This window comes from Schistocerca nitens, chromosome 10 (assembly GCF_023898315.1).
Source record: "Schistocerca nitens isolate TAMUIC-IGC-003100 chromosome 10, iqSchNite1.1, whole genome shotgun sequence".
In the NCBI taxonomy this organism is placed as follows: domain Eukaryota; kingdom Metazoa; phylum Arthropoda; class Insecta; order Orthoptera; family Acrididae; genus Schistocerca; species Schistocerca nitens.
This window is the reverse complement of record NC_064623.1, coordinates 23,743,490-24,031,847: the sequence shown is the minus strand read 5'-3', so window position 1 is coordinate 24,031,847 and position 288,358 is coordinate 23,743,490. Positions and strand designations below refer to the sequence as shown.

The window sequence follows — 288,358 nt, the reverse complement described above, 5'->3', positions numbered from 1 at the left end:
ACTGTTGAAGAATTGTTTCAGGAACAGTCTTTTATTAAGTACCGATCTATTAAATATTTCAACATACCTAATTTTTAACTTACTCCTATGTCATTGTACGCTGACGTCCGTCTACAATGACATGTTATGCACTTTTTACAAGAATGTTAAACCGTATGGTTTATGTTAATTTAAAAATATGGCACCAAGATGGCGAAACCCACAAGTGAATGAGACACGGTCCTGATACAAATTTTATTTAATAGCATGGTTTACGAAGCAATAATGACCTAAAAACAAAATGGCATGTCATTTCAGCCGGACTTACGTACAAACAAAGTCACTTGTCGGGCGAGTGTAGTCGCAAAAGCTAAGTAAGATATTTCGTTGATAGCGTTTAAACGAACGACAATATTGCAGCTTTTTTATCCAAAGAGGTGTAATAACTGTAAGTGAATACCGTCCTTTGTATTTCTTTTCAGATTACGCTGTTTATTGTGGAATAAATGACAATTATCGATAGTGTGAAGGTTAGCACTTCGTTTACATTTTATCATTCACCCGCAGAGTCGTGTGACTATTAAATCTGCGCAAGAAAGCCGGCCGGAGTGGCCGAACGGTTCTAGGCGCTACAGTCTGGAATCGCGCGACCGTCGCAGGTTCGAATCCTGCCTCGGGCATGGATGTGTGTGATGTCCTTAGGTTAGTTAGGTTTAAGTAGTTCTAAGTTCTAGGGGGCTGATGACCACAGCAGTTGAGTCCCATGGTGCTCAGAGCCATTTGAACCATTTTTGCGTGATAGAAAAATATCTTCAGCAGAAAGCAGTGATTAAGAAAGTTGCCTGGCAAACCGTAATGAATCTGAAATGTATCTTGCTTTGGCAAATTACTGTCAATGAAGCTATCGCATGATGCATGTTCTCAACAGTATGTAATACCAAAAGTTCCATGAAGTGAATCCTCAGACTTTCTGAATCGATGACATAGCGGAGCTGGTTGTGGAGAGAGAAGGGTTTTGATGAGAACTTTTTTATGCAGAAACTGAGGGTAAGTGCATGTTAATTTATTCTACGAAGTTTTTAAAATTTTGGCGTACATCACAAGTTGGGGATACGATATTTTTCTTTCAGGTTCCAGTGATACAGAAAAGCACTACGCCTTGCTGGTGTCAGTATGTCTCTGAAATATTCTGTACCTGTACATCAGAATTGACAAATATGTATTCCACAGCAAAAAAATGCAGATCAAGACTTCTGAAACACCTGCAACTTAAGCATTTCTTTGGTTGCAATTTAATAATAGGCACGATCCGAGAATCATTACAGCTTTTTCGAAGTACTGACAAAAGAGTTTTAGTGTAATGGAAATAAAGCAGTTGGGTTCTAATGGCATACCCATGTTCTGGAATTCACTCAGAACACACGGTGGAGTACTAGCACAAAAAGGAAGAATGTGTTTATATAACCAATCAGTGAGTGGTGTGCAGATCGGTGATGGACAAATGGAGTGTCACAGTACTCGGTTTAGAACAAGGAAATTGATTTTGAGTGTCATTCTCCATTTTTTTTTTCTCGACTTAGCTGTGGTGAACAGCTGGATAATGCTGCGCAAACATGTGTGTCCTTTTTTTTAATTTTCGCAGACCTAATTGTAGTCTATAAATCAAATTAAAACGAAAAAAGATTCATGGCTGAGAAGGATATTCCAACGTCATCAGCAGCTTCTCAGACTCCCATTCGACGACCGTTCGTAAACATTACTTTCACTTTTTCCACGATTTCATCGTACTGGGACGTCCAGGGCTCTCGTTATCTTTAACGCTTTCACGGCCTTCTTCGAATCGCTTATATCAGCGACTCTTCGATGCACTGTAATCCGTTTTTATATCTAAATTTAACACAAACTCTCCGATCCATGTTTATACAAAAATAAATAATCGCCAATGCTACTAAAAGACTTATAACCTTTTTGATGATCACAACAGACTAAACATGCGATAAAGAAAACTCTTTTCATACATGTTTATTAACGTAACACGAAAAAATCGCGCCAGACGAAATAACAATATTCCCGTTACTTTTTGAAGACACCTTGTATGCCAATTACAGAACCTACAACTTATGTTTAGTACAGGTGACTTTTCAGTTGCTTGCATGATGACGTGCTCATTTGAAGGGGCTTGAGGTTAAAAATAAATCGTGAGTGTACAGGTCGCTCCGGAAATCACAGCATCTTCAGTGAGGCAAGATAGAGAGGGAAAGAAGGAGAAGGAAGTCAGACTTCCCGAACATCGCCTCATTTACACATCCGCATAGCAGAGTTTGCATCACAGTACTAAGTTAAACGCTGATCAAATACCGTAGTGAGTGCACCCCCAGATTTTACTGTGTAACGGCGTAATATCGTGCAGGGCTGCCGCGAGCATGCGGAAGTGCCGCAACACGACGTGGCATGGACTCGACTAATGTCTGAAGTAGTGCTGGAGGGTACTGAAACCATGTATGCTGCATGGCTGTCCTTAAATCCGTATAGTAGGAAGGGGTGGAGATCTCTTCTGAACAGCACGTTGCAAGGCATCTCAGATATGCTCAATAATTTTCATGTCTGGGGAGTTTGGTGGACAGTGGAAGTGTTTAAACTCAGAAGAGTGTTCCTGGAGCCATTCTGTAGCAATTATGGACATATGGGGTGTCGCATTGTCCTGCTGGAATTCCCCAAGTCCGTTGTAATGCACAGGTGATCACACAGGATGCTTACGTACATGCCATCTGTGAGAGTCGTATCACGGGTCCCGTAAGACTCTAACTGCACACGCCCTACAACATTACAGAGCGTCCAGCCCTCCACCAGCTTGAACCGTCCCCTGCTGACATGCAGGGTGCTTGGATTCATGAGGTTGTCTCCGTATCCGTACACGTCCATCTGCTCGATACAATTTGAAACTAGACTCGTCTGACCAGGCAACGTGTTTCCAGTCATCAACAGTCCTATGTCGGTGTGGAGGGGCACAGACAAGGCATAAAGCTTTGTGTCGTGCAGTCATCAACGGTACACCAGACACTCGTTGTCTTATATAGGTGTGCAATGCCGTGTTCTGCCTGTTTACACATCTTTGCATTTGAATGCACATGTCTGCACCAATTTCTTTGGCACTTCTGTGTAGTTCTAAAAGTAACTGCGTGACAGGTGTAGTTCTCAAAGTTTTGGACACGTTGTTGTTGTGGTCTTCAGTCCTGAGACTGGTTTGATGCAGCTCTCCATGCTACTCTATCCTGTGCAAGCTTCTTCATCTCCCAGTACCTACTGCAACCTACATCCTTCTGAATCTGCTTAGTGTATTCATCTCTTGGTCTCCCTCTACGATTTCTACCCTCCACGCTGCCGTCCAATACTAAATTGGTGATCCCTTGATGCCTCAGAACATGTCCTACCAAGCGATCCCTTCTTCTAGTCAAGTTGTGCCACAAATTTCTCTTCTCCCCAGTCCTATTCAATAGCTCCTCATTAGTTATGTGATCTACCCATCTAATCTTCAGCATTCTTCTGTAGCACCAAATTTCGAAAGCTTCTATTCTCTTCTTGTCCAAACTATTTATCGTCCATGTTTCACTTCCATACATGGCTACACTCCATACAAATACTTTCAGAAACGACTTCCTGACACTTAAATCTATACTCGATATTAACAAATTCCATTTCTTCAGAAAAGCTTTCCTTGCAATTGCTAGTCTACATTTTATATCCTCTCTACTTCGACCATCGTCAGTTATTTTGCTCCCCAAATAGCAAAACTCCTTTACTACTTTAAGAGTCTCATTTCCTAATCTAATTCCCTCAGCATCACCCGACTTAATTCGACTACATTCCATTATCCTCGTTTTGCTTTTGTTGATGTTCATCTTATACCCTCATTTCAAGACACTATCCATTCCGTTCAACTGCTCTTCCAAGTCCTTTGCTGTCTCTGACAGAATTACAATGTCATCGGCGAACCTCAAAGTTTATATTTCTTCTCCATGGATTTTAATACCTACTCCGAATTTTTCTTTTGTTTCCTTCACTGCTTGCTCAATATACAGATTGAATAACATTGGGTAGAGGCTACAAACCTGTCTCACTCGCTTCCCAACCACTGCTTCCCTTTCATGTGCGTCAACCCTTATAACTGCCATCTGGTTTCTGTACAAATTGTAAATAGCCTTTCGCTCCCTGTATTTTACCCCTGCCACCTTTAGAATTTGAAAGAGAGTATTCCAGTCAACATTGTCAAAAGCTTTCTCTAAGTCTGCAAATGCTAGAAGCATAGGTTTGCTTTTCCTTAATGTAGCTTCTAAGATAAGTCATAGGGTCAGTATTGCCTCACGTGTTCCAATATTTCTACAGAATCCAAACTGATATTCACCAAGGTCGGCTTCTATTAGTTTTTCCATGCGTCTGTAAAGAATTCGCATTAGTATTTTGCAGCCGTGACTTATTAAACTGATAGTTCGGTAATTTTCACATCTGTCAACACCTGCTTTCTTTGGGATTGGAATTATTATATTCTTCTTGAAGTCTGAGGGTATTTTGCCTGTCTCACACATCTTGCTCACCAGATGGTAGAGTTTTGTCAGGACTGGCTCTCCCAAGGCTGTCAGTAGTTCTAATGGAATGTTGTCTGCTCTCAGGGCCTTGTTTCGACTCAGGTCTTTCAGTGCTCTGTCAAACTCTTCACGCAGTATCATATCTCCCTTTTCATCTTCATCTACATCCTCTTCCATTTCCATAATATTGTCCTCAAGTGCATCGCCCTTGTATAGACCCTCTATATACTCCTTCCACCTTTCTGCTTTTCCTTGTTTGCTTAGAACTGGGTTTCCATCTGAGCTCTTGATATTCGTACAAATGGTTCTCTTTTCTCCAAAGGTCTCTTTAATTTTCCTGTAGGCAGTATCTATCTTAGTCCTAGAGTGATAAGCCTCTATATCCTTACATTTGTCCTCTATCCATCCCTGCTTAGGCATTTTGCACTTCCTGTCGATCTCATTTTTGAGACGTTTGAATTCCTTTTTGCCTGCTTCATTTACTGCATTTTTATATTTTCTCCTTTCATCAATTAAATTCAATATTTCTTCTGTTACCCAAGGATTTCTACTAGCCCTCATCTTTTTACCTACTTGATCCTCTGCTGCCTTCACCACTTCATCCCTCAAAGGTACCCATTCTTCTTCTACTGTATTTCTTTCCCCCATTCCTGTCAATTGTTCCCTTATGCTCTCCCTGAAACTCTCTACAACCTCTGGTTTAGTCAGTTTATCCAGGTCCCATCACCTTAAATTCCCACCTTTTTGCAGTTTCTTCAGTTTCAATCTACAGTTCATAACCAATAGATTGTGGTCAGAGTCCACATCTGCCCCTGGAAATGTGTTACAATTTAAAACCTGGTTCCTATATCTCTGTCTTACCATTATATAATCTATCTGAAACCTGTCATATCTCCAGGCTTCTTCCATGTATACAACCTTCTTTCATGATTCTTAAACCAAGTGTTAGCTATGATTAAGTTGTGCTCTGTGCAAGATTCTACCAGGCAGCTTTCATTTCTTATTCCCAATCCATATTCACCTACTACGTTTCCTTCTCTCCCTTTTCCTACTGCCAAATTCCAGTCACCATGACTATTAAATTTTCGTCTTCCTTCAGTATCTGAATAATTTCATTTATTTCATCATATATTTCTTCAATTTCTTCGTCATCTGCAGAGCTAGTTGGCACATAAACTTGTACTACTGTAGTAGGCATGGGCTTCGTGTCTATCTTGGCCACAATAATGCATTCACTATGCTGTTTGTAGTAGCTTACCAGCACTCCTATTTTTTTTATTCATTATTACAGCTACTCCTGCATTACCCCTATTTGATTTTGTATTTATAACCCTGTATTTGCCTGACCAAAAGTCTTGTTCCTCCTGCCACCGAACTTCACTAATCCCCACTATATCTAACTTTAACCTATACACTTCCCTTTTTATATTTTCTAACCTACCTGCCTGATTAAGGGATCTGACATTCCACGCTCCGATCCGTAGAATGCCAGTTTTCTTTCTTCTGATAACAACATCCTCTTGAGTGGTCCTCACCCGGAGATCCGAATGAGGGACTACTTTACCTCCGGAATATTTTACTCACGAGGATGCCATCATCATTTAACCATACAGTAAAGCTGCACGCCCCCGGGTAAATTTACGGCTGTAGTTTCCCCTGCTTTCAGCCGTTCGCAGTACCAGCACAGCAAGGCCGTTTTGGTTAGTGTGACAAGGCCAGATCAGTCGATCATCCACACTGTTGCCCCTGCAACTACTGAAAATGCTGCTGCCCCTCTTCAGGAACCACACGTTTGTCTGGCCTCTCAACAGATACCCCTCCATTGTGGTTGCACCTACAGTATGGCTATCTGTATTGCTGAGGCACGCAGGCCTCCCCACCAATGGCAAGGTCCATGGTTCATGGGGGGGGGGTTTGGACATATACTTTTCAAAAACAATATTTTTCTGAATTACATTTTGTTGGATGTTATGCCGAACCAGTGTACTGTTCACTGGTATAAACAAATTATTATTATTATTATTGTTATTATTATTATTAAATTAATATATTTATTGTTTATTCATAGCTGTTGTTGTAACAGCAACTGTAGTATATATTTAAGGAAAAAATTTAGTCATCATTTGCACAGATGCATGGCCAAGATCGAATGATTTATTGTATAATATCCTTAATTTTGTGGGCGTCTAGAGATGACAAAGTAATTTGTCGAGACCGGTAAAGTAGAACTAAAAGTATCTGTGCTACTGACGACTGAACTGTATTCTGAAACTAAAATATTTCATATATCTTTAGGTAATTAATCAATTTATAATTATAATAGGTAAAAAGTTAAAATTGTTCATTTCTATGACATGTTAAAAGTAATGGCGATGCCAATTCAAATTTTTTAGTATAAGAGAGGAAGGAATCTCTACTGTATCAGAATCACATCTTTCATTAAACCAGGTATAGATCGTTGCCTCACATCATTTAATACCAGTTTATGTCATAAACTTTATAATGTGTCACTTAAAACAAATACAGTCATTCCCACACTTCAAGATTTTCCCTTTGGCATTTGTCTCGCTTTTGAAACAAGGTCTGTACTTGTTAGCTCTAAGAGTGACTCTTTATGTTGTTGCATAGTTCATTGTTACACGAGACCAATGTCACTTACACCCATAATATCAAAAATGATAGAATACTGCATGTATAAACAGGTGAGTCAATATTTTGAACATAATGATGTACTTACCTCCTCACAGTATGGTTTCAGATTCAGCCTCTTATACAGTCAAAGCAGTTGATAGTATGGTTGCAAAAATATACAATTGTTTTGGAAATAAAGATGTTATCTGTGCAACACTGTTGGACCTCAGGAAAGCTTTCAATATGGTCTCCCACAATACTCTCATAAAAAAGCTCTACCATTACGGAGTGAGAGGGAATGTTCTATGCCTAATGAAGTCTTACCTGGACAATGGAAAACAGTTAAGGTAAATAATCAAATGTCAGAATGTCTCCAAGTTGTAATGGGTGGACCTTTCCTTTTCATTATTTATATAAATGATTTACCTGCAGTTGTATCATGTGATACAATGCTATATGCTGATGACACAACATTCATCACATGTGATACCAACCTTGAAGATGTGCAACACATCAAGGCAGTGACAATGGAGAGATGCACTACTTGGTACAGCAGAAGAATGATAGTAAAACTGTAGCTATTGTATTCAATCTGAACGCTCCCACTCACGATAACAAAATAGTTAAATTATGAATTTTTTTCATAGATCAAAAGCTCAGCTGGGATACCTATACAGGGAAGTTGTGTGGCAAACTGCCATGTATCATCTATCTGCTGTACAAGCTGAAGGGCAGTGTCAGTAAAGAACTTCTGTTATATGCATTCTTCTATTCCCACCTGAGTTATGGAATATTATTATGGAGCAATTCTGTAGGCTCAAAATTAGTGTTTAAATGGCAAAAGAAAACCATAACGTGCATAGCACGACCTAGCTCATACGAATCATATCGAGATTATTTTAAGAAACTAAATGTAATGACAGTGCCTGGCCTGTATATTTACAACTGCCTTGTCTTTGTTAAAGAGAATCGGAATAGATTTGACTTGAGGGCAGTTCATGACCATAACATAAGAAGTGGATGTATAATTAACATGCCATATGCTAGGCTTGCAAAGATACAAAACAGTTACAAATATCTTGGTTCTGTTTACTTCAACAAATTACCTGAAAATGCCTACACAGTGCCAGTAGAAAAAACTAGTCTTTTGAAATGGATTAAAACTAGTATTTCGAGGTGGGTGAAAAGTAAAGTAATTTATTCTGCTCAAGAGTTCCTTGAGTATGTGACAAATGACCCACTTTCCTTATAAGAATGAGCAATAAATTAACTGCAGACTACACATATGCCACACTGTGCAACTATTTTATTACTGTTTCATGTACTTATTGTTAATTATGTTTGATTATAATCAAATAAATAATTATTTATTTGTCATTTGCTATAGTATGCAGTTCATTTATCTTGTAATTGATGTTAGGAAACTTATTATTGTTATTGACATTTGCATAAATATATATTGTATTCATCTTGGATATTATTATATTGTAGTTAATGACATTTGTCCAAGTTTATATTATTATTATTATTATTATTATTATTATTATTATTATTACTATGTTAACACTGATGACATCAATTTCACGTAAATATGCTCAAAGGTGGAATAAAACTCTTGTATTTGTTACCTGGTGATTTTGCACGTGCAACATCGCGATTGCCTCACTTCAGTGCTAATTGACCCTGAAACGGCATAAAGTATCGCATTATTTTTCTTAACAATTATTACTCAGCGTATCCTACCCTGCAACGCCCTTACAAGCTTTTCAGATTGTGTATGACCACCCTGTATATTGCCTAGTTAGCAAAAAATTATTGCTAGCTAGACGTCAAATGCAGAACCTCGCATTTTGTCGAGTATAGCACGGAAAAGGATTTTATTGACAATGTGAGCAAAGAAAATAGCAGTGCCAGGCAGAAATATGCTATAAACCGCAACATATCACGCGTGTAAGGATCGCAAGTGCAAGATTAGACAATTACAGTGTCCACAGAGATGTTTAAAGAATCGTTATTACTGTGCTTCATATGCCAATTGACTGGTACAATGGCAAGTACCCTCTGCCATGCACTTCACAGAGAATGTATGTCGATTATTACAATTCAAAACAGCTTCTAGTCATCTCGGAATGTACGAATGCAGATCCTATATGGTTTTCATGGCAATCTTATAATATTCTTCTTGCCAAATTGGTGCAGCTTCAGGTAATGATAATGGAAGGTAGACCACAAAGGCTCAATGAGATTAAGATCTTGTGACTGTGGCAGGCAGGAGAGATGCAAGAATTCATCTTCACGCTCACAAAACCAGTCCTGGACGATGTGAGATGTGTGAACTGGGGACGGACCTGATCCACCAGACAGTCACATAATCCTCGGTAGTAGTGCAACCTCGCAGAATAACTGTGGAGCCTGCGGGATACCGCGATATGGCTGCCAAATCGTCACCAAAATCCTACCGTGTTTCACTCTTGGGACATAAATCTGGTCAGAAGTGTGCAACAAGACGTATCCAAGCAAATGACTTTCTTCCATTGATCCATACTCCAGGTTTCTGGCTTTGGCACCACTTTTCCTGTTGACAAGCATTTGCATCACTGATAAATGGTTTTGGAATTCCAGCTTGCCCTCCAGTTCCCTACTTCTGGAGTGCACTTTGTGTTTTCTCGGTGCTGACAAATTTTGCGCATGCGACATTCGGTTCTACAGTGACTTTTGCAGCTGTCATAGTCTTATTTTTCATCACAATCTTCTTCATTGACTGCCTGTCACAATCATCCAATGCACACTTTTGCCCACGTTGTGACTGTGCGGATGATGTTCTTCCGCTTTCCTCGTATGCAGTTTCAGGTTTCAATACAGTGCTTCTCGAAGCATCGAACACTTTGGGTGCCTCGGTACAGAACTACCCACCCCGTGAGCACCTACACCAACAATCCCCCCCCGCGCCATTCAAATTCACTTAGGTCCAACGTGATGCACTTTCAATCACACAGAACACTGTTCTGAACATGACTGACACTCGCAAACGTATTGAGGATATTGTACAGGTGCCACTTGTGGTCAAATACAACAACGCAACCTGCAGACATTGGCCAGCATCTGCATTTATGTTCAAGTATACATTTCTCACGGGGTTTCCATATTTTTGTCCTGTACATTGTGCTACGTTTCAGGAAACATGTCTAACCACACATTGATATGGGAGAACATAACTTTGAAATACATTTGGCAAAACCAGAATTATGGTGCTGAGATAGATATCTTAATATGGGAGCGAAAATCGTATTAGACTTCAAATACCAAGTTGTTGTGTTACAAATAAGTGCAAAATGTTTCATAAAACACATAACAGAGAAGGTGATGCAAGCAATAGTGGCTATTCATGAAATAGAACACATCAAATCCCTCAGTCTAGGAATAGAAATGGCACTATTCAGAGCCAAACTCTCACCAATATACATGTACAACATAGAAATTATTAAACCCCATAATAAAACTGTTAAACCATTGGATCTGTCTGTTGAACACGTTAGTCTCTGAAACTACTAGACAAATACTCATAGGGTTTTCACAGATAATTTCAGCGTAGCCTGGGACAATATAGGCTTTATTTAGTCAAAATCAGAATATGGAAAACAAAGCATATGGTAGTTTAAAGTTTTATCTAAAATTGTCTGTTCAGCTTAGTTGTTCAGATGTTTAATCAGATCAGTGTAGTACATCAAAGAACCAATAGATGATGCACTGTTAGCTTTCTTTTTTTTTTTAACTTGGTGACAGATGAGAAATTTACATCAGTGGGCAGAATTAAGCTGCGCAATCTTATCTTTGCGAATACAAACCAACAACAAATATAATTGGTTAGTATATACAGATTTCACTTTGTGTATTAAACACTTGAGGGCATTTCTTTGCCACTTTTGACAGATTTGATTTATACTCTTTAATAGAAAAAAAGGGATTTATTAAGTTTGCTTTTGATTTTGTTTAAAAACATGTAGAAAATGAACGAGTCTTTCTGAATACACCATTACACTTAAAGAACTGATAACATCGCGGTCTCGAGAACCTGATGGAGATCGTGAGGTGAGACTTGTTGCAGCTTGAGAACACCAGGCTTTATTTCGTTCTTTGGAAACTCCTTCCGAAAGTGAGGTGCAACATAACTCTGACTGAGAGTGGTATGCATTTTCTCACTCCTCAGGAACCCTTCACTCACAGATTCTTAAAGCTACTTATCTCCAGGTAACATCACAGAAGCAGAAATTCTGATGGGACATGGTGCAGGCGAGTGGGTGCTTATACCTCGAATCCCTCCTGCTTTATCATTTTGCTTTAAATGTATACAGCTGCCAGTGAGCTTATGTCATACTAGAAAAAAAAGAGAGGAATCTGTAACTAAGAAACTAAAAAATATTGATCATATGTATGTACGAACTCTGTTGCTTCTTCTTAAGTCCTCTATCCATCCCACAAAGGATGATCTCATGTTAATTAACATCCTGTATGCCCTGACTGTCAGAATGCTTATAAGATTTTGCAGTAGATGCTATACATGTAGAATACAGGGTGTACATAAAGTCTGGGAACACTTTCAATTATTTATTGCACAAGAACCAAATTTTACAGATATCATATGTATGTCACTTTGAAGAGAAACCCTGAAAGTTCTTTTGCCATGTATACCACCACAGCGTAGTTTGGTAAATTGCCGATAGTCAGCGCTAGTCGCAAACATGGCGAATTCAGGTGCAGAGAGAGCTTTCTGTGTGTTGGAGTTTGACATAAACAAGTGTACCACAGCTGTTCTACAGATGTTTAGAACCAAATACGGTAAGAAGCCACCAACAAGGAAGGCCATTTACCACTGGCGCATCAAATTTGTTGTGACGGGTTGCTTGCATCTGGCAAAGAGAAGCAGATGTCCCATTGCAAGTGAAGTGAATGTGGAGCACAAACGAGACATTCATAAGGAGTCCAAAGAAATCGGTGCATCGTGCATCCCGTGACCTCAAAATGGCTCCAATGACAGAGTAGGAAGTCCTTTGACAGAAGCTGTCTATGAAACCATTCAAATTGGAGCTAGTGCAGAAGCTCAATGATGACAACGAAGACAAGTGTTTTGAGTTTTGTTTGCAGTTGCAAGAAGTGAATGAAGATGGGGACAACATTGTTGATCACTTAATTTTTTACGGCGAAGCCAGTTTTCACACTAATGGGAAAGTGAACAGGCGGAATTGTCGAATATGGGGTACAAAGCATCCGCACGAATGCATTGAATCTGAGCGTTATTTCCCAAACGTAAATGTTTTTTGTGCCTTATTGAAAACTGTACGGGCCATTCTTCTTTGCCGAGAGCACTGTCACTGGATATTCCTACTTGGACATGTTTCAGCAATCGGACACTCCCTTCATCTTTCGGCAGGATGGGGCTTTACCTCAGTTTCATCGTGAATTTCGTGGGTACCTGAACACGGAGCTGCCGCATTGATGGATCGGCCGTGCTACAGAAGGGAACAGCTGTTTCATGAAATGGCCTCCCCAATCACCAGATCTCACTCAGTATAACTTTATTCTGTGGAAACACATTGAAGATCCGGGGTATGTACTGCCTCTACCACATGATGTAGCAGAGCTTAGGGAGAGAATACGGGAAGCGACTGCCACGGTTGACAATGCCATGCTGAGACGGGAATGGCAAGAATTCAGTTACCGTATTGACGTCTGCTGTGTCACTCATGGTTCACATATCAAATGTCTGTAAAAAAAAAAAAAAAAAAAAAAAAAAAAACCACTTTCAGAGTTTCACTTCAAAATCCAATATGTATGACATCAGTACAATGTTTAGTTCTTGTGCAATAAATAATTGAAAATGTTCCCAGACTTCATGTACATGCTGTACATAAGTAAAAAGAAACTCGGAATAATTAAGGTTTGTGGGTAGCTTACCAATTTTTCCCTGCTATCATGATGAAGAATTTAATTAAAGTAATTACACTAGAAGGCCTAATCATTTTTGTTTTCAGAATGTTACTCTCATAATCCTCATTGCTAGGGCCTCTCGCTCCCTATTTTGCATGAAAGCAGTCGGACTTTGGTGGAGTACCTCTCATCTCATGGCCGTCACTTTCATCTTGACAGCAAACACAGGGACAGGCTCTGCTCCCATTCAGCGACTTTAGGACTAGAAAAATTCTTTTGGATCATGATCTGCCACATTTATCATTATCTGTGATCTTACTGTGTCTACAAAAGATACAACAGAATAAGTGTTTGAATGTTTTACCAGAAACAGATTAATAGTAAATCCCCACAAAACAATACCCATTAATTTCCATAAAGAAAAAATGAAAATGCAGCACAGCCAATAATGTGTATGGGTAATGAGAGCAACCCAAAATTCAATAGTACAAAAATGAACTTCAAACTAAGAATTCTTTGCAGTAAAACTAGTTCTGAGATGGTTAGGAGATATATTATACTCATGCACATTGATTACTAAGGTACAGTAGCATCTTCTGGGGAAATATTCTACAAATCAAAACAGTTCTCACAAAACAAAAGGCCATGCAATGCATTAATTGGACAGCAACTGGCTGGAAATACATACTGTGTTCTCTCTCTCTCTCTCTCTCTCTCTCTCTCTCTCTCTCTCTCTCTCTCTCTGTGTGTGTGTGTGTTTTTTTTTTTTTTTTTCTGGTTAGACAATTAGACAAACACTCAGGTACCCAATATCACACCTCATGTGACCCCCCCCCCCCCCCCCCCTCAAGTCATCCGAACTTATACCTGTGAAAAATTTCTGGGACTATTTAGTCAGTGAAGTGTAGCAGTCAACATCTCCACAGTTTCATAGTTCTAAACGATTGAATCATCAGGAAGTGGCTTCATCAAGGTATGCCATAACTAAAGAAACTTGGGAACTTTATCCCTTGCCAAATTTTGAAGCTGTTATCAAGGCTACAGGCAGTGTTTCACAGTGTAGAAAGTGGGATACTACACAGATAGCAAACCACCAATACAGAGAACATGCTCGGATCAAAGAATAGTATTTATTAAACAGAGCAGTAATACAGTGTGTCTAGTCAATTGCATAATCCAGCTCACACTCAAGTCGCATTGCACTGAGCCAAAGAGCTTCCACACCACTTGTGTCAAAAACATTTGGTCACTCTAGAATGAATGTCCTCACAGAACTGCAGCCAGCAGTGTGAAGTGCTGTGGGGTGTGTTGACCAGTCTGTGTCAACAGACATGGGAGTACCAGGCAGCATCACTATGTGTGGTGGTGCAGGTGAGGGTGACCAGCTGGACCACGCACGATGTCTGCAGAGGGACCAACTGGATCATTTCTCGCTGAGCAAGCGGGAGCATTTATGGCCAATCAGATCACGGCCAGAGCTTGCACGAGGTATGACCGGGCCACTTCTGGCATAGGAAGAAGCAGCATGGCAGATCCTGTATACACGGTAGGGGGCAAGGTGCTTTGGTAGTTGTCCGGTGCAGCTGTGCTGTGCGATTTTACGGGTTCGGAAGGTCAGTCAGGCATGTGGAGACGTGGCAGCATTGCACAGTTCTTGTGGCAGCCAAAGTGTTGCGTCGCATATGTCAGTGTCAGGGTTGTCAGGGTGGACGTCGTCATTATCCAGCAACACTGGAGGAGATTCGTCTAGCAGTATCTGTGCTGGTTTGAGGTGGTTAAGGGAGACAGTGGTAAGTTTCTCATTACTCAAAATGTGAAAGTTATGGGTTCCATTTTGAGTGTACGGTCCTGAATTAGGAGGTTGCAGTGTGGGATGTATCGTGTCATCGTGGAACATCACCTGGTCACATGTTTGAGATCTTTATAAATGAATACCTTTGGCATGGAATGTGGTGACGGAAGAGGGATCTGTGCCAGTCTTGACGTGATGTGAGGGCCATTATCTGTCATTTTAGAGATGCGAGATGAGATCTTCTGTCAAAAATCGTATTCTTTCAGCACTTATCATGTTGGGCTCACTACTGAAGATGAGTATTGTAGGACTACAAGGCCACCACTTGCTTTCATATATTACGTGTGGTATACAGTTAATGAATTTGTAGTATACAACTATCTTTTAATTATGCTCCTGTACTCTCTCCGAATTACCATACAAATAAATGAAAAGAGTATTATTTATTGAGTCTCAACAGCAATGAACATCTTGACTAATGCAAACAACAAGACAATAATAATTTTCAACTATAACACAGTAAGTTCAAAGAACACTCTGCTGTCGCAGCAAGGAATAAGTGTGTGAGACAGCCCTCTGAAGGGATGGCGTGTGATCCTCATTGACATTACGGGCAATCAGCTCATCATGCCCGTTGAGCGTGCAATCTCCACTGGTCGCCACATCAGCATCCCCCCCCCCCCCCCCCCACCCCACCCCCTCCCCCAGAAAAGCAGAGTGTCTTTGGAATCCTTGAGACCCGATGCTATCGAGGAATCTTGCAGGAAAGTGGACGTGCCAATAACAGCATGTCTGGGGCGGCAGCTGTGACACCAGTGAGGCAGCAGGTGGCTGGTCACCTGTAAAAGGTGGCTGACTGGGCAGGGAGGTATTGATGTGGTCCTCAAACACGACAGAACATTCAACCCAGTCAGTTGAGGCAGTATTGCGTAAACCATTGTCCAGAATGTCCGGAGTTCTGTAGTTGCAGGTGAGGACACGGTGGGGACTGATATATGGTGGTATGAGGACTGGTTTAATTCCATTGTGACGTAGCACAATGTGAGCACTATTCGATAATTTCTTGTGCACAAATGATTGACGTCGTCCAGCCGTGATGCTGACTGGGATCAGATCCGTGTGATATGCTATCCGAGTTGTGCTATACATTCTGATTGGTGTAAACTTTCCTTTGACGAAGCACTCGAATCAAATTCTCTCGATAGGCGCAACGTCTCACTGTATACTAGCTCTGCTGGTGTGACATCCAGGTCTCGTTTACGTACCGCTTGCAGGCGATGTAAAACAAGGTTGGTCGGTCGATTTGGGGGAAGGGACCAAACAGCGAGGTCATCGGTCCCGTCGAATTACGGAAGGACGGGGAAGGAAGTCGGCCGTGCCCTTTCAAAGGAACCATCCCAGCATTTGCCTGAAGCGATTTAGGGAAATCACGGAAAACCTAAATCAGGATAGCTGGATGCAGGTTTGAACCATCATCCTCCCACAATACGAGTCCCGTGTGCTAACCACTGCGCGACCTCTCTTGGCGTAAAACAAGGGGTAAGGCTTTAGTCCACCTAGTGTCGTAACACGTGAGCGCTGCCTTGAGGGAGTGGTGCCAGTGTTCCACCTCGCATTGCCAGCTGGGTGGTAGCTCGTGGAGAGATAGTGGGTAGCACTGCAAAGTTTGCTCATCTGTGACAGAGCTCCGATTCAAATTGGCATCGCCTGTCAGTAATGATATCTAATGGGCAGCCAAATCGCACAACCCACTGTGACGTTAATACCACTGTCAGTGTCTTGACACAGGTGTTGTCAACCTGAAGTGTGTCAGGCCACTGTGTGAATCTGTCTATCATTGTCAATAAATAATGTCGTACATCTGACGTGGGAAAATATCTCTACTGTCTAAGGTACATTACTGATGGGCGCAGCGTGTGACAAGCAATGTTACTTTGTTGGCAAGCCATGTACGCTTGGATCCACTGCCGACAATCATTTTGTACTCGGGGCCAAACAGAGCAGGAGGTTTTGCTGATACTCTGGTGCCTGGGTGGCAGATGTCATGTAGTCCACGGAAGAAACTCTTGCGTATACCTGCTCACATATATGCGCGTGTTTTCCCAGTGGAAGCGTCGCAGCATAGACGAGTGTCTATACTGGGCACATTCACAACTTCAAGTTGTAATCCAGTCCCTGTGTCTCGAAGGAGGTACGTACCTCTTGATCAGACTGCTGCGCGACATACAGGCATAACAGATCAGTGGTGTTCGGGACACCACTAACCTGAGGTAAATAGTCAGCCACCATGTTATTTAACCCCAAGATGTGATGTATACCTGTGGTGAATTGAGCGATGTACTTGAGCTGGTTAAGTTGTGTTGAAAAGCAATTATCATCGTTTTGATGGAACGCATGAATGAGAGGCTTGTGGTCAGTGTATATTGCGTAGATCCGCACTTCTAGCTGTGTGCGGAAAAACTTCACCACTGTATAAATGGCCAAGAATTCCCGATTGTATGCACTCCACCTTTGTTGTGTAAAGAAGGCGAGTGGCTGCCACATCTCACTGACATATTGCTGAAGTGCCGCACTGAGTGTGACCTGCTTAGCATCCACCACCAGTGCCAGGGGCGCATCTTTTGTTGGACGTGTAAGAAGAGCAACTTCAGCTAGAGCCTTCTTGGCTGCCTCTGACACACTGATCATTGGCTGTGACCATTGCAACAATGACTTTCGCCTTGGGACCAGCCAATGCAGCTGTTAATGGTTCTTTCAATTCAGCAGCTCGTGGTTAGTGGCAGTGGTAAAAAATGTAGCATGCCAAGGAACCTGTGTACTTTCTTCTTCACGTAACCACCAAAACAATCCCTTGATTATTTCCCAATTTCAGGGATGATCAGTAACATAGGGAATAAACAGCTCTAATTGGTATATGTGTTAGTGACAAATGTTATTGCCAGCCTAACTGCTGTGGAAAATGCATTGTGCATAACAATATCTTGCCAGGAAAGACAGGTTTGCAGTTTCTCCAAGCAGAAAACCAAAATCTTGCTATGAACCAAGTCATTGCAATCACTTTCTGTTTCTTGATCTTGCATGCAGTACCTATGCCATTCAGATATGCTTTTACTGATAGTCACCTTCATGTTTTCGTCTTCACCTCACACTTTGTCACAATAGTTGTAGCACAAATTGCTGAGCACAAACGGGGATGCATGGAAGATTGACTGAAAAACAGGGCAACATGTGGACCCTAAGAGAGCTTATGCATACAGTACATTCTTTCCACTGATTTTCACGCATGCACCTTTGTCCCCTTGAATGTGCACTGGCACACAAGGAAATTGGCATCGCGTAGCTCATCCACTAGCACAGTCCAGATTGATTTTGGTGCATCTTGTCTGACACACATTTGAAAAACAGCCACACACTTAATAAAGCCCCAAACAGTTCCTCAATATTTTCTGTTTAGTTGCATCTACAACCCTCCAGTATTTTAGAAATGAAGTTTCTCACTTTGACTTTTATTAAATATACCTATTGGCCTATTGTGACATTTTCAAGTGACAGCTCACTATAAAGTTCATAAATATACAATCGTTCATTTTCAAGACAAACATTAGACATATTTCCAATGCACGATAATACAGGATTCTTTGTCACCTGTATGAAAGTCAAAGCATTTCATGTAACAACTCCTTTTGAATTCATGTGTGTGTCAAAAGGCTTGAAGAAATGGGACAGGCCAAAATCCAGATGAAACTGTAAACTAACATAAGGACACTTTAATTTTCTCATAATACTAATTTTCGTAAGTTCGCATGTTTTATGGGGTTTAAGTAATTTCTCTTAATTTGTAGCTGTTTGTTTCCCAAATGGATGCAAGAGACTGCAGTTTCAGTCTCTCCCCTAAAAATGCATAACACAAATATAGGGTGCACATAAACAGGGTGTACACGTGGACAAGGAAAATAAAAAAAAAAATTTCACGAGCAGTCTGGCGCGACCAATATTGTGGATGAGGAATTGCTATACACGTTAACACAAGTGAACGTAGCAAGCCAACGCCAAGCGAGACCCAGAGCTAAGCTATGCGTCCGCAATATTGAACGAACAACAATAATAGTTATGAAACTACAAAGAAAAACACGTTATATGAACCGCAAACTTAAACATAAAGAAAATGTATCAAAGACTACTCTAATAGAGATCCAAACCAACAAAGTACAGCACAAAAAAGTACAGTTAAAAATACACTTTCTCCCAGATGAGAACACACTTTTTTCGTGTTATTAAGTGATCATATATTTTCCCTCTGAACTGTACAACTTATCAATCCTTTGAATGGTTATGTTTTTATACACAGGCGTAGAAAACTAAACTCAGGGAAGAAAACTCCTTTTGGAAAGATTTTTGATGTGCAGCAACATGTGCACTGCCTATTTTCATATTACGAAAGTATAAATTCGAATGCCACCAAACACTGCATGTTACTTTCCGAACCATTGTAATCAAGATTTTGATGCGCTTTTGTAAGCCAGTCACAGCTCATGTCACGTGATCCCGCCAGCTGATGACAGCGGATGTTCAGACCACAGGACACATGATGTAGTCAGCTAATAGCAACATCACTATTAAGTAGGGCAGATACACAAACAGGAAAAGTTAATGTTTTAAATTAATATACATAGTGTTGCTACAAGAAAAGCAAAGCTTTCACATATAATATTGATCTCTAAGGTTAATAAGCTGCAAGAGAAGCTAAGTTTTCACATATAATGTTGATACTTTTTGTGAGTGTTACACTTTAAGATGTTGTTTGTTGTTGTGGTCCTCAGTCCTGAGACTGGTTTGATGCAGCTCTCCATGCTGCTCTATCCTGTGCAAGCTTCTTCATCTCCCAGTACCTACTGCAACCTACATCCTTCTGAATCTGCTTAGTGTATTCATCTCTTGGTCTCCCTCTACGATTTTTACCCTCCACGGTGCCCTCCAATGCTAAATTTGTGATCCCTTGATGACTCAAAACATGTCCTACCAACCGATCCCTTCTTCTAGTCAAGTTGTGCCACAAACTTCTCTTCTCCCCAATCCTATTCAATACCTCCTCATTAGTTACATGATCTACCCACCTTACCTTCAGCATTCTTCTGTAGCACCACATTTAGAAAGCTTCTATTCTCTTCTTGTCCAAACTAGTTATCGTCCATGTTTCACTTCCATACATGGCTACACTCCATACAAATACTTTCAGAAAGGACTTCCTGACACTTAAGTCTATACTCGATGTTAACAAATTTCTCTTCTTCAGAAACGCTTTCCTTGCCATTGCCAGTCTACATTTTATATCCTCTCTACTTCGACCATCATCAGTTATTTTGCTCCCCAAATAGCAAAACTCCTTTACTACTTTAAGTGTCTCATTTCCTAATCTAATACCCTCAACATCACCCGACTTAATTCGTCTACATTCCATTATCCTCGTTTTGCTTTTGTTGATGTTCATCTTACATCCTCATCGGGGAGAGGCTACAACCCTGTCTCACTCCCTTCCCAACCACAGCTTCCCTTTCATGCCCCTCGATTCTTATAACTGCGATCTGGTGTCTGTAAAAATTCTAAATAGCCTTTTGCTCCCTGTATTTTACCCCTGCCACCTTTAGAATTTGAAAGAGAGTAGTATTCCAGTCAACATGGTCAAAAGCTTTCTCTAAGTCTGCAAATGCTAGAAACATAGGTTTGCTTTTCCTTAATCTAGCTTCTAAGATAAGTCATAGGGTCAGTATTGCCTCACCTGTTCCAATATTTCTACGGAATCCGAACTGATCTTCGGCAAGGTCGGCTTCTATTAATTTTTCCATGCGTCTGTAATGAATTCGCATTAGTATTTTGCAGCTGTGACTTATTAAACTGATAGTTCGGTAATTTTCACATCTGTCAACACCTGCTTTCTTTGGGATTGGAATTATTATATTCTTCTTGAAGTCTGAGGGTATTTCGCCTGTCTCATACATCTTGCTCACCAGATGGTAGAGTTTTGTCAGGACTGGCTCTCCCAAGGCCATCAGTAGTTCTAATGGAATGTTGTCTACTCTCAGGGCCTTGTTTCGACTCAGGTCTTTCAGTGCTCTGTCAAACTCTTCACGCAGTATCATATCTCCCTTTTCATCTTCATCTACATCCTCTTCCATTTCCATAATATTGTCCTCAAGTACATCGCCCTTGTACAGACCCTCTATATACTCCTTCCACCTTTCTGCCTTCCCTTCTTTGCTTAGAACTGGGTTGCCAATTCATACAAGTGGTTCTCTTCTCTCCAAAGGTTTCTTTAATTTTCCTGTAGGCAGTATCTATCTTACCCCTAGTGGGACAAGCCTCTACATCCTTACATTTGTCCTCTAGCCATCCCTGCTTAGCCATTTTGCACTTCCTGTCGATATCATTTTTGAGACGTTTGTATTCCTTCTTGCCTGCTTCATTTACTGCATTTTTATATTTTCTCCTTTCATCAATTAAATTCAATATTTCTTCTGTTACCCAAGGATTTCTATTAGCCCTCGTCTTTTTACCTACTTGATCCTCTGCTGCCTTCACTACTTCATCCCTCAGAGCTACCCATTCTTCTTCTACTGTATTTCTTTCCCCCATTCCTGTCAATTGTTCCCTTATGCTCTCCCTGAAACTCTGTACGACCTCTGGTTCTTTCAGTTTATCCAGGTCCCATCTCCTTAAATTCCCCCTTTTTGCAGTTTCTTCAACTTCAATCTGCAGTTCATAACCAATAGATTGTGGTCAGAATCCACATCTGCCCCTGGAAATGTCTTACAATTTAAAACCTGGTCCCTAAATCTCTGTCTTACCATTATATAATCTATCTGATACCTTTTAGTATCTCCAGGATTCTTCCAGGTATACAACCTTCTTTTATGATTCTTGAACCAACTGTTAGCTATGATTAAGTTATGCTCTGTGAAAAATTCTACAAGGCGGCTTCCTCTTTCATTTCTTCCCCCCAATCCATATTCACCTGCTGTGTTTCCTTCTCTCCCTTTTCCTAATGACGAATTCCAGTCACCCATGACTATTAAATTTTCGTCTCCCTTCACTACATGAATAATTTCTTTTATCTCATCATACATTTCATCAATTTCTTCATCATCTGCAGAGCTAGTTGGCATATAAACTTGTACTACTGTAGTAGGCATAGGCTTTGTGTCTATCTTGGCCACAATAATGCATTCACTATGCTGTTTGTAGTAGCTAACCCTCACTCCTATTTTTTTATTCATTATTAAATCTACTCCTGCATTACCCCTATTTGATTTTGTATTTATAACCCTGTAATCACCTGACCTAAAGTCTTGTTCCTCCTGCCACCGAACTTCACTAATTCCCACTATTTCTAACTTTAACCTATCCATTTCCCTTTTCAAATTTTCTAACCTACCTGCCTGATTAAGGGATCTGACATTCCACGCTCTGATCCGTAGAACGCCAGTTTTCTTTCTCCTGATAACGACGTCCTCTTGAGTAGTCCCCGCCCGGAGATCCGAATGGGGGACTATTTTACCTCCGGAACATTTTACCCAAGAGGACGCCATCATCATTTAATCATACAGTAAAGCTGCATGTCCTCAGGAAAAATTACAGCTGTAGTTTCCCCTTGCTTTCAGCCTGATATATCACACAAATGTGCCTGTAAAATTTTTAGCCAAGTCCAGTGACTTGTCCTCAAAGTTTTCCACAAATAAATTAGCTACCGCAGAGGAGAGAGAGCTTCCTGTAGCACTACATCAATTTGCTCATAATAACGACACGAATGTCTGATCTTCTGGGCTCAAAATACTTTTAAATGGCAATATTTTCTAGCGACCTGTTAAGAGAGAGGTTCGTTTCAGTAGTCATTAGAGAGTGCCAGATAACAGGCGCCACCACGCTTTGGCAGCTACTATGACGATGGAAGTCCGTATGTGTAAAACATTAAAAGATCTTACATTATGTCATAAAATAAACAAGACATCAGAGGCTACTCCAAGAGCATCGCAATTTTGTGAACCATACTAAAATGGCACATTTAAAGTGCATACTTGCGAGCACATTCGTATGTCCAGATTCCCAATGAAGTAGGCCTCGACCTGAAATTAAGCTTTTCAGTGTGGGTTTTGGAATGTAAAGTTTCTTGGAGTAACAGTACTGTATTAATGCATTTTTTATTCTTTATTATGGCATAATGCCATACGTGCTAGTGGACGAAAATGTGCACTTGAAATGAAGTGTGGAACCAAACACTTTGTTTCAAACATACTGACTGCCTCAGCGTAAAAGATTAATAAAAACCAAATTTCTTTAGCAAACCGACAAAAATAACTTCATTGTTCTACAAGGCGATTAATGCATGACTGTCAGAAAAGTAGAAATAAATTAAAATCTGAAACTTATGTGAATGTATTTTAATTCACTTGATAACTCCCGGCCACAGAAATTCATTTTGTTTTCATTTGATGTGAGAGCAGTAAACGAAGAGGAAACAGCAAAATCACTAAATGTAAACGTGGGTCACGTGCAGACTACACACTTCCTCACTATAACTCAGACTGCTCTGCATATCAGCCTCGGATCTGCGATATTTCTGAACTGGGGCAATACTAAGATAGGGGCTCCATCCTTTAAGCTCTGGTTAAGCCCTTGATGAACTACTCCTTGGGGTGACCAACTTAGAAGAGCCAAGTGTTTTTTCTTAATTTTCTATAAAATGTGCACCCTTTGATCACACCTATGTGCTACATTTGTTGTGATGAACATGGTTCTGTAGGCTGTTCCTTTCTACATGAAGTCGTCCTACTATAGCCATGGAGAGGAAGTGGATACAAAATGAAACTCTGCATTCACAACAATGAAATGGTGTCTGGCACTGTTGCTTGACAATACTCATCACACACTGTCACTTTTCACTATTTATTCACAGTGTGGTGCTAAGAATTCGCAGTTCATTGGGATAGATCACTTTTTTCTGAGTTTCTTTATTAACCTGGAATTCCAGTCCTGTGCAAAAAAAAAGCTGTGAAGCTTTTGCAAATATTATACTTCCTTATTCTGTCCATAATACTGCAGAAACTGCTTTCTAAAAACACATTTATCTATACAATCAACAAATTATTATTTGTGTGCATTCTGCTTATTCTACTTTGGGGCATTGTGTTCCTTTTTCTGCAATTTGCACAAAGTCGACTGACTATACTATTGTTTGTCAGCATTTGCTTGGACATCCCATCACCTTCCTTGTCAGTGCTAATCACACCTTTCTTGTTCTCATTGTCTGTCAAATTAATGACATTAACAGGGATATTTTCCGAAATCACTTTTACTTCAGATTGGAACATGACTGTACCAGTACGAGCCGTTGATGAGCACATAAAAGAGACAGAACTTTTCTGTCTACACACACACACACACACACACACACACACACACACACACACACACAGAGAGAGAGAGAGAGAGAGAGAGAGAGAGAGAAATGTATTTGAATGGGAACACAATGTACAAGGCACCAGGTGTAAAGTTCCTGGGCATTAGCTGAGATAGCACCAGATTAGTAAGTGAACCAAAAAGATCACTTGCACTCACTTTGCACACAGTAATCTTTCGTGTTGTGTTTACCAGCACATTCTTCAACTCAGTACTGTCCTATAGCATAATATTCCAGTGCAGGTTGTCAATCTTTTCAACATGTGGAACTTCTTTTAATGTCTGCTTTTATTGTCAAACTCCTCATTTGTTTTTAATTTAAAATTCTGTAAATTAATCCTTTTTAGGTTTGGTGGTTTGTGTGTACAAAATTTTATACATTAGTTCTATTTACTACTAACAGATTTATGAAGAACTGCAATTTTCAAGACATACATATTTGTTGTCTTATTCCCCTAGCTCTGCTGTTGCTAAATTGTAATGACATTCCCCCTTTCACAGCCTGAATTTTAACACATTTGTTTAAATTAACTTAGTCTGAAGTTTTTGCTGGTGCCAGCTTACAGAAAAGCACTCAAATGCAAACCTTAGAGGATGTATTTTTAGATTGATAGGTAGGACAGGACATGTATGACTGTAATAGCAAACAACAACTAAACAAATTTTTTCTTTTGTATTTTATAAAACAAAAATGTAACATTTCCAAAATAGCTGCAACAGCTCAGTGCTTGGCACCTACAGTTTGAGATGTATATTACAAAATTTAAAAATCCTTAGGAATTATTTGAGCAGAAGGAAAAAATGTTTTGTTAACAAAAATAAAGAGTATAAATATTATAAATATTTGATCTGTTCCACAAATCAAAAACTATCACTCCAGTTATAAACTTTGTACTCAATAACAACTTCAGTAAATGCGTACCTATGCTGTACTCTGTGGGTCATTGTTACACTGGTGTACTTCCATATCGGATACAGAAAGTACATCCTGTTCACCGTTTTCCAGAATTCCTTCATCGTGCTGTCGCTGTGATTGCTTGTGAGATTTTATCTCAATTCTGATCACTTCGGCACAACTGTTGCCTGCCTGTTCACTGACTGGGTCACTAGCTTCGTTGGCAGACTCATTGCTAGGTTCGTGCGACAATGAATTCCGTTCCACACTGCCACTGTTGCTACCGTGCAGCTCCACATCTCCCCTTTTGGACCTGTCGTGGGACTTACCACAACACTTTACCCTTTGTAGTCTAGGGTGAAAACACAAGTAATAGAGAAGCATAAAACCTATACCTATAACAAAAGGCACAATGCACCCAATCAAAAGTGGGTAGAAGTACCACTTCTCCTGCATCACCGTGTCAGCTGTGGCCCATGCTGTCACTGCCAGAACGTTCTCTGCAAAGCAGACCATGTAGTAGATGGTATACCGAGTCCTGTTCCGCCCGTCCTTCGGTGTCACGTACGTAAAAATGTAGACGAGTCCGAGGACGGAGCAGAAGAGTATCTCTGCAGCTTGCTGCTTTGCCACAGAAAATTTCCGTGACGAGCAGAAGTTCGTGCGTTCCCACAGGGACAGCCAGCCCGTCATGATTAACCAGTGCACACCACACGCCACAGCGGTCTCTGCGGGAAACATCGCTGAAGCCACAGAAATTGACAGAATTCTCGAAACTGAAACAAATTGATAAACATGCTGTGCCACCAACTGAAAGTGCACCTAATACAGTAAAATAAGAAACATGAAAAAAAATTATACACATTACTCTCCGTCTATTTAACTATCAAGTTCTGTGGGAAAATGTGAGCTTGACTTGGTATGTGTCAGTGTAGAGAAAACTGATCAGAAAACTTATAAAAAACAAAAGACTCAATTAAAAAAGTAGAAAAACTGTGATAATGTATGCAAATAAGTAACAAATTGAAGATAAAAGCTCTCAATTACTGCAAGGAACTTGTGTTCACAACAGCAACAAAGAAACCTTTCAGCTTGGATTTGAATATTCAGGGTTTATCACAAAACGCTTTCAGCTCTATTTGAAGTCTACTGAAAATGAAACCTGTTGAATTGTACTCACCTTCCTGTACAATGCTTAAGGAAGTGTTATTCAACCATATATTTTTTCCACCTAGTATTCCCTGAATGTATACTTCTGAATGAGTCAGTACTGTCAACGTGATACATGATGGAATATAAGTACAGGGATGGCACAGTTGTAATTCCTAGAAATCCGAACAGCAGCTTTTGAAGTGATATGACAAATCAGTCTTTCCATCCTTTTTTGAGCCAAGAGTATTCTTGGTGAGTGCACAGAATGCCCCAAAATATAGCCCCATATGAGGCAAGAGAGTGAAAGTAATCAACATGAACAAGCCTTAGAGTATCAGTGTCAGAGACAGTGGAGATTATTCTTGTAGTGAAGAAAGCAGTATTCTGTTTCTGAACATTTTAAACATGATTCTTCCAAAAAAGCCTCTCATCTACCCTCAGTCCTAAAAATTTTAAATATTCAACTTCACTAAATAACTACCTTGGGACAATAAGATTTCGTTTTTACAAGAGCTCCAAGCCAGAAAAAATATGCACTGCATTTTGTTTAACCCCATACATACAACAGAAATGGATGTATGTGCGAGGGTCGTTTGATAATTCTGGTAAATTTCCATGAAAGAATGGAAATTTTGTTGTTGTGCCTTCATAGTTGATATCCTTTATTACTTCAAGGATTGTCTAAGAATTTCAACAATGCACAGAGTAAAGTTCATGGTTGACAGCATCTGAATTGGTCAGTGTGTCAATTGCAATTGTAAATGGAGAAAACCGAGTTTTGTGCTGTTATTAAAAATATTGATTTAAGGGCTGGACTGCCACACAAATCAAAACAGAATTGCATGAAGTTCACACAGACTCTGTATCATCATTGAAGACCATTAATGAATTTAAATGTGGTCGGATAAGCATCAGAGACGAATCACACACTGGCCATTCAATTAAGGTCACCATAAAGGAAACCACTGAAAAAAAAAAAAATCAATCATATGGTAACGGACACTAGAGAGTAGCTACAAATGAAGCATCCTACAAGGAAATAGAACCAGTAATGAGTACAATCAGGAAGAAACACATTTCATTTTTTTGGCATCTAATCGGAACAACAGAGAACAGGATCATCAGGAGCATAATAGAAAAATTGTGGAATAGTAAGTGCAACATTAAGTGGATTTCAGAAATCAAGGAATATGTGGATGAGCTACAGATTACCTTGGAAGACATAAGAAACAAAACTGACAAAATCAGGAAACTCACAGACAAACACACCAGACTGCAAATGAGAATCAACAAGCAGACAATAGGAAGGGTGATTTCTGATGAAGAAAGAAGGATGAGATCCAAGAGAATGAAGAAGTACTGAGCTGACATGAAACTGAAAAATTCTTTGTATGAAGTTGGATAGAGTGGTCCAATGAAGGCCATAAAATGTAAATAAATAAAAATGCAAGACCACCGAATAAAAATTCATGAGATTGCTGAGATTGTGGCCATCTCAACGGAGAAAGTGCATAATATCCTGCACAGATAATTGGCTACGAAGGAGTTGTGTGCGAGACAGGTGCCACGATTGCTCACAATTGACCAAAAGCTCATCTGGTGCAACATTTAAACAGAATGTCTGGCAATGTTTAATCACAATCCGCAAGTCTTTTTGTGCCAGTTTTGTGACTGTTGCTGAAGCCTGGACCCAACATTACAGACCAGAGTCCAAAAAGCAGTCAAAACAATGGACAAAGGCTGGTGAAAGTACGGCGAGGAAGGCAAAGACCACTTTGTCAGTTGGTAAGGTGATGGTCAATGTTTTTTGGGACTTCAAGGAATAATCCTCATATATTACTTGGAAAAGGCAGAACCATGACAGGACCATGTTGTGCTTCATTGCTGGGTCAATTGTGTTGGCTGAAAAAGAGACAAAGGCTGGGATGCAAAACAGTGTCTCATCACCAGGGTAATGCACCATCAGACACAAAGTGATAACAATTGTGAAAGCGCATGAATTGGGCTTTGAATTGGTTCATCATCTGCCCTATTCACCAATTCACCAGGCTTAGCCCCAAGTAACTTCTTTCTGTTCCCTAACTTGGAAATTTGACTTGCTGGGAAAACATTTTCATCAAATAAGGAAGTGATAGTTGCAGTCAATGAGTATTTTGTGGAGTTGGACACAACCTATTTTCCAATTGGATGAAAAAGCTGGAGAGTTGCTGGACCATGTGCATAACTTTCAAAGGGGACTATGTCAAATAAACATCTTTTTTTGCTTTTTACCAGATTTATCAAACCACCTCATATGTGTGTGTGTGTATGTTCCACATGTCCTCCTAAACCACTGTACTGATTTCAACCAACTTGGTACACATATCCCTTACTGCCAGGCAACAATCACTGTGGGGATAAGAACCACCTGTCTATCACAATTCAGAAGATATAACATCTTGAACAACAAGGTGTGTGAAAAACTGCTGCATCATACATGGCACTTGAAGTTATTACTTCTTTGCTACTAAATCTATTTGTAACATTTTTCACAGACAGTATCCACATATGTCACTGAATGTGACTACACAAATGTGTCACTGTATGACTCATACTTCAAGAGATATGACATCAAACACTGAGACATGTGAAAAATTTCCACATTGTACATGATGTTTAAATTAATTACATGTGTCCTACTAACTCTATTCACAATAAATTTTGCAGACAGTATTCAAATATGCTGCTAAATGCACCTACACAATTATGTCAGGGTATCACACATAGTTCAGTAGATATGATATCATAAACACTGAGATGTGTGGGAAACTGCCACACACAGTGAATGACATTTAAATTTATTAATTCTTTGCTACTAACTCTATTCACAACGTATTTTGCAGACAGTAATCACATATGCTGCTGTATGTATCTACCGGTCACTGGCTACATAAACATCCATTTTAGTTGCAACTCTGGCTGTCTCTTTTTGCATCACAATATAAAAAATTATCACTAGATCTTTTTGGGAAGTGCTCTCTTCATTCTCTTTCATGGAAACTTGACATTTTTCCTTCCAAAAATATATTAGGAAACTTTAGAAACAAGGAAGTAGTACAGAATGGAATTAGCGATTTCCTGAGGACACAATTTGAACTCAGAGTAAACCAAAGAAAGATGTAAGTTGTGAGAAGTACCAGAATGAAGTTAACCATAAACATAAAAATTGTGGATCCTTTAGCTGACAAAGTGAAGAAATTCTGGTGCCTTGGAAGCAAAATAATGAATAACAGATGAAGCAAAGAGGAGATTAGAATCCCATTGGACCAGGGTAAGGGGTGGGGGGAGTCATTCTACACCAAAAAGAAGCCAACTGGTGTCTAACGCAGGTCTTAATGTGATTGAGAAATTGTGAATATATTTTCAGAATACAGCATTGTATGCGACTGAATTGTTGACTGGGGGAAGTCTGGAAAAGATAATATCCAAACCATTTATGATGCAATGTATAAAATGATGCTGTTAATCAAGTGCATTGATGACATAAAAAGATGCGGAGATCTTTTGCAGATGTAGTGAGGACACATCAGTTGATAGTAATTTATGTGGTACTAGAGGAAATTATACAAGGTGTTACAAAAAGGTACGGCCAAACTTTCAGGAAACATTCCTCACACACACAAAGAAAGAAAATATGTTATGTGGACATGTGCCCGGAAATGCTTACTTTCCATGTTAGAGCTCATTTTATTACTTCTCTTCAAATCACATTAATCATGGAATGGAAAAACACAGCAAAAGAACGTACCAGCGTGACTTCAAACACTTTGTTACAGGAAATGTTCAAAATGTCCTCCGGGGAGGATACATGCATCCACCCTCCGTCGCATGGAATCCCTGATGCGCTGATGCAGCCCTGGAGAATGGCGTATTGTATCACAGCCGTCCACAATACGAGCACGAAGAGTCTCTACATTTGGTACCGGGGTTGCATAGACAAGAGCTTTCAAATGCCCCCATAAATGAAAGTCAAGAGGGTTGAGGTCAGGAGAACGTGGAGGCCATGGAATTGGTCCGCCTCTACCAATCCATTGGTCACCGAATCTGTTGTTGAGAAGCGTACGAACACTTCGACTGAAATGTGCAGGAGCTCCATCGTGCATGGACCACATGTTGTGTCGTACTTGTAAAGGCACATGTTCTAGCAGCACAGGTAGAGTATCCCATATGAAATCACGGCGGTGAATCTAGGAAGTACAGTACATACTGATGATACTAAAATGAGCTCTAACATGGAAATTAAGCGTTTCCGGACATATGTCCACACAACATCTTTTCTTTATTTGTGTGTAAGGAATGTTTCCTGAAAGTTTGGCCTTACCTTTTTGTAACACCCTGTAGAGGGCAAATGGGAAGAGGACATCATGGTGGGCTGGATAAAACCAGTCAGAAGACCAATTTGGGTGGAGCCAGGATGTAGGGCGGTGGAGGGGGGGAATAAACACATCATCCATTGTTCGCTAGGATTATGACTCATTGTAGTCATCCTCTGAGCATAGCTTTCATTTTGTTCCCATTGATAATGCATGTATATATGTAAAGCAGATGGACAAGGGGTAAGCATTTAAATTTCTAAAATTCAGTGAAGAGCAGAGCCCTAAGATAACAGCAGTCTCAAATGAAGACAAGACTTGTAAACACTGTGTGTTCAGTCCCAAATAACTTTTAGAGTATCTTATGCTTGTCTCCACATTATCTACCTCCTTCCTTTTACTACAAGGTCACACTGATGCTCTATAGTTAAAAAGTTACTGTCATATTTAGTGTTAGCACCAAGTATACCACAACATTTATGCCTGTTGAGGATGACGATTACAGCTATATTACTGTACGTTGTATGCTTTTAAGTCCATAATTTATTTTTAGGCCTCCCAAAGAGTAAATTATATTCCACACTAATCCGTTATTTACAGAAAGCAAGTTGAACTGTATTACATGAAGATGGCTACAACGAAGATTTCAAAATATGCTCATTTATTTGTATTACCGAGTAGTTTCACACTTAACAATTTTTAATTAATCCTATTGACTATAATAATAATAATAATAATAATAATAATAATAATAATAATAATAATAATACTGCCAGAGTTGGCAGTGATTTGTGTGTGAGTTGCGCTTGCTTGGATAAATGAAGTGTGTTTCTCTCTTTCTGATGAAGGATGAGGCCAAAAGATTGTGTGTAAGTGTCTTAATTGTGTCTGTTTGCAACTTTGAGTGTTACCTTTACAGTAAGGCGCAGTCTACCTTTTCTTACATGGTTAATAACAATTAATAAAGAAAACAAACCTTACCTGTAACCATAAAGTGCCAGAGGAACTGCATTACTGTTCCTTTCCACGTTATGTTCTCTTTATCTTGTTGTGCAAACCGTATTACTCTTTGATAGGAGGCCATAGACCAGCCCATGCTTAATATTGAACTTCCAAAAGATGCTAACTGACTGTAATCTAGAAAGAGAAACGTGCATTCAGTGTTACTGAGCAGATATCTCACAATGAAATAAATAAATAAATAAATAAAGTGCATGTTCGATTCACAGAAACATACTACTGTTTCCACATGATTGTAAAGATACATAGTGAACCAAAATTAACTCAAGTATGATGATGTACATGTAAGCAGACTGACAGAAAATGGTGTAGTAAGAGAAGAAACAGACATTAATCATTTCTCAAAAGGAATGTGCATGAACTTGAGAAGTATGTGCACAAGGAATATATAAATCTTTTTCTTTTCTGAGGTGGGGCTTTCTCCAGTTGTGCAGCATAGCACCCACATAGCTTACACGATAATCAAATACAGAGAAAATGTTAGTAACATGGAAAATTTACTTTTGTTAAGTCTGGCAGTTAAGAAAAAGTCGCAGATACCCAGCAGCAACAAAGTGAAGCACCAGTGGTCACTATGTATGAGTGACAGAGAAAAAATGTGTGCACAGAAACTTCCCGGATGCAATGGTTCGCCCCCCTCTCGGACATATAAAAGTTGGTCTCTCTGGCCAGCCAGCGAGTCTCCTGGCATGTAGTAGTAGTAGTAGTAGTAGTAGTAGTAGTAGTAGTAGTAATAGTGGTGGTAGTAGTTATTAATCTCACTGGCTGATGCAGCCAGACATGGAGCTGCTGCTGCTCAGATTGCCGTAATTCTTGTATCCGGCTATGGTGTGAAGTGGTGCTCACTGCAAGAACCACACAGCTTCACTGCTAGGAAACAAATTTTGGAGCATGGTAGTGGGGAGGAAAAGATTGGCACCAGGTATTATAGCTTAGTGGCATTCAGGCCACCTTACACCTATGGTCACAAAATGCAGCAATGTGAGATGATTTTAATAATGACAATATAACAATTAGAGGCTTGAATCTCTAAACACCAGGTGTTAATGTGAACAGTGATGAAAAGTGTGTTTGACAGTACTGAACTACAATGAATATATAAACCACTACGACAAATCCACAGAAATGAAAACCTACATCAAAAATGATGCCAAGTTTTGGCACATCCTAGGTGTAATCCCAACCCTTTACATTCCAAAGGCACTACAATTATAGTTGCAGGAGCTTTGTATGAGCTTCATAATGGAAATACCTCTTTTAAAGTAATCTATCAGATTCTCTCTGAGCATTCTTGAAATGGCACCTTACTTCCCCTACTAACATGATCTATTATTTCCCTCCAGGTAACTTCCAAGAAGAAAAAGAAATAAAACTTTTCTTAGAGCAAAGACATTCTCCAGTGACACCATTACTTTATTAGCAATTCTCTACACACAGTGGAGTATCTCCACAAATGTGATATTGACTCAAAGAAATTTTTCTGGTAGAACCAAGTATGTTATTCTTGACAATGAATGTTCAACAGAAATGAAAGTAATGCTAGGTATGCTCTGGAAGTATAGTAAAATGTTCTGAATATCATGGAAAATTCGACAGTTACACTAAAGCATTGGTCTGTGATGTTTTGTTGACTGTTGGAATTTATGCTGTCTAGACCACATGAAAATGTAGCATGTACTGTCAGGGAATATAAAATGGAGGAAAGGTGATATTGTTCTGACCGAACACTGACAAATTTAGAGAACTGACATTTGATGCTGGCTGTATAGCAATTATTCTACCTTCATCACACATCTCACACAAAAGCTGTGAGGATAAGATGAGAGGGATAGCACGTATACAGTCATTTTTCCCTCCTTCAACATGCAAATGAAAACTGGACAGTAAACTTGCCCATAGTTGAAGGTGGGATGACAATTGTGGCAGCTTGAGAACATGCAGTAATAAAGGGAATATTCAGCTTTTGCCCGCCGAATTAATTTATTGTATATAATAGAGGGAAACATTCCACGTGGGAAAAATATATCTAAAAACAAAGATGATGTGACTTACCGAACGAAAGCGCTCGTGAGAAGCGGTAAATCCAGATTCGAGTCCTGGTCTGGCAGAAATTTGCAATTTTCACAATTGCATTATCATAATGCCCTGCGTGACTGAAAGTCACAAATTCCCACCCATCCCTTCCCTTTCTCTCCCCATTCTGTATTTCACATTGGTACAAGAAGTTACTCTGTTGTGAAAACATGCCTTGTGATTGAAACAAGCATTTGGAACACGAACACCTACAGTAGGTCCTGTTATATGCAGATTCATTATCTGTGTTTTCACATATGCGCAATTTTATTTTTACCTCCATCACTGCTATTTGTTAACACTACCTGGAAGCAGTAATGTGTTACGCATCTCAACAGGCATCTTCTGTCACGTTTGTCGAGATGAGAATCATCGGTTCAGGTTAGTAGAGTTGTGAAGTTGCACTTGACAGGTTCCGTAGGGGAAAAGGAAAGAAAGTGTGACTGCCGAGGAAAAGAAGTGTGTACGAAGGTCGTATTCATTAGAAACAAGGACAGAAATTTCGGACTGCTGTACAAAAGATGGATGTGATGTAAACGTTCAGCTTGGAGGAAATGCTAAGCCACTGGATTGAGCAGCATAACAAACAGCACATGCCTCTCTCTGGAGCAGCTATTCAGGCTAAAGACAAGACGTATGTAGATTTATCTAAAGAAGAGACTGTTTCACCACCTTCGACGGCTAGTCCAAATTGTTTTGACCACTCCAAACATCGTTTTGGATTTCACAACATTAAATGACAGGAGAGGCAGCTGTAGCAGATTATGTTGGAGCTGAGGAATTAAAAAAATGTTTAAAGAAGTTGTGGCAGAAAAAGACTATACTACGAAACAGGCTCATTTTCGAAATGAGTGCCTAACTGTGTATTCACTTCTGTTGAAGAAAAAGCAGCACACGATTTAAAGTTTCGAGGACCGATGCATCCTTCTCTTCAGAGGAAATGTTGCACGGGATTGCAAATTAAACACTTTATGATCTACTACTCTCAAAATCCTAGGCACTGAAGGGTTGTCACAGGAGCAATCTGGGAATTCAATGGAGAATGAATAAAAAATGTTGGATGACTTCTGCTATTTTCAGTGACTATTTTTTAACTGACTAACTAACTAAATAGAAAACTGAAAGCCTACTATGGGGGGTGGGGGTTTATTCAAATAAAAATACTGAAGATCTGTTTCCACTACCAAAGACATCAATCCTGCAACCCATGGACCAGGGAGTTATTTCTACATTCAAGACATACTATCTGCATAAAATTTTATTCAATCCCATAGAATATGTGATTTGGGTGACAAACTTACCATCAAGATTTTCTGGCGATAGTTTAATATTGAGGTGATGACTAATGTTGTTATAGATGTGTGGACTGACATCACTCCAAAATGTACGAGTGGTGTATGGAGGACACAGTGCCCCAAAGTTGCATCAGTGCTACAAGATGGAGCAATTACGGATATCACCATTGCAACGAGATAAAGTGCATACGTGGCATGATAGATTGGATTCAGTGATGTCAACAAAAAGAATGTGCGTGCTCTCCTACAATGTCACTGTGAGGATCAGAGCAATGAAGATTTGAGACTTTTCAGTGAGAATAGTAACAAAGAAGAAACAGAAGTCAACAAACTCCAGCCTGTTAGAAAGTTGACAAAAAAAAAAATGGCCAAGTCTTTCAAACTGATAAACACTGAAATGATGATTTGTGAGGAACAGGATGCTGAAGGAGTAAATAGTGCAGTACTAGAGAGAGAAGTTGAACATTCTCTTAAATGTTACAAAGAGTTCTGTAATCAAATGGCAAAGAAGACTCCACAGCTCACAAACGTTTATATGGAAAACACTGTGGCAGTTCAAATGAATGACAAACACCTAGGAATAACACTTCACCTACAAAGAATCTACATGTGAGGAAATTCATCACGGAAACTGAATGGACTGTACCATCATCAAATTTTTCTGATGTAGATGATCCAGAGGCTATTTAGGATGTAGGCTTAATTAAAATAGTTTCAGAGTATTATTGTGTGTTTCAGTGTTAATAAGCATATAAATCTTGCATTAAAATGAATTTCAGGAAGACGGTAATGATTATTTTTCATAAAAATACTGAGAAACACTGCTATTTTAAACTTAATGTGTGAATAAACATGAACCTAATCACTTATTTTACGTAATTCGCTAATTCGGCATATGTGCCAATTCCACAGAGCATAACTATTCTGTATAATGAGGTTTACCTGTACATCTACATCAACATTTTCACTTACTTACATATCTGCATTGACAGAGGGTACCCTGTACTACTAGAAGTCAGTAAGTTTCCTGTTCCACTCACCAACAGAGTGAACAAAAACAACTGCCTTTGTACGACCCTCAATTTCTCTAATCTTGTCTTTGTGATCTTTATGTGTAATTTATGATGGCATAGGTGGAACTGTTCTACAATCAGCTAAAAATGTCAATTCTCAAAATTTTCTCAATATTGTTTTGTGAAAAGATCATCTTCCCCACAGTGATTCCAATTTGAATACACAAAGCCTCTCTGTGACACACTTATGTTGACTGAATGTAGGAGTAACAAATTTAGCAATATGTCTCTTAACTGCTTCATTGTCCTCCTCTAATCCAACCTGATGAGAGTCCCAAGCACTCTAGCAGTATTCAAGAATGGATTGCACTGGAGTTCTGTATGTCATCCGCTTTATAGATCAGCTACGCTTTCCCTATATTTGTTCTTATACGCTATTTCCATTTCATACCACTCTGTAATATTACACTTAGGTATGTCATCAATGTGACTTTGTGAATCAGCACACCACTAATACTATACTCCGAAATTTACACGGTCATTTTTCCTACTTGTCCGATTTAACTTAAATTTTTCTGTATTTAGGGCAAACTGCCATTCATCACATCAAATAGAAATTCTGTCTAAGTAATCCTACACCCTTCTACAGTCAACAATGACACTTTCCCATACACTTACACTGTTTTCAGCAAACAGTTGGTGGCAACCTTGTTCATCAGATCATTCATGTATAAAGATAACACTAGCAGTTCTACCAGACTTCACTGGGGCATTCCTGACTACACAATTGCCTCTGATGAACACCTGTTGTCCAGGACAAAGTGTCGGGTTCTGTTACAAGAAGTCTTTGAACCACTCACCTATCTGGAAACCGTTCATAGACTCGGACCTCCATTAAGAGTCTGCAGTGGGGCACCATGGCAGATGCTTTTTAGAAATGTAGCAATAGCGAATTTGCCTGTTGCCCTTCAATTGTGGTTTGCAGGACACGATGTAAGAAAAGGGCGAGGTAAGTTCCACTTGTTTTCTAAATCCATTTGTGGACAGAAGCTACTCCATCTCAAAGAAATTGTTTATATTTGAACTTAAAATATGTTCAAGAATTCTGCAGCAAACAAATGTTAAGGATGTTGATATTTTAATTTTGCAGGTCCATTATTTTACCCTTCTTATATACAGGGGTCACCTGCACTTCTCTCCCGTCACAGGACTTTCTACTGGGTGGTACTTCCGAATAAATATAAACTACGTGAAGAGGCAACACTGTAGGGTACTCTCGGTAAAGTCAGACACATTCCATCCGGATCTGGTGATTATTTGTTTTCCACTCTTCAAATTGCTCCTCTACGGCAGGGATGCTTGTTAATTACTATATCCTCCATAAGGGAGTCTGTGTGGCAATCAAATGAGGGTATGTCTGTACAACACTCCTGCATTACTAATTTCTTAAACCATTCTTTGATGAACAAATTCATTCAATGACAGAAACTGAACAGTTTCTTTTTTATTGCTGCTTCAATAGGCCAGTGTTTTGATAACACTGCTAAAAATAGCCTCCTCGCCAATATTGTGCAGTGGCTTGTGGAACATAGCTGTGTGCATAGATACTGAAAGAACTGTTCACCTGTTCACTGCCTCCACACCTGCAATTCATCAATATATATATATATATATATATATATATATATATATAAAACAGAGGGAAACATTCCACGTGGAAAAAATATCAACAGTTTGTTGCGAAAGCTTGAATTTTGTGTGTATATTTGTGTTTGTTTGTGTGTCTATCGACCTGCCAGCTCTTTTGTTTGGTAAGTCTCATCATCTTTCTTTCAGATATATATATATATATATATATATATATATATATATATATATATATATATATATATATGTGTGTGCACAGAGAGAAGGGCAAAAAGAGAGAAGGGACAAAAGTAGTAATTTACGTAGTGAACAGCACGTATAAATGTTTATTGTCGTTATAACTTTTCTGCGATAGCTATGCTGAAATAAAAACACACACATATTCATTAAAATTACAGGAGTATGGAGCAGCTGCATGGAGAGGTACTACCAAACCTGTCAAAGTTCTGATTTGGTTTTAAATGATGTTCACCATTGTCTGCATTCGAGGAACATTCACGTTTAAGAGGTTCACAAACGTGAGAGATTCAATTAAATTTCCCAATGACAACAGAATTTTGCACATAAAATCTTCGAGCCATACAGGAAAAAATGGTATGCATTTCAGATACTTTCATCTCTCGTGACGTAGTGCATAAGGATTAAATCATTGGGGGTATACAGGAAACTTCTAAAAACTTCCAGAACTTCACTGTGCATTATTCAACTTAAAAAGTGAAATGCAATGTTTATTTAAAAAAAGCAAAAGAACAGTAGTTATATAATGTTCCCAGTAAAATATTCATAAATGCTACACTACTGTGTCTCTTTCAGCCACAACACACGGTAAGACAACAGTAAAAATCATTGCTTATGTCCATCAGCAGATATTTAACCACAGCTGTAATGTATGTCCTGTTCATTCATTCACTGTAACACTAAGTGTATAGCAAGGAAGGGGGGGAGGGGGGTGCGCGCGCGCCCACACACACACACACACACACACACACACACACACACACACACACACACACACACACACACACCAAATCATTTCTGAATCCACACGAAAAGATATTTCATGCTTTGAGGTCACTAACATAATAAGATGTTGTGTCAAATCTTGGGAATTACAATAGTCTTACTGAAAGTTGTGAGCAATGGTTTGTCATGAAAGTAATTCTTACAATGTAATCAAAATGACTGCATTATCAAAATACACAAACTTTACACTATGTGGTGACACGTTGTAACATCAGATTGTACCCAAGAGCAGAAGTCCTTTTGCTATAGTAAAAAATAATTATCCATTTAATCACTGTTGCATTAGCACCAAGTGAGAGCAGAGAAATTGCTTATGCTGGCTCCCATGTTTTGTCAGATATATCATTGAAAGAAACAAGATTAACTAAAATAGAATAAAAAAGCAGAGTTTGAAATCTCTTAGAATGCTGACATGTTTAATGTTTACTAGAAGGTCCAATTGTACACATAGTATTGTTACATTTTAAACACCGAATTACTACAAAGAAAAAATATACGGTAATATAGAATTTTACATTTGAACTACATTATCTATATTAATTAGAATTCTGATTTCTGTTCAAGATCCACACATCAGCGTAAGCCAGATAACACTGTGATGAAAATTCCTATTATCTATCATTAGCTTTATTTACACAATGGCAGACACTGGCATTTCATGATGACAGAATGCCACCTTCGAATTCTTTAAGTATGCAAATGGATATTTGCACATTTGTGTTAGCAGTGATAGAAGACACCTAGATGGGAACTGTTGCATCCTAAATGAGCCTCACAATGGTTGACATCAAACTGCTCCATAGTGCACAGCAAGGAAACAGTTGAATAGTCCTTTAGGGATTACTTAAGTGTCACTATCAATGAAATCACAACAAAACTTTTAATAGAAGATAAGCAGTATAGGAGAGAATTTGAAGCTCGGTTTGGAAGGAGACTACTTTTGGCAAGTACTGTGACATTTAATGAAAGCCATTTCCATCATTACGAACCCGAGTGAAAACACCAGATTATATAATGGCACCTTTTGGATTTGCTATCACAAAAGAAAGTGAAGAGCTTGCAGTATGTTGGTAACGTTATGGGCACTATGTTATGGGATGCAGAGGGTTGTAATTCTTGTTGGTTGCTTTGGAACTTCTCAGGCTATATATGAGGGCATGCTGGAGACTAATGCCTCTAAATTTTTTTTACATGAAAACTCTTAAAGCTTTTTAAATAAAACAAACTTTGTTAACACACTCAACTTTTATTCTTCATGTCTACATATTTATTTCTCAACAGTCACCCTGGTGACAAACACATTTCTCCAAATGAGACACTAGTTTGTTGATACAGTCACTGTAGAACATCTGACTTTATTGACTGAACTGCAACCTCAGGTCTGCTTGCTTTGCTTCTTCACTATCAAACTGAAGTCACTGAAGGTGTTCTTTAAGTTTCGGAAACACAGTTGTCCACTCTGAGGTGTGCCACACACACTGAGGTTAGCATGACCAATTCCTCCATTACGAGCATGAACAACCCAACATTGCACATTCCTGATGGCACTATAATCATCAGTGTAGAGAACTTTCCTTCTTCTATGGATTTCAATTGGAGTCACATTTTCTGCAGTTAGAAACTTGATTACAGCATGTTATTTCTCATACACTGACACAGTTATGTTACACATTGCCATGTTACATGTTACAATTAGGAGCCATCTAGTGGCAGAGGGTTGCAACTTGTGTCAGTATAACGAGAAAGTCAGCGAAGTAATAATGATTAAAATATTTAAATAAGCAACTGTTCCATAAAATCTTACACGTAAAAGTTGAAACTGCTTTTGTTCTTGTTAGAATAATAGTTGCCTGTAGAACCTGTTGAGGTGCTGCTTCCAAGAAGCATTCGAAGAGACGCAGAAGTGCCGCATCCGAGTCCTCCTTCACCATCAGTTCGTAATACTTGCGCTGGTTTATGAAGTCTTTATCTTTCTCTGCTTTCCACGATTGCAAAGCGTACATCAGAACATCGCAATGTCTGGAAACGTTAAAAACACCAGTCGACATATAAATTTCTACGGTGGACACAGTAAAGATAATACTTAAATTTCATAAGATAATGACAAAGATGGGTGTGTTCAACCTGGCAACACCAGGAGTAGGCTTTGATCCAAAATAATGCTATCAAAGGTACACAGACAGAGAGAGAACGGAACAATGACAATATTTATTTAAATTGTGGTGAAAGCAACAACATACACAGCAAGGGCCTGAAGATGGGGGCATGTGCTTCAAGGGCCTGAAGATGGGGGCATGTGCTTCACCCTTCCTCACATCCCCTCAATCTGAAGGACAAAAAATCTTTGCAAATCAAACTCGCATCCTGTCCTGACAGGCAGGCAGACTTATCAGTTCAGTACCTGAAGAAAGTTACAACATGTGATTTATTTATCTGTTTATAACATCTGACAAAACATGCAGGAGCTTAACTTTTAACATTACATTTACAATTCTGTGATGCTCAAATTAATAGCAAAATACTGTGGATTTAAAATACACATATTCTCGAGTGTCAAAGCTAAACTTCATAAAACAGTTAGTAGCACAATACTTTAATCTTTCCCTTCCCCAGTCCTGGGGCATATGGACATTTACCTATAATCCATTTCTTGGTTTTCACTTCAACTTTTTGTCCTCTAACATTTTGAGCGCACTGGGTGATGAGTTTTAGTAAATGGCTCCTGTGATTAAGAGAGTGTTCGTGTGATCCTTAATATTTCTGAATTTAGATATGAGGTTACTCCCATAACGCATATTGACTATATGTTACCTGATTACATATATGATAAACTTGAGGTTTCTATATGCATCAAAGATTTGCCAACAGGGCTTCTGCTGTCCAGTAGACTCTATTCATCATATTCTGTTCATTTGATCCACCATGCTGAAAGTACAATTACACAGGGTTTTTGAGAGGTTAACCATTAAATTTTCATTTTCAGTGTGATTTTGTGTTTTCTCCATCAACTTTTGAACTTCCTTATGAAAATTACCTGGATCTTTTTTTTACAGTAAAGACCAGATGTACAATAACATATGTGATAATGACTGGTTCATAACTTGGGTACTTGGAAGATCATTTACACAATACAAGGTGTCCCTCTCAAAAGAGGCCCCACAAACATTTAGCAATTCCGTTGAAACTGCTCTGTGTAATTTGTGACTTTTGACAAGGGAACACTGCACTCTGCAACATCATTCGATGCAATAGTGTGTTTCTGCATGTCGCTGTTGCTGGAGTTCAGAATTCACTGTTTAGTGATAATGTATCGCTATTCTGTCATAGAGCGCGTATTTCTTGTGAAACAATATTGGATTACTCGTTTCATTAAGACATGTCAGTGAATGTTTGTTGAATGGTTTGGTAACCAGCATATACCATTTAAATGCTGCAAGATGGAGAGCAGTGGAACGGTGTTTTGAATCTACACAGCAGGGTGTGACCGCCATTAATGGAAGAAAGTGGCTGACGTGGAACAATGATTATTGGTCTTTCCTGCACATTTGTTTGATGTTTATCTCAGGAATGTGGAATGTCGTGGAGCACATGTCACAGAGCTGCCATTGGTTTCAGAAATTTGTGGCTCAGAGGCCATGAATATTGCAGGACACATTGTTCAGTGATGAGGCACGGTTCAACCTCTCTGGTTATGTACACTCTCAGAATACATGTTCGTGGTGTAATGAAAATGCACATGCATGGGTCGAACAACACCTGCATTCACAAAAGATTGGTGTGTTCTGTGCAATATCACAGTGTTGTGGACAAATTTTTTTTTAGTCTACTGTGACAACTGCAGTTTACATCGAAATGTTTCGGTAATTTGTGAACCAGTTAGACACTTAAGAACTTACCCTTGGACGGTACCAACAGAAAGGTGCCACATGCCACACATTTCGAGTGACTGTGGCTGAGGTTGAATCATTTTTCCAAGTTTAATCATTTTTCCCAGCAGACTGATTTTGGAAAGACTCTGGCCCCCAAAGGTCATCTGATTTAACACCACCTGACTTTTTGCTCTTGGGTGGAATAAAAGGCAAAATCTACAGTAACAAACCATACAACTTGGAAGATTTACAAGAATGCATTATATGTAAAATCCAGGCAGTTACACCAGAGGTTTGACCGCAACATTCAAGTTGGTTGGTTGGTCGGTCGGTTTGTGGGATTGAAGGGACCAGACTGCTACGGTCATGGGTCCCCAACATTCAAGTCTGTAGCATCGTGTTCAACTGTGTTTGCAAGTCGAGTGCAGTCACTTCCAGCACCTTGTGTTATTCACCTCAATTTCTCCATGAACAGTATTACAAGTTCATTTCATTTCCTGATTTTTATGCAAAGCCCCATTAACTGTAACTTAAACAAAAGTTTGTGGGGCCTTTTTTTGAGAGGGACACCCAGTATCTTACAAAAAGAAAAGGTCCAACTATCAAGCCCAATGGCACACCGAATTTTATGATCCTCATGCTGAACCTTTTCATGCCTACAATGGTCCCACTGTTTTTACAATGCTAGTGCATTATTGCTCATTTATCAAATATGACTCATGTAATGTCGTAAGTTCTCCACTGAGAGCATCATCGGCATGTTTTGAGAGAGCAGTGTAGCATGGTGAACCTACTAAAAAGCTGTGTTTATTGACTAGTAGATAGCATACCCTGCGGCTCTTGTCATGAGATTTCTAAACTACACTCCTGGAAATGGAAAAAAGAACACATTGACACCGGTGTGTCAGACCCACCATACTTGCTCCGGACACTGCGAGAGGACTGTACAAGCAATGATCACACGCACGGCACAGCGGACACACCAGGAACCGCGGTGTTGGCCGTCGAATGGCGCTAGCTGTGCAGCATTTGTGCACTGCCGCCGTCAGTGTCAGCCAGTTTGCCGTGGCATACGGAGCTCCATCGCAGTCTTTAACACTGGTAGCATGCCGCGACAGCGTGGACGTGAACCGTATGTGCAGTTGACGGACTTTGAGCGAGGGCGTATAGTGGGCATGCGGGAGGCCGGGTGGACGTACCGCCGAATTGCTCAACACGTGGGGTGTGAGGTCTCCACAGTACATCGATGTTGTCGCCAGTGGTCGGCGGAAGGTGCACGTGCCCGTCAACCTGGGACCGGACCACAGCGACGCACGGATGCACGCCAAGACCGTAGGATCCTACGCAGTGCCGTAGGGGACCGCACCGCCACTTCCCAGCAAATTAGGGACACTGTTGCTCCTGGGGTATCGGCGAGGACCATTCGCAACCGTCTCCATGAAGCTGGGCTACGGTCCCGCACACCGTTAGGCCGTTTTCCGCTCACGACCCAACATCGTGCAGCCCGCCTCCAGTGGTGTCGCGACAGGCGTGAATGGAGGGACGAATGGAGACGTGTCGTCTTCAGCGATGAGAGTCGCTTCTGCCTTGGTGCCAATGATGGTCGTATGCGTGTTTGGCGCCGTGCAGGTGAGCGCCACAATCAGGACTGCATACGACCGAGGCACACAGGGCCAACACCCGGCATCATGGTGTGGGGAGCGATCTCCTACACTGGCCGTACACCACTGGTGATCGTCGAGGGGACACTGAATAGTGCACGGTACATCCAAACCGTCATCGAACCCATCGTTCTACCATTCCTAGACCGGTAAGGGAACTTGCTGTTCCAACAGGACAATGCACGTCCGCATGTATCCCGTGCCACCCAACGTGCTCTAGAAGGTGTAAGTCAACTACCCTGGCCAGCAAGATCTCCGGATCTGTCCCCCATTGAGCATGTTTGGGACTGGATGAAGCGTCGTCTCACGCGGTCTGCACGTCCAGCACGAACGCTGGTCCAGCTGAGGCGCCAGGTGGAAATGGCATGGCAAGCCGTTCCACAGGACTACATCCAGCATCTCTACGATCGTCTCCATGGGAGAATAGCAGCCTGCATTGCTGCGAAAGGTGGATATACACTGTACTAGTGCCGACATTGTGCATGCTCTGTTGCCTGTGTCTATGTGCCTGTGGTTCCGTCAGTGTGATCATGTGATGTATCTGACCCCAGGAATGTGTCAATAAAGTTTCCCCTTCCTGGGACAATGAATTCACGGTGTTCTTATGTCAATTTCCAGGAGTGTATATCGTCATTGAAAATGCAATTAGCATGACTTGCTCCCACTCCTTCCCTAATCTTCCAATGCTCAGAGCCTGGGAACACTGTTGGGTGACAGACTGAAGTGTAGCATTGGCTGAGGTCTACATCAGGATCAAATGTGGAAGTATGGCTCTCAGTAGGTAGAATCAATGTGATGACTCAAGTGTACTTATGAATCTTCTTGTGGCATATATTTAAAGCATACTATATTTAAATGAGCGGTTTCTATCCACCATTTTGATGATGTCACAGATCATAGCAGACAAACGGTATTGGTATGTTCAATAATCTCATCAGACACTTGCAAAAGTACATTACAAAACACTAATAAAACAGAGGAAGAAACTTAAAATGAGATAGACATCTCAAGCTCATAGCATGAAATAATGAATTGTTCAAAATGAATACAAAGATATTAATTGTTTAATGTGTATCACAGAAGTGATACACAACAAAATTCAACATGAGAATGAAAGAACAAACTTTTCAATGCACCTGTGTGCACATTTTAAAGTAATTTACAATCACCACTGTTTGAAAGTTTCCAAACAGAAGTCTTTCACGTTACAAAGGATAAACATATACAAGGGGCATTCACATATAAACTGGAATACTGTAACATATCAACACAACTGGAGTGCCTTACTTTTCTACACAGTTTCTTGTGGTAAAAGTACCTTTTTCCATCAAACAGAAAAAATTTTCCTTCACAGAAGAAAGTAGCTGGCTGCCCCAATAGTGCGTCTACTGTTTGGTTGCAGTGTCATCTTTGAAACGATCCCCTCCTAATTCCTTCCTCTGTGGACCAAACATGTAGTAATCACACGGAGACATGCCCAGACTCTAAAGGCGGGTGTTCAAGAGGTTGCTAGTGTAGCTGACTGCTGTACATGGCAATGCAGAAGAAGTGCCAATGTACTTCTTACTGGCAAGCTGATAATATTAAAGTGTTGAGCAAACAATAAATAGGCATTAACTGAAACTTAAAATACTGACAGTGTTATTTGATTATTTGTAACTGATCTAAATGCCTACTGATTCATCCACTGGATGAGAAATGAAAATGTTGATCAAAGCAATTAAGGCCAAATGGTAACCTTTCAGAATGCTGTGGTGGCCAGAAGGGAGACGACAAGGCTTCTTTTCCAGTGGCCTCCATTGTCACCTGACCTAATACTTCTGAGATTTATTTTTTAAAGCATATGTAAAAGACTGATTGTACTTGCATCTGCAGTTTGGTGACTTTCCCAAGTTAAGAAAAGCTCACACTAACTTATTTATTTATTTTATTTTTATTTATGCATTTATTTTTAATTCTACATATCACTTAATTGTCTAAATCAAAATTGAGAAATGATATTGTTAGTCCATATTTAGGTGAAATTTGAAGTACTACTGATAGAAACATTTAAAATTCAGAAAAAAATGTTTTCCTCATCCTAACAATATGTAGTACTTGGAATTTCACCACCTGAAGCTATGTCACTGATCAGCCACTCTGCCTCTTTATAATGTTACAAACTTCCTTTTTGGTACAGTTAACAAATATGAAACAGTTTTAAGACCCCGATATCCTTATTGGCACACTTGACATAGAAAGAACAGGTTTTACCCCTCCAGATGTTGGTATAAGGTGATTAAATCTTCGAAGAGAAATTTATGAAACAACTGTAAAATGAAATTAGACAGTAGAATAACTTCTTCTTCATCATTACACTCTGTTGTTGGTTTTGTTTTTATAATAATTGTGAAGAACTAGCCATCTTCTTGGTTTCTGTAGCAATCTTGATAAGATCTAAGAGGAAAACTTGTACTTAGTAGTCAGCATCAATGATAAAGTTATGGGCAAACAAACGGATAATACAACTTCTCTAAAAGTTGTAAAAGCCCAAAGACAGTAGGAGAGAGGGGAAGGGGACTGATGGAGCAGTCAGATATCCACATCAAGTCATTAAAGACATCTAAGAAACAATTACTACTGAAATCGGTCTGTTCATTTAGCACTGTCCTCCTTTTACTGTGTGAAAATACTTCCACACCAATATGTACCCATAATGGCTTTCTGTCTTCTACAAATAGGGAAAGCCCTGCTGAGTTTCATTTTAAAGCTGAACTCATTTCTCTTGAAATTTGCAGTCATAATAACTAATTGTGTTACTGACTGGAACTCTTCCAGCCTATATCACAAGTTCCAGTGGAATTAACACCGAGCTGCAAGTTGTTATGCAAGGATCACTACTTTTAAAAAAATTAATCCCACTACACATGCACTGTGCTTACACAAACACAGATTCATGGCTACTGAAATGGCACCACAATGACAACAATGTATAACTACATAACAATTCAAATGCATAGTACTTGAGTCATTATAAATCGAAGACTCTCGGATCTTTTTGCTACACCCTGAAAAATGATGTTAGAATCAAGATTTGTGAGAATATCCAGTAGACAAGTGTTACATACACCTACTATGCCATACAATAGTTTTGCACTGGTGCTAAGCTATCATATGAATTACATAATGAAAAGTACTACATTTTAAATAAAATGCTACTATTTAATATAAAACTTGCCTTAAAATTGGTGCAATCTGGAAAAATAGCACAAACATTCGAAGTAGCCATCTCTTCGTGGCTATCTTAGTAAGTGTCATGTTATCTTCATCCGCAACATACCTGAGAGCATCAAAAGTATTTAGCTGACTGAAATAATCTTAGGTTTACATCTTAATTAACAAACAACAGAACAGTGACCAAATAAATTAAACATAGCACTTTCCGCACAGATATCGCTGCTCCAAATACACACAGTCAGAAAATGGCCTGGAATGAGAGGGCCAGACATAAAGATCTTGGCAATTACATAAAATCAATGCATGCTTGGTGTCCCAGTCATGACATCTTTGGTCATGAAGGAAACTACTAGCAACCTACAGAACCCCAAACATGCTGCTGAAAACAGCAGGGTTGATTGCATGGGATGTTTTCAGAACATTTCGTAGTGTTTACAGAGTGTATGTGTGTGTGTGTGTGTGGGGGGGGGGGGGGGGGAAGGGAGGAGTTAATAATGAACTGGACCACTTTTAAGGATCCTTATCATAATATTTTTAAGCATGTAAAACTGAGACATTGTTGAAGCAGTGGAAGGGATCCACAAAACTGCTGTCCAATATCCTTAGCATCCATTTGTTATAGAATGTTAGAACATACTCCGAGTTCAACAGGGCCGGTTTAAGGCCCGAGCGACACAAGCCGCTGCTCGGGGCACGGAGCTTAGAAGGGCACTAGAAGTGTACCACAACTATAATATTTCTATATGGAGCTTATCAAAAATTAGTAGCATATAAGTCCCTTATATGGAAAAATTTTCTCTACCCAACCCTGGAGATGAAATACAACAAGTTATTTACCAACTCTATGCCACCCAACACGGATTCCAAAAACATGGATTATGTGAAACCCAACTCTCACTTTTCCCGCATGACACGGAGGAATGGATGGATGGTATTGGCAGTAAACAGAGTAATAATCAGTGCCCTTTCCAAAGAGTAGCGAAGGCAAAGGCCATACCATTGTCTACATTAATCTATATAAAGAAAAGTCACTTTGCCAACTTATTAATGATGATTCAGATGGACATCAGCTATATACTTTTTTTCAATGTATATAATATATAAATGTATACGTAATATTTGAGGGAGAAAGTGTTACCAAAAATCTCAAAACATTGTTGACTGATTTACTTCAAATTTTTGGATGATAATCTAATAACATTCAGACAGAAATAGGCTACAGAGATTTTTTTAAATTTTTTATGACAAAGAACAGGTCTTCTGTTAAAACACGCAACAAAAGACTATGCTGTGAAAATGTGTGGCATTTCGATTTCTTTCTCAAAGTCAGTTTCAACTTTGATGCAACAGCATCTAAACCATGAGACAAATTGTTTCTCCTACATATGTTAATTATCACTGCATTTTTGTCAGATGCAAATTGTATACCCAAAAATGTGCTTTTTTGTTTTCTTCCTCACCATGTTTGACAGAAAACATAAAAATTGTATTTATGACTTACTGGCTTCTGATCAGACTACTACTACTACTACTACTACTACTATTACTAGTAGTAGTAGTAGTAGTAGTAGTAGTAGTACAAGTAGTAGTACTGAATCTGAATCATCTAAAACTTCATAATCCTACCCTTTCACAGATAAAAACTATTTGAAACACTGTCACCGAAGCTACTATCATGACAGTTGCGGCAGCTGGCGAGGTGTCACTCATACAGTATATACCAGGGGAACAGGGGATGCACAGAGGGGGAGGGTAAGAGGGGTGGGGGGTGAGGGGGGGGGGAGAGGAGGAGATGTGCAGAAAGAAAAGGGGTGGGGAAAGGCTTTAGGATGTAATTCATTTCCCATATACAATATATATTTAGCAATTATGAAGTATTACCGGGTTCACTAGTAGTAGTCATAAAATAGTGGATGCCATTAAGATGGCTGCCTGTTTATGGAATTAATAGTATGAGCCAGCCACACATACATACATTAAAACCTTTGTTCAATAAAATTGGGCAGAAGTCATGACGCCACACAAAATGTCAACAATTGCTCACTACTGTTTCAACACCACCTAAATCCCTCACTAGACCAAAGGCTTCTATCGTATCAGCACACAAAAAACAGTGCACCACGAATACGAAGCCGCAAACACTGTCTTCCGATGGATCTCCGTGCCGCAAAAGATAAGCGGGCGTCACTATGTTGTGTAGAATACAAGGGTGACTGAGGACCACTTTCTCCCTTCTCGGAGTTTGAAAGGAATTGCGCCACGGTCTAATAGTCGGTCCGATTGGTGGCAGCACACTGTTCGGCACTTCTGCAGGCACTACCTTTCCCACACAGCCAACACTATCTTTGTCACTTACTACAAGACACCCTGTACTAGGCTGTTAAGGGTATTTTCCTCACCAGCTGTTTTTGCTGCTCTGTCAGCTTTCCCATTCCCCACGATTAACGTGAATGCAGGGACTCTGCAGAAGGCCGCCCCTTTCTTCTGTCTGTGCAGGAGGTGGATATTGTTGGTGGACCATCTGAACTACCCTGTCTGCAATGAACATTTGCTGACTAGCCATGCAGAACACTAAGACAGTTCATGCAGATAAGAAATTTCCCTCCACCAAAAAGTCTGACGTGCTACAAAGGCTAGCGGGCTTTCAAAATAACTACAAACCCTCAGACTCAACGTTGCATACTCAGAGTTGCAATATTAAAAGTTTTCACCAGTTTTGTCGTCTAGGGGCTGGGACGTAGATGCCGCATTACAGGCCAAATACTGCTGAGTCTACACTATACGATAAGAATGCACAAGTGAATCAGATGGTCGAAGGTTTCTATCACTCGGCAGTTGCGAATTATGAAAGTAACATATAAATTTATAAATGAAAAATTGCAATTAAATAAAATCTGCATTTACTATCTTAACGACTTTAAATGATGAGTACGATAGTAGAAGTACTTTCAAGATTGCGGTATATTTCTGCAAAACACTTATTGATGTTGATGGTCCAGCAATTAAATGAAATATAAGTTGAATAAACTGCCACACTTCCAGAACTAGCTCCCACCCAGTCTCCCCATTCACGAGCGCTGTCATTGGCTATAGCACTCGTGCCATATTTTCAAGCCAACGCATCGACACACATACTTAAGAACATATGAAATACTGGATTTACATTTAAATACTTGAAATTAAATAAAGATTCCTACGGCTGGACCATAAACACACTCTAACACACATTATTAACTAACCAAACAAATTAAATAAACATACATAAAAAGAAAAGAAGCAAAAGTTGGGCAAGGAGCCTAATGTCTCTGTGCTTTCTACAACACAGTAAATAATTGACCAGTTTCTTCATGAATAGCATATATCGGATATTAACAAAGATATAAATGAATCAATATATTTATAAGCATGCTGCTACCATTTTTTCATGTAATTGTGGAGTACTTACGGCCTGATGAGATCGATAGTAATCGGCCACTTTGACCTCCAATAACTCATGTACTATTTAAGTTACATGCCTGTAATTCATACCAATTTAGGTTTACACTAATAGCTTTTTAAAGACATGGCAATAGACAAAATCGGATCAAGTGTTTATATTTTGGAAATTCATTGCTGGGTGTTACTCGTATAATTTACCGTCGGATACTAAACTTTAAACTAATAAAGATATTGAAAATCTGATTACACCATCAGAATCATCGTGCAAATAATGGTAATGTACAAGTTTCTTTTTGAGGTATCATGATTCATCTGGCTACTATTAATTTCTGTACAAACTGTGAAATGTCTGCCATTAAGGTTTCACACAGTCTGCCACCTTTGGCACTCCTGGCATAGATATATCCTTCATCAACATAAAGCGCTGTCCTTTCGAATTGGTAGGGATTCTCAGTTTCTTGCTGTGTGTTAGGTGTGAACTTGTCGAATATCAAACCACCAGAGAGCGTAATACAATAATGAAAACTAGACAAGGAGTCAGTCTACATGAAAATCACTTTTATGTGTTGTATTGGGACTGTGTACATCGCAGTTCAGTTGAAACAGTTTCTACTACATCAAAACTTAAAGTTGCAATATCAACTGTATACTGTGGCCTGTGACATCTTCAAGATCGTGAGTAGCCCTATTTCAAGCCCACCCCCTTGTGGTTACAATTACTGTTCAGTTACTCACAGAGGCCCAGTGTGGACTGTATCATATGGCAAGCAAAACTTGGTAGATATTATAATGTGTGAATGCGGAACTGATTTATGCTGGAAAAAAAAAAAAAAAATTAGTTTCAATTTTCACCACAAGGTGCAAATCTGGCACTGCACAGCATCTCGCCAACGTCTCCGGTGCTATTTTGAACAAACTGTGTAAGCAGCAGTTAATAATACCAACATTATGACTATCTCACTTGTTTGACCTGTTCTGCCCATGTCCCGTCCCTAATCCATTACATATGAAAACATTTCTATGAGGTGAATGAAAATCAAGCAATGAGATTAACTTTTTATTTTCCAAAGTTTTTATTTGTAAACAACAATCTTGTTCCCTTTAAAGCAGTTCCCTTTGGCAGCTATACACCGTTTAGCCATCACGTTATGGCAAGCAAAACTTGGTAGATATTATTCCCAGTCTTGGTAGCAGCACTGAAATGTTTCTATTGGTAAGGACTTTAACACATTGTTCACATTCTTTTGAATAGTCTCCAGAGTCCCAAAATGATGTGCTTTTAAGACTTTTTAAATTTTGAGAAAAGAAAAATTTCACAAGGACTAAGATCTGATGAATAGGGGAGGGGGGGGGGGGGCTGTGAAACAACAGGAAAGCCTTCAGAGATAAAAAATTCTGTAATGCAAGTGGCCGTGTGACATGGAGCATTGTCAAGATATACCACCCACTTGCCTGTAATGTCAGGTTTCAGTCCGTTCATCCATTTCCTGAGCCATTGAAGGACGTCTTTGTAAAACACTTGGTTGACAGATGGTCCTAGAGGAATAAATGCCTTACGCACGATACCCCTACAGCTAAAAAGCAAATCAGCATTGTTTAAATCTTCGATTTGCTCACTTGAACTTTTTCCAGTTGAGATCTCAGCATGCCACTTCTCATATTGCCACTGTCTCAGGATCATACTCAAAAAATCCAGGATTCATCACCTGTCATCACATGACTGAACCAATCATGGTCATTGGAAATCCTCTCAGGAGATCAATGCATATATTTCTTTGGTTGTCTTTCTGTTCATTTGTGAGGTTTTTTGTGTGTGTGTGTGGGGGGGGGGGGGAGGGGGGGCACCATTTTGGCACAAACCTTTTGCATGTGCAAAACTTCAGTCAAATTTGATGTACGATGAAAGTGTAAGTTTTAACACATCACCCATCATTCTTATTGTTAAACGTCTGTCTGATCTCACAAGAACAAACACATGTTTGATGATTTCACCAATTTTTGAAGTTGAATGTCTCCCTGAGGACAGTTCATCTTCAACATGTTCTCAGCCTTCCAAAAATCATTTGTGCCAGTGAAAAACTTGTGCTCTTGGTACAGAATGTTTCCCATAGGTCTGTCTCAACTTTTCAAGGGTCACACTTGCAGGTTACCCAAGTTTAACACACAAAACTTGATGGCATCACATTGCTCTAAAATTCCAATTTTCCATTATCGTGAAACACAACAAAAAACAATTTCACTGATGGCACTCTCAAACATAACGCGATGGCTAAACGGAGCTGAAACTTAGATTGAGCATCTGGAAAGGATGAATACACAGATCTACACAACTAGAACAACATAGCATTTCCAGATCGCTCGCACTGTTTTCAGTCTCATTACTTTTCTTGTACACCTCGTAAATGTCTTTCTTGCATTGACAGTGCCAGATCTGCACCTGGTGGCCAAAATTGGAACTAATTTTTCTTCGAATGTAGATCAGTTCTGCATTAATCCCTTAGCATAACTACCAGGTTCCACTGTCATACAATACTTACAGCCCACACTGGGCTTCTACGAGTAGGCGCACTTTAATTATAACCACGTGGTACAATATGGTGACCGTGATGTCACTCATTACATCTGCAAACAAGCATAAATAACATTATTTAACTCCTACAATAAAATGAAACTAACAAGACAGCTAAGGGAAGTAGCAGTTTTGTGCAGCAACTAAGTAAATATAAGCCTATAAGAATAATGACACTAACCCAAAACATATATTAAACCAAAAATGAAGCACATGGAATTCTCAAAGGTGTACTTTTTAGAGCCTATGTTTATTAGACTTTTTAACTTTGAATGATCATTCCTGTCATATCGCTGCATATTAACTGTTCCTCCTAGAACACCCTACACAGCTCATACGAGGCCCTCGATACCACGGACCAGCACACTACTCCAAAACTCAATACTGCAAATTTCACCTGGCCTACATGACAGCTACAACAAAACCCACAGAACTAAGAGCAGCACACTCAAAAGTCATCTGCAATCAGTCCAAATAACTATAGGGACTTTGTCTTACTAGCTAACATTCTTCGCCTATTGCAATGAGCAGAGACCTACTTGTAAATTTCCATCATATCTATGGCTAACAAATAAGGAAATATAATATTAAATCTCCAAGCATATTAAACACGAAGCACTAGTAATTCCGAACATAAACAGTCCATCAGTGATAATACATAAAGTTGAGATAAGTCAATAGGAAACTAGCATAAACTCTTTGTAACAACCTGATACATTCAGTTCACAAATGTCAAATGACTCACTAACATACCTAACGCACAACTTTGTAACATAGACATCTAACGCAAGAGAGTGCCACCAAGTACTACAACACACCATCTACAGATATGATGGGACTCAAGAACACTGAGCCACTATAATGTCACACAAAAGAACATAGTTACATCATGGGTCGAAGAAAAAAATGGAATCACAACTCTCGGTTGATCCTTAATTACCAACAGCAAAAACTTTTAAGGAGTAAATGCACTGGAAAGTGTAAGTATTCTAAAATCCTCAAGAAACACTTCTACAATATTTACAGCTACCTACTTTACACAATATTCTTACTACTTACTTGTGCTGAACAAATGCTATACTTACTTTAGAAGCAATGGCCCAAAAGATAAGTCTATAAGACGACAATACGCAAAGTAAGTCAACATAGTTTAATTATAGCCTTGAAGAGTAGATTAAAAGTGGTAGTGTTAACTGAATGCATTGTACATCTGAAGAACTACTTCACAGATTTTTAAAGAACCATACAATGAACCTAAGAAAACCTACTTCAAAAGTTAGATTACAAACATTACAGGAACAAGTGAGCAGTTTACACCTTACACTCCTTGCATTAAACCACTATTTTCTATTACCACAAACTTTATGGTAATAAAGTGAATGAGCACTGACTGAATAAAGGCTTGTCAGAAACGACAACTCCCTCAGTTCAAATTGGAGAACATGTTTTGCAGAGAAATACTCAGGAATGGTGGCAGTTGCATATTGGTAAAACATAAAATTCAGCAACATAGCCAAATTTGAGAGCTTGTTCAATGAAAGAGACACAGAACTCTCAACAGCAGAGCTGCCACATCAAGATACAATTATCCATATATTTGCCACACGGTGTCAAAAATGTTGACATGGTCACATGGAATAATTCGTTTAGAAAATATGTACACCGGCAAGTAAAATACTGTCTCATACATGGAGCCTTTAATGTTGATTTCCTCAAGGCCAATAAATTTAAATGAAATCAAATATTTACTGAAATCCCCTAGCACAAAACTAACCATAGCTGACACAGCTCAAATAAACAGTACTTCTACAAAAACTATTTACTAGATTTTTATAAATACAGACAAACAGGCCGGAAATACAGAAGGGTCTGATTCCACCCGTCTGCCTTGAGTCACGACGTCACAAATATGGCAGAAACGACCATACACTATGACTCCAATATGGCATCTATGACGTCATTATGTAAACATGACAACAAAGACAAAAATACATTGAAAAGTCGACACACACACACACACACACACACACACACACACACACACACACACACGTTCCTCAAAAAACCTAATGAAACTAACGGGACAAGCATGGGAAATTGGGGGTTTTTGGGTGGGGACAAAGTAAATATAACCAAATTCAGACACACACCACCATACCAAACCACACAAAATGACGAAAAAGCCGGCAACACAAAACTCCCCAAATTCCACTAAAAACAATATCCTCTGGAATCGGACACTTTCCTCGGCCTATATAGCTCAACAGCAGCTCCCGATCCCACAAACTGGAATTGAACACTTCCCTTGACCTATACAGCTCAACAGCAACTCCCGATACCAGAACACAGCCACAACCACACATAGGACTCTAACACTTCCCCTGACCCCAACACACAACAAATACACTAAAAACAAGAAAAATAAAAACTTACCACAACAAAGTTCCGGCGCCATAACCTAGGTCGGCTACCACAATCACACACAGGTGCACGCACATGCACACAAACTAATGGAAAAATACACAACCAAAAGAAAGACCCAACCCACCCACACCCTACCCCCAACTCAACCTCTCCCCTCACCCCAAAATAAAATACCCATAAACAAAAAACAAATGCAAAATAAAAAATCTCAATCACACACTACAACTCAACAAAAACTGCAACAAAATAGAACCTACACAACTAAATCACAAACCAACACACTCCCCCGCCCCCCTCCCCAACAAACAGTACCAACAATTAAACCTCCCCCTCCCCCGAGCTGCAGCCACCCAAACTACCCTAACCAACCACCTTCAGCCTGTACATCTTACTAATAGCCCTTAAGAAACACTGAAAAAAACAATAGCCCTCAGGGACGCTATTCCGCCAACAGTACTCATCTAAATGAGACTAAAGGTTAGAAGAGCGCCTCTTCACACTCCCAAGAACTGACTTAACGGCCCCCCACATTCCATCTATAGTATTTGTACAAGCCCCCGTCTTATAATTTTTAAACTCTAAACTATAGTTCACAACTTAATGATAGTACCCCCTCTCACCCAACCCCCTGTAAGAAGAAAAAGCATCGGAAACTACAGTGGAACTCAGTTCTATAAACTCCTCAATCAACCCCACTAATTCCGCCTTAGACCGCCCCTACACAACCCTAAAAACACATCACGAACACCCATTCCTCGGTACAATAGCCCACCGCCCCACACAACCGGAGACCAACCACTGACTTACCCCTCCCATACTTCCTTTTCCCAAACTGCAACTCGTCCACTTCCAACACAACCCCAGGCCCACTCAACTTACCCCTGTACTTAATAAACTCAGAACATACTTCACGACGAAAAGAAAATCAGTCAAGCACACTCCTCTCACTCACGCCAGACTCGTGCGCAAAAACTTTGAGAGTATCTATAACAAAAGTAATATGTCAATAACATAATCTCGTGCAAGCCTAACCTAAACTTCTCGAATCATGAAATGCGACATATGGAGCGCCATAGGTTATCATTATGGCACCGCCACATATAACCGTCCCTGGTCCGAGACACCGGAACTTTTGCCAATGTCATTTAATGCCAACAAACAGCACACGTAACCACCTCCGCAATCAACCAAAACAGCTGTAGAAATTTTATCAACTCCAACGGAGTCGCGCCCATCATAGCATGTAATCGCACACTATTAATTTTATCGGTCCTATCCATACCTAACAAGAGCAACAACAAATTAATTTACTCAAATTAACACACAACAGCGAACAGCACGACAATAACTTTCACACAAAAACAATAAATCGTTAACTCACTGAAACCAATTCCGCTACACACACAGCTAAAACGAGAACCAGCCAGAAGAAGCAGTAACATCAAAATGAATCCAATACACCAGACAACACGAAACCCCTAAACACACCACCAGAGGGCACCACGAATGGCAACACAATGACCTACAAACACGCCACACTCACAAACCAAACTCCGCACCATCATGACGTCACACATCACAACAGCCTTACATCACGGGTCAAAGCAGACGGGTGGGATCAGATGCTCGGGTCGACCCAACAGGCCTACAAGACAAAAGGCAACATTGGTTTTAGTGATCACCATTCGCAGATTCTAAAATGGTTATTACATGAAACCACAAAAATCAGAGCTAATGTATGTAAGTTCAGTGATGAACCCTCCTCCTCCCCCCCCCCCCCCCCCCCCCCCCGAGAAGAGGAAATGGGGCTGATGTTTACATTTCAAATATCACACACAAATATTCCAATAAATTTAAGACCACATACAAACCTGTTATTTTTTTATAGTTTTTCCAAAACAAATATCAGTAAAAATTCTATACAAAATTCAAATTAGTGATAATATCAGGAATTAAAATACAATCCCAGAATAAGAGGAGATTCTATGAATGCTCAAAGCAAACCACAAAACATGTTTTCATTGTTTTAAACAGGTAGCACAGTTAGAAAATGACAATCAAAAAGCAAATTTCAGGCCAAAAAGATGTGGGAGCTACAAGAGTTCACTGCAGCAACTTTGAACTTCATGAAAGTAACAATAAAATAAATAATTCCAAAATAGTGGCTTGTATTTGTACAATAACACTACTCATGTCTCTTATTAACACATGAGGAACAAGCCAGTAAATATAGTAGTTTACACAATTACAACACCAGAACAAAATATAACTATAAATTTCTTGTAACACAGGTCCATAGTCTGTATAAATACACCAAAAGGAAGTCACATTGTGCTTATACCCTTCAAAGTTATAGGTGAAAAGATTTCCTTTCAAAAATAAAATAACTACTTTCAACAAAGTGGAAAATGAAAAGTGACAGATGTAAGTCTCACTACAGGTGGCTCACTATCACTGTGCAGTCTGAGTGACTGCAACTCCTTTTTAACCTTCTAGGTTATCCTCGACGAATGAACTATTATTTTCTGAAAAGCATTTAACATGGTTCCCCTTGCATAAAGTGTGAGAACATGGAGTAGGTTCCCAAATGTGTGAGTGGCTTAAAGATTTCTGAAGCAATAGAAAGCAATATGTTGTCCTTGACAGTGAGTGTTCATTCACAAAGGTATCATTAGGAGTGCTCCCTAGGAAGTGTGACAGGACTGCTTTATTCCCTACAGACTTATAATGTGGCGGACAGGGTGGGCAGCAATCTGTGACTGTTTGCTGATGATACTGTGGTGTCTAGGAAGGTGTCTTCAATGAGTGACTTAGACAAAATTTCCAGTTAGTGTGATGAATGGCAGATAGCTCCAAATGCAGAAAAACGTACACTAATGAGGATAAGTATAAAAAACAATCCTGTACTGTTCAAATGCAGAGCTAGTAATGTGCTGTTTGACACGACCATGTCGATTAACACTGCAGAGCAATATGAAATGAAAAGAGCACATGAGGACTTTGGCAGGGAAGGAGAATGGTCAACTTTGGTTTAGTGGGAGAATTTTAGGAATGTGTGGGTCATATGTAAAGGAGAGCATGTGTAGAACACCAATGCAACACATTATTGAGTAATACTCGAGTGTTTTGGATCCCCACCAGATCAGATTAAAGGCAAATACTGAAGCAATTCACAGGGAGGCTACTATTAGTTTTATTACCAGTAGGTTCAATCAAGATGTAAGCATTACAGAGATTCACTGGGAACTCAAATTGGAATCCCTGGAAGGAAGGCAAGGTTCATTTTGAGGAATGTTATTGAGAAAATTTGGAGAGCCAGCATTTGAAGCTGGCTGCAGAATGATTCTGTTGTTGTTGTTGTTGTGGTCTTCAGTTCTGACTGGTTTGATGCAGCTCTCCATGCTACTCTATCCTGCGCAAGCTTCTTCATCTCCCAGTACCTACTGCAACCTACAACCTACTGAATCTGCTTGGTGTTTTCATCTCTTGGTCTCCCTCTACGATTTTTACCCTCCACGCTGCACTCCAATACTAAATTGGTGATCCCTCGATGCCTCAGAACATGTCCTACCAACCGATCCCTTCTTCTTGTCAAGTTGTGCCACAAACTCCTCTTCTCCCCAATCCTATTCAATATAGAATGATTCTACTGCTGCCAATTTACATTTCGCCAAAGGACCACAAAGAGGAAATAGGGGAAATTAGGGCTAATACGGAGGCTCATACATAGTGTTTTCCCTTCTACATCTGTCTGTTGGCAGTGCTCCTGAGTGCTGGTCAGCAATTTTGACTCTTAATTTATTAGTTACCTCATTTGCATTTTCCTTTGGTACAAGAAGTACATTTTCCAAGTTTAATTACTCTTACATTTCAAGATGCAACATTCACCAATTTGATGTCTACAAAACAAAAAAGCAAATGTAAAAAAATAAACACCTTTCTGTTGGTATTTTCTTCTTTCTTTGCCATAAGTTTCCAAACAACTCTTATGGGGCACAAGCAAAATTTAGACTTTGGAAATGTTCTCTGAATGCAAAACACAAACTGAAATAGCACGCAAGTTCTCGTTGGTCCATAATACATGTTTTATGCTTAAAAGGATAATAAAAAAAAAGGGGTGACAATATCCAATATGGAAACACAACTGATTATAATAAAAAGACATGAATCCTGAACCTACAACAATGGCATAATTTCATCAAAGATAGCACCTAACATTTAGGCTAATAAGAGAGAGAGAGAGAGAGAGAGAGAGAGAGAGAGAGGGGTGTGTGTGTGTGTGTGTGTGTGTGTGTGTGTGTGTGTGTGTGTGTGTGTGTCGGGAGGGAGGGAGGGAGGCGCACTGTAAAACAATAGATGTTAACCACATGCAAAGGCCATCTCAAGTAAAAAAAAAAAAAAAAAAACAGTTAAATTTTATGGCAAACATGTCATATCTCCACTCTAATTGTTGGACCAAGCATATTCTGCATCACCAAAATGAAATTGTGTGTTATCGGTGGCAATGATAATGCTGTGTGTGTCGATTGTATTAGACAGCTGTAGACTCCCGCAAAACGAAAAGCACAAAGCAACAAGCCAGTGTCTAATTTCTTCACGGTAAGTAGGAATCTGAGTTAGTCCATGTCAAATCAACACACCTATTTTACCTCACCCTCTCAGATTTTGCTGAAAGTTGGTATACTTATAGTGGGCACTGAGACTAAGAAAAATACCAAATTTCAATTTTTTATCTCAAACCATTCCTGAAATATGGCTATGTAAACTTTTCAAAAACCAGCCAAAAATGTGTGAACGGACTTTTTTTAAATTGTCCTAGGAGCTGCCCTAATTGAGCTAGAGAACTGGGAAATGTGTCATTTTGCAGCATTTTGCATGCTCTTTCCTGGGATATACAACAAAACATAGCTTCTAATTAATAACCTTTTTCAAAATACTAATCAATATTTTGATTTAATTTTTTTTTACAGAAAGTACATAATTGAAAATTTTCAAAATATTTCCATAACTACTTCATACTGTTCTAAATCACATGGCAAAATATAAATCTGGGATGATGATGGGTTCATTGTTAAAAAAATTATTCCGGACTCTTGTTTTTCACTAACGGCCCTAGTTTGACCAAATTGACCTTTAACAAACAGGAATTTCTTTAAAACATACTGAAAGGTAAGTAAAAAGAAGTATTAGAAATATCAAAACATCACCTTATTAAACTAATTATCATATTTTATAATTAAGTTGATTGCTTATTTTAATTTCATACAACTTCACTAACAGTATATTAACCTATATATATATATATATATATATATATATATATATATATATATATATATATATAAAACAAGAAATTGAGCCTTTAACTACAAACTGAAATAAAGTATGAATAAGTACAAGTATTTACATAATAGTTCTGGTCCATGATGTTTGAAATGGAACTATTAAAGAAATTAAATGCGTAATGGTTCTTTTTGAGTAACAGGTATCTGTACATGCTAGATTTAACACAATAGGTACTAACAATAATTTTGAAACAACTTTCTATAAAATATATGTTAACACTAACCTGAGACAAAAATTAAGTTTTGAGTTGAAAGCAATTTCCCAATAAATTGTCTTGGAACTTCACATATTACATTTTAATAAAGCTGACTGGGTTTGGTTTACATTACTTTCATTAAGAATGTATGTTCTCCCTGTCGGAGTAAATGGGTTCACTTTTGTGAGAACATCCACAACTGACACCCACAGGACATCTGCATGTGCGGGATAAGAGAACGACTTAGCTGGTTCACATGGATGAAGAAAAGTTATTTTCACTTCATCAAGTTCTTCATTTTTTTTCTAAAATGTATCCAAGCCGCCAGTTTCTGCCATATACAGTGGTGACATAGCCTGATACACCTTGTAACTTCAGTTTGTCTGGTGATGTAGTTACTTCTCTCTCCCAACTCTGCATATCACCTGAGAAGTATTTGACTATTAATTTTGATGTAGTGTTGGGAATGAAAGTGTGAAATTGCTGTGTTCCTTTGATTGTCAATGCCTCTTCAAGTCGGCTTTTTAAGAATATTTCTGAAGCAGCATAGTCTTCTTTAGTGGAATATGCAAAATCAACATTTGTGATATTATCTACTGCCCACTCAAATAGATCTCGTGCGGTTTGGATCTGATTTTGGTATGGCCTTTGCAAACTTGCACGAGATGCCAGTCTCTTTACTGAACCCCCTACTCCATCACAAGGCCCTTTTCCATGTGCTGTGGCTGAAAAGTGCCACTCAGCTTTTATGTTGAAGTCTTCCTCGTGAAGGCAAAAGTTCAGGAAGTTTTTCTTATTTTTATACTGAGCGGCAGAACCGTCAGAATAATAGTATATCTTTTTTGGAATCTTTTGAAATGTATTTGTTAGATATGAAATTAGCTTCTTTTGAAAGGTGTAAACCGCAGTAGTTGTGTGCTCCAGGCAATCAGAAACAACGACAAAGCTCATATGCCCAATTTTGTCTTCCTGTTTGTAATATATAACAAAAGGATGAATGGTAATCTGTTTTCTTGTCCAGTGGAAACTCTGAGCTTCATCCTGTAGAACTATACTATAATTTTCTGAAAAATCACATACGATAACAAATACAGATTCCATTAGGTTTAGTTAGTGAAAAACAAGAGTCCGGAATAATTTTTTTAGCAATGAACCCATCATCATCCCAGATTTATATTTTGCCATGTGATTTACAACAGTGTGAAGTAGTTATGGAAATATTTTGAAAATTTTCAATTATGTACTTTTTGTAAAAAAATTAAATCAAAATATTAATTACCATTTTGAAAAAGGTTATTAATTACAATCTATGTTGTTTTTTTTGTCTATCACTGGAAAGAGCATGAAAAATGCTGCAAAATGACACCTTTCCCAGTTCTCTACCTCAATTAGGGCAGCTCCTAGGGCAATTTTAAAAAAGTCCGTTCACACATTTTTGGCCAGTTTTTGAAAATTTTACATGACCATATTTCAGGAATGGCTTGAGGTAAAAAATTGAAATTTGGTATTTTTCTTAGTTTCAACACCCACTATAAGTATGCCAACTTTCAGCAAAATCTAAGAGGGTGAGGTAAAATACTTATTTAAAGTGTGTTGATTTGACAGGGGAATGACTCATCTATCTTTTCCCACAGTGTTGATATTCCTACCTGGAGTTTCCATTGTCTGATTGTAACAGCATTCTCTAATGACAAATTATGACCCAACAGCACTCCTACAGACTGACTGTTCTGTATTACATTAACTACTGTCAAGAACTGATGTGATTCATTCGTTAATTAGTTCTCCATTCATTCATCAAAAATTTGGTATTTTTCTTAGTTTCAACACTCACTATAAGTATGCCAACTTTCAGCAAAATCTAAGAGGGTGAGGTAAAATACTTATTTAAAGTGTGTTGATTTGACAGGGGAATGACTCATCTATCTTTTCCCACAGTGTTGATATTCCTACCTGGAGTTTCCATTGTCTGATTGTAACAGCATTCTCTAATGACAAATTATGACCCAACAGCACTCCTACAGACTGACTGTTCTGTATTACATTAACTACTGTCAAGAACTGATGTGATTCATTCGTTAATTAGTTCTCCATTCATTCATCAAAAAGTGTTGTGCTTTTGGGTTCATACTAGACCAATGATTCATGGGATAAGTATATCAAGTATCTAAATGGTAAACTGCCAAGTGTGATTTTTCTACTAAATAAAGTAAGGTATTGTATCAACAAAAAAACTACTGGTTCTCAGCTACTATGCATTCTTTCAGTCACAGCTGCAGTATGGGGCACTGTTATAGGGAAATCTGCTACATACAAACTGCATTTTCGGATGGCAGAAAAAAGCAGTCAGATGTATTTAAAGATTGGTCAGAAAGAATCCTGTAAGAAATATTTCAGTCAAATCAATATAATGACAATCCCATGTCTATATGTACAACTACTTAATATATGCCAAAGAAGAAATAAAAAAATTTACTCCAAGAATGAATGTACATGTACACAGTACCAGAAACAACTGCAGGTTACACATTCCACATTCAAAGGCAAACACTAATACATAATAGCCTCAAACACCTAAGTCTGACAATGTATAATAAACTGCCACAATCAGTAAAAACCCTGACTAAGTAAATTTAAGATAGTAATAGAAGCACGACTTAAAAATACATTATTATTCAGAGCAGAATAGCTTTAAAGCAAAACATTGGACACGAATAATGAGGGAAAAAAAACTCGTAAATACGAGTATCATAGCTGTGTAATCAAAATATACTTTTTCGTTCATGTAAAGTGTAGATACATCATGTACAGAATGTGAAACGGTAAAAAAAAATGTGTGTACTTCTGCAGTTAACACGCAGAATGTATGAGATGATGTTCTTATTTAGATAGGATTATGTAGATATGCAATGATATATACTAAATTGTAAATTATGTAACGAAAATCAGTTTGTAAATGTGTTACTAACTGCATACATGTAACTAAAAAGTACACATGTAACTTCAACTGATGAAGCCAACTGCATGGTAAACATGTTGAAAGGCTAATAAACAAACATCTAAACTTCATGTACAAATTGTGTAAATACTTAGACTCTGGGATTCTTCCAGATACCATCCATTCACACCACTGTCTCATACCATGAGATTTTTTTTTTTTTTTTAGTTGCAATTTCAACATAGCATTATGCAGTATAGTACGTATCCTTATATTAAAAGTAATCACTTCATTAAATGACAAAGAAACACATTAGAAACTATAGTAAGTTTATGAACGAGAATGTGGAGGGGGATAAATATTTGCCCAGTATTGTGTGACACAGTTAGGAATGTATTAACAGAGTATTTTGGTGTAGTATTAAGATAGAGGCACTTGGCCAACAGAGACCGCTGATGATTAAGAAGACAAAGAGTAACAACAGCAATGACAAACTAAGGCCAAATTGCAAGCAAAAGGTGAAGACCACTATTCCAAACGTTTGTTTGTCATTTAGCTTCTAAATATAGTTCATCAGTTTAGGATTGCATGACACCTGGGATAATATGAATCGTTTAAAAAAACACGCATAACTCTGAAATAATATTACTTACATTCTTGTGCTAATCACGGTGTTTACGAGTGCTGGGAATAGTATAAATAGAAGTGTTAACTTGAAGTAAACATATTCGGCGCTAGCGTAGTAAGAATACGCCAGATTAGCATCGAGTGCAACGTCTGCAGTGTGACTTATTATTGAAATTATCGGTGATAGTATGTCTCGATATGTAATGCGACTGGTTTTTGGAACATAGTCCGTATCGTCCAGTCTCGTAGCTGGACGACAGTTTTCATCTTCTGTTTCACTGGCATCACTTCTAATAAACTGCATTTTAAGCCCATACACAGTACTCGCTCACATATCGCTTTTCTATGGCTTACTGTTAGCTCTTTGTTACACATTACATCACGCGTATTTGCCTCCTTTTCACTTGACAACTTCGCACATGTCAACAACCTGTACAAACTGTTTGACAGCTTATACCCCGATGTCGTAATCGATTGTTGAGCATGAAATAGTATCGTATCGAAAAGCTAGAACTCTGGTAGAATTCCGGCAATACGTTCCAAGAAAGAGAAATATTGAACCTTCCTGGCAGATGCAGAGTGAAAATCTCATTCTGGAAAGAGAAATATTATCTAAATACTGTATATCATTTTAATAATATTCTTTATTATTGCGCCGATTTGAATAACATAAAAGTGTTTTGTCGAATTACGCTCCACCATTGATGTATTTCTTAGCAGAGTTGACAGGTTTGTATTTGTTAGTAATAATATCAAACAATATCGGAATATTAGGTACTATTTCACTTCTTTAATTCAGTGTAGTAATACAGTATTGTAAAACTGTATTATGCGCCCCAGTATTAAACATTTGCATGTTTAATGACAAGTACTTGAGGCGTTAATGGAAATCAGTCACAAAATATTTAGAAAAACATAAACTAATAAATAACAGTCAACATGTTTTCGAGCAAGGTACAGTACAGAAACATCCATCACGGACTAGATTTGTCAGAAGCTTCCGATAATGTGAACCATTAACACATACAGGTCGCTGCTCATTAGAAACTACGAGTGCGCATTTATTGCCGTAACAGTCGGCGCTCGGAGAACCTCCGCGCGCCACCTTCTTGATTTTTATTTCAGGTTGCTGAGCAGTATATCTGTGCAGTGATGTCTGGAGACGAGTTTTTCGTTCTTGTAGTACATCGGATGACCGATAGATGGCGTTCCTGCCTCCTCTCAGCTGTATGTGACTCGAAAAAGGCGCCAAAACAATTTCCGCGCATTCGTTCTTGCAGTGTGCTTCTGTAGTTCTCTTATCGCAAACGTTTGTTGTAAAATGGGGGACAGTTTGGCCGAAGAGGAAATTCTGAGGGTGCTCGAAGAACATGGATCTGAAATTGACGATAATGGGTCTGAAACTGACATAGTTCTTCTGAAATAGATGGTAATTATAGTGATCAGTCATTGTGTGTAGTGATCACAATTATATTATCGGCAGTTTCAGTGACTCGTGTAATTTATTTTGAAGGTAATAACGAGTGTTCCGAAAATGAAAATGGGTCATCAGATGTATTTGAAGAGTGTGAAGCTCCCATTCAAAGAGGCAAAGGCAGAATAGAACAACAGCAGGAGTCTCAAAGCAACGTTGTTGACTGGGTAAATGACAATGTACAACATCAATTAAGGCCCTTTGAAGGCGTAAGTAATGTCTTCGCACCTTAGAACGCCGAAAGCACTGAATTCGACTGTAGGAGCGTCTTCATTGACGCGAATGTCATGAAAAACATAAAGCCAGAAACAAACCACTACGAAGCAGCAACCATTTCCAAATTGCGGAGGCACAATAAGATAACTTCCTGGTCCCTTTGGACCAATTGGTCTGCTATGACACTACCTGAGATATATCAGTTTTTTGCTATACGTAACTATTCACATGTGCCTTGTGCACAAACCTGATGTTACGGACTATTGGAGCAATGAGCTAATACTAGATTCCTCTTTACCTGTAAAAATCACGAAAAGAGACAGATTTAGGTCAATTTTCTTTATGCTTCAGGTGAATAACAATGATAATTACGTACGAAGGAGTCAACCAAACCATTATCCTATACACAAAATCTGACCTTCTTTTGATAACTCTGTACTGAAAAGCAAGAGCAGTTTTTATCCTGGCGAAAATCTCACAGTTGATGAAGGTTTATGTCCAGTCAGAGTGAGAATTCGATTTCAAGTGTACATCAAGAACAAACCGAGCAGGTATGGTATAAAATTTTGAAGTGATTCAGCAACTGGATATGTTTTGAACTGCGAAGTGTACACTGGTGCAGGTGAAAAAGACAACAGTGCAGATTCAGTGGTGCTAAGTTTGTGTAACAGTTATCTACGTAAGGGTCATACACTGTACATGGACTGGTTTTATACTTCTTTAAATTATTTGGAAGATTGTTTGATGAGGACACATCTGCTATTGGCACAGTAATGAGAAACTGAAGAGACCTACCAAAGGAATTCAAATAGAATATAGCCGGCCGAAGTAGCCGTGCCGTTCTAGGTGCTGCAGTCTGGAACCGCGAGACCGCTACGGTCGCAGGTTAGAATCCTGCCTCAGGCATGGATGTGTGTGATGTCCTCAGGTTAGTTAGGTTTAACTAGTTCTAAGTTCTAGGGGACTGATGACCTCAGATGTTAAGTCCCATAGTGCTCCGAGCCATTTAGCCAAACAGAATAAGCTAAGAAGAGGTGAAATAATATTCAAGAGAAAAAATTCCATGCTAGCACTCCACTGGAAAGATACTAGGGATCTGTTTGCTCTTTCTACCAAACACAGAATGACAAGTAGTGTTACAAAGACAAAATCCAAGGCTGGAATGGTATAAAAACTGAAGCCTGCTCTCATACTTGAGTATAATAAAAATATAACTGGTGTTGATCATGGAGATCAGCTAGTGACCTACAATTATTTTCAATGATAAACAATGAAATGGTGGAAAAAGGTATTTTTTCATGTATTTATGATGTGCGTGATCAATTCTTACATTCTGTACAAGAAACTTCGGCCTATCTCTCACAAACGAACCAGCTTGTTTACTTTTATGGTATCCACCCCCAGTAACTGAGTGGTCAGCGTGACAGAATGTCAATCCTAGGGGCCCGTGTTTGATTCCCGGATGGGTCGGAGATATTATCAACACAGAGACTGGGTGTTGAATTGTCCTAATCATGATCATTTCACCCCAATCGACGCGCAAGTCGCCAAAGTGGCGTCATATCGAAAGACTTGCACCCGGCGAACGGTCTACCCGATGGTAAGCCCTAGTCACACGACATTTACTTTTATGGTGAACCTGGGAAAACAAATACTCGAGAAATCAGGTGAAGCTTTCAACGAAGATGAAAAGCAGGGTTCAGCAGCAAACAGTTTAACAGCAAGACATTTCCCCACTCACATTACATCGACAACAAGCAAGAAGTATGCAGCAAGATACTGCATTGTTTACACACAGGGCGCACACAGTACTGGCAAATGAGAGACCAGGTGGTGGTGTGAATAATGTAATGTAGGATTGTGTCTACCTGACTGTTTCAAGCAATATCACACAAAGACAAATTTTGCTCAATGAAAAGAGTTGTATAAATTCAGTTACATAGTTTTGTACATTTATTGTATAATAAATTCTGATTTATTGTAATTAGAAACTTTTTCTACCTCTGAATCATCTAATTTTCAAAATATAATGATTCTGTAAATATGTGATATCTTTCAAACAACTTTAACCAAATGTTGAGATATAGGATGATAATACAAACATTAGTTAAAAGGTTTTACTTTTGTTCATTATCTTTTGGTCAGGAGCCAATGAAAAAAGGTGCCAAAATGCACGACTTCTAAGGGACTGCAGCAGTCCCTGTGGCCCAACTGCAATGTGTTAAACATATTATGGAAAATTGAAGCAATAAGCATTAGGGGTACTGTCAAAAAAAGTTTTGAATCGTACCTGGAAAACATGTCACAAGTTGTTGAGCTGAGTCATCTCTCAATTTTCATAATTTTAATAGGTGTTCCAAAGGGCCGCATCCTGGGTCCATTGTTGTTTCTCATTTATATCAATGATATTACAGGTCCCACAAAGCTCTACCAAAATTCTGCTATTTTAAGATGATGTAAAAAGTGTCTTAGTTGGCGATGTAGAAGAAAAAGTGCACTAATACTTACAGTCACAGTTTTATTTAAATAATTTGACTTGAAATAAAAAAAAATAACTTTATACAGGGTGTACAACTTTGCTTCCGCCATTTTTTCGCCAACATTTGAGGGTTTAATGAAACAAATTGGTTACACATGTATCATTCAAAGTATTTTCCATCGCTGGCCACTACCTTCTCCCATCTTTCAGGCAGTGTACTAATCCCGTGTCGAAAAAATTGTTCATCTCTTGAAGTGAACCACGAATTGATCCAATTTGTAATTTCTTCACGAGATGTGTTGGTCAGCCAGGCCATGTGTCATTGATCTAAACAGGTGATAGTCAAGAGGGACCAATGTCTGGAGAATTTGGCGGGTGGGGTAGAACATCCCATTTTATCGTTTCCAAGTATGTTTTGACCTCTTTTGCAACGTGGGGTCAAGCGTTGTCGTGCTCCAAAATCACTTTATCGTGCCTCTCATTGTATTGTGGCCATTTGTCTTTTAATGCTCTGCTCAGACGCATTAACTGCCTTCGATAACGTGCACCTGTGATTGTTTCACTTGGTTTTAACACCTCATAGTACATGACGCCGAGTTGGTCCCACCAAATGCAGAGCAAGATCTTGGAGCCGTGAATATTCGGTTTGGCTGTCGACATGGAGGTATGACCAGGATATCCCCATGATTTTTTGCGTTTAGGGTTATTGTAATGAACCCATTTTTCGTCCCCGGTCACAATGCGATGCAGAAATCCATTCCATTTTTGCCTCTGAAGCAACTGTTCACAAACACACAAATGCCGTTCAACATCTCTTGGTTTCAGCTCACACTGGACCTAAGTTCCTTCTTTCTGAATCGTGCCCATAGCCTTGAGACGTTCTGAAATGACTTGTTGTGTCACTCTCACCAATCGTACCAATTATTCTTGAGTTTGACGTGAGTCTTCACTCAGCAATGTCTCCGATTATGCATCTTCGAAAACATTCTCTCTTCCACCACTTTGCCGGTCTATGACGTTAAAATCACAAGCGTTGAAACCACTCACGACACGTTCTTTCACTAATAGCGTCCTTACCATACTTACTTGACAGCATTTGATGAGACTCGGCCACTGTTTTATTCATATTGAAACAAAACAGTAACACCTCCCGCAAATGATGAGAATTAGGCTCCTAAACTGACATTTTCAATCAAGAACAACTTTATAATGCAGACACAAACCGACCAATGTTTGAGTGAGGTTATGTTGACCAAGGTCCAAGCTAACTGCCTGATGTCTGCGATCTGTTTCTTTCGACCGCTACGTAGTGTTGTCGCCACCTATTGGCAAATGACGAAAACATTGTTGTACACCTTGTACATTATGGGAGTAAGTGTCAAGAGGGAAACAAGTGCATTATACTGTAAAATAAACAAACAGAAAAGGTGTGTACTGCAAAGCTTCTCAGAGTGCGGATTGACCAACGTTTAAACAGGAATGAACAGGCAGCAACAGAACTCAATGGGGATACAACTACACCAACCAAGACTGCGAAGAAGTATTCAAATGGGCAGAGATGCACAATATTTTTCTAATATATGACCACAAAGACAGGAGCACATTCCATTCTGCTAGATGGGGTAGAGACTACTGTCCAGATTTGTGCTTCGTCCTAAAAGATGTACAAAATATACCTTTATGTTGCAACAAGAAAGTCCTCTCCGATTTTCCTTGCAGTCAACATAGGCCTGTTCTGCTCAACATGGGGACACAAATTCCTGTCAGCAGATCGATTCCTAAACCCCAATGGTATTTTGGTAAATCTAACTGGGAGAACTATACTTCTGAGCTAGAGTTTAACATTCAATGGATTTTCCTAAAAGCAGAAAATTATGGACGATTTGTGGGCCTGCTATTATTCATCGCCAGAAAGCATGTCCTCAGGGGCTATCAGAAAACAAACATTCCTGCATGGAGCCAGGAATTCACTGTAATCTATAACGGATACTTGGAGAATGCCGGCACTGACGAGTTTTTGCAATGTTTGGACTCACTCGTCGAGAAAAATGGCACACATTAATGAATGAAATGAGTTTCGAACATTCCGGTAGAAAGGCATTGCACTTACTGTCAAGGCTGGGTGTGATTTCAATGAAAACAGTACACAATAGTTATGATATAAGTCCCAATGATGTTGCCAAAAGGATTTTGAAACTTACACGTAGAACGCCAGAGACAGATAAAAAGAAAACCAGAGAAAGCAGAGCAGAACTGAAGAGCGTCAAAGGAAGAACATGTGAAACTGACGCCTCAAAGAATTTTGAGACATACAAGATCTCCAAGGCCATTAAGGACCCAAAAACAGGGAAAACCACAGGCATCTAGGGCATATACCCAGAATTTTTGAAGCATTGCGGCCCCTATGCTCTACATTGTTTGAGAGAATTCTTCAACAACACATTGCAGACTGGAAGGCTGTCAGCCCTTTTTATGAGAAACAGAGCAACAGCAATCCTAAAACTGGGAAAGCACCCTGAAGACTGAAGTAATTGCTATAAATTGCTAGAGAGGCTCATTCTTAACAGAATAAAACCCACTGTTGAGGAGAAGATACCAGTTGAACAGGCTGGCTTTAGACCTTAAAGGAGCTGCAGCGACCAGGTACTAGCAGTAACTGCACATATCGAAAGGGGCTTTGAAGACAAGAAAAAATCCAAAGCTGCATTTATTGATCTGTCATCTGCATATGACACAGAATGGAGATAAGGAATGCTGCTGAAATTCCAATGCATCATACCTTGTAAAAAACTGGTCACATTGCTTAACAACATGCTGGCAAATAGACACATCGAAGTACACCTTAATAGCAAGGAAAACCACAACTACCAACTCAATGACACCCTTCCCCAGGGATCAGTTCTTTTGCCTCTGCTCTCCAATATACACATATCTGACCTACCAAACACTTACTCTAAAAAGTTCATTTAAGCCGACGACATATGTTTAATTAGCCAATCTGTCTACTTTCAGACATTAGAAATTACTCTTGAAAACGATCTGAAAAAGATGGATGAATATTTCCAAGTATGGCGAATTAAACCCAACGCCATGAAGACAGAGACAGCTTGCTTTCACCTAAACAACAAGCAGGCACACTATGCACCCAGAATCGCTTTTAGAAATCATATGTTAACCCTCAACCAGAATATCTGGGATTAACGCTAGACGCACTCTCACCTTCAGAGCCCACCTGGAGAAGACAGCCAGCAAAATAAAAACTAGAAATAACATAAGAAAAAAACTGACAGGAAATGGCTGGGGAACGAATGTGATAACCCTCAGGACATCAGCCCTTGCTCTTGTATATTCAGCAGGAGAATACTGCAATTCTGCGTGGTTGAACAGCAGTAGATACGTGAGCAGTAGATATTCAACTCAATAATAATATAAGGCTGATACTGGGAACCATCAAGTTAACACCAACCCAGTTGCTCCCTGTTCTGTCCAACATCATTCCTCCCCACTTACGAAGACAGCTAGCACTGAAAAAAGAGTGGCAAATATGCCTAGACAACTGTCAACTCCCTGTACATCTAGACCTCATCTCCCAATCTCGACTAAGGACTCGTAAACCAACATGGAAGGTGGGAGTGGGTTTAGTAAGAGAATGTTTTAACACTGATGATGCTTGGCACTGAGAATAATCTTCCTCCAATCCAGACTCAAATAATCTAATCAAAGATTCGAGCCAATGCCCTGTCAGATTTGAGCTACCAAGGAGATCCTGGACATCACTCAACCAGTCCATCAAAATTGTCACTACTGAAGGCATAAATTGGGCATGGTTGATAGAACTTGACTGCGACTGTGGACACATGAAACAGACACTACAGCACATCCCCACTGAATGCCCTTTAAGGAAATTCCAAGGCACCTTCCAGGACCTTCATTTGCTTAAGGGAGAAGTTACTGCCTGGCTGAAAGGACTGGACACCCATCCTTGAGCAGTACAGTAATCACAACTATATGCTCACCTTATGAAATTGTACATGACTTATTATTTTATTCTATGTGACTTGATATTATGTACATTTGTCAATATCAGTGTTTTATCTTATAATCAGTATGTATTGTACATATATCTTTTATCTCAAAATGTACCAGATGTAATTTTGATGCTGTATTACTGATGTAATCTGATGCTGTTTTTAAAGCCATATGAATAAATAAAATAAGCAGGTTATGTACCTTCCTCAGAAACACAATTCAGCGTATTTTGCCTTAAGAATAATATTCAAGTTATGTAACCCAGAATGTGCTAGAACTGTGTACCTTGATTATTTCCAATAAGTTGCAACGCCGTAAGTTTCTGGGGCAAAACCAAGTCAAGATTAAAAGAAATTTTTGTTATACAAAAAAGAGCTAATCGCATCATGACTCACAGTGCATCACAAACACACTGTAGATTCTTATTTAAACAGCTAAAGATATTAAAAATGCCACCTATATGTATTTTAATATGCCTGGAAATGGTTAGTAAAAGTCTGTAATCTTCAAACCAACTATAGCTACTACAACAACAATACAAGGCATTCAGATTCAGATTCTTTATTAGTCATTTAGCATTGTTACATGCAATAGACTTCGTCAGTTCACTTAACCTATTAATTTTACAAAATAAATTTTTACATATTTGAGTTGATATTGGGCATTTCTAAAAATTCTTCTAATGAATAGAATGGATTAGTTAACAAGAAGTTATGAACATTATCTTTAAATAATTTGTCAGGCTTGATTGACCCATTTTTAGACAATTTGTTATATATTTTAATTGCCATATACCTATGACTATTGTTAGTTTTAGCTAATCTATTTTGTGGCAACAGCAGAGAAGTACACGTTCTTGTATAGTAGCCATGCCTTTCATTTGTTACACTTAAATTAGGTAGTTCAGCAAGTATGTAGTTAACACTGTCAAGAATATATAAATTAATTACTGTTAAGATTCTATATTTAATGAACAATGGTTTACAATGTGTTCTATTATCTACCTTAGCCATTACTCTGATTGCTTTCTTCTGGATCACCATAATTTCATTTATTTTTCTGCTGTTTCCCCAGAGTATTAAACCATACCTTAAAACAGATTGAAAAAAGGCGAAGTACGCTGTCCTTACGTACTCAAATGTCACACAACACATCAGTCTCTTCAACAAATATATAACTCTTGACAACCTAACCACTATGTGATCAACATGAGAGTTCCATGTTAGACTGTTGTCAAGTACAATACCTAAAAACTTTGTCTTTTGTTTTTCTATTTTTGTAGTCTTTGATAGACTGAACCACATATTCTGGGTCTTTTCCTCATTTAATAGCAGACCATTGGCATTAAACCATGATGTTGCATTTTCTTTTGCCAATTTCATATCACTTACAAGGTTATCAAGTACATGGTTTACAGATAGAAAAGTTGTGTCATCTGCATACATGTATGTCTTTACATCTATATTTCCTGGTAAGTCATTTATGTGTACAAGGAAAAGAAGTGGTCCCAATTTAGATCCCTGTGGCACTCCATGTTGAACCTTGAGTATGTTTGACAGATGACTTCCTGAACTCACCACCTGGTTCCTTTTATTGAGGTATGATTTGATGAGTTTTAAACTTTTATCACATATTCCATAGTACTCAAGTTTAGAGAGCAGAAGTGAGTGGTCAACACAGTCAAAAGCTTTGCTCAGATCACATAAGGTTACCTGTGCATGCGCATGGTCCTCAAATGCTGCTAGAATGTCTCTGACTAAGAGCTCTATGGCATGTATAGCTGACCTTCCTTTTCTGTAACCAAACTGTGATGCACTTAACATACCATTTAGTTCTAGGTACTCATACATCTGCTTATATATTATGCCTTCAAACACTTTTCCTAGTACTGGAATTAGTGAAATTGGTCTGTAGTTTGCAGGATCTGATTTGACACTCTTCTTAAAGACTGGAGTTACCTTGGATAGTTTGAGAGGATCAGGAAAAAACCCTTCTATGAGACACAGGTTTATAGAATATGTTAATGGTGCTGCAATGCAATGTATGATTTCTTTCAACAGATTGTTTGACATATTAAAAATATCTGTACTGTATGAATTTTTCATTTCTTTGACTATTTTAAGAACTTCATGTTGGCATACCTCTTTGAAGTGTTTCAATGATGATCTGGCCCTATTATGATTTAGGTTTGCTCTCTTCAGATAATCTATACATGTTACATTGGGTTTACTGATCAGCTTTTCGATATCATCAGCACAGCTTACAAAATATTTATTGAATGTATCTGCTGGTATTGGGACTGTCTTGTCGAAGTTTCTGACTTCACCTTTAACAGTATAAATTACTGACCAGGCTGTTTTGCATTGGTTTTTACTATTTTTTATGAAATTTGTGTTGTATCTTAGTTTCGCCAATTGCAACTCTTTCTTATACTGTTTCTTAGTGATTTTTTCGAGATCCTTAATTTCATTAGAATTGTTTACTTTGGCAAGGCGCTTCAACAGCAGTAGCTTATTTTTTAGATTCTCCAGTTCTTTGGTGTACCAAAATTTACCCTTTCTTGTTTTATGATATTTCTTTTGAACAAGATGGGCTTTTAAAATATCTGTTAAGTAATCGTGGAATGTTTCATAAACTGTTTGGGCACTGGAATCACAGTTTTGAAATAATTTGCCCCAGTTTGTTATGCTCAGCTGGTGTGTTAGTTTTATGAGATTGTGTTTTGTTAATATTAAGGTATTAGATTTTGTTAACTTTTGTGCAGCCTTGCTCTCATCCCCTTTTATAAAATGTCTTAACTCTACCGTTAACATGGAGTGGTCTGAGAAAACAAATTCCTTTACCTTGGTGGAGTACATATCACGAGCACAGTTGACAAAAGCATTATCCAAGCACGCTTGCAGTCTTGTTGGTTCTGAATTTACATGATGGAAGTTGTGCTGCCTTAGCATATTCAGTAACTTATTTACACTGGGTTTGTTACATGTTACATCAAAGCTTGAATTAAAGTCTCCCCCATTGTAAAGACGTCCACATTCCCAATGTAGAATGTAGCAAATCAGAAGTCAGACTCATGTAAGCCACTTACGAAAAAAGCTCAAATGCAAGTCCATCCCAAATTAAAGAGATGGAAGACAAAAGTAAATTCAAGCATGAACTAAAAAAATACCTGATGGATAAATGCTTCTATAGTGCCAATGACTATCTGTCTCAGACAATAAATTGGAACCTTTACTTGCTTCCATTAATTTAAACGAATTTAATTTTTTTAAATTATGAAATATTTGTGAAAATTCTGTTAAATGCCCCCTATACATTTTGTGTATAAAGTGCAGTTAATACCCTACATATGTTTATCATGAGTATGCGTTTTGAATGTTCTGTTTGTTTTTATGTACTATGGATATGTAATTTGCTTTGCTTGTTTATTATGTAATGCATTGTTGTCATGTGTTACATGCTAAAATTCTAATGACATATCCTGAATCACTTGTATAATCTTTTGGATGATGAATAAAATAAATATCCTAATAAAGTTTCGGCCAACGTTAAAGTTCGAGAAGATTCTCTGCGGAAAAAGAGTTAATTTTGCCATTAAAAAGAAGGCGTGTGCAAATTGTAATGACGAAATCACGAAGTTAAAAGAACGTGTATCCAGCTTACAATTTATAATCAGTGGTCTGAAAGTGAATATCTCGAATTTTCATAAATGAATGAATGAATGAATGAAATTTTATTGTCGTTTAGCTATTACAGCAATTGACAAAGTCAAGTTACACATATACAAGTTATACAGCATATATACATGGGTTAAAGATCAATATGTGACATAAGTTTTACATAAAATACAATATTTAAAATGAAATAATATGAAAACATTGCATCATAACTGATTCAGTTAAAGAAATTATGCTACACTCTCCAAATCGGTACCACTATGATATTTTACAGTCGTAAAATTCCTGAAGTGAGTAGTATGGGTTTGCAGCTAACCAACTGAACAATTTGTCTTTAAATACATCAAATGGAGCTTCTACCCATTCTAGTGGCAAATTATTAAACATCTTCATACCCACCACTTCGTAGCTGTTCAATGACTTGGATAATCTGTAGTAAGGTATGTCAAGATTGCTACTATTCCTGGTTCCATGAAAGTGTACATCTCTTCTACGCTGGTATTCTGATAAGTTGCTCTTTATATGCAGTAGGGCAGTGTAAATATACATGTTTATCACAGTTAATATTTTTAAGTTGATAAACAGTGGTTTGCAATGGGCCAGTTTATCACTGTTTGTGATAATTCGAATTACTTTCTTCTGAAGTACCAGAATGTCCTGAAGGTGTGAGCTATTGCCCCATATTAGAAGCCCATAAGATATAATACTTTGAAAAAAAGCAAAGTAGGCTGATCTTACATAGGCCGCAGGTACATGGTTTATTAAATTCTTTAACAAATACACCACTCTAGACAGCCTTGCACTAATGTATTTAATATGTGGCTCCCAAGTCAGTTTAGTATCTATAACAATACCTAAGAACTTAACACTATTCTTGAAGTCTTCTGCTGGCGGATCTCTCAAACTAAATACAATCTTTTGAGTTTTACTTTCATTAAGCAGGAACCCATTAGCTCGGAACCAGACTGATGCCTGTGATATTGTGTCATTTGCCACAGTTTGGAGCATATCAATGTCTGAGCTGATATTGAAAAAAGTGGTATCATCTGCATAGAGAATGGAGTGAGTATTTATGTAGGATGGTAGATCATTTGTCATTAGGATAAATAGCAGAGGTCCTAATACTGAGCCTTGTGGCACACCGCACTTAACTTCAGCTAGCTGTGATCTCTGTTTACCAATACAAACAATTTGTCTACGGTTGCTGAGGAAAGATTCAAAAATGTTGTCGACTTCACTGTTTGTGATTCCGTAATAAACTAGTTTGTTGAGGAGTGAAATATGCTCCACAGAATCGAAGGCTTTGCTCAGATCACAAAATGTAGCCTGAGCAAAATTTTTTCTTTCATAAGCATTAAGCACTTTTTTAATCAGGGAGTCAATGGCATGGACTGTGGATTTGCCCTTCCTAAAGCCAAATTGTACCGGAGTAATAATGTTATTACATGTCAGATAATCACACAACTGGGAGTAGATGATGGATTCCAAAACTTTAGATAAAATAGGTATCAGGGATATTGGGCGATAGCTAGATGGGCAATTTTTGTCTCCTTTCTTGTAAATGGGCACTACCCTGGATAATTTTAATACTTCTGGGAATACTCCTTCAATTAGACATCTATTTATACATTTAGTAAGAGGATATACTATGTAACCAATTATCTTTTTTAACATATTACAAGAAATACCATATATATCTTCACTATCAGAGGGTCTAAAGTTATTTACAAGAGTTAAAACAACATCTGGTGTGACCTCTGTTAAAAGGAATTTATCGTTCAGGGTGTAGTCTACATTATGGTATTTAATGAGATCAACAACAGTCTCTTGTGGCCTCACAATGCTTTCCCTAATTTGGTTAACAGATTTTATACAGTAGTTATTAAATTCATCTGCTGAAATTACTACCTCAACTTTCTGCTTGCTTTTGGCCACTGAATTTATTATAGTCCATGCTTTTCTGCATTTATTTTTTGATGACTCAATGCTGACTAGGTTATGTTGTTTTTTGGCGTCATTTAAAGCATACTTATATTCTTTTTGTGCTCTTGAGTACCTTTGTTTAGCCATATCAGTTTTCTTAAGTCTGTAAGAAACTCTATACAACAACAACCTTCTTTTCATATTGGCTAGTTGAGCGGTATACCATGGACTCTTATCCCTATGTCTATTACTGTTACTTTTAGGGTTAACTTTACATTTGTATTGAGGGCAGTTAGTCTCGAATATATTTAAGAAATAATGAAAAAATCTATCAAACAATGTATTGGCAGAGTCCTGAGCATTATTGTTAAACAGATGTGACCAGTCATAATTACTGAGTGAGATCATAAAATTAGACAATTTTTCTTGCGTTATTGGTCTTGTGATGACTACTTTAGGCTCTTTAAACTCCGTATACTCCATGTTAGGCCTATCTGTACCTATTGGAAAAAGTGAGCCGAATACACAACAAGTTCTGCAAACCATCGCGCCTGCCAGCGAAAAGTGGTTTAAAGTCACTTACAGAAATGGCACGCATGACCTGCAAAATCGTGTAAACGGTAAAACTACCGGTGACACAGTCTTTGTGCACGAAAACCCGTTTGAAGTGCTTTATTTATTTATTTATTTAGTCCTTCAAATCCTATATGTATAGAATATATACAAGGATATTGGACATGGTTAGATATTTACAAGATAAAATACAGTTTGTATTGCAATCCTAAGGACTAGATATTGAAGTAATTTAGCACAGATTCATAAATACAACAAACATTACAGGCAACATACAAAGTAGAATATTAATAATGCATCTTTATTTTTGTTGTTTGGCTTTTATATATTCTGTCAGATTGTAAAAGCAATGATCAATTAAATATGCCTTTACTTCAGCCTTAAAACTACAGAGTTTACCTATTGATTTAATATGTTTAGGTAGATTATTGAAAATCTTTATCCCAGTGTGTAGTGTGCCTTTTTGGCACAATGATGTTCTCACCTGTTTCACACGAAGGTCAGATTTTTGCCTTGTATTGTGTGCATGTAGATCTTCATTTTTTAATAAGATATCTGGGTGTCTATCGATATGTTGTTTGATGAAAACTGATGTTTCATAGATAAAAATGCAAGGAAGAGGAAGAACTGACAGTTTTTTGAATATGGGTCTGCACGATTTCGTATTGTTTACCCCTTCAATAATTCTTAGTATTCTCTTTTGCATCCTGAAAAGTTTAATATTTGTTGTTGTATTGCCCCAGAAGATTATGCCATATTTAATTACAGAATGCACATAGGAGTAGTATACATTTAACAGGCTGGCTTTGCTGCAACAAGTTTTTAAGATCCGTATCATGTAACAGGTTTTGCTTAGTTTTCTTTGCAAATATTCAATATGTACCGCCCATTTTGTGTTGTTCTGGAGCCAGAGTCCCAGAAATTTAGTGCTGTCAACACTTTAAAGAACTCTGTCCCTAAGTTCTATTTCTCTGTTTGGGTGGTGTCTTCCTTTTACATTATAGAAATTCAGTGCTACTGTCTTTTCTTTGTTTATAATTATCTTGTTGTAGCTGAACCACTGTTCTACACTGTTCATTGTTTGGATAGCGGAGTCTTTAAGTTTTTCTTCTGTTTTACCACTAATAAGGAAGCTTGTATCATCTGCAAATTGGAGGGTAGTTTGGCAATACTTGTTGTACATAAGATCATTGACATAGAGGAGAAACAGAATGGGTCCTAATACTGATCCTTGAGGGACACCATATTTCACATTTTCATATCCTGAATAGTAGTAGCTGATTTTGTTATGGTCAGTATATTGCACTTCAACCACCTGTTTGCGACCACGTAGGTATGTCTTGAGCCACTCATTGGATATACCTCTAATTCCTAACTGGTCAAGCTTCTGCAGTAGGGCACTATGGTCAATGACGTCAAAAGCTTTAGATAAATCAAGACATATGCCTGTCACAAACTCACCTGCATCCAGTTTAGTATAGATTTCATTAAGAAATTCAAATATTGCACTTTCAGTTGAATAGCCTTTCCTGAAGCCATGCTGTGAAGGAGAGAGAATCTTATTTTTATTTAGGAAATCAGACAATCTCTTATAAAAAACTTTTTCCAAAATTTTAGAAAATACAGGCAGTAGGGCTATTGGTCTATAATTTGAAACACATTCTGGATTTCCTTTTTTGAACAGTGGTTTCAGCTTTGCTGTTTTTAAGCATGAAGGGAAGGTTCCTGATGCCAGTGAGCTGTTGCACAAATGTGTCAAGGGTTCAGCTAAGGCAAGACAGCATTTTTTAATAATTGCATCTGGTATTCCATCAATTCCACATGAGTAGCCTGTTTTCAAGGTTTTTATTTCTCACACTATTGCATGTTGGAGGTGATATTTTGTTGTGTTCTTCCAGTCCACTCACCAACTGTTCACTTACGTTTGCAAAATATTTGTTGAACGTCCCTGCAATTTCTGTTGGGCAAGAAATCATTTGTCCTTCATAACATAAGTTCACATGTTTATATTGTTTAGTTTCACTTGTTTGATTTTTTATAACTTCCCATATAGCTTTAGATTTGTTTTTTGAGTTTTCAATGTATTTGTCATTTGCCATTGTTTTAGCTTTCCTTACAACATTTTTGAGGATCCTCTTATAATTCTTCAGGTACAAATGAAATTCATGAGGCATGTTCTGTGTCTTTGCTATATCGTGTAATCTTCTTTTCTCTGCACAAGATATTCTAATATCTATTGTAATCCATTTGTTCTTTTTGAAGTTAGGTTGACATTTTTGCTTTTTTAATGGAAATGCAGCTTCAAAGTATGACATGAAGATTTCCATGAATTTTTCAAACTTTTTGTTAGTATTTTCACAGGTATACACTTCATACCAAGTTTCTTCACTTAGTCTCTGTACAAAAAGGTTTATTTGTTTGTTAGTGAATTTCCTTGCTTCTTTTACAAGTTCCTCTTTCTCAGTTGTTTCACTTGGGGTGTGCAAAGCAATAAACTGTGCATAGTGATCACTGAAGCCAGTATTAAGATTTCCAGCACAGAAATTGTGATTTACATTTTTGTTTATTAATATCTGATCAATTGTTGAGCTAGCTGTTGGTGTAACTCTTGTAGGAGAGTCTATGGTGGTTTTTATGTTATATGTTTCCAGTAGTGTCATCAAGCTTTGCTGGTCTTTTGAGATTTCTTGAAAATTTCAACTGTAGACTGTGATAGATCAGTGAGCTGCGTCGAACCCAATGGAAAGAAAAAGGATATCATAAAAAACGACAGAGTTGCTTTCAACCACAGGAAAAAAACAATCCAACCGTGAGTGTAGTCGTCGACAGAGAATCAAAATCAAATAAAACAGACAGTGCCACCACGCAACATCCAAGTACCGGCAGGCTTAAAAATAGTTATCATCAACCAGCAAAAATGTGTAAAATAATCCTATTTGCAGATAATCAAGGACGGAACATAGCGGCCGAATTTCAATCTAGAAGCAGCCAAAAAATAACTAGCATAATGAAACGGGGCAAAATTTCAGGCAGTGACTTCCATGAACCATGACATGAAAACAACAACAAACAACGACTTTTCGTGTTCTTAGCGGGAACAAATGACGTAGCAAAAAATGAAAGACCTAGCGGTCAATCTTAAAAGAAGACTACATGAGCTGAGAAGCTAAAACTTGATCGTCTTCTCTGTTCCACCTTGTCATGACTTGCCATCTGGTCGTGTGTAAATAGAGATATGCAAAGCGCAAATAAACAGATCCTAAATATATGCACGAGGTTAAAAAATGTTACACCTGTGGACATAAGCTGCGTAGGAAGAAATCTCAACAGACTAGGGAAGGACTTAGTTATAAAACGGATTCAAGAAATTGTGAACAGCAAACTGAATGTGCAGTGTTGTGCCATCCCTCTCAAGGACAAAAATAACGAATACTTGGGACAATGAACCACGAAATGCCAGGTCAGTAAAACAATACATCAGCAGGACGAGACCGGTATTTTTTTAAGACAGTAAAACCTTCCACCAGAACGACACCAGATGCAAGTGTATGTGTTTCATATGTGCCTCAAAGAGATGTCTCTCCACACGAGAGTAAATTATCACTTTTGCATTATAATCTACAGGGTTTGGGAAACAGAATAGGTGCTTTTGAATCATTTATCAGGGGACTATCTCCACATGTAGTAATAGATACTGAACACCAGAAATCAGTGAACAACATTCAGTATTGCAAATTAGAAGGCTACACCCAAGCTACGTTCTACAGCAGAACGCACAATAAAGGTAGTGGTGTTGCCATCTACTCAAGGAAATGTAAGTTCATAACCACCACGGAAAAAGTGTTATGGGGGAACAATTTCTGTGTTGACTAAGATTTCGAAATTGCAATTCTTAAAATCACTTTTTGCACTTCCTTTCTATGTCATTGGTGTATATAGACCACCCTGTGGAAACTTTGATGGTTTTCTGAAATCACTTGATGGAGTTCTAAGTAAATTATTGTCACACTGTAGAGGTGTAAATTTTGTCATACTGGGAGGTTGGGAGATCTGAACAACAACACTTTACATGATGGTCAGGAAAGCAAATGTTTTACAGATTGTATCCTGCCTTTTGGAGCTAAAGATTTTCTTGGACTAGCAACCACCGGAATAGCTAACGCACATAGCAGTTCAATTGCTCATGTTATCACAAATTGTGACCACATCATCTCAACAGACATAATAAATGGTAATTTCCAAGAATGATTGCCTATCGAAGTGGCGGTGTCAAAACGATACATTCAAACTTGTGATCGTAAATCGATCATGTGACTCTGCTGGCGGGCATTACGTTTACGGTGGTCGCTACAGCAAAATGCAAAGGATCATTTAGGCCAAACACTAGTACGAGCACAGGTGAATATTGTCTGCAAACAACATTGCTACACTAAGACATAGTTTAAGCCAGGAATCTTGGGAATCAGTAATGACCATCATTGGGGGTCAACAAAAAATGGGACATGTTCACATAAATTATGACTGAGCACTTCAATAGAGCCATGACATTAAAAAAGTGAGTGTACAGGAAAATCAACCTTCAAAATCAAAACCTATGCCATTAGATTTTAAAACAAAAGGTCTGAAAGAAAAAATGGAAAACATGTATAGCTTACACAGACTGACTAACTCACAGTTACATAAAGAACTCTACAAGCAGTACAACTGTGAGTACCACAAAGAAGTCAGGACATTAAAATCAGAGAGAATCAGCCAACAGATATGAGGTTCAGGTAACGTTTCAAAGACCTGCTGGTCAATTGCAAATAAAATCAGAAACAATGAAACAGGAACTAAAATTAATAATGTACAGTTAACTGTGAATAACGAAGACATCTCTGACCTCTATTAGTCAGCAATATTTTTAATAATTACTTCATAGATACTGTTGAAAATGGTGTCTCTATGAAACAGGATTTACAGCACTCATTTGAGTCCTGTAATAAACAGCACTGCAATACACTACCCACAGTAAGCCCATATGCCAATCTGCAGCTTATTGATAACCCCAGGAACAAAAATCAGCAGGATTAGCTGAAATTTCTACATATCTATTGAAGAAATGCAAACATGAACTAATGAAACCACTAATTCATCTAATAAACTGTGTTCTTGAAGACAGTATGTTCCTTGACAAGTTGAAACTGTCTGTAATAATAATAATAATAATTTTATTGTCATTCGGCCATTACAGCAATAGACAACGTCATATACATACTAAAATACAATTAATAGTTTGAAAGAAACAACAGGTTTCTTGTTAACATTATAGTATTATATTACAGTTGATAAATTCTCTTATGTCATAGAATGGGTGGAGGACTAGCCAGTCATGAATTGTTTGTTTGAATAATTGTTCAGGTAATTCTTGAACAGATTGAGGAAGATTATTAAATAATTTGTACCCCATGATTTCGTAGCTGTTGAGTGACTTTGACAGCCTGTGGTAAGGAATATAGAGGCACCTATTCCTTCTTGTATTGTGGCTGTGTACATTTTCTCTGGTTTTTGTTTCTGGTGATTTCTTCTTCGTATAAATTAGAACATATTATATGTACAAGTTTATAACAGTCATGATTTTCTGTTCACAGAACAATGGTTTACAGTGTGCCTTATATGCAGAACCAGTAATTATCCTAATAGCTTTTTTTTGCAGTATTAATATGTTATGTACACAGCTAGAGTTCCCCCACAAAATAATTCCATATGTTATTATAATCTGAAAGAATGAAAAATAGGTTGTTCTAACATATTTTTCAGGAACACAATCCATAAGTCGCCTTAACAGGTAAATAACTCTTGACAATTTACCATTAATATATTGTACATGTTGACCCCAAGATAATTTATCATCAATGTATACCCCCAAAAATTTGACATAACTTGGATCATCTGACAGAAGCTTGTCTCTAAGACTACAGACCATCTGCTGTGTTTTGTTTTCATTCAGCAGGAATCCATTTGCCTTGAACCAATAGGATGCTTGGTCAATTGTCTTTGCTGCACAAGTTTTAAGGCTATTGAAATCCTCACTAGCATGAAGAAATGTTGTATCATCTGCATACAACACAGTGGTGGACTTGATAAATGATGGCAGATCATTTATCATTATCAGGAACAAAAAGGGGCCCAATACACAAAAATGGGGAATAAAGCATGTACAGAAATACAGACCTGTTGCCCTAATCTCAGCTTTCAGGAAACGGATACAGAAAATAATATTTAAAAAAATCTTGAAACATTACAACAATGCTGACATATTATGTGATTACCAGAAAGGTTTCAGAAGAGGTCGAAGTACCACGCCAGCAGCAGTACAATTTGTCCATAATGTACTTGGAAAAAATAAATGAAAGATCACAAGCAGCAGGAGTATTCCTGGACCTCTCAAGGGCTTTGATAGAGTACATCATGACGTGCTCTTATCAAAAATAGCAAAGAGTGGTGTCACTGGAAAACTCATGCAATTGCTATAAATGTATTTAAAGGGTAGACAACAGTGCACAGAGATTATGTACTCTAATGGAGAAATACTGGAGAGAAGAAGGTCAAGTATAAGAAAGATACATTTTGGTGTTCCTCAGGGCTCCATTTTATGTCCAGTCGTATTCATATGCTATGTAAATTATTTCTCAAGTTCTCTTGACAATAAGCAATTGATTACTATGTATGCAGACAATACATTTGGTGGATGTTATGCAGACAATGGCCCAGCCTAGTTGAAGAGATACATAATTGTATTGAAAAGGCTAGAGCTCACTTTGAAAGAGAGAACCTAAAAGTAAACATAGAAAAAACCAATATTATTCATTTTAAACCACGTGGTCCAAACAGACAAAATACTGTGATTGATGAAACTCTACCAAAAACCTGTACAGATTGTAAATTTTTGGGTTTATGCATAGAAGAGCGACTTTCATGGAAGCAGCAAGCTGATTATGTATGCAAAAAAAGTATCACCCAGTCTATATGTATTAAGGCAATTATCACAATATTTTAATTCTGAAACCCTAAAGACTGTACGTTATGGATTAGTGTATCCTTTTTGTCCCATGGAATAGTACTGTGGGATGGGACATGCCAAACTAATGTGAAAAGAGTTTTCATATTGCAGAAGCGAGCCTTGAGAATCATAGCAAAACTAAAACCACACACTTCTTGCGAACCCCTATTCATTAGACACAATATTCTTACTCTTTGTGCCAGGTATATACTAGAAACTATAATGCTAGTGAAAGAAGACAATAAGGTCACAAAAGAAACATGGATATTCACAACTATGAAACAAGGCATAGAAAAGACTTTCATATGGGTAACTGAAGATTAATTTTAACAGTGAAAAGCCCCTATGTCAAAGGGGCTGTTTTTAATAACTTGTTACCAAATGAAATTAAGATATTGACAGTGGATACTTTTAAAAAGTGAGTCAAGCAGTGGCTTATCCAAAAATGCCCTTTGAATTTATCATGAATTATAATGTAATAAGAAATGATGTAAACTAAAAAGAATGTAGTTGTAAAAACTGTATACTTAGCTGAAAACACACCTACTTGTAAAATTACATGTTATGAGCAATAAATTGAATTGAATTTTAAATGAAACTATGTTTAAGATGTATTCTACATCTATGAGGTCCATCTCACTTTGAATCTCTGTAGTGCACATTAGTATACCTGTTTTACTTTGTAAATTTTTACATAGTGTTTATTATTGTTTCTGATATATTCTACACCCTGGACCTTCCTCCTGTGAGTCTATTAGAATAAAGAGTACATACAATCTAATTTAAACACTATTTTTTTTCTTAATTTCAATCCGACTAGCGATTATTAACTAAATGAAAAACTTTGTTAGCCTTGTTTCACAAACTTTATTATTATTGTGCAGCAAGACTTCGGATTATAAGCCCATTTTCTAGTACATAACTGATCCCAAAGACGAGAACCAAGAAAAGACAAACATGTCAACATTTTAAATGTATCAATTCTTGACTTAAACTCTAAAAGTTATCTGCATTGACAATTTTGAAAAATTACACATAGATTTACCAAACACATTAATGCATCATTTACAATGTGTATGACTAAAAATACACTACAGTAGAGCTGTGCACAGGAGTGGAACTTTTTGCTATGTGAATGAAGGCAAAAAGGTTCTTTTTCTATGTAGGAGCTGCAGTACTGTCTAAAAGGGGCAAATAATTGAATTGAGTTTGTTCATTCAATAATAAATATAGGGGATATACATACCTGTTTCTTTAATTTCTAAATTTCTAACTGAGTGAGCTTTGCGCTCTTTCTTTCATGTATGAAACCTCTACATCTATTGTATAGGAATTTTCAATTACGCAATGTTTGGCAAAGGAGGAATTTGGCTTCTTTAATCTTCAACTTCTACAGTGTTCTCTGCAGATTGACCGCCAGTCTATCCAATTTAACAACACTGAAGCTTTCAGAACAAGATTATTATTATTATTATTTGAAACTGTTTTATGTTACCAGAACTGTCTGTGGTCTTTACCTAGAGAATCATGTTGGAAGCTTTTTCCAAAATTATAGGAGTATATATATATATTAAAAGTAATATTTCTTGTGAAAAAAAATAAATCCATACTCAAACTGTGACCTACACCAGAATGATACAAGACAAAAATTACAATACCATGTAAACATATGTGATTGCAGTCTTTCTCGGCATATTCCACTGATGAACTCTTCTCAGGTTATCAGCCGATGTGGTGGTGTCATCTTGTCGCAGGGTTTCAATGAGTTTTGTACCCATCAGTTTCTGGCGAAGTCATAAATTCTTTGAAACATTGTGACAAGATGACGCCACCACTCGACTGATAACCCAAGAAGAATTCATCACCATTTAAAAGCCACAGAACACCTATATAGGAAAAAATGCACTTCATACCTGGCTGAAGTTAGCCGGTGCCTTACTAAACAGTCTCACAGCCCTTTTTACTAGCAAATTAAAAGCCCAGCTAAAAAGAATTTTAACTGAAAATCCATTTTATTCCCTGGATGAGTTCTTTATCTTTATGAAAAGTGTTTTGTAAGTATGTCAAGCTCATAATTTTAAGAAATACACATGTGATAAAATCATAAACAATATTTGTAACACTGTCATTTGCATATTATCAAACACAAAACTCATTAAAATGTAAAATTTATTGTTACACACATATCTTTAGTTTGTAATTTGTAAACTAATGTATTCAGAAGAATAATCTGTACAAGTCCAGAAACTATATTATTTCTAGGGATTGTATTCGATTATTCAATGTTGAACAATAATAATAATAATAATAATAATAATAATAATAATTATTATTATTATTATTATTATTACTGGAATTGACCAGCTTTTTGTTTACCAAATTTTATAAACAGAAATTTTTGCATAGGAACAGAGAAAGGAGTTTAGTATGGATTAAAAAATAAAATCAAGTTGGGGTACACTGTTCACAAAAGAACATTTATTATATTCTTCAGTATCAGTGTAACATGTAACAAGATCATCATAACTGATTTGGAGTGCCTTCAATTGTCCTCTTTCCAGAAGTCCAGTTTCACAACAGGCAAATTTTTGCAGTCCGTCACCTGATTCCTTGAGAAACAAACAATATTTTTAATAACACTACAGAAACACACTTACATTTTAAATTTGAAAATTTACAGATATTAAGCAGTGGTTGTGGTATGTCTAGGCACAATAACAGTTTATACTTTACTCTTTAATGTGAATGCTTAATAATAGAAAGGAGCACGCTGTTTGGAATTTGAAGCTGTCAAGGATAAAATCCAAGAAGCAAAAGGTTATCTAGAACTTGTACAGAATTTTTAATAATTGAAGGACACAGAAGGGATGCAGCAGTGGAGAAAGGCATGAGCCAGCACTGTAGTCTATTCCTGTTGTTATTCATGCCACACATTGAATTAGCAGTAGAGGTTGAATAAGCAGTAGAGGAAAGGAAGGAGAAATATGGAAAAAGAATTTAAGTTTAGGTAGAAGAAATAAAACTCCCAAGGTTTTCTGATGACACTGTAAATCTGGTAGAGATGGTGAAGGATTTGGAAGATCACTTTAACTGAGTGGACAGTGTCTTGAAAAGAGATAATAAGATTAACATCAACAAAAGTAAAACAAAGGTAATAAAATCTGGCACTGTTGAAATAGTTAGATTAGGAAATGAGAAACTACAAGTGGTGTACTAAGATTTGCTTTTTGGATGACAAAATAAGTGATTTTGGTCGAAATAAGGAGGATAAAATAAGTAAGATTTTGGTCGAAATAAGGAGGATAAAATAAGTAAATTGGTAACAATAAGGAAAACATTTCTGAAAAAGAGATACATGTTAACATCTAATAATATAAATATGTATGTCACGAAATCTTTTCTGAAAGTGTTTGTTTGAAGTGTAGCCTTATGTGAAAGCAAAATGTGTTAGATAAACAGTAAAAACAAGATCAGTCTGTGAGGGTATAGTGTTCCCTCATCGCAATGGATTCGCGGTATACATGATGGAGTGAGCTGAGCTTCGATAGTGCATTCATCAGCACTGCTTGGTAGCAGTCTTAAGGCTTTTATAATGTGACCGTGCTGCGACTGACCTTTGCTTAACTTTCAGCATGGAAGCAATCAGTAGTAAATTGTGGTATGTAGATTGAAATGCTGAATGTTATCAATAGTGTTGATGTTCACCGAGTGTTTGAATAAATTATAATTTGTGACCTCTTAACTATCGATGTTCTCACTTGGAACAGTCATTACAGTATCCCTGGAGGGATTATTTTATGAGATTCACTGTATGGAAAGTGTGTTGGAAAAGTAAGGAGAGACTGTGATCTAATACCGCAGGGTCATTAAAAGTTAATAAGACACATTCTGAGGCATCAAGGAGTTGTCAGTTTGATAAAGGATGACAGTGTGAAGGGTAAAAGTTGTAAATGTAGCCCAAGGCTTGTCAACAGTAATCAGCTTCAAGAGATAGTAGGCTGCATGAGTTATGCTGAGATGAAATTATTAGAACTAGGATTCAAGCTGTAGTTTGAAATAAACAAATGTAAGGAAAATACACATAAAATGTATGGAAAAATCAACTTACTTGCTGGAAACTAATTTGAAACTATTGGGCTGTATTCTTGTTATATTATCGGCATTATCACATAACAGTCTGGACATGGTTGCCTTTTTGATTTCTTTGATCTGATCTGGAAACAAGGAAAACAAAAATAAATGTAATACAATGTTGTTTTCTGTTTATTAACACTTGTATGTGGTCAGTTACATTTTTCTGTTTATATATGTTTTCGCTTTTTGATTAATATTCAGCATTCGTCTGAGCACTACTCAGTTGTTTTCTTCCCGGTGGTGGATAGCCTCCTACTTCATTGCCAATTTTGTTACTATCTAAACACAATCTTAATTGGGTTAAATTTTGACTTTTTGGTTCTTCACTGCAGCACATGAGTTTGATATATGTTCAGATTCAGCCATTCTTCAGATTCTTGCCCAAGTCTTGATTATGCCCATAAACTTGTTTGTGTGTTTGATTTGTCAGGCAAATTATAGCACATATATAAATGACAGAATGGTGTCACACAAAGTCAAAGAAGTTCATCGAATGTGTAGTGTAGTGAGACAGAGATCTCTGTCTGTGGCAAATTAATCATAAAAATAATCACTGTCACCAGAAGGAACACGTTATGTATCCAAAATTTATAGAAAAACTGAAGGAAATAAAACTTTCTTTCAACAGACTGTAAGTTCCAAAATAACAGTATTGAAATCAGTTATAAGAGGACTTTTCTCATAACAATACCTTCCATCTCAATCAATGGAGGAAATAGCTAAATGGGATAGAAATATAATGTCACCGAGCATTTATAAATAATTATACTAATTTAGGAGTACCCTGAGATAAGTGCAACAAATTAACATGGGAATATGCTTGACTTTTCTTCAGACATTTCTTTATGCTACATAACCCTTTTTTTCCAACAACATTCAAAATGGTTTTGGCTTGTCAGAACTAAATCAAGTCTTTTAAGTACACAGAGGTATCATTGGAAGATGCTGAATTATCAAGTACCATTATGTCTATATCAAGTGAGGGCACTACCAGTAAAGAAAATACAGTTTCTCTCGCTCACCAGAGACTAGCCAGCCATCAAATTTAAGCCTGAGTGGCCACAGGCTCTCTCTCAATCTTTCAAGTTTACTGATGCTATGTTCTAATATCAACCATTGCTTCTCTTGACAACAGACGCTTGTTGGTAACAAATTAGGCTGCTTGTAATGCTATGCATTTTCACTATGCCTGTGTGCGAGATTGCTAGAGTGTATTTACACTTCAGCACCTATGAACTGGTATACCTACTCAGCTATGTGAAATAAATCCACCATCACCTTATAAATTTCATCACACCTGTGTTTCCTATATCCAGTTTAACCAGTGCGGGTTAGTTGTGTGAATGCTTTTAATTTTCTTGTGACTCAGAAAAAATATTTAAGTGTGAGTAGTTGATTTTTGTTTCATGTTGCAGTGTACTTATGGAAATGTAATAAATAACTGTTGTAATATGACAGTGAGGTAAAAGCCAAGTAATGCTAGATCATCATCAGTTGAGTCTGTGATTAGCCAATATACTGACACATCACATCGATTGTGACTGACTGCCTCTAGCTGGCTTAAGTCTGTATGTAGAAAGAAAACACACACACACACACACACACACACAGCTTAGAACTACAATGTATTGTCTGGAGGTGAAGGACTTAGTAGTGTGTTAAGTGAAGTAGGTGAGAGGAATGTGGGGGAGAGTGGAGAGGTGGTACAATGGTACGCAATGAAATAGGAAAATACAAGATTTGGTTTAGGGGCAGGGGGTGGTTGTTGGATTTAACAGAAGTGAGAAATTTTGGAGCAAGCACATTCTATCAAACAGGAGTCCCAATTTGTTGAAGAAGACTTTAAAGGACTCATGTTTTTCATTTATTTTGAAAATTTCTATAAAGAATGGTAAATCATTTTATTCAAAAATTATTTCAGGGTTTTCACCAAGTGGAGATACAATCTCAGTGCTTAGGAGTGCTGTATTTAGGCAAACCACTAGGAAGTATTCATGTCCCAGTCTCCCTTCACCCTCCAAGGTCATTTTACACTCTTCTTCTTTCAGTCTGGATTTGAACTGAGTTGGTGATCATGTATGCATGAATGCTAATCCTTTGGGACACCATGATTACTACCAACAGGGCTTTTGGAATAACGAAATATCCGTTCAACAGAGAAGCTAGAATAATTTTTGGTGACAAAAATACAAAGGATCTAGAACTTTTCAGCCTTACACTTTGTGAAATTTTTTCATTTAAGTATGCATCTACCACTTCTTGCAATGTAAGAAAAATAATTTTCTGCTTTAAAGAATGTCTCGGCAGACAAATGAATGAGGTCATATGAGGTGAATTTGGATTACTATTTTTTTATTATATGGGTTTTAATGCCAGGAGTTTGCAAAAGATGCTCGGCTCACCTTTGATGCAGCTCTTTTCATTTAAAGAGAGGCTGGATCTTTAAGGGAACTGGAATCTGTCAGGAAAGAAGGAATTGGCTGTGGCCTGTAGTGAGGGACCAGCCCCCTCATTTGCCTAAACTGAAAATCGGAAACTACAGAAAACCATTTTCAAGACTGCCGACGGATGGATTCAAATCAACTCGCCTCCCAAATTCAGGGATTGCTAGCTTAGCGGCTTAACATGCAAAGCAACCTCAAATTGGTGGAGAATTTGGAAAAACTTGTTGTTGTACATTATTTAAAATAAAATGAATCACAACAAAAAATTGAATTCTGACATTGTAAGTTTTTTGTTTAGTTGTGCATGTTTAGTTATTTGATAGTGCATGAATGCATGTGTATTTTAAGATTTAATTGTGCATGTAATTGCTGGCTTCATTTATGGGTAGGCTTGTAGGGTGCAGTCGGACAAACTCAAGCAGCCCGCTTAAAAAAAAAAAAAAAAAAAAAAAGATCTAGAAATGAATGCGCTTTCATCACATAGCCCTTCTGCTCTCCACAAACCCCTCCCCATTGTTTTGTATTGGAACTGTTTTTCATAACTGAGTACCACGCAGATGACCAGATTGGGCAATACTTTGCCATTTGGGACACTAATGATAAATTTTTGAGCAAATTTTTGAAAGAAATGCATTCATCACCATTTGGGTGATATTTTTGTTGATCAAAGTGATTTTTGGGTGATACAGATTCAGGTGTATTCTCATGCACCAATTTTAATTTAATGATATTCATAACGATGAAACTTCCTGGCAGATTAAAACTGTGTGCCCGACCGAGACTCGAACTCGGGACCTTTGCCTTTCGCGGGCAAGTGCTCTACCATCTGAGCTACCGAAGCACGACTCACGCCCGGTACCCACAGCTTTAATTCTGCCAGTATCTCGTCTCCTACCTTCCAAACTTTACAGAAGCTCTCCTGCGGACCTTGCAGAACTAGCACTCCTGAAAGAAAGGATATAGCGGAGACATGGCTTAGCCACAGCCTGGGGGATGTTTCCAGAATGAGATTTTCACTCTGCAGCGGAGTGTGCGCTGATATGAAACTTCCTGGCACATTAAAACTGTGTGCCCGACCGAGACTCGAACTCGGGACCTTTGCCTTTCGCGGGCAAGTGCTCTACCATCTGAGCTACCGAAGCACGACTCACGCCCGGTACCCACAGCTTTAATTCTGCCAGTATCTCGTCTCCTACCTTCCAAACTTTACAGAAGCTCTCCTGCGGACCTTGCAGAACTAGCACTCCTGAAAGAAAGGATATAGCGGAGACATGGCTTAGCCACAGCCTGGGGGATGTTTCCAGAATGAGATTTTCACTCTGCAGCGGAGTGTGCGCTGATATGAAACTTCCTGGCACATTAAAACTGTGTGCCGGACCGAGACTCGAACTCGGGACCTTTGCCTTTCGCGGGCAAGTGCTCTACCATCTGAGCTACCGAAGCACGACTCACGCCCGGTACCCACAGCTTTAATTCTGCCAGTATCTCGTCTCCTACCTTCCAAACTTTACAGAAGCTCTCCTGCGGACCTTGCAGAACTAGCACTCCTGAAAGAAAGGATATAGCGGAGACATGGCTTAGCCACAGCCTGGGGGATGTTTCCAGAATGAGATTTTCACTCTGCAGCGGAGTGTGCGCTGATATGAAACTTCCTGGCACATTAAAACTGTGTGCCCGACCGAGACTCGAACTCGGGACCTTTGCCTTTCGCGGGCAAGTGCTCTACCATCTGAGCTACCGAAGCACGACTCACGCCCGGTACCCACAGCTTTAATTCTGCCAGTATCTCGTCTCCTACCTTCCAAACTTTACAGAAGCTCTCCTGCGGACCTTGCAGAACTAGCACTCCTGAAAGAAAGGATATAGCGGAGACATGGCTTAGCCACAGCCTGGGGGATGTTTCCAGAATGAGATTTTCACTCTGCAGCGGAGTGTGCGCTGATATGAAACTTCCTGGCACATTAAAACTGTGTGCCCGACCGAGACTCGAACTCGGGACCTTTGCCTTTCGCGGGCAAGTGCTCTACCATCTGAGCTACCGAAGCACGACTCACGCCCGGTACCCACAGCTTTAATTCTGCCAGTATCTCGTCTCCTACCTTCCAAACTTTACAGAAGCTCTCCTGCGGACCTTGCAGAACTAGCACTCCTGAAAGAAAGGATATAGCGTAGACATGGCTTAGCCACAGCCTGGGGGATGTTTCCAGAATGAGATTTTCACTCTGCAGCAGAGTGTGCGCTGATATGAAACTTCCTGGCAGATTAATACTGTGTGCCCGACCGAGACTCGAACTCGGGACCTTTGCCTTTCGCGGGCAAGTGCTCTACCATCTGAGCTACCGAAGCACGACTCACGCCCGGTACCCACAGCTTTAATTCTGCCAGTATCTCATCTCCTACCTTCCAAACTTTACAGAAGCTCTCCTGCGGACCTTGCAGAACTAGCACTCCTGAAAGAAAGGATATAGCGGAGACATGGCTTAGCCACAGCCTGGGGGATGTTTCCAGAATGAGATTTTCACTCTGCAGCGGAGTGTGCGCTGATATGAAACTTCCTGGCACATTAAAACTGTGTGCCCGACCGAGACTCGAACTCGGGACCTTTGCCTTTCGCGGGAAAGTGCTCTACCATCTGAGCTACCGAAGCACGACTCACGCCCGGTACCCACAGCTTTAATTCTGCCAGTATCTCGTCTCCTACCTTCCAAACTTTACAGAAGCTCTCCTGCGGACCTTGCAGAACTAGCACTCCTGAAAGAAAGGATATAGCGGAGACATGGCTTAGCCACAGCCTGGGGGATGTTTCCAGAATGAGATTTTCACTCTGCAGCGGAGTGTGCGCTGATATGAAACTTCCTGGCACATTAAAACTGTGTGCCCGACCGAGACTCGAACTCGGGACCTTTGCCTTTCGCGGGCAAGTGCTCTACCATCTGAGCTACCGAAGCACGACTCACGCCCGGTACCCACAGCTTTAATTCTGCCAGTATCTCGTCTCCTACCTTCCAAACTTTACAGAAGCTCTCCTGCGGACCTTGCAGAACTAGCACTCCTGAAAGAAAGGATATAGCGGAGACATGGCTTAGCCACAGCCTGGGGGATGTTTCCAGAATGAGATTTTCACTCTGCAGCGGAGTGTGCGCTGATATGAAACTTCCTGGCACATTAAAACTGTGTGCCCGACCGAGACTCGAACTCGGGACCTTTGCCTTTCGCGGGCAAGTGCTCTACCATCTGAGCTACCGAAGCACGACTCACGCCCGGTACCCACAGCTTTAATTCTGCCAGTATCTCGTCTCCTACCTTCCAAACTTTACAGAAGCTCTCCTGCGGACCTTGCAGAACTAGCACTCCTGAAAGAAAGGATATAGCGGAGACATGGCTTAGCCACAGCCTGGGGGATGTTTCCAGAATGAGATTTTCACTCTGCAGCAGAGTGTGCGCTGATATGAAACTTCCTGGCACATTAAAACTGTGTGCCTGACCGAGACTCGAACTCGGGACCTTTGCCTTTCGCGGGCAAGTGCTCTACCATCTGAGCTACCGAAGCACGACTCACGCCCGGTACCCACAGCTTTAATTCTGCCAGTATCTCGTCTCCTACCTTCCAAACTTTACAGAAGCTCTCCTGCGGACCTTGCAGAACTAGCACTCCTGAAAGAAAGGATATAGCGGAGACATGGCTTAGCCACAGCCTGGGGGATGTTTCCAGAATGAGATTTTCACTCTGCAGCAGAGTGTGCGCTGATATGAAACTTCCTGGCACATTAAAACTGTGTGCCCGACCGAGACTCGAACTCGGGACCTTTGCCTTTCGCGGGCAAGTGCTCTACCATCTGAGCTACCGAAGCACGACTCACGCCCGGTACCCACAGCTTTAATTCTGCCAGTATCTCGTCTCCTACCTTCCAAACTTTACAGAAGCTCTCCTGCGGACCTTGCAGAACTAGCACTCCTGAAAGAAAGGATATAGCGGAGACATGGCTTAGCCACAGCCTGGGGGATGTTTCCAGAATGAGATTTTCACTCTGCAGCAGAGTGTGCGCTGATATGAAACTTCCTGGCAGATTAATACTGTGTGCCCGACCGAGACTCGAACTCGGGACCTTTGCCTTTCGCGGGCAAGTGCTCTACCATCTGAGCTACCGAAGCTCAGATGGTAGAGCACTTGCCCGCGAAAGGCAAAGGTCCCGAGTTCGAGTCTCGGTCGGGCACACAGTTTTAATCTGCCAGGAAGTTTCATATCAGCGCACACTCCGCTGCAGAGTGAAAATCTCATTCTGGATTCATAACGATGTTTGCCATTCCACTGCCTTTTAAGGTACTGGAATATTGCAGCCACAAAACTTTACTGGCCTCTAAATAACAGCTCTGGTGCTAACATTAAACTGCTGTAAATAGAGTTAGGCTATTATAGTAGTGCATACATATTTTTAACTTGATATAACGCTAAATCAAAATAACTTTTCCTAGACTTTCTTGTTACAAACTTATCCCTAATTGTAAATTACCACATCAACACAAAGCACATGAAAAACAAGTGGTAGCTCTTATATTAAATTCAACTGCAAGTAAGAACTGAACTGATTAACAAAACAACTGACTTGAGGCTAGTTCAATAACTGGACTCTGCTAAAATAGGAACGGGCGATAGCCAATAGTGCTGTGGATGTATACGTAGTTCAAATCTATCATTGGCCTTGCTGGCTAATGATAGTGCACACCCCTTTTTTGTCGTATGACTGAAAATCAAAATATATTTCAGTTTCACTACACAGCAACTAGGTCGTACATAATTTCCTTTATGTTATAGGGCGGGTACAGATCTGCTGGACTCTCCCTTTGGCTATGTCCTTGCACGGAGGAATTAGTGTAGGTGTTGATTAATAATCAGATGTCTGAGCAAGAGTTAAGTGGTGGGGGGCTGTTGGACTTGCAGTAGTGACTCCCAGTGCTGGAGCATCTTTCTCAAGATTGACTACGGTTGTGATGGTGGTGTTCTTTGAATGAGAGCATCCTACAGGCGTTCATTCTGATTTAACTCTGGAGAGTGAGCTGGTCATTATTTATGCATAATGTCCTCATACTGCAAATACTCGTTGAACAGGCAAGTCCTGTGTTATTGGGCATTAACCTCCAACAGATTACACCCAGATACGCACGCTTTTGGAAGAGGCGCACGCACCACTGGTCGATGTCATCACTACGGAGCACAACTGTCACATTAGCCTAAAGAAACATAAATAGTAGAGTGCATACTCCCAATGTGATGGTCTTTTGGACAAAAGCACTGATGGCAGTTACACAGGTACCCACATGGCACTGTTTATGCAAACCTGTTAATGGAGCACCTAAAGAAATCCTTCCTATCTATTCAACAACCAACATTCTGGTTTTCATTTATTGAACATATCTTTAATTGCAACCATGGCAATGATTGCAACCATGGCAATGATGACCCCTGCTCTTTCCTCCTGAACCACATCATCTATTCCCTAAGTTGCTTCACCTCCTTCCTCTCAGTTCAGCACGTTGTCTTTCTAGACGCTGCTCCCTGCTTCTTAGAGTTCCCCGTACAAATGCATCTGTATCAGATGCACCGACCACCGACAGTATTTTTTTTAAACAGCTGTCATCCAATTGACATAATAAAGTGCCGCCCCTACAGGATTGACACACGTGGCCACTGCATCTACATCAGTAAGTACACATTATCCAAATTTGCTGATAACCTTGTTAAAGTCTCTGGTGCCATACTTCCTATGGTGTCAACAAACCCGATTTAACTATGAATCACTCACTGAGCAGTACTCCTCCTATCACTTACACCTGGAGAACCTCAACCACATCCTTCATCAGCGTTTCAACTACCCTCTTAATTCTCTGAGATGCCATCTCCTAACTCAGTCCTGTGATTGGCATTTCCTACTCTATAAAGATGGTGCTACATATAGCAAACCAGAATTTGTAGAAACTAATATGTTCTTTGATATCAAATTTCTTTATTAATTCAGTTACCAGTTTCAATCTTTATGATCATCATCAGATTCATAAAATATGTGTGTATTTATGAGTAAGAGCATTATAGTACACTACAACAGTATAAGTAGTAGCACTGATTCATACGACCTGAGAAGCATCTGACAAATAACGTACCTGTTTCCTTAACACTTAGAATGGAACATCTATCTGACAGGTGGATACAGTTTATGTTTGTTCTGCCGGAGATGCTGAAAATCACCCTATGGTTCTACATAGCTACAGGCATCTCATTTGGTACATAGCTGTACTGCAATGGAGGTCACGTGTCTCACAGCATTGATTTACTGAACAAAACTTGCTTTCATTCCAGACCAACACCACCTCCCAGGTGGGTGTTCTGAGTAAGTGCACATATTCACCTGCCTCAAAGACTGATGTTCCTGGACTCACAGTGTTGCCTCACAGGCAGATAATCCTACTTACTCTTTTTTAAGTTCTTTTTCATGGCATTTTTAGGTGTTTGACTACTGTACAGCTAAATTTGTTTCAGTGAGTTTGCTTAGAGGAATTTGGAGGGAATAACTGTGCGTGTAACATCACACGCACCAAATTATTTACTTTTAAGTGCAATTTCAGTTCTTTTTAGTGCGTTTCTCATTCTTTATAAACTACAATTTTACTGATTCAAAATGTATTCTGTACATAGGTATGTACTTCACACAGTAACAATTTTAATTTAATTTATTATGATTCATTCATTTCACCATTGTTTCTTGGTTGTTTGCTAGTTTGTGAAGACAGGTAGCTCTTTTTACAACTCTTTTCATCAATTACATTCCACAAGGAAGTCCTAACAATTACTGGTTCCTAAATCAGGCTGGAAAAATACCTGAAAATGTCTCTAACAAAAGCAGATGAATTATGCAGATGATGGATGAGATGTTTTATGAAGACTGACTCTGAAGTTGACTCCAGTGATTCATATGCTCCTGATGAAATTGTTCTATTAATGATACAGCACAATAGAGTCTCAGACATATCAAAAAATGAGCTGGATCGAAATATTTTTTATGAAAATGGTTCAAATGGTTCTGAGCACTATGGGACTTAACATCTGAGGTCATCAGTCCCCTATAACTTAGATCTACTTTAACCTAACTTACCTAAAGACATCACACACATCCATGCCCGAGGCAGAATTCGAACCTGCGAGCGTAGCGGTCGCTCGGTTCCAGACTGAAGCGCCTAGAACCGCTCGGGCATACTGGCTGGCTTTTGTTTTTTTATTTTATTTATTTATTTTTTATTATATGAAGACAATGCAAGTACTACTACTGAAGTTGACCAACATTACCCAATGGAAAAAGTGAGCAATCTCAGTTCTGATGATAATGTGCTAGATATGATAAAGATGAAATGTGACATTACAGATTTCCCATGAGTTCCATATTCCTCTCTTAGTTTATCTTTGGACTACTGAAGTTATTTTCTTCAGCTAAAATATTGTACAAGACTGATAAAACTTTGTTTGAGAATGACGGATTTTCATTCTGAAACTGAACAAAAAATTAAACTCTTTGAATTTTAACACTTCTTCATTAATTTTAAATTTTCAGGTAAATTCCAATATTCAACACTGGCTTAATACATGTCAGAAAAATCAATATTTGCACTACAGGTGGATGTTCCTACTCGCTACCCACCTCCCAGGTGGATATTCTAACGCCCTGTCCACCTCCCAGATGGAAGTTCCCCAGAATGCAGTGTAAAACGATGTCCGTACCTAAGTGTTAAACTCGTAACTTATGCTAAAAGCTGGAGATAAAATAATACCCATGGTTGGAATCATTACAAGATATAAACACATGATAATAATGAGATCAACACTCATAGCCCATGATGCAGGCTGGCTGCTAGCACACTTTGCTTATAGCTGCAGTACAAACAGCTGTGGGTACTTAGCTGCTAAGTGCTGCTGTCTAAGCACAGTTTACAATGGCTTGTTATAGAGTGAGGAATGGGATTTATAAGATTCTATGTAAGCCATAGTAAGCTGAGTTAAAGATGTAATGAAAATGGAGTTGGAACATAAAATTGGGCCCACAGTGAGATATTAGTTGGAATTACGAATGTTATTTCTTGATAAGTGTCTATAACATAAGTAGTACATTATGAACTTAGCTGAAAGCAGCATACTAGGGGGAAAAAAAACCACCACAGGTGCAATGAGCTCGTGAAAATGGTGCCATGAATATGCGAACACACTAAAAAAGAAAGGGCATGTATATTTGCAACCGAGAAGTGGGAAATTTGGGGTCAGGGATAGAAATAAGAATGGACAGAGTCAGGAAAGCAGGATGTGCAAGAACTACAGCAGTCTATCATACAGTGGAAAATAGGTGTCTGGGTTGAATTCATTTTGTTCATTTAGAATTTTATCAGATGGTATTCTTCTTTTAAATTTTTTGCATCTTCCTGGCTGTGTTTTCTCGAGCCTGTTGTGTCTGCAGCTTCTTGCATGTCTCGATGAACTACTTTCATCCAATTTCATAATGTACCATGTACGTCATAGAAACCTATAGGGTGTCCGGGCTAAACATACAATAATATAAAACATAATAACTTGAGACGTAATAGAGATACAATTTGTTTCTAAAAGTGTGGTAAGTCAAAATGTTTTCCGTGTTTGCTTGCAGCAGTTGGCACTGCTTTCACATGCACATAATTGCTTTGTTTATGTAAATGTGTGTTGGCAGCTATGCAGACTCTACACAGAAGGTGTTCTGTGTGCTTCCTCTCAAGGAATATAAGTCTTTTACACTGGTACAACATCGTTTCTGGTATGATTACGGATTGCAACTGAGTGATGATGTTCCCATTTACATAACAATCACGAAATGGGACAAGTGGCTTCAGGAAACCGAGAGTTTGCTTTCAGTGTCGGGCCACCATACCAAGCCTGTCCTTCCAGTGGAGCTGCAAGTCAATCCAACTAGCAAGTAGGCAGTTTCAGTTAACTCATATGACAGTACACAATGCCATCCATGAAAATGTTGCCTCTACAGGCATACAAACAGCAGCTTCATCACAAAATCAAGCCTGAGGAGAGGCCACAATGGAAAACATTCACAGAGACAGTTCTGGTAAAAATAGATAAAAATGAGGCATTGCTCAGTTTCATCTGTTCCTTGGACGAGGCTACAGTCCACACTTCTGTCATGGTAAATATGCACAACTGTCATGTGTGGGGAACTGAATCCCCCCTGTAATGATAGAGTGTGAACATGACTCTCCAAAAGTGGATGTGTGGTGTGGATTGTTGAAGGACAGGGTTATAGGCCTATTCTATTTCACAGAGCCTACAGTTAATCCAACACGTGTGCAGACATGTTGGAGCTGTATGCTGTGCTCCAGAATCCTCATGGTGTGATCTGTCAACAAGGTGGTACACCATACTATTTTGTGAACGCTGTGAGGGATTTCTTGGAATAGTTCTCAGATCGCTGGACTGGGAGAGGTGGTCTGTCGATTGCTTGGCCCCTAGAAGCCCAGAAATTACACCACTTGATTTTTTTCTGTGGGAGTTTGTCAAGAATCAAGTGTACCAGACATCAGTTCGTTATCTACCAGATGTCTGACTTCTCACTCATGCAGCTGTTGTTCCTGCAAAGCTGCAAAACACTTGAAGAGAACTGGACTGGAGATTACATGTTGTCATGCCACAAGGCACATATGTTGAAATGTATTAGGTGTGTAAAAAACATTTTTAGTTACCATACTTGTGAAAACATGTTGTCAATAAATACCTGAATTACTTCAAGTTATTCCATTTTATGCTATTATATGTTTAAATCAGACACTCAGTATTTGACAGCTGGTATTTTTAATTTTAACTAATATCTTACTGTGAACTGAATTTTATACTCCAGCGCTATTTTAAACACATTTTTAACTCAGCCTATTTTGGCTTGTGTAGAATCTTATACATCCTGTCACTGCACTTACAGTCAGCAGCACATACTGGCCCAGCCACCTCAGCTGTTGGTATAACAGCTTTAAGCAAAGTGTGCTAATAGTCACCCTACATTTTGGCCATGAATGTTCAGCTCATTACTGTCATGTTTTTATTACTTGTAACAATTCCAATCATGACTAAACATTTTATGTGCTTCTATTCCTAAGTTTAATGAGACAAGTATGGCATTTGTCAGATGCTTCAAGAAAAGCCTTTCCTTCTTTCCTGGCCACTAAGCCTCCCCTGAACTGGAGTTCTGGCTGACTTTTCCGAACTGTACCCCTTTTCCTAAACCTCTCCAGTCCTTTTCCTTCTCCCCTCTTTTCCTTCCCCTTCAGCTCTTCTGGCAGAAGAGGGAGCCACTGGCTCCAAAAGCTTGCATAAGTTAAATCTTTTTGTGTGTGTGTTTACTGCTGCTGCCACTTGTAGACTTTTTTTAACTATCCAATTATGTTATATTGTCAACAATTGATAATTTCATAGTTATATTAGTTTAGTTGTCTTGTGTGAAGAAGTGAATGGTATCTGTGCAGGATCCACACGACACAAGTCATGGAGCAGCCACACACTGCCACTGGGTTGTCCAAGTCACAGTCTGATGGTTGTCATTTGTTCAGGTGAAGATGTGGTTGGTGTTTATGTCCACATGAAAGACAGTGCAGAAAGTTCCAGTGAACTAGATATATGACACAACAGCTTTCACAGGTGGCCCTGCATGTGATGGCGTAGGATATGCCTGTAACTATAGTCAAATGCAACAATCATTCTTACAGTAAAAAATGTTTCGATATTCTCCCCACACCCTTGCTGCCGTGTCATACATCTTTCTAACTGTTGGTGCCAGTATAGCACTAACATCAAACACGAGTGTTTACTTACTGTTTATTAATGTGATTTTAAAATGTATGACAAGAGAAATGATCCCACTGAATGTGAGATTTATGAATGCAAAAATAAGATTTGCAGACAGATAACTGAAGTTCATGGAAATGTGATGAATGAAGATTCGGTTCCAAAATGGTGTATAACATTTAATGGTGGGAGAATGAATATTAATGGTGAAGAATGGTCAGGCTGATCTTCAGTTGTGACAGAGAATCGAGGAAAGAGGAAAAATTTCAACAGAATAGACATCATTTTCCTATTGATGGAATGAGCTTCTTCTTTTCTGAAGTTTCAAGATAAGTTTTTTTTTATAAAATTACTACTGGTGATTTGCATAGTAGAAGAATGTATGCTAGGCAGGATCCTCAGCTTTAGACAGATGGACACAAAAAACAACGAACGGAATCAAAAGGGCATTCTACACATCAGCACTGTCCCTAGAGCAGAGATCATAAATACAGTGGCCCCTGTCAGACCCTTCAACAACTGAGCCGAGCAACTCAAAACAAATGCTATGGACTTTTGTCCAGTAACATTTTGCTTCTCCTCAATAATGCTTTCCTGCATTTTGCTGCACTGTTGAAGGATTTTCTTTGACAGTTTCAGTGGGAATTTTTTGAACATTTGCCTGTGACCTGTACTTGACCCAAGTGGTTACCACCTTCAACCTAAATGGAAGGAATTTTTTGTGCAGAAAGGACTATGGAAATGACAGTGAACTGGAAGAGGGTGTTAGTGGGTGATTCAATGAGTCGGTGGCAACTAACTGCACAGGAAGCATTTAAATTTGAACAGCAGCCATACAGAAAATGACCAAGGTATGAAATTACACTGCTGGAAGAGAAAATTGGTACACCTGGAGAGACAAGATCAATTTCACTCTGATGACAGCATATGGCACCTAGCAGATAGTAGATCTACTGATAATGGTTTCAATGTCGTCTGCCAACAGATAGTGTAGTGGCAGAGCTATCAGAGTGCCACCTGTCTAATCTTTAATAAGGAATGCTCACAGCCAGAAGGCTCAGTGTGGTGGAAACGTGTGAAGCAAGTAGTCACCCGAGCAACGGAGATACACTCGTGATTTGTGCAGCCGACTGAGCAAGTTTGAAAGGGGTCTAATTGTGGCATTCTGAGTGGTGGATTGGTCCTTTCAGAGAACTACCACAGAAGTTGGAGGTGCTGAGTCAGTTGTGCAACAATAATGGTATAAGTGGTCACATGGACATTTTCGCACTCATAGGTGCAGTTATTTGCATCCATGTGGCACAGATGCCAGGATTGTCATATTGTAAGGGCAGTAGTGACAGATTGTACAGCTACAACTACACAGATAAGAAGATTTGTGAGCCCAGATGTGTCAACACGAACTGTTGCAAACTAGTTATTACCAGTGGGACTATGGGCATGCACACTTGTAGACTGTCTTCCACTCATTCCACAGCACTGACGCACATGGCTCAACTGATACTGTCAGAGAATCACTTGGAAGATGGAATGGCATACTGTGGTCTTCAGTGATGAAAGCAGATTCTGCATGCACACAAGTAATGGTCGTTTGCACATACAGTGTAGACCTGGTGAGTGCTGTCTCATTGAGTGCATTCGTTCATGATACATCCCAGGCATTATGCTCTGGGGTGCTATAAGCTACAACTCTCGATTACCTTTGGTGTTTTTGCAGGGGATGCTAACAGGTGCCCGGTACGTGCAGAATGTTACTAGACCTGTTCTTTTGCCGTTCTTGCAAAAGGAAGGTGACATTTTGTACCAACAGGATAATGCTCTCCCACACACTGCCCCTGGCCAGCACAATCTCTGGACTTGCCTCCAATTGAGCTTGTATGGGATATGATGGGATGAGAAGTGATTTGTGTGACTCATCAACCGACAACTCTTACAGAACCACATGAACAGTTTGTGCAGGTTTGGCATGATGTGTCCTATGACAGTACTCACCATCTGCATGATTGACTGGATGCCAGAGTCAGTGCCTCCATAGCCGCCTGTGGAGGCTATATCACATATGAATGCAGGTGATTCAGCACGAGTCAATACTGGGGGTACCTCAGAATCGCTTGTGCTATTGATCTGCAAATGTAATCATTTCATGTCCTCCATATGCACTGGTGCAACAATAAATCTCGAGTGAATTGGAAGCTTCTGAGGGGTCTTCGGTGATTACTTTGAGAGGAATAGCAAGGAGTTTGGGAAGGAAATTCATAGCACAATGAAATATAGTTCTCCTGGCAGTACTTGGTAATAAAAAAAGAGGTAGGGGGAGATATGCTACTTTGCATATCGTTAATGAGAGCTGTTGGAATATTAAGAGAATGTTTGAATATGGCATGGGAAATCTGTTTGCGGGTTCAGTTTCAAGAGTAGGGGTTGTCACTGAAGGCCTTAGCAGTAACTTCAACAGCTCATCACAGTAGATGCACCATCTATCTCTTTTAGTAACCAACAAATTCCACAAATAAACAGGTTTCTATTTTAGTTATCATGTTGACATATGCCATGAACATTTTAAATTTAGATACTTACACACACACACACACACACACACACAGAGAGAGAGAGAGAGAGAGAGAGAGAGAGAGAGAGAGAGAGAAGGTAAATATAATTGGGCAGGCTGTTCAGAAACTATCTGCTACTGTAATAAAATGAAAATGTCAAGGTTGATTACAGCAGCAACAACTCCATAAATGACTAAGTTAACAGAGTACAAATATAAGAAAACTCAAAATTTTCTGATACCTTGTGTGAATGGGTAAGGAGATCCACTATAATCATAGAAAAATCTGTCTCCACACTTCCAGCGGTAGAACTGTTCACAAAGTATAGCCTCCCGTACACTCAGTATATCCTGGTTCTTTTTTTCGAGCAGTACCATCATGAGTTCAACATCATCTGGATGCTCATAAAAGTGGGACAGGGCCATGGCATCCTGAAAAATGAAATTTTATTACTGTAGGCACCTTGCAAATCTGGTCTTACATTTGCACTGTTGCTTATTGAGAATAAAATTAGTTACAAATTGATGAAATTCTTCTCAGTAGGTGGTGTTCCATATTTTGTTGAAATTTATTAAAACCTGTACTATTTCTACCAGTTTCATTAATCACAAATGAGATAGGACATTTCTGTGCAGGATCGGTATTATTATCAGTTTTTTTCCTAGAATATTTCAGTGAACAGCATGTAATCAATTAGAAAAGTGTAACAAAATGCGTAACATTACTCTAAATAATCAATATGGATTTAGGAAGGAGTGAAATATTGTGCACACTATTAAGAGCTATCCACTAAAATAAGGAAATGTGTTGATAACAAGCTGTGCATATCTGATATTTTTTGTGGCCACATTAACACATTTGAAATGGAAACCCATAAGCTGCTGGTTCACAAAATGGCTACTTATGGTTTCCATGGAACATCTTTATGCTGGTTCTCAACCTATCTCTAAAATAGAAAGCAGATGGTAGTTGTACAACAAAAAGGTGAAAGAGATGGTCTAGCTAGAAGGAGATACAAGCAGATGTACCCACAGAGATCGATACTAGGCCTCTTTCTGTTCCTGCATTAGATAAATGTGAGTAAGATAAACTCACTGACAGTTCTGTATGCAGATGATTCAAGAGCGGTAGTCTGCAGTAAAAAACAATGAAGAACTAGCATAGGACAAAAAAAAAAAAAAAAAAAAAAAAAAAAAAAAAAAAAAAAAAAAAAAATCTCTGTAAAAATTTGAAACTTGGCTAAACAACAATGCTATGAATGTGAACCTTACAAAATCACAAATTGTACAATTCAGGACTAGACAAACTGCTGAATATATATCACAGTTAAACTATGGTCACTGCAGACTCTGTCAAATTTATTGGAATTACTATACACAAAATCTTGTCATAGGCTGATCACAGGGGTTGCTTAGTGAAGTAATTAAACAGTTTTGTTTGTGCAATGAGAGTTCTAATCAAAGTAACTGGCTTACTTAATAAGAAAACAGTTTGTAATTCATATGTTATACCTATGGTGACATCCACTACATTACACATCACTAAGATAATGTAAGGGAGTATCTGTGACCAAAGACGACTCGGTGTCACAAGACATGTTTTGGTGTAAGATATGCATCTGTATTTTGTGACTGAATAAAGTAGATTTAGGTATAGCAGCCTTGTGTACACTATTGGAACACTCCCTATTATGTACGTAAGGATTTTGTCTACAGATGTGATACTGACAATTTGCGATGACCACATATGAGGTAATTTTTATGCCGATACGGTTACTACATGAGGACAAAGTAACCCTCGCATAATTGTTGCATGCCAAAATTCACATGCCACGCTGATGGTTTCCATTCTGACCAGTGCAGTACTTCTCAACTGACTTTTTGACCAGCTGGAGTCATCAATTGTTCAAGTGACATCCATCAGTATTGTGATTCAACATATGACACTAGTTCTGAACAAGTCAAAGCAACAAATAGTTTATTGTGTGACCTCATTGCTGCTCCTGTCTTGCAGAAACACCAGGCAAACGTTGAATGGCAACATTCCATCTGCTCAGATTTGTGGTCATTCACCAGTATTCGATGCATTTCATGGACAACTGTGGACTAGTTACATTGAGAAATTCCACTGACCACCAACAAAGCATCCACACCATTGAAAACATTCTTGGTGGCCATGTGCCATAGTATCAGCTTTGGCATGCTTACTTCTGTGCATCAGTTGAGCCCCACCTACCTCACCTGACTATTCTGACTAACGTCACTGGGCCCAGCTGGAGCGATGACCTTCATACAACACCGACAAATCCCGGCTTACCTGCTGTCCATCTCATGCTTGCACTGACACAGAATACCACTAACCGTGCCATGCTCGACACCGGGCAGAACCTCGCCAACTGTGTCACACTCACACAACCACGATTTGCCACTGTCCTCACCTCATTTGTGCCTGAGCAGAACATTGTCACACGTCATGTCTGCACAGCCACAAGATATGGCTGACCACACCACACCACACCTGAGCAGAACCATTTTTGTTCATATCATGAAACATATGTGAGCAGTTCAGTGACACTATACGCAATTGTTGTCTGTGATGCGACTACTTAACAGTGTCCACAACTGGCTTACCAATTCAACAAGACTTGTTACTGGCCTTCCAACAGGATTTTGCTACAGGTTCACAACAGTACCTGCATACCGTCAAATGTAACTTATGCCACATTTCAGTGTGTTTCAAGGGACAACCACATATTCCATACTGTGTATTGTGACTTTGGCCCACTCCAAACATGGTCTCACAATTGGTCAAAATATGTGCACTTCTGCGAATCGTGTTTTCAGTTGTGGGACTGTCCCCATCTTGCCACCTCACATGGGCGTTCTCTGACAAAGACATCATAATACCACACTTAGGAATGGACTTTTTACATTACTTCATCTCTACCCAGTCGTTCGACCCACCACACTCCTGCATTTTGACGTGGGCTGCAGGGTCCCAGGGTCTTTTGCCCTGGTGCCTCCACTCTTGCCTTGTACATTGACAAACAGCAAGAAGAGAACTGTACATCCACCAAGACACTCAAGGAGTATGCCTCCTCAGCCAACGAGCTCTTAAAGATTCCCCAATGCTATGTCAATTACTGTGCGTCACTGGATACGTTCTATACAAAGAACACATTGTTCCCACACCATAATAATGATATATCCACTGTTTTCATAGCAGGCAGTTCCTTATTCAGGGAGAAAGTCAGGGGAATGCTGGAAAGAAAGGGTGTGAGAAGTGCAATGTGACAAGGTATTGGAGTTTTCTTACTGCTGTACTTTCCACCTAAGCACTTACAGGTGTGAAACATATTAGTAATGTAATACGTATCAAAGTGATTTATCTGTGCATTTAATTCTCTTGATGAGATTAAGGGCTTCAGGCCAGTCTAACATCTAACCAGACTTCCTTAGTGAGTAAGCATTACAATTTGCATGGCACATGAGCAATATACAGGGTGATTTTGCTAAGAGAGAACAAACTGCAGGAAACAATCACTGGGAGGATAAGGAACAAAAAAGGTCATCATTATGGACATATGTATAAAAAGGATTTGTACCCTTGTGTTTACGTAGTGATGAATTTACAATATCTTCAGATAATGATACCTCCTGAACTAATTAATTTTAAGTAAAACCAACTGAAACACAGTGTTTAAAACTGAAGGAATTATACTTCTAACAATAAGAATTTATCACACAAGATAACATAAGCAATTGAGAGCTGTTTAGAAACATCACAAAAAATGCACTTATGCAAAAACATACAGAAAAGAGAACAGGAAATAAATGCAAGAGAAAACACATTGATTGTAAGAAGAGACTCTGGGAAGAATGAAGGAACAAGACAAAATCATGACTACTCAAATTCAAATGTTTTCTTAAAAGGGAATATTTGAAAATAATAATAATAATAATAATAATAATAATAATAATAATAACTTTGTAGAGAACTAGGTAAGTGATTAATAATACTTGAGAAGGTTCAGTTCCCAATATGAATAGAATAGAATAGAATATTTTCATTAGCCTTTCAGTATTTTTCATACAATTGGCTTTGTCAAAGTTTACAGAGGGTTTTAGTTTCAGTACGATATTCAAATAGTTACAGAAAGGGGAGAAAAGGAACTAAAAACCTTTTCTTCAGCATTATGTGAAACAATGTTTTATACAGTAATTAAATACACACATAAGAAAAGAATCACAGTAAATAACTAGCTTATATAATACCAAAACATTTTCTTCATAACTTAGGTAAAACATATATTTTGATGATTAGTTTCTAAGAATTCTTCAGTTGTATAGAATTCGTTGTTTTTTAGCCAGGTTTGCAATGTATTCTTATATTTATTTAGTGGTACTGTACGAGCTGAGCATGGTAACTTATTGAAAAATTTTATGCTTAAATACTTATAGTTATTATGGACTACAGCAAGTCTTGTGGAAGGCAAGTCCAGCAGGTGACTGTTTCTTGTACTGTGTGCATGCACATCACATGTCATGTTCAATTTTTTCAGATTTTCTCTGGCATATATTAGACAGTTACATATGTGCATGCTTCGCACTGTCATTACGCCAAGAGATTTAAAATAATTTCTGCAGGACTCTCTGGGTGCTAACCCCTCCATGCACCTGAATATGAGCAATATCTTTACACAAAATAATGATTTATTTATTCATCTATAGAACAATATACATTGCACGGATGTCATTTATACAACACTTCTTATTAAAATAAACATTCCTCTTATAGTGTTTATAGCTCCTATACTTAGTTCTACTTTTCTAATCGTGTAATAAATTGTTACGTAGTACAACATTGTTTAAAAAACAGTCATAGGTTGCACAATACTCTTTATTAACTTAAGAACAATGTGTTTTGCCCAGACAGGACATCATCAGGTTATCTAAAAATATACGGGGACGATGAATTTACAATAGAAAAGTCCTATCCTGGACTTATAAATTTTCTGCCAAAAAGCATCCACGAGAAGGCACGATACCAAATAAAATGTACTAAAAGGCAATATATACGGAAAAAATATTGGGAATTAATGAAATAGAATGATTGGGATCAGACATTTGTAGAGAATGAAGGAGAAATTGAAAAATGTGTATTACATCATGGAGGCGATGTTAGACAGAGCAACACATAACGGGACCTCACATACGAACTGTAAACACAGCCATACATTACAAAGGCCCCAGAGGCCCATCTATATTCACATAGTGAACAGTTGTTGTGTACTGCTCTGCTTACAGGTAGAATGTGAATTCCTGTCCTTCGCTGCTATGCCTGTCGTTCCCTCTTTGGTTTCTCCTTCATTCTCTACTCGTGCCTGATCCTGGTGATTCTATTCACTAATATTTAATGTTTTTCCATATAGGTTGCCTTTCATTATGTTTTACGTGGTATCGTGCCTTCTTGATGGATGCTTTTTGGCAGGAAATTTCCGATTTTTTAACATGAGTTACATTACGTTTCTCTATATAATTTGGTTTGGTCAGTTTTTGAAGCTTATTTTGTTTCTATAGTAGTCCAGGATAGGACCACACTGGCTTTATTGTAATATTGTCATCCTCTTATGTTTTAAGATAACCTAATGATGCTCCATCCGGGTGATGTGTTGTTCCTAAATTAAAAAAGAATATTGTACAATCTACAACTGTTTTTTATGTAGCAGCAATGGAAAGTTGCTGCACCACCATGTCACAATGGAATGGAATAATTTTTGCATAGTGTAATGATCATGAATATTAAGTTACTATCTATAGTTATTTTAAATATTCATTTACAGTGTAGTATATATTATTTAGTAAATATTATTTTAGGCTTTGGCGAAAGGTGTGGGGTTCATTTGCAATTTTTATTTCTTGCGGTAGTCTATTGTACAATCTTATTCTGGGGCACAATACACTATTTCAAGTTTTTTACTTTTTTCTTCTGTTTGGATGTAAACACTGTCTGGATTTGGTTCCATGGTCATGTATTGTGCCGTTTGTGGTGTACAGACTAAGATTTTTTCTTATGTACATCATGTTGTGGTAGATGTATTCACACAGAACTGTCAGAATTTCTAACTTTTTGAATAATTCTTTACAGTGTGTTCTGTTAGCGCTATTTGTCACTATTTATACATCTATTTCTGTATCCTGAAAATAATGTGTATATTCCAGCAATTATTCCTCAAAACATGATCCCATAACTGAGAATTGAATGCATATATCCAAAGTAGGCTACTGCTGATATCATCAGCAAGCCATTTTTTCTCCTTGCCTGACACACTGTGTAAAAACAGTTATATATATAAGGAAGACAATTTGGTCCAATACACTCCCTAGGGGATGCCTATGTTAACTTATTTCAGGTCTGATAAGTATTTCACTACTAGTCTTTTAGAAATAAGTGAAATTTCAACTCTTTGCACCTGGTTTTCCAAGCATGACTTAAACCAATTTTGTGCCATACCCATTATTCATAATAGCTCTGATATGTGCAGTAAAATTATGTGGTCAACTGTGTCATATGCCTTTGATAGAGTTTTTTTTTTTTAAAAAGAAGAAGAAGAACAAGGAGACAAGGTAAAGTTTGTTGCAGTCTCACCCTTAACTAGGGTTTCAAGTAAGACTTTAATAAACTGTGTTATTGTTATAGCTGATGTGTACCTCTTGTAGGCCTGAAACTGGATTGTTCATTGCAGAGAATTTGTATTTATTTAAGTACTCCATTAGTGCATTTTTCATTATGATTTCTGTTGTGCTGGAAATTAAACATAACAAAGAAACTGGTTTGCAGTTTTCTACATTTTCCTCATTGCCATTTTTTAGTACTGGTATTACTTTTGTTTGTTTCAGGAAAGCAGCCACATGTGAAATATTCATTAATTATTATTGTTAATTGGTTTTATGTTGTTTACACATTTCTTAGGACACTGTCTAGGATCTCATCTAACCCTGTGGATTTATTATTGTTCAAATGGTATATTACCAGTGCAACCTCTTTCTCTATTGTTGGAAAGAGCACCATTGATTTTTACTTTTCGTAAGTTTTTTTTCCGTCGGTAGCGATACCTTTCTATAATTTCTCCCATAAATTTTGTAGATTCTGAAAAAGCTGAGTCAATCTGGCTATTTTGGGTAGATATGAGATACCTTTGAGTTTCAGAGGATTTTTGATACCTCTGGTCACCATAGACATTTTTGGAGCTCCAATGAAATGTTCTGGGAAAATGCTTCCTCAAATTTTAAATTTAATATTACCATGAATTTATTAAATATTTGTTTATATTTGTTTCTGCACACACTTCCTCCCACCTTACATGTTGTAACTGGGATGAGAAATGATGTAGGTTTGATTCTCGGAAGACCCTTTTGTATGCATTCAATTCAGTAGACTTTTCTATGTAAATGTGTTATAATGTCAAGTGTAACAAATATATTTCAGAACGACACAACACATATAAGTCACAGAGTAAGTTGACAAGCAAGACATGTGTACACGTTAGCATTCGAATGAGCACTGAGTCCCAGTCTAGCGGCCGCTGCTCGGCTGGCCGCTTAGGTGGCGCAGCTGCTGCATGGCTGGCAGACAGCGCCGCATGTAGAGGACGCGCGTAATTGCGCGGCGGCACTTTGAATGATCGGTGAGTCACAACATTTTTCCCCCCTTTGAAATTGTTGCACTGGTCTTGATGGAGGTGTCCCGGAGATGGCTAACGTCCATAGGCGTTGTTTGACTCGCCGTAAAGTCTCGAGGAGGAGGCTTCCCGTACGGACGGAAGTGTCCCCGATGATAACGGGTCGAGATGACGGGAGACGTAGGGGTCGAATCTGCTGGGGCCCCCTGCACCAATCTGCCCGTTGCGGCAAGTCCAGTTGATATGACAGGAGACATGGGCGATGTGTCGGCGTCCGCTGGAGGAGGAGGCGAGTAGATTTGCTCTGACAGAGGATGGTCATCCGGTTCCTGCATGGGCACGTCTCCTGGTGGTGTCCGTTCTTGTGCTGCCATCGTGATGACGGTGAGAGGGCTGCGTTGTGAGTATTGAGAGATGCCAAGATCCCGAGCATCAGGTAGGGCCAAAAGTGGTGTAGCGGCATTCGGAACAGGCGTTGCTGGCACACGAGGCCGAAGTTGGTCCGAATGACGCACTGCAACACCCGTGTCCGTCTGGATTTCATACAGTCTGCCATGGTGTCTTAAGATGCGGCCCGGGCTCCATTTTGGCCGCCTGCCATATCCCTGTACCCAGACGAGGTCGTCGTCGGTGAACCGGCCAAGGGAAGGCACCCGCGGCCGTGAGGTGGGAGGCCGCAGAAGATGAAGTAGCGTGCGGGGCTGTTGGCCATGTAAGAGCTCAGACGGTCTGTGGTTGCCCATGGGGGTGAAACGGCAAGATGCCAGAAACTGGAGAAGCGCATCATCAGCAGCAGAAGAAGTCAGAAGTTTCCACATCTGAGCCTTAAATGTGCGGACCAGTCATTCAGCCTCACCGTTGGATTGTGGATGGAACAGCAGAGCTGTGACATGCATAACGCCATGGCGAGCACAAAAATCCGCAAATTCGGAAGAGGCAAATTGTGGACCATTATCAGTAACAAGAGTAGAGGGGAGGCCTTCCAAAGAAAAAATGCGGGCGAGAGCACTGGTGGTTGCCGCGGTGGTAGGCGACGTGCAACGGACAATGAAAGGAAAGTTAGAGTAGGCGTCAATTACGAGGAGTCAATAAGTACCTAAAAAGGGTCCCACAAAGTCAGCACGAATGCGCTCCCAGGGCTTCTCAGGGGAAGGCCACGGTGACAAAGATGACTTCGGGGCAGCAGCCTGTGACGCACAAGGGCCGCAGGCAGCAACCATGTGTGCTATTTCAGAGTCGATGACAGGCCAGTACACATGACAGCGCACCAGAGATTTTGTGCGAGACACACCCCAGTGCCCTTGGTGAAGGAGGCGCAAGACCGAAGCATGCAAAGATGCAGGTACCACGACACGCTGCGAAGCATTGTCAGTGGAGAGGAGGATAACACCATCCCTAGCCGTGAGGCGGTAGCGCAAAGCGTAATAGTTCCGCAACGGATCAGAAGTCTTAGCGGATGGATGATCTGGCCAACCCTTCTGAATACAGTGTAAAACCCGGGAGAGGGTAGGGTCAGAACTCGTAGCAGCCGCCAGCCTGTCCCCAGTGATGGGGAACCCGTCCACAACCCGCTGCTTGGCAACATCCAGGTGGAAACACAAAAGTTTGTCCCTATCGAATGCCTGATCGGGACCCATGGGAAGGCAAGACAGAGCATCAGCATTTGCATGTTGAGCCGTTGGCCGGAAATGAATCTCAGAATTTAAACGAGACAAGTAAAGAGCCCAACACTGGAGGCGGTGTGCAGCCTTGTCGGGAAGTGATGTTGATGGATGAAACAAGGAAACAAGTGGTTTGTGATCCGTAACAAGATGAAATTTTGAGCCATAGAGAAAAACACCAAACTTATGAAGAGCATAAATAATGGCCAAAGCTTCTTTTTCAATTTGAGAATACTTTTGTTGGGCATCCGTGAGCGTTTTGGAGGCATAAGCAATGGGTTGTTCCGAACCGTCAGAAAAACGGTGCACAAGGACTGCACCGACCCCGTATTGAGAGCCGTCTGTGGCAAGAACAAGATGTTGGCCAGGTCGATAAGTAGCCAGGCACGGGGCCTGTTTCAGCATAGTCTTCAATTTCTGGGAAGCCGCATTGCATGACGCGGACCAGTGAAAAGACACGTTTTTATGCAACAGGCGATGCAACGGCTGAGCCACCGAAGCCGCAGGCGGTAAAACTTGTGATAGTATGCTATTTTCCCCAAGAAGGCCTGCAGTTCCTTAACAGACGTAAGGCGAGGAAGGGCATCGATCGCAGCGACAGTTTGCTGAAGCGGACGAATACCATCCCGAGAGAGTTGAAACGTGATAGATGCCTGAAAAAATTGTGATTTCTGAAGATTACACTTAAGACCGGCAGTCTGTAAGACATTTAAAAGTGTGCAGAGATTTTGAAGATGTTCTTCAGTGGTGGAGCCAGTGACAACAACGTCGTCCATGTAATTGATACACCCAGGGACAGGGAGCAATAATTGTTCCAAGAATCGCTGAAAGAGAGCAGGGGCGCTAGCAACCCCGAATGGCAAGTGTTGGTATTGGTAGAGGCCGAAAGGCGTGTTAAGGACCAGAAACTGCCGGGAAGCAGCGTTGAGAGGAAGTTGATGATAAGCTTCTGACAGATCAATTTTAGAAAAATACTGGCCTCCAGCAAGTTTAGTGAACAGTTCTCCCGGACGGGGCATAGGGTAAGTGTCGATGAGGCATTGAGCATTTACAGTGGCTTTGAAATCGCCACAGAGACGAATATCACCATTTGGCTCAGCAACGACAACGACAGGAGAGGACCACTCACTGGAAGTGACAGGAAGCAAGACCCCTGAAGTAGTGAGACGATCCAACTCCCGTTTTACCCGATCACGAAGGGCCACAGGAATGACACGAGCCCGAAAAAAACTTAGGCCGAGCAGTGTGTTTGAGCGTGATATGAGCTTCAAAGTCGTTTGCACGGCCTAACCCAGGAGAAAAAAGGGACGAAAATGTCGTCGACAAGGAATCCAGTTGAGCATAAGGAATAGCATCAGAGACAATATTGACAGTCATCTATGGAGAACCTAAAAACGCAAAAGGCATCGAAACCAAAAAGATTTTCTGCGTTGCTCTGGTCGACCACAAATATGGGAACAGTGCGAATGATGGATTTATAAGATACCTCAGCATTAAACTGTCCCAAGAGAGAAATCTTCTGTTTATTGTACGTCCGTAATTGCCGAGTGACAGGTGACAGGAGTGGAGAACCCAACTGAAGATACGTCTGAGAATTAATTATAGTGGCAGCAGAACCGGTATCCACCTGCATGCGAACATCTCGACCAAGGATTTGGACAGTGAGGAATAACTTCCCTGAAAGGGAAGAAGTGCAATTGACAGACAACACAGAATCAGAATCAGCATCATGTTCATGAACATCATGTATGCAGTCGGATTTGCAAACGGAAGACACATGACCTTTCTATTTGCAATTGTGACACACAGCCCAACGGTGGGGACAACCCTCACGTGAATGTTTCGTAAAACACCGCGGACATGAAGGAAGTTGCCAGGGGTTTTGCTGCAGTTTTTTAGCAGGTTGTTTACGGCTAGGCCGAGGCTGCACGTGGGCGCGTACTGCGGCCACGTCGGCCGGCGGGGACATGCCGCACGCGTCGTCAACAGCGCACAGAGGTTGTATGTCCCCGACGTCACCCCACGCCTCTATTTGCGCCCCAGCGGCGCGAGAAATTTCAAAAGACTGCGCAATGGAGAGAACTTCATCTAGAGTCGGATTCGCCAACTGAAGGGCACGTTGCCGAACTTCTTTGTCGGGCGCCGACCGGATAATAGCATCCCGTACCATGGAATCGTCATAGGATTCCTTGTGAACGTCAGTAACAAACTGACACTTTCGACTGAGGCCGTGAAGTTCAGCAGCCCAAGTGCAATAGGATTGATGTGGCTGTTTTTGACAACGATAAAAGGCAACACTAGAGGCTACCACATGCATTTGCTTTTGAAAATAGACAGACAGAAGTGAGCACATTTCAGCAAAGGACAAAGATGCAGGATCCTTCAAAGTAGCCAATTGCGACAACAACCGATACATTTTAGGTGAAATCCAGGAAAGGAACAGAGACTTACATGGTTGTTCGTCCGTGATATGAAATGCCAAGAAGTGGAAGTGCTGTCAAAGACGTTTTTCATAATCAGACCAGTCTTCCGCCGTCTCGTCGTAAGGAGGAAAAGGAGGCACAGCTAACGACAAGAAACGCCCCGCATTTGACGCCGTGACGAAATCGCGAATCGCCGCTGTTAGAAGCGTTTGCTGTTCAAGGAGATTTTGCAATAGTTGCTCGACAGTAGCCATGGAAACCTGTGGGTCAACGGTGAAAAGGAAAAATCCCGTCCTCGTCGCCAATTGTTATAACGTCAAGTTTAAAAAATATATTTCAGAACGACACAACACATATAAGTCACAGAGTAAGTTGACAAGCAAGACATGTGTACACGTTAGCATTCGAATGAGCACTGAGTCGCAGTCTAGCGGCCGCTGCTCGGCTGGCCGCTTAGGTGGCGCAGCTGCTGCACGGCTGGCAGACAGCGCCGCACATAGAGGATGCGCGTAATTGCGAGGCAGCGCTTTGAATGATCGGTGAGTCACAACAAAATGTTTGCTTTTGATATCTGGCAGAGATGATCTGATCAGCCTGGATTTTGAACAAGTAACTGGCAGTGATTTCTTTCTGTGTCTGTTGCTAGGTTGTCTATTATTGAGGAAGATTGTTTGGTCACCACTCTTGTTTGGAACAACAAGTTACTTTTTGTGACAGAAAAGAGGAGGCAGAGGAAACTGGAGGTTGGAGGGTGGAGGTTGGGAGAAGGGGAGTGAGTGAGAGGGGGGGGGGGGTGCAGGAAGAAAGAAAGAAAGAAAGGAAAGAATAATACAGTACAGTAAATTTCATTATACGCTAGCTAAGAAATATGACAGAACTACTGTAAACTATCAGTGAGAGGTTCCTCATCATATCATCTTCAATTCAGTTAAATTCTAAACATATGTTGTTACAACTCAATGTATAATATTTACAAGCAAATAAGAGTGTAGAAAAGTGAATGTTGATGTACAAACCTCATATGACATAAGATCAGCAAAATCTTCAAATTTTTTAGCTCGTGGTAGGTTCATTAATTCCCAGTAATCATTGTAGCATCCCAAACCATTATCCCTTCCTCTAACAATGTCAAACATATCTAGATCTTGACCATAATCCTGATCCACTCTGAACAGGTTTCTGTTAAGCTGAAATTGATAAAATTACACCAGTCACATTATTGAGAATAAACAAATTAGTAATAGCTACAATTCTGCAAACAATTAAGAAATTCAAAATATGTGACAAACAACACATAATTTGATGCACTATCATTTCACAGTCCACAGGTACACTTACTGTCATTGTCCTAGGAGAATGCCTAATATGGCAAGTTTAGTACAGTATATTCATGTGTAGCCTATAACCGTTAATTTGTCAGTAGTTTGCCATTCTTTTGGTGAGAAGCTGCTGAGAATCATAATTATTGTAAAACACCTTTGAGTAATTATGAAAAATGACCTAACTGGTATGTGATCTGATGTTTCTCTGGCATATTTCTAACTTGTAGAATTCTTACAGGTCCATCCGGGTCACAGTATAAGTACTTCATCAACATATGATGTGACCTGCATGGACACCTGAGAATTCTAAAATACTTAGACTGGAACGTCCACTTAAAGTAGATAGTAGGAAGATCAGATGCCAAGAAGAGATTGATTGGAAGGATCATGTTGTTGTTGTTGTGGTCTTCAGTCCTGAGACTGGTCTGATGCAGCTCTCCATGCTAATCTATCCTGTGCAAGCTTCTTCATCTCCCAGTACCTACTACAACCTACATCCTTCTGAATCTGCTTAGTGGATTCATCTCTTGGTCTCGCTCTACGGTTTTTACCCTCCATGCTGCCCTCCAAAGCTAAATTTGTGATCCCCTGATGCCTCAGGACATGTCCTACCAATCGATCCCTTCTTCTAGTCAAACTTCTCTTCTCCCCAATCCTATTCAATACCTCCTCGTTAGTTACATGATCTACCCACCTAATCTTCAACATTCTTCTGTAGCACCACATTTCGAAAGCTTCTATTCTCTTCTTGTCCAAACTATTTATTGTCCATGTTTCACTTCCATACATGGCTACACTCCATACAAATACTTTCAGAAACGACTTTCTGACACTTAAATCTATACCCGATGTTAACAAATTTCTTTTCTTCAGAAACGCTTTCCTTTCCATTGCCAGTCTACATTTTATATCCTCTCTACTTCGGCCATCATCAGTTATTTTGCTCCTGACATAGCAAAACTCCTTTACTACTTTAAGTGTCTCATTTCCTAATCTAATTCCTTCAGCATCACCCGACTTAATTCGACTACACTCCATTATCCTCGTTTTGCTTTTGTTGATGTTCATCTTATATCCTCCTTTCAAGACACTGTCCATTCCATTCAACAACTCTTCCAATTCCTTTGCTGTCTCTGACAGAATTATAATGTCATCGGTGAACCTCAAAGTTTTTATTTCTTCTCCCAGGATTTTAATACCTACTCCGAATTTTTCTTTTGTTTCCTTTACTGCTCGCTCAATATACAGATTGAATAACATCGGGGAGAGGTTACAACCCTGTCTCACTCCCATCCCAACCACTGCTTCCTTTTCATGCCCCTCAACTCTTATAACTACCATCTTGCTTCTGTACAAATTGTAAATAGCCTTTCGCTCCCTGTATTTTACCCCTGCCACCTTTAAAATTTGAAAGAGAGTATTCCAGTCAACATTGTCAAAAGCTTTCTCTAAGTCTACAAATGCTAGAAACGTAGGTTTGCCTTTCCTTAATCTTTCTCCTAAGATAAGTCATAAAGTCAGTATTGCCTCACGTGTTCCAACATTTCTATGGAATCCAAACTGATCTTCCCCGAGGTCAGCTTCTACCAGTTTTTCCATTCGTCTGTAAATAATTCGCGTTAGTATTTTTCAGCTGTAACTTATTAAATTGATAGTTCGGTAATTTTCACATCTGTCAACACCTGCTTTCTTTGGGATAGGAATTATTATATTCTTCTTGAAGTTTGAGGGTATTTCGCCTGTCTCGTACATCTTGCTCACCAGATGGTAGAGTTTTGTGGTGACTGGCTCTCCCAAGGCCGCCAGTAGTTCTAATGGAATGTTGTCTACTCCCGGGGCCTTGTTTCGACTCAGGTCTTTCAGTGCTCTGTCAAACTCTTCACGCAGTATCATATCGCCCATTTCATCTTCATCTACATCCTCTTCCATTTCCATAATACTGTCCTCAAGTACATCGCCCTTGTATAGACCCTCTATATACTCCTTCCACCTTTCTGCTTTCCCCTCTTTGCTTAGAACTGGGTTTCCATCTGAACTCTTGATATTCATACAAGTGGCTCTCTTTTCTCCAAAGGTCTCTTTAATTTTCCTGTAGGCTGTATCTATCTTTCCCCTAGTGAGATAAGCCTCTACATCCTTACATTTGTCCTCTAGCCATCCCTGCTTAGCCATTTTGCACTTCCTGTCGATCTCATTTTTGAGACGTTTGTATTCCTTTTTGCCTGCTTCATTTACTGCATATTTATATTTTCTCCTTTCATCAATTAAATTCAATATTTCTTCTGTTACCCAAGGATTTCTACTAGCCCTCATCTTTTTACCTACTTGATCCTCTGCTGCCTTCACTACTTCATCCCTCAGAGCTACCCATTCTTCTTCTACTGTACTTCTTTCCCCCCACTGCTGTCAATTGTTCCCTTATGCTCTCCCTGAAACTCTGTACAACCTCTGGTTCAGTCAGTTTATCCAGGTCCCATCTCCTTAAATTCCCACCTTTTTGCAATTTCTTCAGTTTTAATCTACAGTTCATAACCAATAGATTGTGGTCAGAGTCCACATCTGCCCCTGGAAATGTCCTACAATTTAAAACCTGGTTCCTAAATCCCTGTCTTACCATTATATAATCTGTCTGATACCTTTTAGTATCTCCAGGATTCTTCCATGTATACAACCTTCTTTTATGATTCTTGAACCAAGTGTTAGCTATGATTAAGTTATGCTCTGTGCAAAATTCTACCAGACGGCTTCCTCTTTCATTTCTTAGCCCCTATCCATATTCACCTACTATGTTTCCTTCTCTCCCTTTTCCCACTGTCGAATTCCAGTCACCCATGACTATTAAATTTTCGTCTCCCTTCACTACCTGAATAATTTCTTTTATTTCATCATACATTTCTTCAATTTCTTCATCTGCAGAGCTAGTTGGCATATAAACTTGTACCTCTGTAGTAGGCATGGGCTTCATTTCTATCTTGGCCACTATAATACGTTCACTATGCTGTTTGTAGTAGCTTACCAGCACTCCTATTTTTTTATTCATTATTAAACCTACTCCCGCATTACCCCTATTTGATTTTGTATTTATAACCCTGTATTCACGTGACCAGAAGTCTTGTTCCTCCTGCCACCGAACTTCACCAGTTTTCTTTCTCCTGATAACGACGTCCTCCTGAGTAGTCCCCGCCTGGAGATCCGAATAGGGGACTATTTTACCTCTGGAATATTTTACCCAAGAGGACGCCATCATCATTTAACCATACAGTAAAGCTGCATGCCCTCGGGAAAAATTACGGCCGTAGTTTCCCCTTGCTTTCAGCCGTTCACAGTACCAGCACAGCAAGGCCATTTTGGTTAGTGTTACAAGGCCAGATCAGTCAATCATCCAGACTGTTGCCCCTGCAACTACTGAAAAGGCTGCTGCCCCTCTTCAGGAACCACACGTTTGTCTGGCCTCTCAAAAGATACCCCTCTGTTGTGGTTGCACCTACGGTACGGCTATCTGTATCGCTGAGGCACGCAAGCCTCCCCACCAATGGCAAGGTCCATGGTTCATGGGGGGAGGGGAAGAATCATAAGGAAATATAATTTGTGTATGAAATAAGTGACTTACAAAATGCTCATCTGAGTGACACTTGAATATTGCTTATCAGTCTTTTACACCTATAAGGTTGGGTTAATAGAAGAGATAGAGCAGATCATCGAACGTCAAGTGCAGATGCTACAAGAGAGGCTTTGCACATTGCAGGGAGGTTTACTACTGAAATTCTGAAAGAGTATTTTTGGGGAAGAGACAGACAACATATTAATTACTCCCTCTCACAAATTACTTCCTTCCATGTGTTAGTTCCTTCCACAAATTACTGTGTCCTACATGTTCCTTCGACGTATGACGGTGTCCTACATATCAATCATGGATCAGTTTTCAACATCTAGCACAACATTTTGATTATAACAGACATAGTTGTCTGTTAGTCTTCATATAGAATTAATCAATTAATGTACAATTAATTTAGATTTCAAGATATTATTTGCCACCTCCTTTTTTTTTACAAGACACTTTATGCACTCAAACAAAAAAATGGATGCCTTTAACACTTTAATCTGTGCATTTCAAAATGTTAGCTGTTTTCAAAGAAAAATAAAGTCAGCACAAAAAGGAGAACTATTTACAGAATTGTAGGTTATGAATGGTGTTTCCTTTACCTTGTGGAATGTTTTGAAGGCCACAGCAAGGATGTGGCCAAAAAAAAGGGGGGGGGGGGTCCAGGAGGTCCAGACCCCCCTATCATCTACATGAAGATGCACATGGCCTAGCTGCTGTGTAGTAAAATAACCATCGCTTTTTGGGCAATATTTTTGTTGATCAACACAATTTGTGGGCAACACAGGCAAATACGAGTGTATTTTTGTGCATTGATTTTAATGTAATGTTGTTTGTAGTTATGTTTAGCACTGAGTTACCTAGTGAAATACTGAAATATTACAACACCAAAGTTCTAACAGTCTCCAGATAATGACTTCAGTACTAAAATTAAACCACTGTAGAGAGATAAGTAAGTTATGACAGTAGCACGTAGATATTCTTATCTTCCCATAATGCTTGTGGACAAATTAGAATTGATTTTACTCATTTTTCTTGTTACAAATTGCTTTCGTGTAATTAGAAACTATCACAACATAATGTAGAACAAAAGCAACTGAAACACTTACTTTAAATTCAGCTGCAAATGAAAACTGAACTGATTCAGAAAACAACAACTGAACTCAAGTAAGGCAACAATGTGCAGTAGCTGGTCTTGGCTAAGTATGGATGGGAATAGCTGATAGTGCTATTGATATATCTGTAATTTAAATGTATTGACAGCTTTGTTGACTATCAACAGTGTGTATCCTTCTTTCGTTGTATGACTGAAAATCAACTCACACACGTGACTGCAGTCTCAGGCAACTGAAACCACGCTGCCTGTGTGTGTGTGTGTGTGTGTGTGTGTGTGTGTGTGTGTGTGTGTGTATGTGTGCACGTGCACACACACACATATATGAGTCTATTATTGTTGAAGGCCAAGGGCGAAAAGTTTTAATTGTGTGAGTCTTTTTGTTGTGCCTATCTGCAACTCAGCATCTCCACTATATGGTGAGTAGCAACTGTCCTTCTCATAATATGTTACATTCCATCCTAGATTTTCTGTTGTTTGACAGTTGTGAACGATTGTAGCCTGGTGACATGGTGCATGATCATCCCTGAAAATTCCATCATTGTTTGCAAACATGAAGCACATGAATGGCTGCAAATGGTTTCCAGGTAACTGAGTATAACCATTTCCAGTCAATGATTGGTTCAGTGGACCAGATGCCCTAATCCATTCCATGTAAACTCAGTTCACATCATTATGGAGCTACCAGCAGCTTACACAAAGCTTTGTTAACAACTTGGGTCCATGGTTTCATCTGGTCCACATCAAAGTTGAACCCTACCATCAGTTCTTACCAACTGAAATCAGGACTCATCTGACCAGGCCTTACTATACCCCATGGCAACATCAGCGAACAAGTGCAGATTGCTGCACACACTGTCTGCCAAATCATTTATGTATACAGAGAATAATAGCGATCTTATCACACTTCCCTGGGGCACTCCTGACAATACCCTCATCACTGACGAACACTTGCCATCGAGGACAGTGTACTGGGATCTATAACATAAGGAGTCTTTGAGGCTCTCACATATCTGTGTACTAGTTCCACATGCTCATACCTTTGTACAGCCATGTCAAATGCTTCCTGGAAGTCCAGAAATATGTGATCAGCATGCTGCCCTTCATCCACAGTTCTCAGTGAATCATGTGAGAAAAGGGCAAGCTGAGTTTTGCATGAGTGATGCTTTCTAAAACCTTGCTGATTCGTGGACATAAACTTCTCAGTCTCAAGAAAATTTATTATATTCAGACTGAGAATATGTTCAAGGATTCTGCAGCTAACTGATGTTAGAGATATTGGTCTGTAAATTTGTGTGTCCATTCTTTTGCCCTTCTTATACACAGGGATCACCTGCAATCCAGTGCTGACCAGAGTACATCACCACGTGAAGGGATTAAGCATCTGGGAAACATCAATCTTAGCACTTGGAAAGAAATTGGTGCTGTGTGAGCAGTGGCTCTGTCCTTCTGATCCCATACCTCTTAAATATGCAGTGCATTGTATCTTAGTGCTAAAAAGGTGCTGACCATAAGAGTGCATCATTGAGAGTTTACTGTCACAGGAGCCCATCCACTTCAAATAAGTATGGACCGATTATCCTGACTCTCTGAATCACTCACAATACAATAACATAATCATTATGTAATGTAGTGGTTTTTCATGAAGGTCATGAGGGTTCTGTCCACTCGAAAATAACAAAATTCTGATAATTAATGCAATCCAAATAAGTGAATATGTGTTTTCTCATTGCAGGCACATTTTCAAGGATGTTTGCATATGACCTCACAAGCTGTCATAATCATGTTTAAACAATTTTTGAACAACAATGATCCTGTATGGATGAAACTACAAGTCTGTGGAAAACCTCAATGCACACTCTGATCAGATACTTGAACAGCTCTAGAGTGTTTTTGAAAAGATCTCTTTGGAGACTGCTGAAATGAACGACTTGCTGCATCAATGATTTTAGAGTTTGAATGCTGTGTGGTCTTCCTAATCTGTTTTTAATTATGTCACCATTTGCTCTAAAATTTGATACCCAAAAGTTAATTGTTTTCTGTGTGGAACTTCCCTAAGGTAATCTGGAAGCACCTCTGGAAAGATATCTGGGCAGTGGCGATGGAATAACCATTTACCGGAAATGATTCCACAGTGTTACCATGTTCTTTACCCATCCACAGCATGATTACAATTCATTACAGACTACAATTTACAGTAGCTGAACGTAAATTCCATGTATTCAGTGTCCTATCCAATCCTTGTTGTTATTTTAATAATGTTACATCAGTCTATCGCTACGGAAAAATGTGTGAACAAACCTTCCAACTCCATAGATATCATTCATTTTATATAGTTTCTTTATTTTGATCCATCTTTTTTCTATCTGAAGTTTAAATTAGGAAGGATGTTTTTCTGCATCCTTTAAATGTACGTGAACTTTAAAAACTACTTCAGTGGTGGTTTGAAAAGTTATTTAGAGTTCCTAGACATCTACAACTCGTTTTATGGAAGAAGAAAATGTGTATTAGGAAAACAATTGACAGTTAAATAAACTTATAAACATTCAAAAGAAAAATATCAAGCCTTACCCAAAATTTAAAATACTTCACAAAAACAAAGGGAACTGCAAAAATGTTGACACAAACATGAGTGAACGTGGCATGAACTGGTTAATTTCTGATAGAAGAAGATAGTGACACCATCAGGATGTGAGTCTCAGTTATAAACAACAGCCAGCCAGGAAACATAACAATCCTGTTCCGATCTGCAGGTAGTATGGGCCAGCTGTACTCTCTCTTTGTAAACATGTCACAGAGACATACTGAACCAGAAAGAGCAGGATGAAATGCAAGACAGTGAAATAAAAGCTAAGAACAATTAGTGGTGTCAAAGTAATAAGGCGTAAAGAGCCTTTGGAAAATAGTAGAGATTGGGTACTTCTTTTCCCAATTGTATCATTTTGGTACCCTATCCACCACTCATAAGTCTTCACTTGTAATGAAACTGGACAGTGTGTTGCACTCAATTTTGTGTATAAGGGGCGTTCAAAAAGAAACGAACCAGAGGCATAATTACAGAAACCAGTACCTGTATGTTAGAAGTATTGACCATGGCTGTTGAGACACTTGTCCCACTGTGACACAAGGCAGTGAATGCCTGTCTCAAAAAATTCCCGGTGCTGCGATGTCAACCAGTTCCGCACATACAGCTGGACGTCGTTGTCCGAAGTGAACTGTTTGCCCCTCAGAGCCTTTTTAAGGGGACCAAAAATGGCGAAATCACAGGGAGAGAGGTCCAGGCTGTATGTTGGGTGGCCGAGAACCTCCTATTTCAATATCTGCAGGAGTATTGCGACTGTTGGCCATATGAGGCTTTGCATTGTCATGGAGCAGAATGACCCCACGGATAAGATTGCCTGGTCATTTTGATTTGATCGCTTGGCAAAAGGTGGTCGAGGTTTGCAAGTAACGCTGGGCAAAGTGTGTGGTATGCAGATAGAATAGCTAAGTCTCAGGATAAAATTAAAACCGTATGGTCAGTCGTAAAGGAAGTGGCTGGTCTGCAGAGACAGGTCGAGGATATAGAACCAGTGCGTAGTGGGAATGTCCGTGTTACTGATAAGTCGCATATATGTGCAGTATTTAATAATCACTTTCTGAATATAGCAGGTGAACTAAATAGAAACCTAGTCCCAACAGGGGATCATATAGCGCTCTTAGTAAAAAGTGTTCCGAGACTGTTACCTGAAAAGCTCCTCCATGATACTGACAAGAGGGAGATTGAGTTAACAATTAAATCACTACAGACCAAGAACTCTCATGGATATGACGGGGTATCTAGCAGAATACTGAAGTATTGTTCTATGTATGTTAGCCCAGTACTTAGCCATATATGTAACTTTTCCTTTAGGAGTGGTCGGTTTCCTGACCGATTAAAGTACTCGGTAGTGAAGCCACTTTATAAAAAGGGAGACAGGGATAATGTTGACAATTATAGATCTATTTCTATGCCATCGGTGTTTGCTAAAGTTATTGAGAAGGTTGTATATGCAAGGTTACTGGAGCATTTAAATTCACATAATTTGCTGTCAAATGTTCAGTTTGGTTTTAGAAATGGTTTAACAACTGAAAATGCTATATTCTCTTTTCTCTGTGAGGTTTTGGACGGATTAAATAAAAGGTTGTGAACGCTAGGTGTTTTCTTTGATTTAACGAAGGCTTTTGACTGTGCTGACCACAAAATGTTACTGCAGAAGTTGGAACATTATGGAGTAAGGGGAGTAGCTTACAATTGGTTCGCCTCTTACTTTAAGAACAGAAAGCAGAAGGTAATTCTCCACAATATTGAGAGTGGTAATGATGTTCAGTCCCAATGGGGCACTGTTAAATGGGGCGTTCCCCAAGGATCGGTGCTGGGGCCACTGCTGTTTCTTATTTATATAAATGATATGCCTTCTAGTATTACAGGTGATTCAAAAATATTTCTGTTTGCTGATGACACCAGCTTGATAGTGAAGGATCTTGTGTGTAATATTGAAACAGTATCAAATAACGTAGTTCATGAAATAAGTTCGTGGCTTGTGGAAAATAATTTGATGCTAAATCACAGTAAGACTCAGTTTTTACAGTTTCTAACACACAATTCAACAAGAACCGATATTTTGATTGGACAGAATGGGCATATTATAAGCAATACGGCACAGTTCAAGTTCCTAGGAGTTCGGATAGATAGTAAGCTGTTGTGGAAAGCCCATGTTCAGGATCTTGTTCAGAAACTAAATGCTGCTTTATTTACCATTAGAACAGTATCTGAAATAAGTGACACTTCAACATGAAAAGTAGTCTACTTCGCATATTTCCATACGCTTATGTCGTATGGTATTATTTTTTGGGGTAATTCTTCTGATTCAAAAAGGGTATTTTTGGCTCAAAAACGGGCTGTTTGAGCTATATGTGGTGTAAGTTCGAGAACCTCTTGTCGACCCCTATTCAATAGTCTGGGAATTCTGACATTGCCCTCACAGTATATATTTTCTTTAATGTCGTTTGTTGTTAGCAATATTAGCCTATTCCCAAGAGTTAGCAGCTTTCACTCAGAAATCCAATCTGCATGTGGAATGCATTTCCTTGACTCTTGTGCAGAAAGGAGTGCACTATTTTGCTGCATCCATTTTCAATAAGCTACCACAAGAACTCAAAAATCTTAGCAGTACCCCAAACACTTTTAAGTCTAAACTGAAGAGTTTCCTCATGGCTCACTCCTTCTATTCTGTCGAGGAGCTCCAGGAACACCTAAAAAATTAAGCAAATTCCAGTGTTACATTGTTGATTTTCTTCATTTAAATTTACGACTTGTCACCTGAATATGTTTTTTTATATTTCATTTTATCTGTTTCTAATATTGTGTTATAATTTCATGTATTGACTCGTTCCATGACCATGGAGACTTCTCCTTAATTTGGTCCCATGGAACAATAAATAAATAAATAAAATAAAAATAAATTCACTGTTCCCCTGTGCTGCACGAAGTGAATTGGAAGGGGGCCATCTTAGTCAAAGAAGAACATCAGCATAACCTTTCCTGCACTTGTGTGGATGGTCTTGGCTTTTTTTGGTGGTGGTGACTGTGGATGCTTCCACTGGAGACTTTGTCGTTTTGATTCTGGTCCGAAGTGATGACACCAGGACTCATCTCCAGCCACCACTTGTTCCAGGAACGCATTCCCTTCCTGAGCATAGTGCTGCACATGAACAAGACAGTGGGCCATTCGACATGCTTCCTGGTGTGGTTGAAGACTGTGGGTCACCCACTGGGCACACCCTTTGTGCACGTGCAGTCGTTCCTTCATGATGGCGTGAACACTTGCGATGCTCAATTCGACCATGGCAGCTATGTCAGTTGGCAGTCCTGGGTAATGAGTGCATCCACCATCTGGACAATGTCATCGGTAATGCAGTGTGGTGCTCCAGACTGTGCATCATCGGCTAATGACACCTGTCCTTCTCTGAAGCGCTTATGCAATGCCTTGACTCTTGCAAGGGACATGCAGTGTTTGCCATACACTTGTGACATTCATCAATGAATGTCCATTCCTCCTACTCCTTCCACTGTCAGAAAATGAACACCTCTTTGCTCTTCTGTTGATACCTCCATGTCAGTGTCTGCAATGCGACTGGCAGCGTTGGACGAATGATGCACACTGCTGTTAGCTCTGTATAGTCACATGACGTGCATACATGTCCTCTAGCGATGGGCTGTGAACTTTCATGCTCTGCTCAGAACCACACCTCATTACACATGCCATGATATTACTCTCCTGTCACCAGTTTGCGCATTCCAGACTCCGACTCATTTCTTTTTGAATGCCCTTTATACATTACTTTTGTATCTGCTACTTTAGCACATAACCAAATTCATCAAGTCAGATCTGAATCCTATAAAATTTCTGTGTACTGTGATACTCATAACTTAGGTTTGTTATTTTGTTACTTTCATTCATTCAAATTCATTTAACGTCAGAAGTATAATCCTGTAACTAATGATTTTGAATGTTACAATAACAACTGCTATGAAAACAATAATTTTGCACTATACTGAACATAACTGTACAAAACCATTTGGGCTTGAATGTATTAATAATTATCTTTTTTTTGTAACAGAATTTCTTTAATATTTTGAGTTTAACATTTTGTATTCCTTAAAATTTGAGTGTCCGTTACTAATTTCCAAAGTGTTTCAGAGCAACATATTTATGCAGACTGGTGGGGGAAGATGGGGTAAAGTAGTCAGAGCAGGAAAAGTGGCCACACCATGTTGTTTGCCCTGAACAGTGCATGATCACACCACTACTACTGCTGTCAGTGAGATTGACACAGAAAATTTGTTGTATTATTTTTTAGTAAAAACCTTTCTGGTTTTCAGTTGACCTAAGGTAAGTCATTTACATTATTCTTGTTATCTCACACATGCACACAGTAATACATTTGTATAATATCAGTGTTCAAACAACATGTTATGGCTCAGAGATATAGTGCCTCGCTGTTTCTTTTGGATTGATAGTTTTGTCTGTGTACCACTAATGCCAACATAGTACACAATCATGAAAAATGGCCTCACTGCTTACTGGGAAAAGTGGCCACACCACTCGTTGGAAAAAGTGGCTGAGGCAGCCACTTTTCACAACAGTTTATTTTAAATCTGTTTGCCTCAAAGAGAGTCAGTTAGTTCATATGTCATGCATAATGCTACTGATTTATTTCTAAATCCTTTTATACATAAAGCTATAACCTGTTATTCTATCCCTTTGTCACAGTTTTAAATAGTTACAGTTTTTAATTAATTATATTTAAAATCATCTCTGTTTGGTATATGGTAAAATTCCGATTGAAAATAATAGCTGTATGGTATCAATTTATATGCTAAGGTATCAAGATGCAATGAAAGTATGACCAAAATTCAGAAGAACAAACATGGGATCCTGCTGGAGTGGAAAATACAATTGAGATGGTGAAGAATGATGAGATACCCTTACACTGATTATCGATGGAAGATCAACTATTGAGAGTCTGCCTAAACTGGTGCAAAGCTCCCAGCTCTTACAGTGAACTTTGACTGTGAAGTGCAAACTCTGCCTTCATCACACTTCCCAGATTTGTGTACACATTTAAATTCACTTCATACTGATGGTTCACCTCCTAACCTCACCTGGCTGACGCTGCCATGGCAGAAACCACACGTACTCATTCCACAATGTCCTGAACCGCAAATGTGTTTCCAGGTTCATTCAGCCTATGCGGACTATGTGCCATGCTATTTGAAGCACGAAGACACATTGCCACATCGGCTTACTGCACCACCACCTCCATCTTCACTGTCTCAGCAGCCTGTTAATTTTGTTTGTGTGCATGCCGTGTAATGCTCCACTTGCTTGTCTGAACTGTTTCCTACAAACTTTCTGAGCCATTCTCTGGTGACCACGGTTATCCCATCTGTGCCGATCAGGTTACTTCCTGCACCAGCTGCGCCATTTGTGACGCAAGGGCTGTACCCACCTGCCCCTCACGTAGGCCCTTGGCGATGCTCTGCATCCTCTGCTACCTCGTCTGTTACTTTACATCACAATTCCACCACTGACAGGGACCCTACACAACTACCTACCTCTTCACCATCTTCTCATCAGCCCATGCCCTACCCTGTTCCACTGCAGCACATTCCCGTGGGCAGATTCTCCAAACTTCCCCAGCTGCAGAAAGAGAACCCCAAAATACAGTTTACCTCGGTGAACAATATCTTGGGCATTTGTCGAATAATTAATGACAGTACTTATTTTATTTGTGTTATCAGCCATTTCTGTGGTAGAACAGACCTTACATGTGATTTGCTTCTCAACCCACCTACTAAATGTAAATATGTCACCGAGAAGCCTCTCATCGTTGAGTGCGTGTCACACCTTCTATCAGAGCGATACATCACATTATCCACAAGATACAACTTCAAGATAGAACACCTTTGCAGCTGTGAAGGTATCTTCAAGTGCTGGTTGGTTCAGAAGACACGCCTGATGTCACCTCGTGGTCACTGTGGCTCGTCAAACTTCCCACCGATCTACAACTTCATTTACTTTTGCAGTCTGCCAACACATTGGAATCTAAACTTCAGTTGTCAGATCAGGCATACCATATCATCTACCACTGGCAGCTTCTCCTTATGTCTGGCTCACTGCCTACCTGTCCCATGCACACCCAGCCAGTAGAGGTCACGTGTGAGCTACTACAGCTCAACAAGCTACCTCTCTGCCACCTGGTGGCCTGCTGCTGGCTTTTCCTGCTCTGTTCTCTACTGCTTTCCTCTCAGCCTCCCAGCTGACCTGAAACACAGCTCATCAGATGGCTCAACTATATCACAGCCCACTCCGCATCCCACGTACCTGCAGTGCTGGTACCATTTGAACTTTGGTGACTCGGTGAGGACCTGTCATCCCTCCTGTGCCTTCCCAAACTCAGCACGTGGGCTGATTTAGGCCCGACAGCTTGTGGCAGTGCTACAGGCCACTGTTACTCACATCAGTCATCCTACACAGTGGCTCCTCCGAGCGGCAGAGTCTACATCTCAGACTCTGCAATGAACTCACATTTCTGGACAACACGGACACACGCTAGTGTCACTCCCCTACTTCCTGAATTCTTTTGAACCTTCTTCCTATGGTGCTAGTTCTGTGCCCTGCCAACAACTCTGACATCACTGTCCATGGTGCCACTGACCTCCAGCTCCAGCTTGTACCAGAACTACAATTCTGTTAGACCTTGCATGTTGCTGATGTGGTTTGATTTTCTTAAGCATTTTGGTCTCTCTCCCAACCTTCATTTGGCCACCTTACTCCACTGTGCAACCGGCACGTGCATTCCTGGCTCCTTCACTCCTTCCCCTCTGCCCCCCACCACTAGATCAGTATTGACCCCCTTTTTTGCACTACCTCCAACTGCTGCCATTTGACGGCAAACTTTGTCAACTCATTAGCTGAGCCTGCAACTCAGTGCTGTGAGATCAATGCCCTCTGCTCCAACAACAATATCCTTCATCAGCTGATAGCCAACATTTCAGCCAACCTGGCACACGCTCTCTGCACAGTCAACAACCTAACTGCTTTGCGGCTGCTTCATGTCGTGGGTTGTATATCCACACCCGTCACTCCCTCACCCCTGAACACACTTCATAAATGTTGGGCCAGTGACATTCAAACAATCAATGTTTTGTGTGGTCAGACACTTCATCTCTTGATACATGTGTGTTCCTTCCATAGGTTATACATTACAGAAGATCCTCCAGTTCATTATAAGACCCAATGCCTAACCTCTAAGAAACTTCGTCATTCAAAAGCAGCCATTCATAAATTCTTAAATGCAAGAATCGTGCATCCATCGAATAGCAATTGGTCATTGCCCCTTCATCTAATCCCTCAGAAGGATGGTTTGGTCTGATTGTGCAGGGACTACTGCAAGCTCAATGCACATACTATTATGGACAACTACCCTATTCCTCACATACAACACTTTGCTTGACAATTCAGTGGGGCATGGATTTTTGGCTTGGTTGACTATCAAAAAGCATATTATCAGATCCCTATGTACAAAGACCACATACCAAAAACAGCCGTCATTATGCCATTCAGTCCTTTTGAGTACTGCTTTATGCCATCCGGTCTCAAGAATGCTGTTCAGATGTGGCAACAGTTTGTACTTCTTTCCCTACCTTTTTGCTCTACCTATCTTGCTGACATTCTCATCTACTCTATCTCCACTGAGTGGCACGAGCAGCACTTAACACAGGTCCTTAAAGTGCTTGCCGATACAGTGTGGAGATTAACCGTACCAAATCACAGTTGCGCTACAATAGTGCTAACTTCCTTGATCGTACTGTCACGACTGAAGGGAAACGTCCGACATTAGACCGTGCCTCTTTTATTGGTGACCTACCGTTACCAGAAAACTACCATATCTGTGCAGATTTCTCAGAATGGTAAATTTTTTCCTGTGCCATATACCTCAGCTGCTTCTCTCCAGACTCTGCTGACAGATGCCATGGCAGGCAAGAACATTTCTGTGGTGTGGACAGTACAATGGTCTAATGATATGATCCACAAATTCAGTGTTCTTGAGACTTACCTTATGAATGCCTTTACACTTGCTCACCCACTTACTGATGCTTACATCTCTATCATGACAGACATGAGTGCACTGTCAATCAGCATCATTCTTCAGTTACAGGTCAGTGATATGACCGGACCTCTCCATTTTTTCTCAAAAAACGCTCCCCTCCTCAATGCAACTGATCAGTGTTCAACCAGGAACTCCTTGCAATGTATGAGGTTGTGTGATACTTCCACAAGGACACTGAATAAGATGAAATCACTATTTTATCAATCAAAAACTGCTCACAGATGCGCCCTGTAACCCTGATAATGATCTTCCCACTAGACATTTCTGTTATATGGACCTCATTAGTCAATACACCACAGATGTGACTACATCAGGGGACCTCATAATGCTGTCACTGATTACATGTCACATGTGCAGGGCATTTCATCTTCCTTCTGCAGACGATGACTGAGACCAACAAAATTTACAACAGTACACTACCAATGTATTGACAGTGGGGTCCCACATGTTCCTGGCTCCTCCCAGCCAGTGCTGTGTGATACCTCTACAGGTGCTCTCCACCCTCTGGTCCTGTCTTCCCTGCAACATATGTTCTTTTTGCCATTCATGATTTTGCACACCTGCAAATTAAGGCTACCACATGCCTAATGACAGACAGTTTCATGTAGCCTCCAGTAAAAAAACGACATGCATTTCTTACCTTGCTGGCATAGCAAGGTTGGTTGTCATGCTTGACCCCTCTGTAGGACAATGCGACAAAAGAAAGGATGGTTCCTTCATCTACATCTCAACCTTGTGGGTCCTCTTCCTCCTCCAGAAGGTTTTATGTTCATACTACCTGACACTGATAGTGCCAGCAGATGGGTGGAGGCTGTTCCCATCTCAGACATATTTGCTGATCTGGTCACATGAGCCTTTGCCACTACACGGCCCTCCCAGTTTGGCTGTCCGTCTTCTATAATGACCAACCAAGGGAGACAATTCAAGTCACTCCTCTTTACCAGGTTATGCAGCCTGTGTGGTGTCAACAAATTCCACATGACCGCGTATCACCCCCCGAGCAATGGACTCGTTGAGCATTGGAACTGTACACTTAAAGTGGTCCTCAAGTGACTTCAGGCTCGTAGTCAGAGGCTGTTCTGTAGGTGTTACTCGGCATCAGAACTGCCTTTAAAGATGACCTAAATTCTTCCATAGAAAAAGTTTGTTGAAGATCGAAGACTCCGAGCTACTTCCCCTCCCCTCCCCACCCCCCTCTACGCTACCGAGCTCCCCTCCTGTCGAGCGCATCCCACTCACACATTACTAACATCCACACTTTCCCCCCACATGCTCCCACCATACTGTGAATGTTTGTGCACAAAGACCTAGAAGATTGCAAGATTTTTATGCTCCAGGATGACGTAGTCTGAGAAGCATTTCAACTTCCTAGCTCCAGCCTGCACAGGGGTGCTTTCACACACAAATAATACTTTAGACATTTGCCTCAACAGGAAACAGCAGACTATGTTGGACCTTTGACGAGCAACCTCTGTCAAAATCTGATTCTGAGATGTCATCCATGCCATGGCTTCCTCTGTGTGTGACAACTAATTGTCTTCCATGCTCACCTCTTCTCGCAATATTGTGATATTCACGCTTGACATACCTGCACTATGTGTTGAGGATCACTCTCTCCAACTCAGAGATGGCACTCTCTTCATTCTCTGTGGTTCTCCACATACACTTGATGATTCAACATCTGCCCACATCACTCTGCTCGGCTCCCTCCATCTTGTGCACGGTGCCAATGAGGGCAACATCACAGCTTCCTTTGACAACAACGGTCACCTCTCTATCACGGTCCTGCTCTTTGTGCACCCTCTCTCTACAATCCTTCTCTCTTGAGTGGGCAGACCTATGCATCCTCCTCACTGGCTTCAGAACTAAATGGTCTCTGGTGTCCACAACCTCACACCACCTGTGGCCTCGAGAGATGGTCCACTCACGTTTTCGTCACAAGCCTGCTGTGACACGATCGGTCGCACAGTCTTGCACGACTCCTCGCCTGATACCGACCGGCCGCCTCTCCACCACTTACCGGTAAAGGGTCATTTGTTGTTTTCCAGAAGGCTTTTTGCACTATTCTCTATGAGCAACTTGTAATCAAATTGTGTGCCTATGAAGTATCACCTCAGTCTTGCGATTTGATTAATGATTGCCTGTTAGAAGGGTCACAGTTTGTGTAATTGATGGGAAGCCATCTATTATAACCAAAGTGATATGTGGGGTACTCGATGGAAAAGTTATAGGTCCTCTGTTGTTCCTAATCTATATAAATGATTTAGGAGAAAATCTGGGAAACGCTCTTGCAGTTTTTGTATTAGAAAAGATGTCTGCATGATGCAAAATGTGGCAGTTCACCCCAGAAGATAAAAAAAATTTTGAGTTCCTCCACATAAGTACTAAAAACTTGTGTTAAATTTTGGTTACGTGATAAATCACACAAATTTAAAGGTTGTACATTCAATTAAGTGCCTAGGGATTACAATTACAAACAACTGAAATTTGAACCATCACTCATGAAATTATGAGAAGATGTCAAACCAAAGACTATGTTTTATTACCAGAATACTTTGAAGATGCAACTAATCTACTAAAGAGACTGCCTACACTACACCTGTCTATTCTCTTCTGGAGTATTGCTTAATGTTATGTCATCTTTACCAGATAGAACTGAAAGAGGACATTGAAAAAGTCAAAATAAGGGCAGCTTCTTTTGTATTATCAAAGAATTAGAAGAGAGTGTCACAGATATTATAAGCAAGATGGAGAGGCAATCATGAAAACGAAGTCATTTTTCATTGTGGTGAGATTTTTTCATGAAATTTCAATCACCAACTTTCTTGCTAAAATGGCAAAATACTTGGTGTACTCCCACCCACATGGGGAGAAATGAGCATCACAGTAACATAAGAGATATCTGAGCTAGTGTGGAAAGATTGAGGTGTTCATTTGTCCCACATGCTGCTCAAAGTGGAACAGTTGAGAAAGAGAGTACTTTTACAAACCCTAAGCCAATATACTTAAGCATGAATTGTGGACTAATTATGTAGATGTAGAAGTCACACAAAATTTATGTAGAAAAGTAGTAGTGTAAAAATTACAAACTTGTGCCATGAATATTGGTTAGAAAGTTACACTATGTATAATCCTCAAGGGCAGTTTGCATTTGGAAGCACATAGAGTAGAATGTTTACAGGGTATGTGTGAAACATTGTATATGATTATGAACGGGCCAAAGATGCTAATTTTAATATTATACCACCATGCCCAGAATGTAGATCAAAAAATAAATCACCAGCAGCAAATAAACAAATTGCAAAACCTTAGAAATATTTCAGGAAATAATCACCCTTATAAAATGAAGGAAAAAGATGTGCAATATGATGGCAGGTACATTAGAACAGTATTTTGCTAATCACATACAGTTGTTCAGACCTGGTGGAAACTTGCAGTAACCGGCAGATAAATTCCAAAAATCTCAGTTAAACAGTGAGAAAGCACATTTGGAAGTTGCCAAAAACCTATGAATAAAATTTAATATTTTTCAATCTCGCAGTGAAGTTTATATTGTTTTAACAAGTGAGAGGCCATTTAAAAAGCTTTCTGAAAGTGGGACCTGTCATCATCTACTCAAGCCTTAGAAAGATTCTAGTTTATTTGAGTACAAGGCTCTGCAACAGATTAAAATTTTGAAACCCTTTTAGTTTACCACAAAAATAATGTCACATGTCCTCTGACTGACAAACTTTTCAGTGTTTTGCCACCTTTGTGATTTTGTGCTTTCATATTTCCAGTAAGAAACCACTAGACCAACTTAAATGCTCACTTAACACAAATATAGGATCAAACTTCTAGGTTTACTAAAGAAAACCATTTGACTTGTAAAATCTAGATGTAAGTCACCAGAATTACAATTTATAGGACACTTACCTCATACACTGTCCATTTATCATCTTTTGTGGCAGGTTGTTGAGTAAGACCAAGTGTGAGCTGATTCAAGTGCTGATCTTGAACAAGTACTTCTGGCTTATCCATCCATTTACTTATTTTGATTTTTCCAACTGGACATCCTATGTCTTTGTACATGCTGAAAATGTGAATTTGTTAGTTCTGTTCACTGATAAGAAACTGTTCATTTTTAAAAATACACAGTCTTGAAGTCTGTTGCCTTTGTTTTTCCCAACATGACTCCTACATGGTGAGTGGTTGTCTATGTCCATAGAGTTATTTGTGCCCCGACACCAGGTAGACACGAAACAAGACACCAGGCGATCACAAAACAAGTAGCAGTTTCAAACCATGAACTAAAAGTTTTATATCAAACCCTTCTTCACAATCTACAACAGTTAAGTTTTGTCTTCTGTCAGTATCTCATGAAAATGAGCAAAATGCTGATACCAATTTAGCAAGACTGTAAATAGGTATTTAAATAATACAGCTACAGCCAATATTTTCTTATCAAAGATGATCTTAATTCAACATATTCAGGCTAACGAGCACTAAGATTTTAATGATTCTACATAGAATTTGCAGCTCAGTTAGCTCCCATTTCAACCACAATGTACTCCTAGATTCTCAAATAAAAAATTCTGCACAATGTGAAACATAGCAAAACCAAGTTATTCCACCCACCATTATTCTACTCCTTTTTAATACTATTTTTTTTTGTTTATCTGTTGACTATGTCCATCTAAGTCACTACTCATCATAAGCTAATTGAATAAAAAACAAACAACTGGTCTTATAAAATAGCTGAATGCTTTATTGAAGTTACAGAAGATCTAGAAATATCCTGATAATGAGATAGCCTATATGTAGACTTTTTAGATCACTGTATTACCACTTGTACAATTTTTCCTTTAGTTTCCCACTTTTCTCAGACAGTATCCATAAATTTTAGACAGCCTTAGTTTTAGGTGGAACAGTGTTGAAATTTTTATTACAGTCATTATTATTCAATTATAACCACCTTTTTACAATGTTTTTAAAACAAAAAATTATTAGAAAACATCTTCACAACAGGTTAGAAACAATAGCAGAGGTGTTTGATTTAATAGCATTTCACTCTTGTGTTTGCATCTATAATTATCTAAAAGAAATATAGCATTGCACTCTGGTATTTGTATCTACAATTATCACAAACAAACAAGATTAACTTAATTTTTCCAATGGGTTACAATGGGTAGTGACTTTGGCCCATCCTGTATATATAAATACTGTTCATACAATATTTTACGTAACCTTATTGCACAGTCTGCTGAATTTAATGGTGTGTTTAATTTTTCTTAAAACTTTGTTAATGAAGAGAAGTTAGTACCATAATTCTAGTTGTCTCAATGTCACATGACTAGAAAAAAGTCAAGAGCTAATCAGTAAATTTTGAGGGGATGGACACAGCTAGCCTTGATTTCACTCTTTACAATAACCAGTCTCATTTTTCCATAAACTAATTATGTTAGACAAATCTGAAATTAAATTTCAGCCACATACAAAAATATTTTCATTACTTGAGAATTTGCTTAATTCCTAGATTTGACATTATTCTTTTGCTGCCTTAATTTTTTTAAAAAATCAAATAGGGCCTTTAGTTTTCCGAATCATCCATTTATAATTAAGAAATTTTCTAAAGTAGCTAAATTATGAACCTGGAGATTTTACACAAAAATAATTCACCATGGAGATGTAGAGTGTATTAACCAAATAATAATATGAATATTAATACTTTTCTAATCACCTACTATTCAGTTAAACCAAATTATTCTTGAGTTGAACAATCAAAAGTCTGCACTGAAATTTTGGCAATATTATAAATAGGATAGATTGCTACTAATAGTAAAGATGATATGTTGAGTTGCAGATATGCACAATGAAAAGACTGTTACACACTGACACACTGAGCTTTTGGCCACAGACTTCTTCAGAAAAGAAAGGAAAATATGAGTGCGCACGCATGCACACACACACACACACACACACACAAACGCTGCATCTGGCTCTCTGGCCATACTGTAACTGTGGTGTTGAACAAAAGCACCGGTCTGGGGTAGGGAAGAGGGAAGTAGCAGGGTACAGACAGGGGAGAGAAGAGCGCTGTCTGGCAGCACGTGCAGGACTAGATGGTGTCAGGACAAGGCTGATGCAGAATTGGGAGGCTGTGTGGAGGAAGCTGGGGGAGGGGAGGAAAGGCTGTATGGGAGGGATTTTTTGGTGTGGAAGGAATGGCAGATGTCTAAATGCAGGCACTCTCGGTGATTGGTTGGTGTAATGTGGACAGAAGTGTGGATGGAACCATCAGAGAGGATGAGGTCGACATCCAGGAAGGTGGCACACTGTACTGACGAGGATCATGTGAAGAGGATGGGAGAGAAGGTGTTGAGTTGTAAAGCAGTAACAATAGGGCATCTTGGCCTTGAGCCTAGATGCAGAAGATATCATCAATGAACCTAAACCAGACCATGGTATTAGGGTTTTGGGTGTCTAGAAGGTGTCCTCTAGGTGTCCCATAAACAGGTTGCCATAAGGGGGTGTCATGCAGGTACCCACAGCTGCATTGTAGATTTATTTGTGTACCTTCCCTTCAAAGGAGAAGTAGTTTTGAGGAGGACAAAGTTGTTAAGGTGTATAAGGAATGATGTAGTAGGTTTTGAGTCTGAAGAATGTTGGGAGAGGTGGTGTTCAAAGAGGCATAACCATGGGTGTGAGGGATGTTGGTGTATAAGAAATGTGGCATCAACAGTACCTGGAGGTAAGGGTGTGGAGTTGATGGAGAGTCAGTGATGGAAGGGTTTGGTACCTTCGGTCTGGCAGGCTCAATTACAGGCAGCTGGATGGAGTTGTTATCCTTCCGATAAACTTTCCAATTTGGACTTATGATTTCGTGGCTATTCATTTATGGTTCCAGCAAACTCTCTGTTTTTAATACTACCTGAACATTAAAGCCTTCAAGTAGCAATACTAATTCTGAGACTTTTCCTCGGATGCTCCTGAGCTATCTCAGCACAACTCACAACCTGCCCTTGCAGCTGTACTTCCACCAGTACCTCTTCTCCTTCTTTCCTAAGTTTCTCTTTTATACTCTGCTGGTCTAGCTACCCCAGAAGAAAAGGATATTGTGGGGATGGGGCTTACTCACAATCTGTGTGATTATTTCCAGGTGCTCTGTTTTGAAATTTCCTCACAGGTAAAAACTTTGCACCAGACAGGGACTAAAACCTGTGGCCTTGCATTCTGTGGGCAAAGGAGATGATGTTCTGGAAGTAAAGCTATGAGGGTTTGTCATATGTCATGCTTGTATAGCTGATTCAGTAAGAGCATCAGCTGCTAAAGACTAAGCAGGATTGAGTTCCAGTCTGACATACAGTTTTAACCTGCAAGGAAGTTTCAAATCAGTGCATGCTCTTCTGCAGAGCATTCCGGGTCATTGAGGAAGCTTAGAGAGGCAGCATTTCTGATAGTCTGCGGAATGATTCCAACAAATAAGGATGACTAAGCATTTTATGGAGGATGCAGCCACCCAGTTTTTTTTTTCCCCTCAGTCCAATTGCGTGGAACAGGAAAGGGAATATCTAGCAGTGGTGCAAAGTACCCTCCATTGTGCACAGCAAAGTGGCTTTCAGAGTTTGTATATAGACGCAGACATACCAAATGTTCAAAATGTTTTCATTTGATGCCATTACAGTACATTACAAATACACAGAAGTCTTATTTCTCAGTATCACATTAGTTGTTTTGACTACTCCAGTTTGAGTTGCATGAACATTTAATTTTTAAGTTCGACCTTTTGAATTGACACAGAATTTTTGTAGGGCTCTGGAAGAACTGTATTAATGTGCAGACCACATAGTTTGGCTACCACTGACACAGAAACCTAATGAGTACTGAGTACAAGGTGATGGATAACTGTTATTTCTAAATTTCACCATTTTAAAAATACACAATTAAGTACTACTTACAGCAAGTCACTTTGAGCAACCCCATGAAATACTCTGAATACAGCATGAGTGAACTCTATCATTGTTGCTGGGTTTATGGAGGTGTCATAGCAGTTACTGTAACCCGTTTCATTTGGTTTTAAATGAAACTTCTCCAACCATTCCTCACCTGTAAACAACAGTCAAATCATACTGGAAATCTAAGCTGTAATTAGGAAAGACACAGATACACAGAAAAAAAGTAAGTAATAATATGAAATCATTCGATGTAATTAAGAAGCAGCATTAAGGGGGCAAAGAGAAAAAAGAAATAAAACAGTACAGCACATCTGCCAATGCTATTATTAAAAGAATTTGTGACAAATATTCCTATAGAATGGAAATCCATCATCTAATTGTAGTTTTGATCCAGGATCTCAAATCCTTATTGTGTCACCTATTTTTGTAGGGAAATTCTTGCTTTTGATATGCTTGGTTGTGATGAAACACTGGATCATAGCAAGATGGAATAGACCCACTTGCCATAGTTTCAGTCATTAAATAATTTTTTTCTTTTGTGTTTCCTATTACAGGGAAAGGTTGGGTAAAATGGCTGGGGGTTGGCCACTGTATGTTTTTTGCCATGAATAGTGCTTCTTGCCTGCCAAGAAGTGGTCAGACTAGTTCTAATATACACTTTCTTTGTTGGCAGTGAGTTGTTCCATTATTTTTTAGTAAAAGATTTATGATTTTTATTCATTTGACATAACATATGTCATTTACATTATTCTCAATTACTTATACGCAGAGTAATATGTCTTACAACAATGTTTAAACGACGTCTTTTTGTTTACAAATGTAGTTTCCTGTAGTTTCCTTCAATTTGGCACCTTCATCTGTGAACTACTAATGCCACCATGGTGCCCAACTGCAGCAGTACATTTCTAATCTGTTTACCCCAATAAGAGTTAGTTACTACCATACATCACACTTAATATTGAACACTGACTTCTAAATATTTCTATATACAAGGCTATTACCCATCATTTTACAACTTGGTGACAGAGTCTGGAAATCAGGGTAACAACACTGAAGCCTGTTGTGAACAAAAATGCAAGTAAGGCACTAAAAAAATGATTGTACGCCTACATTAGAATGAAGAGTTCTGGAAGAAATATAAATACCTAACATTAGTCTAACAAAGATTTTAAGGTCAACATGTACAAGTTTTTGATACATTTAAAACAGTCTAAGATAAACAATTTCATCGTGTTCATCACATTTATAACCATTGGCAGTCCAGTCCAAGAATAGTGAAGTGTTTGTACTTGCGGTAGCAAGCAGGTGGCATTACTTCAGCTAAAAAAGGATTGCTGTCCACTTTCGGATTATATATGTGCACAATGAAAAATGTTTGTCATATTCATTATATATTTTTTAACTATAAATATTCAGTATGATAGACTATAATATGTAGATTTAAATATACGAGTAGCAAGCTTCTATTAATAATCATGTTTTGGTGAAAATCCAACTTTCTTAGAGCAGGCACTTTACCCTCTGTCCCCTTACATGAAACAGTTAAATTATTATCCTTAGTGTATTAAACTAAACTTTATTATGGAATGTATAATTTTCAGACCACTAATGATAACAGTGTAATTAGTTTTTGAGAAAACATTTTCTTTGATGAAATATGCTAAATGTACAATTCACTAAAACTGTGTGCTCCTCAAAATTTGATGCCACTAATAATTATTTGTTTCAGGATTGACATATGTTAATTGTAAACTCTCATTTTCCACTTTCTAATAACATTTAAATTTTTCCAAAAACTACACATTTAAAAAATTATACTTATTCAAAATTATTGTTTCCAGATTGTTTAAATCTTAACATATAATCCAGTAAAAATTCCACTGTTATAAATTTGTCAGCCAATTTTTATTTTATAATTTTCCTAGAATAACATGTTAGTTCATAACCATTCCAATAAGAAAATTTAACTTTCCAGAAAATCCTTGGTGTGGACTTTGGCAATCCCAGTACACACTAAAATTTCGACATCATAAAACAGTGTCTATTATTTTGTCATTTTTCAAGTTTTAGTGTCTTTAAAATAGAAACAAGCTGAAAGCTGTAAAATGGAAACCTAAAAAGGAATTGTAATGCTGCTGCCTAAGGAAGAAACTGTGATTCGTATAAAATCTCCGAGGCTCCAGACTCACTGCTACACACACACACACACACACACACACACACACACACACACACACACACACACACACACACACACACACACACACACATATCGACAGAGCAAGAACATGTGTGAATCAACCATCTACTGCACTCAATAGTAATGAAAACAGAGGAATCGAGACTTCAAAAGAAGAGCAAAGAGGTCTCCCTTACATTGGAGCAAGTGCGGGTAATGAAATTCATCAAAGAATGTCTGCTGCAGTTCCAATGCTCAGCCTGACCTTTGTGAAAATGGCTGCCTCCATAAGCTGCCAGTCTTCAATAATGAGGGTATCTACCTACTGGTCTGTGATACGGGTAATGTGGTGTGCCATCTCACATAATCTGTCATCGGTCGATGACATCCATCCCTCCTCAAATTGCTTGTACCATGCCTTGATCCTTGCAATGGACATTCAGTGCTCTCTGTCCAGTTGTGGTATTCTTTGATGAATTGACAGTACTCTTTCTGCTGTCAGGACCCTTCTTTTGAAGCTTCCATTTCTCTGTTTTCAGTCCAATAGAGTACAGCGGATGGTTGACGAGTGCACGAGCTGGCTCTGTAATCACTTAGGTGTATGCCTCTGTCCCTCTAGTGGTAAGTTTGGAACCTCAGCATACTTTCTTCTGTCGGCAAAGGCACTACAGTCCCTTCAGCAATTTTCATCGTACACATTTTAGAGCCTCTGTCTTGTTTCTTTGTGAGTGATGCTAATATATAGTTTGTAGTTAATTGAGGCAACTTCACTGCCTTACGTTGATTTAGTATTTTTTGTCTCTGATGTCTTATGTCAACATCACAAATATAACAGCATTGTGCTTTACCATTTTGTAATTCCTCCATTACACACATCTTTATATATGTGCTGTTCACAAAGCATGTCAGCCTGTAGTAAGCATTCAACACATAAGGTTGCAGAGTAAGTCAGTGATGGACACTCCATACGTACAATCACAATGTAATTAGTTTGTCAAGAGTGAGCATTTGATCAATGCCACCATTTTGTTAACTGGACCAGGCTGTTCATTCTTTTTTTTTTGTCATCACTGAGCAAGTTACTACACATTGTCTGTGTTGCCACTTGTGAAACTTTTTTAGATCACTCATAGACATTGTGAGCTACTGACTTGGTGATGTTAAGTGTCAAAGTTACTAACCGAAAGTTGATCATCGTAGGTTTAAACCATTAAATGCAAATGAAATAAACAAGTCAAGTAGATTGTGTTGTGATGTTATGTCATCATTTACTTTTGAAAGACTCTATTAATTAGCTGATGAAGAGTCATGAAGATGAAAATCTATGAGACTTGAAGAGCCACAATGACAAGCAGTAAATTTACAACATCACTCATGTGCAATACAGCTCACTTTTTTTAATGTGTAATATTTTGCAAATAGTAAATGCAGACTTGTAGATATATTGCACCTTATATTTTCAGAAGACGTTCAACACTGTTCCACAATATCAGCCAATAATGAATGTTTCCAGACTGAAGATCTAAGAGGTACCTTCAATAAAAGTACAGCCTTAAGGATTATTTTCTCTGCTATGCAGCTGTCTCAAAGAATATTTGACTTATAGAATCTAGTATGTTGCACCTGATGGCAAATTTTAAGAGAGACTAATGTAGCTTGTTTTGAAATTTCACATGATGCAACGAGGAAAATATGGTCAGAGTGGAATTTATTGTGGGATACTTGTCCATCTTGTTAACACAACAATTTTTATTGATTACTGGTTTGTAATTTCACAGAGTTTTTTCCAGATCTATGGAAACAGAAGAAAAAATAACAGAAAAGATTAAACACATTCATAAAAAGAACACATAATGCTATCATACAAACTGCTCTCTGCAGCAAATATGAGTGTGTAAAATAATGTGGAAGTAACTGCCATAATTATCAGTCAATGTGAGTAGACTAGCAATAGCCATAATTTGTTGTTCTACACTTCACAAAAGTTGCTGCCAGTTACCATGAAACTCGATACATTCCACATTCACAAAAGCTCTTCTCCCTGGTGGGCTTGGTGGAACATGATGTATAACTGAATGAATGCATCACGAGTGTTGTGTTTACCCTTCTGTGCACAGTATACCTCCCATCGCTGAGTTCAGGCGAAACCTGCTAACTGACCACAATTGCCTGAGGTGCAGCATCAAATTTTCATGTGTCAATGACACAACGTGACACAAAACAGTTTTCAAAAGACAAAGGTTGGAATGGTAAAAAGTATAACCAATAACTTCCAGAATCAAAATGGCAATGACAACAACAGCAATGCTGTGATTTTAGGAATTCCTGGCATATGATTATTTTGAAATGTTCTCGGGTATTCGACTGGTGGTGTCATCCAAATGGTGCTGACTTTGTGCTGATTTGGCAGAAGCACACAATTAAGCTTACTTGTTGCCATCTGCGGTTCCCTCCCACTTCCAAACTCAGGTCCCCAGTACCTGCCAGTCAGTGTGTTACTGGGTTATGAGTCGCTTTACTCAGCCTCTGCAGCACCACTGTGGGGTCGGATCACTGCTGATGCATGATGCAGAGGAGGTATGTCTACGTGGTGTGAGCTCAGCTCTTCAATAGGCATCGCACAAATGCAACTTCTAATAGACTGTCGTCATGTTTTGAGCACGCTGGTAACTGCTGTCTTTGTCATCTCATTCTGTACCGAGACCTTCACAAATTCCTTTAAAACACAATTCCAGCAAGTGCTGACCTGTTTGAGCAACTTGGTGCCAGTATAATTCATGCTATGTCCATTGGAGATGTAGTGTTCCATCACAGCCAACTTTGTCAATTGACCTTCATCTATGTGATACGTTTCCCATATCGTCTGGACCATCTGACCTAAGTATATTTTACCACAATGGCACGGGATGTAGTAACTCATTTCTAGCAGTTCTAGGTCATTCCTAACAGACAAAAGCAAGGCTTTTCTCTTGGGTGGTGGGTGAAAAACACACTTGATGTTACTTTTCTGGAATTTTCAAAGCAGGCCAATAGATCCTGAGATTGAGTTTTAAAAGAATGTGTAGATCTGGCTACGCTTTCCGACACCCAGCATTGAGCATTTACAAAGATTTCTAAATGGTACCGGGCTCCTTACTTAGCTCAAATTTATCGCAAATCTCTCACCCGGCACAAAGCCCCGAGTGACTCGAGAAAAGAACAGGTGACTCCAGTGTATAAGGATGGTAAGAGGATGTACCAACAAAATTACGGACCAATATTCTAACATCAGTTTGCTGCTGAATTCCTGATCATATTCTAAGTTTGAATATAGTAGTTTTCCTTGAGATTGAGAAGCTTATGTTCACAAATCAGCACAGCTTTAGGAAGCATCACTCACACGAAACTCAGCTTGCCGTTTTCTCAAATGATATACTGTGAACTACGGATGAAGGGCTGCAGGCAGATTCCATATTATAGCTTTCTGAGAAGCATTTGACATTGTGCCCCACTGCAGACTGTCAAGAAAGGTATGAGCATGTGGGATATGTTTTCAGATATGTGAGTGGCTCGAACACTTCTTAAGTAATACAACCTCGTACATTGTCCTTGACGCTGAGTGTTCATCAGAGACAAGGGTATCATGAGTAGTGGCCTAGGGAAACGTGACAGAACCATTATTATTTTCTATATACATAAATACTGGAACACGTGAGGCAATACTGACCTTACGACTTATCTTAGAAGAAAGATTAAAGAAAGGCAAACCTACGTTTATAGCATTTGTAGACTTAGAGGAAGCTTTTGACAATGTTGACTGGAATACTCTCTTTCAAATTCTAAAGGTGGCAGGGGTAAAATACAGGGAGCGAAAGGCTATTTACAATTTGTACAGAAACCAGATGGCAGTTATAAGAGTCGAGGGACATGAAAGGGAAGCAGTGGTTGGGAAGGGAGTAAGACAGGGTTGTAGCCTCTCCCCGATGTTATTCAATCTGTATATTGAGCAAGCAGTAAAGGAAACAAAAGAAAAATTCGGAGTAGGTATTAAAATCCACGGAGAAGAAATAAAAACTTTGAGGTTTGCCGATGACATTGTAATTCTGTCAGAGACAGCAAAGGACTTGGAAGAGCAGTTGAACGGAATGGATGGTGTCTTGAAGGGAGGATGCAAGATGAACATCAACAAAAGCAAAACGAGGATAATGGAATGTAGACGAATTAAGTCGGGTGATGTTGAGGGTATTAGATTAGGAAATGAGACACTTAAAGTAGTAAAGGAGTTTTGCTATTTGGGGAGCAAAATAACTGATGATGGTCGAAGTAGAGAGGATATAAAATGTAGACTGGCAATGGCAAGGAAATCGTTTCTGAAGAAGAGAAATTTGTTAACATCGAGTATAGATTTAAGTGTCAGGAAGTCATTCCTGAAAGTATTTGTATGGAGTGTAGCCATGTATGGAAGTGAAACATGGACGGTAAATAGTTTGGACAAGAAGAGAATAGAAGCTTTTTAAATGTGGTGCTACAGAAGAATGCTGAAGATTAGATGGGTAGATCACATAACTAATGAGGAGGTACTGAATAGGATTGGGGAGAAGAGGAGTTTATGGCACAACTTGACCAGAAGAAGGGACCGGTTGGTAGGACATGTTCTGAGGCATCAAGGGATCACCAATTTAGTATTGGAGGGCAGCGTGGAAGGTAAAAATCGTAGGGGGAGACCAAGAGATGAATACACTAAGCAGATTCAGAAGGATGTAGGTTGCAGTAGGTACTGGGAGATGAAGAAGCTTGTACAGGATAGAGTAGCATGGAGAGCTGCATCAAACCAGTCTCAGGACTAAAGACCACAACAACAACAACAACATATACATAAATGATTTGGTGGACAGGGTGGGCAAAAATCTACGGTTGTTTGCTGATGATGCTGTGGTGTACAGTAAGGTGTTGAAGTTGAGTGACTGTAGGAGGATACAAGATGACTTAGACAAAATTTCTAGTTGGTGTGATGAATGACAGCTAGCTCTAAATGTGGAAAAATGTAAGTTAATGTGGATGAGTAGGAAGAACAAACCTGTAATGTTCAGGTGCAGCATTAGTAGTGTCCTGCTTGACACAGTCACATCATTTAAATATCTGGCCATAACACTGCGAAGTGATACGAAATGGAATGAGCATATGAGGACTGTGGTAGGGAAGATGAATGGTTGACTTCGGTGTATTGGGAAAGTTCTAGGAAAGCATGTTCATCTGTAAAGTAGATTTTATAAGATGCTAGTGCAACCTAGTCTCGAGTACTGCTTGTGTGTTCAGAATCCACACCAGGACAGATTAAAGGAAAATATCAAAACAGTTCAGAGGCAGGTTGCTAGATTTTGTTACTGGTAGGTTAGAATAATATGCAAGTATTGTGGAGATGCTTAAGGAGCTCAAAAGAGAATCCCCTGAGGGAAGGCAACATTCTTTTCAAGGAACACTACTGAGAAAATGTGGAGAACTAGAATTTGGAGCTGATTGCAGAATGATTCAACTGCTGGCAACATACTTTGCACATAAAGACCACAGAGATAAGATCTGACAAACTAAGGCTCATTTGGAGGCACATAGACACTTATTTTTGCATCGCTCTGTTTACTAGGGGAACAGGAAAGGAAATAACTACCGTAGTAGTGGTACGAGGTACCCTCCATCGTGCACTGTATAGTGGATAGTGGAATGTGTATGAAGGTGTATTTGTAGATGTGATACTGAAGTCAGTATGACTGTGTTAGTTGAACAAGCCTGCATCCTCTCTTACAGAGAAAAACTTGTTTATTTTTGAATGTATCTTATGGACTTTAAACTGCAAAACCAAGCAAGCATAAAATATTCAAACGTGAAAAAATCTTTCCTGTAAGACAATTAAGTTCACCTAAGGTCAATGAAAGAAGGTATGAAAAGTAAAAATGTTTCAATATCCAAGCAATTCCAACAGTGGAAATGTCCTATTCTAAAGCCCATTGTTGGAGCATTTGATGTCAGGGTAAGCAGTGTTTTATGCAAGAAAACATATGTGCTCTGTTTTACTACAATGAAAAGCTGGGCTATTATTTTGTTCCAAGACTTCCTTACCTCCAAATATGATTAATTATATTATTATTGAGTTCCTGATGTAAATCCACAACAATAATGTTTGTTTCACCTACAAGCAAAACTTAAGAACTATTTGCAGGTACATATACTGAAGAAAACGTAATTTTTGACCTCAAGCAGTTTATTGTGAATGACTTGACACTCATTCTTCCACCAATTTGTATCTTAAAGATTAAGCATTAAATGTCCTGGTAAATGTGGATAAAAACCCAAAATTTCTTAATGAGAGTGTAGCAAGATTTGCAGGTATTTACTTTACACAGTGTTCTAACTACTTTCATCTGCTCAATAACTACTTTGTATTCTTTACGTGAATTGTCTGGAAAGATACTCTTGTAAGATTACAGGCAACAAAAACAAACAAAATAATCTAAAACTGTTGTCTTTATGTCAGCAAAATGAGAGACGCTTCTAAGAGTAACATATGCGTAACTGGTCTTGATTAATTTATGGTGTGTTGAGTCCATGTTAACTTTTTATCCAACTGGATCACAAGAAATTGTACATAAATGTTTCATTTAGAGTACGACCATTAATATCTCCCTCTGGTGCTAGCAGGTCATTTTTGCTGTTGAATTATTCTGTTGATTATTTGTTTCATCAATAGTGTTTCTGTTAAATACAAATCTCAGTAGTTGTACAATGAACTACAGTCCAGGGAACTTTTTAATTTGTTTGCCAGCATTTATTTTTCACTGGTTTCCATTTATTAGATGGTATGTTGAATATGAAAAAACAACTGAAAGAAAGTAGAACATATGATACAGCAGAAATAAAACATAGTTCATTGTTCATAGATAACATCTTGCTAACACAGATTTCTGAGAGGCATTTTGGCACTATGCTACATTGTTGACTAGTAACCAAGATGTGGTTATAATGGGGACTCTTCACAATATGAGACTGCACTGATGAACATGTAAATATCATCTATCATAAGGAACATAAAAATCTAGAGTAAGACAAAAAAGAGTTATAGAGTCAGAATATTTTCTTCAGAAAATTTGGAAAGGAAACAATAGAATCTCTTTTGATAAAACATATTTGTGTATACATATAAGTAACACTTACGTAAAATCTGTGGCAAATACTCATTGTAGACCACATGTTGGTATTCAGCAATAAAAATTCGGCGGGCCTCTTGGTATATCTTCTCATCATTCCAGTGGGGGTTCATGGAATACAATTTGTGAGCTATTCTGTTGTGTTCTCGTAAAAATACAATTTGAAGTGCTGACAGCTGGGTATTTTGATTCACTCGACCATCACCTGGTTAAACAGTTTCATCACACACTAATCAATGTACATAGAGCCTCGACAGAATCGTAGCCAGTGCAATTAAGTTAGTGTAGAGTGTGATAGCTTAGTAAAATGTACTTAGCTCTACATTACCAATGGTAAACACTGGGAAAGAAATTTTAAACTGCCACTAATTCAAAGGAAATTTTAAATACATGAAATGCATTGATAAAGTAAGTTTCAGTGGCTGATAAAGAAAACAAAAACATCTAAATAAGCAATATTTATTGGAATATTTACATAAATTCATCGGTTACTTCTCAGCACAGTCACCACCGTCAAGGCACGTATAGTAATGGAGCACCATCAATTGTATGCCCACGTTATAGAAATCTGCCGCCAACATCCAGGGCCATAAAGTCTGTACTTCAGCATCATTGTGGAAATGTTTCTCTACCAAAAATGTTTCACGAGATGGAAGAGATGAAAGTCACTTCGGACACGTCTGGGGTTGTAGGGTTAACGATCGAAGATCTCTCATCTAAACTGATTCCATATATTTTGTGTGCTATTGACTGTGTGGGGTGTTGCACAGTCAGGCACAAGCATAATACCTCTTGTCAACATATGACATCTCTTGTTCTGGATCACCCTCCTCAGAGTTTTCAATGTCTTATAATACGAGTCAGCATTTACGGCATCCCATCATGATAAAAACTCACACAGGAGGACACCACATTGATCCGAGAAGCCGCTGCACATTATTTGTTTGACAGAGAGTGTCTGCTTGAATTTGGCCTCGGCTGGTGAACCACTATGCTACAAATGCACAGACTGTTTTATTTCTGGTGTGGAATTTGACACCCACGTTTTATCCCGAGTCAGAACATGGTCAAAAACTCCTCATTTTCAGTGTACCACTGTAAGAATGCCAATGCTGTGACCAGATATTTGATTTTGTGCTCCTCTGTCAGTTGTCTTAGCACCTATCTTGCACACACTTTGTGAAAACCAAGCCACTGAGAAACAATTTTGCTTGGCATTCATTGTTGCTGTTGTAGGATGTCCTCCTGATGGATACTGTGCCAGATTCTGTCCAGTTGTCGTGTCAGATCCTCCAAAACCTGAGCGCGTTCGAGGGCCCTTCCATAATTCTCCAAATGTTCTCAATTGGTGGGAGTCCCACTGACCTTGCTGGGCAAGGTAAGCTTTGGCAAGTACGAAGGCAAGCAGTAGAAACTCTCGCCACGTGTAGGCAGTCATTATCTTGCTGAAATGTAAGCCCAGGATGGCTTGCCGTGAGAGGCAACCAAACAGGGCATAGAATATTGTCGAAATACCACTGTGCTGTAGGGGTTCCACAGATGGAAATGAAAGGAGTCCTGCAACGTAATGAAACGACACGTCAGACCGTCACTCCTGGTTGTCAGGCCACATAGTGGCTGACTGTCAGATTGATATCCCATTGCTGCACAGGGCATCTCCTCACACATCTTCGCTAGTCATCGGTGCTCAATTTGAAGTAGGTTTCATCACTGAAGACAATTCTACTCCAGTCAATGACACGTATGGGGATATCCCAGACAGTGGTGGGATACCGACCTGACTATCGCTCACCGTACAGCCTGACAGTCGGGAGTGATGGTTTGGGGTGCCATTTTTTTCACGGCTGGATGCCTTTCGTTCTCAAACGCAGCACCACGATAGCACAGTGGTACACTTATTATATTCTAAATCCCATTTTGCTGCACTTCATGGCAAGCACTCTCGGGCTCGCATCTCAACAAGATATTGCCTGCCCTTATATGGCGAGACATGCTACTGTTTGTCTAAATGCTTGCAAGTCCCCACATTGGCCAGCAAGGTTGCTGGAGCTCTCCTCAACTGAGAACGTATGGAGCATTAAGGGTAGGATTCTCTAACCATCTTGGGATTTTGATGATGCATCCATTGCACAGAACATAGCATGATATACCTCAGAAGGACATCCAACAACTCTGTTAATCACTATCAAGCCCAATAAATGCTTGCATAAGGACCAGGGGTGTGCCAATGTATCACTGACTTGACCAGTTTGTGATGCTCTTCCTACTGAATAAACCATTCAATTTTTCTGAAATTGTAATAACTTGTTTGTTCATACATGTACATCACCTCTACTGATTTCTGTCCCATTTGAATAATTCCTTTGTGTTGTGTCCTTTTCTTGTCTCAAGAGTGTTCTTTCTCTGTGTATTGCTCCAAAAATTTTTCTGAGGGTTTAACATTCTATTTTTTCTGTCTCTCTGATACCTGATGCTCTAATTGTGGTTCTTTATGATGCGTAGTGGACTTTAGGTAGTACAGTTGTTTTGTATTGCACGAGTTTGGTCTGTCTTGATACGTTTCTTTTATCGTAGTGCACCTATGTGAGTCTGTAAACTTTCTGATGTTTTTTGGTTCTTAGTATGATTAATGCCTTGCTTGATCCTCCTATTTGCATATATTCCCCTAGATACTTCAATTCACCTGCTCTTTTAAACTTTAAAATATATATACTTCTGCACACATTAAAACCAATTCTAGAAACATTTATTTCTGATGTTATATTGGTACCTCAAAAACATGGTTTTTGAAAGAAACAGCCGCTTCTTGAAGTGATGAAAATCACTGTCCACATGTGCTTTTTTCCTGTGTTGATGAAAAAGAAGGCATTAAGGCAATAAATGAGGCAAAATCAGGAAATGAGGCATTAATTCAGTGTTTTTCTCTTTCAAATACTCTATTGTTTGACATGTATGACAACTGACATGTTAGCAATGCAGAATGATGTAAGTTTTCTCCCTGATTTCATCAATAACTTGTTGAAAATAAATTATTGTGTAGCATTCAGTATAACTGTTTTCCAGTCCTTTAAATCAATGATCATGACATGCCCAGTGTGACCAAAGTAACAAGATATCATTTTCTTTGAAGTGTCTCACAAACAAACCATTTTTGTAGCCCTCAGTTAATCTTGGAACAGCCAAACATTTGTCTGGTATTTACTTTCTGGGATGTAAGAATATAGCCAAGTTTAAACTACTTTTGTGATGCTGTATGTGGATTTTTCATTTCCTTGGTTGGCTTATTTTTGTATTTGCCCAGCTCATATGGCCCTTTTTTCTTTAGCTCCAGTCAAATTATGCAGGATCCACCAGGAAAGATGTCTTTTCCATTTAAAAATATATGCAGAATCTAATATTCTATAATCTTCAGTTTGTTTAAGGATGCTTATATCTCTCTGTATGCAGGAGACAGTCATCGATGAGTGACTCTAGGAGGATACAAGGTGACTTAAACAGAATTTATATTTTAATGATATCAATATAATAGAGGGAAACATTCCACGTGGGAAAAATTATATATAAAAACAAGGATGAGGTGACTTACCGAACGAAAGCGCTGGCAGGTCGATAGACACACAAACAAACACAAACATACACACAAAATTCTAGCTTTCGCAACAAACTGTTGCCTCGTCAGGAAAGAGGGAAGGAGAGGGAAAGATGAAAGGATGTGGGTTTTCATCTTTCCCTCTCCTTCCCTCTTTCCTGACGAGGCAACAGTTTGTTGCGAAACCTAGAATTTTGTGTGTATGTTTGTGTGTCTATCGACCTGCCAGCGCTTTCGTTCGGTAAGTCACCTCATCCTTGTTTTTATATAGAATTTATATTTTGTTTGATGTATGGAAGCTTGCTCTGAATGCTGAAAAATATAACTTATGCAGATGAGTTGGAAAAACAATACTGTAATTTTCACAGTAATGGAACTGTGCTGGTTGATGCAGTCAAGTCAATTAAATATCTAGGCATAATATTATAAAGCAATACAAAATGGAATGAGCAATTAAAGTCGGTAGCAGGGGAGACAGATGGTCAGCTTCAGTTTATTGAGAGAGTTTTAGGAAAATGTAGTTCATCTATAAAGGAGACAGTCTTGAGTGTTTCATGTTCCCTTCAGCTGAGATTAAAGGAAAACATTGAACCACTTCATAGGCATGCTGCTGCAGCTGTTATTCGTAGATTTGATCAACATACCACTGTTATGGACATACTTTGAGAACTCAAATGGGGATCATTGGTGTTAAGGTGATGTTCATTTCGATGAGCACTATTGATAAAATTGTCATTTGTGGTGACTGAAGAATGATTCTACTGCCACTAACATACATTTCATATAAGGACTGTAAGGAGAAGATAAGAGAAATTAGGGCTGATACAGACAATCGTTTTTTTCCTTGCTCCATTTGTGAGTTGGACAGGAAAGGGTACCCTCTGCAGTACACTGTATGGTTAATTTCTGAGTATGAATGCAGATGTAGATGTAAATGTAGATGCTGAGCCTCTTCAATTACAATGTATACAGAATCAATGTTTTTTGGTGCATCAACCAGTTATGGTCGACCAATATGAAATTTGTCACTGCAGATGCACAACTATGGCAAAATTCTATCAATAAATTGTAGAGTCTCTTCTAAAGGTGGCCAGTTGTCAGGAATTGAACAAAGCCAATTCAGACAATGTTGTTGAGCTAGGCCTTTATGAAAATTGTAAGAAACATCAAATAAAAATCTTCATAACACAGTTTCCTTAAAATCTCACTGTAAACAAACTACTCAGATAATTTCTGAGCTAACATTGTATTTGCAATAACAGATCATAAATTTTAAAACAGTAGTAAATTTACATCTCAGTAGTGCCATCTACCAGTCATTTATAAAAACTTAAATTGTGACACGGTGTCAGAAAGTTTGTGGGACACTTTTGTTTAATTATTGTTTATAGAACTTAATGTTAAGAAGGACTCTATGATGCTCACCAGCAAAAAAACAGGTTCCATTATTCGTAGGCAGGCTGCAAGACTGCATTGGAGAGTCATTCTGGGGCAACACCTTTCTGCCATCAGGAAGTTCCTGTGTCCTGAGCTGTCCTTTGTCGAATTCTCTTAACTGATCTGCTCGATCCTTGTCAGATCCGTATGTGAAAGAACAATCTAGTATATGATTATCAGTGTTAGTCTGGAACAAAAGGCGATGGTTATTAATATATACAAACAAGTAATGTTGAGTACAGAGATGATGCTAATAATAATGTCACTAAAAAGCAAATACTTGTATGGGCTGGGTAATGTACCAGATTATGTTCACAAAAAATGCACATAGTTAGCACATCCTTCACAACTGGAACTTTCCCCAGTGCTGTTCTTCTTCTTCTTCTTATTCTTCTTGCTGTACGGCTCCAATAGGGCTGTGGGCAGCCCCTTCAGGGATTGCATTTTCCTTTCCTCCTGTCAGAACCTCTTAATGCTTTCTCTCCTTCTCTGCTACTCTTTCTGAGACCTTCAATAGCCTCTTCTCTCATCTGCCCACTCGCGACTATTGTTTCCGTGTATCCTTCTCTGTTGTCAAACTACAGTATATCATTTGGCGTGTATTTGATACTCCAATTTTCCTTTCCCTCCACCTTGAGCCCCAATTCTAGCCAATTCTTCCAGGGTTCAATAACCCATCTGGATCCTTTCTTTCCTCTTGTTCTCCCTTTTGATCATTCTATCTGTATTCATCTATATAACATGTCCAGCAAGCCTTGTCTTTCCATTTGATTTCTTCTGATATGGTCCTCTTGTACCACATGGTTATAATTAAAGTGCAGCTACTCATGGAGGTCCAGTGTGGGCTGTAATTATCATATAGCAGTGAGACTTGACAGGTATGCTAATGCATTAATGTGGAAATGGTTTATACTGGAAAAAAATTAGTTCCAGTTTTGGCCACCCATTGTAAATCTGGCACTTTTATTTATTTATTTATTTCGTGTTCCATAGATCAATATGGGAACATATCCCTGGATATAGAACGAGTCAAGGTTTTTACAGATTATTGTTTTGTGCACAGATACATTGACCTTATCATTATATTAAAGAAACTGTGAAGTTAGCATATACCCTTACGTATTAGTTAAGATAGAGAACATCTGAAAGAATATACAGTCATACATAAATTTGGGTATTGTTCTTAAGTTATGCAGGTGTCATATACAGACATACATAAATTTGGGTATTTTATTAAGTTACACTGCACTTACAGAGTACGATTAATCAATTGTAGAGGTCACGCAGTAAGGTTTAAGCACGAACAAGAGATTCTATGCATTTTTGCTAAGAAATGCATCAATACTGTAACAAGATTCAGCTATCTGTGTGTTGGTATGACATCCACACTGTCATTTGACAGTCCATAATGCGAGTGAACAGTACGACATTGAGAAGAGAGACAGTGCACTGTTAGTTGAACTGTTTTATGTGAAATGTAGCAATTACAGTGGTGCATGGAGAGAGTACTGCCAACTGAAAGATTTGAGGAGAGACACAATGTTGTTGAATGGTTTAAAAGAAGATGATAATGAAATTAAGAAACACAGATGAGCTCAGTGTAGCACATGGAAGAGGATGGCATCCTATTGCGTTTGAAGTTATAGATGAGGTTGCTGTTGCTGTGAGCCATTGCACTCACTGTATGTGACCGTGTGTTGTGGATTCACGAGCGCACTTATTTTCACTCCTTTCCTCTTTGAAGAGAGTAAACCCAGAAGGCCTTTCAGGTGTACTAAGATATCCGCACATTATTCAGACCTCCTTGTACAGCACACGATTCCTGCTTTGTAAGAATGGAGCTCTGTGCAAAGTACTGTTTTCATGCAAGATGGGGCAACACATCATATTGCTCACCTGGTGAAAGATCTGCTTAATGCAACCTTCCACAAATGTATTATATTCAGAGGTTTTCTATATGCACGGCCTGCAAGACCACTTGATTTGAATCCATGTTAGTTTTGGCTTTGGGGATATCTGAAAGAATGCATTTACCAGGGACACATTCGGTCTCTACCTGATCTGAAGGCCAGTATACAGGAACACATGGCTCAGATTATACTAGAACTGCTGTGAGGAACAGCTGATCACACCATTTTATAGAAGCAGCATCTTGTCGATGTCTGCAGTGCTTGTACTGAACAAATTATGTAAGTGGTAGTTAATAATAAAACCAACATTATGCCTTTCTCTCATTTGATATTTTCTGCCTACAAGTCGATACTAATTCAATGCAAATGGAATTTGTATGCATTTTTCGCGCATTCACAGTGCCATATTTGTAGCTGGTGATCAAAACTGGAACTATTTTTCCAGTGTACATCAGTTCTGCATTACACTTTAGAATATCTATCAAGTTTCACTGCTGTACATTAATTACAGCCCAAAATGGACCCCTGTGGGTGGTTGCACTTTAATTACAACCACTAAGTACCAGTATATTCTGCTTGTGTCTTCACATCCAACTCTTGCCATTTCTTTTATGGCCTAGTATTTTCCTCAATATTTTTTTCTCTTCTCTCTCTAGCCAATCTGCGCTATTTCTTCTTAGTATTATCATCTCAGCCACATACAGAACCGCATTCCTCACCACTGCTTTGTAGTGTCTGATCTTCCTGTCTGCAGATACATTATTTCATCGTATATATTTCAGCCATGTACAGAATCTCATTGCTTACCAGTATCTTGTGGTGTCTGATCTTCTTGTCTTTAGGTGGCATTCCTTTTATTGTATATATCGCTAATCATACAGGCTGACCTCATCTTCATCATCCTGTCTATTAGTCTCTCATTGTTCCTATTTCTTGCTGTTATATACCTTCCCATGTATTTAATCTTGTCCACGTTTTGCACAGTGCCTTCTGGCATTTTCTGATCCACAGTAGTATTCAATGCCTCTGTCTTGTTGTAGCTGATCTTCAGTCCCACACTTCTGGCTATCTTGGTTCGGTTTTACAGATGTGCATTTGTGTCTTCTTCCATCTCACTTACTATTACTATGACATCTGCAAAAGCTAGGCAGAACTGTCATTTTCTCATTTACCTCTCTATACTGCCCGATCACTTTGTTCTGCGCTATACTGAACAAAATTGGTGATGATCCATCTCTCTGTTTGATACCAGTCTTCATCTCAGACTGTCTCTCTAGTGCTCCTCTCACCTTCGTCAGAATGTCTGTTATCAGTTCTTGTGTAGTGCTGTCTTGTCCTCTGTTCTTCAGGGTCCTCCTAAGAGCATGTTTGTCGATGGAGTCACGTGCTTTCATGAAGTTCGTAAAGGTTTCAGTTGCCCGAGGCTGCAGTCGTGTGTGTGATTTGTGTCAGTCGTGTGTGTGTGTGTGTGTGTGTGTGTGTGTGTGTGTGTGTGTGTGTGTGTGTGTGTGTGTGTGTGCGCGCGCGCACATATGTGTGTCTATTGTTGATGAAGGCCAATGGCCGAAAGCTTTAATTGTGAGAGTCTTTTTGTTGTGCCTATCTGCGACTCAGCATCTCTGCTGTATGGTGAGTAGCAATTTTCTTTCTCATAATACTGTTACTAACATCTTTGTTCTTTAGACATGTATGTTCCATCAGTTTTTTCAGGATAAATATCTGTTCTATGCATCCTCTTCCCTTGCTACACCCCCCTTTATAGTCTCCAATTGTACTTTCTACCTGTTCTTCTAATCTCTCGAGGAGGAGTTTTGACAGCATCTTGTAGCCGGCCTCTAGTAGTGATATTCTTCTGTAGTTGGCTGCAGTACCTCTCATCCCTCTTCTTATGTTTTAGCACTATGATCACATTCTTCCACCCTTCTATTACTCTAAAAGTAACTGAAGCAAGTTCTCTCTCAAATAACTCAACTCAGCAGCTCTCTCTCTCTCAATTTCTTTTAAGTAATGGAAAGAGTTCCTTTTATACTGTTCTTCAGTAGTACATTATACAGAATTCTTTATTACCACAAGATTGCCACGGCTTTAGCAAATATAAAAGTCTCTGTTAATCACTGCATTTGAGCACTTAGAGTCTCTCTTCAAAGTACTGAGTGACAGTGACATATCGCAGATCCTTTTCTAGGCCTCTCAAATGCATCTTATACGAGAAAAAGGCGAAAGAGAAAAGTATGTATGCTAATACTGGTTGAGAGACGCCAGTGGGTGAGTTCACCCATTTGGTGGGAAAGGGTTTTCTCCTCCTGCACACAATGAACCCTCTCCTGGCATGTGTGAGGGGTGTGTTAAGTGTATTTGTCGAGTGTAGGTGTCTGTAATGGGTGTGTGCAGTGTGATGTTATTTTAGTGTCGAATGATGGTGAGAGAAGGCAGATTGCGAAACACGGAGCCAGCGCGCATCCTACTCCTCTCGAGTGCCACTGAGGGGGCCGCCGGGCTTAACGGTCCCCTCTGACGGGCGGATCACCGCTGTCAGTGTCACGTGCCCCCACCCCCTGACACACTGTGGAGAGGTTTAGAATTTAACCGAGAACACTGGCAAAAAGTCTGGCGATTGGGAACTTCACACCAATACATTTCCTGCTAGAATTTTCCGGCCAAATACTAGCAGTAGTAATTTTGCCCACCACCAGGATTTCAGCCAGCAACAATCTAGCACCTTTGCTCAGCTATGGAGGCAGATAAGATGAGACATAAGTGGCCATGACATTCTTATTCACTAGCCAAAATAGGTGTCAGAAGGGCATACCAAAGCAGTGGATAAGGTCTTACCTGGAAGACAGGCCACAATCATATAAACACGTGTCGATCCAAAAGAAAATGTCATTTTAAAAACAATACATTTATCCAATAAATCACTGATTAAGTATGGTGTACCACAAGGGTTTTATACTAGGAGCTCTTTACATTGATGATGTCAACTTACTGAAGCAGAAAAAAAAATTTTATTTGCAGATGACATCAATATTTTATTTATGGCTGCAGGGATCAGCAGATGACATTTCAATCAGTGTGACTACTAAATGGTTTCGACAAGCTATTAGAGATTCATGCAGGCTTTTGTTGTGAAAATTAGACACATACCATTGCTCTATATGTACATGTTGGGGACATCACTATTTGTTGAAAGACATGAAATTAATCAGGAAAATACGAAAAAAGGGTACATCACATAACTAATGAGGAGGTATTGAATAGAATTGAGGAGAAGAGGAGTTTGTGGCACAACTTGACTAGAAGAAGGGATCGGTTGGTAGGACATGTTCTGAGGCATCAGGGGATCACCAATTTAGTACTGGAGGGCAGCATGGAGGGTAAAAATCGTAGAGGGAGACCAAGAGACGAATACACTAAGCAGATTCAGAAGGATGTAGGTTGCAGTAAGTACTGGGAGATGAAGAAGCTTGTACAGGATATAGTAGCATGGAGAGCTGCATCAAACCAGTCTCAGGACTGAAGACCACAACAACAACAACGAAAGAAGTCCAGATATTTACAATCGTGCAAGACAGTGAGATAATCTTCATATTTTGTTTACAGCCATAAAATGATGCCAGAAGGAAACCTGTCAGATGGGGATGAAACTATGCAGCGAACATCCGAACAGAATAAAATCTATGACAGATGTAAAAAGTTTTGAGACACATAAGGGCATATCTACAGTACCACTTTAAATGAGAAACTCGACAATGTTTTATAACTGTATATATGAATTTCTTTAAACCTGTGAAACAGAATGTGCGAATGTAAATAAATGCTGTATAACCTTAGGTTTAAGTTGTCCAGTATCAAAGTATGCTATACTGTACATGATCCAGTGGACAGATAATAAATAATAAGTCAAAAACATAATACAAAGGTTTCAGTTTGGAACTGCAGGGGTTGGACTCAGTGATATGGGTCCTAAAAGATGGCACCACACCAGTGAAGATCTTGTGGGAAGTCGGTTAAGCAGCAGAAAGTGGATGCCAAAGTAGCCAAGACTGACCAGAATGTTCCTTCTACAATGTTGCAGAATATTCTACAAGAATGTAGAATCTTCCAGAAGGTTCAAGAATGTACTAGAATTTTCCAGAATGTTCAGCAATTTTTCAGGATGCTCAACCTTTTGTGGTGTGGTATGTTCCATCTCACAATGGTATATAGAGTAGCTGGAGAGATGTACATGTGAGTATATTTTTGGAAATCAGTTAGAGCAGAGCAAGGAAAAATGAAATAAATTTAAGTGGAAGTGAATTAATTAAGGTAGAGAACAATGTATAAAATGGAGTTTTAATGAATTAAATAATATTAGCATTTAACAGGATGATGGAATATAAAACAGGATGAGGTCTTACCAGCTATGAATAGAAAAGAAGGAAACAGAAAGAATGGCGAAGAAATGAAACAGACGAGGAAAGAGAAGCACATTTAGCTTTGCAAGAGAGGAGAATGAATAGAGTAAGAGAAAACTTAACAGATCAATGATGAGATGAAATTAGAGAAGAGGATCAAGTGAGAAACTCAGCAAGCAGATATAGAGAAACTGCTGAAGAAACAGGATTACAAAATTAACTAAGTAGAGTTATAGTGAGCAAATTTTGTGAAATGTAATGATCAATTTCTGTATTTAAAGGTTCATATTTAATTGGAGCTGGCTGGCTTTGTTTGAGCAAAGTGAGGGTAGCTCCATCTACATATATTAAAATCAACCCACCACTAATCACTGGCTTTTGTGTATGGTGCTATCGTTGGTTCCTGTGTTGAGCATTGAAGTGGTTTTGCCGTGTTTGTGGAGAAATGAGTGATTGAAGTAGTCAGTATCACATTGTGGTGGTCCCCAGGTCACTTTCTTTCTCCTTTGCATCAATGCATACTTCAAGGGAAAAGATTCAAGATTCATCTTGCCATATCCTAGCTATTGCCTGTAGCTACAGCAACCTGGTGACACCACAGAGCAGCAGGTTGCCACACTCCAGAAGCACAGGAATCTACCAACAGAGCCTCCCGTTGATTATGGGCATCAGTGATTTTTCCCAGCTGTTTTTGACTTCCAAGGCCTGCTGTCCAAGACTGAGTCTGTCTGGACTTAGACGTGAACTGATAAACAGTGTGTAGTGATTGAAGTCTAAACCCAGAAACATTTATTTCAATTGTTAGTGCATTTGACACACATTGCAGAAAGCATTTAGTCACTATCAATTATTAATCAGGAAGGTAATTTATTTGTGATCAGCTGAACTTGCTAATTAGCTGCATCTGCAGATATTTGCAGTGAATCAGTAATTTCATGCTAATTAAAATAAAGAGTTTATGGTTTTATCTCTACTTGGGAATCTTGTCTGGTGTTGTGAATCCCTGTAAGGTCACCACACATCTACAATGTTCTCAAGCATTTACAAATATTCTTGGATGTTAAGGAATGTTTTTGAATGTTCTAAAATAGTCTTGAATGTTCCAGAACCTCCAAAGCGTTTTAGATTATTTAAGAGTGTTCTTGAATACTTTAGGATGTTCTCCATGTTCTATAAAGGAGTGAACAAGTGAGTGACACAGTACTTTAATCCAAATTAGGTTACTGTTGAATAATTAAGTTGATTTAAGAGTGTTTAGGAGTAATTTTGAGCATTCAAGAGTATTTATGAGCATGAGATACAAACATTTCTACATTTTCTTTTTTCAGTGTTTATTTCTACAATATTCTCAAATGTTCTTGAGTGATCTGAAATGTTCTCAGAAAACAAATGAGGATAAAGACAAAGCAAAATGACCATTTTTCCATCTAATAAACAAAATAAGATAATAATAAATAAAGATAAAAATTGTGTTGATGAATTTCCTCTTTTCCTCACATCTACAATAAAGAAGTTTGACAATACATTATTGAAGTCAGTTTATGAAATTAAGTTCTATGAATGACACTGCAAAGTCACTTTAAATGGGATGGTTATGCAGAAGCTCTAGAAAAAGACTAAAAAGCTTGCCACACTTCACATGTTTGCAGGGGGCCTAAGGTTCTGAGGATTCCTTGAAGCTCCGCCTGGACATCGGGAATGGGGTTACCTTGGCAATGTTATGGTTTGGAAGTGGGTTACGTATTATTGAGTATATATAGGCGGGAAAAAATTGTATAGCAGATTACGGTAAAAAGGAGAAGGTGAATACAAAGTGAAACTACTGGCAAGAACAGAAAGAGAAAATAAGACGACAGAAAAGATTTCGAAATGCAACAGTGACAATGACAAACGTAATTGTTGGGTTCAAATTACTGATATCAATATAATAGAGGGAAACATTCCACGTGGGAAAAATATATCTAAAAACAAAGATGATGTGACTTACCGAACGAAAGCGCTGGCAGGTCGATAGACACACAAACAAACACAAACACACACACAAAATTCAAGCCAAGGTAACCCCATTCCCGATGTCCAGGCAGAGCTTCAAGGAATCGTCAGAACCTTAGGGCCCCTGCAAAACCTTTCACCTGACTCCATCAACCTCCTGACCCCACCGACACCCCGCACCCCTACCTTCTACCTTCTTCCTAAAATCCACAAACCCAATCATCCAGGCCGCCCCATTGTGGCTGGTTACCAAGCCCCCACAGAACGTATCTCTGCCTACGTAGATCAACACCTTCAACCCATTACATGCAAGATCAACACCTTCAACCCATTACATGCAGTCTCCCATCCTTCATCAAAGACACCAACCACTTTCCCGAACGCCTGGAATCCTTACCCAATCTGTTACCCCCGGAAACCATCCTTGTAACCATTTATGCCACTTCCTTATACACAAATATTCCGCACGTCCAGGGCCTCGCTGCGATGGAGCATTTCCTTTCACGCCGATCACCTGCCACCCTACCTAAAACCTCTTTCCTCATCACCTTAGCCAGCTTCATCCTGACCCACAACTTCTTCACTTTTGAAGGCCAGACATACCAACAATTAAAGGGAACAGCCATGGGTACCAGGATGGCCCCCTCGTACGCCAACCTATTCATGGGTCGCTTAGAGGAAGCCTTCTTGGTTACCCAGGCCTGCCAACCCAAAGTTTGGTACAGATTTATTGATGACATCTTCATGATCTGGACTCACAGTGAAGAAGAACTCCAGAATTTCCTCTCCAACCTCAACTCCTTTGGTTCCATCAGATTCACCTGGTCCTACTCCAAATCCCATGCCACTTTCCTTGACGTTGACCTCCACCTGTCCAATGGCCAGCTTCACACGTCCGTCCACATCAAACCCACCAACAAGCAACAGTACCTCCATTATGACAGCTGCCACCCATTCCACATCAAACGGTCCCTTCCCTACAGCCTAGGTCTTCGTGGCAAACGAATCTGCTCCAGTCCGGAATCCCTGAACCATTACACCCACAACCTGACAACAGCTTTCGCTCCCTCGCAACTACCCTCCCGACCTGGTACAGAAGCAAATAACCAGAGCCACCTCCTCATCCTCTCGAACCCAGAATCCCCCACAGAAGAACCACAAAAGTGCCCCACTTGTGACAGGATACTTTCTGGGACTGGACCAGACTCTGAATGTGGCTCTCCAGCAGGGATACGACTTCCTCAAATCCTGCCCTGAAATGAGATCCATCCTTCATGAAATCCTCCACACTCCACCAAGAGTGTCTTTCCGCCGTCCACCTAACCTACGTAACCTGTTAGTTCATCCCTATGAAATCCCCAAACCACCTTCCCTACCCTCTGGCTCCTATCCTAGTAACTGCCCCCGGTGTAAAACCTGTCCCATGCACCCTCCCACCACCACCTACTCCAGTCCTGTAACCTGGAAGGTGTACACGATCAAAGGCAGAGCCACATGTGAAAGCACCCACGTGATTTACCAACTGACCTGCCTACACTGTGATGCATTCTATGTGGGAATGACCAGCAACAAACTGTCCATTCGCATGAATGGACACAGGCAGACAGTGTTTGTTGGTAATGAGGATCACCCTGTGGCTAAACATGCCTTGGTGCACGGCCAGCACATCTTGGCACAGTGTTACACCGTCCGGGTTATCTGGATACTTCCCACCAACACCAACCCATCCGAACTCCGGAGATGGGAACTTGCTCTTCAATATATCCTCTCTTCCCGTTACCCACCAGGCCTCAATCTCCGCTAATTTCAAGTTGCTGCCACTCATACCTCACCTGTCATTCAACATCATCTTTGCCTCTTCACTTCTGCCTCGACTGACATCTCTGCCCAAACTCTTTGTCTTTAAATATGTCTGCTTGTGAGATGTCTGCTTGTGTCTGTATATGTGTGGATGGATATGTGTGTGTGTGCGAGTGTATACCCGTCCTTTCTTCCCCCTAAGGTAAGTCTTTCCGCTCCCGGCATTGGAATGACTCCTTACCCTCTCCCCTAAAACCCACATCCTTTCGTCTTTCCCTCTCCTTCCCTCTTTCCTGATGAGGCAACAGTTTGTTGCGAAAGCTTGAATTTTGTGTGTGTGTTTGTGTGTCTATCGACCTGCCAGCGCTTTTGTTCGGTAAGTCACATCATCTTTATTATATATATATATATATATATATATATATATATATATATATATATATATATATATATATATATATATATATATATATATATAATATGGCAGGTCGATAGACACACAAACAAACACAAACATACACACAAAATTCTAGCTTTCGCAACCAACGGTTGCCTGATCAGGAAAGAGGGAAGGAGAGGGAAAGATGAAAGGATGTGGGTTTTAAGGGAGACGGTAAGGAGTCATTCCAGTCCCGGGAGCGGAAAAACTTACCTTAGGGGGAAAAAAGGACAGGTATACACTCGCACACACAGACATATCCATCCACACATACAGACACAAGCAGACATATTTAAAGACCAACATCATCACATGATGTATCTTTAAATATGTCTGCTTGTGTCTGTATGTGTGGATGGATATGTGTGTGTGTGCGAGTGTATACCTGTCCTTTTTCCCCCTAAGGTAAGTCTTTCCGCTCCCGGGATTGGAATGACTCCTTACCCTCTCCCTTAACACCTACATCCTTTCATCTTTCCCTCTCCTTCCCTCTTTCCTGATGAGGCAACCGTTGGTTGCGAAAGCAGAATTTTGTGTGTATGTTTGCGTGTCTATCGACCTGCCAGCGCTTTCGTTCGGTAAGAGGGAAACATTCCACGTGGGAAAAATATATCTAAAAACAAAGATGATGTGACTTACCAAACGAAAGCGCTGGCAGGTCGATAGATACACAAACAAACACAAACACACACACAAAATTCAAGCTTTCGCAACAAACTGTTGCCTCATCAGGAAAGAGGGGAAGGAGAGGGAAAGACGAAAGGATGTGGGTTTTAAGGGAGAGGGTAAGGAGTCATTCCAATCCCGGGAGCGGAAAGACTTACCTTAGGGGGAAAAAAGGACAGGTATACACTCGCACACACACACATATCCATCCACACATATACAGACACAAGCCCAGGAAGGGGAAACTTTATTGACACATTCCTGGGGTCAGATACATCACATGATCACACTGACAGAACCACAGGCACATAGACACAGGCAACAGAGCATGCACAATGTCGGCACTAGTACAGTGTATATCCACCTTTCACAGCAATGCAGGCTGCTATTCTCCCATGGAGACGATCGTAGAGATGCTGGATGTAGTCCTGTGGAACGGCTTGCCATGCCATTTCCACCTGGCACCTCAGTTGGACCAGCGTTCGTGCTGGACGTGCAGACCACGTGAGACGACGCTTCATCCAGTCCCAAACATGCTCAATGGGGGACAGATCCGGAGATCTTGCTGGCCAGGGTAGTTGACTTACACCTTCTAGAGCACGTTGGGTGGCACGGGATACATGCGGGCATGCATTGTCCTGTTGGAACAGCAAGTTCCCTTGCCAGTCTAGGAATGGTAGAATGATGGGTTCGATGACGGTTTGGATGTACCGTGCACTATTCAGTGTCCCCTCGACGATCACCAGTGGTGTACGGCCAGTGTAGGAGATCGCTCCCCACACCATGATGCCGGGTGTTGGCCCTGTGTGCCTCGGTCGTATGCAGTCCTGATTGTGGCACTCACCTGCACGGTGCCAAACACGCATACGACCATCATTGGCACCAAGGCAGAAGCGACTCTCATCGCTGAAGACGACACGTCTCGATTCGTCCCTCCATTCACGCCTGTCGCGACACCACTGGAGGCGGGCTGCACGATGTTGGGGCGTGAGCGGAAGACGGCCTAACGGTGTGCGGGACCGTAGCCCAGCTTCATGGAGATGGTTGCGAATGGTCCTCGCCGATACCCCAGGAGCAACAGTGTCCCTAATTTGCTGGGAAGTGGCGGTGCGGTCCACTACGGCACTGCGTAGGATCCTACGGTCTTGGCGTGCATCCGTGCGTCGCTGCGGTCCGGTCCCAGGTCGACGGGCACGTGCACCTTCCGCCGACCACTGGCGACAACATCGATGTACTGTGGAGACCTCACGCCCCACGTGTGGAGCAATTCGGCGGTACGTCCACCCGGCCTCCCGCATGCCCACTATACGCCCTCGCTCAAAGTCCGTCAACTGCACATACGGTTCACGTCCACGCTGTCACGGCATGCTACCAGTGTTAAAGACTGCGATGGAGCTCCGTATGCCACGGCAAACTGGCTGACACTGACGGTGGCGGTGCACAAATGCTGCGCAGCTAGCGCCATTCGACGGCCAACACCGCGGTTCCTGGTGTGTCCGCTGTGCCGTGCGTGTGATCATTGCTTGTACAACCCTCTCGCAGTGTCCGGAGCAAGTATGGTGGGTCTGACACACCGGTGTCAATGTGTTCTTTTTTCCCAAAGATGATGTGACTTACCGAACGAAAGCGCTGGCAGGTCGATAGACACATAAACACACACACAAAATTCAAGCTTTCGCAACAAACTGTTGCCTCATCAGGAAAGAGGGAAGGAGAGGGAAAGACGAAAGGATGTGGGTTTTTGGGGGAGAGGGTAAGGAGTCATTCCAATCCCGGGAGCGGAAAGACTTACCTTAGGGGGAAAAAAGGACAGGTATACACTCGCACACACACACATATCCCTCCACACGTATACAGACACAAGCAGACATATTTAAAGTTACTTTACAGACTTTAAATATGTCTGCTTGTGTCTGTATATGTGTGGATGGATATGTGTGTGTGTGCGAGTGTATACCTGTCCATATATATATATAACAGAGGGAAACATTCCACGTAGGAAAAATATATCTAAAAACAAAGATGATGTGACTTACTAAATGAAAGTGCTGGCAGGTCGACAGACACACAAACGAACACAAACATACACACAAAATTCAAGCTTTCACAACAAACTGTTGCCTCTTCCTGATGAGGCAACAGTTTGTTGCGAAAGCTTGAATTTTGTGTGTTTGTTTGTGTTCGTTTGTGTGTCTGTCGACCTGCCAGCACTTTCATTTGGTAAGTCACATCATCTATGTTTTTATATATATATATATATATATATATATATATATATATATATATATATGTGACTACAACAGCAAAGAGTCAATCAACTTATACACAGACTACAAAAGTCACTGGATAGAGATATGCACATATACAGACAACGGCAGTTTCACTTACACAAAGTATAAAAGGGCAATGCAATGGCTGAGTTGTTATTTGTACTCAGGTGACCCACGTGAAAAGGTCTCCAAGGTGATTATGGCCACAGCACACGAATTAATAGACTTCGAATGCAGAATGGTAGTTTGAGCTAGACACATCCTACATTACATTTTGGAAACCATTAGGGAATTCAATATTCTGAGCTCCACAGTGTGAAGAATGTGGTGAGAATAATAAATTTCAGGCATTACCTCTCATCACAGACAACACAGTGGCTGGAGGCCTTCACTTAATGGCTGAGAGCAGCAATGTTTGCAAAAGGTTGTCAGTACTAACAAACAAGCAACACTGGATGAAATAACCACAGAAATCAATCAACCAATGGAAAATCCAGGATAGAATGTAACAATATTATGAAAAGGGAAGTTGCTACTCACCATATAGAGGAGATGCTGAGTCACAGATAGGCACAACAAAAAGACTGCCCTTGCCTGAGACTGTGTGTGTGTGTGTGTGTGTGTGTGTGTGTGTGTGTGTGTGTTTAGTGTGTGTTTATGTCTGTTGGTGGTGACGGCCTTAATGACTGAAAGCTTCATTTACTTGTGACAGTTTTTTTGCTGTGCCTATCTGTGTCTTCGCATCTCCACAGAAATCAATGTGTGATATACGACAAACGTATTCAGAACAGTGTGGTGAAATCTGACATTAATGGGCTATGGTGGTAGATGGTTGATGCGAGCATCTTTACTAATAGCATGACATCACCTGCAGTGCATCTCCTGGGCTCATAACCATATCAGTTCGACCCTAGATGACTGGGAAACTGTGACCTTATAAGATGAGTCCCGATTTCAGTTGGTAAGAGTTGACGGTATGGGTTTGCGTGTGATGCAGATCCCGTGAAGCAGTGGACCCACGCTGTCAACAAGGCACTGTGCAAACTGGTGGTAGCTCGGTAAAGGTGTGGGCTGTGTTTATGTGGAACAGACTGGGTCCTCTGGTCCATCCAAATCTATTAGTGACTGGAAATTGTTATGTTCAGTTACCTGGAGATCATTTGGAACCATTCATAGACTTCAGTCCCAAAACAACAATGGAATTTTTATGGATGACAATGGGCCATGTCACCAGGCCTTAACTGCTCACGATTAGTTTGAAGAGCATTCTGGACGGTTCAAGCAAATGATTTCGCCAACGAAACTGCCCAACATGAATCCCATCGAACATTTACGGGTCATAATCGGGAGGTCAGTTTGTGAACAAATCCTGCACTGGCAATGCTTCCGCAGTTATGGACGGCTGTAGAGGCAGCGTGGCTAAATATGTCTGCAGGGAACTTCCAACAACTTGTTGAGTACAGCCACACTGAGTTGCTGCACTACACCAGACAAAAAAATTCCCAGAATGATATTAGGAGGTATCCCATGACTTTGTTGCCTCAGTGTACAAAAACCTGGGTATAACAATTTGTGGTGATATCAAATGGAATGATACACAGGCTGATTCATAGGTAAGACTATTGGCAGACTTCAGTTCATTGGTAGAAGAGTGGGAATATGCAGTCAATTTGTAAAGGAGATTGTTTACAGATCACTTGTAGTCTCAAGTGTGTGGAACCCATACCATATAGGATATTGATTGTATACAAAGAAAGGTGGCACAAATGGCCATAGGTTTGTTCGACTCAAGGGAGAGCATCACAAAAATGTTGGAAAATCTGAATTGGCAGACCCTTGAAGATATATACCAATCACCCCACAAAAGTTTACTTTCAAAGATTCAAGAACTGGTCTTAAGTGAAGAATCCAAACATTCTTCAACTCACTGTATATTACTTCCTCAGGGATCATGAAGATAAGCTTAGACTAATTATTAATGAATGGGAAGAAGCAGTAACATGTGGTACCTAGCTGAGTACCCTCTGCTACGCAATTCACACTGGTTTGAAGACAGTGTGTTTACATGTAGGTGCGAAGAAACTTCAATTGTGTGGAAAATGCCTCATTCAACTGAAAATAATAAACCTACCCAGCCTTTACAAGTGTAACTCTATCCTGTCTGCAGATGAGTATCTTTTAAACAGAAGTTGGGAACTGTGACATTCAAAAGTCTACCAAATCACTTAAACCAGGAACAAAATAACAGTTCCATTGAAAATAAACTTATATGATTTCTGATGGAACATAGCTTTTATTCAGTAAAAACATTATTGAATTACTAGTACTACTACTACTACTACTACTACTACTACTATTAGGTTGGCCACACAAATCAGTCAGTCTTTGGCTTCACCATTCAGCCTGCTCCACCTTCTTAGTTGCATATATTTTTCTCCAGCTAGTCCCATCATGCTCATATCCTTTCTGATCCCTTCCATCCATCTCAGCTGCGATCTCCCCCCTCATCTGTTACATATGATGGCTTCTTCCACCACCTGCCTGGTGATCTAGCTTTCTATGCACATTATGTTCCTGTACCACTTCAGTCTCCTCTCTTTCACTGGTGCTAAAATGTCCAGTGCTTTGTACAACTCCCACAGTTCACACTTTTTTCCTTTTACTCCAATCATATTTATCCCCCTCAGGTCCAAAAATCTAGCCAGGAGTTTTCTTTTTGTCTTTTAGGCCAGAGTCCCCATCTCTATTCCGTATAGGGCAACAGACTGTACTGTATTACATTTTTGTAGATCCTAATCTTCATGGAACTCAATAGAACAGGAACTTTAGCAGATTCCAGAGTGCAAATCTAGACCTGTTTCCTGCTTTAATTCTCACCCATACTTCCTGGTCAGTCTCATTCCCTTCACTAAGTACTTCCCCAAGATACATTAACTTTTTTATCCTTTCAAAGATTTTACCATTCACATCTAAAGGTCTGTCATCATTCTCTTTGCTCACTGTGGGGCATTTGGTCTTATCTGTATTCATCTTGCAGAGTTGCTGTGATGGTTGTTTAGGTGTGGTGTGGTACACTTCATGTACGATCTGTCACCCTGATGCACATGTGTCAGCTTTACCTCTTAAATAATTTCTGGTTGCTGTTATTGAAGTGCTCATGCTGTGAAGTGCCAGAGACTGTGATGTATGACTTCTTCTCCTTAAGCAGTGGGGGCAGGTGCAAGAACAAATGCGTAAACTACGTTCTCAGTTTCTACAAATACCTTTTGTCAGCCTAAGAGAACAAAGGTATAATATATTATTCTGTATAATCCCATCTTATGCTACAGTCCTCAATCCTGCTCTCACTGCCTCTTCCATTAATCATGCTATCATCTGAATCAAATCTTGCTCATTCTGTGCTTTAAAACTACATCATCTGCACAGGCCAAGGTGTTGATCCTAATATCCAGCTGAATTCCTGTCTCCAGGCTTGTTACTTTTTTCAGTGCTCCTTCTAGTATTTATTAAATTGTAAAACACAATATTCACAAGCTGAAATTCTAATTATTGGAATTTTGTAATGGTTGATTATTATCTGTAATTTATAATTTGAAAATTGCACTGTGTTTCTCTCTGCATTTGTCAGATTGTACTTGTCCTGTATTGAGTGAACTTTTAAACTATGTAATAAATCAAAATGGGCCAGTGATGGTGATCAAACTTACACCCTCTCCAGGGCCTAGATATCCTCCCACTGTGTACTTCTTCATTGACCTCGCTACACTCATGCATGTCACTCCTTTATCTGCGTAGTATTTATCATGTTTTGAAATTTTCACTGGGTAACATCCAATGCTGAGGCTCTTACATGGGAGAGGAGTTGCATTACGTGAACAGCATTCAACGCCAAGTCCATCTGTAAGAGAGAATAAAACAGATTTTACACACTTTATCAGTAAAATTAGTTTTCTGAAGAATCGTTACATAATTACACGAACATATGCCCGCAGCATTATTCTAATTACATTTTGCAAATAAAGCCCAATTTTCACTGTGTGTTCCTTGTCTGACACAGGGAGCCTAAGTAAATGTAATTATTAGCACAAATATCAGCATGTGTACATAAAATACGAATGAGCATCTGATGTAGCTCTCAGCTGCCAATAATGGTGTTACCTCTATTAATCTAACGCAGCATCAACAAAGAAATGATGTATATGATTTCAATGGGAAACCATGGTGTTCCAAACTAATTCAAGGACATAGTTCAACAGAGCATAGCAGTACAACAGAGGATCTTGTTATTTCCTCAAAATCAAGGGTATTATCTTGTGGTGTAAGAATTGTTTAACTGACTGATAATCTTGAAGCTGAATGCCAGTGATCTGTACAGTGTGAGCATACAACATGCGCACTAACAGTGTCTTCAGTACAGAGAAATATGATACTAGGCGGCATAATCTGTATCACTTCAGGCAGGGGGTTACATTCATAGTCTCAGATGTTACTGAATTTAGCATAAGTTAAAATTCAGAAGTAAGTAAGAAACACACATTTTTTTGTTTTCTCCAAAAAATCTTTGTGCACAGAGATACAGGCCTCCAAAGATGACACTGTGAACACCGTTTTGAAGATGTGAATTTCGGAAACAGTTCTAGATATTTTGTTAGAGTTTTTTCATTTGAAAGATATTTGTTTTATGATTACATTTGGACATATCTGTCAAAGTTCTTTTACTGCCTCCTTTTGAATTTTTTTTTATAATTTACAGAATTATTTTTTTCAAAAATGCCAACCCAGAAAAGTTAGATTTTTTTATGTTGATTAATGCCATGTATTACTATATTCTCTGTAGTACTATATTCTCTGTAAAGGAGAGCTTCCACTTTTAAGTTGGAAATGTCTTCTGACTGGGACCACAGGAGAGTGAAGTGTGCTGACTATTTGCATATCCATAAAAGAGTGATATATAAGACAAACAAAAAACAGACTTTTTTCAGCTTGGGAATAAGTGTTCTCATTTGAAGACTCTGTTTCAAAGTGAAGATGTCTCCAGTGACGACTTTTTGTGTTCTAAATGTTTTGGCAGAATAACAACAATGATGGTATCTGAACAAGGTGAAGCCTCCCATGGTGCAGTTGATGTAGATTTTGCATCAATAGAGGAAGAATTAAATACCCTGAATCAGCCAACTACAGAGGTAGGTGTTAGTCCTGTTAATAAACCGTGGTCAGTGAAGTCGAGTCATAAGCTCTATGCACCAAGAAAGTGCAGAGAAATTATTAAAGCTATGGATGAATACACTACAGCAAAACTGACCACACTGTTCAAAGTATAAATTCCATCTTCAGAAGAAAATGAACCCAAGCACTCCTGCACCTCTTGCCAGGAATTTTTCATAAATATCAATTCAGCTGTTGAGTATTGAGCATCCTACAGTGAAAAGATGCAAGTTTTAACTATTTATCCAGACATTGTCAAAGAAAACAATTTTGAACCACGTTCCATCAGTATCAAAGTACATGGTAGACAAATCAAGAAATCTGAGGTCTGTAAAAGGAGTCTTTGGAAGACCAGATCCCTATTATGGTGCAGTCATTTTATCTGGAAGATAAATGGGACTGTTCTTGTCAGAGTGCCAACAAAAAAGACGCTATAACTGTAACATTTGAAGGTAAAAAGGTTGTGAAAGTGAAGAGGTACATGACTTGCAGTATAAAAGAAACTTTTGTAATGTATAAGAGCAAATAAACAACTTCACACTTTGGAAGATCAGAATTTTATGCACTACGACCCAAGTGGGTAGTTCCACACCCACCTAGAGATGTCTGTTTATGTGTGTACTGGGTGGATTTTGAACTTTGTGTGGTAACTTTGAAGAACTTACTGGAGCATGTGACATATGACACCTTGGTTGGGCACGTGAAGTCATTTGTAGTCTGTGGCATAAAGTGAGAGACTTGTTTGTTTCAAGAATGTGGTGACTTCCCTGGAAAGGTGGGACTGTTTTTACAGACACTTTGCCTGGAAGACGTAGCAGATAACCTAGCAGAAATTACTTATGGGACATGGTAGAAAAATAAACTAATTAAGAAAACTATTGCCTTTGACAGTTTCATTGATGAACTTGGTAAATGGTCAGTGAAAGCAGTAACACACCAGCATCTGAAGAAATTGCAACAACAACACATTGCAGAAGTAAAAGGGTGTGTACAGGCTGAAGAACTATGTTTAGTGCTTCACTGTGATTTTGATGAGAACTGGTCTGCAATTCTCCCAAAAGAAGTATAGTCTGTCTGTAAACTCAAGAGCGAGCAGCGCTTTTGGTGGGGGAAGTGGCCCTTCCCAGAAGAACGCTGACACCAGCCTACAGGGGCACCCAAAATCAGTTGCCCATTACCTGTCCAGTGGTGTAGATTGGCGTGCAGTGATATACGTCGTTTCTGTTCAGGGATCGTAGTTTCCAGTGTCAGTCAGTTAACTTTGTGTACTCACTGATATACTTAGGTGTCCGGAAGTGATGGATAATCGTCCTGCATTGCAAGAAAATGTGCAGAATATGAAGAGGAGGTATCTGCAGAGTAACGGGCGTTCAGTCAGCTCTAATGTTATAACAGCGTGTGTTAAGGAGGCGACACAAAAAGAACTGTTTGCTAATTTTACCAGTCCCAATCAAAGGGCTGCAATTTATGCAAATGTCAGTCTCGCCACAATAGGACACAAATGTAACTTGAAAATAAGCCACATGGTTTACTGGCATCACCACAAAGTCAGTCATATGACAAACGATTGAGGATTTTTACATAAACCAAAAATTAGCGACATTATGGAAATTGCTTACTGTCGTGAAACAGAAAATAGATTTTCCTTGGCAGAAAGATGTTTTACACAAGACACTGCATGAAATGGTATTTCCCTGGAAAAGATCTGTAAGTAAACGAAAGATTCTGGTAAAGAGATGTAAGTACCTGATCCAAGTGAGGAAATTAAGGGAGCTAGGCAGAAAATTCTTTTATATTGATGAAACTTGGGTGGAAAACAACATTACTTACAGAAAATGTTGGCAGGGCCCTGGCGAAGATGGCATTATGGACACTGTTAGCGGAAGCAATAGGATCATACTGGTCAATATTGGATCAAAAGGTGGGTTATTACCCAACGCACAGTTGATTTATAAACCAGGATGTGCAACGGGATACTACCATGGGCAAATGAAAGCCGAAAATTTTTCAGTTTAGATATCGACTAAAGTAATTCCGAATCTGCCACCGAACTGTGCTGTTGTTATGGACAACACTTCACATTACAACAAGGAGCATTACAAAGCTCCAATTAGGTCTTCGAATAAGAGAGAGATGATTGCTTGGTTATTAAATAAAGTGGAAGCGACTCTTCAGTGGGAAAAACAAAATTATTTATTTAATTAAACAACATAAGCTGGAGGAAAAAGTAATTGAAATTAATAAAATACTTGAAGCTCATGGACACATTGTGCTGCAGCTTGCACCATACAACTGAGACTTAAATCCAATTGAAATGGCGAGGGCAAAACTCAAAAATTTCGTCAGAGGAATAAATATTTTTAGAGATATTTGCATGACGAAGTTGCTACAGTTGGTGAAAGAAGGTATGTAGCCATTTTATGAGCTCCTATTTTTTATTCGAAACTAAATTTTACAGTAACCGAAAAATAGCATATACAAACACTTGTCCTGATTGTTACAGGTTTTGAAATGATAACTCAAGATGACTGGAGTGCATACTGCCTCCACCTGGAGAAACTTGAAAGACAGCACTGGGTTAAGGATGGGATTATTGGAGATATACTAGATGCCATAGTTATTAATTTAGAAAGTGATGACGATGACAGTGATACTGTTGATGATGACCTCTAAAATACGATGTAGTAAACAGGCAATGAATAATTTCTTAAAAAATACACTGTGTGTCCTTTCAAGGGTAACTATGCTCATACGCTATAAAGTTTCTTTTGGTAGAAACGTACTACATGGTAGTAAAAGTGTTAAACAGTTTTCCAAGATAAATACACCCAAATATGGTCCAATGCAATAAATACCTTTATCACTAGTTCTAAAAACTCAGTAATAATATAAGGACTTCATAGTAAATTTAATTAACTCTTCGCTAATAGAATGTGATTCAATACTTAAAACCTTTGATGCTTATGGAACAGCAGCATTTCAATGTATTCTGTCACAAAGTCTCGGAGATGCATTCACATATTACTTTTTTTTTTGGTAAGAACTTTATTTGTTAATCTACAGCAATGTTATCCTCTTCAAAACATTCCCCACTACAAACTATACACATATGACAGTGCTTTTTCCAATTCCCAAAACACTTTAGGAACTGTTTCCTTGGTATAATTTATAGGTCTCTTAACTATGCATTTTGAATCTCATCCATGCTTGTAAAACTGCTGTCCTTTAAGGCATGCTTTGAAATGTTTATAGCACTTGTATGCCCTTGGTATACTCAGACTCACCAAAAGCAATATTGAACATTTCTAAAAATTTGATACACTTTATTCCATTCTTACGACAAAATTTAATACAGGATCTCTAATCTATTTTTATGCAAAACAAATAATCTTTGCTGCTACTAAAACACAGAAACCTTTTTGCAACTGACAACAGAGTAAGTACCCAATATGCATAACATTGTACAGATACTTTTCAGACTTGTTTATGAAGACAGGCAAAAAGAGTCATACAACACAAGAAATTATAAATTTCTGGTTACTTTTTAAATACTCTTCGTATTGCAAGAATTGTTAAGTTTCAATGCAGCCCTTTAAAGGAAACTCCTAACTTTTAGTAGAAACACAAAGTAGGAACAAACCTTAAATTCTACAGATTCACTGCACTATATGGGATTCGCTTTACGGATAGCAATAGAGGAACATACATTGACATGACCAGGCATTCGGTTCTGTGTTTGTAATAGAATTCTGACTTCTGTTCTTTGTTAATATTATTTACTCTATAATGTCGTGTTTCGGATGAAGCTATCGTCTTTTGTAATCCTTATAGTCTTAGCGCATTTGTCTAAAAATAAATGCTGCCGGAACATATCTGTACACGGCATTGCCACAGATTTAAAGTGCGCGCCGCGGCAAGGCCGGCACTACGTTGTGAAGCTAGTGACGTAGCTGGGTAGGCACAGTGGGGACTCGCTCACTCACTCTTCAGTTTACCGACAGACTGTACGAGGGTATCATTTGAGTAATGACCAGGTTTCAGTTTTTACAGGAGTTATGTATTTTCAAAATAAGACCACAAGTGCTGCAATTATAAGTGATGACACAGGACATGACTCAGCACATGCTTTGCTAGCAGTGTGCAAAATTCTTCAACTGCAAACAGGGGCAGAGAAGATCATCATTATTTCTGATGGCACTCCTAGCCATTTTAAAAAACGTTACCATCTGTTCGAATCGATTACGTCGCTTGTGCCAACTGACTGGGTATACAGTGCTACTGGTCAAAGGAAGGGGCCTCGTGACGGTGTAGGAGGCCTGCTGAAGCACCGTGCTACTAAACGTAATCTTTCCAGACCAAATATAGCTGCAGTTCAGAATGCTGAGGATTTTATGAGAGTCATGAAATCTTACACATCCACAGCCCTCTTTCTTTTGTCCAAAGAGGAAATCAAAGAATTCCATGGAAAAAAAGAAGAAGAAGAAGAATGGTTAAAACAAAGTACTCACGTGAAAGGAATTCGGAAGACACATTTTTGGACTCAAAGTGATGGGAAAACTCATATTGCATGCTTTTTAAATAGTTAGAAAGGAGAAATTTCGTTTGTTCGGCCAACACCTCAGAAACAGCAGGATAATATTCAGATTCACAACCTGAGAAGGGGGATATTTGTGGCACGTGTGTATGACTGCAGCTGGTGGATTGCAGAGATTATAGACACCAGTTATGAGTTATATGAAACTGTAGTGAACTTTGTGCTGCCACATGGACCAGCTGCTGGATGTAGGTTTCCAGCTGAAGGACAGCAACACCACCATCAGTGCTCACTTTCTGTTCACAATGTTTTGAAGATTGTAAGTGCTCCAGTTCCTATTGATTCAACAGGAAGATATCACTCTATATCAAAGGAAGACACTGAAGCAGTGGAACACATTTTTAGTTCATTGACTGGCTAATTTGAGTGCAAAACAGAGTGCACAGAAGTTGTACAAATTGAAACCTTTAAGTCTTTGTACTTTTCACATACATTTTGGAACCTTTAATGCTTGAAAAATGAGTCTCTTACTCATCTTTCAAAACTAAAATTATGTTAAATAAGGCTAGGTTTTGTTTTTTATGAGCCTGTTAATGTGGTAATAAAACAGGTTTTATGTATGGCAAAAATTTCAATTCCAGAATGAGATTTTCACTCTGCAGCGGAGTGTGCGCTGATATGAAACTTCTTGGCAGATTAAAACTGTGTGCCCGACCGAGACTCGAACTCGGGACCTTTGCCTTTCGCGGGCAAGTGCTCTACCATCTGAGCTACCGAAGCACGACTCACGCCCGGTACTCACAGCTTTACTTCTGCCAGTACCTCGTCTCCTACCTTCCAAACTTTACAGAAGCTCTCCTGCGAACCTTGCAGAACTAGCACTCCTGAAAGAAAGGATATTGCGGAGACATGGCTTAGCCACAGCCTGGAGGATGTTTCCAGAATGAGATTTTCACTCTGCAGCGGAGTGTGCGCTTATATGAAACTTCCTGGCAGATTAAAACTGTGTGCCTGACCGAGACTTTAACTCGGGACCTTTGCCTTTCGCGGGCAAGTGCTCTACCATCTGAGCTACCGAAGCACGACTCACGCCCGGTACTCACAGCTTTACTTCTGCCAGTACCTCGTCTCCTACCTTCCAAACTTTACAGAATCTCTCCTGCGAACCTTGCAGAACTAGCACTCCTGAAAGAAAGGATATTGCGGAGACATGGCAGAGCATGGTAGAGCACTTGCCCGCGAAAGGCAAAGGTCCTGAGTTCGAGTCTCGGTCGGGCACACAGTTTTAATCTGCCAGGAAGTTTCAAAAATTTCAATTGCTTATAAAATCTATATGGTACTAATCAACACAAAAAAATCAAAATTTTGTGGATTGGTAATTTTGAAATTTTTTTTCCATACATTATAAAAAAAGTTCAGAATGCTATAGTAAAAGGACTTTGACAGATAAGTCCAAATGGAGGATTTCTTTGTGATTATAAAGCAATTATCTTTAAAATAAAAAAAAAACAACAAAACATCTAGAACTGTTCCAGAGATACATTTTCGAATTTTTTCCAAAATTCACACCTTCAAAATGGTATGTGCAGCGTCATCTTTGGAGGGCCGTATGTCAGAGCAGAAATTTTTTTGAAGAAAACAAAAAAATATGTGTTCCTTACTCAGTCCTTCATTTAACATATGCTAAATTCAATAACATCTGAGACTATGAAGGTAAGAGTTTTCCCTAGCCTGCCTGAATTGATATGGACTATGCCAGATGCACAATGAAATGTGAAACTGACATGTACTAGTAAACAGATAACTAGAATTGGCTCTCACTCAGCCTGACAGCTAAACGCAGTCCAGGCATGACAGAGTATCCAATGCAACAGACACTATAATGATTTTCCAGGTATGAGATATTGGTTCATTGAGCATTCATCTCCTTATTTTCACTGCAACATGGTATCAGTTAACTTATTTTATAATTTTCATTATGTGGAGATTACTTTTACAATTTTCTTTCCATGTTTTAAATAAATTTCTTGAAATATGATTGTGCTTGTGGTTCTGTCACAACAAGATCTCCTGTGAATCATTTTTATATTTACTTGATCATGCTGTAGACTGTAAGTTTAAAAAAAAAAGTTATTTCATTTTATAAAATCAGTTATGTACACCAGAGCACTTGCAGTAATCATATTCAAATTCAAAATGTAAAAAATTGCATACAAGATAAACATTTAACAATATTCCTTTCATCTTTTTGAACTGTGTATCTTGTATGATTATATGTGATTTTGGCAAGGTCACAATGTTTTTGAGTCATTTCACATTCAAGTGTTGTTGGGAGAGGAATGGAAGATGAACTTTGCATTTAGATTAAGTGCATTAGGACCAAAAGAAAATAAATAATGTGTTTGCTGGAAATTCTTCATGATTATTATCTTTCCCTCGCAATCCTTACAGGGGATGTACGCTGGTGGCAATATAATCATTATACAGTCTCTTGAAATTAACTGTTCCCTGAACTTTCTCCATAGTGTTTCCCTCTATGGATTCCCATTTCAGTTCACAGAGCATTTCCATGATACTCCTATGTCGATCAAAACAACCAACAACAATGCTAGCGAGATGGCTCTAAGTTACTGCTGTGTCTTCCTTTAATCTGATCTGGTGGGGATCCCAAACACTCGATCAGTACTTGAGAATAGATTTCATGAGTATTTACTTGCCATAAAGCAGAGATGCTGAGTCACAGATAGGCACAACAAAAAGACTGTCATGCAATAAGCTTTCAGCCAATAAGGTGTTTGTCAAAAATACCCAACAGACACACACACACACATACACACACACACACACACACACACACACACACACACACGATGTCAGTTTCTGGCACCTGAAGCCAGACTACAAACAGCAGTGCATGATGAGAGAGGCAACCGGATGGAGGCAAGGAAGAGGCTGGGGCAGGGAGGGGAGAGTTAGGAGGGTAAGGGTGGGGAATAGTTCAGTGCTGCTGCGGGAGCATGCAGGAATGAGGTGGAGAGAGGGTAGAGCAGCTAGGTGCAGTTGGGAGGCTAGACGGAGGGCCGCGGAGAGTGGGGTAGCTGGAAATGAGAGAAGTAGAAACACTGGGTGCATTAGTAGGATAGAGAGCTGTATAGTGCTGGAATGGGTACAGGGAAGGAGCTAGATGGATGAGGGCAAGGACTAACAAAGGTTGAGGCCAGGGGGTTATGGGACTGTAGGATATACTGCACGGGAAGTACCCACCTGCGCATTTCAGAATAGCTGGTGCTGGTGAGAAGGATCCAGAGGCACAAGTTGTGAAGCAGCCATTGAAATGAAGAACACTGTGTGGGGCTGCATGCTCAGCAGTGGTCCAGTTATTTCTCGGTCACAGTCTGTCGGTGGCCATTCATGTGAACAGACAGACCCATGTAGAATGCAGCACAGTGGTTGCAGCTTAGCTTGTAGATCACATGACTGGTTTCACAGGTAGCCCTGCCTTTGTTAGGCATAGGTGATGTTTGTGCCTGGACTGTAGTAGGTGGTGGTGGTGGAAGGATGTATAGGACAAGTCTTGCATCTAGGTATAATACAGGGATACGAGCCACGAGGCAAGGGATTGGAAGCTGGCGTTACATACGGATGACGATACTGTGTGGGATTGGTGGGCAGCGGAATAACAGCAAGGGAAGAGGGGGGGGGGGGGAGGGAGGGAGGAGGGGGAAGGACATTTCTCATTTCAGGGCACAAAACATGGCAGTAACAATCCTCATGGAGAATGTAATTCAGTTGCTCCAGTCCTGGGTGGTATCGAGTCACGGGGGAATGCTCCTCCCTACCAGAACAGTGGGACTTTGGGAGGTGGTGGGTGAGTGGAAAGATGAAGCACAGGAGATCTGTTTTTGTACAAGGTTGGAGGGATAATTATGGTCTGTAAAGGCCTCAGTGAGACCCTCAGTCTATTTTGAGAGAGACTACTTGTCACTGCAGGAGTTGCTAGGCTGTATGGAAGGGACTTCTTGGTACGGAATGGGTGGCAGCTGCCAAAGTGGAGATATTGTTGGTGTTTAGCAGGTTTCATATGGACAGAAGTATTGATGTAGCCATCTTTGAGGTGGATGTCAACATCGAGCACGGGTTGAGTGGGACCAGTTGAAACAAATGGGGGAGAAGGTGTTGAGGTTATGAAGGAATGTGAATAGGGTGTCCTCACCCTCAATACAGATCACAAAGATGTCATCAACGAATCTTCACCCGGTGAGGGGTTTAGGATTCTGGATGTTTAGGAAGGTTTCCTCTAGATAGCCCACGAATAGGTTGGCATCGGATGGTGCCAAGTGGGTGCCCATGCCCAGGAGAAGTAATTGTGGGAGGATATAGTTGGTCGTGGTGACTAGGAAGGAGGCTGTTGCTTTGGAATCCGTTGGGTGTCGGGAAAGGCAGTTTTCAATAGTGGTAAGGCCGTGAGCATTAGGAAAGTTACTGTAAAGGGAGGTGGTGTCAATAGTGGCAAGCAGGGCACCGCGTGGTAAACGGACAGGAACTGTGGGGAGTTGGAGGAGGAACCACTTGGTATCTTTTAGATAGGAGGGTAGGTTCTGGGTAATAGGTCGAAGGGGTCGGTCTACGAGAGCAGAAATTCTCCGAGTGGGAGCACAGTAGCCCCACAGAAATATCGATCCTTTCTACAGGCATCATCTTTTGCCCCACACCCAAATTCAATCGTGCAGAACTTGTTACAGAACTTCTCTCCTTCTCCCAGTTGCTACAGTGGAAACACTTTTTCACCGCCAACCCTACCGATCAAACTCAACCGAAGATCAATGTCGAACTCTCCTTGACTCAGTTCATTTCTCTAGCCAACTGTTATCCACCCAAAATGCACCCGAATCATCCGCTGTTAACTTTCCAGAATTTCTTAACTTTGAAGCTTGCCTCACCATCATTCCCCAAATCCCTTAAATGCAAATAAATCTTATATCTGCAGAAAGAACTGCAGTCTATCACCTATGAACTGATCCTGTACCTATAATCCTACCTGCTGACAAGGCTTCACCACTGTTGTTTGAACTGCAAGGATTACCTGGCAGGACTCTGCCAGCTGTCAGATTCAGACACCTACAAACCCTGCCACAGTGACCCCATAACTGAGATCTAGCAGGATCTCTAGTCTCTCTTCAAATCCTTTGGCCCATCCGAGGACCTCTACCTGGAGGCAATCTCTGCTCACCCCTACTACTCCCCGCACTCCTAGTTTCTACGTGCTTCCTAAAGTCCATAAACCCAACCACGCAGGATGCCCCACTGTGGCTGGTTACTGTTCCCCCACTGACAGAATCTTTGCTCCTGTAGACCAAAACCTAACAGCCTATCACCCGCAACTACTCTCCTATTAGAAAATAGCAATCGTTTCCTCCACCGACTCCCCACAATAATTTCTTCTGTGAAGGCATTATCTACAAATAAATCTGGGGTATCGTTATGGACACCGTGTGGCACTATTCTATGCCGACCTATTCACGAGCCATTTAGAAGAATCTGAGCCGTGGTAAAATTTGCTGTTCGAAGAGTGCACCGCAGCGGGTAGTGTAAAGCAGTCGCCCTCCGTTTCTGGCGGAGCCACCGCTGTGGCAATTACAGCTTCGGTGTCTCCCTCTGGTGCGAAAGGGGAAAGGTAGCCTGTTCGCGAGCATTTCAGGGGTGCTGTAAGCTCGTGAGTTGCAGTCGGTCAGTCGGAGAGAGGCCGGTCAGTTGCTTGGCCGCGTCAGTGTGGGGCAGTCGGTGTCTGTCTGTCGTCCGGAGTGCTAGTATGTGTTAGGCCGCCAGTCTGCTCGAGTAGTTCAGGCAACGGTCGTTTGTGGTCGGATCGATCGGTCGGTCGGTCGCACACTGAGACACGAAGTGACTTGTCCGCCTTGAGCATTGGCACATGTGAGGTACCATTTCCATTCCTCCTATGGGGTGCGTAGTTTATGTGTTTGTGTGAGTTGTTAAATTTTTAGTTTAAAGTAATCCGCTGTGTTGCAGATTAGCAGCAATGTAGTCTGTCAGAGGTTGTTGTGAGCGGTCGTGTTGAAAGGGAGCGGCGAGCTTCTCAGCCCGAAAGCTCACACTGTCAAAAAAAAAGGGGGGGGGGAGGGTATTTCTGTCTCAGAATAAATTGTAACTTGATATTTAGAGGGTGCTTTCTGATTATAATTTTTAAATCTGTCTTTTTTTTTTTTTTTTTTTTTTTTTTTTCTTAAAAGAAAGGATTTTTAGGAATAAAATTTCCATTAGTTGAAATTTAATTTGTTTTCATCAGTTACCCATTGGCAACTACTTCCACGCTCACATAGTGTGATTAAATGTGTTAATGTTCTTGATCAATTGTTAGTAAATAAAGTAAATTCTTTAAGAAAAGGTTTTGAAAGTAAATTCACGGTTCAGAATCATTCCTAAACATCATCACCTGGTCCAGATTCACTTATGACAACTTCGTGATCTGGACTGAGGATGAGGACACTATTCACCTTCTCCAGAACCTCAATACCTTCTACCCCATTTGCTTCACCTGGTCCTACTCAACCCATCAAGCCACCTTCTTCGATGTTGACCTCCACCTTAAAGATGGCTACATCAGTACCACTGTCCATAACAAACCTACCAACCACCAAAATACCTCGACTTCAATAGTTGCCACCCATTCCATTCCAAGAAGTCCCTTCCATACAGTCTAGCCTTTCATGGCTGTCGCCTCTGCATTGACAAGTGCTCCCTCTCAAAATACACCAAGGGTCTCTGATGCCTTTACTGACTGTAATTATCCCTCCAATCTCGTACAAAAACAGATCTCCCGTGGCTTATCTTTCCAGTCACCCACCACCTCCCAAAGTCACACTGTCCAGCCTCGTGACTCGGTACCACCCAAGACTGGAGCAACTGAATTACATTCTTCACCAGGGTTTCGACTACCTCTCTTCGTGCTCTGAAATGAAGACTGTCCTGCCCACTATCCCCCCCCCCTCCCCCCTCTGTTCCCCCCTGCCGACTGTGCCATTCTGCCACCTACCAAACATACACAATATCCTTATCTATCTTTCCACAACCCCTGCTCCCAACTCCTTGCCTCACGGAACATATCCCTGTAATAGACCTAGATGCAAGACCTGTCCAATACATCCTCCCACCACCACCTACTCCAGTCCGGTCGCAAACATCACCTATCCCATCAAAGGCAGGGCTACCAGTGAAACCAGTCACGTGATCTCCATGCTAAGCTGTGCTGCATTTTACCAACAAGCTGTCTGTCCACATGAATGGCCACCAACAAACTGTGACCACCTTGTTGCTGAGCACACTGCCCAACACAATGTTCTTCATTTCAATGACTGCTTCACAGCCTGTGCCATCTAAATCCTTCCCACCACCACCAGCTTTTCTGAACTGCCCACGCAGGAACACTCCCTGCAATATATCCTACAGTCCAATAACCCTTCAGGCCTTAACCTTTTTGTTAGTCATTTTCCTCACTCATCTAGCTGCTTCCCTGTAACCATTCCAACACTATACAGCTCTCTATTCTGCCAATGCACCCAGTCTTTGTACTTCTCTTGTTTCCTGCTAACCCCCCCCCCCCCACACCCCCAATCCTCTCTCCCCCGCCCTCCGTATAAACTCCCAACTGCCCCTAGCTGCCCTACCCTCTCTCCATCTCGTCCACGCATGCTCCTGCAGCAGCACTTTATCATTCCCCATCCTTACCCTCCTCCTCTCCTCCCCAGTCTCTTCCTTACTCCCACTCAGTTGCCTCTCCCATCGTGCACTGCTGTTTGTAGTCTGGCTTTAGCTGTCAGAGGCTGTGGTCATGTGTGGTGCGTGCGTGTGTGTGTGTGTGCGTGTGTGTGTGTGTGTGTGTTTTTTTTTTTTTGCTATTTACTTTGGCTTGTTGACCAATAGTTTATTGTGTGACAGTCTTTTTATTGTGTCTATCTGTGACTCAGCATCTCTGCTTTGTGGTGAGTGGCAACTATCCTTTTCATTATATTGTTACATTTGAGCCTGGCTTTTTCCCTTGTTTGATTTTGCATGAACACTTGGTACAGGGTCTCCTTTATGGATAAGCCACACTTTTGTAGAATTCTTCCAATAAACTTCTTCCAATAACCTTATAACAGACCTATTGTGCTTGTTCCATTCATGTCACTTTACAACATTATGCCTAAATATCTAATTGACATGACTGTGTCAAGCAGCACACTGCTAATACTGCATTCAAACATAACAGGATTGTTTTTCTTACTCATCTGTATTAGCTTACATCTTTCTACTTTTAGAGCAAGCTGCCATTATAACACCAAATAGAAATTCTAAGTCAGCCTGTATCCTTTTGCAATTATTCAGTGACACTTTTCCATATACTACAGCTTCATCAGCCAACAGCTGCAGACTGCTGCTCACCATTATCTGTCAGATCATGTATGTATATGGAGAACAATAGTGGTCCTATCACACATCCCTGGGACACCCCTGATGATGCCTTTGCCTCCAATGAAACTTGCCATCAAGGACAACACACTGTGTTCTATTATTTAAAAAGTCGTTAAGCCACTATGTATCTGAGGACCTATTCTTTATGCTCAGAGGTTTGCTACCAGTTTGCAGTGTGGTACTGTGTCAAATGTTTTCCAGAAATCAAGAAACACAGAATCTACCTGTTTACTTCATATATGGTTCACAGGATATCATGTGAGAAAAGGAAAATCTGAGTTTTGCATTGCTTTCTAATTATATGTCAATTTAAGGATATAAGCTTTTCTCTCACAACAAAATTTATTACATTGGAACTCAGGATATGCTAAACAACTTAGCAGGAAACTGATGTTAAGGATATTAGTCTGTAATTTTGCAAATGTGCTCGTTTACCCTTCTCCAACACAGGAGTCATCTGGGTTTTTTCCTGTCACTCAGGATTTCTTCTGGAAAACTGACTTGAAATTCCATCTGGACCAGGTAAGCTGTTTTGTTTTCAACTCTTTTAGCTACATTTCAGTGCCACGGATGCCTATTTTTATGACCTCCAAGAGAAGGTTGTGCGGCAGTCAAATTATGGTATGTCTGAACAAAATCATGTGTGAATGATTTTTAAATGTGAAATTTAAAACTTCACCTTTCCTTTTGTTGTCTTCTTCAGCAACACCAGACTGCTCTTAGACTACTCAACTCGCTTAGTGACTTTATGCAGGACAGAATTTTCTTGGATTCTCAGAAAGATATTTTACTAATGTATGATGGTGGAAGTTGTTGCGTGCTTTTGTGCATTGATCTTTTTATAGCTGCACGAGTTTTGGCCAACATTTGCATGTTGATACTCCTGCATTCCTTTTTGAAACAAGTGTGCACCAATCTCTGCTTCCTCAGCATTTTCTGAGTTTTGTTATTAAACCACAGTGGGTCTTTACTGTCTGTAATCCAATTATCAGCACATACTTCTTCATATTGCAACTAAAAGACATCCATTCTTTATGTACATAGGAAGTTAACAACTGCTTATTTATTCCTTCCAGCATAAAAACTCTCCTTGCATTCTTGATGGAGTTGTTAGCTTTAGTACTATTCTGGCTATGATAACATTATGATTGCTAATCTCTTTCTCTATACTGACACTGTCAATAAAGTCAGGACTACTCGTAATTACAAGGTCTAAAATATTTCTGTTGTGAATGAATTATTGCACTATTTGCTCAAGACGGACCATGGGGAAAGCTTCCAAAATTTCTTTGCAGGGCTGTCTATCCATACCACCTGCAACAAATCTGTAGACATCCCAGTCTATATTGGTATGTTAGTGTCACCTCTAACCAGTATTGTATGATCAGCTTACTTCCGTACTACTGAGTATGGACTGCCTTTGAATGATTCTACAACTGTTATAGCAGAATCATGTGGACAGTAAAAACATCTGATCATTAATTTTAGTTTACTTAGGCTGGTTGCTGGTATCAGGCTGGTTGCTCATATCCAGACAACTTCACAGTCAGGTTTAATACTTTTTTCAATTGGAATGAATGGTCCCCCTTATGTGATGACAAATCTGATTTATTTCAAGAAACTAAATCTTGTTTTGCAAATCTACTCCTCACATTGATACCCTACTTGTCCACTTCCCTCTCTTTTCTCTGGTATGAAAATTCATATAAAAATGTATTTCAAATCACTAATTAATTTTTTTAATTACCTTGATTACTTTCAATTTTTTTTTTTTTTTTTTTTTTTTCAAAACTAGAGCTCATGCTGGTCAGTTTAATGTTCCATTCATTTATTTGGCTATTGAAATCCATACAAGAATCCTTAGTGAAGATTTCTCTCAAATAACTATGTTTTTCTTAATCACCTTGATTACTTTCAAACAAATTAAATGTATTTTTTTTTTGTAGAAATAGACCTCACAATGTTCTATTCAATACATTATTTGTCTATTTCCCTCTCTTCATATGACTATGAAAATTCAGACACAAACCCATTGTATACTTTGTGGGGAGCCATGTTTTCATTATACAAAACGTTTTACAAAAACCCCACTTCAAAAAGAATTTTGATATTTCATATGCATACAGTATATTGATTAAATAAGCAAAAGGAAGACAAAAGTCTTTGTATAAAGAGTGATATGAGTGCAAATGGAGTTTTAAGCTAATGAACTAACAATGCCAAAGGAATGTTGGAATGGCTAGAAAACATCACTGCTGTAATATGGAAATAAAGGATTTTATTCTTGTTCTCCATTCTACTTTTTAAAAAATGTATTTTATATTTAATGAATTATGAGTATGACTTAGTGATAGTGAATGAGTAAATACATACATTGCATTTGGGAGAAGTCAATTCCAAACACTTGCCAGGAAAGCCTTTAGAATTCTTGTTATTTTTCCCATACTTGATATGTGCAAATGGGATGTTAACTATAGTTTTTCTTCCTTACTTGGAAACATCATAAGTAAGTTACTACTCACCAAATCCAACCGAGTCTGCACTGAGAGCCGTGTCATGTGCTATTATTTGCCCAAACTGCATGTACATGAGAGAGTTGATCTTGTCATTAAAGTCTCCAGTAGGAAACAGATGTGTCCTCAGAACTCTGGGATTTGGCAGCTCTTTCCCTGTTACAGACTTTTTTGGTTCATTGATACCTGAAGAGAAAGAAGTCTATGATTACTATTTGAAAGAATTTATTATCTTCATTCATTCCAGTGAATAAATGTAGAAAGTCGTCATTGAGGTCTTCCATCTGAAGACTGGTTTAATACAGATCTCTATGTTAGTCCAGCGTGTGCAAATCTCTTCATCTCTTAATAACTACCTCTTACTAAATTTAAACCGTGGTCTCACTTTACACTTTTATCCCCCAGGTTTCCCTACATCACCAAAAATTAACAACTGTTTCATGCCTGGGGATATGTCTTATCAACAAATTTCTTCTTTTAAGCAAGTAATATCACAAATTTCTTTTCATCCTGATTTGATTCAACATCCTTTCATTAGTTCGCCCCCCCCCTCCCCCTCTCCCTCCCTCTCTTTTTTAACCACATTTCAGAAGCTTCTACTCTTTTAATGTTTATCATTCACATTTGATTGCTAGGTAAGTCTACACTGCAGACAAATATTTTCAGAAAAGACTTACTAACACTGTTGTACAGTATTAACAAATTTATTTTCTTCAGGACAGATTTTCTTGCTATTGTCAATCTACATTTCATATCCCCTTTCCTTTGGTTATTGTCCGTTGTTTTGATTCCCAACTTGCAAAACTCATCTAATCCTTTAAGTCTTATTTTCTTATCTACAGTGCCTGACAAGAAAAGTGAACCACTCAGAAGGGAAGGGGAAACAAAATGAAAGTTGCCTTTTGAGAGTCTGCGTGACATTATTTCAGTGATTACAAAATTGAGTAAAATTTACAAAGAAAATGGCAATCTCAGCCCACTTATCAGTATGACACTGTATCTCCTCTGGTGTGGATGCACATACTCATCAATTGGAATGCTGTCATACAACTTTGTATCCTCTCTCGAAGCACGCTGGCCTACAAGTGCCGCAAACAGTGTTCAATATCCTGGATATCGGATACCAACTCTGTGCCGGAGCTGACGTCCAAACTGGTCCTACATGTGTTCTACCGGGATTACCTCAACATTGTGCAGACACATCATCGAGATATGTATTGTGTGTAGATGAGCACTTTCCGTTGAAAAACAGCATCATGAAATGTCGCACAAGAGGCAACTTGTGGCAACACAGGATGTCCGTGATGTATCACTGTGCAGTCAGAGGACTCTCAATCGACACCAGCCGTGACCTGAGGTCATACTCAGTGGCTCCACAAATCATGATGCCAGGAGTAACACAACTTTGTCTCTCCAAAACAAAGCAAGGATGAGACCTCTTCCCAGGTAACCGCCACACTCACCAATGGTGGTCATCCAGGGTAGTACAAAATGGAAATTCATCACTGAACACAGTGCGATGCCATTCATCGACAGTCCACACTTGCCAGCCATGGCATCACTCCAAACACAACTGTTTGTGCTCTGTTGTTGCCTACAAATGGGATGATATTTCCCTAGTACATCTGCAGCTAGTCTCTAACTGATGGTGTAGGCCGACACAAAATGTCCATTATTTTTTGTCAGGTGGCAGGCACAAATGTGAACAAATCACAATGTGCATAGTGTACATTACGGCGATTCCCCCCTTGTGTGGGTGAGATATACAACCTCTGACAAAGTTCAGTGAATAGTCCTGTAACATAAATGAACTATGAACTACAGTTACCTTACTGTCCTTTGAAACAGTCATCTCCCGTAACTATGCACCACTGAGCTCAGCGATACATGTCCTGGAAACTTTGCAGGAAGTCTTCCTTTGCTATGGTGTTCAAAAGCCGCATCACATTTTGTTGGATGTCAGGAATATCACAAAATCTATTTTCTTTCATAGCAAAGTTTGAGTTGAGGGAAAAGGAAGAAGTCTGGAGCATTGAGATCCGGTGAGTATGGTGGATGTTCAAGTTGCACCACACTCTTTTTTGGCAGGAACTGTTTAACGATATTGGCTGTTTATGGTGAGCGTTGTCGTGAACAAAAAACCAGGAACCTTGTTGTGTGTGCTGGGATCGTACCCTATATCGATGTTGCATGAAATGGGTCTCAATTTCAATGTAACGTGCAACTTTCAACGTCATTCCCTCAGGTAGGAATTCCTTGTGGATAATACCTCAACTATGAAAAAAGGTGATGAGCATCGTTTTGGTGTGTGATTTTCTGGCTCTGACCTTTTTCCAAAGAGGTGATATCGGAGAACACCATTCCGTGCTTTGTTGTTTCATTTCAGGGTCATACCGTAGACACCAGGTTTCATCCTCAATGACAATACAATTCCAGAAATTGGGTGTTGCAGCCACCGTTTTCACAAAATCCTGTGAAGCCTCTAAATGTGCCTGCTTCTGATCATCAGTCATGTGATGTGGCACAAGATGACAACACATTTTCCTCTTCCCTAACTTGTGGGTAAGGATTTGTCACACGGATTCACAGTCCATCTGCAGTTCATCCACTACGACGCGCACAGTTAATCGACAGTCATTCACGATTAATGTCCTCACTTTCTCAATATTTTCATCACTGACGGCGGCCACCGGTCGTCTGCTACGGGGATTGTCAGAAACAGTTTCCCGGCCTCCTCGAAAATCGGTGAACCACTCGTACGTACACTTCACGGGCAGTACTGGATCCCCACAAACACGTATCAGCATTGCAGACATTTCTTTCGGTGTCTCGCCAAGCTCAAAACGAAACTTTAACTTGATCCTTTGTTTGTTCATTGTCCTGTTCTCAGTTCAGAACCAATGCACTAAACAAACACTTTGTCCAACAGGTTTAACACGGAACACACACGATGCTCAACTGAACTACAGTGTGGGAGGTTGTCAGCACTGGCCACTACACAGGTACAGTGTTGTGAGTCACCAGTGTTGTCCGATCGATCGTTCTGACTTCATTCACCGAGCTTTATTGTCGGAGGTTGCAGTTGCCAGGAACCTTGACCTATCCTCAGGTTCATTTGCCATCCAACATGGGGCTACTATCACATACAAATATCTCACAAATCTGGATATCACACGATTCCACCAGATGGTCAAATGCAGACCCAAACGAGGCCTCTATCAATCTTTGTCAGGTGGTGACAATGCTTCCTCAAATGAGTAGATGGCATCTCCATGTCTTTCACAGTGTTTAGTCATTAGTTAGGCACTACCTCCATGGTAACAACACTTAACACAAACTACAATGAAGGTCATTGGAATTGCCACTATAATCATTTACATACTTGCTGATGGTGCATACAGAGTGTGGCTAGAAAATGATGGGATTGAGGCTGTCACAGAGTAAGTATGTATGTAATAAAGATGGTAGATCGATAGCCTTCTAAACTGAATGAGGCATCTCTGGTGTCTGTAGATAGATCAGTGTGACTGTTGCCTTCATTAGTGCAAGAGCAGTATTTTATTTTTCCAGAAAAATGATAAGTGTAATAATTGTGGAATGAATTGTCATTAAGTTTCACATGAAACTTGGAAAACTACTACCAAAATCTATCTTTTACTAAAAGAAATGTATGGCGAAGACTGTTTATCGTGTACACAATTTTTTGAGTGGTTAAAGCGTTTACAAGATGGCCATAAAGATGCTGAAGATGATTCATTCCCAGTACGCCATTTAACATCGAAAACAAAAAAATATGAAAAATGTAGGTAATCTGATTTTATCTGTCAGTTGAATGTTTGATTGATTGCTGAAACTGTAGAAATTGACAAAGAATGCACAAGGCAAATTTTACACAACCAGTTGAACATGAGAAAACTGTGAGCAAAACTGGTGCTCAAAATTCTCATGATCAAACAAAAAGAAGCTCGTTAAAATGTTTGTACTGACACTTTAATACCGTTCAAAATGATTCTAATTTCTTGGAAAGAATGATAACATGTGACGAATCTTGATTTTTCACTTATGTTGCAGAAACAAAGTGCCAATCCGCGCACTGGAAGGGCTCTGCTTCACCGAGAGCAAAAAGAACTGAAAAGAGCAAATCGAGATTCAAAGTGACGGTGACTGTTTTTCCAATATTCGTGGACTGTGTATCTTTACTGGGTTCCTGGAGGTCAGACTACTAATCGACATTACTACATTGAGGTTCTTGTTCAACAGTGTAAGGAAATAAATAATAAAAAAAAAAAAGATACAAACTGTGGAAGAACAAGTGATGGGTTCTGCACCAAGGTAACGAACTGGCTCATAATCCATCGTCTGTTAAGAGGTTTCTAGCAAAGTCAGCATTTCAGTGCTAGACCACCCACCTTATTCACTTGACCTAACACCATGTGTTTTGTCTACACCCCAAGGTCAAATCTGCAGCAAAAGGAACAATACTTCACTCTGTTTAAGCAGTGGAAGGAAAGGCAGCAAGTGTCATCAAGAAACTCACAGGAGGAGACCTCCAGCACTGTTTACATCAATGGAAAAGTCATATGGAGTGTTTTAGGGATAAAGGAGAAGAATATATTGAGAGTGACAGAAGCTAAATACTCACATTTTTGAAATAAAATGTTTTACAGCAATAGTCCTGTTATTTCACAGCCACACATCATAAATGTACAAAGTTATATTGACATCTGACTATGTCATCTGTGTGCTTCACTTTTTTCGTCAGACGGTGTAATTCATTCAGCATCAACTGATTTAATTCAATTACATTTGATTGCCCTTGATTTAATTTTTCTACATCAAGGAAAAATGTGATTTAATTTTATAACATTTTATAGCCATTGCTTTAATCTTTCTACATCAAGACAACACCCCACCTCATATTGCATTATATCTTTTCAAGAAACTACATATTTTCTTCAACTGATCTTCCAAGTTTACTCATCTCTGACATCATTTCAATGGCATCAGCAAACCTCAAAGTTTTTATCTCTTCTCCCTGGACTGTAATCCCCTTTGCAGTTTCCTCTTGGCTTCTTCACTGCTTGCACAGTTTAAAAACTGAATAACACTGGGGACAGACTACAACCCTGTCTTATTTGCTTCTCACATACTGCTATGGTCGTCAACTTCCACAAACCCCAATACGGACACCAATGATAACTCCAAATTTTTATGCCAATCAGCTGAGATTTTATTAAGTGAAGAATGTGCAGAATGTGCTAATCAGAAAACTTATCTTAATCAGTTCAATATAAAAAACTGCTCTTATAAGTTCATATTTAAATGCTGCAGAGCTTTTATAAATACTCAGAAAACATTTGAAATATTGAACATTAACGTACACCATTCCATCATGAGGCAATTTTCTGACAAAATTTGATTTATCTATGTTTTCTAGTTTATAACTTAAACATTTTGTCTTGGACAAATTGTTATTGATGTGTGCTATCCATGGATGCTTCTTTTATCATATTTCCATAACTTATTTAAGAGGTGAATTATACATTATTACTTTGATGTTAATCATATTCATACAGCAAACTACTAATACCAAGTGTTGGCCGTTGATGTTTGATGTCTATTGTCTGCACATAATTGCAATCTGTTTGTTGCTACAGATGGCTTCTTTTGAATGGAGCATCATTCATTGTTGTCCAAACTTTTCAAAACTCAGTTCTGACAAATGGCTTCAAATTAGGCAAAGTCAAATGTAAATGCATGTCTAATTATAAGTAAGTAATTGATATACCATAATGTGATTCTGACAAACATGTTGTAAGACAAATTCATTCTTCAGTATACTGATCAGTGACATATAGGCCTAACATTGATGGAATTTTGACAAATCAGTTACACAAGAAAGACAAATTAGTGAAAAACATTACATTAGCATCTGTACACGGTGCATAAAGGACAATTTTTTTAACCTTGATATACAAGAAATCCCTTACTATATGGGGCTGCTGGCAACCCTAACTACTGCTTCCCTTCCATATTCTTTGACTCACACGACACCAGCCTACTTCTGCACAAGCTATAAATAGCCTTCTGATCTCAGTATTTTATCGTTGATAACATTAGAATTTCAATTAAGAAATGAATTAAAAAAGACAGTGTAATCATTATTTATACATTCCAAAATAAGTACAGCAATCAAAGGCACATTCATAACAGTATGGCTTTTGTAAACCAAGGAAAAATCATGAAAAAATATGAGAGACAAAGCTTTATACAAACACCATTGTGTCAGCCTGGTATAGGGCATGTAATGTCTTTACTTCCCTTCCCTGTTTCCATTCTGCATTATCATTATCTCTTGGTTTCTTCACTAGTATCTACATCCTTTTCTGTAGCTCCTTTTTTTAATGATATTCTTATTTGCCCACTTTGCGAGGTATGATACTGTGAATAGAATGTCACAGAGCACTGAAAGATCTAAGTGGAAATGAGGTTTCTGGAGTAGATGACATACCCTCAGAATTATTGGTCCTTGGGAGAACCAGCCATGATAAAATTATTCCACATGATGTGCAATATACATGAGACAGGGAGAATACTATCAGAGTTCACGAATAATGTAACAATTAAAATTCCAAAGAAAGCAGGTGCAGACAGGTGTGGATACTGCCAAAACACAAGTTTAATAATTCATGGTTGCAAAATATTGACATAAGTTGTTCACAGAAAAATGAAAACATTGGCAGAAGCTTATAGCAATCCAAGGCTTTTTCATTCTTCTAAACTAAATCATTTGATACCACGTTTGATTGAATTCTGGCGATCTTCAATGTTTGTTAAAAACTCAGTTTTTATCTCGATTTGCTATTTCACTATTAATTTTATAAATTATTTAAACATTTTAGTATGATTTACACAGACCGCCTGGTTAGCCTGCAGTCTAACGTACGGCTTTCCGGAGTGAGAAGGAGTGCCTGGTCCCTGGCACGAATCCGCCCGGTGGACTTTTGTCAAGGTCCGGTGAGCCGGCCAGTTGGTGGATGGTTTTTAGGTAATTTTCCATCTGCCTCACCGAATGTGGGCTAGTTCACTTTATTCCGCCTCAGCCACACTATGTCGGCTATTGCTGTGCAAACAAGTGCTCCACGTATACGTGTGAAATCAAGAGCCAATTCGTATGGAATTGTATTTGTAAGTGGTAACTATTACTGGTGTTGAAAAAAAGAGCTGGTAATAAATCAGCGATGTTAAAATAGCATTAGTGTTCTCAGAAATTCTGAGACCTGAACCAACTAATTTCAGATCATGAAGAAATTTACTCTGTCTCTAAACAACTGCAGCCATTCCAAAATTACTGACACAAGCACGTAACAGCCACACAATATTATTATTATTATTATTCATGTTGCAAGATGTTATTGTTCAATTATTGGTTGGTCATGTACAATGTGTGTGCTGAATGCAGGGAGAATCAGTTTGGGTTCTGGAGATATGTAGCAAAATGTGAGGCAATACTGACCCTAGAAGTTATCTTACGAGGGACACACACACACACACACACACACACACACACACACACACACACACACACACACACACACACACACCTATGTATAAACCAGTTCTAGATTTAGAGCAAGTTTTCAACAATGTTGTCTGGAGTACACTCTTTGAAATTTTGAGGGTAGCAGGGATAAAATACAGTTAGTGAAAGGGTATTCACAAGTTGTACAGTAACCAGACAGCAGGTATAACAGCTGAATGGCATGAAGGAAAGCAATAGTTGAGAAATGATTGCCACATTGTTGTAGCCTAATGTCTTGTTTTTCGATGAGCAAGCAGTAGAGGAAACCAAGGAGAAATTTTGGAAGGGGATTAAACTTCAAGGTCTGCTGATAACATTGTAATTCTGTCAGAGATGGCAGACTTGGAAGAGCAGTTGTATGGATTTGATAGTGTCTGCAGAAGAATATATAAGATGAACATCAACAAAAGCAAAACAAGGGTAATGGAATGTAGTCAAATTACACCACGCAATGTTGAGGGAGGTAGATTAGCAAAAGAGACACTAAAAGTGGTAGAGGAGTTTTGCTATTTGGGCAGCAAAATAACTGATGATGGCCAAAGTAGAGAGGATATAAAATGTAATCTGGCAATAGCAAGAAAAGCATTTCTGTTAAAGAGGAATGTGTTAACATCAAACAGAACTGTAACCATGGGAGTGAACGATAAGCATTTCAGACAAAAAGTGAATAGAAGCTTTTGAAATATCATGCTATATAGGACATATGCCGAGACATCACGGTTTTGTCAGTTTGGTAATGGAAGGATGTGGGAGGATAAAAATTGTAGAGGAATACCACACTGTAAACAGTTTCAAATGGCTGTAAGTTGCAGTAATAATACAGAGATGAAGAAATGAAACTTCCTGACAGAATTGTTCTGGAAACATTCCCCAGGCTGTGGCTAAGCCATGTCTCCACAGTATCCTTTCTTCCAGGAGTGCTAGTTCTACAAGGCTTGCAGGAGAGCTTCTGTGAAGTTTGGAAGATAGGAGATGAGGTACTGATGGAATTAAAGCTGTGAGGACGGGTCGAAAGTCGTGCTTGGGTAGCTCAGTTGGTAGAGCACTTGCCCGCGAAAGGCAAAGATCCTCAATTCGAGGCTTGGTCCGGCACACAGTTTTAATCTGCCAGGAAGTTTCATATCAGTGCACACTCCGCTGCAGAGTGAAATTCTCATTCCAGAGATGAAGAAGCTTGCTTCACTAGGATGCAGAGTTGCAGCAACCCAGTCTTTGGACTGAAGACCACAACAAAAATAGAATTTTTTTCATTTTCAGTTGTGAAATAGTGCCACAAATTTTCAACACAGCTTATCTGTGATTGCTGCTACACTTTGGATCTTGTAAACACATAGTGAGTTAGCTTGCTTAGCTTTTCACATCACAACTAATTGAAGATGTATTTTTGGGCCTCCCACTAGGTTGAATATTCCATTTTACACAGAAAATCTGAATTGTTAACCTGTCTGGATGCACAAAAGGATACTTCCTTTGTTTTTAGTTGTTGTTCATGATAGGACACATTCTAGCACCTTCATTAGCCCTGGAGCAAAAATGTTGTAAACAAGGAGTAGGCCAGACATTTAACAGTAAAGGTGAACTTATTTCAATGTTACTGGATCAGACTCAACTTTTAAAATGTCAATATGATGCATTACTGAAAAAAAGCCAGTAAAGTGTACAGGAAAACATGATTCTCCATTCCAATTCAAAACAAAGTTTAATAATCAGTATGCCTACAGCATACAATTTGAAACTAGTGACCATTAGCACCAATATTCCACCAACACTAAACCACCTGAGCTTTCCTTATGGAAAACTAGAGTGATATAGAAGTTTTTGAAAGAAATTTCTGCCACCTGACTTAATTGTTTATTTGTTGTACACAGTCATGATTTTATAGCTATTCTCAAGTGCATGTTGAAATTTTAAAATATGCCTGATCTGTCTGTGACATTTCATGTCATGTGTCATAATTGAAAAAGACATTTCTGGTCTTGTAGACCAGTTGTCATATTACAGGATATGAATACATATCCAAGATACATAATATGGCTGACATTGCATACAATGAGAAAGCATTAACACATAGTATAGCATATTTAACACCAATAAATGCGTACATGCTGGTCACAGGAATATACTAACTGTTAAATATGCCATATTGTATGTTATCAGTTTTTCATCTTGCGTATGTACTTTTATCCTGTATTGTATTCACAGGAGAGGAAGGAGAAATTATCAGCAGGGCTCAAGAGATATTGGGAATGGAAGAGAGCATCGAAGAACTAGTCATAAGAGCTCCTTAGTGGGCTTAAATCAATAATAATAATAAAGTATCCTGTAATACAACAACTGGTCGGTAAGACCACAAATATGTTTTTTTGACAATGACAGGTCACAGACAAGTCAGACACATTTTAACATTTCAATATGTACTTGCGAATGGCTACAAACCTAAATCATTAAGGTTTACTATAAATGAACAATTAACGCCCAAATGGCAGACCTTTCTTTTGGTTTCTTTTAAAGAAATAAAAAGAAGATACTCTATCTATCTAACTAACCCAATTTAAATGGCTGGAAGTACAACAAGCTTTTATTAATGTGTATTATCATGAGGCAATGCATTTGTAATATACATTTATGCATAAAATATCTTACCATCAAGGAAGACCGATTTGACAAGACGTGTATATGCAGTACTTGTCATTCCCCATGCTGGATGCTCCAAATTGTTACATGACGCATTGTGTGTTCTGTAGATATCAGAAGCATTACATGTAGGTATTTGCAGAACATGAGCTGGATCTGCAGGAACTTTTAAAGAAATCAGGAAGTCTCCCATGGCCTCCGGGGGTATGTTAAACCTGTACAGAAGTGATAATTCAAGAAAGTTATGTACTCAAAATTTACAGCAAGAGATTCAGGTATAATTTTTTATGAATTTATTTACACAATTTTCCTATGGAATTGCATTCATGATGTAACAGTTAAAATCTGTACAAACCAAAATTTCTATGTGATTTAAACATTGGAAGGGACATACGAGGTGTGATTGGAAAGTTGTAGGAATGTATCCGCTACTGCTTACTGGTTTGGAGGACAGGTACATGGAAGGTGGGGAGTGAGTTATTGCCTTGTCCTAGAATGCCCTCTGACAGGAAACTGCATTTCTTTCATTCAGTTTGTTGTGGCAGCTGGTTGAGTGCAAGTCTGTTAGGGCTCCGGATTCTGTCTGCATGAATAAAGATGGAGCAACGAGTTTGTGTGAAATTTTGTTTTAAAACCAGGAAATCAGCTTCTGAGACTTATGAACTATTAAAAACAGTTTTTGGAGATACAGTAGTTGTATGAGCCAGTCAAATGTTTTTGTCTGGTTCAACAGATTTAAAAACGGCCGCAAATCATTTGAAGATGCACCACAGTCTGGCCGTCCTTCCACCTCAAATAACGAATGAAAATGTTGTGAAAGTTTACGACTTACTGCACTCTGATCTTAAACTTACAATTAGGGAGATGGCTGATGAACTTAATTTAAGTTTCTATGCAGTTCAGTCAATTATAACAAGATCTGAGTTGGGAGCTACACTATGACAATGCTCCGGCTCATCGTGCCTCCTCCATCATTGAATTTTTGATCAGATTCAAAATTCCTGTGCTTCTACAACCGCCATATTCCCCTGGATTGGGCCTTCTACCTGTTTCCTAAAATGAAATTTTCGTTGAAATGGAAGCGATTTGACTCGATTTAAGACATCCAGCAGATACGGAGAGCGTCCTTAACACACTTCAGGAAAAAAATTTCCAGGAATGTTTCCAAAAGTGAAAACACTGTTGGAGTTGGTGTGTTCAGTCAGAAGGAGTCTATTTTGAAGGAGATGCATCACAGTAGCATGTAAGTACCACCATTGTACAATTACAGCCCATTCTTAAAACTTTCCAATCACACCTCGTATATATGAATTACATTTCAGACAAATATTTAATGCATGGGTACTTCAAAAAGTAAGTTACACATTTTGTCCTATACTAAGACCATGGCACAACAGTAACTGCACATTTTCAGACAAGAGTACATGTTCGAGGTTTCCTGCAGACACACTCCTACTGCAGGGCAGGTAACAGGTGCATCAAATTTGGGAATGAAATGACATGGAAACTGGAAACGTACTCCAAAACTAAAGTATATGGGGCAGCACAAGTCTTGTGGGCAAAACATCTAAGTTGCACACTGACTCAACACAGAATTCTGGTGGTATAAGGACCAAATGCAATGTTGTATCCAGACAAAGTGAAATAGTGCCCGTAATTCAACAATGGCTGCACAATTGTGGGTGATACCAATTGGGAAGGGAGGCCATTAATATCTATGGCCAATGATAGTGTCCAGTCAATCCAGGATCTGATTTAAAGCAATTACAGATTTTTTGATGATTTGGAAGTTCATACTGTAGCTCTCGAAAGGATCGGTGAACAAGATGCAGACTTCAGTTTATGAGGAACTGAATGATTAGCAGAATGTTCCAACAACTGTATACAGAAATTGGTGACTATACTGAAAAATAGTAGTGTATCTGTGTTACTTTGAAGTGTAATGCAAGATTTAGTAAAAGTTAATTTGGTTTGCCATAATAATGTGTAACTTACCATACTTTTTTAAATCCTCTTGTACACTTAAATAACACAACCAGGAACATTAAGGTCAATGCTTTACAGGTCACTGGATTCTCTTACTGTACTTCTGCAAATATGGCAAACCATTTTGTAAATAGCTTAATATCACTGATATAACAATGAAAACAATCAATTTTGTTCATATCACTGGTGTGTTACATACAATCAGGAATTTACATTTGAAAAAAGAATTCAAGCCCATGTGAAATATCATTCTTGTGCAGCACAGTGTTTGTGAGTATTACAAGGAGGGTTTTCAGAATCTGTTGTTAGAAATGGAAATATCAGATTTTTCAGTCATCTATTATCATTAATAATGTTGTGTCCAGTTCATACAGCATAGACACAATGAGGTAGCTAGGTGCACGCTAAACTAACGCAGACGGGCTTGAAGTTCTGGAACATGAGACTTATTAATGAATAAGAAGAAAAGTACGTAGAGGTTTGTTACTTAACTTTTAATGAGTCCTTGGAATACATCTCTCTTGAATATTAGTAAGCTATAAGCACTGATACAAATGACGCCTTGCTAGGTAGTAGCTATGGACTAAGCTGAAGGCTATTCAATCTGTCTCTCGGCAAATGAGAGGAAGGCTTCGTACGTCTGGTCGCAAGCTATGTCGTCCGTACAACTGGGGCGAGGTCTAGTCCGTGTCTTGTGACCTGCCATGTGGTGGCGCTAGGTTTGCGATCACACAGTGGCGACACGCGGGTCCGACATGTACTAAGGACCGCGGCCGATTTAAGTTACCACCTAGCAAGTGTGGTGTCTAGCGGTGACACCACAAAAAATCATACCGGTTGATCTGATATGTAATTTATGTTGGTGGTGTATGATGTAAACTATAAAGAGAGATTTATATGAATTTTAGAGTTCCTAACATGTTTTTTAAAGTGGCCAACAAAGGGCACCAGTCGTTATGCAAGATACCCAATAGCACGTATAATGGACCTCCGTGGTATGACTTCTTTATGTATTTTAGGCAGACCATACAATGGGGTCACCCAACAGAAAATTCCTCGCTGTGTATTTGGAAGGGACACTAATACAGGCAATATTATTTCGTGCATGTAGGTAGGCATCTTGTGGAGAGTTATATAAGGACTTGTGAGCATGCTCATGGGGCACATACTGTATCATTTAGTGGGCACCAGTGTGTGCTGGATTGCCACCCTGGCTAGTAATAGTGTGTTGGTGGTGATTAAGAAGTGATTCCCCAAGTCCTACCCAGAATAACTGACTGGGTAAGGGGGTTGTATGCACCCAGGGTTTTTCTAATCAGAATCGACAGCAGACCAACACCGACAACAATAGTTCAGGTATACATGTCGACGTCGCAAGCTGATGATGAACAGATAGAGAAAGTGTATGAGGATATTGAAAGGGTAATGCAGTATGTAATAGGGGAACGAAAATCTAATAGTCATGGGCGACTGGAATGCAGTTGTAGGGGAAGGAGTAGAAGAATATGGGCTTGGGACAAGGAATGAAAGAAGAGAAAGACTAATTGAGTTCTGTAACAAGTTTCAGCTAGTAATAGCGAATACCCTGTTCAAGAATCACAAGAGGAGGAGGTATACTTGGAAAAGGCCGGGAGATACGAGAAGATTTCAATTAGATTACGTCATGGTCAGACAGAGATTCCGAAATCAGACACTGGACTGTAAGGCGTACCCAGAAGCAGATATAGACTCAGATCACAATATAGTAGTGATGAAGAGTAGGCTGAAGTTCAAGACATTAGTCAGGAAGAATCAATATGCAAAGAAGTGGGATACGGATGTACTAAGGAATGACGAGATACGTTTGAAGTTCTCTAACGCTATAGATACAGCAATAAGGAATAGCGCAGTAGGCAGTACAGCTGAAGAGGAATGGACATCTCTAAAAAGGGCCATCACAGAAGTTGGGAAGGAAAACATAGGTACAAAGAAGGTAGCTGCGAAGAAGCCATGGGTAACAGAAGAAAAACTTCAGTTGATTGATGAAAGGAGGAAGTACAAACATGTTCCAGGAAAATCAGGAATACAGAACTACAAGTCGCTGAGGAATGAAATAAATAGGAAGTGCAGGGAAGCTAAGATGAAATGGCTGCAGGAAAAATGTGAAGACATCGAAAAAGATATGATTGTTGGAAGGACAGACTCAGCATACAGGAAAGTCAAAACAACCTTTGGTGACATTAAAAGCAACGGTGGTACATTAAGAGTGCAACGGGAATGCCACTGTTAAATGCAGAGGAGAGAGCAGATAGGTGGAAAGAATACATTGAAAGCCTCTATGAGGGTGAAGATTTGTCTGATGTGATAGAAGGAGAAACAGGAGTCGATTTAGAAGAGATAGGGGATCCAGTATTAGAATCGGAATTTAAAAGAGTTTTGGAGGACTTACGGTCAAATAAGGCAGAAGGGATAGATAACATTCGATCAGAATTTCTAAAATCATTGGGGGAAGTGGCAACAAAACGACTATTCACATTGGTGTGTAGAACATATGAATCTGGCGACATACCATCTGACTTTCGGAAAAGCATCATCCACACAATTCCGAATACGGCGAGAGCTGACAAGTGCGAGAATTATCGCACAATCAGCTTAACAGCTCATGCATCGAAGCTGCTTACAAGAATAATATACAAAATACTACTACTACTACTACTACTACTACTACTACTACTACTACGTGATCAGGCCCAGTGGACCGCACGCATCTACAAGTTTCCTCCTCCACTGTATTCTGTCCATTGCTGCTATCCGCCATTCGTCCACATCTATTGACATTTGTTTTAAATCTTCATGGAGTCCATCCCTCCAACGCTTCTAGGGTCTCCCTGGCGGTCTCTTTCCTGTAGGTGTGAAATCCAGGAGCTTCCGAGGCCATCTGTGATCCTCCATCCGGGCCACATGGCCAGCCCACTGCATTCGTTTGGCTTTGACAGTTCGTGCTATGTTGGGCTGCTGGTATAGTTCCTCAAGCTCTTGGTTGTATCTGATCCTCCATTCCCCTGTATCTGCATCCAGAACCGGACCGAAGATCTTCCGAAGCACTTTTCTCTCAAAGACAAGGAGCTTATGGAAGTCCTGTTTCCGGATACTCCATGTCTCACAGCCATATAGAACAACAGGCTGGATCAGGGTTTTGTACAGTCGAATCTTGAACTGTCTGGAAAGAGATTTGGACCGAAGCAGTTGTGCTAGGCTGTGGTAAGATCGGTTTCCTGCTTGTATTCTGGCATTGATCTCTGCTTCACATGACGAGTTCTCAGTGAAAAGTGCCCCTAGGTATTTGAATTCTTGCACTCTCTTGTAGGAATGGTCCCCAACCTGCAGTGATTGTAGATGATCAGCAGTCTGACAATGACCACGCGTCATAACGAGGTACTCTGTCTTAGCTTCGTTTATGTTTAGCCCAAATTTGCTGGTAGCCTCCTTTAGTGCTTTGGTCATTTGCTCCAACTCCTCTTCCAATCTAGAGAGTAAACAGATGTCGTCTGCATAGGCTAAATATGCCAGTCTCTTTCCTTCGATTTCAATCCCTTCGTTCTCTTGGAAGGTCTCGCGTATGATCTTCTCGAGGGCTAAGTTGAACAGGATAGGGGACAACCCATCTCCTTGCCCGAGTCCTGTCACAATTTCAAATTCCTCAGTTACGCGATTTCCCATCTTCACCTTTGCATGTGTCTCGTTCAGACAGATCTTTATCAGATGGATGAGTTTCTCTGCTATGCCAAACTCCCTTAAACAGTTGAGCAGGCTCTTGCGATGTATGCAATCGTAGGCCTTCTTAAAATCAACGAATAAAATATGCAAATTTTTACCATATTTACCCAGTTTCTCAGTGAGCTGCCGGAGATGTGATCTACTGTTGACCGTCCTGGCCGGAAACCTCCCTGGTACTTCCCAATCACCGATTCTGCCACTGGCTGAACTCTATGTATGAGGCAATTGGACAGGATCTTATAGCAGACGTTAAGCAGGGCGATTCCTCGATAGTTGTCACATTTCAGTTTGTCGCCCTTCTTATGTATTGGACAAATCAGAGCTGTTTTCCATTCTCCTGGTAGTTCTTCTTTGGTCCATATTGCCTGTATCAGTCGGTGTATTTTTTCTGCAAGTTTCTCTCCTCCTGCCAGGATCATTTCAGCCTGTATTCTATCTCGACCTGGACTCTTATTCTGTTTAAGGTGTCTGATTCTGGTTTTTATCTCATCCAGGGTAGGTGGGGGATAGTCTGCATCGGCTGTAATTGGGTACTGGAAATCAAACTGCAGTTCGGGTTCATCACAATTTAGCAGCTGTCGAAAGTACTCTTTCCATCTCTCAGCTATGTCCCTATCGTTCGTCAGGATCTTATCACGGGAATCTTTGACAAATTTCTGCTTGGCCTGGTGACCTTTGCAGAGGTACTTCACCCTCAGAAACATTTCCCTCGTCTTTTGTCCTCTGAAGTCTATTTCTGCTTCAGTGATGATATTCCTTATGTATTTCCTCTTTGCTCTTCTCAGAATAGCTTGTGTAGTCTTTCGGACCTCCTCAAATTGTGCTTTGGCCTGTGCCAGATTTGTCCCCTTCAGCCATTTGTTCCTGGCTTCCTTTCTCCTTTCCAGGGCATCTGCACATTCCTTTCCAAACCAGATCTTCTTGCCCACTGGGTTTCCCATGAGTGTTTCCTTTGCTGTATCCCTAACTGAGCTCTGGATGTTTCCCCACATACGTTCGAGGTCCTGATTCGCGTCCACTTCACTGAGTGCTTCAAAGCGGTTACTAAGTTGCAACTGGTATCTGGTCTTCGTTGCCTCATCTTTTAGTTTCTCCACACGGTACCTTTCCACTCTTTTTAACTTAGGCCCCGTTCTTCCTTTACACTGTATGTTTAAATGGCCTCTGACCAGGAAATGATCACTCCCACCTTCGGCACCCCGCGCTGTCTTAACGTCTAACACCCATCTCTTGGCTCTGAGATCAACGGCAACATGGTCTATTTGATTTACAGTTCTCCCATCTGGTGATACCCAGGTTCCTTTATGTATGTTTTTCCGCTGGAAGTTTGTGCTGGAGATGAACAACCCTAATGATGTAGCGAAGCTGATGAACCTAACTCCATTGTCATTGCTTAGGTTGTGTAGACTGTGCCTACCTGTTGTGTCTTGGAATATTTGTTCTTTCCCAATCTTGGCATTCATATCACCAAGGAGGATCCTCAGGTGACCATGTGGTATAGCGTCCATCACTGCCTCTAGCTGCGCATAGAACTCGTCTTTCACTTCACATTCGCTCTCCTCCGTGGGAGCATGACAGTTCACAAAAGTCGCCTTAATATGCTTTACTTCCAGTGTTAGAACAGATATTCTTGGGTTGACTGAAACGAATTCTGAAACATTAGTGGCCAACGTCTTACTGACGCAGAAACCAGTGCCTAACAGATGACCTCATTCACAGGCTCCATACAGAATTGTACAGTTTTCAACATCAATGCTCCCAGCATCGTCCCACCCGATTTCTTGCAGTGCAACTAGGTCTAGTTCGTACCTCTGAATTTCCCTGACCACACTGATTGCAGCTCCTGTCTTGTACAGACTCCTTACATTCCACGTTCCAAATCGTATACCGGTTCTTTGCCATTGACATCATGTATTTTTGTCAGTAATGTTCCAAGGCTTACTTGTAGTCTTGAAAGCATGTTTAATTTTTTACGGAGAGAGGGTGCTGGCCTCCCGTCCAACCTGCGGTGTTACCCTCACAGCTGACAGGACTGCTGGCTTTTCTCAAGGGGTGGGCTCTCCTCAGGAGTTGGGTTATAGGAAGGAATAAGAAAATTGGAAAGACGCCCTCGGGCCTCGAAACCTAATACCGTTGGGGTCGAAAAAGCAAGAGTTGGCCAAGGGAGGCCGACAGGGAAGGAGAAAGAAGGAGCTTGACACAAGTAAGTGGAAGCGATGTCAGACTCAGCTCGGGTCCCCGCGGTCGCCACCCGCGTACTTCTAGCTGAAGCCCCTGGGGCAAATATACAGAAGAATGGAAAAGAAAATTGAGAATGCACTAGGTGACGATCAGTTTGGCTTTAGGAAAAGTAAAGGGATGAGAGAGGCAATCCTGACGTTACGGCTAATAATGGAAGCAAGGCTAAAGAAAAATCAAGACACTTTCATAGGATTTGTCAACCTGGAAAAAGCGTTCGACAATATAAAATGGTGCAAGCTGTTCGAGATTCTGAAAAAAGTAGGGGTAAGCTATAGGGAGAGACGGGTCATATACAATATGTACAACAACCCAGACGGAATAATAAGAGTGAATGATCAAGAACGAACCGCTCGTATTAAGAAGGGTGTCTTTCGCCCCTACTCTTCAATCTGTACATCGAGGAAGCAATGATGGAAATAAAAGAAAGGTTCAGGAGTGGATTTAAAATACAAGGTGAAAGGATATCAATGATACAATTCGCTGATGACATTGCTATCCTGAGTGAAAGTGAAGAAGAATTAAATTATCTGCTGAACGGAATGAACAGTCTAATGAGTACACAGTATGGTTTGAGAGTAAATCGGAGAAAGACGAAGGTAACGAGAAGTAGTAGAAATGAGAACAGCGAGAAACTTAACATCAGGATTGATGGTCACGAAGTCAATGAAGTTAAGGAATTCTGCTACCTAGGCAGTAAAATAACCAATGACGGACGGAGCAAGGAGGACATCAAAAGCAGACTCGCTGTGGCAAAAAAGGCATTTCTGGCCAAGAGAAGTCTACTAATATCAAATACCGGCCTTAATTTGAGGAAGAAATTTCTGAGGATGTACGTCTGGAGTACAGCATTTTATGGTAGTGAAACATGGACTGTGGGAAAACTGGAACAGAAGAGAATTGAAGCATTTGAGATGTGGTGCTATAGATGAATGTTGAAAATTAGGTGGACTGATAAGGTAAGGAATGAGGAGGTTCTATGCAGAGTCGGAGAGAAAGGAATATGTGGAAAACACTGATAAGGAGAAGGGACAGGATGATAGGACATCTGCTAAGACATGAGGGAATGACTTCCATGGTACTAGAGGGAGCTGTAGAGGGCAAAAACTGTAGAGGAAGACAGAGATTGGAATACGTGAAGCAAATAACTGAGGACGTGGGTTGCAAGTGCTATTCTGAGATGAAGAGGTTAGCACAGGAAAGGAATTCGTGGCGGGCCGCATCAAACCAGTCAGTAGACTGATGACCAAAAAAAAAAAAAAAATGCACCCAGGTATTTAAAAGTGAGAGGCCCACTGTTTCTCCACAATAACATGAGTAGCCCGCAATGCTCATGCCACGTAGTCACACAAATGGAACTTAATGGTACGTGGTTTTCTGAATGCTTCTGAATGCACTGGGAGCACTGTGTGGTGTGCCATTAAGTTTTGTTGTGGCACAATTACATAATGCGCAAATCACTGAGCGACGGCATCTGAGGTGTTGCTTGCTCAGCATCCTTGCGGGAAGTGTCAGTTGTGAGGTAAAGGCTTCAAAGCCACACTTTCTTCAGAGAAAAACCCGCCTATGGCAAAGAGGTTGTGGGGGAGAGAATCTTTGCCACATTTGGATGCTTACTACATACAAACAGTTTGGCACAAGTGCACAAATCGCCTGCTATAGTGTTTGAATGCTGGGGAGCATGTCACCACAAATGTCATTTTTCAGTACTTCTACAAGAAAGGTGACAGGGGCTTGTAACATTTAAGAGGGCACAGCCCCAGGGGACAGAGAGGGGAACACCTCCATGACATGGGTGGTATCACTGAAATCAAATACCTCCTGTGGACCAAAGGGCACAGCAGCATCTGATTGCAGGTGAGCAGCAGACAGCAGTTAACAGTGACTGTCTCCATGTTTATGTTGAGTGGCTGACATCTGGTGATTTGGGAGACGGGGGGAGGGGGGGGGGTGAATGTGTGAATGTACTAACATAGGAAGTGAATAAAGCTGAGCACATGGCCCTTGATGCCTTCCTAAGGCGTTTGTGTCAGGAGATTTGTGCCTCGACGAGTGTGAGGGATAATTTGTGTATCCTTTTCAAACGCGAAGTGTTACAATTGTGGACATAAGTAGAAGTAGTGCCGCCAGCCTCACTGGAATAAGAGTTGTATGGATCATCAACAGCATCACGGTAACGGTAGCAGGGGATGACGAGCTCAAAGCAAGTAGCTGTTAAACATAAGAGGAACCAGATGTTCACCAAAATGTGTCACTGTTAAAATTAGAGATGGAATGTGCATTAGTGAGTGCATTGATGGAAAAGAAGTATAGGTTTTTATTAGAAACAGGGGCACATGTGTCTGTAGCCAGTAGGGACCTAGTGGGTCAGAGGCACTGAAACCCACTATGTTATATATTGGGTAGGGTGGAGGATAATTATATAAGTCAGTGGAAATGGATTTTTGGTCAGAGGCAGTTGGGTTTCAGCCATTTGTTGATATGATGCCTCATGTAAGCAGTTGGGTTTAAGCAGTGTGTGGAGGTAACGGCTCATGTAAGGGGCAGAGGGGACTACAGCATGATCCTGGAGCTAGACTTTTTGGATCAACATGTCATAATTGACCTTTGGCAGTGTGTTGTGGAACTTCGTGGGACGACATTCCAGCTAGGGGAAGCCAGGGGAAGCCATCACCAATGACAATCTTTTGTGAAGTGCATCCATCACAGTGGGAAACCTGATTAAACCAGGTACAAATACTCTAAGGCTTGACTGGCCTGATTGTGTGGCAAGTAGCACTAGGAAGTCGCTTTGGGTGAGTGTGGAGCCATACTTACTAGTCAATATTTTATGCATAGTAGAACCACTGGATAGGAACAATGTATTAAATTCTATGAGTTGTTTGGTTAAATGGAGGGTTGTATGTGTATGGGAAAAGGGTGATGGGAAGGTACTACCTGTCAATATTGACAATTTTGGCACTGAAGTAGTCAAGGTCACAAAGTGGAGTGGATGCTGATAGCGAGATTAGACATTCTGGAGGAGGAAGATTGCTGCACAGATGCAAACCATAAACAGCCACAGGACGCTGCTGGTCGCACTGCGTAAGAAGGGGAGCATCTAAAGGGAATGGCGAGAACCTGGATGGAGAAGCTATTGGTGGAGTTTGAAGATTTGGTTTTTCTTCTGGGTCTGTTTCCTGCAACACCTGTTATGCAACACAGAGTTCTGACAGGAAATGAAGCACCAGTGTACCACTAACCATATACAATACCTCAATATTTGCAACTGATTCTGGAGGAGTTTATAAACCAGACGTTAGCTGATGGGATAACAGAAGACAGTAATAGTCCATTGGGAATAGGAATTGTGCTTGTGCTGAAAAAGTCTATGAGTGATTCCAAGAGATACTTATTTTTCTGTGATTAGCAGTAAGACTGTGACAAATGCACACCCCATATCCAGTACCACAGAGGCCACTGATAATTTGGGGCCATTGTAAGGCACCACTCTGTAATTTGTTGATTTTTTCTTAATTATTACTTGCAATAGTTTGTCTGGTTGGAATACTAGGTGTCAGACATCCATGAGTAGCCAGTCTTGGAAGGTGAACTTACTCCAAAGGCACACGTGCCAACAACTAAAGTTCTGATCATGTACCTGTGATGCATGCCCTATCTATTCTTCCACACTGTTCTATATTCCTATAATAATGAAGAGGTTGCAATGACAAAACTAATTTACTTCACTTGAATTTCAAGTATCATGTCCCCACTTGATCTGATTGCACTCACACTTTAAATACAGTCACTCATTTAACATGAAATTAAATGAGTTTATCATTGCTGATTCCTTATAGGATAGTTGTCATTTAATTATACCAGGTCATCAAAAAGTCAGTATAAATTTGAAAACTGAATAAATCACGGAATAATGTAGATAGAGAGGTACAAATTGACACACATGCTTGGAATGACATGGGGTTTTATTAGAGCCAAAAAAATACAAACGTTCAAAAAATGTCCAACAGATGGCGCTTCATCTGATCAGAATAGCAATAATTAGCATAACAAAGTAAGACAAAGTAAAGATGATGTTCTTTACAGGAAATGCTCAATACGTCCACCATCATTCCTCAACAATAGCTGTAGTTGAAGAATAATGTTGTGAACAGCACTGTAAATCATGTCCGGAGTTATGGTGAGGCATTGGCGTCAGATTTTGTCTTTCAGCACCCCTAGAGGTGTCGGTAGATCACAATACACTTGTGACTTCAGGTAACCCCAAAGCCAATAATCGCACGGACTGAGGTCTGGGGACCTGGGCGGCCAAGCATGACGAAAGTGGCAGCTGAGCACACGATCATCACCAAACGACGCACGCAAGAGATCTTCATGCGTCTAGCAATATGGGGTGGAGCACCATCCTGCATAACCATCATACATTCCAGCAGGTGTTTATCAGGCAGGCTGGGGATGATGCGATTCTGTAACATATCAGCGTACCTCTCACCCGCAGCAGTTAAAAAACCAGATTCACGCATTTCCTCGAAGAAAAAAGGCCCGATAATGGTAGATGTGATAAATCCAACCCATACCGTGACTTTCTCGTCTTGCAATGGAGTTTCCACAACAGTTCTAGGATTTTTGGTAGCCCAAATTCTGCAGTTGTGGGTGTTAACAGACCCTTGGAGCGTGAAATGAGCTTCGTCGGTCTGCAACACGTTACTCAACCAATCGTCATCTTTTGAAATGACCACACCGCAAATGCCCTCCACTTCAGTAAATCACCAGGTAACAGTTCATGATGCCGATGGATTTTGTACAGATAGCATCGGAGGGTACGCCTCAGTGCCAACCAAACAGTAGTGTATGGAATGCCGGTGCAACGTGCGACTGCACGACCACAGACTTCACCGTGCATAGACGAACCCACTACAGTCTCCATTTTTTCCTGAACTGTCTCAGCAGCATTATGCCTTGTGCTCGGTCAGCCACTATGGGGTCTATCGTCTAAGCAACCCGTGGCTTCGAACTTCAAAATCATTCTCGCCACAGCTGCGTTTGTCAACGGACCTTTACCCATTCGAATTCCCTTCCTATGGTGATAGGATCATAATGCTGAACTAGCACATTCCCCATTCTGATAATACAGCTTCACTAAAAGCGCCTTTTCAGGTAACGTCAACATGCTGTGACTGCTGGCACATCTGATTCTCTCTCCTTACAGCTCCTTTTATACACGAATGTCATGCACAGTCACTGATGTTTTGCTGTCCAGCGCCATCTGTTGAACATTTTGTGAACTTTTTTTTACTTTTTTCCCCTAATAAAACCCCATGTCATTCCAAGCATGTGTCAATTTTTACCTCTCTATCTACATTATTCCGTGGTTTATTAAGTTTTCAAATTTATAGTGACTTTTTGATCACCCGGTATAACAGCTCCCTCAATACAAAATTAATCCTAGGCTTCAAAATTATTTTTAACCATGATTACTTTTCTCACACACATACACATCCTACTCGTATGAAGGCTTTGACATGGATGACTCACTAATCCATGCCAAACGATCTCTAGACACAAATCAGTCCCTTCTAGAACTATGGGGGACCTGCATCAGTGATGCCACTGTGCTGTAGCAAAGAAGCATAAGGGTAGATCCAATCCACCAAGTATTGGATGGAGATCTGTACCCTTACACATTGCTGGTATTTCTCTACCATGGATTTAAAAGTGAATACTATCAGTTGCAAGTGGTTCCAGAGGACCAACTGAAGACAGCTTTCTTATTACCCTGGGGCCATTACCAGTATTGGAGAATGCTGTTCAGGTTGAAGAGTGTTCATGCCGTCTGGGCTGAAGAATGCTTATCATGTTTTAGCCTTTGATGGATGGAATATTGTAGGGGCTGAAGCCTCGCCAGTATTGAATTTAAATGATGACATAACTGTGTTCTCCAGGAACAGGGAAGAACATAGAGAATGTTTGAGAGAAATATTTAAGAGGTTGTGGGCTGCATATCCGACCTTGAGTATGGAGACATGTAATTTTGCATTGGAGAAGTTACTTAGGATACGTGATTAGTGAATATTGGGTAAGAACAAATCCGAGCCGGGTATAGGGAGAACAAGATTTTCCAGTGCTAAGGATGACAAAAAAACTATAATCATTCTTGGGTCATTCAAACTTTGGGAGGAAGTTCACAAAGGGGTTCTCTGACACAGTGCGACCATTCACATAACTAGTGAAAAGGGGCATGAAATATGTGTGGTCAGAGGAGTATCAGGGTACATCTGAAGAGCTTAAAAGATGTTTTGACATTGAATACAGTGTCGGTGTTCCTGGATTTCCAGAGGGAGTGTACAGTCATCGGAGATGATTGACATGTATGTGTAAGGACTGTTTAACAAGACTCCAGTGGAGAATCATTTCATAGTAATGATGATCAGGCATTTCTCTCAGTGTGTCAAATGATACCAATGCCAAACCAGAAAGCGGTTACGTCACACAGGCAATGGTCAGTAGGTGGATACTGAATTTTTGAATACTGGAAACAATGATTACGGATTAGGGGAAGAACTTCATGTCAGACTTAATGAATGATGTCATTTGTTACATGTGAAGAAATTAAGAAATAGTCCATTTCACCTTCAGTTGAATGGAAGGAAGAATTAGGTTCACTGGATGATTGGGAGAATGCCGAGTTGCTATGTGAACTCTGATAACAATGATTGGGACAAGTATCTTTCATTTGTAGTGTGTGCATACAATTCAGAGATCCACACTAGTATAGGGTTGTCACTGTATGAGGTAATGTATGGAAAAAATGCCATCACCATTTGATACATTGTTACAGGGACAGCAGTTTAATGTGTGATGCACGATGCAGCCATAATTACAGTAAGTGTTGAAAATGGTTTACGTGTACCTCAATGTAAGCGTGTATGCACCATAGCATGTTCTGTCTCACACATTCACATCGGCCAGGCTGCATCCGAACAGTGTCAAAGGTAGCACGAATATGCTGCTCCAGTGTCTCCACATCTGGAACACATACACGATACTTCTGACACGGCCCCATAACCAGAAATCTAATGGATTACGATCCAGTGAAATAGCACGCCCCCTCATCCCACCCATCAACCAGGGAAGACAAGATTGATATGTATCCGGACATTAACAATGATATGTGCTGGAGCACCATCACGTAACAGCCACATAACACTTAAAATCATCAATGGCACTTCTTCCAGCAGGGGAGGCCAAGTTACCTGCATGAAACAAGTTCCGGTCTGTTAGGTGACATGGAAGGAAGAATGGTCCCAAAATACGGTTGCCAATTATCCCAGCCAATTGCGGCTGCACCGATGCTTATGACTCCCTGTCACCATATCGTGGGGGCTCTGCATACTATGCCACAAATGACATAATGAAAGCTGAAGATACCACTCTGGGTAAAGGTGGCCTCATCTGTGAATAGGATGGAGAATACATATTCCAGAACTGTGATTGCCTGGTGAAGAAACCAGTGACAAAACTGCTACCAATGTTGAAAGTCTGTCACTAGTAAGCCCTGCACATGCTTTAAATGATAATGGTAGTAACAGTTGTCATGGAAAATGTTCCATACAGTCATCTGGCTTACCCTGTGCTGGCAGGTCAACTGCCCGATACTGACACGGCAGTCACTTTCCACAGTGTTAATCACATTTCCCTCCAAGTCTGGTGTCCGAACATTTCGGGTATGGCCTTCATGATTTCCTGCTTCCTGAAATGATCCTGTCTCAGACAAATGATGAAACACTGTTGCAAACATTAAATGCCATGGTTATTGTTGGCAGGAATAGGTCTCCTGATACAACCTTGCTGCCTGCCACCCATTGCCATTTGCCTTTCCACAAGTAAAAACCCTGTCAGCAAGCTTTCATTTCGAATATAGAACCATTGTGCACAATGCTGTATCACATCCACTACAAGGTGAGTCAGCAAGAGAAGTGAATCGGACACAACATTACCAACTGCAATGGCAGGAGAGGGTGCTAGGGCATGAGAAAGAGTACCACTCTCTGGGAGGAAACCATGCATACTGTAACTGTAGTTACATCGTGCAGCACATATTAGCTCGTACGATTGAATAAATTGTCTCTAGCATGGAAACCATGCACTTTCAGACGTAAGTTTATTACATCTCTTTGGTCCGTATCCTCTCATCGATCACGCTGTAGGGTTTGCACATGGTGGAAACAATTATTCTGTATAGCAATATTTTAATGAACTAATATAAAAATATATGTTACAGTTGCTCAAAGGAAGAGTAATGATTTTACTTTTATAAATATCACATTCATGAAACAAAAAGAAATTTAGTGCAGTATTAGTGCAAAAAAGCATGAATAAATTTTAATACTTTGTAAATATAATACCGATAAAATTTGTTCAAAAAGAGAATGTAATGTATTTTGAAAATATAGCTTTGAAAACAAGGGAGATATGATTTTCCAACCTGCTTATGGGGTCATGTCGATGCTAGTGGTACTAGGCAGGGCACAGCAACAGCTGATGCAAGAAAGCCTAACAATGCATACAAAAGTAAGTGGGAAATAATATTTTAACTGTAGCAGGTGTTTCGTATAACAGCTGCCCAACATAAAACTCGTCATTCTGTTTTCATAAATCACAGTCAGAAACAAACAAACAGTTTATGCTGGGGTCATATTGTTTTGGTTGGCAGGAGAGCCAACACCGTGTTACTAGAGGAGACCGAAAGGCACGCGTTTTAGCTCACGCAGGCTGGCGTGAGGTCTGGAACAGGACAAGGAAATTAGAATTTAGGAAAACGGACGTAGCTGGTGGAATACTTAACTTTAATCCGTTAATGAAGAATGTCGGTCTTGCCGGTACATGATTCACAATATCAATAGTAACTGATAATGGCGCCTTGCTAGGTCGTAGCAAATGACGTAGCTGAAGGCTATGTTAAACTATCGTCTCGGCAAATGAGAGCGTATTTTGTCAGTGAACCATCGCTAGCAAAGTCGGTTGTACAACTAGGTCGAGTGCTAGGAAGTCTCTCTAGACCTGCCGTGTGGCGGCGCTCGGTCTGCAATCACTGATAGTGGTGACATGCGGGTCCGACGTATACTAACGGACCGTGGCCGATTTAAAGGCTACCACCTAGCAAGTGTGGTGTCTGGCGGTGACACCACACATATTGACCCCTGTGGTACTCATTGTCAGTGCAAAAACCAAGAATAAATTTTTAAATTTGTAAATATAAAAATGAACGGAATATCTTTGGATGCAACTGACTCATGGGAGAATTTCTTATATTTCGAAAATAAAAGTTTTGAAAACAAGGGATATATGTATTTCCAATGTGTTTATGGGGTCACATTCACCCCATTGGTACTAGGAGTGCTGGACACATCAAACATGGTCTACATTTCACAAAAAAATTGAACATGGTCTATGTTTGACATACACATGTCAAACAAAACTGCACATTGCCTAGTATTTGACAAAACTAGTGCTGTTTGACAGATTGTTTGGTAGTTTACAGAGGCTTTGTGCTTTCCCATGAAGCAGCTAACACATCTGAGGCAGACTGTCATACTGGGCCCGACAACTCGAGTGCCGTACTCACCGCTTCGAGAGGTGCCTCGCGAGTGCGGTGGCATTGGCGAGGTCCTGGAACACGCCCTTGACCTGCTGCTTATCACTGGCGCTCGCCTCGTTGGTGAGGTAGTGGTGGTACTCCGGCGTAAACAGTGGCACGTTCAGCCGCTCCGACACCTGCTTCTCGTGCTCCAACAACTTCTGCGCCAACCTGGCACCCTTCTGCAGCCCTGTGTGCACCTCCTCCTCCAGCTCGGCATCACTCACGTCCAAGTCGTCTGCAACACGACACGTCAGAGCGTACCACATATGGCCCCACTGTTTCCTTTTGCAGAGTTCACAGACAAATACGCAGGGTTTTGTAATCAGTGTCAAGCGCACTAAAAACCTTCCCAGATCACCTTAAAAATTAATTAAAAAGCTAAAATACTAAAATCACCGATGTTCGACGTTGCTGCAGCAACTTTCCTTGAGGCACAGACTTGTTAGCTGGGGAGTGAGGGCCACAGTGTACTGCGTTTCTAAAGGGATCACAAGACTACGTGGCACCTGTGACCTGGTGCAAATACACTGCCTGACAAAAGAGTGAATCATCCAGAAGACACTGTCGGTTGTCAATGTAACTTTGTACACGTAGTTTCTGTTGCCTGTGACAATTAAAAAGGCCACAAGAGAGCATTAGTGTAGTTCGTGTTTAGTACTGCCAGGCCTGGTAGAGTATGTAAGGAGAATGAACAGCAGAGGATGCCGAGTGATCACTGTGAAGGAAAAGGAGACGCCATATACCCAAATGAGACAGCACTGTCAGCACCTGACAGAGTTCAATGGGGGCCTCATTGTGGGTCTCCATTTGGTCAGCTGGGTGAATTGTGCAACATGCAGATTTGGGGGATGTCCCGATGAGTCACTGGCCCGGTAATGGATGGCGGGAATACTTGTGCTCAAGGTTCCCGTCGACCATGTCCGAACACTGCAAGGAAGGGTCACTGAATTGTGCACTGAGCACATCTCAAATCCTGTGCCTGCCATCCAAGACAAAGTAATGACATCCCTGCAACATTCTGTGTCATCCAACACCAGTGGTCAGAGTTAGTTGCAGATGACCTAAGGAATGACTAACAATGTGTAAACTCCACTACACAGATGACTATGTTTAGAGTATTGCTGTGACCAAGAAACATGAACTTCTAATGAATGGTGTTCCAAGGTATTCAGTGAAGAATTGTGTTCCTTCTTTACCTCAGACGATCAGTTTTGTCAAGTATCGTGGCAAACTGAGGAGAGGTCCCATTTTTCCAATGTTTTGGAGAGGAACAGCAGTATTACTCTCGGAGTCATAATGTGGGAAGGCACGGGATGTGCCTTCAGGTCACAGATGGTAGTGACAGAGTATGTGACAGTACAATGGTACATGATGGACGTCCTTCATCCTAATGGGTACCTCTCATGTGACAGTATCCTCTTGCTGTTTTCAACAGGATAATGACTGTCCACTTGTGACATGTGTCTCTGTGTGCTGCTAAGATACTCTCATGGCCAGTAAGCACTCCAGATTTGACCTAGATAGAATATACATGGGAACACATCCTTCCCAGTGCCAATATTCAGAATATCAAGGTTCGATTATGTCAGTTGCAAGTCAGCTTGCTTTAAGAGAGGATACAACAAGTTTATGTCACCATTCTCAACAGAATGAGTGCATGCATCCAGGGGGTGCAACGTCATGTTAATAAGTATGGAAAATTGTACTGAAATGCAGGAGGATCTGCAACGAGTTGACACATGGTGCAGGGAATGGCAATTGAATCTCAATGTAGACAAGTGTAATGTGCTGCGAATACACAGAAAGAAAGATCCTTTATCATTTAGCTACAATATAGCAGGTCAGCAACAGGAAGCAGTTAATTCCATAAATTATCTGGGAGTAGGCATTAGGAGTGATTTAAAATGGAATGATCATATCAAGTTGATTGTCGGTAAAGCAGATGCCAGACTGAGATTCATTGGAAGAACCCTAAGGAAATGCAATCAGAAAACAAAGGAAGCAGGTTACAGTACACTTGTTCGCCCACTGCCTGAATAATGCTCAGCAGTGTGGGATCCGTACCAGATAGGGTTGATAGAAGAGATAGAGAAGAGCCAACGGAGAACAGCGCGCTTTGTTACAGGATTATTTAGTAATCGCGAAAGCGTTACGGAGATAATAGATAAACTCCAGTGGAAGACTTTGCAGGAGAGATGCTCAGTAGCTCGGTATGGGCTTTTGTTGAAGTTTCGAGAACATACCTTCACCGAGGGGTCAAGCAGTATATTGCTCCCTCCTACGTATATCTTGCGAAGAGACCATGAGGATAAAATCAGAGAGATTAGAGCCCACACAGAGGCATACTGACAATCTTTCTTTCCACGAACAATACGAGACTGGAATAGAAGGGAGAACCGATAGAGGTGCTCAAAGTACCCTCAGCCACATGCCATCAGGTGGCTTGCAGAGTATGGATGTAGATGTAGATGTGGACTCTGCAAGTTCTTTGACAATTTGACTCTATTTTATAATCATTGGGATAACGTCACATGTCCTCTCAGCCAGCTAAGTTTCAAATGTTTCCTGCTCCCCCTGTGCATGGTTCACTTCGCTTTTGTCATGTAGTGTATTTCAGTTGGCACAGTAAGTATAGTGAAGAAACAGATGCAGTGACAATGGGATCCCTGGTCACAATTCCAGTAGCGGTGGACATCTTGATGTAAGCACTTGAATGAAATGCCTCAAGCTCCACGTTGTCCTCTCCACTATGATGGCTGTGATACGTGGATGATAACTTCATCATTTGGCCACATGGGAAAGCAGAGCTGCATTAAACTCCATCAGAATATTAACAGCTTACGATAGAACAGGATTATAATGGTTCAATTCCGCTCCTAGATGTGGACGGCTATAGAAACCCCAATGGAAAACTCAGACATAAAGTCTACCGAAAACTTATCCACACCAACCAACACCTGTAAGCCAAATCCCACCATCAGCTGATTCAGAAGCCTTCTGACCACATCAGTGACAAAAACAGTATCGAAAAAGAATTGAAAAAGTTGTACAATACAACTGAGCCACAGGATAAAACCGCAAAATATTAACAAGATCTACAAAATTCAGCAGGAAAACAGAGACAGAAAATTAAACGAAGGAGCAGCACCTGGTGATGCACATGCCTTCCAACAATGGCATCATTGGCCTATCTTGTTTGAACCTACAAATACCATTGGGTGTCAATAGCTACAATATAATATATAAAAGTGTGAATTTGTGTGCAAGTAATGAAAATTTGACTTTCAGCATTCGTTTGTTGCAGACTGGGTGATTTTGATAATTTGTGAGTGGTAAGTAATTATACAGAACTTATGCTATGACTCCTAATTACATATGTTTTTTAGTTTTGTATTTTTTACATAAAATTGATAAAAAATCAAATCAAGCACATTGTTGACTAATAATTTGAATGTTATTACTCTCTGATTTGCTTATAATCAATATCTGAGCAATAAATTCCGAATAAATCATCCAGTTTTTCCAAAGTCATAATCATTTATTTGTCTATACATGTACATCACATACACAGATTTCTGTCCCATTTAGATATTTTTTTCATGATGCGTCTTCTTTTTTGTCTTAGGGCGTGTACAGAAATGAAAGAAGTGGAGGCTCCAAATGGCCACGTGTTTAGAAGCAATAGCACTTTTGGCATAGGACTGGTGAGGCCCTGGGCAGTGGCTGATGTAGTGGAAGGAATGCAGAACGATAGTGTGAAGGTTGTGGGTTGCGTTCCTAAGTGGAAGCTATTTTCATTTTCAACTAGCTGTTACCTGTGGCTGTGCCCATGTATGAGTTGTTCTGTTATGGTGAGTGACCGTGAGTTAAGTAAGCTAGTGTATGTGCAGTAACTTCAGCTTCCCCTGTGTATCTGCCTATTTGGGTTAAGCATAGCTAATAATGTGCTCCCCACTAATCCCCCTACATACAGAGGGGCATGGGCAGGAGCATGCATCTATGAATAGTGCTATGGAAGTGATGTCCAAGTAGGGATTAAACATACTCAATATTGTATAAGCATTGTATTCATTGCTTTGAATCATATCACATGGCACGTATCAGCCAATAAAAGCATTTACACATACATGATGAAGTTCAAAAGTCAGGGAGTCTATATTTTCCTCAATTAGCACAATTTACTTCAAATTAATAAGTAGCTCGTACTACACATTACTTGACCAATTTTCATGGGGTTTTGCAGGTAGCTTCAGTATAGCTTTGGGCACTGTACAAGCTTCACTTCATCAGTCGGATCACAGAATAAAAGATATCCAAACATATCATAAAAATGTATGCATGCAGATATGTACTACACCCTAAAGTTGTTTTTGTTTTTGCTGAGGTTTACAAGCTACCTCCTAAAGAAATTCTACCAAAATTGATTCAGTGGGTTACTAACAATAAATTTCAATGTCATGCACGATGTGGAAGTTTTTCACGCATCTCAGTGCTTATGACGTGACGTATCCTGAACTATGTGTCATACAATGATATAATTTTGCAGGTACATGCAATGATTTAAGTGATTACTGTCTGCAAAATGTGCCATGAATACAAGTAGTAATAAAGAAGTAATAAATTAAAATGTCATGCTTCACGCATAAGTTACACTGCATGAAGAGCGAAAATGCAGTAAACTATAAACTTTTGTCCTTTCATCATTTTGTGGCGAGTGTCAGTGAAAAAAAGTCTTGTAAAGGTTTCAAATTATGTGTAAAGTTCATTGCTGATCACCAAGTGTTCTTCTGAAATACTGGTACTGGATGGATAAAATCTGAATATTCGCACGTGTTGACTTATACTCCTTTTTTATCTGCCACACCACCCTTCTGATTTGTAGGTAAATTATATGTGTATCAAGTTTGGTTGAAATTGATCCAGAGTAGGGCTGTCAGATTTCAGTGAGGGAAAATAGTAACACATTTATCGAGACTGACATTTTTCAAATAATTATATTTACTGCACATTTTCTTCATAATACACTCAACACCATGAAGAGGGGTACTTTTCAGCTGAGCGTGCAATTCTCAACATTTTTTCATTAGACAATTCTCTCTTATAAAAATCACTGCCATTTTCATCATAACTGAAATAAGTGTACAATTAATTTTTTATTAGATAAACTGAACATCTGTTTTGCTCATCCCTCCCATTTAATGTTCATAATGGAGAAAACTCTCTCTGCGAATGCGTTTGAAGTAAATATACTCAAAACAAATGTAACTAAAACACGGCACAATTTTGATGCACCAACAATTTCTATGATGTAGTCCCATCTCTGTGATATTGCTTTCAAATGCTTATTCCCTTCTCTCCAAAACAACTCAGAAACCATAGCAATATTCTTCCAGTCATGTTTATTTTTCACTGGGGCCAGGTCCTCCAATTTATCTAGCAGCTGTTGCACCTTATAACCAAAAACCAGATCATTTATCCCAACCCCATTTTTATTTTCTCCATCACACAGTGTTGTTGTTGTTGTTGTGGTTTTCAGTCCTGAGACTGGTTTGATTCAGCTCTCCATGCTACTCTATCATGTGCAAGCTTCTTCATCTCCCAGTACCTACTGCAACCTACATCCTTCTGAATCTGCTTAGTGTATTCATCTCTTGGTCTCCCTCTACGATTTCTACCCTCCACGCTGCCCTCCAATGCTAAATTTGTGATCCCTTGATGCCTCAAAATATGTCCTACCAACCGATCCCTTCTTCTAGTCAAGTTGTGCCACAAACTCCTCTTCTCCCCAATCCTATTCAATACCTCCTCATTAGTTACGTGATCTACCCACCTTATCTTCAGCATTCTTCTGTAGCACCACATTTCGAAAGCTTCTATTCTCTTCTTGTCCAAACTAGTTATTGTCCATGTTTCACTTCCATACATGGCTACACTCCATACAAATACTTTCAGAAACGACCTCCTGACACTTAAATCTATACTCGATGTTAACAAATTTCTCTTCTTGAGAAACGCTTTCCTTGCCATTGCCAGTCTACATTTTATATCCTCTCTACTTCGACCATCATCAGTTATTTTACTCCCTAAATAGCAAAACTCCTTTAATACTTTAAGTGTCTCATTTCCTAATCTAATTCCCTCAGCATCACCCGACTTAATTCGACTACATTCCATTATCCTCGTTTTGATTTTGTTGATGTTCATCTTATATCCTCCTTTCAAGACACTGTCCATTCCGTTCAACTGCTCTTCCAAGTCCTTTGCTGTCTCTGACATAATTACAATGTCATCGGCGAACCTCAAAGTTTTTACTTCTTTTCCATGAATTTTAATACGTACTCCGAATTTTTCTTTTGTTTCCTTTACTGCTTGCTCAATATACAGATTGAATAACATCGGGGAGAGGCTACAACCCTGTCTCACTCCTTTCCCAACCACTGCTTCCCTTTCATGCCCCTCGACTCTTATAACTGCCATCTGGTTTCTGTACAAATTGTAAATAGCCTTTCGCTCCCCGTATTTTACCCCTGCCACCTTCAGAATTTGAAAGAGAGTATTCCAGTTAACATTGTCAAAAGCTTTCTCTAAGTCTACAAATGCTAGAAATGTAGGTTTGCCTTTCCTTAATCTTTCTTCTAAGATAAGACGTAAGGTCAGTATTGCCTCACGTGTTCCAACATTTCTACGGAATCCAAACTGATCTTCCCCGAGGTCCGCTTCTACCAGTTTTTCCATTCGTCTGTAAATAATTCGTGTTAGTATTTTGCAGCTGTGACTTATTAAACCGATAGTTCGGTAATTTTCACATCTGTCAACACCTGCTTTCTTTGGGATTGGAATTATTATATTCTTCTTGAAGTCTGAGGGTATTTCGCCTGTCTCATACATCGTGCTCACCAGATGGTAGAGTTTTGTCATGACTGGCTCTCCCGAGGCCATCAGTAGTTCTAATGGAATGTTGTCTACTCCCGGGGCCTTGTTTCGACAGGTCTTTCAGTGCTCTGTCAAACTCTTCACGAAGTATCTTATCTCCCATTTCGTCTTCATCTACATCCTCTTCCATTTCCATAATATTGTCCTCAAGTACATCGCCCTTGTATAAACCCTCTATATACTCCTTCCACCTTTCTGTCTTCCCTTCTTTGCTTAGAACTGGGTTGCCATCTGAGCTCTTGATATTCATACAAGTGGTTCTCTTCTCTCCATAGGTCTCTTTAATTTTCCTGTAGGCAGTATCTATCTTACCCCTAGTGAGACAAGCCTCTACATCCTTACATTTGTCCTCTAGCCATCCCTGCTTAGCCATTTTGCACTTCCTGTCAATCTCATTTTTGAGACGTTTGTATTCCTTTTTGCCTGCTTCATTTACTGCATTTTTATATTTTCTGGTTTCATCAATTAAATTCAATATTTCTTCTGTTACCCAAGGATTTCTATTATCCCTTGTCTTTTTACCTACTTGATCGTCTGCTGCCTTCACTACTTTATCCCTCAGAGCTACTCATTCTTCTTCTACTGTATTTCTTTCCCCCATTCCTGTCAATTGTTCCCTTATGCTCTCCCTGAAACTCTCTACAACCTCTGGTTCTTTCAGTTTATCCAGGTCCCATCTCCTTAAATTCCCACCTTTTTGCAGCTTCTTCAGTTTCAATCTGCAGTTCATAACCAATAGATTGTGGTCAGAGTCCACATCTGCCCCTGGAAATGTCCTACAATTTAAAACCTGGTTCCTAAATCTCTGTCTTACCATTATATAATCTGTCTGATACCTTTTAGTATCTCCAGGATTCTTCCATGTATACAACCTTCTTTTATGATTCTTGAACCAAGTGTTAGCTATGATTAAGTTATGCTCTGTGCAAAATTCTACCAGACGGCTTCCTCTTTCATTTCTTAGCCCCTATCCATATTCACCTACTATGTTTCCTTCTCTCCTTTTTCCCACTGTCGAATTCCAGTCACCCATGACTATTAAATTTTCGTCTCCCTTCACTACCTGAATAATTTCTTTTATTTCATCATACATTTCTTCAATTTCTTCATCTGCAGAGCTAGTTGGCATATAAACTTGTACTACTGTAGTAGGCATGGGCTTTGTATCTATCTTGGCCACAATGATGCGTTCACTATGCTGTTTGTAGTAGCTAACCTGCACTCCTATTTTTTTCTTCATTATTAAACCTACTCCTGCATTACCCCTATTTGATTTTGTATTTATAACCCTGTAATCACCTGACCAAAAGTCTTGTTCCTCCTGCCACCGAACTTCACTAATTCCCACTATATCTAACTTTAACCTATCCATTTCCCTTTTTAAATTTTCTAACCTACCTGCCCGATTAAGGGATCTGACATTCCACGCTCCGGTCCGTAGAACGCCAGTTTTCTTTCTCCTGATAACGACGTCCTCCTGAGTAGTCCGTGCCCAGAGATCCGAATGGGGGACTATATTACCTCCGGAATATTTTACCCAAGAGGACGCCATCATCATTTAATCATACAGTAAAGCTGCATGTCCTCGGGAAAAATTACGGCTGTAGTTTCCCCTTGCTTTCAGCCGTTCACAGTACCAGCACAGCAAGGCCGTTTTGGTTAATGTTACAAGGCCAGATCAGTCAATCATCCAGACTGTTGCCCCTGCAACTACTGAAAAGGCTGCTGCCCCTCTTCAGGAACCACATGTTTGTCTGGCCTCTCAACAGATACCCCTCCGTTGTGGTTGCACCTGTGGTACGGCCATCTGTATCGCTGAGGCACGCAAGTCTCCCCACCAACGGCAAGCATCACACAGTATACTCTACAAATTGACAGTTCATTTTTTTCTAAGTTGGGTACAGCCTTCAACAATCTTTCTATTGTAGGCTTTAAGCTTAACCACCTTGTAGGCATGTGCCCCAACAAAGTGTTGTATTCTATATCAACAAATTGAAAGAGATTTTTCAACTAAGATTCCCCTTTTAGCTGAATTTGAAAAATAGTTGACAGTCTTAATTATTAACATTTTATTATCTATTGACACATAGCATTCATAACAGATTTACAGCAATTATGGACTATATGTGCACAGCAATTTGAGTTTGCTATAACACGATTTTCCTTTTTTTTAAGTGAACATAAACAGAGTTTTTTTTCCCTGTAGTTTGTATTGTCTGCAGTAAAACTTGAAATATGGGACAAACTCAACTCATGTTTTGGAATCCTTTTCAAGATCTTCTCAAATGCAGATTCACCAGGGTCCTCATAGAGATCTAGATATTTATTTATTTATTATATACTCCACGAATCTGTACTGTGATAAATAACAAGGATGTGGAACGAGTCATGATTACATAACACAGAAATAATACATGTATATAAAATGACAAAAATGTGCCATAAAATGTTGAGTAAGCTTGACAGTTAAAATAAAATCAAAGGTATAGCTTGAGTAACATGAAACAATTACTGAAAAAGAAAATATAGTACATTCTCCAACTTAAACAGTTAAGATGAGTTATAGCAAAACACATTAAAAAATTTTTAACAATATAAATACCAATGGAATACAATTTACAAAAAAACCTCATTGCTTTATCTGCAGGTTCTCATCAAGAGAGTAGAAGGAATTTAACATTAAGTATCCTCTTAATTTACATTTAAAAGTAGGTAAGACAATAATGTGAACTTTAATATCTGAACGAAGAAAGTTGAAAATTTTTGTGGCAGAATAAAGAACACCTTTTTGCACAAGACTTAAATGTTTCAGATCCCTATGTAAATCGTTTTTTGACCTAGTACTATGATCATGACATTCACTATTAGTTTTGAAAAGAGACTGTTTACTAGAAACAAAAATGATCAAGGAAAATATGTATCAAGAGGTGACTGTTAATATTAATAACTTACGGGATTTCTGCAAGAATATCTAGGATGAACACTGCTCATGATTCTCACAGCTCTCTTCTGTGCAGTAAATATGTTTTTGGCTAAAGGAATAGAATGAAAATAACCAAAGCAGGCAGCTTTGATAGTGTCCACGTCACCAACGAGGTTGATTATACACAGAGCATAAGTTGCCACACTGAGCTTTCTATGTAGGTCTAGGATATGCACAGACCAGTTCAACTTGCCAAAAATTAGAATGCCCAAGAACTTAGATGATTCACAGCGTAATATATTTAGTTTAGCACAGTTTAAGTGGCATAATTAATTTTCTTGCTAAGGTGTAAGATATTGCATAAACTGAGTTTTTTTCAATATTTAGAGTTAGTCCACTGCACTTACACTAGTGTAGGATGTCAACAAGTACAGTATTATATTTATTTTCTAGGTCATTGTTAGTTCAATTTTTAAGCAGAACAGTGGTATCATCAGCAAAAAGAGCAAATTTACACTCAGTGTCTGTACAAAGTGGGAGATCATTGATGAAGATAAGAGAAAACAAAGGCCTCAAAATGGATATCCTTGAGGCACTTCACACTTTAATGTGTCCCAATCAGATGAGATGGGACTATAATTGGCACCATTAATTATCACCTTCTGTTTTCCACTTGTAGGTATGATTCAATCCACCTACCGATGCTACCTCTCAAGACATAAGAATTAGCCTTCTGCAAGAGAATGTTGTGGTCTACACAGTCAAAGGCTGCAATATATGTGCATAAAGAGTTATATGAGGTATTGTGTGTATTAACTGTGATTACTGGTACCATGAAAAATGCGTCAAAGTTAACCTGAAATACTTTAACAGGAAGATGAGTGGACATGCCGCCAATGCATCATACTTGCTACGGAATCCAAAGTAACAACACTCTAAAAATGCAGGATCACATAATTACGTCACTGAAACAAGAAATAATGGCCCTCAGCCTCAAGCGTGAAAGCCTACTGGTGAAGTATCAAGAACTATTAGTGAAGTGTAATGAACTTCAACTGGCAGTAACCAATAAACACACGAACAATGAACTCACTATCTGCACCCCAAACATAAATATCGGTAACAAAAACTGGAGTTTGACGGGACAGCTTACTACGAGAAATAGTCAAGCTTTAAATCATGCTCAGAATGTGATGCTGAATCCAAACAGAAATTGTGTGTTGTCTAGCGCCACGTGTGATCGTAGCCCTGTACAATCTGCATGTAAACGAACTGCACGGTAAGCAAAGCTAATATGATGGTAGGCCTACACGAAATGGATCCAGAAAGTGATTATAGAATTGTGAAAGTGATTATAGAATTGTAACTTCTGATAACCACCTGGTGCAAGATGCTAGCAAGGTCAATTTACAGTCTAACGTTGCACAATATCTTACCCAAAAATTAACCTAAAGTGAACAATCTGCCACACAGTGTATGAGTAATCCGCTAGTGAACATAATTCCTCAAGCACCAATATATGTGCAGGACAAAACCGAAAGAAATTCCAGAACGTTACATTGCAAGGAAATCTTGGATAAAATGAAAGTACTAATATTAAGTGACAGTCGTGGAAGAGGCAGTGCTCAAATACTGCAAGACAAACTAGGGTCCTCATACCAGGTAAAAAGCATAGTAAAACCTGGCGCTTCACTAAAAGAGGTGGTAAAAAATGCAGAAAATTTGACAAGAAGCTTCAGTACATGTAATACTTTGATTGTAAGGGTGGGGGGGGGGGGGACGGGGGGGGGGATTCTAATGACACAGACAAACCTCGTGATCTAATGATGAAATATGTGGTAGAACCATTGGAACCAATACTCGCTCTAAGTCACAAAATGAATATCGTTATACATCCTATACCCAGGAGATATGAAGTTCATAATTTAAATAGTAAAATTAATACTGCAAACCCCCACCTGATACAAGCACTGAATTTAGCAAAACGTGCATACAAAAAAAGAATTGCTGTGAACTTTGAAATAGAAAGACTAGCCAGAAACCACTTCACAACACATGGTTTCCACCTAAACAAATGTGGCAAGGAGATTATCTGCAATAGGCTGGCCTTCCTGACAACAACGGGAGACAATAAGAAACCAAAAGTCAGAAACCATAAACAGTTGCTTATAACCAATTGGATCAAGACAAACAAGATGGGAAATAAAAAGAGTAATAGTGGCCACACTGTGCAAACTACACTAGACAAATGCATACATATGCAGTGTGATCATTCACGGAGAGTTTGCTGTCAATCTTGAAGCCCACTAGTCTGACAGTCTTTATGTTTTCTTGGTCTTCAATGTTGATTAGGCTGCATATCAAATGTTGGGTTTTTTCTTCATTGATCTTCATTTTGTTTATGATGAACCATTCTTTTATTTCTTCAAACATCAAATTTGATGCACCAAGAGCTTCTGCAGCTGTATGTCCTTAGGCAACAAGTATAGTGTCATCTGCAAACTGCAACATTTGACTATTACAGCTCATATCATTGACATATATGAGGAATGGGAGAGGTCCTAAGACTGATCCTTGGGGCACTCCATGTTCCAGTTTTTGTTCAAGAGAAGTTGCTCCGTGCACTGATACTACCTGCTTTCGGTTTTCCAAATAAGATTGGAGTGTTGATAGAACAACACCAACAACACCATAGCATCCTAACTTGGCTATTAGTGTTGTGTGTGAGATGCAGTTAAAAGCTTTGCTGAGGTCACAGAGTGTCAGTGCCACACTCTCTCTCTCTTCAAAACTCTGTGGAATCGTTTTTAATAAGTCCAGTGTGGCTGTCACTGTCGATCTCCCTTTGCGGAAGCCGTGTTGTGTGTTTTGGAATAATTTGTTTTCCTCAAAGCAATTAAGCACCTGGCAGAGCATCACAGACTCAGTAACTTTGGCTAGTACTGGTACCACTGAGATTGGTCTGAAGCTGGACGCCTCACATGGATCCCCCTTCTTATATATTGGTACTGTGCGCGCCAGTTTAAGGAAGTCTGGGAAGACACCAGAAGACAGACATTTGTTTATTGCTATGGTTAGTGGCTGAGCTAATTCTGCAATAATTTTCTTTAGCAGTGTGCACGACATGCCGTAGATGTCTATACTTTCTGAGTGTTTGTAGGAGTTCACAATTTTTATCGTGTCTTCAGGGTGTACTTCCTTCCAGTTTTGAATACTGCAACTGTCTGCATTTCTTATGTTTGCAGTCGGATCTAGGTCAGAGTGTGGAATTTCACTCACTGTCTTTTCCACTATTCTGACAAAATATTCATTGAAGTCTTCTTTCTGTTCTCATTTACAAGATTCCAGGCAGCTTTACAAGGATTTTGGGCCTCTAATGTATGTATCATATTTCTTTTTTGCTTCATCTACTGCCTTCCTATAAGCTTTTTTGGCTTTTAGGTAGTTGTGATGATGTAATTCTTTAGCTGGAATGTCTAAAGCTGATTTCATTCGGTCCTTGCACATTGTTACAATACACTTCAATTTATTGAGCTCGGGTGTGTACCATTGTTTAACATTGATAACTTTCTGCCTGCCTTGTGATTTATCCACAGGATTCTTCACTGGTCTTACCAGAAACATGTCATCAAATCTTGCTTTTAAGGTTTGGAACAGACATAAGAAAGAATCACTGCCTACTAATTCTGCAATTTTCTGCTGCCAGTTTACACAAGACAGTGCTGTTTTGAGATCATTTAGTCTCTCTTCTTTTGAATGTGTAGTTTGAATGCCATGTGCTTATCTGCAGTTTGCTCTTCATAGTGGTTTCCATTACTAGCGCACAGTGATCTGCTATCATAGGTTCAACTACAGTGAGTTTATAATCCCAGATGTTCAGGTTCGTGATTAGTGATTATGGTGTCCAGGCATGCACCACCCCTTGTTAGGAGCTTATTTGCAATAAACAACCCACAACTGGTCATTAATCTCATAAAGACCCCTCTCTCTGGCATCTCCATCACCAATGTGTATGTTAAAATCTCCACACAGTGCGATTTTTAACTTTAGGCATGTTAGGTAACACAAACAGTTCTCCATATGTCAAATAAAGTTCTCAAAGTCACCATCTGGTGAATGGTACACAGAAACAACAACTAAATCAATATTTGTTAATAACAGTGCAGCTAATTCAAGATCAAAATCCACACAAAAACTGCTTAAATCAATTTCCTTGATGCTATGATCTCTGTTGGCATACACAGAGACCCCACCATGGGTTGCAGTTCTTCGAAACCAAGCACTGGCCATGTCTAAGTATTCAACAGATTTACAGAAATCACCTTCTGCTTCAGCTAGCCAGTGTTCACAAATACATAAAACATCTGGTTTAATTTCTTCTATAAAAATGATAGGAGATCCATTTTGGTTCTTATGCACTGCACATTTACACTTGCAATGATTATAGGCGTATTGTTTTCAGTACTAGCAACATTCTTATACAATGATCGTTGATCCTTGTTTTTAACTTCATAATCTATTTTATTGGCATAATAGTTGGTCTCCGGATCAAAAAACGCATCAAAGTACCTTACAAAATAGCATAACACTTTTGATTACCTTTGTTGGAAGCATCAAATCCCACACCAAAAAAACTTGTTATCCTTCAACTTAAGAGTTAAATTATTGACGCTGTTTGGTCCCAAAACACCAGTAATTAATGCCTCACATTTTGTTTTATCAACCGTGATTTTTTTTTTTTTTTTTTTTTGCAATTTTTGATTCTGGGAATAACCGAGATGATATTTTTACATTGCAGTCACCGCTGGCATAGCTAAAATGATGATTAACTGTGTGAAACGCGAATGTAAGCTCAGACAGTGTTATAAGAAAACGAGGAAAGAAGCACTAATAGTACCATCTTTTTATAATTGCCTAAACAGGTCTATTATTAGCTTGAAAATTAGAAATGTTGAAATTAGCACGCACCTGCCACATACCTTATCTGCTTGAATAGAGTCCACGTTGTAGAGACTTGTCATCAGTGTGACGTTAAGCGCCTGCGTTTGTGGTTGACACTATTAAAACGATACCTAACATCGTTTAGACTGCCATGTGAAATCGAAAATCCCTCTCCAGCTTTTACAGCACATAACATTGCTTTATATACATTTCCTGGAACTAGCCGCAATTCTGGAAATTCTTTTTCTCAAACTGAACGATACACTTGGTCTTCTATTCCGTTGTGTGCTGGTTTCAATATCTAATTTTCTTTTCGTGTGGTTTGTCACAGTCCCATCCATTTTGAACACACTGCTTCCACAAAGAAATAAATTCTAAGACGTAAAATATACGATGGCTTGCAATAACCAGTTGAACCTGCTCCCGAAATTAACAAAACAATGTGCCATGTTGCATAGAGTGGAAGTACAGCTTGGTTACAAAAAGAAGAAAAATTCTGATCTTTTGGGGGGGGGGGGGGGGTAGGGGCGGTTTTGAGAGAATAAGCCGCACTTCCATCACGCAGTGCTAGTACTACACTCGCACTTACAAACCGGTATCAATTTATGCCCAAGAAAGGCTACAATCGGAATTGATGGTGTCACATTGAATGATAATGCTCTTTTTCTCCTAATACTGTACCATAGACATTTCGAAATTGAAAAGAGCCAGTAATAAAATTTACGTTTTGACGATGAAAATAACATACTACAACAATCACTTGGCAATGACTACAACACAAGGTTCTGTATTGGATCGCTGAGGTTGGCAACGACCGACACAAACCATGAGCAGACCGAAGTCGACCGACTTCTGCCGAGCCAGAACTGGGCAGGCCTCGCTGATGACTGCAGACAACGCAGTTCTGCTTCTGACGTCACATCCGTCTTACTCTGTCTCAACTGCTATCACACGCGCGCCCTAGCATGAAAAACGTAATCCACTTAGTAAAATTTGGTACTGGACGATTAAAAAAATATAACTCACTATGCCTCATGTTCAAAATCGGAACATTCTGCGGACAGTTTAAGGTTTCTACCGTGCCCCGAACGAAACGGGAAAATTCCGGTTTGTTCGGGCTAAAACTGCCCGTCTGGCAACCCTAATCCAGAGGTTTCAGGGGAGGTGTGGAACATACATACATATATATCTACACACATACATTTTAATGATATGCATGGATATCTTTTTTTTCCGTGATCTCCGAGTTTGATGAACTGAAGCCTATACAGTGCTCCAGACTATACTCTAGTTATCTACGGAAATCCCAGGAAAATCGTCAAGTACTTTAGGAGATTAGTGTGTTCAAAGACAGACACACGACTGCTTTACAGATTTATTATTAGTATACAGATTTTTGCGTTATTTACATAGTAAATAAACCGAGCTAAAATGGACTATACTGTGGGTTATTTGGCGTCTATCTTGAAGCGGCTGCTAGTTCAAGGTCTTCAACATGTGTGTATCGCTCTCTCATGTCTCCAACAAATCTTTGACTGTACGTTTCGCCCTTCTTTGCACATGTCAACTATCCCCTGTTACTCCTTTGGTGCAAGTCTCATCCACTTGAGCAACACTCTTGGATGGGTCGCACAGGTGTTTTCTGTGTAAACTTCTAGACTGATAACATTTTCCTGGTATCCTATGAGTAACTGGAAGCCTGTCACCAAATTTATCTGTGACTTACACGGAGTGATCATTACATATTGCTTCCTTACATACTGTTGGGCTCAGGTATTTGTATGAGCTGATTGATTCCAGCTGTGTCTCAACAGTATTATAGGCATAGGATACCACTTCCTTTGTTTTTGTTTTGTGACGTGCACAGTTTCACAATTCTGAACATTTGACGTAACTTACCAATCTTTCCACCGCTTTTAAATTTCATCGGGATCCAATGAATCCTTGTGCAGCGTTTTCACACGGTACTTCATTGTAGATAACTGCAGCATCTGCAGAAACTGTTGAGGTTCAGAAAGCGTTAGTAGCAGAGATGGCGGCTTTTTGTGTTTCACAGTTTGCAAGGACAGAATCTGTTGTTGCAGCGCAACGTGCATTTCGTATTAAGTTTCACTGTAATCATCCTAGTGATAACAACATATGTGGATGGCATCACCAATTTGGAGACACCAGCTGTCTTTGCAAAGCAAAAAGTACAGGAGGACCAAGAGTGACTGAAGAATGCATTGAACGAGTGAGAGATCTTTCATGCATACACAGACCCAAGAAATCAGTTTGGAATGCTATTCGTGAATTAGCAATCCCAGTGATCTCTGGGTGGAGACTTAATGCAATGCTTACAACCGCATCCTTATCGTTTGCAATTGTTACAAGCTCTAAAGCCTAAAGACTATGGTTTATGTGTCACGTTTGGAAAAGGAATTTTGCTGCATTACGATGAAGATTTTCTGATATTGTCTTCAGTCGTGAATCGGCATTTCACCTACATGATTATGTGGACACTCAAAGTCTACATCTGTGGGTTAGCAGAACCCCATGAGATGGTATACTTGCACCGAGACTCCCCTAATACTGATTGCTTCTTTATGAGTTTATGGGCCTTTCTTTTTTTGGTGAAGCAATTTATCATGAAGTAGTAGAACTATGGTTCTTTCCTCAATTGGAATTAGGTGCAGCACAGAACTTCATTTGGCAGCAAGATGGAGAGCCACCCGAAGGGCATAGTTCAGTACACGATTTGTTAAACGATGCTGTACACAACCATTGGATTGGCCACAAGAGGCCGGGTAACAGAACTTGTTTCACGTGAACTCCACATTCACACTATCTGACTATGCGATTTTTACCTTTAATGGTTCGTAAAGGATCATGTGTAGGTGTCTCTGCTCAGAGGTGATAAAACCCAGTTTAAGAAACAGGGATGAAGCAGTTATTGCAACGATTATCCCAGACAAACTGGTCAAGGTTTGGGAAGAACTACCTCACAGAGCCGATCTGTGCTGTGTGACGAATGTTGGTGACATTGAACACTTCTCACAAAAACTGTTTTGAGCTGTTCTTTCATTTTATGTATTATTCACAGTGGTAAGATGGATGTAATAAATGCTACAAAACCTTACACACTGATATAAATTCTGAAACACACTGTATCTCTCCAGTAACATTCCATCCCCACCAATTCTTTAAAGAATCAAACTCTCATGTTTCATACACCAGCTGCTTCATATGTCTCCAGAGGAGAGTTGAGGTTAGATGACCTGGTTGGCCAGGCCACAGGACTGCCTTGGCAAACCCATCAACTCCTGAAGGTGGCTGTTAGATGATTCTACACAGCAGTGCTGAAATAGTCCAGTGCAGACCGTGCTGGAAGTGCATCCTTTCTCTAACATTCAGAAGTACATCCTGCAGTAGTTCTGGATACACTGACGTGTAATGAAAGAATGCATGGTCCAGTCAACCTGTCACCAAGAGTGCCGGCCCACATATTAACACTGAATTGCTGTTGTTGAGCACTAGGTCGAGTACCTCATGGATTCACATGTGACAAAACATGCGAGTTGTGGGTATTAAAAATGCCGACATGAATATACAAATCTTCATCAGTGTATAGGACCTCGGCCAAAGATAAGGGGTTTGTCTGCTGTACAAACCATTGTGTGAACTGTATACAGTGGGGAAAATCTTCAGGTTCTAGTGCTGCTGTGTGCTGAAGATGCAAAGGATGAACCTGCTGGTCATGTAACATATCCCACACAACACTATGTTTGGCGCCAAAGATGTGCATAACAGGTTGTGTGCTTGTAGAGGGAGTGTCTTCAACATGTTGCAAAATCTCATCTTGCATTTCAGGGGTTCGCACTGCTCGATTCCGACCTGTATGATGCATACCTGCATGGAAATGCCTAAAGTAGCATATGATGCAAACGTCCGAATATTTGGAGTTGTGGAACTTTCAGGTGGGTAAGCATACACATAAACATACATTTTTTTATACACTACTGGCCATTAAAATTGCTACACCAAGAAGGAATGCAGATGATAAACAGACATTCATTGGACAAATATACTAGAACTGACATGTGATTATATTTTCACGCAGTTTGTGTGCATAGATCCTGAGAAACCATTACATAGAACAACCACCTCTGGCCGTAATAACGGTCTTGATATGCCTGGGCATTGAGTCAAACAGAGCTTGGATGGCGTGTACAGGTACAGCTGCCCATGCAGCTTCAACACGATACCACAGTTCATCAAGAGTAGTGACTGGCGTATTTTGACGAGCCAGTTGCTTGGCCACCATTGACCAGACATTTTCAGTTGGTGAGAGATCTGGAGAATGTGCCGGCCAGGGCAGCAGTCGAACATTTTCTGTACATTCATCCGAAAAAATGACGTTTTGCCATTCGTGCACCCAGGGTTCGTCGTTGAGTACACCATCGCAGGCGCTCCTGTCTGTGATGCAGCGTCAAGGGTAACTGCAGCAGCATGGACTATCAGTTCAGAGACCATGACTGCAAACGTCGTCGAACTGTTCGTACAGATGGTTGTTGTCTTGCAAACGTCCCCATCTGTTAACTCAGGATTCGAGACGTGGCTGCACGATCCGTTACAGCCATGCGGATAAGATGCCTGTCATCTCGACTGCTAGTGATACGAGGACTTTGGGATCCAGCACATCGTTCCTATTACCCTCCTGAACCCACCGATTCCATATTCTGCTAACAGTCATTGGATCTCGACCAACGCGAGCAGCAATGTCACGATACGAGAAACCGCAATAGCGATAGGTTACAATCCGACCTTTATCAAAGTCGGAAACGTGATGGTACGCATTTCTCCTCCTTACACGAGGCATCACAACAACGTTTCACCAGGCAATGCCGTTCAACTGCTGTTTGTGTATGAGAAATCGGTTGGAAACTTTCCTATTTTCAGCACATTTTAGGTGTCACCACCGACGTCAACCTTGTGTGAATGCTCTGCATTTGCATATCACAGCATCTTCTTCCTGTCGGTTAAATTTCGCGTCTGTAGCACGTCATCTTCGTGGTGTAGCAATTTTAATGGCCAGTAGTGTAGTACGTGTGGATTTGTCAACATTAATCATTAAACAGATACACAGTCACAAACTTCCTTTCATCATTTTGCATTTATATAATGGTTAGTATTGAGCAATAATGAATATATGGTTACTTGAATGTACGTTTGTAGGAACTGCATGATTAAACTTCCATTTAAGGCCACGGTTTGAAAATGGATGTGATGATCCAAAACTGGGCGCCACAAAGAAATGGCTGTTATCACATCTATGATGGATATTGAGAGGAAATAAAGATTTAATAATGCAAGTTGCTGGTCCCATTCTCCATAAATATGTCAAAACTTCGTATAAATGTGTATGTACTTTTGGGCGTTAGTCGTCTCAGTCCATTGACCTCCTGCATGGTGTTGAGTGTGGCCTTCCTGAAACCATAAATTCCATATTCATTTGACAGATGTAGAATGTTTCCCAACACGAGCAGCAACACCGCTGAATGATAAACCGTATTCTCGTTAGTCCAGTATTTTAGCGTTTGCTGAGAGATGTTTCTCCTTCACATCTGGGACGTTACATGATGTTCTAATAAAGATCGATTTCTGAGCGAGAAAACCATTGTGTCATCTTTCTTTATACCCTATCTGATCAAAAGTTTCTGGCGACCTTTTAGTGGACACTAATGTCTGGTGTGTCCACATTTCACCTTCATGGTGGCTTGAACTCTGGTGAGCGCACTTTTAGTGAGGTGTGCGAATGTCTGGAGGGGAATGGCAGCAAGTTTTTCGTCAGGAGCCGGACGTGGAGTATGTAGCGATGTTGGATGATGGAGTATGGAGGAAAGTCGACATTCTAACTCATCAAAAGGTGTTCCACTGGGTTCTGGTCGGGAGTTGGGGCAGGCCAATCTGTTTCAGAAAGGGTGTATGAGGGACATTTGAAAAGTCCGTGCAAAAATAAAAACTACTTACGTGTTTGGGGTAAACCTCTTTTATTTTTCGACATAGTCTCCTTTCAGACTTAAACACTTCGTCTAACGCTGTTCTAATTTGTTGATCCCTTCTGAATAATAGGAATTGTCCAAGTCTGCAAAATAGCTATTAGTTGTTGCAATCACCTCCTCATTTGAATAAAATATTTGTCCCGCCAGCCATTTCTTCAAATTGGGGAAGAAATAGTAGTCCAAGGGAGCCAATTTTGGAGAATAGGGGAGATTTGAGACGAGTTGGAATCCTATTTCCATTAGTTTTGGCACCACAACAGCTGAAGTGTGTGCTAGTGCATTGTCATGATGGAAAAGGACTTTTTTGTGGTCCAATCACCGGCGTTTTTCTTGCAGGTCGGTTTTCAAACGGTCCAATAACGATGAATAATATGCACCTGTAATGGTTTTACCCTTTTACAGATAGACGATGAGGATTATCTCTTGCAAATCCGAAAAGACAGTTGCCGTAACCTTTCTGGCCGAAGGAATGGTCTTCGCCATTTATGGTGCAAAGTCTCCCTTGGTAACCCATAGCTTAGATCGTTCTTTGGTCTCAGGAGTTTAGTAATGCATCCATATTTCATCCACAGTGACGAAACGACGCTTAAAGTCCTGCAGATTCTTCCTGAACAGCTCCAACCATCATTACAACACTTCACGCGATTCCGTTTTTGGTCAAGTGTGAGCAGTTGTGGAACCCATCTTGCGGATAGCTTTCTCATGTCCAAATATTTATGCAAAATATAATGTACCCGTTCATTCGAGATGCCCACAGCACTAGCAATCTCACACACCTTAAATTTTCTGTCATCCATCACCATATCATGGATTTTATAAACGATTTCTGGAGCAGTAACCTCCACAGGGTGTCCAGAACGTTCACCATCACTTGTGCCCATATGGCTACTCCAAAAGTTTTGAAACCACTTATAAACCGTTGTAATTGAAGGTGCAAAGTTACCGTAACGTTTATGAAGCTCCTCTTTAGTCTCCTGAGGCATTTTGCCTTTCATAAAGTAATGTTTAATCACCACATGAAATTCTTTTTCGTCCATTTATTGACAATCACTCGACTTTCTTGATTCACACGAATTCCAAACACAAAGAAATAGACCAATGTGGCTGAAACTTGGTGTGTGTTCTTTCCAAAGATGCTACTAACTAAACGTGACCTCGATACACGCCGGCGGTGCCATCTCTCGGACTTTGCACGGACTTATCAAATGCCCCTCGTATTGTCATCCAAGCACATTTTGCAGCATTGCGTGCAGAGAAATAGTTTTGAAATGCTGCAAAATGTGCTCACATACTACCGCATTTATCATTTTTTAAGCGCCGTAAGAGGACTACATCAGAAGCACAAAAAACGCCCTCTATACAATAACACCACCTTCTCCATACTGTACTTCGCTGTTAGCGCTAGTACGACGGCAGGTAACGTTCTCTGGGCATTCAGGAAACCCAAACCCTTCCATCGGATTGCCACAGGGTATACTTTGACTCCCCACTCTAAATCACTCGTTGTCAGTCATCCAGTACCCAGTGGCGTAGCTCTTCGCGCCACCTCGTCAACGTCTATGTCTACGTGATTACTCTGCTATTCACAATAAAGTGCCTGGCAGAGGGTTCAATGCCGGCTAGAGAGGCTGAGCGGTTCTAGGCGCTACAGTCTGGAACCGCGCGACCGCTATGGTCGCAGGTTCGAATCCTGCCTCGGGCATGGATGTGTGTGATGTCCTTAGGTTAGTTAGGTAAGTAGTTTTAAGTTCTAGGGACTGATGACCTCACCAGTTAAGTCCCATAGTGCTCAGAGCCATTAAAAATGGAGTGCAACAAGGGGATGCATTGGCATGCCTTCAACGCCACTGCACGAGGTTTCAACCGATCAAAGATCTCACTTCCTCCATAGCAGTTTGTTCAAATGGTTCAAATGGCTCTGAGCACTATGGGACTCAACTGCTGAGGTCATTAGTCCCCTAGAACTTAGAACTAGCTAAACCTAACTAACCTAAGGACATCACAAACATCCATGCCCGAGGCAGGATTCGAACCTGCGACCGTAGCGGTCTTGCGGTTCCAGACTGCAGCGCCTTTAACCGCACAGCCACTTCGGCCGGCCATAGCAGTTTCCCAGGAGCAAAAACGCAGATATCGATAGCAGAGGGAAAAGACAACCAAGCAGCCACTTAATGACAGACAACATATCAAACAAACATGTCAGGGGAAGAAAAGGAAAACTAAGGCAATCTAAACACAAGGGGTAGCACGAGTTGACACACAGCTGAAATACCTATTATACACTCAAGCATAATATATTGCGGTGTGGTTTCTTATTTTGTGCTTTTCCAAGTCTAGAAAAACACTCCTTTACTATTCAAAAACGAGCAATAAGAATTATAAAAGGGATTGTACCTAGGGAGTCCTGTAGGGAAATATTCGAAGAACTGAAAGTTTTGACTCTTCCATCTATATATATCTATGAAAGTGTATGCTTTTTGTAATCCCATCCCCAGCTCTTTTCTATGAACAGTGATTACCACGATTATGAAACTGGACACAGAACTGACTTTCATAGAGAAGTACATAAGAAAGCCATGTGTCAAAACAGTCTAATATATCATCCCAAAATTCTTTTTAGTGAACTCCCCTTCAGGTTAAAAAGATACCAAAGCTGCACATTTTTAAAAATGAGTTTAAGAAAATACTTGTAAGTGAAAGCTTTTTCAGTGTTGACGAGGACATAAATTTTATGAATTTGAGGACATCCATAACTTAAGATAAACGTAGCCACTGGATATAATGTATACTTAGACTTTGTTTGGTTTACGTATTTGGTTAGCCGTATGATTTTATCTGTATCTGTTTGATTCGCTTCTGTTTATGTACTTAATTATCTGCATGAGTTGTATACAGACTTACGGTTTTTTTGTATCAACATATGACAAATCCTATATCATTGTATATGATAAAATGCACTCCGTCTTCAGGCCACAAGTGGCCTATCGGGACCATCCGACCGCCGTGTCATCCTCAGCTAAGGATGTGGATAGGAGGGGCGTGTGGTCAGCACACCGCTCTCCCAGTCGGTGCGATGGTTTTCTTTTACCAGAGCCGCTACTGTTCGGTCGAGTAGCTCCTCAATTGCATCACGAGGCAAATGGCAACAGCTCATGGCGGCCTGGATGGTCATCCATCCAAGTGCCGGCCACGCCTGACAGCGCTTAACTTCGGTGATCTGACGGGAGCCGGTGTATCCACTGCGGCGAGTCCGTTGCCTATATGATAAAATGGATGATCAATAAATCAATCAAGCATTTTATTAATTCAGTCTTGAAACATTTTGGACTGACAAGTTGTTAAGCAATGGACACACCGTTCCTATGTAATAAAGAGGTATTTTCATTTTTATATTTCGATAAAACCTTTGAGCGTATTGAAAAATTGAATTACTATTTACTGCAGTTTCGCTAATTTTCTAGTTTATCGTGGAGTCACATAGTGACAAGACACTATGCGTTAGAAAAACACTGTGTTTAGATATGGATTCTTCTTCTGTCTTGGCTCTACAGCTCATGATGAACCTTGGCATCTTCTACAATATCCTTCCATCTCTCTCGGTCCTTTTCCAATACTCTCCAGTTTCTATAGCCCATCTTCCTAAGATCTTCGATTACTCCATCTTCCCACCTGGCTCCTGGTCGACCACGTCCTCTCTGCCCTCCTGGCTTTCCTTGTAATATTCTTTTTGGTACTTCTGTGTCATTCATGCGAGCCAAATGTTCCGCCCACCTCAGTCTGGATGATTTCACTATCCTTCTGATGGGTTAGTCTTTGTATATGGTATACAACTCGTGGTTGTATCTCCTCCTCCATCTTCCTCTTTCACAGATTGGGCCGATAATTCGTCTAAGTACGTTTCTTTCAGATGCATCCAGTGTTTCAATATCTTTAGTTGTTAATGTCCAGGCTTCAGGGGCATATGTAAGCACTGGTCGTATAAGTGATTTATACGTAGTTAATTTCGTGGTACGAGTCAGGGGCCTTGAGGATAGAAGTCTTGTTAGGGCAAAATAGGCTCTGTTGGCCAGTATTAATCTCTGCTTAATTTCAAAGGAGGTATCATTTAGATGTGTAACTGTCGAGCCCAGATACTTGAAATGTTCAACTCTCTCAAATGTATAATTGCCCATTGTTATTGCATTTGGCATATTTTCTCTATATGCTTTTCCAGCTGCCATATATTTTGTTTTTTGTTCATTAATAGTTAACCCCATGTTCCTACTGGCCTGTTCGAGAGCTGTAAATGTCTCTTCCATTGCTTTTTGGGTTCTTGCTATTATATCTATGTCATCTGCGTAGGCCAGTATCTGCACCGATTTATAGAGGATCGTTCCTCTGCTCAGAAGGTTTGCGTTTCTCATCATCTTCTCTGGGGTGGCATTAAAGAGAAGGCATGCCAATGCATCCCCTTGTCGCACTCCATTTTTAATACTCAATGTGTTGGACATCATTCCTCCTATTCTTCCACTACCTTGTGTTTCGCTCATTGTCATTCTCACCAGCCTTACCAACTTTCTAGAGATTCCCAGCCCATCTAGAGCTTGATATAACTGCTCTCTATTTATGCTATCATAAGCTGCTTTGAAATCTATAAAGAGGTGATGCGTGCCAACTCCAAATTCGTTTGTTTCTTCCAGGATTTGTCTTAAGGTGGATATTTGGTCTATGGTTGACTTCAGATATGGATTAAGTGCCCAAAAACACCGTAGGAGGAAGTCAACGTATAGTAAAAGGTAACAAAAGATATTTTTTCGCTGTCCCGTGTTATCCACGATTTCAAGGTAAAAGCGAATTTGTGCCACCAGAACGACCCTGAAAGCAGTAGGCGCTAAGTGGTTCGGTTACATACGCACGCGGCGGGTAATTAGAAGAGTGCTGGCTGCTAATGCAAATGAAACGAGGTGGCTGTCCGCTGCTGTGATACGGGCAGCCTGCCTTACGTAACCTGTCCGCTGTCAGGATCAGTGTCCGTCCGCGGTAACCGAGTGGCCGCCGACACGGTGGCTCAGCGTGTTCGGTCAGAGGGTTTAGCTACCCTCTGTAACAAAAAAAACTGAGTGAACGGATCAACGAACAACCTGAACGAGTGTCATTGGACGTCCGCCACGAACAAATTCAACGAACAGTACAGAACAGAAAAAAATAAAAATAAAAAAGTGGTCAGCGCGACAGAATGTCAATCCTAAGGGCCCGGGTTCGATTCCCGGCTGGGTCGGAGATTTTCTCCGCTCAGGGACTCGGTGTTGTGTTGTCCTAATCATCATTTCATCCCCATCGGCGCGCAAGTCGCCGAAGTGGCGTCAAATCGAAAGACTTGCACCCGGCGAACGGTCTACCCGACGGGGGGCCCTAGTCACACGCCATCAGAACCAGTGTGACTACAGTAGGACTGGCGCCACGTAACTTCTTTATGTACGCCTTTCCTTTCTTTTTCGTGTCCGGAGATCAAAGTTTTTCGGTCCAAAACTGAGCTACGTCCGATGCTTCCTTGCCACAATTCAGTGAGGGTACAGTTACCAGGTGTACCGGTATGAAATGAGCGTTAAGATACAAATGTGTCGATAGGGAACATTTGTTGTGAATGAGCCTTAATTTTTTTTTTGTTTGGTTGGTATGACATCTGTCAAAGATATTTAGTATACATCAACTCATGGAACAAACAACATCATACGTTTTCATCGTGTTAACAATGTCGAATTTTGTACCAGAATTTGCGGAAAGCATTAATATTTTGTTTTCATGTGAAAAAAAGTGCTGCAGAGTCGCATCGAATGCTTGTCGAGGCATATGGTGATCATGCTCTATCAGAAGCAACATGCCAAAGATGGTTTCAACCGCTCAGAAATAATGATTTTGACGTAAAAAATGAAGAACGTGGGAGACCACCAAGAAAGTTCGAAGACGCCGAATTGCAAGCAATATTGGATGAAGATGATACTTTGAGTCAGAAGCAAATGGCGGCAATGCTAAATGTTGCACAGCAAACAATTTCTGACCGTTTGAAAGCTGTGGGAAAGATCCAAAAGTGTGGAAAATGGGTGCCACATGAATTGAATGAAAGACAGATGGAATGCCGAAAAACCATTTGTCAAATTTTTCTTCAAAGACATGTAAGAAAATCAATTTTGCATCGAATTGTTACTGGCGATGAAAAATGGATTTATTTTAAGAATCCTAAAAGGGAAAAATCATAGGTTAATACGGGACAACCATCAACATCGACTGCAAAACCAGATCGATTTGGCAAGAAGACAATGCTCTGTATTTGATAGGATCAGAAAGGTGTGGTGTATCATGAGCTTCTAAAACAATGTGAAACTGTGAATACTAATCGCTACAGACAACAAATGATCAATTTGAACTATGCATTGATCGAAAAAAGACCAGAATGGGCCAGAAGACACGGCAAAGTAATTTTTTTACACGACAATGCACCTGCACACAAAGCAAAACTGGTTCAGGATACAATCAAAACACTTGGCTGGGAGCTGCTACCCCACCCACCGTATTTACCAGACTTGGCCCCTTACGACTACCATTTATTTTCATCAATGGGACACGCACTGGCTGAGGAAAAATTCGATTCCTATGAAGAAGTCGAAAATTGGGTGCCTGATTGGTTTGCTTCAAAAGACGAACATTTCTATTGGCGTGGTGTCCACAAATTGCCAGAATGGTGATCAAAATGTTTAGAAAGCAATGCTCAGTACTTTGAATAAAATGTTTTTAATTTTCAATTCAAATTTAGTGTTTCATTTTCACAAAAAAAAAAAAAAACGCACATTTCATACCGGTACACCTGGTACTGTGACAGGACGGATCAGCAGATACTTCATATCCTTACATTCTCCATAAGCACATTCTGTCGCCATGTTAATCTACAAAACCCTACGTGATCGGGGTTAACTTCAGTGATCTTACGCCCGTTCTGGTGTGGTTCCGTATCTCCCCAATCCTACGAGTCGAGTTCTCGCCACTGGGCGTCTCCTGAAGTGGAAGGCAGTCGTTTGAAGGCTCGGCAAGTTCTCTGTTCACGAGTATTTAGTTGGGCTTTATGGTCTTCCCGTTCCACGTGGAGCTCGAAATAAGTAGTGGCGATCATCGAAGATATACTTCAGCTTCTCTGCATATGTGTACCCCCTGTTCGGAGGTTGCGCAAGGAGTCGACTCGACCTAACGAACCCATCGGTCGTTCTTGTCATCTTCCGACTAGACCCTCCGACAGACAGATCATTCCCCATAAACTCAGAGAAATACAGTAATTGGATTTGCTGCCCATTGGATCGCATAATAAGAAAAGAAAGGCAGCCGTAAGTGAGTCCTGGATGTCGGGTCTTACAAAATACACTGAAGCGCCAAAGAAATTGGTGTAGGTGCGCACGTATTCAAATACAGTGGTATGTAAACAGGCAGAATACCGCGCTGCGGTCGGCAACGCGTGTATAAGACAACAAGTGTCTGGCGCAGTTGTTAGATCAGTTACTGGTGCTACAATGGCAGATTATCTAGATTTAAATGAGTTTGAACATGGTGCTATAGTCGGTGCACGAGCGATAGGTCACAGCATCTCCGAGGTAGCGACGACGTGGGCATTTTCCCATACGACCGTTTCACGAGTGTACCGAGATTATCAGGAATCCGGTAAAACATCAAGTCTCCGACATCGCTGCGACTGGAAAAAGATCCCGCAAGAACGGGACCAACGACGACGGAAGAGAATCGTTCGACGTGACAAAAGTGCAACCCTTCCGCAGATTGCTGCAGATTTCAGTGCTGGGCCATCAACAAGTGTCAGTGTGCAAACCATTCAACGAATCATCATCGATATGGGTTTTCAGAGATGAAAGCCCACTCGTGTTCCCTAATTGAGTACACGACACAAAGCTCTACGCCTCGCCTGGGCCCATCAACACCGGCACTGGACAGTTGACGACTGGAAACGTGTATCCTGATCGGACTAGTCTCGTTTCAGATTGTATCGAGCGGATGGACGTGTACGGATATGGAGACAACGTCATGAATTCAAGAAAACTGCATGTGAACAGGGAACTGTTCAAACTGGTGGAGGCTCTGTAATGGTGTGGAGTGTGTGCAGTTGGAATGATATGGGACCCCTGATACATCTACATACGACTCTGACTGGTGACACGTACATAAGCATCCTGTCTGATCACCCGCATCCATTCATGTCCATTGTGCATTCCGACGGAATTTGGCAATTCCAGCAGGAGAATGCGACGCCCCACACGTCCAGAATTGCTACAGAGTGGCTCCAGGAACAGTTTTCTGAATTTAAACACTTCCGCTGGCCACCAGATTCCCGAGGCATGAACGTTTTTGAGCATATCTACGAGGGCAGTTCAATAAGTAATGCAACACATTTTTTTTCTCGGCCAATTTTGGTTGAAAAAACCGGAAATTTCTTGTGGAATATTTTGAAACATTCCCGCTTCGTCTCGTATAGTTTCATTGACTTCCGACAGGTGGCAGCGCTGTACGGAGTTGTTAAAATGGCGTCTGTAACGGATGTGCGTTGCAAACAACGGGATATCGAGTTTCTTTTGGCGGAAAACCGGGGCATCTCAGATATTCATAGGCGCTTGCAGAATGTCTACGGTGATCTGGCAGTGGACAAAAGCACGGTGAGTCGTTGGGCAAAGCGTGTGTCATCATCGCCGCAAGGTCAAGCAAGACTGTCTGATCTCCCGCGTGCGGGACGGCCGTGCACAGCTGTGACTCCTGCAATGGCGGAGCGTGCGAACACACTCGTTCGAGATGATCGACGGATCACCATCAAACAACTCAGTGCTCAACTTGACATCTCTGTTGGTAGTGCTGTCACAATTGTTCACCAGTTGGGATATTCAAAGGTTTGTTCCCGCTGGGTCCCTCGTTGTCTAACCGAACACCATAAAGAGCAAAGGAGAACCATCTGTGCGGAATTGCTTGCTCGTCATGTGGCTGAGGGTGACAATTTCTTGTCAAAGATTGTTACAGGCGATGAAACACGGGTTCGTCACTTCGAACCTGAAACAAAACGGCAATCAATGGAGTGGCGCCACACCCACTCCCCTACCGAGAAAAAGTTTAAAGCCATACCCTCAGCCGGTAAAGTCACGGTTACAGTCTTCTGGGACGCTGAAGGGGTTATTCTGTTCGATGTCCTTCCCCATGGTCAAACGATCAACTCTGAAGTGTATTGTGCTACTCTTCAGAAATTGAAGAAGCGACTTCAGCGTGTTCGTAGGCACAAAAATCAGAACGAACTTCTCCTTCTTCATGACAACGCAAGACCTCACACAAGTCTTCGCACCCGAGAGGAGCTCACAAAACTTCAGTGGACTGTTCTTCCTCATGCACCCTACAGCCCCGATCTCGCACCGTCGGATTTCCATATGTTTGGCCCAATGAAGGACGCAATCCGTGGGACGCACTACGCGGATGATGAAGAAGTTATTGATGCAGTACGACGTTGGCTGCGACATCGACCAGTGGAATGGTACCGTGCAGGCATACAGGCCCTCATTTCAAGGTGGCGTAAGGCCGTAGCATTGAATGGAGATTACGTTGAAAAATAGTGTTGTGTAGCTAAAAGATTGGGGAATAACCTGGTGTATTTCAATGCTGAATAAAACAACCCCTGTTTCAGAAAAAAAAAATGTGTTGCATTACTTATTGAACTGCCCTCGTAGGATGCCTCGCAACGTGCTGTTCAGAAGAGACTTCCACCGCCTCTTACTCTTTCGGATTTATGGACAGCCCAGGAGGATTCATGGTGTGAGTTCCCTCCAGCACTACTTCAGTCGTTAGTCAAGTCCATGCCACGTCGTGTTGCGGCACTTCTGCATGCTCTACATGATATTGGGCAAGTGTACCAGTTTCCTTGGCTCTTCAGTGTAAGTAACGATCAGCAGCTGGAGTAAGTTTGCTATCTACAGAATTGACAACACTGGTCCAAATTAACCCCAATTTTATTTACTCAATCCGAGCACAAACACGAAAAGAAGCACGCATCAATCTTATTAAGAAAATACAAGAACAAAAGAGATCATTAGTGAACATCGGGATAATGTAGTAGAGCCCGCAAGGCCAAAAGTGACGGTCATCTCAAGAGGTAGTGTCCAGTGAAGCGCATAACTGTTGTTGGGTTGTAATGATTGCTCCGAAAGTTATCTCAGCGGGTAGAAAATTAGGCACCCCAGTGCGCATGCACAGATGAATGGTTAAGCCTTTACAGATAGCGCAGCGATAGAGTCACGAGCTGAACCGCGTGCACACTACCTCTACGTGAGCACAAGGCGGTGGCGATCAGCGCAGTGGCGGATACATATGGTGGCGCCCCCCCCCCCCCCCCCCACCTTTGTGGGGCCGCCAGCATTGCCACCCTTGTGAACAGCACGAAAACGTTTCCCATACCCTAATGCTTCCTCCCACTGCCTGGACTCTTACAGCGATTGTTGTAGGGTGTTTGCTTCAGATGTTTCATGCCATACATACCAACGGCAACGGCCAACAGCATAAATTGTGATTAACCTGCAAAGGCCACCTGTCGCCAGTCATTTTGGTTATTCTGGCTTTTGGCAGATAGTCACATTTATGTGACAAGACAGTGTAATATTAATCTGCCTGGAAGTTTCATATCAGCGCGCACTCCGCTGCAGAGTGAAAATCTCATTCTGGAAACATCCCCCAGGCTGTGGCTAAGCCATGTCTCCACAATAACCTTTCTTTCAGGAGTGCTAGTTCTGCATGGTTCGCAGGAGAGCTTCTGTAAAGTTCGGAAGGTAGGAGACGAGGTACTGGCAGAAGTAAAGCTGTGAGGACGGGGCGTGAGTCGTGGTTGGGTAGTTCAGTTGGTAGAGTACTTGCCCGCGAAAGGCAAAGGTCCCGAGTTTGAGTCACGGTCCGGCACACAGTTTTAATCTGCCAGGAAGTTTCATATCAGCGCACACTCCGCTGCAGAGTGAAAATCTCATTCCAGTGTAATATTGTCTGCAAAATCATTAATACACTAACGAACAGCATGGGTCTCAAGATACTTCCCTGGAGCCCTCCTGAAGTTGCCTCTACGTCTGTCAGTAGCTCTCCATTCAAGATCACATTCTGTTTCCTTGTCCTAGTCACAAGTCTCACGTGATGCCCCATTTTATCATACTATCGAGTGCGTGTGGTATACTGATTCAAATGCCTTTCGGAAGTGAAGAAACATAGCTGCTACCTGGCCGCCATGATCCATGGCTTCCAGGATATCACGTCGGAAAAGCGCGAGTTGGGTTTCACACGACCAGTGTTTTCGGAACCCGTGCTAGCAGACCTGAAGAAGGTCATTCTGTTCGACATGCCTGATTAAGTTGAGTTCTAGGATTCTGCAACGAATGAATGTCAAGTTTATTTGACGCTACTTTTGTACATCACCTCTGTCGCCCTTCTTGTAGATGGGGGTGACCAGTGCTTTCTTCAAACTATTGGGCACAGTTTTTTGTTGGAAGGATCCTCGGTATACACTCCTGGAAATTGAAATAAGAACACCGTGAATTCATTGTCCCAGGAAGGGGAAACTTTATTGACACATTCCTGGGGTCAGATACATCACATGATCACACTGACAGAACCACAGGCACATAGACACAGGCAACAGAGCATGCACAATGTCGGCACTAGTACAGTGTATATCCACCTTTCGCAGCAATGCAGGCTGCTATTCTCCCATGGAGACGATCGTAGAGATGCTGGATGTAGTCCTGTGGAACGGCTTGCCATGCCATTTCCACCTGGCGCCTCAGTTGGACCAGCGTTCGTGCTGGACGTGCAGACCGCGTGAGACGACGCTTCATCCAGTCCCAAACATGCTCAATGGGGGACAGATCCGGAGATCTTGCTGGCCAGGGTAGTTGACTTACACCTTCTAGAGCACGTTGGGTGGCACGGGATACATGCGGACGTGCATTGTCCTGTTGGAACAGCAAGTTCCCTTGCCGGTCTAGGAATGGTAGAACGATGGGTTCGATGACGGTTTGGATGTACCGTGCACTATTCAGTGTCCCCTCGACGATCACCAGTGGTGTACGGCCAGTGTAGGAGATCGCTCCCCACACCATGATGCCGGGTGTTGGCCCTGTGTGCCTCGGTCGTATGCAGTCCTGATTGTGGCGCTCACCTGCACGGCGCCAAACACGCATACGACCATCATTGGCACCGAGGCAGAAGCGACTCTCATCGCTGAAGACGACACGTCTCCATTCGTCCCTCCATTCACGCCTGTCGCGACACCACTGGAGGCGGGCTGCACGATGTCGGGGCGTGAGCGGAAGACGGCCTAACGGTGTGCGGGACCGTAGCCCAGCTTCATGGAGACGGTTGCGAATGGTCCTCGCCGATACCCCAGGAGCAACAGTGTCCCTAATTTGCTGGGAAGTGGCGGTGCGGTCCCCTACGGCACTGCGTAGGATCCTACGGTCTTGGCGTGCATCCGTGCGTCGCTGCGGTCCGGTCCCAGGTCGACGGGCACGTGCACCTTCCGCCGACCACTGGCGACAACATCGATGTACTGTGGAGACCTCACGCCCCACGTGTTGAGCAATTCGGCGGTACGTCCACCCGGCCTCCCGCATGCCCACTATATGCCCTCGCTCAAAGTCCGTCAACTGCACATACGGTTCACGTCCACGCTGTCGCGGCATGCTACCAGTGTTAAAGACTGCGATGGAGCTCCGTATGCCACGGCAAACTGGCTGACACTGACGGCGGCGGTGCACAAATGCTGCGCAGCTAGCGCCAATCGACGGCCAACACCGCGGTTCCTGGTGTGTCCGCTGTGCCGTGCGTGTGATCATTGCTTGTACAGCCCTCTCGCAGTGTCCGGAGCAAGTATGGTGGGTCTGACACACCGGTGTCAATGTGTTCTTTTTTCCATTTCGAGGAGTGTATTACGGATAAAAGAGGGCTAACTCAGTCACAAATTCCGTACAGAATGTGATGGAGATTCCTTCAGACCCTGGAGCTCTCTTCAGTTTGAATGATTTCAACAGTTTCCGAACACCAGTGCGACTAATGTCTGCTTTACCATCTTTGCAGTGGTAAGAGAATTACATTGGAGTAATGCTCCTGTGTTTTCCTTTGTGAAGCAGTATTTGAAAGCGGAGTTAAATATTTTTGCTTGTGCTTGGTTACCCTCGAATTCAGTCCTTGGCTTGTGCACGAGTGTGTGGACACTAGCTTTGGTACCTCTAGCAACTGTTACGTAGGACCAGAATTTCTTCGGGTTTTTTGAAAGACTATTTGACAATATTCTGTTACGGTAATCACTGAAGGCTTCACGCGTTGGTATCTTAGCGCCAAACGCGTTTCACTTAGCAGCTCTCTATCTGTAGCCCTATACTTTGTTTTACACCCGTTATGCAGTAGTTTGGAAATTTCTTTGCAGTGACTGTATAGCGTGGAGGGTCCCTGCCAGCTTGAACTGTCCCACTAGGTACGTCTCTGTCCAGTACATTGTCACCTATTATTTTAAACTTGAGCCGTAGTACCTCTACGTGCTTCTACCCTGACGTAAAAGTTTCCAGCTATTTGCTGAGATATGATACTACTGCTGTTTTACATAGTTTACGGAACGTACACGTATTTCTAGTTTTTATTGTTGCCCTTTAGTAATCAGTGTTGCTATAACTACCTCAAGGCCAATGACACCAGATTCGATGTGGACGTTCTCAAAGAGATCAGGTATATTTATTGACACTAGATCTCATATATTTCTATTACGAGTGGGGTTACGATCTATATGTTCTAGGCATATAGTTTTGAGAGAAGGCGCTTACCAATATTCCGCAGGATGCCTTGTCACACCCACTAATAACACAACTGTAACTGTCCCAACTGACAACTTGACGATTAAAGTCTCCTCTGATGACTACAGTATAATCGGGGGACTTATGTAGAAGCTAACTGAGGTCTTCGCAAAAATTTTCGATCACGGTAGGGGTGCGTACGGTGGTAGATAGAAGGATCTAATTATAATTTTATGCCTATCCTTCATATCCTTCTCCAAAAAATCTCGTATGAGCTTCAATTTCTATCTCGGTGGACCTAAGTTTCTTGTCTACTGTGACAAACACAAAATCTGCATTTCCCATTGGCTATGCTTTTGATTTACGTTTAAATTTTTCCCAAAAAACATACTGCTGTCAATTTCGTGTTTTAACTGACTTTCTATACCTGGCGTTGTGTGAGCGTCACTGCTTTTTAAGACAGCTTACAACTCTCGCGCTTCCTTTAACGTAAGGCCGTAGATTACCGCCACAGCTTTTTCGCCACAGATGGCGTACGCTAAAGAGTAACGACGTACTAAAGATATTCTGCGACATTTTGGACGGCTGTGACGACAGCCGCAACTCATATGATAAGCGAGCGACGCAATTTACGATGTTCCTTGCAGTACGTACAAGGCGCTTCTACAAAATAATGGAAATAAAAAAGGGGTACGGATTGCTGTACTGAACCGTTTTTGATGCTGTACTAACGTACATGAGGTAAAAAGGTACAGAAATGCCAAGAGGTTTCACATACAAATTGGAGCAAGGCTTTTATCCAGTAAATAACTTTTAGGAAAAAGGCTATAAACGTCAAATGGTCCGTTAATAAATGTTCTCTTATGCATGCTAAATTGTGTGTTATGTGTATATGGTTTCTTAAGGTATGTTATGTTATGTTAACCGGGGACCTAGAAACGACGGAGAGGCTCCGTCCCCGCCGCAGCCGCAGTGGTCCACAACCCCACGACGACTACCGCAGTCCACTTCACGCCTCCGCCGCCCCACACAGAACCCAGGGTTATTGTGCGGTTCGGCCCCCGGTGGACCTCCCAGGGAACGTCTCACAACAGACGAGCGTAACCCGCATGTTTGCGTGGTAGAGTAATGGTGGCGTACGCGTACGTGGAGAACTTGTTTGCGCAGCAATCGCCGACATAGTGTAGCTGAGGCGGAATAAGGGGAACCAGCCAGCATTAGCCGAGGCAGATGGAAAATCGCCTAAAAACCATCCACAGACTGGCCGGCTCACCGGACCTCGACACAAGTCCGCCGGGCGGATTCGTGCCGGGGACCGGAGCTCCTTCCCGTCCGGAAAACCGTGCGTTAGACTGAGTTTGTCTGTATTTATTCTTGTTTTTGTTCTCGTCATGTGTCATTGTACCACACATTATTTCATCTTACAGTGAAAATCAAGTTGCAGCGTAGTAAAAGTAAGTTGTAGTCTACCTCTAGCGACAATACTGTACATAGTACCTTATCGAAAGTTTCCGGACACCTGTTAGTAGACATCAATGTTGGGTGTGTCCCCCTTTCACCTCTATTACGTCTCGAACTCTGCTGACAACACTTTCATAGCGCGATTCATGACTCCAATCACTCGTTTCTAGACATCCACTGTCATGTGTTTTCCCTCGTCACCAGTTATCATTCTCTTAAGGAACATCGCGTTCTCACCTGCACCATCGAGAAGCTCTTCGCAGATTGTGAGGCGAAGGTCTTTCTCGTCATGACTCATGAGTTGAGGGTCGAACTTGGCGGCAACACGTTGTATTCCAAGTTGCTGCGTCAGGATTTCATGACATTATCCAACTGAAATGTTACGTTCTCTCGGACAGTCAGTCGTCGATTGGTACGCAGAGTTTCATTGACGTTCTTGGCATGAGCGTCGTCGGTAGGCGTCGAAGGGCGTCCTGAACGAGAGTCATGTTTAACTTCCGTCCGGCCATTTTTAAACTGTACGAACCACTCGTAACACCGTTCTAGGATTAAGCACTCATCGCCATAGGCGTCCTGCATCATTTGGCGAGTCTGTAAAGATTTTCTCGAGTTTCACTCAAAATTTGATGCTGACGCCTTGCTCCCCTAAGTCTGCCATTTTGAAATTCGCAAACTGTGCGACACAACGTTCTACTCAATACTGCACTCAACGATAGCTAACAGACATACAACAATGAAACTTCCGGCAGTTACACACTAAGCAGAGGCGTGAGCAGGGATGTCAACCGCGTTTCGCTCCAACACGTCATTATGTTCCGTGATGTTTTGAACGGACCTCGTATATTAGAATTGTCTGATCACTTATCGGCCGGCAGCATCTCTGTTCAGGGTAGAAAAATATGCAGTGGCCACCTTTGCTGTCCTGATCACTTTAACGCACCTACCCCTGCCGTTCTTACGACTAATTGGCAACTACATAAAATAGTACGTTGTATTAATTAATAACCGTAATTACAATGTGAGACACGATCACAGACGTTTACTAAGTGTTTTGTCATGTTTCCTTTACTCACTGTGTTGTGTTACAACAGCCGTAATTTGATTTCATACTACTTGCTACAAACATATGTACATTTGAAGATGACAGTGTCTATAATGTGCATTCACGAATCCGTTTGACATTTGCACCACAGAAGCAGATCGGTGCGAGTGGCTCCCACTCGTGAGTTGTCAACATTGGAAGACAGAAAATAGAATACTCTCCGGCTTACTTCAGCGGTGCTCGCGCTACACCCCACTCCGCTCATGATGTAAGCGGCAAACTTTACCTTGTATGTTGTATGTTAACCGCGGACCTAGAAACGACGGAGAAGCTCCGTCCCCGCCGCAGCCGCAGTGGTACGCAACCCCACGACGACTACCGCAGTCCACTTCACCCCTCCGCCACCCTACACCGAACCCAGGGTTATTATGCGGTTCGGCCCCTGGTGGACCCCAGGGGAACATCTCACACCGGACGAGTGTAGCCCCTATGTTTGTGTGGTAGAGTAATGGTGGTGTACGCATACGTGGAGAACTTGTTTGCGCAGCAATCGCCGACATAGTGTAGATGAGGCGGAATAAGGAGAACCATCCCGCATTCGCCGAGGCAGATGGAAAACCGCCTAAAAACCATCCACAGACTGGCCGGCTCACCGGACCTCGACACAAGTCCCCCGGGCGGATTCGTGCCGAGGACCAGGCGCTCCTTCCCACTCCGGAAAGCCGTGCGTTAGACTGCTCGGCTAACCGGACGGGCAACTTTGCCTTACTTCACTGCCGAATTCACCAACGTGAATTAAAATTAAACACATCTTAAAATATTACCGTCACTGTAAGTACTTTTGTTTGTTACTGAGCAAGGAAAAAACTCTATAAAAGCTCTTAATGTTAGCTGACGTTTTTGGATTTGGCTGTTAGTTGCTAGATGCATATTATTATAAAATACGACTAAGAACCACTGACAGCACCCACACTCGTTCCTGGCGGGTACCCCAGTCTAACATATCAGTCGCGACACTCCATCTTGTTTTTGTTAATCCCAGCGATAGCAGCGCCCCAAGTGGCAGTAAAGCGACACTAATGCGTAACGTATCGGGTAAGTGCGAATACTAACGTCTATATTGATTTGTAAGATAGTATTTGCGATACGAAGTGTATGCAGTTCCATAAAAATCGACAATAACTATAAAATTAGACTGTATTTTTGATTATTTAGTTTCCTAAGGACCCTGGGAGATACGAAACAGTGCATTACAGGACAATTTATTTACGATTCTCTTGTAACGTACAGACATTTACTGAATAATATCGTTTTCCTTTAATAACAGGAACTTGCTAGGTAACACCAGCAGACCTGACCTTTTACAGAAAGACGTCTTATACGTATCCAACAAAGGAGAGTTTTGTTCGCTACACTTTCAGCCAAATCAGTAAATTTGGAACGTGGGAAACCTATGTGGAACGTATTATTTAACGTATCCAATAATTCCCCCACAATTGAACCTTAAGGGAAAACCATAGAGATGTGATAATACCAATTCCACAATTGTTGCTAAATCTGAGGCAAGACTCTTCAACATATTCGCTTTTCAAGCAGAAATAATTACATTTACAAAAATATTCGTATATTGGAAAGTCGAGTGGGGTGCAAGAAAGGGCGAATCATTGGATTCCATAAAATTTTTTTTAAATGTCAAGGAAAGTGCTTGTGATAACAGCAACAGATGACGACAGAAATGTGTGTGGGCAAGCATTGTCCTGCTGAAATGTAAGCCCAGGATGGCTTGCCGTGAAGGGCAACAAAATGGGTCGACGTACCGCTGTCCTGTAAGGGTGCCATGGGTGACAACCAAAAGGGTCCTGCTATGAAATCAAATGGCACCACAGATCATCACTCTCAGCTGTCGGGCGTATGGCGGGCGACAGTCATGTTGGTATCTCGGCACTGTTCGGGACATCTCCAGACATGTCTTCGGCCTGTAATCTCACTGACTAGAGTAGAACTGTGTCCAGTGATCGCTGGTCATTGGGCTCAGTTCGAAGGCGGACTCATCACTGAAGACAATTCTACTCCAGTCAGTGAGATTACAGGCCGAAGACATGTCTGGAGATGTCCCGAACAGTGCCGAGATACCAACATGACTGTCGCCCGCCATACGCCCGACAGCTGAGAGTGATGATCTGTGGTGCCATTTGATTTCATAGCAGGACCCTTTTGGTTGTCACCCATGGCACCCTTACAGGACAGCGGTACACCGACCCAATTCGTTGTCCTTCATGGTAAGCCATCCTGGGCTTACATTTCAGCAGGACAATGCTTGCCCACACAATGCGATAGTTTATGTTGCCCGTCTTCGTACTCGCCAAAACCTATCTTGGCCAGCAAGATTGCTGGATCTCTCCCGGAAAGAGAACCTTTGGAGCACTATGGGCAGGGCCTTCCCACCAGCTCAGGATATTGAAGATATAACGCTCCATTTGGACGGAATTTTTCAAAAAATCCTTCAGGCTGATATCTAACAACTCTATCAAATCAATACCAACCCGAACTAAGTGCTTGCATAAGGGCCAAAGGTGGACCAACGCGTTACCGACTTGCTCATTTTGTAATGCTGTTTCTCTTGAATAAATCATCCAATTTTTCTGAAATTCTACACATTTGTTTATCTGTACATGAACATCACATCCTATTCGGATAACTTCTTGGTGGTGTGTCCTTTTTTGGTCTTACGAGTTTATCCAAGCGATCGTTGACTTAATAAATTATGATTGGCCCATTCAGTTGCTCCATATAGGGTTCTAATTGTGGCTTCTTGATCAGAGTATAAATTTCTTATGAGGTGGATGAGGTGATCTGGTACTCCCATGTTTAGAGTGCTTCCCATAGTTTACCTTAGTGGACAGAATCAAAGGCTATAGCATAATGAATGAAGCAGAGATAAACATCTTTCTGGAATTCTCCAGGCTGCTCCATATTCCGTCAGATGTTGGCAGTTTGATCTCTGGCCCATCTTCCTTTAGAAAATTCAGCTTGCTCTTGAGGTAGCTCTCGAGAGGAAGTTTATTTTTAAAACTTGAAGTATTACGTTACGTAAAGGATACATTATTTGTTGAAATGTTTAGTAGGAATCTGTTTCTCGCGAATGTGTGGACTTTATTTATTTATTTTTGAATACGTGAAAGTTTATCGTAAATCTCTGTAAATCAAGAAACATCTACTGTAATCGCAAAGAATATCAGTCATATGAAATCAAAACAAAACCCATGTTTAAAATTGTTTTTGGCTTGTCTTGTCTTATGAGCATAGCTCTGGGTATCTTTCTTATGTCTTCCTCCTCGGCCTTTCGTAGCGAGCAGACGCATTTTCTAAGTTCATTCGGTGTTTGCTGGTTTTATTCTTAGAAGCAGATGTAAAAAGCCTTTTATTATTATCATCAGTTCTCCTAGTATGGATATTTACTAATTCTGTACAAATTAATACAGTTTCAGTCGCTATGGCTGAAATAACGGAGTTAGCAGATGATTATGAAGACATGTAATGAGATTAGGTATTAACTTGTTACTGCTCGTAGCAAATCGCGGCCCTGATTTTACATGTTGATGATTTGAAGGCGTGTTGCGCTTATTACGTGCAAGAAATTCTTGTGAATGATTCGGTCATTCATCTCTGATCAATGATTCTGTTGGGCTTCGATACCATCAGATACAGGCCTCCCTAAATAATGCTGATCAATGGTGGTTGACAAAACTAGCTCATGTACTTGTTAGTAACATGTCTACGACTTTTACTGAGCATATATATTGGAAAAACTGGTAGAAGCGGACCTCGGGGAAGATCAGTTTGGATTCCGTAGAAATGTTGGAACACGTGAGGCAATACTAACCTTACGACTTATCTTAGAAGAAAGATTAAGAAAAGGCAAACCTACGTTTCTAGCATTTGTAGACTTAGAGAAAGCTTTTGACAACGTTAACTGGAATACTCTCTTTCAAATTCTGAAGGTGGCAGGGGTAAAATACAGGGAGCGAAAGGCTATTTACAATTTGTACAGAAACCAGATGGCAGTTATAAGAGTCGAGGGGCATGAAAGGGAAGCAGTGGTTGGGAAAGGAGTGAGACAGGGTTGTAGCCTCTCCCCGATGTTATTCAATCTGTATATTGAGCAAGCAGTAAAGGAAACAAAAGAAAAATTCGGAGTAGGTATTAAAATTCATGGAGAAGAAGTAAAAACTTTGAGGTTCGCCGATGACATTGTAATTCTGTCAGAGACAGCAAAGGACTTGGAAGAGCAGTTGAACGGAATGGACAGTGTCTTGAAAGTAGGATATAAGATGAACATCAACAAAAGCAAAACGAGGGTAATGGAATGTAGTCAAATTAAATCGGGTGAGGCTGAGGGGATTAGATTAGAAAATGAGACAAAGTAGTAAAGGAGTTTTGCTATTTAGGGAGTAAAATAACTGATGATGGTCGAAGTAGAGAGGATATAAAATGTAGACTGGCAATGGCAACGAAATCGTTTCTGAAGAAGAGAAATTTGTTAACATCGAGTATAGATTTAAGTGTCAGGAAGTCGTTTCTGAAAGTATTTGTATGGAGTGTAGCCATGTATGGAAGTGAAACATGGACGATAACCAGTTTGGACAAGAAGAGAATAGAAGCTTTCGAAATGTGGTGCTACAGAAGAATTCTGAAGATAAGGTGGGTAGATCACGTAACTAATGAGGAGGTATTGAATAGGATTGGGGAGAAGAGAAGTTTGTGGCACAACTTGACTAGAAGAAGGGATCGGTTGGTAGGACATGTTTTGAGGCATCAAGAGATCACAAATTTAGCATTGGAGGGCAGCGTGGAGGGTAAAAATCGTAGAGGGAGACCAAGAGATGAATACACTAAGCAGATTCAGAAGGATGTAGGTTACAGTAGGTACTGGGAGATGAAGAAGCTTGCACAGGATAGAGTAGCATGGAGAGCTGCATCAAACCAGTCTCAGGACTGAAGACCACAACAACAACAACCTATATTGGCCACGACATCTTGGTAGATGATTGCTGCAGTGTCTGTGTGTTTATGGGTTGCATTTTTTCGTATGACTTGTCAAGCCAATGGCAGCACGGAATCTCTTGCCGCAATTGCCACAACTGTATCTCGCTGCTGGGGCAGGAGCAGTGGTAGCATTGCGAAGCTTTTTCTGCCTTAATCTGTCTAACAAGACATGCTAGACATGTCTCATGCTAGCCCGTGCCTCCCATCTGTTTGTGTCGATTCCAAAGCTCTCCATATCTCGTTTACAGGAGTCACCAAAACAGGACGTCCTACAGATCTTTTGGCTATAGACATCTCTCCAAGTATCACCTCACGTGGCAATCTGTCAGGATCCATACGATGGACGTGTCCCAGCCAGCATACTGCAAGGTAATACCACGTACAATAGCGGTACGTTATTAAGGCCGCATTCCTACTATCTAAATGATGTCGGCATATCCATCTTTGTTAAACAGGAAGATAGAACCACAGCCGATAGGAATATCATAGTTTTCAACACTACCGCCAGTTGTAATTTCATTATCAGTTTTTTGGCAACCGGGTTCGACGTTAAACTTCGTCATCATAAGGCCCCCTAGATACATAGCGGCTTAATTTTCCCGAAAGACATCAGTCGGAAAGTTCCACGTGGAAATAATGGCATCCACATCAGCTCTTGCAGGAAGCAAGAACACACAGTGAGACTGCAAACAGATGTCAACACATCTCTTATACTGAGCAAGTGCTCATACCTCTTGAGGTATGGATCTTAGAGCCCTTGTTTACTGGATATTTCCTCTTTTTTCGGTCCATACCATCTCCTCCAGAAACATGGAAAGCAGAGAGCTAGTAATAGAAGAGGAGTGTTTCACGGTATCGCAGAGGAACCAGTGCTGATAGCTCTTCAGGTAAGCATTTTAGAACCCATGTTTACTAGGCATTTTTTGGTCCATACTACCCCATCTGAAAGTTTGTCGGTGTAGTTATGTTTCACCTGTATACTGTGCAATCCACTGTGAAGTGCATGGCAGAGTGTACTCTCGTTTTTACCACTTACTAGGGCTTCTTGCTGTTCCCCGTGCGTATGCGACTTGAGTTTTCTGTCGCACGAGAGCTGATATGGATACCGGTTACTTGCACGTGGGGCTTTCTGACTGACCTCTTTCGGGAAAATTCAGCCACCATGTATTTAGAGGGCCTGATGATAAAGTGTGTCGTCGAAACCGGTTTCCAGCAAATTGATAATGAAATTACAGATTGCGGTAATGATGAAAATTGTGATATATCTAAATGATATGTTGCTCTGTCTTTTCCTCTGGCGTTAGTTACATTTATGTTGAAGAATTTCGTTAACGTCAATTACCACTAAATTAAACTGATCGCCACACTTGGGAATCTTAAGCTCAACCCAAGCTGCAACTAACCTCTAGGAGAGAAACGTGTCAGACTAGAACATATCCAAAATTTTTCTGCGCGTGTGTCCATTCTTGCGCCAGGAGGTCTGAGGGACTGCGGCCGTTCACTATTGCAAGGAACACCTACAGCCGTCCTTACGTTGTCATTTATTGTGTAACCACCAGTTTCGGTGCTTCAACGCACCATCTTCAGGCCCCGGGTGATTCTTAAGGGTTTATCACGATCTATATATACGATGCGTGAGTGGCCAACAGCTGGTTTACGCAGACCACCTGTAACTGACGTTGTCTCTCCAACCATCAGGAGCTGATGGGTGGGAGAGATGACATCACAGATACAGGTAGTCTGCGTAAACCAGCTGCTGGCCACTGATGCATCGTACACTGAAGAACCAAAGAAAGTGGTAGACGCACGCCTACTCAAATACAGAGGCATGTAAGGAGGCAGAATACGGCGCAGTTGTCAGATCGTTTACTGCTGCTGCAATGGCAGGTTGTCAAAAATTAAGTGAGTTTGAACGTGGTGTTGTAGCAGGAGCAGGTTCGATGCGACACAGCATCTCCAAGGTAGCGATGAAGTCGAGATTTTCCCGTACGAACATTTCACGATTGTACCGTGCATATCAGGAATCCGGTGTAGCATCAAATCTCCGACGTCGCTGCGGCCGGAAAAGATCCTGCAAGAACGGGACCAGCGACGGCTGAAGAGAATCGTTCAACGTGACAGAAGTGCAACCCTTGCGCAAATTGCTGCAGATTTCAATGCTGGCTCAACAAGTATCAGCGTGAGAACCATTCAATGAAACATCGTCGATCAAGGCTTTCATCAGAGCCGAAGACCCGCTCGTGTACCCTTGATGACTGCACGACACAAAGGTTTAATCCTCGCATGGGCCAGTCAACATCGACATTGGACAGTTGATGACTGGAAACATGTTGCTTGGTCGGACGAGTCTCGTTTCAAATTGTATCGAGCCGATGGACGTGTAGAGGTATGGAGACAACCACACGAATCCATGGACCCTGCATATCAGCAAGGGACTGCTCAAGCTGGTGGAGACTCTGTAATGGTATAGAGCGTGTGCAGTTGCAATGATATGGGACCCCTGATACATCAAGATACGAGTCTGACAGGCGGCACGTACGTAAGTATCCTGTATGATCAACTGCATCTATTCATTTTGAAACCTCCCCTTAGAAAAATTTATGAATAATTGTGCTGATAAACTCCTTACGTTATTTGATTTTCCAACAGCTGAGTAAAACTGAACGCGCACAGACATTTCTCTCTTTACTTATTCAGATCATTAATAAACTGACACACAATATTTTTAGCGCAACGCAATCTGACTTTCAATAATCCCTAGGAAAGACTGGCCCTGAGTTACAATAACCTATATACCTTTCATGAATCACTTACCTCACAAAAATCTTCGTTACTCGAACTACTGCAATACAGCAAGCGCCACTACTGCCAGCTAAATAAAAGTGAAGGCACTAACTACTGATAGGCATAGTTAGCAAAAGAAAGATTTTGATAGAGAACAAACAATGTATTTACCTTAATAGTGCTCAAAAATTAATATATCTTACAAATTTACTCTTTCTGATGGACACACTTTCAGATCATCCGCTCTCAAAATTCCACCTCCAACTGCGCAACGCTACGCGCTGTTCACATCCAACTGCCCAACACTACAATAGCGAATATTCCAACAATGCTATCCGGCCACAGACTGCACACAGCACAGTCAGTGATTTTCATACAGAGCGCTGCGTGGCGTTACCAATATAAACACCTAAACAGCCTCCTTGCAGTGTCCATTGTGGATTCTGACGGACTTGGGCAATTCCAGCAGGACAATGTGACGCCCGACTCGTTCAGAATTGCTACAGAGTGGCTCCAGGAACACTGTTCTGAATTTAAACACTTCCGCTGGTCACCGAACTCCCCAGACATGAACATTATTGAGCGTATCTGGGATGCCTTGTAACGTGCTGTTCAGAAGAGATGTCCACTCCCTCGTACTCTTACCGATTTATGGACCGCCCTGCAGGATTCGTGGTGTCAGTTCTTTCCAGCACTACTTGAGACATTAGTCGAGTCTATGTCACGTCGTGTTGCGGCACTTCTGCGCTCTCTGGGGCCCTACACGACATTAGGCAGGTGTACCAGCTTTCTTGGCTCTACAGTGTATGTATGGACGCTGTGGGAAGGTTTCAAAGATACAGATAAGCATGACTATCTTTTACAGGTTATTTAAATGTACAGAGACAATAAGGTATAGATTAAAAGAGGATCAGAACTATCAGGAAGAGTAATCACAGATCGCACGGAAGGATTTAACTGTTCATTTCTACTGCGCGGTGTTAGAGAGGGGAACAGTAGATAAACAGTACGAAAGTGGTTCGATGAACCCTCTGTCAGGCAATTAAGCGTGAATTGCAGAGTAGTCACGTAGGTGTGCAGGGTGATTACAACTAAAGTTAAGCTTTCGGTAGAAATAACACCACTGGTCAGAATGGCATCAAATTGCAACGGAATACTGTCGGAGAAGGGGGAAAACGTATGGCAGAAGAAAAATGTAGCAATAGATGGCGCTGTATGCATGATAGTTTAATATTGGTCGACTATAAATGACAAATGAATCATACAATAATGCCTAAGCTGTACGTTTGACAATAAACAAACTGTACTACTCAGTGTTCAAACGGCTCTGAGCACTATGGGACTTAACATCTGTGGTCATCAGTCCCCTAGAATTTAGAACTAGTGAAACCTAACTAACCTAAGGACATCACACACATCCATGCCCGAGGCAGGATTCGAACCTGCGACCGTAGCGGTCACGCGGTTCCACACTGAAGCGCCTTGACCGCACGGCCACACCGGCCGGCACTACTCACAAGGGAACCTCCCCACCGCACCCCCCACAGATTTAGTTATAAGTTGGCACAGTGGATAGGCCTTGAAAAACTGAACATAGATCAACCGAGAAAACAGGAAGAAGTTGTCTGGAACTATGAAAAAATAAGCAAAATATACAAACTGAGTAGTCCATGTGCAAGATAGGCAACATCAAGGTCAGTGTGAGATCAGGAGCGCTGTGGTCCCGCGGTTTGCGTGAGCAGCTGCGGAACGAGAGGTCCTTGGTTCAAGTATTTCCATGAGTAAAAAGTTTCCTTTTTTTATTTTCGCAAAGTTATGATCTGTCCGTACGTTCATTGACGTCTCTGTTCACTGTAATAAGTTTAGTGTCTGTGTTTTGCGATCGCACCGCAAAACCGTGCGATTAGTAGACGAAATGACGAGCCTCTCCAATGGGAACCGAAATCATTTGATCGAAAGGTCATAGGTCAACCGATTCCTTCACAGGAAAACACGTCTGATATATTCTATACGGCACTGGTGATGGCATGTGCGTCACATGACAGGAATATGTTGTCGACCCACCTAACTTGTACACTTGGCGAATGGGTAAAAAGATTCTTCTACCTTACCCGATTTAGGTTTTCTTGTGGATGTGATAATCACTCCCAAAAAGTGATGAAAACATAAGAGTTTGTGACATAAACTGCAAAAAATGAATGCAACAGTTTCACAGTCGCACAGTTTTCCCTGTGCTCTGTCAAAACGTGTGTTTAACGTTTTCAAATTTTTCCGTGTGTAGACCGTCAAATCCTGCGTATGTCCAAGCAAATCTGAACATGTCCTGGAATTTTGGAGAGCGAAATTTTTGTGTCAGTGCCTGAACTTTGATAATTGTCTGAAAATAAAAAGATTAAACTTTTCACTCGAGGGAAGACTTGAACCAAGGACCTCTCGTTCCGCAGCTCCTCTCGCTAACTACGGGACCACGGCGTTCTTGAGCTCACTTTATCCTTCATGTTGCTTATCTTCCATATGGACTACTAAGTTTGTATATTTTGCTTATTTTTTTCATAGTTCCACGCAACTTCTTCCTGTTTTCTCGATTGATCTGTGATCAGTTTTTCGAGGCCTATCCACTGTGCCAGCTTATAACTAAATCTGAGGGGGGTGCGATGGGGAGGTTCCCTTGTCAGTGTGCATCGGTGTCCAGGTGTGATACTGTCAGTTACGTAAGCCCATTGACGACGGCAAGGGTCATATCATATCGGATGGAAAAATCGGTTTTAAATTGTGCCGAGGCCAAAAACCGCATAAAAAGTATCAACCACATTGGTTTTTAATTGTCCTGAGGTCATAAATCGCATAAAAAAACATCAATAAAAATCAAATCGGATTATTAATTTCCGTGTGACCGGCGCAAATCATGTTCAATATGGTGTGCACCGTTTTCTGCAACAAGTTGAAATCGAGAAACAGCATGTTCCACAACTGATCGAAGTGTCAGCTAACGCGTGAAGACGGCGCACTGAAGCGCCGAAAGTGGTAGCTACAGTGCAAATGACGACACAACGACGGCCGTAGGTGTTTCGTTGTCTTACAGTATCCACCGAATAATCGAGGAAGTCGGGCGTACATGAGACTCGGAAATGAAGAAGCTGGCACAGGACAGCAGGTGGTGGCAGACCGCAACAAATGTTGAAATGTGTGAGAAATCTTATGGGACTCAACTACTAAGGTCATCAGTCCCTAAGCTTACACACTACTTCACCTAAATTATCCCAAGGACAAACACACACACCATGCCCGAGGGAGGACTCGAACCTCCGCCGGACCAGCCGCACAGTCCATGATTGCAGCGCCTCAGACCGCTCGGCTAATCCCGCGCGGCAAATTGTTTGTTACACAGTTCTACAATATAAGCGATAATACCCGCTGTTGCTAAGACAAATGTAGCCTTTTGGCAGTTACATTTCACTAAGCATCCAATAAATCTAGCAGCGTTCGCAGGGCGTCCCAAAAAGCAACGAGAAACTTTAGGGACAGGTCCTCTACACAGAAATAAGAAAAAAATGTCCAGTAAACGTGCGCTCTAAGACACATACTTTAAGAGGTGTCAGCACTAGTTCATCTTCGATACTATAAAGTAGAGCTCTTCTACTGCAAGGTCTTTGCTCTGCATATTTTTGGAGGGAGAATTATTGACCAAAACAAGAGAAAAAAGCCTGGCAACAATGGACTCTAAAATGCATACTTTAAGAGCTCCGAACACTTGCTCATTTTCGCTAGTGTATACACTTTAGAGTCCACGGTTACTAGACATTATTTTTCTTTTTATGGCCCATATATCTGCACCAAAATATGAAAAGCAAAGAGCTTGCAAGAGAAGAGACGTTTCATAGTATCGAAGAAGAACACGATATCTCTTAACCTATGCGCTTTACAGCCCATGTTTACTAAACACTTTTTTCTTGTTTTGGTGTAATGAAACTGTTTATAAGTTTGTCGGCTTTTTTCCCTTTGGGGACATACGTTTCAGATATGTTTGTGTGGCGTGCGTACTGTAAGACCTTCGGTACACACATCATCAGATTATTCGACTTGTCGGTCTAACGAAGCAGGCGAGTGTCGGCAATATGTCTCGTGGTCTTATCGTGGAGTGTTTATCTTCTGCCGTTAGGTCAGACGATAGAAATGCCACTTGCACGCTTAGAGTAGCAGATTGACAGTGACCAACTTTAAACATAACTTGATTAATTTTCACATACATTTATTAAAATAATAAGCATAAAAATTACTTAATTTGGTTCTGGATGCTATTTACAACTGACAATCTGAAGTTCCTTTGGTTTTGGTACGTTAATCTTATTCTCACATATCTCTGATATTTGACAAAGTGTCTATACATTTCTCTCCATGGCTATGTACAGGAATATGGTAATCTTATTACGCGCAGACTGAAACTTGACTATAGACTAATGCAGACTAATGCAGACTGGTACAGACTGGAGCACACAAATGTAGACTGACTAATCGTAGCTCTGTACACTCGTTATAATACCTCGCGCGTTCAGGTATCACTGCGCGAGTGTGATCCGCGAGGAGAAAAGGTTCTACGTTAGCAGCAATCTCATTGGCTGCGTTACGTATTAATACGCGGATCGGCGGAAGCAGAATTTGGTCCGTCTCTATGGGAGCGCCATCTCGTAGTGCGGAGACGGACGAGCGCTGCGCCTGCGCTGTTGTGCTTAGCGGGGCGCGCTCTAGTGGGAAAGTTGTGTACTCCCCGACTATGCGGAACTATGTACACAACAGTTTGCCAACACCATGAAAACTCCTGTGAATCTGACATATACACAATGTGATCAAAAGTATCCGGACACCTGCCAGAAAATGACTTACAAGTTCGTGGCGCCCTCCATCGGTAATGCTGGAATTTAATACCGTGTTGGCTCACTCTTACTTAGCCTCGATGGCAACTTCCACTCTCGCAGGCATACTTTCAATGAGGTACTGGAAGGCTTCTTGGGGAATGGCAGTCCGTTCTTCGAGGAGAGATGCACTGACGAGGGTTATCGATGTCGGTCTGTGAGGCCTGCCACGAAGTCGGCGTTCCAAAACATCCCAAAGGTGTTCTATGGGGTTCGGGTCAGGAGTCTGCAGGCCAGTCCATTACAGGGATGTTATTCTCGTGTAACCACTCCGCACAGTCCACGACTGCAGCGCCTGAGACCGCTCGGCTAATCCAGCGCGGCGCAGACCGCAACAAAAGCTGGCGGGAGAGCGGGCAGTCAGCACAAAGAAGAGGCGGAGTACTCACCCCTGGAGGCCCTGGGCTGGCAGGGCTCGGTGTGGAGGATGTAGGGCGGCACCACGTTGTCGCCGCAGCCGCCGCGCTCGCCCGCAGCCACCAGACACGCCCCCAGGAGCGCCAGAGCCAGCCTCGTCATCGCCGTCGCCATGCCGACACCTGCGGGCACGTCACGCGCTCCACACTCTCACCACGGACCAGGCACGCGGCAGCGGCAGCGGCAGCGGCGCCACAGCCCGGATCAGAGTATCCGGCGCGGGCAGCGAAGAGCGCGGACACGACGAACGCTGCCCGCACCACATCCGCAATTCCCTCAGCCACATCCGTAAGTCGTCTATCTTGTTTTTGGGGCTGAGTTCTCTCATACCAGGGGGGACCCAAAAGAAACCGGATTGTTGTCATAAAAAATTTATTGATGAACCTTTTTACAAAATTACTTCAGTCACCTTCAAAATACTCTCCATTACATGCGATGCACTTGTCAAGTCTCTTTTCCCACTGTTGGAAGCATGTTTGGAACTCTTCAGGTTTGATATTGTCCAGTGCCATTTGCGAAGCTGTTTTTACCGCCTCCACATCGTCATAACGCTCCCCTTTTAGCGTTTTTTTTTTTCATTCGTGGAAATAGGAAAAAGTCGCACGGGGCTAGGTCCGGCGAATACGGAGCGTGGGGAACGACAGACCACCTCTGAGGTGCCAAATAGTGGGTCACTCGTAAGGCCGTGTGTGCTGGAGCGTCGTCGTGATGCAGAAACCAGTCACCTGACCGCCAAAGTTCCGGGCGTTTCCTCCTCACATCCTCTCGCAGACGCCTTAAAACATCCAAGTAAAAGTGCCGGTTAACAGTCTGGCCAGGGGGTACGAATTCCCGATGCACAATTCCACGAACATCAAAAAAGACAATGATCATCGTCTTCACATTCGAGCTCACTTGCCTTTCTTTTTTTGGTCTGGGAGAGTTGGGAGTCCTCCACTGGCTTGACGCTTGCTCGGTTTCTGGGTCATACCCGTAACACCAACTCTCATCCCCTGTAATGACTTTGTTCAAGAAGTTTGGATCACGTGCAATCTCTGTTTTCAAGTCCTGACGCACGTTCATGCGGATGGTTTTTTGCTCCTGTGTGAGAAGGCGCGGAACAAATTTAGCAGCAACACGTCTCATGTGCAAATCCTCACTCAAAATCCGCTGGCAAGAGCTCCAACTGATTCCTGTCTCTGCTGAAATTTGGTCGATCGTTTGGCGACGATCCTCGTTGATCTTTTGGCGGACCTTTTCAATATTCTCCTCATTTCGTGATGTTGAAGGGCGTCCAGAAGGAGCTTGGCCTTCAACACACATCTCACCACGTTTAAAGCGCTCAAACCACTCGAAAACCTGTGTGCGGCTCATACGTCCTCCTGGAAAGCTTCCTGAAGCATTTGGTGTGCCTCCGTTGCAGTTTTTTTTTAGCAGGAAACAAAATTTCACACACACTCTTTGTTCTTTTAAAGTTGCCCTAACGACTTCGCATAGGTAACCCGCCAACAGTCAGAGAAACACAATACCACACTTGCACGTTCAGCTCTGCACAGACGCGGTCTGGACTGCTGTTTCATGAAGGCCTGACCTAACACCGTCTAGCGTGAGAACCTTGCACTACGTCTACGAGTGGCAGCGCCCTCGGAGTCCGGTTTCTTTCGGGTCCCCCCTCGTGTATACACTACTGGCCATTAAAATTGCTACACGACGAAGATGACGAGCTACAGACGCGAAATTTAACCGACGATATGCAAATAATTAGCTTTTTAGACCATTCACACAAGGTTGGGCGCCGGTGGCGACACCTAAAACTTGCTGACATGAGGAAAGTTTCCAACCGATTTCTCATACACGAACAGCAGTTGACCGGCGTTGCCTGGTGAAACGTTGTTGTGATGCCTCGTGTAAGGAGGAGAAATGCGTACCATCACGTTTCCCATTGTGATAAAGGTCGTATTGTAGCCTATCGCGATTGCGGTTTATTGTATGCCGACATTGCAGCTCGCGTTGGTCGAGATACAATGACTGTTAGCAGAGTATGGAATCGGTGGGTTCAGGAGGGTAACACGGAACGCCGTGCTGGATCCCAACGGCCTCGTATCACTAGCAGTCGAGATGACAGGCATCTTTTCCGCATGGCTCTAACGGATCGTGCAGCCACGTCTCGATCCCTGAGTCAACAGATGGGGACGTTTGCAGCACGGCAACCATCTGCACGAACAGTTCGACGACGTTTGCAGCAGCATGGACTATCAGCTCGGAGACCGTGGCTGCGGTTACCCTTGACGCTGCTTCACAGACAGGAGCGCCTGCGATGGTGTACTCGACGACGAACCTGGGTGCACGAACGGCAAAACGTCATTTTTTCGGATGAATCCAGGTTCTGTTTACGGCATCATGATGGTCGCATCTGTGTTTGGCGACATCGCGGTGAACGCACATTGGAAGCGTGTATTCGTTATCGCCATACTGGCGTATGACCCTGCGTGATGGTATCGGGAGCCATTGATTACACGTCTCGGCCACCTCTTGTTCGCATTGACGGCACTTTGAACAGTGGACGTTACGACCCGTGGGTCTACCCTTCATTCGATCCTTGCGAAACCCTCCATTTCAGCGGGATAATTCACGACCGCATGTTGCATGTCCTGTACAGGCCGTTCTGGATACAGAAAATGTTCGACTGCTGCCCTGGCCAGCACATTCTCCAGATCTCTCACCAATTGAAAACGTCTGGTCAGTGGTGGCCGAACAACTGGCTCGTCACAATACGCCAGTCACTACTCTTGATGAACTGTGGTATCGTGTTGAAGCTGCATGGGCAGCTGTACTTGTACGCGCCATCCAAGCTCTGTTTGACTCAATGCTCAGGCGTATCAAGGCCGTTATTACGGCCAGAGGTGGTTGTTTTGGGTACTGATTTCTCAGGATCTACGCACCCAAATTGCGTGAAAATATAATCACATGTCAGTTCTAATATAATACGTTTGTCCAATGAATACTCGTTTATCATCTGCATTTCTTCTTAGTGTAGCAATTTTAATGACCAGTAGTGTAATTAAAAGGTAAACTTTCGAAACGCTGTAGAAATAACACCACTGATCAGAATGACGTCAGATTGCAAAGGAATATCATCGGAGAACGGGGAAAACGTATGTTAGAAGAAAAAAAGTGTGAAAATTGATCAATAGATAGCGCTGTATGTGTCAGAATACGTAAATGCAAACACCTGTCATGCGCACGATCCATTGAAGTTGGTATAAACATGCCAGGTACACGGCTTTTCCTCCTTTCGCGTCTGCGACGTTCGCCATGACTGTCTCAATGCAGGATCGCGCTCTGCTTGTAAAGCTGTATTTCAAGAATGATCTCTGTTCACTGTTGCTCTGCAGAGCTTCCGGACGCTGAAGCGTTTGAGAAAAGGCGTTGGTCCGATGACTGCCGTGGCTCTGGAGAAAATGATTCGCAAATTCTAAAAGACGGTTTATTTTGATATATAAACCTGGTAGAGGGCGGAAACGAATTGATTCGACGTTAGAGGAAGCAGTGGCCACAGCAATACAGGAGGAGACGCGTGTTGATGTGCAAACGTTTAGTGCACGGAGAATTGCCCGGACATTGGACATACCTGTGATCACTGTGCGTAAAATCCTACCGAGCATCCTTCTTTGCTATCCACTCAAAATTACGCATGTGCACGAGTTGCTCCCTGTTGACCTGCCAGCAAGAGAGACCTTTGCTTTAGAATTTCTTGTTTGCATGGAAGTGGACAATGGTTGGCTGTGGAAGATGATGTGGAGAGACGAAGCCCACTTCCATCTGACGGGATATCTCAATACACAGAATTGACGAGTATGCGCAACGGAAAATCCTCACGCAAATCTACCAGTACTACTTCATCCTGGAAAGATCACTGTGTGGTGCAGACGTACGGCATGATTTATCATAGGGCCATATTTTGCCGGAGAGACAGGCGCTTCCTGTCCTGTTACCTGTACCGTCACTGGTAACCGCTGTGATTGTCTTTTGCGCAACCACGTCATTCCAGCTCTCCAACAGCGTGGATATGTGGATGGGATCATTTTTATGCAAGATGGCGCACCTCCACACATTGTAAATCCAGTGAAGCAGCTGCTGAAGCACCATTTCGGAAATGTAAGAATTATCAGCCTTCATTTCCGTACAGCCTGGTCGTCCCGATCACCGGATCTTAATCCGTGTGACTTCTGGCTGTGGGGCTGTCTGAAAGATGTTGTGTTCAGTGTTCCGATTGCAAAATTAGCTGCATTGGAGGCACGCGTTGCACAACACATTGTGAACGTAACCCCAGAAACACTTCGATCAGTTGTGGAAAATGCTGTTTCTCGATTTCAGGTTTTTGCAGAAAACGGTGGACAGCATATTGAACATGTTTTGCAGCAGTCACACGGAAATTAATAATCCGATTTGATTTTTATTGATGCTTTTCATGCGGTTTATGGCCTCAGGACAATTAAAAACCAATGTGATTGATACTTTTTATGCGGTTTTTGGCCGCAGCACAATTTTAAAAACCGATTTTCCCATCCGATGTGATATGACCTTGCCGCCGTCAATGGGCTTACGTAACTAACAGCATCACACCTGGACACCGATGCACACTGAGTAATACAGTTTGTTTAACGTCAAACGCACACCTTAGGCATTGTTGTATGATTCATTTGTCATTTATAGTCGACCACTATTAAACGCCGGCCGCTGTGGCCGTGCGGTTCTAGGCGCTTCAGTCTGGAACACGTGACCGCTACGGTCGTAGGTTCGAATCCTGCCTCGGGCATGGATGTGTGTGATGTCCTTCGGTTAGTTAGACTAAAGTAGCTCTAAGTTGTAGGAGACTGATGACCACAGATGTTCCATAGTGCTCAGAGCCATTTCAACCATTTGAACCACTACTAAATTATCATGCTTACAGCGCCATCTGTTGCTACATTTTTCTTCTGGTATACATTTCGCCCCTTTTCCGATAATATTCCGTTGCAATTTGACGCCATTCTGACCAGTGGTGTTATTTCTACCGCGGTTTGAAAGTTTAATTGTAATCACCCTGCACACCTACGTGACTACTCTCCAGTTCACGCTTAATTGCCTGACAGAGGGTTTTGTCGAACCACTTTCGTAATATTTGTCTACTGTTCCCCTCTCTAACACCGTGCAGTAGAAGTGAACAGTTAAATCCTTCCGTGCGAACTGTGATTACTCTTCCTGATACTTCTGGTCGTGCATATCTGTATCTTTCAAACCCACCGACACTTTTGCTCTAGAAACAGAGCCATGCGCTTCTGCTAGAGCTGCAGCAACACGGCATCAACTTTAGCGCCGATGCCTGCGGCGCCGTGGGTCTCGTGGGGGACAGAGTGAGTCCAGTTTCGCAAGATCTCCGCTTGCGCAATGGGTGTTGCTTTTTTATAGGGGAGATTTTCCTTCTCCAAAAAAATCGTAATACCGGAGCATAAAACATCTTGCATATCGGTGTTTGACACTGTTTTATACGTGAATGTTTGATTCTTTAAACGCTCGAGGGGGTTTACTGATTTCTACCGAAATTTATATGTGTGGATTATGATACGCAGGCAGGTGTTAGAGCACGAACCGAAAATTCCAAGGGATTGAGTGCCCTAGAAGAGCCTTCATTCCGCTTCGTGGGAGCATGCGGTAACTGCTAAGCGCCTTCTGTTACTACGAAACGGAACTGAGTGACGCAATGCAGCAGCTGGTAGGACGGAGCACACAGGATACACGTGTGAAAGTCGCGGAAAACCGCGAAGAAGGGAATGTCGCCACCTTTACTCTTTCCAGATGTCGGCAACATCTCTGTCCTCTGCAGGAAACAGCGCTTTGAAACCGATATAGTGGTACTCGGTCCTCAATGAACATTAAACAATAATACACTGCTGACCATTAAAATTGCTATACCAAGAAGAAATGCAGATGATAAACGGGTATTCATTGGACAAATATATTATACTAGAACTGCCATTTTCACGCAATTTTTCTGCTGTGTACCAACGTTTGCGTGATACCGGATCTTATTGCAGATTACCTGGGCAGGGACGCTGTCGCACGGTAAGAATGCTGCAATTTGAGGAAGCTGTCTTGCAGCATGTGGAGCAGGATCCTTCAATCAGCACTCGTGCAATTGCACATAACATGGGGACAAGTCAGACGAATGTAAGAACAGTCCTTCGAGAGCAATTTTTACTTACAGCGTGTCCACTACCTGGAACCAGTTGATTATCCACCCAGAGCACAGTTTTCGCAGTGGTACCTGGAACAGTGTGAAATGCATTCTGCATTTCCATCCTCTGTGTTGTTTACCGATCAAGCAACGTTCAGGCGTGATGGAGTCTTCAACATGTACAATTCGCATGTTACTAGCGCTCATCAAGTGCGGTTCTTCGTTAATGTGTGGGTCGGTGTTGTTGCGAGCTGTTTAATTGGGCCGTATCTGCTACCTAGGCCATTAAATGTTAGGCACTATTACCATTTTCTCGCCAGAGCATTGCCATAATTGCTGGAAGACGTCCCGCTCCCTACAAGACAACGCATGTGGTTTCAACATGACGGGGCGCCGGCACATTTGAGTCGTCGTGTGCGTCGATTCCTGGACCGACGGTTCCCAGAAACGTGGATTGGCAGAGGTGGTCCTATACCATGGCCTGCTCGATCCCCAGGTATGTGCCCTCTGGACTGTTTTGTGTGGGGAGAGATGCGCAACCTTATTTACGCAACTGTTGTTGCCTCAGTAGAGGTTCTGGTTGCCCTGATAGTAGCAGCAGCAGGAGCAATTCAGGATACTCCTGGGGTTTTTGCCCGTGTCAGACAGAACATGATCCGACGGTGTAATCTTTGTTTACGTGTCAATGGAGGCATTTTTGAAAATTTGGCCGGTCGTGGTGGCCAAGCGGTTCTAAGCGCTGCAATCCGGAACCGCACGACTGCTACGGTCGCAGGTTCGAATCCTGCCTCGGGCATGGATGTGTGTGCTGTCCTTAGGTTAGTTAGGTTTAAGTAGTTCTAAGTTCTAGGGGACTGATGACCTCAGATGTTAAAGTCCCATAGTGCTCAGAGCCATTTGAAACATTTTTGAAAATTTACTGTATTTGAAATTGGGTTGTGTTAATGTGTTACCTCTTGGTGATAAAAAAATTAGGAAAGTGTTTGTTGGTTTAATTAATTTGCCGCCAGAGAAATCTTCCTCTACCGGCTTAAATATTCCTCATAGGAGAAAATGGCATTAGGGAAAAATATTTGTTTTCAACCTCCCAGAGTTTGTCGGTTTAAATACTTTTCACCCTTTATAAAGGCTTTCTAGAGCTTCACGCAAACTTTAATGCAGACGCGTTGCTCCTCTGTCTCTGCCATCTCGGAATTCCTTGAGACACAACGTTCTTCACAACACAGCACTGGACAATAACTAACAGACATACAACAATGAAACTTCCGCTAGTTGCACTTTAAACACGAGCATGTGCAGCCGGCGGGGGAGGCCGAGCGGTTCTAGGCGCTACAGTCTGGAACCGAGTGACCGCTACGGTCGCAGGTTCGAATCCTGCCTCGGGCATGGATGTGTGTGATGTCCTTAGGTTAGTTAGGTTTAAGTAGTTCTAAGTTCTATGGGACTGATGACCTTAGAAGTTAAGTGCTCAGAGCCATTTGAACCATTTGAGCATGTGCAGGGATGCAAATCACATTTCGCTCCAATAAACCATTATGAATGTTCCGGAACTTTTTTGAATAGACTTCGTACGTCAAATGCTCTTAATTTTTGCCCTGTTCGGATAATTCATTTGTAGATTTTTGGTCTTAGACTATATTTTTATTTTTTTCGTGCTTTCTGAACAAAACTTGAAATTACAAAACTAAAAAAAGGCGGTCGGAAGTTTTATGAAATGTTTCGTCTAGAAGTAATAAACAAAATAGACTGACGCGCCAAAGAAACTGGTACAGGCGGGCGTACTCAAATACAGAGATATGTAAACGGACAGAATACGGCGCTGCGGTCGGCAACGCATATTTGAGACAAAAAGTGTTTGGAGCAGTTGTTAGATCAGTTACTGCTGCTGCAATGGCGGGTTATCGAGATTTAAGTGAGTCTGAACGTGGTGTTACACGCAGCGCACGAGCGATGGGCCGCAGTATCTCTGAGGTAGAAAGATTTTCCCGTCCGACCATTTCACGAGTGTACCGTGAATGTCAGGAATCCCGTAAAGCATCAAATCTCCGACATCGCTGGAGACGGAAGAAGATGGTGCTAGAGCGGACCAACGACGACGGAAGAGAATGGTTCAACGTGACAGAAGCGCAGCCCTTCCGAAAATTACTGCAATCTTCAATGCTGGGCTCTCAACAAGTGTCATCGTGCGAATCATTCAACCAGACATCATCGATATGGTCTTTCGGAGATCAAGACGCACTCGTGTACTCTTGATGACTGCATGACACAAAGCTTCAGGCCTCGCCTGGCTCCGTCAACACCAACATTGGACTGTTGATGACTGGAAACATGTTGTCTAGTCGCACGAGTACGGTTCCAAATTTTATCGAGCGGATGGACGTGTACGGGTATGGAGACGACCTCATGAATCCCTGAACACTGCACGTCAGCAGGGGACTGTTGAAGCTGGTGGAGGCTCTGTGATGGTGTGGGGCGTGTGCGGTTGCAGTGATACTACTCTGACAGGTGAGAAGTACGTAAGCACCCTGTTTGAATTCCAGCACTCATTCGTGTCCATTGTGTATTCCAACGGACTTGGGCAATTCCAGTACGACAATGTGACACCCCACACGTCCAGAATTGCTACAGAGTGGCACAAGGAACACCGTTCTGTGTTTAAACACTTCCGCTGGCCACCAAACACCCCAGACATGAACATTGAGCATATCTGGAATACCTTCCAACGTGCTGTTCAGAAGAGATCTATACCCCATTGTACTCTTACGGATTTATGGACAGCTCTGCAAGTTTTATGGTGTCAATTCCCTCGAGCTCTACTTCGGACATTAGTCGAGTCGATGCGGCGTCATGTTGCGGAACTGCGTGCTCATGGGGGCCCTACACGATATTACGTGGGTGTACCACTTTGTTTGGTTCTTCAGTGTAGATAAGAGAAACATTTGATGCGTCTCGTTTACTGTATACGACTTCGAGCATCATTCCAACATTCCGCAAATGGTTTTTCAAATCTAGTTTATTTATTGCTTTTAGACAAACTATTTCACAAAACATTTTACCATATTTCTTCCAAAAAAATTTTACATGTAATAATTATTCTAACGAAAGTGAGATAACAGCGGGTGGCTTACCTGTGATGCTCAGCCAGCCAACGCTCAGTCACTACGGCAGTTGGAATGTCGTGCGCCTCCGTTTTTAAAACATCAGCGCTATGTCGAGGCCTATCTAATCAGGGGGGTGAGACTCCTGGACTCGGAAAACTGCTCGCGATTGGCGAGGTGGTCACACCTGTCGGGCGCCCCCACCCACCACCAGGGGGCACCGGTAGACCCCGGAACGCGGGAAACTGCCGGCGGGAACGCCCCTGGCTAATCAGCAAGGACTGCGCAGGAAGGCAAACGAATTAGCGGCAGAAAAAAAGTGAGACAAAACGCCCGCGGCGGGACAAAAAGTTACTGCCGTCCGATGGGTATTCACAGTGTAGGCAGCGGTACCTATTGTGCGCTTGATTTAAGGCGTCCCGGAAAAGCGGGCGACCGGTCCGAGTATCGACTGCGGCGATAACGTCACTTCCTCCACATTTGTCTCAGAGACAGGTTCTAGCGGAGGGCAGGCACTTGTCCATTTCACGTCCAGTCGAAAATTCATTCGGCGTGACGGAGTGCGCATATCGTTCCAGTAAATAAAAAGAGCAGGGTGTTGCCCACGTGGCGTATGTGTCCAGTGCTGATGGGAGACACTGACCGGTAAAGGCCGCACGACAAGGTGAAGGCCGAAAATGTTGCTCAAATCCAGGATTTTTTATATCCGTACCGGAATTTAGTAGAGAAATGCAATTTGCTGAAATGAACAAAGCATACTTTGAAGTTATTATTGGTAATTTTTAATGAAAAATATTAATATCTTGACTGTGTAATGAGATTTTTCCAGCCGGCTGGAGTGGCCGTGCGGTTCTAGGTGCTACAGTCTGGGACCGCGTGACCGCTACGGTCGCAGGTTCGAATCCTGCCTCGGGCATGGATGTGTGTGATGTCCTTAGGTTAGTTAGGTTTAAGTAGTTCTAAGTTCTAGGGGACTGATGACCGTAGATCTTAAGTCCCATAGTACTCAGAGCCATTTGAACCATTTTGAGATTTTCCCGAGGTAGCTCTCAAACGAGATAGATCAACGGTAGCTGCTGTAACTCCGGTTGTGGTTTTACGAAACACGAAATTAACATGTTACCCTGATCCTTACAGATACACACTGAAGAGCCAAAGAAATCGGTACACCTGCTTGATATCGTGTACGGCCCACGCCAGCATACAGAAGTGCCGCAACACGACGTGGCACGAACTCGACTAGTGTCTCAAGTAGTGCTGCAGGACATTGACACCATGGATCCTGCAGGGCTGTCCATAAATCCCGAAGAGTGTCAGGGGCGGAGATCTCTTCTGTACAGCACGTTGCAAGGCATCCCAGATATACTCAATAATGTTCCCGTCTGGGGAGTTTGGTGGCCAGCGGAAGTGTTTAAACTAAGAAGAGTGTTCCTGGAGCCGCTCTAGCAGTTCTGGAAGTGTGGGTTGTCGCATTGTCCTCCTGGAATTTCCCAAGTCTCACGGAATACACAGTGGACACGATTGGATGCAATTGATCAGACAAGATGCTTACGTAAGTGGCACCTGTCACAGTCGTATCTAGACGTATCAATGGTCCTGTATCACGCCAACTACACACGCGCCACACCATTACAGAGCCCCCCCAGCTTGAACAGTCCCCTGCTGACATACAAGGTCTATGGATTCATGAGGCTGTCTCCATGTCCATCCGCTCGGTACCATTTGAAACGAGACTCGTCCGACGAGGCAACATGTTTCCAGCCATCAACAGTCCAATGTCGGTGTGGATTGGCCCAGGCGAGGAGTAAAACTTTGTGTTGTGCAGTCATCAAGGGTTACGCGAGTGGGTCTTCGGCTCCGAAAGCCCATATCGACGATGTTTCGCTGAATGGTTCGCACGGTGACACTTGATGGCCCAACACTGAAACCTGTAGCAGTTTGCGGAAGGGTTGCACTTCGGTCACGTTAAACAGTTCTCTTCAGTCGTCGTTGGTCTCGTTCTTGCAGGATCTTTTTCCGGCCGTAGTGATGTCGGAGATTTGATGTTTTACCGGATTCCTGACATACGCGGTACACTCGTGAAATGGACGTTAAGGGAAAATCCCCACTTCATCGCTATCTCGGAGATGCTGTGTTCCATCGCTCATGCGCCGACTGTAACACCATGTTCAAACTCACTTAAATCTTGATTACGTGCTATTGTAGCCGCAGTAACCGATCTAACAACTGCGCCAGACCCTTGTCTTATACATGCGTTGCCGACCGCAGCGCCGTATTCTGTCCGTTTATGTATCTCTGTATTTGAATACGCATACCTACACCAGTTTCTTTAGGTCTTCCGTGTAATTTTAGTTCATCGTAGCGATTTGCAAAAAATAATTTTTTGACGGAATTTGACAAAAATTGAAATTTTTAGACCTTTGTTTTTGGGCCGATAAAAATATTAAATATCAATATAAAAAAATCGGCTACGATGTACTGAAGGTAATTCATCTTTCTTTCTTGAAGGGAAACCAAAAAAACATTAAAATCGGATGAAAATTGTAGCATGGGCGACGAGAAACATGCCGAAAAACATGAACGCGTTTAAAGTTTGACAATTATTTATCATGTAAAAGAAAGGGTCAAGGCTTGAATCTTAAGGGATATCGTTGATGCCTGGTCCACAATAACTATCGCTCCGGCTACTGGATCGCCGCTTTCTTCTACTTTGACCAGATAAGCCCTCATTTTCTTCCTCAAAGCCCTTTTCGTAGCTGAACGCATCGCCGCTGGCGTCTCTGTTTTCACAGAATCGGCGCATTTCATCGAATATTTCGATTTTTAGAGCGTTTGCCCCGTGCATTAGTCCAGTATGCCCTACATTGGATACGTATACGGACAAATTTGAAGCAATGTGTAATTTCCAGAATGAGATTTTCACCCTGCAGTGGAGTGTGCGCTGATATGAAACTTCCTGGAAGATTAAAACTGTGTGCCGGACCGAGACTCGAACTCGGGACCTTTGCCTCTCGCGGGCAAGTGCTCTATCATCTGGGCTACCCAAGCACGACTCACGCCCAGTCCTCAAAGCTTTACTTCTGCCAGTTGCTCGTCTCCTTTGGAGGTCTCCAAGGAGACGAGGTACTGGCAGAAGTAAAGCTTTGAGGACGGGGCGTGAGTCGTGCTTGGATAGCTCAGATGGTAGAGCACTTGCCCGCGAAGGCAAAGGTCCCGAATTCGAGTCTCGGTCCGGCACACAGTTTTAATCTGCCAGAAAGTTTCAAAGTGTAATTTCTTTAACCAGTGGCACAGGGCCATGGATGGGGTCGGCATTAGATACTTAACTGCTCAATAAATCAAAAAACCTCCGAACGTATATGGTTCAAATGGCTCTGAGGTCATCAGTACCCTAGAACTTAGACCTACTTAAACCTAACTAACCTAAGGACATCACACACATCCATGCCCGAGGCAGGAATCGAATCTGCGACCGTAGCGGTCGCGCGGTTCCAGACTTTAGCGCCTAGAACCGCTCGGCCACCCCGGCCGACTCCGAACGTACACTGTTCGATAAAAAAAAGTCTGAAGAAGGCAGCAGTAGATGCTATATTTGAAATTCAAAAGATTCCACTGGCCTGCTTCTTCAAAACAAGGAGAAAAAGATGCACAGATCTTGACAACAAGTTAAAAGACATAGCCCCCAAATCCTCCAAAAATAAACGAAAAATATACCTATTCAAAAAAGGAGATAAAAATTCACTTGTCGCTTTCCTGAGGGACAATCTCCACTCCTTCCAAATTAGCAATGTAAATGTAGGCCAGATGTAGTTTGAATTCAAAGAAATAGTATCGACAGAAGTTGTGAGATTTATACCAAATAAACTAACAAACGACGGAGCAGATCCTTCTTGGACACAAAACGGGTCACAACACTGTTGCAGAAACAACGAAAAAAACATGCGAAATTCAAACGGACGCAAAATCTCCAAGGTTCGCTATCTTTTACAGAAGCTCGAAATTTAGCGCAGACTTGAATGCGAGATGTTTATAATAGTTTCCACAACGAAACTTTCTCTCGAAGTATGGCACAAATCCAAAGAGATTCTGGTCGTATGTGAAGTATACTAGCGCCAAGACACAATCAATGGCTTCTCTGTGCGATAACAATGGAGATACTGTCTTCTGTCCGCCATACCAATGGTAATACTATCGATGACAGTGCTGCAAAAGCACAGTTACTAAACACAGCCTTCCGAAATTCCTTCACCAAAAACGACGACGTAGATATCTCAGATTTCGAATCGAGAACAGCTGCCAACATGTGTAACGTAGAAATGGATATCCTCGGAGTAGTGAATCAACTCACTTAACAAAAGCAAGACTTCCGGTCCAGATTGTATACCACCGTACTTAACAATCATATACAACCGTTGGCTCGGCGAAAGATCCATATCTAAACACTGGAAAGTTGCACAGGTCACACCAATATTCAAGAAAGGCAGTATAAGTAATCCACCAAATTACAGGCCCATATCATTAACGTCGATATGCAGCAGGATTTTGGAACATGTACTGTGTTAGGACATTAGGAATTACCTCGAAGAAAACGGTCTATTGACACACAGTCAACATGGGTTTAGAAAACATCGTTCTTGTGAAACACAACTAGTTATTTACCCTCACGGAGTGTTGCGTGCTATTGATAAGGGATTTCAAATTGATTTCGTATTTCTAGATTTCCGGAAGGCTTTAGAGACTGTACCACAAAAGCGGTTTGTAGTGAAATTGCGTGCTTATGGAATATCGTCTCAGTTATGTGACAGAATTCGTGATTTCCTGTCAGAGAGGTCACAGTTCATAGTAACTGACGGAGGGTCATCGAGTGAAACAGAAGTGATTTCTGACGTTCCCAAGGTAGCGTTATAGGCCCTTTGCTGTTCCTTATCTATATAAACGATTTGGGAGACAATCTGAGCAGCCTTCTTCAGTTGTTTGTAGATGACGCTGTCGTTTACCGACTAATAAAGTCATCAGAAGATCAAAACAAACAGCAAAACGATTTAGAAAAAATATGTGAATGGTGCGAAAAGTGGCAGTTGATGCTAAATAACGAAAAGTGTGAGGTCATCCACATGAGTGCTAAAAGGAACTCGTTAAACTTCGGTTACACGATAAATCAGTGTAATCTAAAAGCCGTAAATTCAACTAAATACCTAGGTACTACAATTACTAACAACTTAAATTGGAAAGAACACGTAGAAAATGTTATGGGGAAGGCTAACCAAAGGCTGCGTTTTATTGGCAGGACTCTTAGAAAATGTAACAGACCTACTAAGGAGACTGCCTACACTACGCTTGTCCGTCCTCTTTCACAACACTGCTGCGCGGTGTGGGATCCTTACCAGATAGGAGTACATGGAGAAAGTTCGAAGAAGGGCAGCAAGTTTTGTATTATCGCGAAAAAGGGAGAGAGTGTCACAGAAATGATACAGGATTTTGGATGCACATCATTAAAAAAAAGGCGTTTTTCGTTGCGACGGAATCTTCAAGAAATTCCAATTACCAACTTTCTCCTCCGAATGCGAAAATATTTTTTTGACACCGACTTACATAGGGAGAAATGATCATCACAATAAAATAAGGGAAATCACAGCTCACACGGCAAAATATGTGTCGTCGTTTTTCCACGCGCTGTACGAGAGTCCAATAATAGAGAATTGTTGTGAAGGTAGTTCGATGAACCATCTGCCAGGTACTTAAATGTGATTTGTATTGATGTAGATGTAGATAAGAATGTATAACGACTCGTGGGTTTTAAGAAGGTTTAAAATCTCTGGATTTCGTACAAAAAAGTGAGTGAATAATTAAAATTTCATAAAACAATAGAAGAAATTTAATCATTTTCTGCAGTAATGTTGTAGAAACAAAAGGTAAAATAAAAAATAGAAAAGGTAAAAATAACAAATTAAAAAAAAAACAAATTTAAAAATCCCCTATGTATCGTGTGTATGGCCATTCCTAAGCATGGACAAAACGTGAAGGGAAATTCGTATTACACAACGGTCGGCAGAACCTCCCTAATGCGGCTTCCTTTGACGGTCGGAAACACCACGATGACGTCACAGGTCAGGTCGCGAAGCCCGCGGCCGGAAAACCCACACGCCTTGAACGCGGCCGCTAGTTCTACTGGCTGAGGGCCGGGATTCTAAATGTTTACGTGGAGCTCGGGAAATCGGGGAGTCGCCCGAAGGCCCTCGTGGCGTGCAGAAACGGGGTGCCCTCTGGAGCGAAGATGGCGTTTTCGTGGTGAGTTTCTCAAACTGCGAACGGGTGATCCTTTGTGACGAACCAAGTTGCTGACAGCAGTACAGAAGACTGTAAAAAAAAGGGAAAAAAAAGAAAATGTAAGTGTCGTGTGGCATTATTTGATGGGATATCACACGGCGTGGGTTCAGGCGACTGCCCTCTACCCACATTCGCAACTTCCCTTGTGGATACATGAGACTTGTGTCTTACGTGTACTTTGCAGAGGGTGGTTGAGTGTAATGGATGCGCGTATACTGCAGCCACATGTGTGTGTTGTAGGATGATACTGAGAGAAGAGAGAGGGTCAAACACGGTGTTTGCGCACCGATTGGCTCTCTTGAATAGCTCTACATCTACATGGATACTCTGCAAATCACATTTAAGTGCGGGCAGAGGGTTCATCGAACCACCTTCACAATTCTCTATTATTCCAGTCTCATATAGCGTGCGGAAAGAATGAACAACTATATCTTTCCGTACGAGCTCTGATTTCCCTTATTTTATCTTGGTGATCGTTCCTCCCTATGTAGGTCGGTGTCAACAAAATATTTTCGCATCCGGATGAGAAAGTTGGTGATTGGAATTTCGTGAGAAGATTCCGTCGCAACGAAAAACGCCTTTCTTTTAATGCTGTCCAGCCCAAATCCTGTATCATTTCTGTGACACTCTCTCCCATATTTCGCGATAATACAAAACGTGTGCTGCCGTTGTCTCAACTTTTTCGATGTACTCCGTCAGTCTTATCTGGTAACGATCCCACACCGCGCAGCAGTATTCTAAAAGAGGACGGACAAGCGTAGTGTAGGCAGTCTCCTTAGTAGGTCTGTTACATTTTCTAAGAGTCGTGACAATAAAACGCAGCCTTTGGTTACCCTTCCCAACAACATTTTCTACGTGTTCTTTCCAATTTAAGTTGTTCGTAATTGTAATACCTAGGTATTTAAATGAATTTATGGCTTTTAGATTAGACTAATTTATCGTGTAACCGAAGTTTAACGAGTTCCTTTTAGCACTCATGTGGATGACCTCACACTTTTCGTTATTTAGCATCAACTGCCACTTTTCGCACCATTCCCATATTTTTTCTAAATCGTTTTGCAGTTTGTTTTGATCTTCTGATGACTTTATTAGTCGATAAACGACAGCGTCATCTGCAAACAACCGAAGACGGCTGCTCAGATTATCTCCCAAATCGTTTATATAGGTAAGGAACAGCAAAAGGCCTATAACACTACCTCGGGGAACGCCTGAAATCACTTCTGTTTTACTCGATGACTTTCCGTCAATTACTACGAAGTGTGACCTCTGACAGGAAATCGCAAATTCAGTCACATAACTGAGACAATATTGCAAAAGCTCCCAATTTCACTACGAGCCGCTTGTGTGGTACAGTGTCAAAAGCCTTCCGGAAATCCAGAAATGCGGAATCGATCTGAAATCCCTTGTCAATAGCACTCAGTACTTCATGTAAATAAAGAGCTAGTTGTGTTTCACAGGAACGACGTTTTCTAAACCCATGTTGACTGTGTGTCAATAGACCGTTTCCTTCGAGGTAATTCATAATGTTCGAACACAATATATGTTCTAAAATCCTGCTGCATATCGACGTTAACGATATGGGCCTGTAATTTAGTGGATCACTCCTACTACCTTCCTTGAATACTGATGTGACCTGTGCAGCTTTCCAGTCTTTGGGTGTGGATCTTTCGTCGAGCGAACGGTTGTATATGATTGTTAAGTATGGAGCTAATGCATCAGCATACTCGGAAAGGAACCTAACTGGTATACAGTCTGGACCAGAAGACTTGCTTTTATTAAGTCATTTGAGTTGCTTCACTACTCCGAGGATATTTACTTCTACGTTACTCATTTTGGCAGCTGTTCTCGATTCGAATTCTGGAATATTTACTTCGTCTTCTTTTGTGTAGGCATTTCGGAAGGCTGTGTTTAGTAACTCTGCTTTGGCAGCACTGTCTTCGATAGTATCTCCATTGTTATCGCGCAGAGAAGCCATTGATTGTTTCTTGCCGCTAACATACTTCCCCTACGACCAGAATCTCCTTGGATTTTCTGCCAGGTTTCGAGACAAAGTTTCGTTGTGAAAACTGTTATAGGCGTCTCGCATTGAACTCTGCGCTAAATTTCGAGCTTCTGTAAAAGATCGCCAATCTTGGGGATTTTGCGTCTGTTTAAATTTGGCATGTCTGTTTCGTTGTTTCTGCAACAGCGTTCTAACCCATACTGTGTACCAAGAACGATCAACTCCGTCGTTTGTTAGTTTATTTGGTATAAGTCTCTCAATTGCTGCCGATAGTATATCTTTGAATTTAAGCCACATCTGGTCTACACTTATATTATTAATTGGGAATGGGTGGAGATTGTCCCTTAGGAAGGCGTCAAGTGAAGTTTTATCTGCTTTTTTGAATAGGTATATTTTTCGGTTATTTTTCGTGGATTTGGGGATTACAATATTCAGTCTCGCTACGACAACCCTGTGTTCACTAATCGCTATATCGGTTTTGATGCTCGTTATTAACTCGGGATTATTTGCTGCTAAAGCGGTCAAGTGTGTTTTCACTACCGTTTGCTATTCGCGTGGGCTCATGAACTAACTGCTCGAAATAATTTTCAGAGAATTCGTGTTTCGGATGATATTTTACGCGTACCTCCGGAATTAAACATGTATTTTCGCCAACATACCGAGGGTAAATTAAAGTCACCATCAACTATTATCGTATGAGTCGGGAAGGTGTTTGATATCAAACTCGAGTTTTCTCTGAATCTTTCAGCAACTGTATCATCTGAACTGGGAGGTCGGTAAGAAGATCCAATTATTATTTTACTCTGGTTGCCAACAAGGACCTCTGCTCTAACTGACAGGAAGTATCAACTTCAATTTCGCGACAAGTTCATCTACTTGTAACAGCAACAAACACGCCACCTCCAAACGTGTTTAGCCTATCTTTTCGGAACACCGTTAGCTTCTTCGCAAAAATTTCGGCTGAGCTGTATCCGGCTTTAGCCAGCTTTCAGAGCCTATAATCCAAGGCAGTGCTTTGTATTAGCGCTTGGAGCTCTGGTACTTTCCCAACACAGCTGCGACA

At 40.7% G+C, this 288,358-nt stretch overlaps 2 protein-coding genes across 2 annotated transcripts; both read right to left on the bottom strand.

The window, feature by feature from the left end:
- Positions 1-25,037: 25,037 nt before the first annotated feature.
- LOC126210310 (XK-related protein 7-like) lies at positions 25,038-65,557 on the bottom strand. The gene is made up of 5 exons (XM_049939506.1): positions 65,141-65,557; positions 47,578-47,679; positions 40,635-40,849; positions 31,741-31,896; positions 25,038-26,031 (listed from the first exon to the last, which is right to left on the bottom strand). The coding sequence occupies exons 1-5, from the start codon at positions 65,416-65,418 to the stop codon at positions 25,283-25,285; spliced, it is 1,500 nt and encodes a 499-aa protein (XP_049795463.1). The 5' UTR covers positions 65,419-65,557; the 3' UTR covers positions 25,038-25,282.
- A 23,420-nt stretch (positions 65,558-88,977) lies between these two features.
- On the bottom strand, positions 88,978-279,138 carry LOC126210308 (peroxidase-like). The gene is made up of 14 exons (XM_049939504.1): positions 278,997-279,138; positions 269,645-269,794; positions 219,334-219,583; positions 201,738-201,943; positions 191,522-191,698; positions 174,499-174,689; positions 157,309-157,507; positions 152,302-152,499; positions 142,941-143,088; positions 138,919-139,075; positions 119,285-119,455; positions 106,745-106,934; positions 90,636-90,741; positions 88,978-89,136 (listed from the first exon to the last, which is right to left on the bottom strand). Exons 2-14 carry the CDS (start codon positions 269,784-269,786, stop codon positions 89,070-89,072), a joined length of 2,202 nt encoding a protein of 733 aa, XP_049795461.1. The 5' UTR covers positions 269,787-269,794; positions 278,997-279,138; the 3' UTR covers positions 88,978-89,069.
- Positions 279,139-288,358: the final 9,220 nt, after the last annotated feature.

Bases quoted from the DNA above. Each gene is read 5' to 3' on its own strand.
- LOC126210310 (XM_049939506.1), bottom strand. From the start codon at position 65,418: ATGCAGTTTATTAGAAGTGATGCCAGTGAAACAGAAGATGAAAACTGT. The intron at 40,850-47,577 runs GCAAGTTTTATA...TAACGTTTCCAG, and splicing joins CAGATTGCACCAATTTTAAG to ACATTGCGATGTTCTGATGT. The intron at 31,897-40,634 runs GTAAGATTTTAT...TTCTCTTTCTAG, and splicing joins AGCAGTTTCAACTTTTACGT to ATTACAGTCAGTTAGCATCT.
- LOC126210308 (XM_049939504.1), bottom strand. From the start codon at position 269,786: ATGGCGACGGCGATGACGAGGCTGGCTCTGGCGCTCCTGGGGGCGTGT. The intron at 139,076-142,940 runs GTAAGTAGTACT...TCACATTTTCAG, and splicing joins GTTGCTCAAAGTGACTTGCT to CATGTACAAAGACATAGGAT. The intron at 106,935-119,284 runs GTTTGTACATCA...TTCATTTTTCAG, and splicing joins CTGATCTTATGTCATATGAG to GATGCCATGGCCCTGTCCCA.